Source organism: Leucopleurus acutus, assembly GCF_964270905.1.
Source record: "Leucopleurus acutus genome assembly, chromosome: 19".
Classification (NCBI taxonomy): domain Eukaryota; kingdom Metazoa; phylum Chordata; class Mammalia; order Artiodactyla; family Delphinidae; genus Leucopleurus; species Leucopleurus acutus.
Window position 1 is genome coordinate 21255945 of NC_139161.1, and position 261960 is coordinate 21517904.

At 48.9% G+C, this 261960-nt stretch overlaps 9 protein-coding genes across 10 annotated transcripts; 7 read left to right on the top strand and 2 right to left on the bottom strand.

The window, feature by feature from the left end:
* Positions 1 to 3937: 3937 nt before the first annotated feature.
* Positions 3938 to 15997, top strand: STAC2 (SH3 and cysteine rich domain 2; the record flags this gene model as incomplete). The annotated part of the gene is made up of 11 exons (XM_082861581.1): positions 3938 to 4027; positions 10850 to 11156; positions 11495 to 11592; positions 11775 to 11865; positions 13272 to 13384; positions 13480 to 13552; positions 13588 to 13706; positions 14174 to 14271; positions 14660 to 14711; positions 15056 to 15193; positions 15893 to 15997. The coding sequence occupies 11 exons, from the start codon at positions 3938 to 3940 to the stop codon at positions 15995 to 15997; spliced, it is 1284 nt and encodes a 427-aa protein (XP_082717707.1).
* Positions 15998 to 22058: 6061 nt separating this feature from the next.
* RPL19 (ribosomal protein L19) lies at positions 22059 to 26495 on the bottom strand. Its single transcript, XM_082860229.1, has 6 exons — positions 26441 to 26495; positions 25458 to 25564; positions 23767 to 23889; positions 23008 to 23128; positions 22519 to 22629; positions 22059 to 22259 (listed from the first exon to the last, which is right to left on the bottom strand). The coding sequence occupies exons 1-6, from the start codon at positions 26443 to 26445 to the stop codon at positions 22136 to 22138; spliced, it is 591 nt and encodes a 196-aa protein (XP_082716355.1). The 5' UTR covers positions 26446 to 26495; the 3' UTR covers positions 22059 to 22135.
* Positions 26496 to 29508: 3013 nt separating this feature from the next.
* On the top strand, positions 29509 to 45706 carry CACNB1 (calcium voltage-gated channel auxiliary subunit beta 1; the record flags this gene model as incomplete). Of its 2 annotated transcripts, none has more annotated exons than XM_082860677.1 (14): positions 29509 to 29592; positions 32030 to 32116; positions 35125 to 35244; positions 36374 to 36496; positions 37065 to 37201; positions 37428 to 37504; positions 37913 to 38067; positions 39074 to 39154; positions 39596 to 39654; positions 39841 to 39950; positions 40097 to 40248; positions 42690 to 42785; positions 43198 to 43383; positions 45245 to 45706. In XM_082860677.1, the coding sequence occupies 14 exons, from the start codon at positions 29509 to 29511 to the stop codon at positions 45704 to 45706; spliced, it is 1929 nt and encodes a 642-aa protein (XP_082716803.1). The 2 variants fall into 2 exon arrangements, with proteins under 2 accessions (XP_082716803.1, XP_082716804.1); XM_082860678.1 differs by lacking the exon at positions 37913 to 38067 and adding an exon at positions 38798 to 38817.
* Positions 45707 to 52143: 6437 nt separating this feature from the next.
* ARL5C (ARF like GTPase 5C) lies at positions 52144 to 57660 on the top strand (the record flags this gene model as incomplete). The annotated part of the gene is given in 10 exon segments (XM_082861253.1): positions 52144 to 52189; positions 52793 to 52853; positions 54004 to 54026; positions 54029 to 54150; positions 54866 to 54919; positions 54923 to 54949; positions 55468 to 55473; positions 55477 to 55590; positions 55592 to 55626; positions 57612 to 57660. Coding segments are annotated over 10 exon segments (537 nt in total).
* A 4274-nt stretch (positions 57661 to 61934) lies between these two features.
* PLXDC1 (plexin domain containing 1) lies at positions 61935 to 122764 on the top strand (the record flags this gene model as incomplete). The annotated part of the gene is made up of 14 exons (XM_082860986.1): positions 61935 to 62010; positions 70381 to 70562; positions 91549 to 91692; positions 91984 to 92053; positions 92656 to 92778; positions 93395 to 93513; positions 94452 to 94551; positions 103630 to 103725; positions 107852 to 107933; positions 111216 to 111276; positions 112448 to 112583; positions 118767 to 118802; positions 120942 to 121102; positions 122645 to 122764. The coding sequence occupies 14 exons, from the start codon at positions 61935 to 61937 to the stop codon at positions 122762 to 122764; spliced, it is 1506 nt and encodes a 501-aa protein (XP_082717112.1).
* Positions 122765 to 152823: 30059 nt separating this feature from the next.
* FBXO47 (F-box protein 47) lies at positions 152824 to 170209 on the top strand (the record flags this gene model as incomplete). The annotated part of the gene is made up of 10 exons (XM_082861532.1): positions 152824 to 153004; positions 153466 to 153636; positions 156504 to 156580; positions 157908 to 157985; positions 159581 to 159689; positions 164275 to 164451; positions 166004 to 166150; positions 166830 to 166972; positions 169275 to 169446; positions 170100 to 170209. The coding sequence occupies 10 exons, from the start codon at positions 152824 to 152826 to the stop codon at positions 170207 to 170209; spliced, it is 1365 nt and encodes a 454-aa protein (XP_082717658.1).
* A 12857-nt stretch (positions 170210 to 183066) lies between these two features.
* On the bottom strand, positions 183067 to 220668 carry LASP1 (LIM and SH3 protein 1). Its single transcript, XM_082860288.1, has 7 exons — positions 220344 to 220668; positions 213168 to 213262; positions 204058 to 204142; positions 197532 to 197639; positions 187618 to 187762; positions 187159 to 187262; positions 183067 to 184536 (listed from the first exon to the last, which is right to left on the bottom strand). The coding sequence occupies exons 1-7, from the start codon at positions 220410 to 220412 to the stop codon at positions 184363 to 184365; spliced, it is 780 nt and encodes a 259-aa protein (XP_082716414.1). The 5' UTR covers positions 220413 to 220668; the 3' UTR covers positions 183067 to 184362.
* A 12502-nt stretch (positions 220669 to 233170) lies between these two features.
* Positions 233171 to 238315, top strand: RPL23 (ribosomal protein L23). Its single transcript, XM_082861533.1, has 5 exons — positions 233171 to 233282; positions 233841 to 233924; positions 234226 to 234354; positions 237954 to 238067; positions 238175 to 238315. The coding sequence occupies exons 1-5, from the start codon at positions 233270 to 233272 to the stop codon at positions 238255 to 238257; spliced, it is 423 nt and encodes a 140-aa protein (XP_082717659.1). The 5' UTR covers positions 233171 to 233269; the 3' UTR covers positions 238258 to 238315.
* A 2596-nt stretch (positions 238316 to 240911) lies between these two features.
* On the top strand, positions 240912 to 243581 carry SPMAP1 (sperm microtubule associated protein 1; the record flags this gene model as incomplete). The annotated part of the gene is made up of 3 exons (XM_082859845.1): positions 240912 to 241118; positions 242472 to 242571; positions 243424 to 243581. The coding sequence occupies 3 exons, from the start codon at positions 240912 to 240914 to the stop codon at positions 243579 to 243581; spliced, it is 465 nt and encodes a 154-aa protein (XP_082715971.1).
* Positions 243582 to 261960: the final 18379 nt, after the last annotated feature.

The following is a 261960-nucleotide window of genomic DNA, read 5'->3' on the forward strand; positions in this document are numbered from 1 at the left end:
AACCATGATGAACCCCCCTACCCTAGGAGCCCCGATTCTAAAGCTGGAGGGAGAGGCCAGCCACTCATGTGCTCAGCTTGGGCTGTCCTTGGTAACCCATGGGGGCAGAGGCCACAGCAGGGAGGGGCTTGAACTGAAGGTGTTTGTGGGAGAAAATAGGTCAGTCTTTATGGCAGAGGCAATCCCTCACATTAGAGAATCTCAACACCTTAGTGGAGGGGCCCCGGGTCATTTAGGCCAGCGGTTCTTAATCTTTTGGGGATCTAAAATTCTCTGAGGAGCAGATGATAGCTCTGGACTCTCCCCCAGAAAATGCTTATCCTCCAAAATTTGATACAGCTTCAAGCGGTTCACGAACTCCCTGAAACTTACCTACAAGCCCAAGGTTAAGAATCCTTAAAAAAATTTTTTTTAATATTTATTTATTTATATATTTATTTTGGCTGCACCGGGTCTTAGTTGCAGAACGAGGGATCTCCGTTGCAGCACGCAGGCTCTTAGTTGCGGCATGCATGTGGGATCTAGTTCCCCAACCAGGGATCGAACCCGGGCCCCCTGCATTGGGAGTGCAGAGTCTTACCCACTGGACCACCAGGGAAGTCCTAAGAATCCTTAATATTTTTTTAAAATAAAATAATAATAATAACTATTTATCATGCACTTACTCTGTCCAGCTCTTTACATATGTTAACTCATTTAATCCTCAAAAGAACACTAAGAGATATACAATTATTGCCCCCATTTAATCCAACTCCATTTCAGACTAATCTAGTCCAGTTCTGCCAATCAGAAGACAAGGAAACCAAAGACCCTCCAGAGACGGATAGCTCTCTGCCCAAGGTCACAGAGCAGGAAAAAAGGGCAGACCAGGATGAGGACCAGGTGCTCTTAATGTGCTGGACATTGTGCCATATGCAGATTTGAAGCCATCTGTCCATCCCTCCATCCATCCCTCTGTCCCCAGGCTCCCGAGAGCCCAGCGCCCATGCTCATTCACTCAGCTCTCCTAGTAAGAGGCCCCCTGGTAGTTCTATCATGACGTCTGGTCTGAGAGCCCTTCTGAGACTACGGCTGCCACTCATCCTCCTGGACCACCTTGCCACTTGCTCTGACAACCCCTCCTTTCTGCCTTCCAAATCTAAGATGTTCCTCCCAGAGAAGCTAGCCCAGTTGCTCCTGCCCCATCTCTGAGCCACTGCAGTGGGAATTGTTGGCACTGAGACAGTGACTCAGACTGAGATCATTAAAGACCGCTCTGAAACAGGAAGGCCACAGGCCAGAAAGGACATCCAGAGGTCATGGGATCCAGCCCCCTGCCTCCTCCACAGCTGCCCCACCTCAGATTTCTCAAACCCAGACCAGATGGGCCCCAGGGCACACCGACTTCCCTGCCTTGCCCCACTGATTCCCCTGGGAATTCTTTCCCACGTCTAGTCAGAGTCTCCTGGGTCAGTTCTCTCATGGAGTAGCAGGCTGCAAGCAGCCGAGGAAAGCGAGGGAAGGAAGCTGTTCTTCTCTCTACCTCAGAAAAAGACCTCGGAAGAGACAAACCTCCCAGAAGAAAGGAGAGAAAGAAGAAAATGAACTTTCTGTGCCTGTCTTCTCTGGGCTAAGCGGTGTACTACACTGTCTCATTCATTCTCCCGGGAGTGAGGTAGGCACGACCTCCATTCTGCTGATGAAGAAATCAAGGCTTTGAAAGTTACCTACCCAGGGCTTCCCTGGTGGCACAGTGGTTGAGAGTCCGCCTGCCGAGGTAGGGAACACGGGTTCGTGCCCCGGTCCGGGAAGATCCCACATGCCGCGGAGCGGCTGGGCCCGTGAGCCATGGCCGCTGAGCCTGTGCATCCGGAGCCTGTGCTCTGCAACGGGAGAGGCCACAACAGTGAGAGGCCCGTGTACCGTAAAAAAAAAAAAAAAAGTTACCTACCCAGGGTCAAGTGAATTAGTGACTACACAGGTACTGGCCTCGAAGGAACCCAGAGCCTCTTCTCTTTGGAGGGAAACAGGGGTACCTCCCCCCAGGAGGCCTCACAAACACAGACGAAGCCCCTGTTTGCTCCAGCCCAGGACAGGTAGAGATAGAGGGCTGATGACCCCATCTCAGGTGCTCCAAGCATTTCTAAGCCTGAGTTGCCTAGGTGGGGGTCGTTGGGCTGACCTGTGCTGGGCAGGAGGGAGGAGGGTGGCCCTCAGAGGGGAGCAGTTGGTAATGAATGGGCCTTTGGGGAAACTGGTCTGAGGGCTGCGGCCAGGTTCTATTCAAACTCCTTTCAGGAAAGCTAGCACTCAGAGAGTCTGCAGTGTGTGGATCTGGAGGGGGAGGGGACTAAGCCCCCACTACCACAAACCCTCCCGTCCACCATTGTCCTAATTCTGCCAGTGGCAAATAAATCTCTATTCCTGGACGCAGTAACCTGAGCAGTGCTCCACCGGTGAGCTCATCCTCAGGAGGAGATAGATGGCATGAATGGCTAGGTGCATGGGGGGAGGGCGGGCGGAGGAGGGAACACTAGGTTCAGCCCCTCCTCCAGGGCTGGCATAAAGGCAGGACCCTCTTGAGTGCCACCCACCCCTCATCTCATCACCCACAGCAGATGAGGAGGAAGGGGACTCAGACCCAGAAGTCTCTCCACCCACACCCAGGGAAGGATTCTCTCAACCTCCAACCTACCTCCATTTTCTTGGATAGGCCCAGAGATGAAGCTAGACCTTTTGATCAGGACCAGAAGAGGCAGGAGGAGAGGTAGGGGAAGTTCGGGAAATAGCAGGTAGGTGACATGCATTAGCTTCAGGCCAAGTGGACAGAGGACACCTTGGAGGGTAAGAAACCTCTTCCCCCTCACCTCTCCCTACCCCCATCTAACTCCATTTGTGGTAGGATCTTTAGGAGGGGGCATGTCTTGGAGAGGTTTGGGGACCTCAAGTGTGGGGACCGAGGCCTCTTCTCTGCTGAAGTCCAGGCAACAAGACTGGAAAACAATATAGTTGTCCTGCTTTCCAGGACAGGGCTGGCCTTTGACACATGATGTTCATTTGTCCATTCTCTGCTGAGGAAACCCCTACATAGTCCGAGGAGAGACACATTTGGGGAGAGTGTCTCCAGGGCAGAGAGACAGCCAGTTAATTGGGCGGAAGTGTCCCCATTCTTCACGTCGCTATCAGGAGGTCCTACCTTTATCTCACTTTCAGCTATCCTTCTGCAGATCCAACCTATTTCTATTCCCCCCCCCCCCAACCCTTCCAGACTCGAATATGATCTCCTGAGGCTTCCTTCAACCTTGTCACGCCCCCAATTCCGGGTTTTTCAGGTAAAAGTGCTCCCTCCACTTCTTTACCCTCCAAGCCCCTCCCCATCATGTCAAGCCCCCCCCAGGCTCCGCCCAGCTCGCCCTCCTGGCCACCGTGGCTGCCAATAGCTGAGAACCTTATTTGCATAGAGGCGCTGGGGAGCTGCGGAGGGAAAGGGGAGGGACCAGGCGACCTCCTAAATCAAAGTTGGGAGGCGAGGACTGGGCGGAGGGGGTCCCCGGCTGGGGCCGGCGGGGGGAGGGGAAGGGGAGGGGGTGGCGGGGCGGACGTAGAGGACAGTGAAGCCTGCCGGACACTGACAGCTCCATCGCTCCCTCCCTCGGCTCATCCCCGAGTCCCCACTTCCCTCCTCCCCTCGCTCGGAGCAGCATCCTTGGTCCTCACTTCTGGGGTCGTCCTGCTCCCGCGGCTCCGTGTAATTACTTCCTCTCACCCACGAACCCGGGAACTTTCTCCGCCAGCACCCGGGAGTGGGGGGGGGGTGCTTTGCCTGGGCGGGTTTTTCCTGGGGTTCGTTGGGGGGCAGTCTCTAGAGAAGGGCTTCAGGGTCCCACAGAGACTCCTGCCACCCTCAGCCTGCCTCCAGCCGGGCTGCCGTCGGGTCTTGGCACCCTCTCACCTAACCATGACCGAAATGAGCGAGAAGGAGAACGAACCGGATGACGCGGCCACCCACACCCCCCCGGGGACCGTCTCTGCCCTCCAGGAAACCAAGGTAACTCGGGAGGCGCGAGGCCTGGACCCCTGCCCAGCGCGCCCCCAGCCCGGGCGCCCTCTTCCCGATGCGGTTGCCACTGTGGCCTCGGGTGCCCTGGGGTCACAGTAGCGGGGCCCGTGTGGTCCCTAACGCTCCGCGCGGCGACCCGGGGGCAGTGGGCTCGTGACGAGGGGCCACAAGGAGCCCCCATCACACAAGCACGACACGCCCTTGAGCGCGTGATGAGCGGACGCTCCACCGCGACCCTCCAGGGAGATTGTATGTAACTCGCGTTTGTTGGAGGGAGTCGGCGCAGCGAAGGCGGAGGCAGTGTGTAGCGGTGTGTAGCGGGTGTGGGCTGGTATACTCGCCCGCGTGTGCGTGCGAGGCGCACCCCTCCCGTGTCCGCCAGGTCTCTGTCTGTCTCTCTCTCTTTGCCTGTGTCTCTCTGAAAATGTCTCTACAACCTGTTTGTCTCTGTCTTGGTATCTCTCTGTGTGCGTCTCGGGTCCTCTCGGCGTCTCTGTGTGTTTATTTCTGAGTCTCTCTAGATGTCTCTCTCTGACCCGCCGCAGTCCTGCATTCGCCCCCCTCCCAACCGGGTTAGGCTCGGGGACGTGAGGCCGCGGCCAGGGGCTGCGCAGCTTCTGAGTTCGCAGCTGGGGGCTGCTGCGGCGCGGGCCATCACTGGCGGGGACCCGGGGACTGTTGTTGCGGCTCCGGATGAGAAAGACAGGCAGCCCATGCCAGCGGGCCGTGTGCCGGGGAGGGGGGCGGGGAGCAGCTAGAAACAAAAAGGGAAGTCATCATAATTAATGAATGTCATAATTAACCCTAATTATGTATGATTGCTACTCCTGCGGGAGTCACAATGAATAAATTATTCCCCAAGGAAGTCAGGCGGAGCCCAGACTCCTGGCGCTGAAGGCGGTGGGGTGGGGGAGAACACTGCTCACATCCAACCCCCCCCCCACGCCTCTATTCGGCCTGCTCCCTCCCCGAGTCCTAGGTGCTGACCCGCAAGAAGTTCTGCAGGAAGCGACCTGAGCGGGGGACCTGGGGATGGGGAGAGAAGAAGGGGCAGTGCTCTCTCTGCCCACCCCCCACCCCCCCAGATTTCAGGCCCAGACTACTCTCTCCCTTTCCACCCTGGTAAATTGTTCCCACCCGGCTTCTGTTACCCAGATGAGGAGGGGGGCAGTCAGGACCAGAAATGGGTAGGGTCTTTGGCTCCCCCTGGTATCACTGGCTCATCTATAGCTCTTTCCAATGCCCATCTTCCTCCTAATTCTGTCTTGACCGCCCCCAGGATATGAGGTTAATTCAAGGTCAAGGTCTTCAAGGGAGTGACCAAGGGAAGATGAGTAGGACCAGAGTGGCTGGTGCCTGGCTGAGGCACCCCAGGTAGGCTCCCCATGCCTAAACCAAAGCGACCCAGTGTGTCTCCACAGCCAAGTCTTCAGATTCACACTTGACCTTCTCCTGCTCCCTTCTGAGAACTAGACCTTGGGCTCTCAGACCACAGAGTTACCTCCCCCTCAGAGAGCCAAGTCTACTGGGAAAGGAATGAGGTGTTGGGGGGCAGAATATTGCTTGGAATATTTGTGACAGCTTCTTTCAAGCAGAAGATCCCCATCCTGAGGGAACTGAGCCGCATCCTGAGTTCCAGCGCCCCTGAGCTTCACAGCTGCCTTCTAGTCACCCTGGACGGACACATACAAACTCCTTGCTTGCTTCCCAAGGGATTGAGGGCCTCCCAGGTCCTGCCCTGATTCCCACACCACGGCCTGGCCACTCAGCCCCCTCCTTAAGAGTTCTCCAGAGCAGGCAGGAGGGCTGGGCAGTGCTGCCTCAGCAGTCAGCAGGCTGCAGGCTCAGCTGTGTGGGGAGGGGTGGTCAGGGCCTGGCAGGTCTGTACCTCCTTCCTCCCAGCCCAAGGACTGTCCCATGCCATCACCTCTGGGTCTGAGCCATGGAGATCTGAGGAGCAGGGAAGGAATGGGAGTGTACACCTGACCTGGTCCCTCTGTGCCAGGCCAGTTGGAGCCCTGCCCCTTTGCCGCCCTCCCCTGTACCTCATTTATGAAGGACTCAGTAATAACAACACCTGGATTGCAGGTCTGGGGGAAGGTACTCAGGAGGGCAGAGGTGGGCAGAGAGAGGATTCAGAACACTTGCCAGCCTCCTTCCATTCCCCCACCTCAACTTGTCCCAAAGTAGCTTCTGTCTTCAGACTGTAGAGGTGGAGAAGAGGAAGGGAGAGGGTCGGTGCTGCCCACCCAGCTCAGTTTGAGGCAGGTACAACAGAGGTGGCTGGTGTACTTGTCTTCATTAGGCAGTGAAGTCAACATTCCAGACCTATTCATCAGCGTTTGGGGCCCCCTGGGGATTTCTTGCCAGCCCAAGTCCAGCCTCCTGCTCACCCTAAAGTCGGGTATCACTCCGGCACCCAAGCTACTCAGCCACCCTCCTAGTGTCAGCATCGCCCTCTCTGGGTCCCCATCCCATCCTACTACATGGGGCCTGCCAGCACCCCCTTTGCTGCCATCTTTGGAAAGACCCTGCCATGCCAGCTCTGCCATCTGAGTCAGCTTGTGTCACATCTGCCACCACCCTCTGCCAGCTGCCTAGTGCCATTTCAGGAGCTGGCAGGAACTGAGGAAGGAAAGGACTGTCCAGGGTATGGAGAGGTGGGGAGGAGGCAGGCAGGCCAGGTCCTGCCTCCAGGAGGGGATTCAGAATAACAGGTCTGATGGTCCAGGCTCCAAGCCAGACAAGCTCCTGGTGCTTTGGGAGGGAATGGGGTCCAGGTGGGCCAGCTTGCCAGGGTATATGGTGACTTCTTCTCATGCCAGGGAATGGGTCCTGGGACAGTGGGGGCACCAAAAAGATAGAGGGTGGGGAGGTAGAGAAAGGTCTTCTCTGGGAACCAGGAGTCCCAGGAATGGAAATACCTGGCCAGGCTGAGCCCAAATGAGGTTTGGGTGGCCAAGCCAGATGTCTCTGGTGTGGGCAGGCATTAAGCCATTTGGCAGAGATGCCGTCATCTGCCCTCCAGCCACAGCCCTTGACATCTGCCAGCCACCGCAGGTGGCATTCCTTCCCACTTCTCCACCCTCCTGGGATCTGGGGCAGAGTTGGGGCTGCCCTGGTGGCAGGGAACATTCTGTTCCAGAGGCTTTTGGTACCCTGCAGAGGTGGCTCTTGGCACTGAGGCCAGGCGGGGACCAGGAAAGGGCACAGGCTGGAGAGTAGGGAGGCTTGAAATCTCATCCTGTGAGGATTACTTTGGAAATAATGGCCTCAGGAGGGGGGAACATTATTGATGTCTTCAAATATTTGAAGAACTGATGTGTGTAAGCGGGAGTATCCCTTCCCGGAGCCAAGGGAGGGACAAGGGCCGATAGGCAGGGAGGCAGGTTTCAGCTCTAAATAGGGAAGCACTTTCCAGCGATTGCAGCTGCCCAAAGATGGAATGAATGTCCCAAGAGAGGATGGGCTTGCCGTCACAAGAGGTGACCAACAGAGTCAGACAATAATTCAGAGGGGACATGGCCAGAGCAGTGCGGGGTGGGGACTGCTCTATGTGCCCAGTCTTTCAAGTCCCTTCTAACCCTACATTTCATGACAAGCCCATGGCACAACTGAGGGCCAGAGCTGAGGGCCAAGGCAGGGTGCTCCTGGTCACTTGGGCTCAATAGCCAAAGCCACTGGTTCAAGTCCCGGCTCTGCTGCTTAGCCGCTGCGGACTCATGATGAGTGAGTGATTTAATCCCCTCAGCTCCTCATCTGCAAAGTGGGCCAATAATGGTCACCACCTCAGTGGGTCGTGCCAGGGTTAATGAGATTCTGCATATCAATTCCAGGACTCTGACAACGACAGTCCCTCATTATGTTCATAAGTTTAGCTTTTGCTTTGGGGACTTGAGCCTGTATTGCTTAGAGAGCATCTAACCCTGACTTGGAGGTGGGGAAACTGAAGCTTAGAGAGAGAGGAAGTGAAGTAACTTGCCTTCAGGCAGCAGATTGCGTTCTGCCCCCACCCCCCCAGCACATCCTCCCAGAGACCTCCTGTGCTCTGTGCCCACGGCCCCTGTGCAGAGCAGTGGGTGGTTCACCTGCCCCTCTGGGCCTGTCAGAGCCCCGAGAGCCACATAGAACATATTCGTGTTCTAATTAATTGTCCCTCTGGGCCTCGACCTCTGCCCCAATGCCCAGGCAGCTGGGGCCCGGGGCCCTGCTTCTCAGAGACACACAAAGAAGCCCACAGTGCTGGCCAAGAAGCTGGATTTGGAAGGAGCTGAGCAACTCAGCATGCCAGTCCCCCTAGGGCTCTGGCCTTTCAGCTGGCCTACCGGGGCCCGCCTTTTGCCCAAACATTTCCCCCTCTGCTTTCCCCTCTGTCATGTGGCCTGCTGGCTTCCCTAGGGCTAGAGGGGCCACCACTTCCATTCCCTTGGCGCACAGGCTGCCTGGTGTCCCAGCTGGGAACCCTGGCCAAGTCTCCCTGCCTAGAGCCAGGCCTCTGCCCCCCACCTCCACCCTTTCTTTTTTTAACTGGTAGAAAGGAATGGGAGAGGTAAGGGCTTTCAACAGGAGGGGAGTAGGGCAGGGGTCTGGCTAGAGAGGTCCAGATCTCACTCCGGGTAGAATAAGGGTGTGTTTGGGTGAGCAATGGGAATAACTCTGGCCTCACCGCAGAATCCACCGTGCACTCCAGAACACGTGCTCTGCTTAGGATTCCAGCCACTTGCTCATCATCTATTCCACAAACATTGACTGAGCACCCACTGTGTGCTGAGGCCCGTTATGGGGATTTGAAGCAACTTTCCCCGCCCTCCAGGGGCTCACAGCCTCCCGGAGGAGGGAGAAGTAAATGACAACATAAACCTGATCGGAGCTATCACGGAAGCCCATCCAGATGCAGCCAGCCAGAGGAGGGAGTGGTCCCACCGAAGGGAATTCCTGCAGAAGAAGAGACAGCTTCCCAGAGGAGGAAGCATCACAGGAAACCCTGAAGAAGAAAGCGGGGAATAACTGGATAAGGCAAAGAGGACAAACACGTAAAAAGCGCAGAGGCATGAAACACGGATGAGTTCAAGTCCTCACATGTGGGCTCAGGTGGAGGGCCTGGGCTGGAAGGGCAGGTTTGGCCAAGTTGCAGTTTCATGGCTGGGACAGGGGCCCTGGCTGGGTCCTGAGGAGCCATGAAAGGTTTTTTGCGGGGTCAGGGATCACCTCCCTGGCAGGTGCATGGAGAACAGGTGGGGATGGGCAAGGCGGAGGCAAAGAGCTATGGCCCTGGACCCGACAGGGTGCTGGAACCTGAACCAGGGCAGGGCTCTGGGGTGCTGAGGTGTTACAGGGGATGAACTGGAGAGGTGTTTTGGAGGGAGAATCAGCCCTGAGGATGAGGGTCCAGGGTGACCACTCCCCCACTCCCCGTTCAAGGACCGAGGACCTGGTGTGTTTTGGCCCCCAAAGTATTATTTTGTTAAGTTGAGTAAATGGTACCTCCATTCCGTGAAATTCCTGTGCAGCCGTACAAAAAGAATGGTGAAACCCTTTGTGTATTTGATGGAAGGATTTCCAAGAAAAACGCAAGGCACGGGAGAAATAGTATACTACCATTTCTGCAGATTAAAAAGGAAATAAAGCCTCTTGAATTTGTTTCTAACCAATGTCACATAAAGTTCTCGGTTTCTTAACTGACTGTTTTTTTTTTTGGCTGCACGCAGCGTGCGGATCTTCCTGTGCCCCCTGCAATGGAAGCAGAGTCTTAACCACTGAACCACCAGGAAGTCCCTCTTAACTGACTTGAAATTTCATAAGTTCATGAAATGGATGAATATTTTTTATTAAAAAATTACTTTTATAAACAAAAAGTCTAGGGGTGGGGTAGGGAGGGTGGGAGGGAGATGCAAGAGGGAGGAGATATGGGGGTATATGTATATGTAAAGCTGATTCACTTTGTTATACAGCAGAAACTAACACACCATTGTAAAGCAATTATACTCCAATAAAGAGGTTAAAAAAAAAAAAAAAAAAAGCCTAGGGACTTCCCACGAGGCTCAGTGGTTGAGATTCCGCACTCCCAATGCAGGGGGCCCGGGTTCGATCCCTGGTCAGGGAACTAGATCCCACATGCATGCTGCAACTAAGAGTTCACATGCTGCAACTAAGGAGCCCATGTGCCGCAACTAAGGAGCTGGTGAGCTGCAACTAAGGAAACTGCCTGCCACAACTAAGACCCAATGCAACCAAATAAATAATTTTTTTTTTTTTTTTGCGGTACGCGGGCCTCTCACTGTTGTGGCCTCTCCCGTTGTGGAGCACAGGCTCCGGATGTGCAGGCTCAGCGGCCATGGCTCACGGGCCCAGCTGCTCCACGGCATGTGGGATCTTCCCGGACTGGGGCACGAACCCGTGTCCCCTGCATCGGCAGGCGGACTCTCAACCACTGTGCCACCAGGGAAGCCCCATAAATATTTTTAAAAAACAAAGTCTAGATTTCTTTTTGAAAATTGAGAAACCTGGCAACGCTGGGCTGCCCTACAGACTAGCTCAGCTGGCTGAAGGAGACCAGCAGCTACTCGCTGACTGTCCAGTCCCCACCACTCCTAATTAGGTGCCTGTCCAGCCAGAGCTCCTTTGCTCGAGGAGGTTCCCTGCCTGGCTCTTGTAGGCACCTGGGATGGAGACCTGCCTTCTGGGACTTGGCAGCCTCTTTCTCAGTACTTCATCTCACCTCTAGCTCTCAGCCTTCAGGCTGCCGCTGGCCAAGGAGAGATCCCGGGGAGCCAGTCCCCTCCAGGCTCACAGCCCCTTTTCCTCTCTCAGCTCCAGAGGTTCAAGCGCTCACTTTCCCTCAAGAACATCCTCCGAAGTAAGAGCATGGAGAACTTCTTCTTTCGCTCGGGGTCTGAGCCCAAATGCCCCACCGAGGTGCTGCTGACGCCCCCGACCCCGCTGCCACCTCCCTCCCCACCACCAGCGTCTGCAGACTGGGGCCTACACACCCCAGCCCTGTCCCCCTGCCCGATCTCACGCCCCCTGGCACCACTCAAACCAGTGAGGCTGCACAGCTTCCAGGAACACGTCTTCAAGCGAGCCAGCCCCTGTGAGCTGTGCCAACAGTTCATTGTGGGTAGGTGCCTGGCTGGCAACAGAAGGGGTCGGGGTGAGTGTGGGTGTGGGCCCATGGACCTGACTGCCTGATGTTGGGCTGCTGCTAAACCTAACTGTGCCCCTCCCTCTGGGAGGACACATGAGCACCCTTGGGGGTGGGTGGGGACCCCGTGTTGCTGTGTTTACTAACAGCTCAGGTTCCACCCTGACTGTGTGGAGGTCGGAGCTAGGCCCCAGGCTGGCATGAGGATGCCCAGTCCCTTGCTCCCTCATGCCCTAACCTGCCTCCTTTGCTCCTTGCCCTTGGATGTAGCCTCTCTTGACCACCCCCTCTTGCCAAACCCACATTCTTCCCAGGAAACTCTAAGCAGGGTTTGCGGTGTAAGACATGCAAAGTCAGCGTCCACCTCTGGTGCTCCGAGGAGATCTCCCACCAGCAATGCCCAGGCAAGACGGTGAGTGGGGACCACACAGAGATGGCTGGCTGATTCTCCCAGGCCTGGCATGTGGGGGAATGAGTGCCCTGCAGGGCTGGTTCCTCATGTGGGGTGGTGCTTGGGCTTGGGGAAGGCCAAACTCTCAAGGGGCTGTGACCTCCCTGTGCCCTCTCTCTGCCCCACCCCACCCCCCGCCACAGTCCTCCTCCTTCCGCCGCAACTTCAGCTCCCCGCTCCTGGTGCATGAGCCGCCACCAGCCTGTGCCATGAGCAAGGAGTGCCCACCCACTGGTGAGTGTCCACTGTTGCCCCTGATCCCACTGTGGCGTGATGGGAGACCCATGCACTCCTCAGATGAGCACCTGAGTCACACTGGCACTGCCCGCTCTTGGCACTACTACCACTCCCTTCTTTTTTTTTTAGACTTCTTCTTCTTTTTGTTTGTTTGTTTTGGTTTTCTTCCCCACTTCCCTTCTTTGAATGCTGCTGTCCTGAATGTAGAGTTCATTCATTCATTCATCCATCCTTCAACAAACACTTTATTGAACACCTACTAAGTGCCAGGCACTGTGCTAGACATGGGAACACAGCCCTGAAGAAGGTGGAGCTCATGGTCTAGTAAGGGAGCTAGACATGAAATAAATAATCACATAAATCATCAATTAACCATCATTTGGTGAATGCCTGAAACGGAAGGATAGGGAATAAAGAGAGGATAAAGTCGGCACCGACCTCATCCACAGAGGCAAAGAAGGCATCCGGGAGACTTGACAAATAGGGAATTAGTCTGAGGATCTGGGGAAGACCAGTGTGGACAGGAGGCAGGCCAGAGGTAGGGAGAGGCAGAGAGTTAAAGAAAGGATAATGAGGATGGGACTGAGGGAGTCAGAGTAAAAGGGTGAGATGGGACCCTGGGTGCAGGGCCTCGGGGTCCATTTTAAGAGTGTTCTTTGGACTTTATTCTCTTTTTTTTTTTAATTGAAGTATAGTTGATTTACAATGTTGTGTTAATTTCTGCTGTACAGCAAAGTGATTCAGTTATACATATATATATATTATTTTTCATATTCTTTTCCATTATGGTTTATCACAGGATATTGAATATAGTTCCCTGTGCTCTACAGTAGGACCTTGGTGTTTATCCATTCTGTGTATAAACAGTTTGCATCTGCTAATCCCAAACTCCCAATCCATCCCTCCCCCATCCCGCCTCCCCCTTGGTAACCACAGGTCTTTGGACTTTTATAAGGTCAATTTTTGTGTTTTTACAAGAGCATTCTGGCTACTGTGTGAGTTGGAGAGGCTGGACTGGAAGCAGGGAGACCAGTTGGGAGGCCATGATGGTTGCCAGGAAAGAGTTTGGTAGCTTGGACCAGGCTGGTAGCAGTGGAGATGGAGAGAAGTGAGCAGATTCTAGAAATGTTTGGGAGGTAGGATGAGGTGATGGAGTGAACACAGGCAGAGAGGCGGGCAAGGGGTCCAGGATGCTCCAGGTTTGTGCCTGGGCACTGTGGGAGGACATGGAGCTCTCCTACCGTGAGGGAGACCTGGGAGGGGCAGGTGAGAGGAGTGCAGATTTCAGTTTAGGGCTGGCTGAGCGGGACAGCCAGCAGGGCAGCCAGGGCTGAGATGCAGGACTTCAGGGCAGAGCGAGGCTGGCAGCAGGGTGCCCGGCCCTGATGGTGACTCCTCAGTAGGGGCCAGCGGGAAGGTGGACCCCGTCTATGAGACCCTGCGCTACGGAACCTCCTTGGCCCTGATGAACCGCTCCAGCTTCAGCAGCACCTCTGAGTCCCCCACGCGGAGCTTGGTAGGTATGGGGAGCACCAAAGGGGAGCCTCGGGGGCAGAGGTCTCAGAGGGTGGGGGGTCCAGGGGTTGAGCCCTCCCCTCGCTGTGTCCCTAGAGCGAGCGGGATGAGCTGACTGAGGACGGGGAAGGCAGCATCCGCAGCTCAGAGGAGGGCCCTGGCGACAGCGGTGAGTGGGACTGGGGACCAGGGGCAGGAATGGAGCACAGTACGGGCCGCTGCCTGCTGCCTCACACCCTCGCCCCACCCTGGCATCTCCAGTATTCACAGCCCCGGCCGAGAGCGAAGGGTCAGGACCAGAGGAGAAGAGCCCTGGACAGCAGGTGAGGCTGGGCTGGCAGTGAGCCCCCGGCAGGCCAGGTGGGAAGGGGCTGTTCTTCTCCTTGTCACTGATCCCTAGGTGGGTGACAGCGTGCTGAGTGGGAGTATCCCTGTTCCATCATTTATCCTCAGTCTACAGGGATGGGCAATGCCGGGGTGAGTAGGCCCGGGAGGCAGGGGTGTTACCACTCCACTGACCCAATGCCTACTGTGCCCACTCCTACTGCCCCAAGGGTGGGCAGTTCTAGGGCGCAGCAGGCAGAGGAGGATCCCTCTTCTCCATCGCTGGCCCAGTCCCTTCAGGGGTGTGTAAGCACGGCAGATAGGACAGTCTTCACCTCCCCTGTCATTGACCCGGGAGCGCTGTGCCCCATCTCCTAGCCCCCAGGGTAGGCAAGGTCAGGGCAAGGGGAGAGTAGGTGGAATAAGAAAGGTGTCCCCCCCACAATGACCCAGAGCTTTTCCACAGGCCCCCAGGCCCCTTCTACGGAAGGATGTGGGGCCCATGTACTCCTACGTCGCGCTCTACAAGTTTCTGCCCCAGGAAAACAACGACCTGGCTTTGCAGTAAGTCCTCCAGCGGCCCAGTCCCCGCCCCGGGCAGCTGCCTGGCTCCAACCTCAGGGCTCTGTGCTCCCAGACCTTGGAACACGAGTGTGAGGGAGACCTTCAGGAACCTCCTCCTGGCACACTTGAGGCTACTGAGCCCAAGGAGGAGACAGAGGTGCCAGAGTCCAAGAGGGATTGGTGCTAATGTCATGTTTCCTGCCCCTGCCCGGCCTCTGTCCTGGAGAGCGTCTGCCGTACCTGTAGTCACTCAGGGTCCTGCAAGGGCATCGAGAACTCTCCCCCAGCTGAGGGGGGCATGCAGGGGATCTGGGGGCCTAGGACTGTTGGGATGCAGAGTGGGAGGGTCCCTCCTGCCCCATGTGCTACCTCCGCTCTCTCATCCCAGGCCTGGAGACCGGATCATGCTGGTGGATGACTCTAACGAGGACTGGTGGAAGGTGACTTGGCAGGGTGGGGAGCGGAGGGTGGGGGGTGGTAGGTACATCACTAGCCCGCACCCTCAGAGAACACAGCCCCAAAGACCTCCTCTCCTTCCTCCACCGGCCCTAGCCAGGTCTAGGCCCACCCTCAGGTCTTACTCTCGCTGTGCCCCTCCCCGCCCCAGCCTTGTTCCTCCGTCCACCTTGTGCCCTTTCCAGCCCAGAAGCCACCTGACTAGGGGCTCAAATACAGAGAAGCCAAATCTGGAGGATGACAGCATTGGCTCTGAGTGGGCGTTAGGTCTAGAGAAAGCAGTGGGGTCGGGGGTGGCACGAGTGTTCATTGCCAGCCTCATCCCCAGGGCAAGATCGGCAACCGGGTTGGCTTCTTCCCAGCCAATTTTGTGCAGCGGGTGAGGCCAGGCGAGAACGTTTGGCGCTGCTGCCAACCCTTCTCCGGGAACAAGGAACAGGGCTACATGAGCCTCAAGGAGAGCCAGGTGAGGGCCTGGGCCCTGCATGGCTGGAGAGGTGGGCGTGGGAGAGAGGCGGCAAGGGTGTGGGCGAGGGCCCTGGAGGAGGATGCTTGCAGCCTGGCAGCAGGAGGGAAGGCAGGCTAGAAGCAGTGGGACTGGGAAGTTCCCTGGTGGCCTAGTGGTTAGGAGTCTGGGCTTTCACTACCGTGGCCGGGTTCAATCCCTAGTCCGGGAACTGAAATTCCCGTTAAAAAAAAAAAAAAAAGCAGCAGTGGGACTGCAGGGCTCTCCTGTCCTCCCCTCTGGGAACTGGGGCTGGCAGCTAACACAGGCAGAGGGCTGAGTTATGTTAGAGAGTCGGGGCAGGAACACTGGATTAGGAGTCTAGAGGCTCGGGCTTCAATGCTGGCTCTGCCTTTGGGTTCTTGTTAACCATGGGCAAGTCCTTTTCCCCCTGTTACCTCCTCTGTGAAATGGTAGTTTGTCAGGGGCATTAGACCAGCTGATCTCAAAGGTCAGACCCGAAGTGATGCTCTGTGTCTGCTGACTGCCTGGTCTTGCACCCTGTACTCTCCTGGGATCTGCTCCCATCACTCAGGCTCCAACCACATCTGACGCTGGTCCCGTCATCCCCTGGGATGGACCGCCTGGGAGCCACCAGCAGGACTTGGGGCCAGGGATGCAGGCAGTGCCAAGCCTCAGCTTCATGTCTCTTCCGCTCAGATCTGTGTGGGCGTGGGCAGGAGCAAGGATGCTGATGGCTTCATCCGCGTCAGCAGTGGCAAGAAGCGGGGTCTGGTGCCAGCCAACGTCCTGACCGAGATCTGAGAAGAGCCAAGAGAACCCGGAAGCCACCCCTGCCTGTGCCCGGCCCTTGCTTCTGGCCCCAGGAGGGGAGCAGGCCTCTGCCCACACTCTCTCTCCCTCTGCCCTTCTCCTAGGGGCCAGTCACCATGGCTTGGGAGGCTTCTGCACTGAGGAGGGTTTTATTTCATGGGTCCTGGGGTGCCCTGAGGAGGCTGCTGCTCTGAGACTTGGAGGTGGGGAGGAGGAGAAAGTGGGAGGGGATGGGAAAGCTCCAGGTGGGACCCCCTGGTGCCCATGCACTCCCAAAGCCCGTTGCCATGCTGAGTCCAGCCCTGAGGGGAAGTTCCTGGGGAGCTTCCCTGCTGCCTCTTCCAGAGACCTTCCCCAGCCCACAGCATCTTTGCCTGCCTGACAGCTCCCCTCTCCTCACAGAGCCTCTGCTTGGGTCTTTGTGTGTGTGACCCTGCAGCTGCCCCTTTGGAAGTGGGGCCTTGGGAAGGTGCCTTCCCGGGTCCCTTAGCCCCAGCTCTGGGTAGGGAGGGAATTCAGGGCTGCAGGAGGATCCTGGTCTCACCACCTCTGTCACTCCATCAATTCTCAGGAAAGTTCTGCGGTTATCTCTCCCATTACTTGAAACCTGGGTGGACAGAGGAGGGGAGGGCTGAGGTCTGGGGAAGCTGTGGCAAATCAGAGACTGTCCCTCAAGTAGCACAGTCACCACAGAGCAGCCTCATCTTCCCCTTGTGCACTGGGAAAGGACACCCAAGAGCGGCCTGAACACAGAAACCCGATTAAGAACAAAAGACTGGCCCACGCCTGCTCAAAATAACCCCCAGTTCACTGTCAGGACTCTAAAAGCTCAGTTCCTGTCCCAGTCCTCTCCAGGCCCACCCCAGGAACCCAACCTTCAGGGCTGACCCCGCAGTGACCCTCCCTCACCCCCTCTCTCCAGGCTCTGCAGGGGACAGGGCTGCCTTTGCAGGGGTCCCTTTTCTGGTTGCATCTGCTCCCTTGTCCAGGACACAGAGCCCTGGGAGGAAGAGGGAGTGGGAGACAGACAAAGAATTCTGTTGGAGCACCAGGAGCGGAAGGGGGTAGGCATCCTGGGGCGGGGGGGGGGGGGGGACACGCAAAGAGGGCCCCTCCCTTGCAGGTTGCTTCTCTCTGGTACCAACTTCCCTCTCCCCCCAAGCTCAGAGCCTCCTCTTGTGCCCTTGATCGTGCCAGCCAATGCCACCCCCCATCCTAGGCACAGTCACACCCTCCCATGCAGTGGGAGGGACACATCCTCCTACCCACTGGCCCCTGCCCCACCTCTCCCTCGCAGAGAGGGGTACTCAAGCCACACTGCCCTGTTTGCTGCCATGAGGGCCCCCCCCCCTCCAGCAATGTCCCAGGGGCGGGCCCAATGCCCACTGTACATGAGGCTGCATGAGGCGTCTGCTGGGGCATTGCTGAGCCCCCAGACTCCTAATTAAATGTTTCTTGTCCCAACCTGTCTGCTCTATCTGCTTGGGCTAGAGGAAGGGAAGGGGGAACGGGTCGGGGGGTGGTGGAGGTACGGAAAGGGGACAGCCTGAAGATCGGAGAATGCGCTTATCTCCGAGAGGAGGGGTATGGGGACAGCTGGCCCTGACAGTGAGGGTCCCCAAGCCTTCTCATTCCCTTCCACCCAAGCAGCCTGAGCCAGGCGGGATCTGAGGAAGTGGGGCAGGAGGTTTGGGGGACGCCGGAAAGAGAGAGGGTGGGGCTGCGGCCACTTTCGGGTTCGAGGCGCTCCTGCCTCGCGCAGGGGGCGGGCACACACCTCTGCGTCTGGACCGTTCCTGCCCAGGCAGAGATGCCCTCGGAGACCAGCAGTCTCCGTACCCAGGGTCGGGGGCGGGGGGGCTCAATACCCACCCGAGATCAGCCTCGCCCCCGCAGCCCCCTAAACCCGAGGCAGATACGTTGGCGGCGAGGACAGCCGCGGACGGTGGGGCCCTGAGATGACTCATCGGGAGCCTGGCGCCAGGGGGCCGCGGTGGCGCCCCGCCCCCAGCGGTGCCCGCCGCCCACCTGCTCCGGCTGAGCCGCCTCTTTCGCGTCCGCACGGCCGGCCGCGTCATCGCCCAGGCGAGCACGTCCTGTGCTATTTATGGGGAGCGCCGAGAGAAGAGAGAGAGAGAGAGAGAGAGAGAGAGAGAGAGAGAGAGAGAGAGAGAGAGAGAGAGAGGGAGAGAGGCGGGCTGCGGCGGTGCCAGGGCAACGCCGTGCTCCAAGAATGCATCCGGCTCTGCCTTCCAGCCCCCCCAAATCAAGGTAGGCCCCGTGGGGCCAGACCCTGGGTCCCCAACCGCTTTCCTTGGGCTGCTTCAGGGATGACTCTAGAGCTTGGAGGTGGTAGGGGGAGCAGAAGGAGGGTGACCCCCTTCCTAGGACCCCTGATGATGGGACTGGATAAAGGGGTCACAAACCCAGTCCAGAGTCTTAAAAAGAGGGGAACTCACACAAACAGGTACCTACTGTGCCGGGGAAACTATGCCAGGAACTTAATTTTATTTTATCCTCTGAGGTCCCAGTGAGGAAAGTGGTGGTGTCCCCTTTTCACAGATGATGAAACTGAGACCCAGAGATATTAGGTGGCTTGTCCATGGTCATACAAATTAGCCAGCCCAACCTTTCCCCTTTTATACTTGGAGCAACTGAGGCCCAGAGCAGACTAGAAACTTGCCCAAGGTCACCCAGCAAATTAACGGTCAAACTGGTCTCAGAAATTCTATCTCTTGCCTCTCAGTTCAGCTCTTCCCCCACCTGACCCTGGGTTCCTCAGTGGCTTAAACCAGCACGATGGAAACAGAGACACCTTGAAATGCTGGGCCGGGGTCTCCAGGGATCAAGACCCTACTCCACTGGAGAGGGTCAGAGCCTTTCAGCCAAACCTTCTGCACACCAACTTGTGTCTGCACCAGCCAGCAGCTGGCCTGGACCCCTGCCTCCTCCCCAGCTCATCTGACGCACTGCTGAGCACAGCAGCTTCTTCCGGTGGTGGCTGGACCACTAACAGCACGCTCACAGCCTGGGGCTGGGAACAGCTGGTGCCCCCACTGTAGCCTCTGCCCTCCTCCGTGCCCACTCTGGGGGTGGCAGGACCAGCAACACCACTGGCCTGGGGCAGAGGATGTCAAGCAACCTGTGGTGGTGCCAACCCACCGTTTGGCTCTATTGTCTGACCCACACGTGCCCTCCATCCCCCCACCTCAGCCTGAGCTTAAGCTGGCATGTATCCTGTGGGGATGAAGGTTTAGGGGAGACACAAAAAGAGGGGGAGTCTGGGGGCAAGAGACAAGAGGCCTCAAAGGGCAGAGAGATGGATACGAGGCAGTGGGTGGGGACACAGGTCCCCTCTGTGCAACCCCACCCATTTTGCTAGCACCACTCTCTTTGGCCCCTTCAGCCTTTGGCCCCTTCAGCCTTTGGCCCCTTCAGCCTTTCTTTAACCCCCCATTCTTAACACCCCCGCCCCAGTGCTTAGGACATTGGAGGCATCTGCTGGAGAGTGCGACCACACAGTGTACCTCCGACCTCGGCCCTCCCTGTGCTTTGGGGAGCCAGCCTAGGTGGTCCGTCTCAGCCTCAGAGAGAGCACCCACTGTACCCTGTACCCCTCCTCCAGCTCGTGGCCCTGCAGCAGCAGCTGTGCTCCGTACCTCTCGGCTGCAGCCCACTCCGAGTCACCCCCTCCCACGTCTGGTCTGGAGGACTCAAAGGTGGGTGCTAGTGTTCAAGCCACACCGGTATTCTGGGGAGTCATTGGCCCCTCCAGGACTCAGTTTCCTCCTCCAGAAATGGAGTTGGACTTGCTCATGGAGTCTTTACCTCAGGGCCATGAGCCCCTTTAAAGGGTAAAATTATATGATGGGACCAGTTGCAAACTCTTGAGAGAATGGACATGTCTTTTCATCAGAATTTCACAAGGCTCCAGGACCTGGAAGAGACCCAGCGGTTACTTTAAGGGGTCTGCCTGCTAAGGGGGCCCTCCTAGGCCCTGCCCCAGGAAGGGCTTAGAGGCCTGTGGTGGAAAGAGGTAAGCTTAGGCCTGGGGTGAGCTTTAGAAAGAAGTGTCTTCTACATGCAAGGCTTCCCAAGAGATAGGCCCCTACAACCTGATTCTTCCTCCCCCCCACCACTCCGCCAAAAGTGAGGCAGTTTCCTACACCTTCAGTGACCTGTGAGAGAACAGCACCATCTCCTGGTCCACGGTGGAAACCTTTTCTGTGCTGCAGGCTCACGAGCCTCAGTAAAGGTCCTTATCTCCTTCCTGTCATCCCTCTACTGCCTGGAGGAAGTGGAGGTGGGCGGCCTTCAATGCCCTTCCTCCTCTGAGAAGAAGGCATCTCACGCTCCAAGTAGCTTAGCCGAGGGCCTTCTTCCAGGCCACAGCTTCCCCATATGGAATAACAGGCTTAGAGCAAGCCTAAGGATACATTATGCACAGGCTGCTATGGCGGCAACAGGGAAACCAAAAAGCAGTGTCCTCTCAGCTGGGGCTCTGATGCACATGGGTGGTGATGGAGGTTGTCTGGACTATTCCGTCCGGGCCTCCCTGGCTTGGGCTACCCACATCCCCACCTGTCCAGACTGGACGAGGACACTGCAGGCAGAGCTGGGGATAGGTCTGCTGCCCCCAGGATCGCTTTAGCCCTGCCTTTCCCACACCAAGTGCAGATGGAAACATGTGCCCAGTACACATCCTGAAGACCCCTCATTGGCCCTCGCATTACTGCCCACAAGAGTTCCTCAGAGACCGGTAGACCGCAGAGGTAACCAGGACGGGCACACCAGCCATAGCTGTGCCCAACTTTCCTCCCCCGACTTCTCACCTGAGCTGACACTCCTGTATTTAACTGGCCGACTGACCCCTTCCACCTGGACACCTGTCACTCAAACTGCCACCCACTCCAAATGTTCAACTTGGCTCTTCCAGGCATCCTCCCCACCACTAGTTTCTTCTCCTGATCACCAAAGGCATCTTCTGCCCAGTCCTCCAAAGCTCGAGGCCTGGGGACCAAGCTAGCCTTCTTCCTGAGGCCTCCGTAGTCAGTCTACAAAGTCCTATCTTACTTCATCTTGAATCCATTTTTCCCATTCAGGTCGTCTTAACAGGTGAATCCAACACCTGGCTTCACCTCTTTTCTCATCTGCAAAATGGAGAAGCTAATACCCTACTTTACAATGTTGTGAAAATTATAGAATCAATACAAGTCAGTGTAAAGTGCCTCAGTACTTGGCTCACAGAGCAGATACTTTACTGAAAAATTCCTTGGTGGTTACTACTACCAGTTAATAGGCAAAATAAAACCTACTTCTCACTTGTAAAAAGGGATATGAATTAAGTAACTCAAAATTGCTGTGACAAGTTTGTATGTTATGTGCCTTTATTCCAATTTCTGCTGAGAAAGCCTTTTTTCTTTGGGACATTTTTGATGGTTATAAACCAAAAAACAAAACGGGAAACAATCCTTCTTTTAAGGACAGGAAAGAAAAAAAGTTTAGAAATAGAAATTGGGACGCTCAAGATGACAGCTTCAGTTCTATCTCAATAAGGCTGTCTAAAGACAGCTTAGGCAGTCGCCAGCAGTTCAAGTCCAGACCATACCTTCTGGACTGGTGGTGGTTCAAATTCCCACCGTCCTGGAGTTCCAAGGCAGTAGACCACAACCTTGAACCTCAGTGCAGTTGAGCAGTGCAAGCATATATTTTCTGTTGTTTTAAAATAATGTGACAACTCATGTCACAACTGAATACTGGTTCCCAACCAACATTTGAGACCATGTCTGAGGTGCCACTCACGCTCTGCTGAAAAGAGCAGTTTTGAGGCACAGTCTTCGAGGCTTGGGTAGAAGCCATTCCTCTCCTCCCTTCAAAGTAGGCCCCACACCCCATGGACGGAGGGGGCAAGAGCCTGACCAGAGGCCAGGAGCCAAGGAAGAAATGAAGCAGGGACCCAGGGAAGGGCCTGTATCTCATTCCTCAGTTCTGGCCCTGTACACAGTGAAGACCCACCAAGCAGCCAGAAACTGGAAGCAGAGAGGCAGGCAGATAAAGCCTTGTCTTTTATTGAATGAGTGATCTATGCAACTGCTCAGGCCACTATGGACAGAGAAGAAAAGGAGAACTTCATTTCTTGGTCTCTTCCTCCTTGGACAGAGTCTTGATGATTTCCTCCTTCTTGGCCTGGAGCCGCTCCTCACGGCGCTTGCGGGCTTCCTTGGTCTTAGACCTGCGGGCCTCAGCCTGGTCCCTGGGTAATGGAAGAGAGAAGATGGGTGAGCTGCTGGGGACACCAAGAGCTCCTGCTTCAACTAGCCAGTAAGTCCCCACACTACCCTGACATTGATGGTAGGTGGTATGTGGGTATGTACAGGACAGAGCAGCACATACCTCCAACATAACAACTGTATTCTGGACAGACTGCATGTAAGTCGAGATTAGACATCAGCACATTTTAAACGTCTCAGAACTTGCCCCTGTGACAGACACCAATTCCTAAAGAAACTTACGCCAGAAGCTTCTTGCGAGCCTTGTCTGCCTTCAGCTTGTGGATATGTTCCATGAGAATCCTCTTGTTTTTGAACACGTTACCCTTCACTTTCAGGTACAGGCTGTGATACCTGTAGCGTACAAGGATTAGAGGTTCTGGTCAGCAATGGGACCAACACCGAGGTTGGCCTGTGATCTGCTCCTCTACACAAGGCCTCTAAGCATGTAGGGTTCCTTTCCTCTCTTCTTGCTGCAGGGACTTCTTTCCCCCAAACTAGGACTTTTTGTGCAATTTCTAGACAGAAGAGCTCACCTGGCAGATAAACTTAATTCTTGGGCTGTCCTGATGGTGTATGTGAGCAGAACAGGCCAGAACGGAAGAACTTTCTTAGAAAATACCAAGACACATGGCTCTCTCCCCAAGACCAATGAGACAGAGCTTGTATCTGTGCAAAGAACAAGCCATCGAAACAGCAATGGTCTTGGTGGGCCCGAGAGAAGGTACTTACATATGGCGGTCAATCTTCTTAGATTCACGGTATCTTCTGAGCAGCCGACGCAGAATTCTCATCCTCCTCATCCAGGTTACCTTCTCGGGCATTCGAGCATTGGCAGTACCCTTTCGCTTACCTACGAGGAAGGTGACTCAGGCTCCCTGTAGTGCATCTGGGTTACTAGAGCCAGCTGACTGGTCACAACGATAGCTACCAATTTCTGAAACACTTTATAACTCTTTGGGTCATGTGCCAAGAGTTGTACCTCACTTTAAGTAGCTTTATTTCCACTTTACAGATGATGATCCCAAGTATTTAATTTCTTTCATTTACTCAATTTTTAAGGAAGCACAAACAAGGCAATTATTCCCCATTCACTCCACAGAATGTGGATATGACAGGGCATGCACCAAGGCAGCACGGTAAGCTGGAAGGGCTTTAAAAAGGTGATGTGACCGTCATCTCCCTAGGGCACCCTGAGCCTAGAAAGCGGTTTTAGGATTTATTGGACATTTCCCAAGCATCCAGTAGAATGGATGGGTAGGGTACGGGGGTACAGGTGCTCAATAAATGTGACCTCTTTCTACCAAGACCTTCAACTCCAACACCAGTGCCAACTTTCTGATTTGCAGAGAGAAAAACACACCAAGTATCATGGAGTAGGAAAAGGGCTCAAAATGAGTCAGAATGGGAAAGGTTTCTGAATATATCCTAGTCTAGACTTAATCATTTATCATTCCCTAAGTCTTGGAGAAAAGGGAAGAATGTACTTACCTATGCCCATATGCCTGCCCTTCCGGCGAGCCAAGGTGTTTTTTCGGCATCGAGCCCGGGAATGGACTGTCACAGGCTTCCGGATAATCAGCCCATCTTTGATCAGTTTCCGGATCTGCTGACCTGGGAAACCACAATGCACCTGGTCAGTCAGATGGGGCCTAGCCCCACGTACACAGGTCACAACGCAGAGTCCAAACAGGACATGCCAGAGATGCTGCCCACATCCCTGGTTTTCAAAAATGGTGGGAATTGGGGAACTTCTATTTCTTTCTTAAAAAACAAAACACAGCAGCAACAACAGAAAACCTCTACCCTTTTAGATGTTTTACAGCACACTCCAAATATACATATTTGGGGATATGTGATCAAAATAGCATACAAATACGGCCTAGTCCTTCAGATCCTGTTTCACCTATTAGCTACCAGTCTAAAATAAGGACTTTTTTTTTTTTTTTTTTTTTTGCGGTACGCGGGCCTCTCACTGTTGTGGCCTCTCCCGTTGCGGGGCATAGGCTCCGGACGCGCAGGCTCAGCGGCCATGGCTCATGGGCCCAGCTGCTCCGCGGCATGTGGGATCTTCCCGGACCACGGCACGAACCCGTGTCCCCTGCATCGGCAGGCGGACTCTCAACCACTGCGCTGCCAGGGAAGCCCTAAAATAAGGACTTTTTGAGCACACATTACAATACCACAAACCCAAACAGGTAAAGGATTTCCCTGATATTCACAGATTCCTACTTGACCAAACTTTCATCAGGTTCCTGAAGCTTCTTAGGCCCATCTGTACGCTTCCTTGTAAATTCTAGTTTTAGTAAAAAACTCTGCTTAAGTTAGTTAAGCAGAAGCCCCTACCCTTGATAACTGACCACCCAGGCCAGAATCCCCCTTACCCCTGTTTCCTTAGTAATTTTCTTTTTTTAAAAAGAAACAATTAAGACAATGTTGTGTTAATTTCTGCTGAGTGATTCAGTTATACACATATGTACATTCTTTATATATATATATTCTTTTCCATTATAGTTTATCGCCCTCTTATTAATTTTCCATCCACGGATCCCCTAAACCATGCTCCTTGGCTGTAAATTCCTACTTGCCCACGCTATATTCTGACTTGAGCTCAATCTCTCTCCCCCAAAGTAAAATCCCATTGGTCCCTGTAACTACTGCAATTGTTCTGAATAAAGTCTGCCTTACAATTTTAAACAATGTCATTGAATACTTTTTCCCTGTAACAATATTATGTTGAAGTAATGTGGGCATGTTGATGTTATCTGCAGGACTGACACTGTCTTACTACTTTGAATTATATGCAAACAGGCCTCTAATAAAGTCTGAGGCCCCAGGTCTTTCCAATCCATCATTTCATCGGCCATCTCTACCCCGCCCCAGTCCTTGTACTGTCTCTTCACAAATCCTTCTCACAGCCATAAAACAGAACATCCACTCTAGCGATATTTATTAATATAAGATCGGTGGTTCCATTAACTTCCATCCTGTCATTCTGGCAAGTGGCAGGAAGAGAACATCTGGCATTCCATATTTCTGTGACTCCTCCATTTTATAAACCACCCCCCAAACTATGAGCTCTCCTAGGTCTGTTAACAGTCAACACAATCGTGTCAACTTTCATTGCACAAAGGATGAGAAAGGGGTAGGATGAAGAAGGAACTTAGACCCCAAGAACTCACGGGAGTTGGCATTGGCGATTTCATTAGTCTCATTGGGGTCCAACCAGACCTTCTTTTTGCCACAGCGGAGGACACTGGAGGCAAGCCTCTTCTGAAGCCTGAGCATACTGCGACAAACAGAAAACACTATCAGGCCCTGGAAACCATTCCTGGGCAAGAATGAGCATCCCCAACAAGACCTGCCCTTCCAAGTCTTCTAATGTTGTGAAACATGGCGGGGGGAGGTGCATGTGTATATGCACTTAGTACTAAAGACAAACATGTCCCCCCAGACTTCGGCCACCCACGACGCAGCCCCAGGTTAATAATCTTCCCTATACAAGACCTTTGTAAAGCTTTGCCTGTGCGTTCCTGTAGGCGAACAGCCCACCCTGGGATGTCGACAACCTCTAGGTTATGTCTTATTCTGTGTCTCAGTTTTCTCCTCTGGAAAATGAGACTAACGGATACAATTGGAATGAAGACGGGGCTTATGCCCTTTCTGGTACCCAACACTAAAAACAAGTGTTTAACGTGAAGAATCCGAGGCCAGTGGGCCTGATGTGCTAGTTAATCTAGTTCTTTGCTTCGTGGGCTCTTTTTCCCTTTCTTATCCCAGTAATAAAGTCGGAGGCTTGGGGCCTACTCGCGACCTGTCTTACGTCACATGGAAGCAGAGATCGGCTCGGAGCCATAGATCGGCCCAGTGAGTAAGGGGGCCACAACCCAGTCCCCGCCGCCGCCTTTCCTCTGCCCGCGTGGGTCTCCTCAGACACACATGGGGCGCGAAGCCCACCTTTCCCCCGTCCTGGAGTTCCGGGAACGCTCCCCCACCCCCTCCTCTCGAGGCTGGGAGCTAGTGTGCTCCGGCCTATCCCAAGCTCCGGGACGCGCCGCTTCAGGGCCGCCTCCACCCCGTCTCTTCCAGCACGGGCTGCGGTACACAGCCCCGCAGTGCGGCCGCAGCCAGAATCAATCAATATCAGAGACCCGAGAGCCCTTACCTCATGGCTGCGACCGCAGGGGCCAAAGGAAAGAGCTTGCTCTCCCCAGGCTCCTCCCATTATCTGTGAAGGGGAGAGCCCACACCCCGCTCCGCTTTCGCCCGTATTCCCCTCCGGTCCTTTAATCTTCCGCCACCCTAAACTTACTTATATATTCTGTTAATACCCGGGATAACAGAAGTCTAATATCAGGAATCGGTTTTAAACTTTAAAACATAGAAAATATCTCCCTTCGGCATGGCAAAGTGGTATAGTCCGACTTCCTATTAAGCATGCGCAGCAATGGTACCTGATCACGTGGGCAGTGGAAGCCGGAAGTCAGCTGGATTGCGCAGGCGGGATGAAGTAGTTTTACTAGAGCGGCCCACTCCTCCCAGGCATACTGGATTCTATGGAAGGATGATTTATCAGCGGGAAAAAAATGAAGCAAGAGAGAGTAGTAAGGGCAGATATCAGACAAAAGCAACCTTTTATTCACTCTCCCGGTAATTGGCAGCCCCTGGAGTGCAGAATAGATCACCAAAGACATAAGTGTATGTTTTTGAGCCACTGCGCCTCTAAATCTCTCAGTGCCTCAGTTTTCTCTTATGTATATTGTACCTAGTTCTAATATATCCGTCGTCTAGTTGTGAAAATCACATGAGTTAACGTTTGCAACTTGCAAAAGAAGGCATTAAGACAAGCTCCTTGATGGCGGGAACCAGTCTTTGGTTTGGCTCACACTGTATTCCAGCGGCCATGGAGCTCTGCAGGTAGTAAGCACTTGAGAAATGGCGAGTGAGTGAATGAATAGTTGGAAAGTCTAAAAAAGAAAAATCGAATGACAGGCCCTCTCATAGTTATTTCCTCTTGCTCTGGAGCATCCAAGGCAAAAAACCAAGGAGAACATTCCAGGGTCCAAGAAACGTTGATCTGAGTTCTGGCTCCAACTCCTTGCTTCGCTCCAGCTGATAATCCTGTATCTATCATCTGAACTTTTCCTGGCTGCTAAATAGAGCTGAGAAGGTCAAAAAGAGGAAGGGAAGGGAATTCCCTGGCGGTCCAGTGATTAGGACTCCGTGCTTTCACTGTCAAGGGCCCGGGTTCGATCTCTGCTCGGGGGAACTAAGATCCCACAAGTCGTGCGGTGCGCCCCCACCCCCCAAAATAAAATTAAAAAGAGGAAGGGATGCAAAATTTATGCCACGTCCTCACAACACAAGTAGTGTCATCGCCATTTTACAGCTGAGGTAGCAAAAATTGAAAATCTAGGTCTTTCTGACTACAAAACCCATGCCTTCTCTGTCATGCCAGGCTCTCCTGTGCCCAAGGGGAAGATGGGAGCCCTGCTCAGTATTGGCTCTTGGGGCTGGCCATCACTTGTTGCAAAACCCAGGGTAAAAAGGAGTCAGTGTGTTCCACAGTCTCCCCTCCAGCAGAACATAACAGGTTGCCTTATTTTTTTTTTTACTTTTGGCCGCACTGGCTTAACGGGATTTTAGTTCCCCAGACCAGGGACTGAACCCAGGCCCTAGGCAGTGAAAGGGCGGAGTCCTAACCACTGGACTGCCAGGGAATTCCCAGGTTGGCTTACTTTAGGGTCTTTGAACCTGCACAAATCTTCTCCATTCTACTTCTCACCTCTCCTCTTTGCGGAGCCCTGGAAGGGGTCAAACAAGGAGGTAAGTTTTTCCTGTCATGATTGACCCCTGCACAGCACCTTACAGCAGCTCCAAACACCCCAGCAATCCATCATTTAATTTCATTTCCCTCTTCTTCCCAGTAATCCCAGGTGACAAAGACACCACAGTACCGGCAAACCCATTTTACAGGAGAGGTGGGCTGATCCGTCCAGGGCCACCACCACAAAGAGCCTGAACCAAGTTGGCACTAAGGTCTCTTGCCAGAATCCCCTACTCTTTTTCTCTCCATAGATCATGGTGGGTGGGGTTCAGGCCTTGGGTATCTGTCCCCAATTCAAGGATGAAGCGGGAGCAATTCTAGGTCAAAAGTCATTAGATCTGGGAGTTTCCTGGTGGCCTAGTGGTTAGGATTCAGAGCTTTCACTGCGGAGGCCCGGGTTTGATCCCTGGTCAGGGAACCGTCCTGCATGCCGAACAGCGCGGCCAAAATACAGGGAAAAGAAAAAAAAAAAGGAGGTCACAGATCTGATTTTTGCCAATCTCTCCTGTCTCAACTCCACATTTCTTCCTTTTTTCTTTCTTTCGAGGAACACAGACCTCACCCAGGCCCACCCTGGCCTTTTGGAAGGGCTTGGGGGATATTAGCACTAGGGCAATAGGACTCCTGAGTCCCTAGGATTTCTTGTTGCTGTCTCTGCTGAGACTCCTTTTGGACACCCTCCCCACCAAAGCTTCAGCCCCCAGCCGGCCAGCACCACCATACTGGCGAGGGAGGGGACTTTCCGTTTGGTTCAAGTCGGCCTGGGACCACAGTGGGGCGAAAAGAGTTAAAGCCGGGTCCCAGGATCACCAGGGCCGTGAAGTTCCGGTGGCCCAAGCTGGAGTGGAATGGGGAGACCAGCTAGGAAGAGCGGTTTGGGACGGAAGAGGGGGGCGGTGCCAGCCATGCTAATCCGCGCTTCAGTTCCATACGCGCCTGGCATCCACTGGTATACGGCAACCCCCAACCCACCCCGCTCTCAGCCCCTTGGCGGGTTTCTAATCTCCCCCATAATGGGCCACCCTCACCCTAGGCCAGTCGGAGGCTAGCGCCCGCCGGGGGAGACATGCGTCCCTTCCGCCGTCCTCCCATTGTCTGCGGAGCCAGCGGAGGGGCTGCGAGGGGCGGGGCCGGGGCCGGAGAAGGGAGGGAGGGAGAGAGGGAGGGAGGGGCGGGTGGGAGCGGAGGGGGCGGGGGGAGATGTTGAGCCTTCAGGGGCCGAGGAGGCGGCGGCAGCAGAGGAGAGAGCGGGAGGAGGGAGGGAAGGCAGGAAGAGGGCAACCGAAGGCTGGGCCAGGTGGCTCGACCGGGTGCTGGCTGCGCTGCTCTCGGTTCCGACGGCCTCTCTCATGCGTTGAGGGCGCCCGGCTGGGCCGGACCGGCGGCCGGAGGGGAGGCTCCTCTCCATGGTCCAGAAGACCAGCATGTCCCGGGGCCCTTACCCATCCTCCCAGGAGATCCCTATGGAGGTCTTCGACCCCAGCCCACAGGTGAGGCGTGGTGGCCGGGATCGAGGGAAGGGGGCCTGTCCCGTGGACCCTGTGGGGTCGGATCGAGGGGGGCCGGGGAAAAAGGGGTTACATGCCCGGCGTCCAGGGGAGAGGGCTGTGCGCCCCCCAGCTCTGCCGGTGAATGATTGATGGGCGCTTGGCCGGGAGTTGTGCTGCGGTTTGGCAGAGCGGGGAGGAGGCGGTCGGGCCGCCTGTCACCCTCGCCTCCTCCTCTCCCACGCGTCAGGGTCTCTGCTGCTCGGGTACCGGCTCCAGTGGGTTGAGAGTGTGGGTGCTGGCGGGGGGACCCGGGGGTTGAAGGAAGCTAGAGAGAGAGCTCAGGCAAAGGGGGGACGCAGAGCACGCTCAGGGGCGCCGGGCGGGGGTGGGTGGGGCGGGGGTGGCCGAGGCGGTGGTCAGCGGGCAGTGCCAGCAGGCCTTCAGAGCTGCGGACACTGGCCTTCGAGGGCGGGGAAGGGGCCAGCTCCGGGCCAGGCCCCCGTCCCAGCCACTTCAGCTCCACCCCTATATTGGACCACCTCCCCTCCCCCAACAAACACCCACGTTGTCCCTCCTCCACCCCATCCCCCCAGCCCCAGAAAATGCCTCCAAAGTTTGGAAAGTTGAATGGATGCCAACTCACTGTACTGGAGGGGAAGAAACTGTGTTACCTGGGGGGGCGCGGGGATGGGGGTGGTCTGCCGCCCCCCTCACTCACACTTCTCCTGTGCCCCCAGGTTACCCCCAGAAAGGGGTATTCTTGGGTAGGGAGGGTGCCCATGGAGTGACCAGCAAGGTCTGGGGTGGTCGTGCCAGGGGATTTCTCTGGGACGTGTCCTTATCCAACCTGGCAACACCCCAAGGCTAGGATAGCATTAACTCTTTTCTTGCTGTGGTCAGCCTGGAGCAACTGTAACCACCATGATAATGTGGGCACGTGGGGTGTGGGGGTCAGGTCAGACCTAAAAATACCTCCCTTCTCCACCCCAGGCCCCTTGGAGCCTGGGAGGCAGCTGACTGGGGCCTTCCTTTCAGCTGTCCCTTGTCCCTCTGGGTGCCACTCCCTTTTCCTTGCCTGGGATAGTGGTCGTGGTCTGAAAGAGTCTGGGGCTCACTGGGGGAATCCTCTTAAGTTCATAGGGATCCTCAGTCCTCGAGGTTGGAGATATGTCTTGCTGGAGAGAAGGTGATGGGAGGGAGGATTCTCAAAGGGTTCCCAGGTGCCCTTCTCTCCCATCTATCCACCCTCCTCCTTGTACTCAGGCCCAAGGAACCAGAGCCTCTAGCCTGGTCATGGCTTACCTAGCTTCTTTGGCAAAGAAACTCTAGGATGGAGGCTGGGGGCAGGGGCTTGGAGGGCCTGAACCATCAATGATTCCCCCCCACCCCACTCTAGACAGGCTGGGGGCCAATGTGTATATTTGAGTTGGGGAGAGCAAAGAAGTAGCCCCCTTTACAGGAGGCCTGGAAATACCTGGATGGGTGGCTGCGTGAGAGGCCGGGCAGTGTCCACGCCACCGAAGCCAGGAGCCCAGCCTGTGGGACTGAGCAACTCTTCTCCAAGGCCCTGCGGGGGGCTGTGACCTAGACTCATCTTGGGGCGGGGCCAAGGGACATTTAGATTGCTGCAGCCTGGTGGATATCATGGGGACAGGACGTGGGCATTGGCAGCTGAGGGTTAGGGGGCTTGATCCCTCTTGCCCCCTTGGGGAGAAGTATGATCACTGTGACTGTGAGGACGGGCTGAGAAGAAGTCCTACCAGGTTGGAGGCAGGGTGCTAAATCTGCCCCCATGGGTCAGGGTTGGGGTTAGATGTTTACTTTCCAAATACAGTTCCACGCCCCCTACCCTTCCCTGGGAATCTAGTTTTAGGTCTCCAAGAGCTGAGAGCTGCAACTCCCCTCCCCACTCTGCGAGAAACAAGGCAGGAGTTGGGCATGGGGAAAGCCAAGCTGGGCCTGGGTTGGCGAATCCTCTTCTCTCTGGGGGCCACAGGCACACTCAGCCCCCTTCTGCTCCAGCTGAGGTAGAGAGGGAGGGGAACTTTCCCAGGGGCTCTCTCCGTGCCCCCAGCACTGCAGGCAGCCTCTCCCTTCCCCCTGAGGCCTCTGCCGCCTGCCCAGCGTCTCAATTAGCTTTGCTGCCTAATGAGTCTCCAGCTTCTCAGTGCCTCCCCCTTCCCAACCTCTCTGTCTTGGTTTGGGGGTTTCTGTGTGTGCTTCCTAGGGCTCTCTTTCACTGTCCCCCACCCCATGGCTGTGGTCTGGGTTCTCCCTCCCGCTTGGGCTGTACCATCTCAGGAAAAAGCTAGAGGGGCGGGCTGTTGAGATCAGGGAATGATATTTCCAAGGCTTTGCTGTGGTTCTGGGCCTGATGGCATGAGGGTTGGGAAAGGGTCTTTTTGATTCTACTCTTGTCCCTTCCTGGCTTCTCCAGGGCAAATACAGCAAGAGGAAAGGGCGGTTCAAAAGGTCGGATGGGAGCACATCCTCGGATACAACATCCAACAGCTTTGTCCGCCAGGTAATGGGTAGGCTGGGCTGAAAGGAGGGAGGTGGCTGGTTGGTGGAGACCAGGATTGGTGAGCTGGGTCTGAGGCTTTCTCCAGGCACCCTCCCCCGTGTCATTTGTCACCTGCCCACAACCACCCCATACCCTTACACCCCATGACCTCCTCTGCATATACTGTCAGCTGTACCCACTCCCTCAGCCCCCACCCAATCCCTCTCCCAGCAGCAGACACCAGCCCCTGCTGCCTGCCTGCCTGCGTCATCTCATTCAGGGACAGCCTGGCCTGCCTCCTTCGAGCTGGCTTCAGGCTGTCACCCACTCCCCCTGCCGGCTGTCTCCTTCCATGTCCTCCCCCAGAATCTGTGACAGCATGGGGTAGAGGCAGGTCCTAAGAAATGAGGAGCCAGGACATTTGGGTCCCTGGAGCCCTGATTAGGTATGGGTTAGGGAAACACCCTCCTCACATCCAGATGTGACTGTTCTCTAATACGCAGAGAGAGAAAGTGTGTTGAGGGAGGTGGAGGAGAGGCAGGAGGAAGTTGATATTAGAGAGGACTTTAGCCCAGCATCCCTGAATGAAGGGGGGTAGTGTAGCTGAATGGCTTTCTGGGGTTTTCTGTTCTCCCATCAGGAAGATGCTGTTCTCATCTCTGTTCTAACTGTCAACCCCAGGCCATCTCAGGCTCAGGGAGAAGCAGTGAGAGAGCCATGCAGTTGCTATGACTACAGAGCATCTCAACAAAGCCTGGTACCCAAAAAAGGCAAGAGGGGCTTAGGATCAGACAAGGAAAGGAGTACGTTGAAGAAAAAATGGGCAGCATATGAGGGCAGAGGACAGTAGGGAAGTCAGCCGCGCCGCCCCCCCCGCCCCGGGCCAGGAGAGAGAGGGTGATGCCAGGCAGATCCACTACAGATTGGAGAGAGGCCCTTCTTTTCACTTCTTCTGTCTCCACGACACTTGGCACATATGAGCCCGGGCCTGACTTGAGAGGGTCAGGAAAGGGGCTCTTCATCCCAGCATCTCCATACAAACACGAAGTCCTTTCTTTGATCTTTCCCTCATCCCCTGTGTTGCAGGACTGGGCCAGGGCCGAGGCTAGGAAGAATGACACTGTGCTCAGTGGAGCCCCTCTTGACAGAAAAGGGCCTCATTCCTTCAGTGTTTGCTGACCCAGGGGATCAGACCCCAGTCTCCAATCCTTCCTCCTTTTAGCTCCCCAGCTCTGACCCCCTGTAGGTGGCAGGGAGTGGGGGGGGCAGTCCTTGCCACATCTCTGAGCTAAATATACCCTAGCAGTTTGCACATGTAGCAACTCTGCTTGTAACCTGAGCCCCTTGGGGGAACGGGCAGTTTGGGCCACCCCTTAGGCCAGCAGGGGCAGGCACTGAGGGCGCCGGGATGGAGGCGTCCAACCGGACCCTCGTAGTGGTGAGCTGGGGATGGAGTGAAGGTGGGGGGAGGTGGGAGCAGCCCCTCCGGAAAGCTGGTGGGAGGCCTTCACTCCAGCCTGTCTCCTTGCCTCACTGTTTCCTTGTCTCCCGCCATTCTTGGGGGTGTGTGTGTGTGTATGTGTGTTTGCGTATACGTTGGGGTCAGTAAGTGTCTCTCTGCCACTCCATCTCTGGGTCTGTTCCCCTGGCTCTCCTGGCATCTGTCTTTCTGACTCTGAGTGCTCCCGTCAGGAGGGGTGGAGAGTGGTAGATTAACTGGTTTTCACTCTCTTTCCTTTGCATCTCTTTTCCAGCTTCTTTTAGTACCCCACCCACCCCCCACCTTTCCCCTCTCCACTCTCCCATTTTCATGATTTGATGGGCAGCTGCGCTCACTGATGCACCAGGGCGCTCTGGGGAGGTGGGAATTGGTCTTCTGTCTTTCCCAGGTTCCCTCCATACGAAGCTAATGGGCATTCCTGGCCAGGTGACCCTTTTCTGTCTTCAGGAAAGAACCCCCTCACCTCTGCAGTCTTGTTCTTTCTTCAGGTCCCCTCCTGCCCTTTGTAGCAACACCGCCGCTGCACGGTCACACAAATCCACACCTCCTGGCTCTTGCCCTCACATGCCCTCAGGGACACAGACACTGAGGGCGTCCACCCGTTCCGCCCCGTATGCACACACGTGTACCTGTATGCATTCAGTCGTACACACCAGGACATACCATAGAACATACCCTTGAAGTTGCACATCCAAGCACATCCGTGAATTAGCACGTTCATTCACGCCCTGGGTCTGGACAGGCTATGCGTGTCTTACACTTGTGCCTGCATCACTGAGGGAGTTCCTTGTGCTCTGGGATGGTCGGTGTGATCAAGGCCTGCTTCCTGGCACACCCAGACTCCTGAGGCTGCCTTAACCCTGGCAGCCGGCAGCCCAGTGCCGAGGAAAGGCCTGCTCATGTCCTTCTCTTAACTTGCCTCTTCTTGCACCGCCCCAGGAATCCTGGGTTCTTTTTTGTATCTTATGAGAGCCTGAGGGCTGGGGCTCCCCAGCTTCTGGAAGAGGAGGTAGGATTCTATCTTTCCTCACCCTTGAACAGAAAATGGCAAATTTTTGTGTGGTCCTAGCCCATGGAGCAGGCTGCCCATTGCTGCCAGTGCCGAGAGCTCAGGCCTAAGCTGGTGGCTACAGCCCCTGGAAGGACTCACTGGGCCTGTGCTGAGTCTGTCTCAGCCGGTGCTGGGGGCAGGGGAGGGAAGGAGGAGCAGGGAGTGGAGACTGTCCCTTGGCACTCCACCCCTGCGCTGTGCCCCTATCAGGTTCCTACCCCTCCCTGGGCCCCAAGCAGCTGTCCTTGGACCTGCCGTAATCCCCTGTTTGCTGCTGTCACCCTTCCTAGGGCCACACTCTTTCCAGGGGCCTGCAGACCTCATTCTCCGGCTCTTCCCATCTAATACCACCTCCTCCTAGCCCTTGTGGTATCATGCTGGGCTGGCTGGGGCTTGAGGCAACCACGACGGGTGCCTTCCGAGGCCCAGGAGCTGGGGAGGCAGCGTTGGCCCTGAGCTGGCCCTGTCTGTTTTCAGGGATCAGCAGAGTCCTATACCAGCCGTCCGTCAGACTCCGATGTGTCTCTGGAGGAGGACCGAGAAGCCTTAAGGAAGGAGGCAGAGCGCCAGGCATTAGCCCAGCTCGAGAAAGCCAAGGTGAGAAAGATGGGAAGGGCTGTGCTGGCATTATTTCCCTTACCCCAGGCCTCAGAGACTGCCTGGACAGACCCAGGGTCAAGTCTTGGCCTAGCCACTTCCTAGCTCATGTACCCCTCTGATGTGCCTCTGCCTTTCACCTGTAAAGTGTAAGCTGTAATACCTGCCTCCTTATGAAGTACAATAAGTGCCTAATTTCTACACATAATAGGAGCTAAACATTTCCACTCATTTCTAGAGTCAAATTTTCTGGGCTCTTATTAGCTGTGTGATATTAGGCAAGTCAGTTAACCTTTCTGAACTTTAGTCTTCTCATTCATTAAAATGAATATGGTGGGAGTTCCCCGGCAGTCCAGTGGTCAGGACTCAGCACTTTCACTGCCGTGGCCCCGGGTTCAATCCCTGGTCGTCGGGGAACTATGATCCTACAAGCCACGTGGCGCAGCAAAAAAAAAGAAAAAGAAAAGAAAAAAACCCATAAAATGAATATGGTAATAGTACTTAACTTCATAGGGTTTTTGTAATAAATAAATGAGATAATGGGTGTGAAACATATAACACAGTACCCGTTACACTACACAGTAGCTGCTATCATTATTATTACTATTATTTGTTCTTATTGTTATTGTTACTATTATTATTATTCCTTCTTGGTGTTATTCTAGGCTCTCCCACCACCTATACTTAGCATTCCCTGATGCCCCCCTCCACCCTGAGAGGACTGAGTTCTATGGTTTGCTTTTTTTTTTTTATTGTGAAATTTAATATATGCAGTAAAAAACTGCATAAGCCATTCAGTATATGTTTTTATTAAAAAAAATTTTTTTTGAAGTCTAGTTTATTTACAATGTTGTGTAGTTTCAGGTGTACAGCAAAGTGATTCAGTTGTACATATATGTGTATATTCTTTTTCAGATTCTTTTTCATTATAGGTTATTACAAGATTTTGAATATAGTTCCCTGTGCTATACAGTAGGTCCTTGTTGTTTATCTATCTTATGTATAGTAGGGTGTACAGTATATGTTTTAATAAATAATTTACAAAACAGACCTCTCCATAATCACCACCACAGTCAGGAAGTTGTACATCCCATTGTGATTTAACCCTCTGGTTGTCATCTTCCTCTAGACCAAGCCAGTGGCATTTGCTGTGAGAACAAATGTCGGCTATAACCCATCTCTAGGGGATGAGGTGCCTGTTCAGGGAGTGGCCATCACCTTCGAGCCCAAGGACTTCCTGCACATCAAAGAGGTGGGGAGGATGTGTTGGCATCTGGAGGGAGGGCAGGGTAGTGGGTGCCAGGAGAGGGGCTGTCAGACCTCTAGTGGAAAAAGACTTCTGAGCCAAGCAGAGCTGGGCTAAATCTGCTGTGTGACCTGAGGCAAATCTTTCCACCTCTCTGAGCTTTGCATTTTTCATTGGTAAAATGGGATGGTAATGCCTAGGTCACAAGGCTGTTGGGAGGGTTTGTGATGAGGCCTGTCAGTGGGGTGGCAGGGTGCCAGGCACATGGAGGTGTCAGCATTTACTTCTCTCCCTGCCTTTCCAGGGTAGAGCTGGCACATGGGGGAGGAAGGACTCTCAGAACAGGGATGTGCTTGGGGGTGTGGGTGGTCCATGGCACAAGAGGATGCTGGTTCCGGAGAGTCCTGAGAATTGGGGGCTGTAATCAGAGGCTGGTGCCAGGGCTGTTTGAGGGTGCCGCCCCCTGGGCGGGGTAGGCAAGGCTGGGGGTGGTGTCCCCTGGAGCTGGCTGCTGGCTTGTGCCTCTAATCTCCCTCTTGGTCTCCCCCACCCCACCTGCCGTTGTCGTTTGCAGAAATACAATAATGACTGGTGGATTGGGCGACTGGTGAAGGAGGGCTGTGAGGTTGGCTTCATCCCCAGCCCTGTCAAACTGGACAGCCTGCGCCTGCTGCAGGAACAGAAGCTGCGCCAGAACCGCCTCAGCTCCAGGTGTTTGGCTGGGGCCAGGGCACCTCCGGGAGAGGCCAGCCAGCCAGCCAGGAGTAGGCCCTGAGGGTTGACGCGTTGCCCTGAGGACACAAAACTGTCTGTGGCATCACCAGTGGGGCTGGCAAATGAGGGCGGGGCGCGGGGGGCAGCCTGTGAGAGAACAGATCCCCCACCCTCACGCCCACCTCCTTTGCTCACGGCTCCATTTGCCTCTCTGCCCACACAGCAAATCAGGTGACAACTCCAGCTCCAGTCTGGGAGACGTGGTGACTGGCACCCGCCGCCCCACGCCCCCTGCCAGTGGTAAGAGCTGCCGCCACCCCACGGGGTCGGGTGGAGCTCCTGGGCGGGGTGGTCTCCCCACTGCCTGTCCCCTCCTTTCCCTGCAGTTGGGGGTACCCCAATCCTGAGTCCTCCAGACACCTCCGGTGGTACCCCCTCCATGAAGAGCAGGACACCCCACAAGCTGGGCCTGTCCCTCAGCGCCCATTCTGTCATGTCTCTACTCTCCCATTTCTTTGGTAGCTCCATCTCTCTGCCTGACTGCCCTGCCCCCTACCCCCCATTCATTTCTCCCAGCCCTGTTCCATTCACCTCTTCTTCTTTCTTTTTTCCCCATCCCATCCCTGCGTTTTGTACTTGTGTCTTCATGTCCATCTCACTTCTCCCCACCTCGCCTCCTTCCTCCCTCATCCTGACTCTGCGGTCCAGGTAATGAAATGACTAACTTAGCCTTTGAACTAGACCCCCTGGAGTTAGAGGATGAGGAGGCAGAGCTCGGTGAGCATAGTGGCTCTGCCAAGACTAGCGTTAGCAGTGTTACCACCCCGCCACCCCACGGCAAGCGCATCCCCTTCTTCAAGAAGGTAATTCTTGCTGGGTTCTTGTGATAGGGGAGGTCAGAGCCCAGTGCTTTCGCGGGGGAGGGGGGCTGGAATGGATTCCGATGTGGTCTCAGCCTGATTCTGTGGGAATCAGGCCTTCCTGCGAAGGAGGAGGGAAGGGTAGAATGACACCGAGAATGGGCACGTCTGTCTCCACACACAACTCCACCCTGGCCCACTTCCCCGGAAGGGATGGTTCTTGCAGTGGAAGCACCCTTTCTCTTGGAAGGCTGCCACCGCCCCTCAACTGAAAGCAGGGTCTGGGTCATGAGACCTGACTTTTCCCCCTCACTGCCAGTGGGTTAGGCCGTGTTTGCCCCCACTGCCACATGTGAAGGGGAAAGTGGAATGGTGACCTTCTTGGCCCTTTTCGGACTCCACGGGGCTAGGGTGGGCACACGGGGATCTCCTGGCTGCAGAGCAGGACCCAGAAAGGGGGTACAGGATGTCTGAATATTCCCAAGTTCACTGGACTGGCTGTCAGTCCTGCGCCCAGCCCTGATCCAGGGCCACCTCTGGCTCCCCCTTGGCACGGGGTCCCGTCCCCTCTCTCTGGCTCTGTCTGTCACTAACACGCATGCCTTGTTATCTCTCCTCGTCTGCCCGCTCTCCCTCCCTCTCTTGTCCTGGCTCCTCCCTTGCCCTCTGCCCCTGCCTGGGTACCTTCCCCTTTCTCCTCCCCCGCCCTCCTCTTGGCAATCTCTGGACCCAGCCAAACAGAAGCAGAAGTTGGTGAGTATCACAGCTTTCTGTGTCCCCCTCCCCACCCCCTGGGATGAGCTAGGGGGACCTTCTAACACCCATTCCCATATCTGCCCCCCTTTTCCCCAACCCTTCCTCGCCATACCTCCCCACCCCCGCCCCGATCCCCACATCTGGACTTTGGGACCAGGGGGAGGAAAGGATGCATGGGGGAGCCTGGAGGTGGGGGAAGAGGGGCTAATGCCATCTCCACTCTGGGGTTTCCCCTCCCTGCTTCCCCCCCCAGACAGAGCATGTGCCCCCCTATGACGTGGTACCTTCCATGAGGCCCATCATCCTGGTGGGACCGTCGCTCAAGGGCTATGAGGTAGGAGCCCCTAGAGGCGAGTGGACCCAGAGGGGCCCAGACCTCCGGAAAGACTCCATAGACAGGTCTTCAGACCCCAGAGAGATCCCCCAGCAGGGCCCTCCCTGGGTTTCTTCCCCAGAGGGCTACATACCTTCAGAGACACCCCCCTCCATGGGGGGCCCAACCCCCAGGGAGACCCCAGAAGGGTCTAGTCCTCTCAAAAGAGCCCCAGAGAAGTCCTCCCAGAGATCCCACCTAAAAGAATCTTTGCAATCAGAGACCCCAGTGGAGGCCCCTCAGACTCAAAAGGACTGCCCCCTCCCCACAACAGGGACTTCCTCATCTCAGGGATTTAAGAAGAAAATGGAATGTCAGGGGGCAAATACCTAGCGGTCCACCTTCCCTGAGGGGCTTTAAACACCTGACTTCTCCTCCCCCCACCCCACCCCCCAACCTCAGGTTACAGACATGATGCAGAAAGCTTTATTTGACTTCTTGAAGCATCGGTTTGATGGCAGGTAAGTCCCTGGGAGCTGGCTCTCCGCTCCCACCGTGGTTCTCTGCTGCTGGGGATGGGCAGGATGGCTTGAAGGACAATCCTGGAACTCTTGGACTGAGGGATAAGAGGCTGTCCTGGAGCCTGGGGAGTAGGCAGGGCATTCTAGGCCACCCTGACCCCTGGCTCCTCTTGTCCCATCCCCCAGGATCTCCATCACTCGTGTGACAGCGGACATCTCCCTGGCTAAGCGCTCAGTCCTCAACAACCCCAGCAAACACATCATCATCGAGCGTTCAAACACACGCTCCAGCCTGGGTGAGCCCACCCCTTAAGCCCACCCGCACCCCTGCTCTGGGGCCAGATGTGGGGGGGAGGGGGCATCTCCGGAAATGCTCTGTTTGCCCACGGCCTCCTGGGAGGCCCCCTTACATTTCCGCCTGCCCCATGACTGCATTCCCCAGCTGAGGTTCAGAGCGAGATCGAGCGAATCTTCGAGCTGGCCCGGACCCTTCAGTTGGTTGCCCTGGATGCCGACACCATCAACCACCCAGCCCAGCTCTCCAAGACCTCACTGGCCCCCATCATTGTTTACATCAAGATCACCTCTCCCAAGGTGGGTGCAGGAGTCTGACCCTATTGGAGACAGGAGTGCTCTGGTTGGGCTGCCTGTGTTTAAACCCCAGGTACTGCTTACTGATCGTGTGGCTTAATCTCCTCGAGCCCAGATTCCCTGCTCTGTCGAACTCCATTGTCTGGATATTGTGAAGATTCAACCTAATGCGAATACTTAGCACTTAGCAAAGGGTCTGGTATAATATACCTGGTCATGTTTTTTGTTTTGTTTTTTAAAGCATTTATTTATTTATTTATTTTTGGCTGCGTTGGGTCTTCGTTGCTGCGCGTGGGCTTTCTCTAGTTGTGGTGATGGGGGCTACTCTTCGTTGCGTTGCACGGGCTTCTCATCGCAGTGGCTTCTCTTGTTGCAGAGCACGGGCTCTAGGCGCACGGGCTTCAGTAGTTGTGGCATGTGGGCTCAGTAGTTGTGGCTCGCGGGCTCTAGAGCGCAGGCTCAGTAGTTGTGGCTCGCAGGCTCTACAGCGCAGGCTCAGTAGTTGTGGCTCGTGGGCTCTAGAGCACAGGCTCGGTAGTTGTGGTGTACGGGCTTAGTTGCTCCGCGGCATGTGGGAGCTTACCAGACCAGGGATAGAACCCATATCCCTTGCATTGGCAGGCAGACTCTTAATCACCGCGCCACCAGGGAAGTCCCCCTTTTCATGTATTAACTATTTTAAATATTATTAGGGTCATGCAGGCCAGTCCCCTGTCTCTACTTTGTTGACTTCTCCTGAGTCCAGAAAACAGAAAGAATTCTGTGCTTTCTGTCCCAGTGTCACGCAGCTACTTGGCAGTTGGGAAAAGACCTTTCCTGTCTTTCGATTTCAGCCCTTTTTGCTGCACCGCCTTCATGTAGGCCTCGATAGAGATGAAATTGGTAGGAAGGCTGATTTACTTCCTGGTCATATAGTGGCTCCGTTAGTCTTCCCTCCTAGACATTAGTAGGGGTTTGAGAAACATGGAAGGTGAGCTTAGGTGAAGGATTTGAAATGAGAAGACAGCATGGGGTTCAAGTCCTAGCTCTGATTGGCTTATTTTTATTTAATTAATTAAATCTTGGTTTTGGTTTTTTGGGTTGTATTTTATTGAGCTTGTGATCTTGGGGGGATTATTTAGCCTTTGCACCTCAATTTCTTTTTTTTTTTTTGCGGTACGCGGGCCTCTCACCGCTGTGGCCTCTCCCATTGCGGAGCGCAGGCTCCGGACGTGCAGGTTCAGCGGCCATGGCTCACGGGCCCAGCCGCTTCGCGGCATGTGGGATCTTCCCGGACTGGGGCACGAACCCATGTCCCCTGCATCGGCAGGCGGACTCTCAACCACTGCACCACCAGGGAAGCCCCTGCACCTCAATTTCTTTACCTACAAAATGGGAATTATAATCATTCTCATATGTTATTATTGAGAGGGTTGGAGGTAATGATGTAAAGAGCCCAGAGTTCTGTCTGACTGATGAAGGCAACCAGAGGTGGTAACTGTTAACATCTCATGCTAGCACCCAGTTTCTTTTTTTCTTTTTTTTTAATTTTTTTTTTTGCGGTACACGGGCCTCTCACTGTTGCGGCCTCTCCCGTTGCGGAGCACAGGCTCCGGACGCGCAGGCTCAGCGGCCATGGCTCACGGGCCCAGCCGCTCCACGGCATGTGGGATCCTCCCGGACCGGGGCACGAACCCGTGTCCCCTGCATCGGCAGGCGGACTCTCAGCCACTGCGCCACCAGGGAAGCCCCCTACACTGACATTTTTTAAGAGTACAGATCACTTATTTTGTAGATTGTTCCTCGGTGTGGGTTTGTCTGATGTTTCCCCATGACTAGATTTAGGTTTTACGTTTCAGGTAGGAACATCACCAAAGCGATGTGTCCTTCTGAGTGCGTTGCATCAGGAAGCACAGGATGTCAGTTTGTTGTATCATTGGTGCTGTTAACTTTGATCACTTAGTTAAGGTTGTAGCTTTATGTTTAGCTATTATCATCATTATTACTGTTATCATTGAGATGAGAATAATAATAGTGGCTGCATAATGGCATTATTGTCAGGACTAAATGAATTGATTGTGTAAAAAGCACAGAATGGTGCCAGTACATAGCACATGTCCCTATAAAGGATGGCTACTGCTGCTAACGTGGAGGGGACGTTGGCCCAGAGAATGAAGCCTATAAAGGTTACAGGGGTTGGGAAGGAGAATCACTGACCTTCATTACAGCCACTGCTGGAACTTCCCAGGACAGGCTGGCATGAGACCCAGGAGAAAGCCTGAGCACTGTGTAGGATGGACACAGGACTGGTGAGGTCATTTCTGAAGAGGCGGCCAGGGCTGAGAGTCATGGAACATCCCCTGGCCCCGATACTGTCTCTCCACACTGGCTCCAGCCAGGACCTGCCTCTCCGGCTTGGTGCATTGCAGGGTCCCTCTAGCTCCTCTTCTCCCCCCACAAACCAGGTTCTTCAGAGGCTCATCAAGTCTCGAGGGAAGTCTCAGTCCAAACACCTCAATGTGCAAATAGCAGCCTCGGAGAAGCTCGCGCAGTGTCCTCCCGTGAGTGCTCAGACCCAGGGGAAGGGAAGGGGCAACGTTTGGGTTCTCCACGTGTCCTCTGGCCTGCATGAGAGAGTGACAGGGAATGCCTGGGCGGGGTCCAGAGATGCAGGGAAAAGAGTGCTGGATGTTCAAGTCCCAGAAGCACCACTTCTCTGTGGGGAGTTAAGCCCCTCTCCATGCCTTGGTTGCCTTATATTTAGAATGAGGGAGTTGGAGTATCGGGGTACCAAGACCTCTTGTAGTTCTGTCGATTTATATGTCTAAGAGCCCTCCTCTTCCTGGACATCCAGAGGTTTCTTTTTAACTTTGTCCTTCAACCCCTTGACTCCACCCACTGCCCCAGGCCACACCCTCACCCCTTGGTCATGCCCAGCTCATCCCAGCCCTGCCCTTAACCCCGCCTCCACAGGAAATGTTTGACATCATCCTGGATGAGAATCAACTGGAGGATGCCTGCGAGCATTTGGCCGAGTACTTGGAAGCCTACTGGAAGGCCACACACCCGCCCAGCAGCACTCCGCCCAATCCGCTGCTGAACCGCACCATGGCTACTGCAGCCCTTGCTGCCAGCCCTGCCCCTGTCTCCAACCTCCAGGTACAGGTGCTCACCTCACTCAGGAGAAATCTCAGCTTCTGGGGAGGGCTGGAGGCCTCGCAGAGGGCCAGGGCGGTGCCCCAGCAGCAGGAGCACACCGTGTAGGTGCCCCGCCCATGTCCCCTCCCGCCCAGGGCTCGGAACTGAGGAACTGAGCACAGTGAACGTGGGCAAGGAAGGGAAGAGTTTTATTTTGTAAAAAATGTGGTGAGTGGCAGCTTCTGGTGTCTGTGGTTTTTGATGGGACTGGGGCTGGCTGGTGGGGCCTCCCTGGGCCTGGTCTCAAAGGACCATATCTGCGGCCCTGGGGGCTTTTGCCTTGGGGGCCTTGTAGGATAAGTGACTAGGAAGAAACAGGAAAATCAATATATGTTTGCTGGACTCTACACCCATTTTAGACCCAACAGAGGTCACAGCATTTTAGACGCAGCAGACCAAGGGCCCTGAGACGCAGGGAATCCCACAGAGCAGGGCCGTTCAAACCAGAGAAACTGCCCCCTCCTCCAGAGCCCTAATCTCGGGAGACTTCTCAGTAGGGACCCAAAGTGAAGCGTCTTCCATGAGTTGAACCTTCCGTCCTTCTCCCGGTTAAACAGATTCCAGGAAAGACCCTCCTGTGGGTTCTCCACCCTGCCTTGATCTCCCCCCATGGGAGCCAAGGCCTATCTCTGAGGTCAAACCATTAAGTATTGGGTTCCAGATTAGAACCAGAAGAAACCCATGAAGTCATTCTAGACCATTGCTAATCATTCTTGATCTCCTGCCATGGGAGCCAAGGCCTGTCTCTGAGGTCAAACCATTAAGCATTCGGTTCCAATTAGAACCAGAAGAAACCCATGAAGTCTAGACCATTGCTTTTCAAATTTGTTTTCAGGACCAGAGCCCACTTGTTCACTGAATCTTATGTGGAAGCTCAGTATGTAGACAAGGCATCCTTGCTCTGCTCAGAGGGAGCTAGTGGCTTGGCCTCCATTTCACTTCCACGGGGACCCCTGAAGCACTCTGTGCCCTGTCCACCCACCCCAGATCTCCAGGGAATAGTTTGGAAATTGCTGCTCTAGTCTAATCCCCATCACACCACCACAGAGACACTGGGCCATTGAGACGGGAGTCACTTGCTCAGGGTCACACAGCTTGAAGTAGCAGGGAATGGGGCTAGAACCCAGGTCTCTTTGCACGCTACCCAGCAGCCTCTACGGCCATCTTCATGTAGCATCTGGTGTTGAGGACATTGGGCCATCTCATTGTTGCCAGTGGGGGATAAAGACCCGTCAGCCTTCCCCAGCCTGCAGCTTTGAGTCTTTGTTGGGGGCAGGGGAGGAATCCTATCAACCTTGGAGACTCTGTCATCTGACTAGGCAATGGGGTGGGGGGAAGTGTGGGGTTCCGGAGGCCTGTGATTAGGGTCTGGTTGGGCTGAAGGAGCTGGCTGAAATCCCCCCCTTAGTATATTTGGGAAACGGGGGCAATGACTAACCCAATCAACCACTAACGAGTGGCAATACTAATGAGCTGTTAATGATGATTTAGCCCAAGACAGCATTAATGTGTGCCTTGAGGAATTGATGACTAATTGTTCGTGGGCTCTCTACCATGGTTACCAGGAGAGTCCACGCCTCCACCCACCTTAGGAAGGTCCGGTGCCCCCTCTCCTAGTGGAGGAGCAAATGCCTCGACTTCTGTCCTCTGGCTCTCCGGCTGGGCTCCAGAGCCGTTTGCCGGCTGCCCATCCCCTAGGGTCAGCACCCTCCTCTCCTTCAGCCAGGCTGGGTGTCTTGGTGCCCTCACTAACCTGCCTTGCTTTGTGTTCCTCTCACTCCTGCCTGATCTGCATGGTGTGTGCCGTCTGCCTGCTAACCAGGGACCATACCTTGCTTCCGGGGACCAGTCACTGGAACGGGCCACCGGGGAGCACGCCAGCGTGCACGAGTACCCGGGAGAGCTGGGCCAGCCCCCAGGCCTTTACCCCAGCAGCCAGCCGCCAGGCCGGGCGGGCACCCTGCGCGCACTGTCCCGCCAAGACACGTTTGATGCCGACACCCCTGGCAACCGAAACTCTGCCTACACGGAGCTGGGAGACTCGTGTGTGGACATGGAGACTGACCCCTCCGAGGGGCCAGGGCTTGGAGACCCTGCAGGGGGCAGCACCCCACCAGCCCGACAGGGATCCTGGGAGGATGAGGAAGACTATGAAGAGGAGCTGACCAACAACCGGAACCGCGGCCGGAATAAGGCGCGCTATTGCGCGGAGGGCGGGGGTCCAGTCCTAGGACGCAACAAGAATGAGCTGCAGGGTTGGGGGCGGGGCGTCTACATCCGCTGAGAGGCGGGGGCCACACAGTGGGAGGAAGGGCTCTGAGCCCAGGGGAGGGGCGGGACAGAGGGGCTCACCACTGCGGATGTATCTTGCCTCCAGGGGGCGCTGTCTCCCTCCTTTCAGATGCCTTTGCTCAATGTTTGGGGTTTCTTTGGTGGTAGCATTCCAACCAGCTCCTGAGACTCCCTTAAGCCTCAGCGGTAGGTTTTTACCTACATGTTGTGGGTGCATGGGGGGATGACAACCTTCCTGCAGTATCCCCTTCCCCACCTCAGGGGTCTCTCTCCCCTCGCCCAGAGAAAAGGTGCAGTTCCTTAACTCCTTCTACTCCAGGCTTTAAATGAGTGTCCTAAAATGGGGTGGCCCTTTCTTTTTCCGACCTGGAGTATTTGGGAAGGGTAGGGGGGCTTTTCCTGGAGAGGGAGACCACAGACTCTTTCCCATGAGGGCTGTCTTCCCCAAGCCCCAGATCCAGGGTCCTTCACCATGCCCACCCCTCCCCCTAGCTTCCTGGCAGCATTGTCTGGGAGGTGAAAGTTACAGCATTGGAAACCCCACCGGGATCTCGTCTTCGGGAGTGGTCTGGGTAGAAGCTGGCAGGCATCAGATGTAGTGCCCTGTGCCCGCCCAGGACCTAGAACCCTGAGGAGGGGGCAACCCGAGATGCTGCTACCCCCACCACCACCTCCATGCCTCAAGGCTTTGCCTACCCCAGGAATGAGCTTTGCCTACAACATCCCTTGCCTGCAGCCATCAGAAGAGGGGGCCCCTCTCCATCTGAGCCCCCCCATCCCCTTGTCACCTGGGTGTGGAGCCCATGGAACACTCTGGTCCAGCTCATTTTGAAACCAAAAAACTGCTTCACTTTCACCCTGAGGCCCCAGGGGAGAGGGTAATTGTCACCCCTGGGGCCTCAGGACCTCGGATCCCCCCGGGGGGCTTAGCTGCTGCTGCTGCTGCTCTGTATCTGCCTCTTGTGATCCCGTCCTTTACCCATGTCCACGACCCCCAGGAGAGGCCTTGGTACCCCCTCTGCCCTGGATCGTCCCTCCTGCCTAGCATCCCGTAGCCCAGCAGCCCCGTCCCCCACCCCCACCAGCACCCAGCTGGGCCAGAGAGAGCCGATTGTGCCAACGAGGACTGGGCCCTGCCCGGCTGCCCGCCTCAGGGATGGGTGCCTCATGCCTGTCTCGCCACCTCCTGTGCCAATGTTGTCCCACCCCCCACCCCCACCCTGGGGTGGGGTGCAGCTTCCACTTACTGGTTAGAAGAGACCACTGCCCAACCTTTCCCCTTCCTGTCTGGTGTCCTGTGCCCCCATCTGTCTGTCTGTTCGTCTGTACTCCCCTAGGAGAAGTATTTTGCCACATATAAAACCGCCATCCTGTCCTTTGCGGCCACCTCCTGCGCCTGCTTCTTTGTTCCCGCCGCATGGTTGCCAGCCTAGGTGTGTGGGAGCTGCCGATGTGCAGGGAGGGAGAGTGAAGGGGTGGGTGCAGGAATAAAGCCGTGGCCAGTCTTGGCTCTGCTCAGCCCCAAGCCCCATGCCTGTCCGGTCCGTCTCCCCATAAGTAGAGCCAGGGAAAACTGGAAGCTGAGACGGGAAGTGGGGTGCCCCGGGCTTTGTTCAGGGGGTCAGATCCAGAGCCACTGGCACTGTCTTAGAGGCCCGTGCTTGCTTCTCTGCTCCTGTGGCCTCAGCTGCTCCCCAGCTTCCCAGGGAGGGATGGGCTGAGCTTCCGGCTCCCTCCACTGATGCCTCCACAACTACCCACCCCAGGCCCTGCTAACCAGCCTGGTGGGAGGGGAAGAGGTCTGTTTGTGGGGAAGGGCAGAGAATCAGGAACCCCCATCCCAGTCCCAGACTGAGAGAAAGATCAAAAGCCAGGAGGAAAGTCAGCACGTGACAGTGCCCGTTCCTGCCACCATCAGCTGGCCGGATGTGGACTTGTGATGGTTGATCCTTCCTGCTGTCGCCTGTATCCTGCCTCACCCAGCACGCACAAACCATTTCTCCACTCTCATGGTTCTTGTTTTTGGGGTGGTGGACCTGAATGCTCCTGTGCAAAGTGTGTGTGTAGAGGGCAACAGACGTCAGGACCCTCCAGATGAGGGGTTAGCAAACCCAAGGAAAGAGGAATTGGGAAGGCCCACAGGCCGAGTGACTGGCCCATGGTCAACAGGGAGGTGATGGCAAAGCCAGCACTGCTGGGACTGGAGCCCAGTCTGCCTGCCATCATAGTGCTCCTCCCACTGCCTTTCAATGGAATCGATCTTTCTTTCCTGTGTTTATTCATTGAGCAAACATTTATCGAGCATCTACTATGTACCAGGCACAAGTCTAAGTGGGAGCTACAGACAATTCAGGACAGCACAACGAGCTCTCTGATGTGGGAAGCAGTGGGTCCTGAGGGAACCTGGAAGAGGGGTCCCTGCCTTAACCTGGGGAGATCAGGGGGTGCTTCGTGGAGGAGGTGAGGCTTGAGTGGAGTCTAGAAGGCTGGTTAGGAATTAACCTGGGCAGAGAAGGAGGGGAAGGGTTCAAGGCAGAGGAAATAGGTGACACGCATGACACGTTCTTGGCACTTTGCTAGCAAAGTGTGCTCTCAAGGTGGTGGTAAGAGAGGGGTCATCGGGAGTAAGTCACAGGGGCCTTGAGTCACATCAGGGAGTTTGGGCTTTGTCCTCAAGCTGGTGTGCAGAAACTGAAGGACTGTAAGCAGTGATGGTCCGATTGTCTCGGTTGCAGTTTGGAGCATAGATCGGAGGTGGGGGTGGGCCTAGCTTGGGAACAGCTGCAATGCTCCAGGTGAAAAATGAGGAGGGTTTTTAGTGGAATGGGGAAGGAGGCGGTGGCTGCCAGAGACATCTAGCAGTTACGATTGAGAGCTCTTGGAGAGTGATTGGAGGCAGCTAGTGAGAAAAAAGGAGGCATCTGGGGTGACTGTGGGTGAGGGTCTTCCCAGACATAGAGGAAGCAGGTGAAAAAACAGGTCAGAGGCAGAAATGATACTTAGCTTTGGACAAGGTGGGTTTAAGGTGCATGTGGGAGAACGTCCAAGAGGAGAAGAGCAGAAAACAGGCTTGGTCTGGGGCTGCACAGAGGAACTCCATCTGCAGTGGATCCTGGTACTTTAAAATCAAAGGCAGAGCTCATTAGCTTCAGTTTACAGATAAAGCTCAGCGAGGTTAAGCAGTCTGTCCATAGTAACACAGCCATCAAGCAAGGACAGGAACTGAGATCGGATTTCAAGTTCTGTGGTGTCCGTGACCCCCAAGTCTCGTGCTAATTCCCCTGACCCAGGATGCCCTAGCTTCTGCAAGGGAAGGGATGCAGGGGAAGAGGAGGCAGGTGTCTGAGTATGTTTCTGTCTTCTCTCCACGTGCCTTCTGCCTGAAATTACATTTGCCCAGAACTTGCCAGCAGAGGCATTTCTAGGTGGCTTAGAGATATTGAGAGATGAGGAGAGACTTTTTTTTAAATATTTATTTATTTACTTATTTATTTGGCTGCTCTGGGTCTTAGCTGTGGCATGTGGGATCTTCAGTGGTGGCATGTGGGATCTAGTTCCCTGCCCAGGGATCGAACCCGGGCCCCCTGCATTGGGAGCACAGAGTCTTGGCCGCTGGACCACCAGGGAAGACCCTGAAGAGAGAGACTCTTGTCTCCTGGTAACCATAAGCCCTCAACCGGCACACAATAAGCACGTTGGTGGTTGTCAACTGGTGAGGATTTCCACAACCGTGAAGTCGGCTGGGACTAGGCCCAGAGAGGCTGGTGCTATGACCGCAGCCACCTCAGGGACTCAGGAACGGAGATGCTGGGGACCCCTCCTATCTCCCTCCCTGACCAGCTGCTTCTGTCTTTTGAGTAGGTTCTACACTAGAGTGAGCTGAGGTCGGAGAGACTGAAGGTTTCCACCATTGTAAAAGTGAGCTGAGGTGAGGCCACCAGGGCCTGGGAGCAGGATGGAAAGGAGTGTGGTTTCCAGCCCAGTACCCTTGACAAAAATCCTGTCTTAGCCCCAGTAATCACATCCTCAGAGACGTGTGCCTCAGCTCCCTTCTAAATCAGGCCTTCTAGCCTACTGTCTCTCAGGGTTGTTTTTTGGGTTTTGGTGCGTGTATTTGTCTCCCGAACTAGATGGCAAGCTCCCGGACACGGTCTGTTTTGTCTGCTTGGCATGTTCCTAATTCCTGACTCACGTTTGTCAAATGAATGAGTAAATGAATGAGTATCCCCTAGGATCCAGGCTCTGGGCCTCACAGCAGAGGCAGCTCTTGTCTGTTTACTGAATGTGCTCCCAGCGAGCAGAACGTCACTTTCAATTCTGCTATTGATGGTGGGGTCAGGGTGCACTAAGAGGTTCCTTCCCGCCTCCCCTCCAGGAAACAGATGGTAAAAATGCTTTAAACATTGCTGCTTCCCCTAGCACCCTCTGTGCCCCTATCCTACTCCACCCAGATGCAGCCCCAGCTCCTTTTTAACGAGGGCTGAAACGGAATCAGCCCAGATGGGCTCTGGTAGTCAGTTCTCCTTCCTTGTAACTCTGGGCACCACCATGGGTGGGATGAAATTTCTGTATTTAGTGAGCTGTTCCCTCTTCTCTCCACAAACTTCCCAGCCTTCCTCAGTCCTCTTCAACTTGTGCTCATACTCCTTTTTTTAATACTCCAAAGACCATTTCTCAGGCTGTAACTTAACTTACCACCCTTCAATCCAATAACAACACATCCTCACTGTATGCCAGGCGCTGGCTCGGGCAGGGAGTGGGGGTGGGGTACACAGATGAGCATGACATGACCCCGCCCTCTAAGACTCACAGTTTTTGGTGTTTTTGGGTTTTTTGGCCACACCTCATGGGGTTTTAGTTCCCCGACCAGGGATCGAACCCAGGCCCTTGGCAGTGAGAGTGCGGATCCCTAACCGCCGGACTGCCAGGGAATTCCCTAGGACTCACAGCTGACTGGAGAAAGCAGACATGCCAGTTATCATCTCAGGGTAGAAAGAAGTCCCATTTAGTTGGAGAACCAGGCCAGGGCTTGGGAAGTAGGTGGCTTTTATGGCAGGCACCTAAAGGGCCAGAGGAACCCACCTTTCTGAGGTGGTGAAGGACATTCAGGTGGAGGAAATAGAAAAGCAAAATCATAGTTGGGCCTGTGTGGGCAAGGACCATGGATGCAGAGCATGTGCGGGGAATAACCTGCAGACGCAGGTGGGGGTTGTTCATGGTGGCTCTTCAATGTCAGGTGAGGAGACTGACCTGACTCCGGTGGGAGCCACTGAAGGTTTATGAGCTGTGGCGTAGCAGACTCTGAGCTGTGCTTTAGGAAGGTTAGTAGGGATGTGCGGAGGATGCTGAGTAAAGGGGAGGCAGGGAGACCAGTTAGTGTTGTTCCCTTGGGGAAGGGGCGCACTCATGGGATGTAAGAGGGCAGTGGCAGTGGGCTAGGAGTCGAGTCTCCTGTGTGGTGACTGGTCTCTCTTAACCACCCCCTCAGCCTGAGTTCGGTTTGCCTTTTCCCCATGTCTCCTTTTGTCTTCTGGTTTTTCCCAGTTTAAGCGAAGAAGGAAATTCACAAACAGCCACAAGCAGCTCCCCCTTCCTCTCCCTCTTCCAGCCTGGCTCTCTCTTGGCCCAGGCTCTGCCTGGCTGGGTCTTAGTATCCTGGCCCCCTTTGCAGGGTCTCCGGCTGAGAGATCTCTCTTTTTGCTCCGTCACTGTCTTCAGATGCCCACTCTTGGGAATCAGAAAGCTGTGCTGGAGCAGTAGTTTTGTCAGTGAACCATGGAAGCAGCACTGCTGTACTCCTAGAAGATGCTCATCACCAAGGGGCCTGCAAAAGGAGGGGACACCTTGCCCTTCCCCAAGGGAACTCACTCTGAGTAGGCCTACAGGACCCACACCGGTGAAACAACTAGAGGCCTGTAGAGGGTTGGAATGTTCTCCCAGCTCAGAGAGGATGGGTGGGCTCTGTCTGCTTCACACAGCTGGTAAGTACAGAAGGCGGGTGGCCTAGGGTTTTGTTTGTCTAGTGCCTCAGACATGGCACTCGGAGAAGGGAGAGCTGGCATCCGATGTGGGCCCCTGTGCTAGGTCTCTTTGATTTGCAGTGGGGAGTAGTCCACCCAGAGAACTCTGGGCTTTTCTCAGGGCGAGGGGGAGGATGTGAAGTCTGGACCCCATTTTCCTTACACCTCCAGGGCTCTGGACACGTAGTTCATTGTCACTGTGAGGTTCATAGCGCCCTCGAGGGGCCAGCGTCCCAGGGGATTCCCAAGCCCCTTAGGGGACGGACTCCCGGGGCGTCCGCAACCCCGTAGGTAAAGCTTGCCCGGCCCTCCGGAGGTGTGTGGGAGGGGGCGGGGCTCCAAGCGCCGGGACTCGACCCGGGCACCCGAAGGCCCCCGAGTCCTATCCCTGTCTGACCCGGGACGTGCCATGGGACAACTGATCGGCAAGTTGATGAGCATCTGCGGGAAACAGGGTAAGGGGAGCACAGGGCATCCGAGCGACCGCTTTGATCCGGCTCCCACCTGTCCTCCCATCCCCCCGATCTGGGGTCGTCTGGGCGGATGTGATGGGGGACCTCGGGCTCGGAGGGTCCTGAGTGGGGCCTCCCCGCCTGCTCCGCAGTCTCCCCTGCCCCCTCCCCGCCCACTCCTCGGTGCGCCCAGGGGCGCAGGGTTGGGCGAGCCTCCTTCCTCCGGCTCAACGCTGTCGCCGGTTTCCTGCGATTGTGACTTCACGCTCGCTCGGCTCTTTCCTCAGACCCCTTCTCTTGGCAAGCCCTGAGCGTCCCCGACCTTTGGCACAATCGCTTTTCTGGAAATGTGGAGCAGGGAATGTGGGGCTCAGCTCCCATTTCCACTGTTCAGGAGTGGCGCGGGTGTCTCGGCCCGGTGGGAAAGAAACCTGCCCTGTTGTTTTTTGTGGGAGAAGGGGGCGGGGGAGCAGAAGTAGTAAGGTGGGGACAGGCCCCCCAGCCTGCTGGGAACACTTGTCTCCTTCCTGGGAGGCCTGGTGGAGCACACAATCCCTTGGTCATCGGGTTTGGCCCTGACCCTGCCCTTCCCCCGGATGCGTCCAGAACACAGGGTTATCATCGTGGGACTGGACAATGCAGGAAAGACCTCCATTCCCTACCAGTTGTAAGCGACTCTCGGATGGGGGGCGGGGCTGGGCCTTCCCACCAGACTGACAAGCATTTGGACCAATCACCGGAGCCCTTCCCAGCGTCCTCGGGTTCCCCTGGAGCCAGGAGGATTGACTGGCGGAACCTGGTGTGACCTTCCTGGTAAAGTGGCCGCTCAGTTCGATGACTTCTCGGCCAGGCCTTTGAATCCTGCTCGGTATGAGCAACCCCACTGCTTCCCTCCGTCTACCCCCTACCCCTGCCAAACCCGGTTGCGGGCTTGAAGCTGTCCGAACCTGCCCGATGGTCTCCATGCTCTTCGCTCCCCCTAGCGTCAGGTCTCTCCTTCTAACTCCTGCACCCCACCCAGTCTTGTGTCTTCGTTTTCTCCCCCTTCTTCAAACCCAGAAGGTAGGGCCAGCTTTGGGTCTGCCTGGTCTCTGTAGCTCCTGGTCTAGCAGAGTCTGGCACACGTGCTGAGTAATTATCCATCGGAGCTTCTCCCGATATTTACTCTGGATGGCATCTCTCCTGTTTGGAACCTATTTACTTAGGAAAATTTTCCCCTGAAAAAGTAATATATATATATATATATTTTTTTAATTAGAAGAAAAGAGAAATTCAAACAATACAAGCATATATAGTGAAAAGTAAGTTTCCCTCTCATCCCTAACTCCCAGTTTCACTTCCCAGATTTTCCAGAGGCATTCTCTACGTATAAAAACGTGTGTGTTTTCTAAGTCACTTTAAACAAAGCCCCTTTCTGATGGCCCTCACTTATGTCTGTCTCCTTTTTCCGATCCCTGGCTGCTCAAAGTGTGGTCCACAGACCGGCAGTGTTGGCATCATCTGGGAGCTTGTTAGAAATGCAAAATGCTGGGCCGTAGCCCAGACCCACTGGATCACAATCTGCACTTTAGCAAGACTCCCAGGTGATTCAGCTGCATAATAAAGTTTGGGGAGACTGCTCTAATAAATCTCCCCTCTCTGGGGTCCAAGCCAGGCAGGACTTGGTCTCACTCCTGTCTGCATTCCCTCATGCCCAGCAGAGGCTCCGTCAACCTGGGCTGAATTGTTCTAAGTTAGATTCAGCCTGACTTCAGGTGGGGGACCAGAGCTGGGAGAGGACTGGGCTGAGCACTTGGTACCCTCTCCTGCCTCCCCAGCCTGAAGAATGAGGTGGTCCCTACAGTCCCACCATCCGTAGCAACGTGGAGAAGATTGTTTTGCAAAAGACCCACTTCTTCATGTGGGACATAGGAGGAGAGGAGGCTCTGCGCTCCGCCTGGAACACATACTCCTCCAGTGCTGAGGTGAGGAGGGTGCCTGGGCTTGGAGGAGCTGTGTGACATTAGCCAGTCACTCAACCTCTCTGAGCCTTGGTTGTCCCATTGTGAGATGGAGACCATAATAATGACCTCCCTGGGTTGTGAAAATTAAATAATAAAACAAGAGCTAATTCAGATGTGTCAAATACTTAAACGCAGCGCAAAGCCCGTTAAAATTCTTGAATACTTCCTGGCAGCTTTGTCTGCTTGCTGGCAGCTTTCTGTTTGATGCCTTGGATGGGGCAGGCCCTTTGTCCCCGGGGGCCTTACTTTCTCATTCCGGCAGCAGCAGAATCCAGTGGTTTCATTCCTGGAGTGAGAGCTGATTTCAAGCTCCAGTACTGCTACTCATAGGCTGTGTGGCCAAGGGCAAGATACATCACCTCCCTGACCCTCAGTCTCGTAGTTTGTAAATGGGCATAGTAACAGTTCCAGTTCCACGGGGTTGTGATGAGGCCTAAATGCAGTCATGAAGGCCCAGTGCTTGGCATAACCTCTGGCACACAATCGGAAGTTGTGCTCAGTCCACCCTGGGTCTGGATAGAAAAGGGAATTCAAATGGGACTAGGGCAGTGAGTGAGGTCTTGAGAATGCACAGTTTGTTTTCTGTGGGACTCACATCAGGGCAGAGTGCAGTGAGCAAGGCGACACGTTCATTGAAGGGAAAGCCCATCACTCACAACTCGCCTTTGCTGGTCAGTTCATCATCTTTGTGATTGACAGCACGGCCCGGGATCGACTGCTGACCACTCTGTAGGAGCTGTGTAAGATGCTGGCCCATGAGGTAAGACCCCTGCAGTTGGGAGAGGACCTGGTGTACTAGCTCTGTGACCTCAGTCTACTCACTTAGCCTCTCTGAGCGTTATTCCTAATGCCCAGTCTCTGAGAACCTCCATCCCAGCAGCTTGGGCGGGGTGAGATTATCCGAGATGAAGGGCAATAACACCCTCAGCACAACTGATCACAGAAGCCAGAGTTGCAAGTTCAGGTTCTGACCCCACTTCTCACGCATTGTGGGACCCCAGACAAGTTACTTCACCTCTCTAATCCTCAATTTCCCCAAGTATAAACGGAGAGGATCATCAAATTCCTACCTCCCGAGATCATTGTAAGGATACTCTGAGCTGGCTGAGAGGCATTCCAGGAGCTGTCGGTGTCACTGGATGTGGTTGTTAGTGTTGGGCAGGACCTCCATCCCCACCCCACCTGGGAAAGCAGGGGAGGTAGGGAGGACTCATGGGGCCATGGGAAGGGGGGCTGGATCCTGGCAGGCTGACTGGGGCTGGGTTCCTCTGTCCACAGGCTCTGTGAGATGCTTCCGTCCTGATCTTTGCCAATAAGCAGGACGTGAAGGACTCCATGACCACCGTGGAGATCTCCCAATTCCTCACCCTTAGTTCCATGAAAGACCACCCGTGGCACATGGCACACACAGGGCTGCTGTGCCCTCACCGGGGAAAGGTTAATGGCTGTCCCACCTGGACCTCCAGGGCTTGGCCTAACCAGTGGTGCTGACGACTGACCATCAGAACCTTCTCCTGTCTCTCTCTTGTCAGAATCTGGCTCACAGTTAGCTCCTGGGTCAAGACAGCTGAGCATCTACCCATGGTTAAGATGCTGTGGGTAAGCAGTGAGCAAGACAGGACAGGGTCCCTGCTCTCTAGGGGGTTGTTCTAGTGGGGAGAGAGGTGGCACTCCACCTGAACACAAACATGTTAGGTACTGAGAAGTGCTTGAAGAAAGTGAAATTGAATAACAGGGATGGGTTTGCTTTAGCTCTGGTCGTCAGGGACCATCTCTACTAGGAGGTGACTTCTGAGCTGAGACCTGAATGAAGAGACAGCCATGGGAAGACCTGGGGGACAAGCCTTCCAGGCAGGAATCTCTGAGTCCTTTTGGCCTTGAGTTTCCTTGTCTGTAAAGAGGAGGGTGATTATACCTGTTCCCTCCCAGAGTTCCTATAGAGAATAAATGATATCATTCATTTAACATTCATTGGGCACCTACAGTCCATCCTCCATATCCATGGGTTCCACATCCTCCGATTCAACCAACTGCAGGTTGAAAATATTCGAAAAAGAAAATGCCAGAAAATTCCAAAAAGCAAAATTTGAATTTGCCGTGTTCCAGCAATGATTTACGTAGCATTTATATTGTATTTACAACTATTTACATAGCATTTACATTATATTAGGTAGTATAAGTAATCTAGAGTTGATTTATAGTATATAGGAGGATATGCCTAGGTTATATGCAAATATATGCCACTTTATATAAGGGACTTGAGTATCCGAGAATTTGGGTGTCTGCGAGGATCCTGGAACCAATCCCCCATGGATATGGAGAAATGACTGTACTTTGTGCCAAGCACTGTTCTAGGCACCTGAGAAACAGCAGTGAACAAAACAGACAAAAATCCCTGCCCTTGTGGAGCTTATTTTCCAGTGGGGGTGGGGTGGGGGGGTTGGGAAACAGACAATAAACAATAAAAATAAGAAAAATATACAGTAAGTTAAAAAGTGATAAGTGTAAAGGGGAAAAACCCATAGGAAAGGGAAGTTGGATGTCTGTTGCAGTTTTAGATAAGGTGTCCAGGGAGGGGCTGCTGAGAAGGTAGCTGCTTAAACACCTGAAGGATGTGTGAGAGCTAGGTCATGGTCCTACAGAAAGGACCTCGAATCAGGCCTGGAGAATTCCCCTTCCTCTTCCCTCTCAAGTGGAGTCACAGCAGGCTGGGGGCATGAATGCCCAGTTGAAGAAGGGGAGACTTTAGGCAGGCCAGCCCAAGGAACCACACATTTCTGGCAGTGTCCTTGCCAACTCCTGGGTCAGGAGGACCCCCTCCCCCAAACCACAGTTGGTTCAATTCAATCGGCATTTCCTAAGTAACCCCCATGTGCCAGGCACTGTGCCAAGTGATACAGACATGACCAAGACTCTACTCCTTCTCTGGGGTTGCTCACAGTATAATGGAAGAACTTGCTTATGGAGCCTCTTCCCAGGCCTTTGAGGCCACCCTGGTACTGACCCAGTGATGGAGCGGGTGGGAAGGGGGCACTGGAGCCTTGCGCAAAGACATGCTAAGGTGGGTCTCCAGGCCTCTTCCTCAAAGAAGCCCTCCCTGACTCCCAGACATCCGGAGGCCTCTGGACATCTCCTTTCTAACCTTTATCACAGCACGTAGTTACAGAATTGTTTGATCATTTGTTTAATATCTATCTCCTCTGCTAGACTGTAAGCCCTAGAGGGCACGTCTGTTTTTTCACCAGTAACCCCTAGCCCGGTACCTGATACGTGGTAGGTATACAGTCCGTTTATATTTGTTAACTGCACACAAAATTGGATATAAATTTGGTCGTTCCATCAGTCAGCAGGGGCTGGGGGCTGGGAAGGCCATCATCCTCATGGAATATGTTGACCCTTGCCCTGTTCCTCTGTCCCTGCAGGCTGCCTGCCGGGCTTCAGTGGATGCAGTCTTGGGCCACTGTCAACTGACGTCAGCCTGAGGCCAACCAGAATCTTTGAGGGTTTTGCATGGACGATGTGGGTGGAAAACCCAAGTGACTATTTGTTATTTTTCTGCGATTCTCCGATGGGACCAGGGACAGCTATGGGCAGTGAGATTGCCACTATCCACCCAACCTGCACTGAGGAGCTAGACTGAGCACCCTGAATTGCTGCAGACAGGACAACAGTAAAATCTGCCCTTCACTCCATGGGAGCAGGTATCCTTCTTGGAGACACCAGGGAAGCTGTTGGATGTGCTGGGGGATTAGGAAGTGGAGCCCCCTCCCCTCAGCCCTCAACCTCTCTGTAGGAAAAACGGAGGACAGAGTAAGAAACCCTGGAATTTTTCTTTATTTCCTAGAACCCTAACCCTAAGCCCCTCACCCCCTACTCCAGCTTTCTGGTCCCTTAGCCATCTTTGTCCCCTACCCTTTGATCAGAGGAGATTCCAGAAAGGTGAAGGGGTCGGCTCAGGGGAAGGAGGGCAGAACCAAAGGCTGGGAGGGGAGAGGGCAGAGGACAGGACCTTCTGGCCAGGGACAGTCTCTCACACTGCAGGGACTTCTACTCCTCCCTCACCCTCCCCTTCCCTCCGACCACAGCTTTTGAGCTTTAAGCCACACCTTCACTCCCAGTGTCCTTCCAGTGCGAATCCTACTCCTCCCAAATATCTCAGATTCCTAGAGCACTTGCTTTTCTTGTCTTTTTTTTTTTTTCTTGTCTTGTCTTTTTGTAGTGATTTTTTTCACACTGTCGTAGGAATTTTATGAAGGTGTAATAAATGTCATTGAAAACTGCTCACCTCTTATTTCTTCTTCTGCTTGTGCCTCAGACTGGCTTTTGGTTTTCATGCAAAGCTCTCAGGCAGGGGAAATCCACCTTGGAAGTGGAGGGGGGCTGCCTCAAGGGTCTGTCTGGCTAGGGGACTGGCTCTTTGGTCCTGGGCTGTGCAGCCCTCTGCCAGGTGACTGATACCGCACTTGCCAGGACTTAGAGCTCTGGGCTCTGCCTGGGCCTAGGGGAAAGAGTGGTTTGATGCTAACTCATGGAGGAGGGGAGGAGGGGCCCTTCGGGGTTGGAAAAGCCTAGGGGTCCTATCAAAGCAGAGCTGGAAACAGGATGGAAACCCAGGCTACCCATCTGTGTACAGGGAGCAGTGCTATTACCCCAGAAGACCTGGGATGGTCCTGAGATCAGTGGGGTCTCTTCCCTTCCCAAGTCAGGTAGTGACATCTCTGTGAGAGAGGCTGGACACAGATATAGAGGGCTCAGGATTTTTTTAACCTTGTGGTTTACATAAGGCGTGATTGTGGAGAAAGAACTCAGGAATTCTAAACATCGCCGTTCAGATTCTATTTTCCTTTCACTAGATTATTTTCAAAGAGAAACAATAGTTCAAAGGTAATATCATCCCCGTATTCCACGGAAATTCATTCTCACTGGAGAGTAGTAGGAGGATGGGGGTATAGCTCAGTGGCAGAGCATTTGACTGCAGATCAAGAGGTCCCCGGTTCAAATCCGGGTGCCCCCTCTCTGTGCGAGACTTTTCGCGTTTTCTTGGTCTTGCAATGCACACGTTGAAGTTTACTTACAAACGCGAGGGGAAGGATCCTCCAGCACTGCTGACCCGTTTTGCAGTCGGGCGTGGGTGGAGTGGAGTCCCCGGCCCTGCCAGATCGTGTCCTCAGTCTGCTGGTGGATTGTACAAAGGCCCACTCTCGTAATGGTAGGGTGGAAGCGGGAGCACCCGCAGGTGGCCCTGCCCGGGGACCCCAATTGCTGTTGGGAACAAGAGAAGCTGAGTCTCTAAGGGCCGGGCTCGGGCTAGGGAAGGAAGGCCGAGAGGAGTCTACGAGAGCGTGTAGGATGGAGAAGTGGGCGCCAAGAGAAACGCTAAGGGAACTCTAGCAGGGCAGGAAAGGGGCACCCAGGCCCAAAGGAAGGCCCCTGAAGTGTGGAATCTCTAGGGACTTCCCCTCCCACATTCTCAAACTGCAAGTTTCTTACATCATTAGAATTCTTTAGTTCAGAGCTTCGGGAAACAAACCCTGCACCCAGATGAGTAATCTCTTGAGATTCATTTTCTCTCCATCTCTTGTAAACATTGGACCTCACCTCTGTTCTTGCGTCCAGCACAGCGCCTGCGCTAGAGAAGCACTAACAAGTCATCTGCCTAGCGTTGCCACAAGAGGGGGTATAGCTCAGTGGTAGAGCATTTGACTGCAGATCAAGAGGTCCCCGGTTCAAATCCGGGTGCCCCCTCAGTGCCTTTTTAAAGGCACCGGACTCCGATTCTCTAGCAACAATTTTCTTTACAGCTTTTTTTTTTCTTCCACAATTTTGTGTTGACATTTCCTTCGCCGCCTCTATTTTGGGCCGATGAGCGGCGAGAGTACGAAATACAGGAATTCTAGAGCAGTGGCTCTCGAAATGTGGTACCGAGAACAGCACCACCACCTGGGAACGTGTTAGAAATGCGGATTCTCGTCCCTATCTCTATTGAGCTTGGGGGTGGCCCCAGAAAGCTATGTTTTAATAAGCCCTCCAGGTGATTCTGATGTACACTCAAGTTCTAGAAGCTTACATTAAAAAAAATTACAGGTCGTTTGCTTCTAATTATTTCCAAGTTGCTGTTTCAGCCTGAGTTCTTATTAAGAGACCTTTTAAAACAGACCGCGGGGCATCCCGGACGGGGGAATGTACAAAGAAATCAGTGCCGGAGCTGGAATTTCGTCCTGGGACCTCTCACTTTGACCTCTCGGAAGGTAGGGGCAAAGACTTGTGAACCTGCCCGGCTGGAGTAGGAGGTCGCGGGCAGCTCCAGGCCAGGACCAGAAAAGTGAGGAAAACCGCAGAACAGGCGCGTTGCGGCTCGTCATGTGCCCACTAGAGGGCAGCAAGAAGCTACAGCTGGAAGCAGCAGTCTTTTTGATCCTGAGAGTCGGCAAAATAGCAATTTAAATGAGACAACAAGAAGAACTTACAGATAGGCCTTGTCTTGTCCCATTGTAATTGAATAGAGGCCTTAGGACTGGAGGAGGTCGCTTCTGGGACCCTGGGTCCCGAGGAAGGAGGAACTGGGATTCTGAAAGATTAGAGAGTCTTTAGGACCGCAGCCCCGTATATGTCAGGGCGCCCCCCGCTCCCCTCTATCTCCCTCCATCCAGCGCTCGAGTTTCTTGCTGTCGTACGAAGTAGGTCGGGGAGGGAAGAGGCACCTCCGTGTCCTGACCTGATTCCCTGCCGTCTATTAAATATCCTAAATTGCAGGTATTTTATTCTGTTGTGGTAGGAAAAAAAAGGGGGGAGGCGGAAATCTATCCCCAGAGCCTGCTATAACGTGGTGGCAGTTGGGGTGAGACATTTCCTTGCTCTGGGACTGGCTTTGAAGATTGACTGGGTCGGGCCCTGAGGAGGCCTGGGGTCTCCGGAGTGGAGGGTGGCCTCGGTTACCTCCTGGGGGTGGGAAGGGGTCCAGGTTATTTCAAAGTAGGGGTGAGCCAGGCCCCCTCCACCTCCATGTCTGCTGGGCTGGGGGGCAAGACAATGGGGACAAGGCAATTGTCTGCTGGCAATGGGGGATGGGGGTGGGATAAAGTGGAGAGGAGCCACGGGAGGGCGTGGAATTCAGGCCTCTGCTGCAAGGGGAGATTCTGGGGGTGGGGGTGGGCATCAGAAACCTACACAACTCCGTGGAACAGCCCAGAAAGTCGGGAAGCCTGGTGGAGCTGGGTCGGGGGGCGGGTGGTAGGAGCTCATGGTCCGAGGAAGAGGTCTGGCCTCTCGAGCCTTTTCTCCACCGCTTTCCCCCAGGGAGTCAGGAGGGGAAGGGAGGCAGGAGCTAAGGTGCGGTGTGGGGGTAGCTGGTGCTCTTCGGGGGTTCTTCCAGCCCGAGGGTCCCCCGCCCTGTCCCCCTCCTGCGTCCGCTGCCCCCCCTCCCCCCGCCTAGGGAGCGGCCGCGGGAGCTCTCGGGGAGCGCTCGGGCAGGGCTGGGAGGGCTGGGGAAGCCTCAGGGCGAGCTCTGGAGGCGCCGCGCCCCCCCGCCCCGCCCCCTCCCCGGTCCCGGCTCCGGGAGGCCGCGCTGCTCGCTCGCCGCCCGCTGGCGCTCCGCCGCTCTCGCCGCTCTCGCCGCTCTCGCCGCTCTCGCCGCTCTCGCCGGCCTCGCGCTCCGCCGCCCACCCCTCCGCCTGCCAGCCCGGGGGACCGCGCCGCCAGAGCCCGGCCGGGGCAACTGCGGGCCGGGGGCGGGCCTGGCCCCCACCATGCGGGCCGAGCTCTGGCTCCTCGTGCTGGTGCTCAGGGAGGCTGCCCGGGGGCTGAGCCCCCAGCCCGGAGCAGGTAGGACTGGCCGGAGTTGGCTGAGGTGGATCGGGGCGGGGGTCGGGGGGGCAGGTAGGCGGGCGTGGGCATGGGCAGGTACCGGCATGCTGGCGATGTTTGGGGCGCCGGGGGGTCGTGTCTGCGGGAGGCCGGGCGCCCTGTGGACTGTGGCAGGTGGACAGAGACCCCACTTTTCTAAACACACAGGGTGTATGAGTGAGGGAGGAAGCGTCAGACACTGATGCCCCGAGCTCTCCTTCCCTCCTGGAAGGACACTGGAGGGACCCTAGTAGAGGGGGATCTATAAGGCAGTGGGCTCTGGCCCCAAAGGGGGCAGTGGGCGAGACATAGGGACCCCTGGTCACACCGGATGAGGCTGAATTCTGATGAGATGCGGAGTCTGGGGTGCCTCCTGTCCCAGTGTTGCCTCCTTTTTCTTTTCCCTGCCCCCACTCCCAAGCTGACCCAGGCTGGGGGCTGGGTGGGAGCAGCCAGGAGGATGGAGGAGACCCAGCATCTTTCCTCCAACAAGGGCACTACGGGCCTGACGCCTTCCTCTCTCCGTTTGGTACTCGGAGAGCAGGGCCCAGAAGGAAGCAACTTGCCGCTCCCCCACCCCCAGCCTCCAGGGTCCTCCTGTCACTCCTGCTCTGCTCTGCCCTGGTGGTCCTTGGCCTTTAGCTTCTCTGGCTCTAGATTGGGGGGCGGGGGTGTCCTATCTTGCACACTCCTCTTCCGCACAGCAGTTCTCTACAATCATCGCTGTCACGTGGAAGTCCTTTCTGAGATCTACCTTGAGTCCCTCCTGTTATAAAAGGAGAACCATTTTTCAACAAGTAATTTTACATTCTCCTCTTTCCTCCTCATGTACATAGAACTTCTCTGGGGTTGGGGAGGTGGGTAATTGCAGTCAAGCCTCTTGACAGAGAGAATTGGGAAGATAGTACTCCATGCCTCATTGGCATGCATGTCCCCCAGATGGATGGAGCAGGTGGAGGGTTTGGCGAGGGTGATGCTGTAGTTGGGCTGCTGTGTCTCAGGGGTGTGCTGTCATCAGGCAAAGCGTCAGTGACAGTGTGCTTGACTTTAATGATCCCTGAATGTAGCTGAGACAGGCCTGGGTCCCTGTTGAGAAGGAGGGTGTGGGCAGAGGACAATGGAGGCTGATATGGCAAGAGGCTGCTGGTGAAGAGCCACCAGTTTTCAGAGAGACCACGCAGAGAGTGGCCAGAGACTTGGTTTCTAGTCCCAGCATCTCACTTGCTGTGTGACCTCGAGCAAGTTACTTTCCTTCTCTGGGCCTGTTTCCTCCCTTATAAAGTGAGGCTGTGGGCAAAATTTTTAACTCTTGGTGGTGGGATTATGAGAGATCGTTTTTCTTTTTTAATGTTTGTCTTTCCTTTTCAGATTTGTTAGGATGTGTATGGGGTAATTGAAAACAATTTTTTAGATCTCAATATAAAAAGGAATGGGTTGGACAGGTCAATTTTTGAGGTCCTTTGCAAACCCAACCTGGTGGGATCTTCTGAACTTAGGATGTGACTGGGTGGATGAGAGACGGCTCTGAACCTGACTGAGTTGGGAGAACCATGGAGAGGGTTGGGGAAGGGGACATTGGGAGGAAACAAGGATGTGCTGGGCCATGGGGGCCAGACCCAGGCCTGGCTGAGGGCTGCCTCTTCAGAGTTGGGTTGGAAGAGTAGATACCCTGGGAGGTCAAAAAGAGGGGGCAGACAGAGATTTGAATCACATCTCTCAGTAGAGGACACCCTGTCTCCTCGGCTTTGACAGACATTCAGCCAGGAGAAATGGACTTTCTCTGCAGCGGGAGAGATTGGTTAGACCTAAGGAAGCTCTAAGAAGCCAGCGGGGGCAGCTGTTACTCCCAGTGCTGTGCTTTTTTCACAAGGGAAGGCTGGATTTGAGGGGGGCCCTGTGTGGAGGCAGAGGGATGTCTTCTGGGGAGAAGAGATGTGGGGTGGGACATTCTGGGGGAGGGTTGCTCCGAATGGTGGTGGAGCCCTGGTGATGATGAAAGGGCAGCTGGGAGCTGGACCTGAGGGGTGCTGCCATCCAGCCCCAAGGCTCCAAGTCTTCCGCGCTGCGGTGGGTATGGGCTCAGGAGGAAGCTGAGATCTCCCCTCCCACTTAATGAATTGGCTTGTTTAGTGGCGCCTTGAAACTTCGTCTATCATTAAAACGGGAGCAGAGGAAAGATGAGTGACCCAAAGATATAGTCAGGTGGCGAGACCAGCAGAGGCTGATAGACAGACAGATGGACAGACAAGAAGATACTGGGGTGCACAGGGGGAGCGTTGGGGTGGTGGCACTCAGGGTCTGGTCCAGGGGAAACCGGAAGTGCCTATAGCAGACAGAGAAGGAAAAGGCAGCTGGACGTGACTTCCTGGCTGTCAGGAGACCAGGGCCAGCACCGACCCCTGGTGACCCTGGCAACTTCCTCCTTTCTCTGACCCTTGGTTTCCCCATCCATAAAATGAGGTTTGGACCAGATTGCCTCTAGGGCCCCTTGAAGCTCTGACTCTGCTTCCGGCCTCCTCCTTGCTCACCAGGGACCTCCAAGCAGAGCGAGACTGAAATCCAGATTTCTCACAGTGGCCGTTGAACAGCCCCTCCCCACCTCCACCCCTGCTCTCACTCTGCCTGCGGCCATCCCCCAAAACCCTCAGGCTGCTGTCCCCTGGGATCTGTCCCCTGGCTTCTCTTTGTCCAGGTCTCCATCAGCTCAAGGGCCACCTCTCAGAGAGGCTCACCCTGAGGGCTCTGTCCAGAGTAGCAACAATCCCCAGCCCTCTCGTCCTTCTGTTTCCCTCACAGCCCTTCTCACTGCCTCACGTTGTCTCATTTGCTGAATTACTCATCTTGTGTGTGTCTTTCCCGACTAGGATCTTCATGGGCACGGGGGTTGTGTCTGCCTGTCCCCTGTTATTGCCCCAGCACCCAGCACGGTGCCTGGCACACAGTAGGGTCTCAATAAACATGTACTGAGTGAGTGAATGAATCAGAGGGGGTCACAGACCCCAGTCTGTCCCTTTGAGAGAAACTCAGAGAGGCAAACTCTTCTCTTCTCCTCTCCTCCCCTCTTTCCTTCTGAGCTACTGGCCATCTCTCCCTGCCCCTTCCTCATGCCTCCCTCTCTCTCCCCAGATCAGGGTCCTCAGTGGGTTTCTGCCTGCCAGCAGGAGGGGAGAGGGTGCAGTTGGGGACTTTGTAACTGAGGGGCAGGACTTCAGCTCAGGGTCTGGGGCCTTCCCCGGGCCCCTCAGAAAGTTGCTCGTCACATGAATCCCAGGAGAGGCAGGAGGACTCTGCTGGGTGCTTAGTGCACGTTATTTTATTTAAGACTCAGAATGACTCGCCCGATGTAGGTTTTATCATTTCCATTTTCCGGAGGAGGAAACTGAGGCTTAGAGAGATTATGCAGTTCGTCCAGAGTCATAGTCAATAAGCGATAGATTCAAAGTGCAGTCTCAAGCTTGTCTGATTCCAAACCTGTGCTTTTTTTTTATAACTTCCCGCTGCGGAGCACAGGCTCCAGACGCGCGGGCCCAGCAGCCATGGCTCACAGGCCCAGCCGCTCCGCGGCATGTGGGATCCTCCCGGACCGGGGCACGAACCTGTGTCCCCTGCATCGGCAGGCGGACTCTCAACCACTGCGCCACCAGGGAAGCCCCCAAACCTGTGTTTTTATTGCTGTGATACTACAGGGAGGGTTTCTGGTGAGGCTGTGCCACGAGGGAAGAGTCTTTTCAACCCTGTGGGTTGCAGGTACTCAGGACATTTAAGGATGCCTCCCTTCCTCCCTCCCTCCCTCCTTTCCTTCCTTCCTTCCTCCCTCCCTCCTTTCCTTCCTTCCTTCCTTCCTTCCTTCCTTCCTTCTTTCCTTCCTTCCTTCCTTCCTCCCTCCCTCCCTCCCTTCCTCCCTCCCTCCCTTTCTTCCTCCCTCCCTCCCTCCCTCCCTTCCTCCCTCCCTTCCTCCCTCCCTCCCTCCCTTCCTCCCTCCCTCCCTCCCTCCCTCCCTCCTTTCCTTCCCTCCCTCCCTCCTTTCCTTCCTTCCTTCCTTCCTTCCTTCCTTCCTTCCTTCCTTCCTTCCTCCCTTCCTCCCTCCCTCCCTTCCTTCCTCCCTCCCTCCCTTCCTTCCTCCCTCCCTCCCTCCCTTCCTCCCTCCCTCCCTCCCTCCCTCCCTCCTTCCTTCCTTCCATCATCTATGTGTGTTTGATGAGCATCTGCTCTATGTCAGGCACCTAGAGCCTGTGGTGGCACAGGTAGCAGCAATATGTCAGGATCAGGGCTGGGACGGTGCATGTAGCGTTTGGGGTGAGGGGCAGAAATGTCAGAGGAGGCACTGGGAAGAAGTGACATCTCATGAGACTTGAAGGATGAGCAAGAGCTCATCAGGAGAAAGATTTATTTATGGAGCAGAGTGATCTAGGATGAGAAAATTGCATGTGTGAAGCCTCGTGGCCAGGGAGAGTAGGGCTGCGTCCTGCAAAGGGCTTTAGGAAGATGGGAGGCTGGAGAAGCCAGCAGGGATCCCGTCAAGAAGAGGCTCAAGTGCTGAGTGGAGGAGCTGGGCTTTCAGCCGAAGGGCCATGGCGAGCGGGGAGCGTGGCGGAGATGGGACGAAGTTTGTCCTCTGGACAGGATGCTCTGGCAGGCGTGTGGGAGACTGGCCCAAGGGCATTAAGGGTGGGGGCTGAAGTTGCCACCAGGAAAGAGGTGACGGTGGCCAGGACTGAGTGGTGGCCATGAGGCTGGAATGGCAAGCTTGTGTGATGCATGGGATGAAGGTGGCTTGGCCCAGGCGCTGGGATTGCGTGACCAGGCCTTGTGAAGTCAGCCTGTTGCTTTTTGCCCTGGAGCAGGGCAGGGGCACCAGAAGAGGGTTGGGGCACTACCACTGGGCCGTCCCCCTGCATTCCAGGGGCTACAGTCTGCCAGAGAAGCTGCCAGGTTCGGACCCAAAGGCACCCAGTGCATTCTGCCCTGGGGCTCCCTGCACCTTAGGACGCAGCCTGGCATTGCCGGTCGCCTCTTGTACCTTCTGTGGTCTGAGCAGAGCCTGCACTTTCTCTGTGCCTGAGTGCAATTCCTGTCCTGGACTAGTTGTGTGACCTGGGGAGATTCCTTAATGTCCTCGTGCCTCGGTTTCCCAATTTGTAAAATAGATCTAAAACTAGCACCTCTCTCATAGGGTGACTGTGAGGGTTCAATGAGTTAGTGGGTTTAAAGCCCTTGGAATAGTACCAGCACAGAGTAACCATTCTCTAAAAGTCAGCTGTCATTTTTATCATTACTGTCACTATTGTGACATCCCACTAGACTGTATGCCACTTAGGGCCATGGGTGGTGGAATGGATGAATCCATGACTAGCGTATGCTCTGGAAGCTTCTTGCTGGGAAGAGGGAGCTCTCCAGGGCAAGGCAGAAGGCAGAGCAGGGGGTGGCTGAGGGTTGGATAGGTGTGTAACATGTGTGTGAGCCTGCAGGAGGAGGGCCCAGGCCTTCAGGCAAGTGTGTGTGTGCATGTGGGCCCCAACACACACACGTGAGCAACCAGCCATGTGGGCTCCTTCTGCAGGCGGAAGGGGTGGTGTCCCATCCTAGCCAACTGGGAGGGGGCAGGGTGTCGGGGGTTGGGAGGGCAAGATTCAGGGTTAGGACAGAGTAGGGCAAGGTTCCTCGGCAACCTCCCTCTCTGCGTGCCCCTGTCTCCCTCCTGGACACTTTGCCTCTGGTCCTGACCCTGAGCATCCCTGTTTATATCATTAACTTTTTAAAATAATTAATTAATTAATTTTTGACTGCGTTGGGTCTTCTTTGCTGCATGCGGGCTTTCTCTAGTTGAGGTGAGCAGGGGCTATTCTTCCCTGTGGTCCACGTGCGGTGGCTTCTCTTATTGCGGAGCACGAGCTCTAGGCACGTGGGCTTCCGTAGTTGTGGCACGCGGGCTCTAGAGCGCAGGCTCAAGTAGTTGTGGTGCACGCTCTGCAGCATGTGGGATCTTCCCGGACCAGGGCTCGAACCTGTGTCCCCTGCATTGGCAGGCGGATTCTTAACCACTGCGCCACCAGGGAAGCCCCTTCTTGTTTAAAAAACCTTCTCATTTATTTTTCTTCCTTGATGCTCATGGTGGCCTGTGCCACAGGCATGATTGTCATCCCCATGTTCGTGATGAGGAAACTGAGGCTTAGAGAGGTAAACTGATGGGTCCAAGGTCACACAGGTTGTGGTGGCAGGTGTGCCCTCCCTGGCCCCAGCTCTGGCTAGGCCCCTCTCCCTGCCCTCTCCCCAGGCCTCAGGCCCCCACCATCCAGGCTCCCTCCTCTCTCGGTTGCAGGACTGTGATGCCTGAAGATCCCCAGCAACCCTTTCTGGGCCAGCTGAGCTCCTCTACTTGCTCTGCACATGCTCCTTTCCTGTTCTGGGTCCTGCCCAGGCCTGAGGGCTGCTTGCAGGAGGACCCAGGGAGCTGGGCAGACCAGCCCAGCACAAGTAGTTCTGCCACCAGGGGCAGCTGTGGGCCCCACCCGAGAGCGGCAAGACAGCCCTGGCTTGGGGTCTGGGCCACAGGCAGGCTGCCTTCCCAGCACTGGGCTCAGGTCCATCTCAGCCAGTGGACATCTTGGGGAAGGGGTCTGGAGACCACCCTCTCTCCATCTTTTCCAGAGCATCTGGTTGCAATTAGGGGCAGGGGAGTGAGAGGGGGCCAGCAAGGATCCAGCAGGCACCAGCAGCCAAGAATGACTTAATTGGATAAAATGTCTAATGACAAACCAGAGCCCCACAGCAGGGTCCTGGCCCCGGTCCCAGGCCTGGTCACTGGCAAGCCTTTTCTCAGCCTCTGTTCTGATGGCTCCCAAGTTACCTCCAGTAAAGTGTCCTCAATTATGCAGTGATTGAGCACCTACTGTTTGCGAGGCACCGAAGATACACATTTACAGAAGGTGGGAGGGTCCTGTGGGAACTCAAGTCTACCAGGGAGACAGGCACAGTTAGACCACCAGCAGATGCTCTAGGAGAGAGGGCTACATCCAGGAGCTCTGGGGAGGGGGTGGGGCAGGTCGAGGTGGAGAAGGGCATCTGACACAGTGCAGGCCTGAAACTGATGGAGATCACAGGGAATGTCACCTCCACCCGTCTGGTGGTCTGTGTCCCATATACACGTCCATAGTAGGTGTGGCAATTGGAGAGACCGTATAAGACACATCTTTGGGGGCATAAATCTTTCTGAAATGGAAAAGCATGGTTTCTGTGTCATTTGGAATAAATTTAATGACCTAGAGGGAAATGGAGAGAGCATCAAGTCGAGGAACGGCTGCTAGATGGCCTGTGTGCAGCCACTCTCCAATCCTGTGCCCGCAGCAGACATTGCTAATTGATCATGACAACCTTTCCTGCTAAACACAAATGGAACCTCAGAATTCTTCACAATTAGAGTGCTCCTGGCTGTCACTAATCGATTGGAGATGGCTTTTGAGATGAAATCTATTTGCCATCATTGATGGTGTCTAAGCTCCTTGTTTCATGGGGAAAGTGACTTGCCCAAGGTGTTTGAAGGTAGTGATGAGACTAAACAGTGGTCCCTGCTATGGAGACATCTTCAACTGTCACAACCTGGGAGGAGGTGCTACTGGCATCTAGAGGGTAGAGGCCAGGGATGCTGCTAAAAAATCCTGCAATGCCTAGGACAGTCCTCCACAACAAAGAATTATCCAGTCCAAAATGTCAGTAGTACCAAGGATGAGAAGCCCTGAACTAAAAGAACTCTGCTCTCTGGCTTCTAGTCCCTGGAAGGTGAGATTATGTGCCACTTGTGGTAGAGAAATAGGGAACTGGTTTGGAATGTTCCAGAGCAATTGTTCTCACCCTTGTCTGCCGTGTAAGGTCCAGGTCTTCTCAAAAGCTCTCCGGGGGGTCATTTAAGGATCCACACGCACAGGCCACACCGCAGACAAATTATATCAGAATCTCTGGGGTGGAACTCAGACAGCAGGAATTTTTAAAACTCCCCAGATGATTCCAGTGAAGTTGAGAATAATCACCCCTTTGGGGGCAGATAAGGGAAACTTATCTCCATCCCTACCTGCTGTATGACCTTCTTTAACCTCTGTGAGCTGCTGATTCCTGTCTGCAAAATGGAGAGCATCATACCTACGGTGGAGGGCTGGAGTGAGGGCTAAAGTGTTTCCTGTGCAAAGTGTGTGGGTGGAGCTCGGTGCATGCTGGGTATCTCCTGCCCTGAATGTCAGTGTCCCCAGAGTCAATGACGGCATGGGAATCAGGGCTTCTGCAGAGTAAGCAGGCTGGTCCCCCTCCAGGGCCTTCACGCTGACTGTCAGGACTCAACTTTCTGTCCCGTTCTCCCAGGTCAGGATGCAGGCCGAGGCTCTGGAGGGGCCGTCCAGGGGACCACCATGCAGGGCTGGAATCGGAGAGCCCGAGAGATCCCTGGCCAGGTGTCGGAGCCGGACAGGACTCAGCTGAGCCAGGACCTGGGTGGGGGCACCCTGGCCATTGACACACTGCCGGATAACGGGACCAGGGTGGTGGTAAGTGCTGGAGGGACACGGAGCGGGAGGGAATTGGCAGTGGGGGGGCCCCCAGGTGCCCCATGTACACTTGTCAGACACACAAGTGTATCCTTTGGGGTTGGCCCTGGACGTCGGTGTGGAGACAGGGCTCCCGGGAGAGGGGATGGAAGCGGGGTCAAGCCTGGGTCGTAAAATCTTGGCATCTCAGAGCTTCATAGGCTTGCCTACCTCCTTGTGGACCCAGAGAGGTGAAGTGACTTGCTCAAGGATGCACAGCATGTCCGCAGGGTTCCTGACACTGGACTCTTCCGCTTCTTAGGGCCTCCACTAGAAGCTGAATGAAGGTGGCATTATTAGTCACATCGGCTGCCAGCTCTGGCCCCACCCCGACCTCATTTCTGCACCATCTACAGACCATGTGGCTCCAGAGGGTTAATGGTACAGAGGCTCTGGTTGCTCAGCCTCCGGGGAGGGCACTCCGAGTGGAGGAAGCAATTAGGGTGATGCTGCAGGAGAAAACCTTCTCTGCCTGGGGCAGTTCTGGGGGTGGCAATGCAGGGAGGAATTGGCCCCTTGTAGAGCTGGCCCTGCTCCCCAGCTGGCTACCTGGGAGGCTCATGGGGGCCTCTGTGTCTGTGGGAGAATCTGTAATCATGTGTATGTCTGAGGGTTATTGTGTATTATGTACATTTGCCTGTGTGTCTGTCACCATGAGCTGCTGTGTCTGAGATGAGTGTGTGTGTGTGTGTGTGTGTGTGTGTGAGACCGTGTGAGTGTGAATGTGCCCATGGCTGTGTGTGGAGGCGTGCACGGCTGCCGGTGAAGAGGATGGATTCTCAGGATGCAGAAAAACTATGAAAAGAGAAACAACAAGAGGATGGGCTTCTTGGCATTTCTTTATTTTATGTTAGTAACGAAATTTTTAAATCCAAGAAGCGCATGCAGTCAAAAAGGCCAAATAGGGCTTCCCTGGTGGCGCAGTGGTTGAGAGTCCGCCTGCCGATGCAGGGGACACAGGTTCGTGCCCCGGTCTGGGAAGATCCCACGTGCCGCGGAGTGGCTGGGCCCGCGCGTCTGGAGCCTGTGCTCCGCAATGGGAGAGGCCACAACAGTGAGAGGCCCGCGTACAGCAAAAAAAAAAAAAAAAAAAAAAAAAAGGCCAAATAGTGCTAAAATCAGAAAACAAAACACATCAGTCCGCCCCTCTCCTCCGGACCTGCCCACCCCTCTCTCAGAAGGTGTCACTTTGGGCACCTTCTCCTGGAGGTCATCTCCATATTTCTAAGTAATTTGCTTACACTGCTACCTGTCGATAAATCCATTTAGACATTATCTGTTGGTTGCCTGTTGTGTAGATGAAGAGTGCCTTTTATATGCCTTTTATCTACTCCCCCAAGCGTGGTTTAACGCTCTCAGTACAACTGTTAAATCCATATGCTCTGCTTTTTATTGTAATCAGGTAAATATTGTTCACCACTAATCCAATCAGGGTAATATCACTGTTTACTTTCTTGCATCATTTTTGCCTTTCTTGCCCACAATCCCCACCTACTTTCTTAGTTTTTTGTACTTACCATGGCTATATATTCTTTTTTTTTCTTAATTAATTAATTCTTGGCTGCACTGGGTCTCCGTTGCTGCGTGCGGGCTTTATCTAGCTGCGGCGAGCGGGGGCTACCCTTCGTTGTGGTGTGCGGGCTTCTCATTGCAGTGGCTTCTCTTGTTGCGAAGCACAGGCTCGAGGCATGCGAGCTTCAGTAGTTGTGGCACGCAGGTTTAGTAGCTGTGGCTCGTGGGCTCTAGAGCGCAGGCTCAGTAGTTGTGGCGCACAGGCTTAGATGCTCTGCGGCATGTGGGATCTTCCTGGACCAGGGCTCGAACCTGTGTCCCCTGCGTTGGCAGGCGGATTCTTAAGCACTGAGCCACCAGGGAAGTCCACTGCTATATATTCTTAAACATCCATTGGCCTTAAGTATAATTTTTGGTGTGGCCAAACCTGTCAGTTTTTGTTTTTTGGGGTTTTTTTTTGGAAACCTCTCAGCCGTCGTCATCCTTCTCCAACCTGGCCGGGTGCTCGCCTGCCTGCCCACAGCCATCCCGGGACCTCCCTCTCCTTCATCCTGGAACTCCCTTATCTCTCTCCTTGCTGGGCACCCTGTTCTCTTGACCCTGTGTCTTTTCTTTCCCACTTCATTCCCTTGTTTGTTTAGCTTTCTGAGAAAGGTTACAGAAGAGGAGAACTTGCACATCTGAAAATGCCTTTATTGTATCCTCACACTTGATTGATGGTTGGGCTGAATATAGAATTCTATATTAAAAGTAATTTTCCTTCCCAAGTTTGCAGGCATCTCGCATGGTCTTCTGGCTTCTGACGTCACCGTCGAGAGGTCTGATGCGCTTGCGCCCGGTCTCTGTAGATGCCTGCTTTCTCCGCCCCTGGAAGCTTTCAGGGGTGTTCCCTTAACCCCCGCATTCTGAAAGTGCCTGTTTGGGCTCTTTCTCTCTCCCTGCGCTGGACACTTGATGGACTGTTTCAACCCAGAGACTTATATTCGCCAGTTCTGGAAGGTCTTCTTGTTTTATTGCTTTGATCATCTTTTCTCTACGTACTCTCCTCTTTCTACCAGACCCCTCAATTAGATGTCCATCTCGGGGATTGATCCCCAAACTTCCTTCTCTCTTCTGTTTCTATCCCTTTGCATTTTTTGTTGTCTATTTGTTAGTTTGCTTGTAATTGTTGTTGTTGATCCACTTTCTGGGAGATATTCTCAACCTTATTTTCTTAACGTTACCGATTTTTTTTCTACTTTCATAGTTTTCATTTCCAAGAGCTGTTTATTCTTTTCTGATCATTTCTTAAAAACATAGTCTCCCATTGTTCTTGTGTCACAGATGTAATAGCTTCTCTCTCTAAGGATATTTTTAGAATTTTAATATTTTTTCCTGCATCATTTCTTTTCTTCCTCCCTCCCTTCCTCCCTCCCTTCCTTCCTTCCTTCCTTCCTTCTTCCTTCTTTCCTTCCTTCCTTCCTTCCTTCCTCCCTCCCTCCCTCCCTTTCTCTCTCTCTCTCTCTCTCTCTCTTTCTTTCTTTCCATTTAATGCAGTGACAGTATACACAGGAGGGCCAGGTGTGGGCAGGGTGAAGGAAGAAAAGACGTTAGGAAAAGCTGCAGCAGGGAGCAGCTAAGACCTCTACACGTGAGCCTGAGCTGGCAGGGAGGGTGGGTCCCCAAAGCAGCAAGAGCTGTGATGCCTCTGCAGGAGGGGTGCTGGACAGGGGCTGTACCAGTGCGGGTGGGAGACGGACCAGGGCCAGCCTGCAGCCTGGTGCGGAGGGAGCAAGGTAATACGTTCTCTGAACTCTCTCTCTTTCTGCATCATTTCTGTGACTTATCTTTCCTTTTACCTCGTCCTCAGACATGGCTTGGCCCCATTACTGATCCTGTCTTTATTTAAAATGTTGATCTTTTGTTCATCATGGATTTTTCTGCATCAGTTTAACTAATTTGATTTAAAAATATATGGCATTAAAATATTCTCTTGATGACTGAGTCTGTAGGTGCCGCCTTTTAAATGTTTTTATTAAAAAACATTTTATTGGAGTATAGTTGATTTACAATGTTGTGTTAGTTTTAGGTGTACAACATAAGGATTCAGTTATACATATACCTATATTCATTCTTTTTCAGATTCGTTTCCTATATAGGTTATTACAGAATATTGAGTACTATACAGTAGGTCCTTGTTGGTTATCTATTTTATATGTAGTAGTGTGTGTATGTTAATCCCAACCTCCTAATTTATCCCTCCCCTCCACATTTCCCCTCTGGTCACCATAAACTTGTTTTCGAAATCTGTGAGTCCGTTTCTGTTTTATAAATAAGTTCTTTTTGTTGGTGCCACTTTAACTGTTATACCCGAGGTCAGTGCCGCCCTCGCCTCAACCTAATCCCACCATGCTGCCCTGTCTTCTCCATCCTGCAGAACCAAGGAGCCATGGTGAGATGATGGAATGGAGGGCCAGGGCAGGAGAGGTACCCCAAGTAAGGGAACACTTGGAAACTCACCCTGTCCCCAACCCCCAGCTTTGCTGGGCTACTGGTTAAAGAACTGGTATTTGCTCTGGGCCAGACACCATGGTCAGAGGGCCACGGTCCAGTCTGTGCAGAGAGGCCACTGCAGAAGAGAGCAACAGAGACGTGGCCTTCTGGAAGCAATTATCTGTGGGTGTTCAGAAAGGGCAGTGGGGATCGTTAAGAGCCAGTATGGATTCAATAACCCCAGAGCTTAAAAAACAGCTCAGGGCTTCCCTGGTGGCGCAGTGGTTGAGAGTCCGCCTGCCGATGCAGGGGACACGGGTTCGTGCCCCGGTCTGGGAAGATCCCACGTGCCGCGGAGCGGCTGGGCCCGTGAGCCATGGCCGCTGAGCCTGTGTGTCCGGAGCCTGTTGCTCCGCAACGGGAGAGGCCACAACAGTGAGAGGACCGCATACCACAAAAAAAAAAAACCAGCTCAAATTCTCGGGCTCCACCCTGGACTGATTGGCTGAGAAACACTGGAGCCTGGGAATCTGTTTCTTTAAAAGTCCCCCCATGTGATCCTGATGGCTCTCTAGGTGTGGGAACTTGGGAGCTGTAACATTTCAAACCAATTTTAAAATCGGTTGCCAAACTGAACACTGGAAGCTGAGGCTTTCTCAGGCACCATGTGGCTGGACTTGACCACAAGACTTCCACCATCCTGGGGGCTTTGTGGCCCCCTCAGTAGCCACACATTAAGAGTGCACGTGAAGAAGCAAGGCCACCCTGGCAGGAGGCCCCTCTGACTGCGCTAGGGGTGTCCCCAGCCCTGCCCAGAAGATTGGAGGATCAGACTTCTAGACCAGGCTTCTCCCTTAGCTGGAAGAGAGCTCAGAATGTCAGATGAGGAACCGGAAGGCTTCCTTGGCAGGCTGGTGGATAGCTGGCCTCAGGCCAGAGGAAACTATTGGGATAATTAGAAATCCTGGCACTTCTGTTTAGAATAAGGTGGGAGAGATGTGACTTAGCAGCAGTTCATGAGGAAAAGACTTGGGGCTCCTCACTGCCTGTGGGCTGGGATGAGTCAGGAGTGTGGAGTGGCTGCCACAGACGGAGGTGGGAAAGCCAGCTGTGTTCATGGAAACCCACGAAAACCCACAGAAACCCGGGGACCACGGTTGGGGCTCTGGGGATCCTGTGGGGTTTTTCTTGTCCTGACCACAGCTGAGGGGTTTGAACCCCCTTTCAAATGGCTTTCTAGAAACCAGAGTAGTCCAACGTGGTTGAAGGAGTTTGGGGTATTTAACCTGGTATAGAGAAGCTTCTAGATGTGGCTGTTTCCTAATAGCTGCAGGGCTGTGACTGGGGCAGAGGGAATAGACTATTTTCCTCCACAGCTCATATCCCTTCCTGCCCTGAATTATCTATTTATTTGTTTTTATTGCCTGTCTTTCCCTGAAACCGAGGCACCATGAGACCCAAGACTGTCTTAGCGCTCTGTAGCCAGTGCCTGGTGCATGATGGGTGTTCCTCTTTTGAAGGAACAAAGGAAGTAGGGATTTCTCCATCTCCAGAGGCCTTGAAAGACAGGGTTGTTGAAGAGAAGAGGTTGTGCCTGGGGTGAGTTGTTGGACTTAGTGGCCTCAAAGGACCAAACTCTACTGACTCCCGGGTTCTCACACACATAAGAGAATGTCAGTGCTTATACATGCCATAGATGCCGGAACATGTGTGCGCACACTGCGACCCGGGGGGGGGGTCTCGTGCCGGAATCCTCAGAGGGGCCTGGGCTCCATTCCTACCCTGCCTTGAACCCATTAGGCCTTGCACTGAGCAGCAGTCAATGGGGCATGGTGACGACCACCCCCTTCAGCACAGCCAGACCTCCACACCACCTGGGCTGTGCGCTCACCCTCCCCTGGATGGTGGGCCCCCTTGGTCCCTGCAGGTGCCCCGGGAAGGGGCCCAGAGACTGCTGCTTCTCCCGTGTCTCTGGTCAGCGTCTCTGAGAGCTGGGGTCTCTCTGGCCGAAGGAAACCCGATCTTGGCAGCAGAGGGCTGAGCAAGAGGGAAGTGGAAGGAAGGGGACATTTCAGCAAGTTTGATTTGGTCTGTTTCATAAAGTTTTCTTGACTTTCAACGGTTTATCCATATCATAGTCTAATCTCTGCCAGCAGGAACCAGGCTTTAGTTCCCTCTGCTCTGGGGCCGTTATCAGGGGGCTTCGGGCCTGGCAGGTAGGCTGCCATCCCCTTTGCCTCCCCCCCGCCCACCCCGGAGCCCCATCATCTCCCTTCTTTGTTCCTCAGTCCACCCTCCTGGCCCCAGCTTCCCTTCTGGCCCAGCTCCCTCACCTCAGCCCCTCTGCCCAGCCCCCATCCCAGGCCTTCTCTGGCCCAGGCCCCTCTGATCATCTTCCCTTCTCGCCCCTCTGGCCCAACCCCATCTTCCTAGTCCCTTCTGCCCAGCACTTCCTGCCTGGCGACCTCGCCACAATGCTCCTTCCAACTCAGACCCTCTTGCTTTGGAGGCCTTGAGGCATCCAGGCTGCGCTCCCAGGATGAGCTGGCAGGCCCCTGGTCAGAGCCATCTCCTTGGATTTTATTCCCACGCTCACTCTGCCACCACATCCCTGTGGAAATAGGATTCTTGTCCGGACTTAAGCTTTCCAGAGATTTTTCCACCAAGACCAATCCTGAGGCCCTGGGAACACTGGAAATTTTGTGGGCGAGGGAGGGATTGGGGAGAGCCATAGTGCTAAGTTAGAAATCCGGGAAGAACCACAGTTGATTCTCCAGGAGGCTGAAGGGGGATGTCTTCAAGCCTGGGGATTTCCAAATCCAAATTAAAGGTTTTCTTGGTTCTGTGGTTCATGTCTGGGTCACAGTTTGGGAGGAACCAAGTTTAAGAGCAGTCAGATTTGGAGGTTCACACCCTAATAGAACAGGTTCACACCCTAATAGAAAATTCTGACTCCCCTCCTCTTACCCCAGTCTTCCTCCTGGCCCAGCTTCCCTGAATTCCTCTCCTCTCTGGCCCAAGCAAAACTTCCCAGCTCATCCAACCACCATGGCAGGCCCAGGAATGCTGAGGGACCACACAGTGGGATAGGAACCACATCATCCAAGACAGGCAGCGAGAAGAACAAGTGAGTGCAATGCCCTCCTGGTTTCTACACCCTCCCAAAGGAGGCAGTTCCCAAACGGAGACCTTCAGAAGGGCCTAGGGGAGACGGGACAGACAGACTTGTAGCATCGACACATGAAGAGCCCCAAGCGCTGCTCATGGAAGAACCCGGCCATGGCAGTGCGGGCGCTGAGGGGAAAGGATGAGGTGACAAGGCTGTTAGGGGAAGACTTCTGGGGGTTGGGGGGGAGATGGGTGGAGGGAAAGTCGTGAGCTGCATTTTGAAGCGACAGACAATAAGAGATTTTGTGAGAAGAATGGGTGTCCAGGGAGGTGGGAGGTGGAGTCCAGACGTCCAGTCTTCAGCACTGTGGAAAGGGTCCCGCAGTCTTGGCCTTCCATCCGGCACGTACCAGCTGCTGACCTTGGGCTGGACACTTAAACCCTCAGTTAATGAACCTGGCGTTTCAAGCCCCTACTAGCTTCAGATTTCCCAAATAGGGGAGGGTAGGTACTGATCTTCCTGGGTTGAGACTCGAGAGCAAAATGCGAGGCATGTGATGGGTTCTCAGTCCCGGTGGTCTCCCTTGCCCGGCTCGGTGAGAGTGCCACAGCGCCCTCTGCTGGCTGCTCAGGCCCAGGCGGTCTGTCTCCCACGCAGGTCCCTTTGGTTGACCTTTTTCCTTTTCCTTCCGCAGGCTAGTTGTTTGGTTGGTTGGTTGGTTGGTTGATTTTCTTTCTTGTTGAGGTGAGAGTCACGTAACAAAAAATTAACCATTTTAAAGTGAAGTGTATTTAATATACCCACAATGTTGTGCAACCATCACCTCTGTCGAGTTCCAAAACATTTTCACCACCTCAAAAGGAAATCTTGGACCTTTCAGGCTGTTACAGCCCATCCCTCACCCCCTTCAGTCCCCGGTTATCACAATCTGTGTTCTATTTCTATTAATTTACCTGTTCTGGTTAGTTCATATATAAATGAAATATCATATATGATCTTTTGTGTCTGGTTTCTTTCACCTGGCATAATGTTTTCAAGGCTTATCCATTTTATGGCTGAATAATATTTTCCATGATACGGATATACCACAGCTATGTTCATCTATTCATTTTTTGATAGACATCTGAGTTTCTTCCTTTTGGTTCTTGTGAATGGTGCTACTGTGAACATGTGTATGTGTATGTGTTTGAGTACCTATTTTCAGCTCTTTGGGGGTATACCTAGGAGTGGAATTGCTGAGTCATAGGGTAAGTCTATGTTTAACTCAGAGGAACTTTCAAACTGTTTTCCACAGTGACTGAAACATATTACATTCCCACCAGCAATGTATGAGGGTTCCCATTTTGCCGCATCTTTGCCAACACTTGTTATTTTCCTTTTTTTTTTTTAATTATAGCATCCTGGTGGATGTGAGCTGGTATCTTATTGTGGTTTTGCTTTGTAGTTTCCCTAATCACTAATGATGTTGAGCATCTTTTCATGTGCTTGTCGGCCATTTGTATATCTTCTTTGGAGAAATGTCTACTTAAGTCCTTTGCCCATTTAAAAAATTGGGCTGTTTGTCTTGGGAAAATTTCTTTCTTTCTTTTTTTTTATAATTTTTTTCCCTTATTTTTTTGCCTGCGTCGGGTCTTAGTTGCAGCACACGGGATCTTCCTTCGTTGAGGCATGCGGGATCTTCGTTGCGGCGCTCGGGCTTCTCCCTAGTTGTGGTGCATGGGTTAGTTGCCCCGCAGCATGTGGGATCTTAGTTCCTGACCAGGGATTGAACCCTCATCCCCTGCGTTGGAAGGTGGATTCTTTACCACTGGACTACCAGGGAAGTCCCGGGAAATTTTCTTTTCTTTCTTTTTTTTTTTTTTAATTTTTTGCCCACACCACGCTGCTTGCAGGATCTTAGTTCCCCGACCGGGTGTCAAACACGTGCCTCCTTGCAGTGGAAGCATGGAGTCCTAACTACTAGACCGCCAGGGAATTCCCTTGTCTTGGGAAGATTTCTTAACCCCTCTGAGCTCATTTCTTCATTGTCAAATGGCGATGCTATATTGCCTAAGTGTACTTGCAAAGGTGTCATACAGTAATCTACATAAAGGCGCCCAGGGTTGGAAATGATAAACATTAGCTGACTCTAATTAGGCTGTGGTCAAGGTGACCAACCATCTCGGTTTTCCCAGGATGGTCCTGATTTTGGCATTGAACCCCTCAGTCTCAGGTACGTCGGGACAGTTGGTCATCTTACTCTGGTCCCAATATGGTAGATAGTGTGTATCTTTGCCATGTCATCACTCTAAACCTCAGTTTCCTCATCTGTAAGGTGGGACTGAGAATGCCTCATAGAGTTGTTATAAAAATCGGTTGAACTGATTGGTTGAAAAGTTAACCAGGAAGGTCTCGGAAAAAAAGGGTAGTGCTTTTTCCCCCAGATCTTAGCTGGACGTACAAAAATGGGATCCCAGCAACAAAAGAGGATTTCCTGGCCTTGAAGCTTCGGGGGCTACCCTTCATATCCTCACGACTCCTCAACGTATGGTGGGAGCTTGTTAGAAATGCAGGTCAGGCCCCTCAGACCTGCAGTATCAGAATCTAATTCCCAGGTGATTTGTATGCACATTAAAGATTGAGAAGTTCTGCTTTATAGCCAAGGCTTTGAAGCAGGGGCAATAATCCGGGACATGGAAAGTGTATCAACAAATTTATCACAGTAGTATTTAAAAATAGAAAAATAGAGCATAAAAGCTGGAAACTACCTAAGTGCCCAAGAGTAAGGAAAAAGTTAATAAAATTGTGGGTTTTCTTCTGAGTAAATGGCCATGACGCCTTTACAAATGATGGTTAAAGGACCATGTTCAACATCAGAAACGGCTTCAGATATCATGAAACATGACAGAAGCAGTCCACACAACTGGATAGTCGGCAGGATTATAACCGCGTGAAATTACATTCATAGGAAAAAGACTAGAAGGAAATAAGGCAGAACAGGACAAGGTGAGAGATGGGGTGGCCTGTTTTTGTCTTTCCTTATTTGCTAATTCTCTGTGGTTATATGGTATATATTGATGCTATCAAAATCTCTGGTTGACTGATAGCCTCCAAAAGCCCACACGTAGAATCAGTGTCAGGATAAGATACTTCTTTCCTTTCCATGAAGCGTGAGGGGTATTAAAAAATGCTTTGTCTAGAGAGCCAGCTCACACCCTCTTTCCAAGCCTGGTCCAAATCCCCACTTCCAGGACCTTCTCAGGTCAGCTTCACCCACCTGACACCTCTTTACCCCAGGCCCTCAGCACCATGCAGATACCCCTTTGTCTAGGCTGGGTCCCTCCCTTCCCGGGTTAGTCCAGGGGACCTGTTTTCCGCACTTCTGTGATGACAAGTGTTCCAGGTGGTTTATTTCAGCCTGAGGCGTAAATACCTCCAGAGGGTAGATGGAGGTCATCATGTGGATGAATGAGGTAAGGGAACTAAAGGAGCCCTCCCTGAGCGCTGGCCTCACTCTGTAGCCTTATATTTCATCCACCCAACTACCCCAGGAGGCAGGTGTTTCTAATACTATCTGGGAACAGAGAGGTGAAGTGCTTGCCCAAGGTTGCACAGCTAGTGAGTGGCAGAGCCAGGACAAGAACCCAGGTCTTTCTGTCCTTGGAGTCTTCAGAAACCAAAAGGAGTGATGCGTTGGTCCAGACAGAGGGTGCTTCTTAACCAGCGCTCTTCAAGCTTTACTGTGCAAGATAATCCCCTACGAAGCTTGTTCAGATGCGGATTTTCATCCAGCAGGTTTCGGGTTGGGCCCTGGATTCTGCATTTCTGCTGAGCTCCCAGGTGATGCTGATGCTGCTGGTCTCTGGGCCAGACTCTGAGTAGCAGGGATCTAGGAAACATTCCTACTGGCCTTGTAACGCCTCCTAGAACGGTGGAGGCGGGGAATAGGATGCCCGTTCCCCCAGCATTCCCCTCAGCATGTCCTGGGTAGGATTCAGCTTCCTGGCGTGCCATTCTAACCAGCGTGGCTGGCCAGACGTCTCCAATAGGCCCTGCAGGATGCCCTTGGTTGCTCGCCCCGGCATTTCCACTTGCCAGTTGGCTGGCAGGTGATGGGCTGATGGTGACAGCTTAGCCAGAGTTCCTGTCCAGAAACGTCTTGAGCCCAGCCAAGGTAAATGCTGCCCTGCTGTCAGAAATGGAGTGCCTGGCAGGCTCTGGGCATGAATAATTGAGGCAGAAGAGACGTCGTAACAGCAGGTGCTGAAGAGGGGGCTGGGGATGGTTTTGAGGAGGCAGCCTCCACAATCAAGACCTTTCCTGGAAAGGTCCAGCAGAATCATGCTAATAGCTCCCACTTTTCAAACACCTACTGCGGACCAGGCACTGGGCTAAGAGCTTTATGTTGCTATGTTTTGTTTAATCCTTTCAAGAGCTCTGCAAGAAAGGTTACTGATGAGGGAACTGATGCTCAGAGAGGAGAGGGATGTTTTGCACCAACTATCATGTAGTGGAGCTAGTTTTTGAACTTGGGTCTGCTAACTCCACAGTCCCTGCCCTTGATCCTAAAGCAGTGGTTTTCAAGTTGCACTCCACGGAACCCTAAGGGCTCCCAGAGGTGCTTCATGGGCTGCTGTAGGATGGAGGGTGGTGGGGAAGGAAGTAGCACAGCAGGCTGGGCTCCAGGCCCTTCTCTTTCCTTCCCCCCGAGTGGCCTTACTTTGATGTGATTTATGTATTGTGCCTCCATGGAAGTTTAATTGGAAGAAAGGATTTCACCGTCAAAAATGTTTGAAAGCCACACCATGCCGCCTACCAAAATGAATGTGGTTTATCGACTGGGGTTTCTTGCAGGCATTTCAAGGAAACATAGTTCCCTTTGGCGGACTTGCCAAATGGTCTGGCTTGTGCTAAGCTCCCTGACCCTCTGTAATGTCAGGTCACTCCATCTCAGCTTCTAGCCTCCAGTCCACAGTGCCTGGAGGGCTGCCCTCTGGGTTATCAGGACTGCCCCACAGACAGCAGGTCAGATGCGGTGACATCTGTGAATTGGGTGAATTCCTCAGGCAAGTTCACTGCTGGGCGCGGCCTCGAAATTCTTTTCAAGAGACATATCTATATGGAATATGTGAAGAAGGCTTCGGATTGACTGGGCTTAGGAGACAGTTTCAGCTGTTGTAAAAAATGGCCAACTGACAAGGTACTTAGACGTGAAGGAGGTTTATTCCTCTCTCACATGGAATAGTGTGAGCATAAGTAAGCAGGAGTTGATGTAGTGTCTCTATGGTGTTAGGGAGCCAGCTCCCCTCTACAACATGTGCCTCGCATGTTGTGATCCAAAATGGCTGTTTCTGCTCCCACCATCACATCTGCGTCCCAAACAATGAGAACTGGGCAAGGTGAGAGTCCCCCAGTTCCTACTGAGGACAGTCATTCTGCTCATCTTCCACTGGCCAGGCATAGTCATGTCTCCTAGCTGTAAGGAGGGCTGGGAAATGTAGTCTAGCTCGGTGCCCACGTGCCTAACTAAAGCTGGAAGATTCTGCTACTAAAGGAAGAAGGGGAGAGTGGTTATTGGGAGACAGTTATCAGTCTCTGCTGTGTGTGGACTTCGCCTTCAAAACTGCGGGTGCCGGTGGCAGCATGATCAGGGACCTGCAGTGGCAGACGGGAAGCACTCCCAAGGTTGTTGACTTCCAAGACACCGCCAAGTCAAGAAGCCAGTGGTGATTGACTTTGTAGAAGAAAAAACATGGTGGTTAGTGTGTTGCCAGGAAAAAATTCTCCCAGAAATTTGGTTTCTCATTTCTCTCTTCCCATGCAGATTCTCACTGTCTGTGCTGGTGAAGGACTATCTGTGGTATCCCTGGAGGTACTTCCCCTGATCACCCCGTGAGAAAGACTCATTAGGGCTCTTTTGGGTCCAAGGAGCCATTCCAGCTGTCTCAGGGGACAGGTTTATAGAGACGGTGCAGAGACCTGTCACAGGATCGAAGGGCTGGAGATGAAGGACAGCCTGACCTCAGGGACCTGGAAAGCTGTCAGGAACCAGGGCTGCTTTCTCTGTCTTTCGACACCCTCCTCAATTCTGTCTCTTTATTACTCACCCAGCATTTATTTATTTATTTATTATAAATTTATTTATTTATTTTTGGCTGCGTTGGGTCTTTTTAAAAATGATTTATTAATTTATTAATTTTTGGCTGCATTGGGTCTTCGTTGCTGCGTGTGGGCTTTCTCTAGTTGTGGCAAGCGGGGGTGGGGCTGCTCTTCGATGGGGTGCGTGGGCTTCTCATTGCGGTGGCTTCTCTTGTTCTGGAGCACAGGCTCTAGGCATGCAGGCTTCAGTAGTTGTGGCTTGTGGGCTCTAGAGTGCAGGCTCAGTAGATGTAACGCATGGGCTTAGTTGCTCCGTGGTATGTGGGATCTTCCCGGACCAGGGCTCGAACCCGTGTCCCCTGTATTTGCAGGCAGATTTTTTTTTTTTTTTTTTTTTTTGGCAGGCAGATTTTTAACCACTGTGCCACCAGGGAAGACCCCAGCATATATTTATTGAAGCCGGATGTGAGGGCTGGCTTCCTTCTCGTTTCTGTGGCCCAGCAGTCACACTCAGGACAAGGTCCTGATGACACCAGAGGCCCCGTGTTCCACACTTGCTGCCCTGCTGGACTCTCAGTCACATGATCGAGTACTCTTCCTCTGAGTTTGAGGAGGTGGAGCCAGGGTTTCCTTCCATGGCCTGAGAGCATCTCCTGCGTTAACTTCGCTTCCTCGGAGAAGTGAAGCTAACACTTCCTCCTCCTTCCCTCCCTCCCTCCTCCCTTCCTTCCTCCTTTGACAGAGAACTGTTTTTCTTTCCCCTTCCCTGCATCCCAAACTCCTCCTACTCTGCCCCACTTGGGACAGGAATACAGCCCAACTGACATGCTTCAAGCCTCAAGTGCAGCAACTCAGGTCTTCTGACTGGAAGGACCTCCTAAGGTGATGATACGGGCATTTCAGGAAAAGAAGACGGGGAGTTGGAGGTGCATTCCTTTGGGCAGGATGTCCCAGCTATGGGAATGATTTCCACGGACTTGGATTCCCAGAGGAGGCAGCTGCTTCCTTCACACGTGGCTTTTGTGTCACCTGCTATCAGTGCTGGGGGAGGATGCTGTCCTTATTGGCGTCACACAGCACATTCTCAGCACAGTCTCCGGCACCATCAGCTGTGGGGTCCTGGTGATTGCACTCATTCAACAAGCAGGTCCCTAATACCTACCATGTGCCAGGTGCCAGCCCTGTGCTGGGAAGGTGCTAGGGGTGAGGAGGGGATTGGGACACGGTCCCTGAACTCTGTGCTCCAGAAAGGATCCACTCTGGTTCTTCTGATGTGAGACGTTTTAACCAATCACTAATAAGCAGCCCAAGTCGCCTTCCAGAGGGGCGGTCACTTAAAGACCCGAGAAACAGTGGGCAGAGGAAAAGTCACTGCCTTTGAGTGAGACTGACCTGGTTTCAGAGAGTTACGTGGGCCTCGGTTTCCCCACTTATAAAATGGGACTGATTGTAGCACTCATCTCCCAGGGTTGTCACGCACAACTGTCGCAGATCTGCAAAGGCCAACTTCCCTTCTCTTTCCTCCCATTTTCCCAAGCACCTCACCGCCCCCCCGCCAACCCCTGAGGGCTTCGTTCTTCGCCCTGCCCAGGAGTGACCCCAGCTCCAAGTTGTCCCCTCCTCTCTAAGCTGCAGTTTGGCCTCACCCATCACCATGGAGCCTCCCTAGGCCGGGGCTTGGAATAGATACCGCTCCCGGCTTCACTGTCCTGGGATTAATCAGTCACCCGGTGCCAGGAGAGGTGGTCTGTTGGGGCCTGTTGGGGACCTGCATGGCGCTGCCCCCTGAGGCAGTCCTTCCCCTGGCAGGCCAGCTGCACCTGGCACTTTTGAGGCCAGAAGCAGAGCCTCAGCCTTACCCACCTGGCCTGAGCAGGGGACCCATAGGTACGGAGGCCCGTGCTCACCCGGGGATCTGCTGACACATTGGAGAGAGTGTGTGCCTGGGAGTTAGAGGCAGCAACTCGTTTAGTTTCTGACTCTCCTAGAGTCAGCACGGTTGAAGACTTTTTGTCAGTTAAGAGGTGCCGTTGGAGGGCTCCTTGGGAACTCAAAGAATGAGACAGGTCTGTCCCAGGATCCCCCAACAGCACACAGCCTGGCTCCGCAGCGGAGCGGCACTGGCTGGGGCTGTGGGCCGTTTGTCCTTCATGGACCAAGGACTCAGAGCAGTGGGCTAAACGTCCCCAGCCACCCCACCCTTTGCCTCTTAGATGAGGCAGCAAGAGACGTGTTAACGTCTGTTTGGGTTTCACAGCTGCAGAGCGTGGCTTCTGTGCAGGGACCCTCATTTCCGGTGCTTGGAGGTTTGGTGGACGCTCTGACCAGGCGAGTCCCAGGAATCAGGTGATGGAAACAGGACCCCTTCCCAAGCCTCCAAGCAGCAGTTTTACGCATTGGCCTCCTCTCAGGTTCCTAGGTGGGAGCTGTATTGACTCCCACTGTACCTGACAGTACCTGTTCCCCATGAGCTGCTGTCCTGCTTTGTTTGGTAATACCATCCCATCCTGGTCACTAGAATGCATGGTGGTAGCAATAAAACAAAGGATGAGAAGGCTTTCAAGAAACTGTGCTTTGAATGGTCCTGCTCTGAAACTATGAATGGTCATTCACTTATTATCATTTAAACACCATAGGAAAAAGCTGACCTTACCCATGGGGAAGTTATGGTCTTACAGGAAAGGCAAGTGTGGAGAAAACAAATCTAAAAGTCAAGTCAAGGGAATTCCCTGGCGGTCCAGTGGTTAGGACTCTGCGCTTTCACTGCCGAGGGCCTGGGTTCAATCCCTGGTTGGGGAATTAAGATCCTACAAGCTGCACAGCACAGCCAAAAAAAAAAAAAAAAAAAAGTCAAGTCAGTCATCACAAGTGTACAACACATTGAGAGGGAGAAGCCTGAGGTGCAATGAGAGTGTAACGGGGGCATCAGGAAGGACCACTGAGCTGAGGTCTGAAGGACAGAGAAGAGTCAGCTTCTGAACTGCATGAGAAAGAGGTTTGGAGATACAGGAAGTACCAAGGTCCTGAGACAGACAAGCACTTGGTGATTTCAGGAATTGAGAGAAGCCCAACAGGGCTGGAGCATGGAGAGCAAGGGGGAAGGTAGAGGTGGTGGGTTGGGGCCAGACTGCTATGCATCAGGAAGAATTCATGTTTGCGTATAACAGAGTGCTGAATCCGAGGACTTAACGAGCATCCCTCCAGGGACCTAGGTTCTGTCTAACTCTCCACTCCACTAGCCTTAGGATGTGGCTCTTGTCCTTATGCTCACAAGATGGCTGTTGAAGCTGCAGTCATCACATCTGCATTCCAGGCAGGAATAAGGAGAAGGGCAAGGGCAAGAGGGACAAGCAGTCAAATTTGCTTGCTACAAAATCAATGTGCTATTAATAAAAAAGAGTAATATTGGGTAAGCAGCATCTAGAGTTGGCCCCACAGAGCCTTGTAGGTCATGGTGAGGAGCGTGGCCTTCAATCTGAGTACAGCTGGGAAGCCACAGAATGTTCTAAACATGGCGGTGACGTGAAAGGGGAAACATTCAGTGTTGCCCTGCTTGAGGCAGAGCAACACACACCTGTGTATTAGCCTCCTAGGGCTGCCATGACAAAATATCACAAACTTTGTGGCTTAAGACAATAGAAATTCATTGTCTCACAGTTTTGGAGGCCAGAAGTCTGAATCGAGGTGTCAGCAAGGCCACGCTCACTCTGAAGGCTAGGGAAGAATCCTTCCTTGACTATTCCTAGTTTCTGGTGGTCCCTGGTCATCCTTGGTGTTTCATGGTTTGTAAACTGCATCACTCCAATTGCTGCCTCTGTTGTCACATGGCCTTCTTCCCTGTGTCCCCTCTGTGTCTCTGTATCTAAATCTCCCTCTCCTTTCTTTTACTAGGACACCTGTAGTCGGGCCCACCCTAATCCAATATGACTTCATCTTAATTACATTTGCAAAGACTCTCTTTCCATATAAGGTCACATTCAAGGTACGGGGGTTAGGACTTGAACAAAGCTTTTTGCAGGACACAGTTAAACCTTCTGTGCGTTCAAAAGGACTAGAGTGCCACCTAGACGCTACTTTGCTCTGTTGGTCACTCACGTCCCCCTCCCCGACAGGTCATAATAAGACAGCCTAGGAATTAGAGAGGCAGGTTTACTTCCAAAATTTTGACTGTGCCAGGCACTGGTCCCTCTTTCTTCTCCTATAAAAGGGCAAAAGGAAGGTTCTGGACTCCCAGAACAGGCCTCGCCTCGCCTTGGCAAACACTCCCCAGGCATTCAGGGACCTTGAGCCGTGGGTGCAGAGGTGATCTTGCCTGTCCCTATGTGTCAGGGGCTCGGAGTTGGGGGTTGGGGGTGGCGGTGGCGGTGGGAGTAGACATTTAAAGGATGCGCTGAATAGCATCTAAACTTGGTTTCCTTTCTTCAGGCAAAAGTTTAGGCTGACGGATGCCCTTTAATAAACCACTCCTTTGTTAGAGCTAGTGGAGAGAAGAGTTGAGCTGTAGCCATGCAGCTGAACCTAAACTGGCTTCGGCGCTGGAGTCCTGCAGACTGTCAGATGCACAGTGTTGGTCAGGGCCCCCTGTTGTTTTTTGCTTTGAGGTGGATTAAAAACTGCTCACCATGTGACTCCCAGGAAGCAGGCTGTGGGCCCTCAGACTCTTCTCTTGGGCACCTTTGTTCACATGTCTTTGCATGAGTTTGTGTGCAAGGGGCTTTGTTTCTTGGCCGGTGATTTTTTTTTTTTTTAATTGAAGTAAAGTTGATTTACAATGTTGTGTTAATTTCTGCTGTGCAGCAAAGTGATTCAGTTATACATACATGTACATTCTTTTTAATATTCTTTTCCATTACGGTTTATCTCAGGATATTGAATAGAGTTTCCTGTGCTATACAGTAGGACCTTGTTGTGTATCCATTCTATATATAATAGTTTGTATCTGCTAATCACAAACTCCCACATCCCTCCCACACCTCCCCTCACCCTTGGCAACCACAAGTCTGTTCTCTATGTCTGTGAGTCTGTTTCTGTTTTGTAGACAGGTTCATTTGTGTCATATTTTAGATTCCATATATTAGTGATATCATGTGGTATTTGTCTTTCTCTTTTTTAAAAATATATTTACTTATTTTTGGCTGTGTTGGGTCTTCACTGCTGTGCACTGGCTTTCTCTAGTTGTGACGAGCGGGGGCTACTCTTCGTCGCGGTGCGCGGGCTTCTCACTGCGGTGGCTTCCCTTGTTGCAGAGCACGGACTCTAGGCGTGCAGGCTTCAGTAGTTGTGGCTCGCGGGCTTTGTTGCTCCGCGTCATGTGGGATCTTCCCGGACCAGGGCTCGAACCCGTGTCCCCTGCATTGGCAGGCAGATTTTTAACCACTGCGCCACCCGGGAAGCCCTGTCTTTCTCTTTCTGACTTACTTCACTTGGCATGATAATCTCTAGTTGCATCCATGTTGCTACAAATGGCATTATTTCATGATTTTTAAGGCTGAGTAGTATTCCATTGTATATATGTACCACATCTTTATCCATTCATTGGTAGATGGACATTTAGGTTGTTTCCATGTCTTGGCTGTTGTAAATAGTGCTGCTATGAACATAGGGGTGCGTGTATCTTTTTGAAGTATAGTTTCATCTGGATATATGCCCAGGAATGGGATTGCTGGATCATATGGTAATTCTGTTTTTAGTTTTCTGAGGGACCTCCATACTGTTTTCAATAGTGGTGGCAGGTAATTTTTTTGGTTGTTTTTTTTTTTTGGTCAAGGTGGGGACCCCAGCAGAGATGGATGGAGATAGGAGAGATGGAGACCCAGGGAGAAAAGACGTGGCATCTGGTCTCTTGTGGGGCAGGGGAGAAGCAGAAGGTGAAGGGGCCGCTTTCCTGAGGGAAGCTGTGAGCTCAGGGCATAAGCACAGTTGCCCCGGTGCCCACGGGCAAACTGGGGGGCAGCGGTTCCTCCTCTGGGCATCTTCTGGGACCCCAGGGTAAGTGACTGTGACAGCAATGGGAGGCAGCATCCTTGGCATGGGCACCCCAGAGGTGGTGGCATCAGGGTGACCCCCTCAGGTGACTTCATGAGTAAAATCAGAAAGCCAGCAAGCATGGGCCCATGTGACTCTCACAAACTGTACCCATGAGTCAGCCCTGGAGGACTCCTGTGGACGGTGGAGGTCCTCACTGGGCAAGTTGGGGGAGGAGATCAATAAGAAGGTGATGTTTAAGCTGTGCATTGAAGAAGTAGGAATCTGCCACGGGGAGAAAGCAAGGTCATTCTAGGCAGGAGGACCAGCGTGTGCAAAGGCATGAGTGACCACTGGTGGCGTCAGACTGTCGGGGGTGCAGTCTGGTGCGCGGGTGCACAAGGAGGCACAGGCGAGGGACAGGGAGAGAGAAGTGAAGCTAGAGAGGAGGTGGGGCTGGCTCACGGTGAGACCTCGTATGTGAGGCTGGCTCGTGAGCAGAGGGCTGTGGGCTCGTATGTGTTTTAGGTTTGTTTAGATTTGTTTGATGTCCGTGCTAAGGATGGGTGGAGGGGCCGGCAGTCTAGAGGCTGGAGGGGAGGCACCAGGCAGTGGCAGTGGGAAATCTACCCCCAGCCCCATGTTTCTCCTGCTCGTCTTCCCCCAGCCCTGCCCCGACCCCAGGTCCCCAGAGTGTGTCACTCGTCTGAAGAGCAGAGTCTGTCTCCGGGCGGGTGGAGAGAGCAGGCATCCCTCGGCCCTGCTCGTGCTGGGCCCAGGGCAAGGGCTGGCTGGGCAGCTGGCAGCTTGGCAGGGAGAACATGGTCGGCTCTGCTGTGTCTGCGGCCACTGCAGCCTGACAGCCTGATTAATGACCCGCCAGGGCTCCGCACGAGTCAGCAGCTCCACTTCTGTGGCAGCGGCCGAGTGGACCTGCCCACTCTGCCTCTTCTCCTCCTACGGCTGGTGGCTGGTACTCCCGGATGGGCTGAAATGCTCTGACATTGCCTCCTCCCTGGGCTCTTCCATACCTTCTGCTGACCATGTCCAGCCTCCTTTAAATCCTGCCCCTAAATGCTCCTGTACAGGAGAGGCTTTACAGAGTTAACCCCCAGCCCTCTGGGTTCTGGCTTGTTCTTTAATTTTGTCCCCATCAGGCACATAGTAAAGCTTAAAAATACGTCTTGAAGGCATCATTGCCGCTTCTCTCCCGTCTCTCAAGCCTTTAGTGACTGACGTGGGCCCTCTCTTATCTCTCTGCTGGAGGGTCTGTGTCTGTGTATTCTGTTTGTATCGGTCCCACCTGCTCCATCAGACTAGCAATGCCCCAAGCAACGCCCCAAGGTCAACATCTTTAGACTGGTGGCTTCTGAATCCAGTTTTTTCTTCTCCCCTAAACTGGGTGCTCCCCTAAACTATGCCTCGCCCTCAGTCTGGGAGCTCCCTGAAGACAAGGGCTCTGTTTGGGGCTGCCTTGCCTGTTGTTCCCTCACCTCCCAAGTTGAGCTGTGCCTTGGGTGTGTTCTGCGGGGGACTCAGGGGCTGTAGGAAAAGCCTCCTGGCCTGTCTTGGGGATGGCAGGGTGGAGCATGGCTACAGCAGGTATGGATTTAGCTGGGGCCAGAGCTGTTGGGGGCATGGCTAGGGAGCAGGTACTGAGCTCTCCGGGGCCAAAGGGCTCCCAGGCCTAAACCAGCTCTGGGCCACGGTCTGCCCCCCTGGGAGGGCCATGAATTCTTGTATCCAGACTCTGTGGTTCTTGGCATCCTGATTCCTCATGCCTCCTGTGGGCTCTGTCTTGGATAACGACAGGAGGACAACCACAGCTACTATGTGTCCCGTCTCTATGGTCCCAGCGAGCCCCGCAGCCGGGAGTTGTGGGTGGACGTGGCCAAGGCCAACCAGAGCCAAGTGAAAGTTCACCGAATCCTCTCCAACACCCACCGGCAGGCTTCGGTGAGTGCCCCAGTCCCTGGCAATGCTGCCCTGGGCTGGGAGGCTGGGGGCCAGCCTGCCACACCTGGTCAGTGGGCATGGCTTGTGGCCTGAGGTCTGTGGTCTGGGAAGTGCTTTCCAGGGGACCCTGGGGGGCTTTGCCAGAGTTGGAGCGCCCTCCTGTGGTACTGCCCTGGACATGCCTGTGCCCACCCCCCCACCAGTCCCATTCAGATAAGCATGGGGCAGTGTGGATGCCCAGCCCTCTGGCCTGCAGGTTGGCCCATGCTGATTCTCTCCCATCCCCTGCAGAGAGTGGTCTTGTCCTTTGATTTCCCTTTCTACGGGCATCCTCTGCGGCAGATCACCATAGCAACCGGAGGTAAGGCCTTGTCTGTGGGACTGGGAGAGGGTGTGGAGATTTCAGCCAGAACTTGGGACCTATCTGGGAAGGTTCCCTGGAGACAGGGTTTTACAGATGGACTGGGGAGGGTCCCACATGTGGCTCTCTTGGGACCCCACTCAGGAGAGAGGTCATCAGTGTTTCAGCCCAGCTTCCTCACATCAACTGACTTGCTTGTGTGTGTGTGTATGTCTGTGTGTGTGTGTTTTTCTCTCCCTCTGGGTCTGTGCAGGCCACTGTGGGCAGTCCCTTGGCCCCTGTGCTTCTGAGTCTGTAAATGAGAGAGAGGAGACTGCACTGAGAGCCTGCTTCCTGGGACCAGGCTTCCAGTTGATATGAGGAGCCTGTCTTTGATTCCTGTGCACTTTCCAAGGGACAGAGAGAGGTGGGAGGGGCAGAGAGAACCTTCTGGTCTGGGGCCCTTTAGCTCCATACATGCTAGACCCATGCCCACTATGTGAGGCTGGTGGACAGAGGTCCAAGATGCACTTCCAGCCCCGTCTACACTGCTCTTTCCGGCACGAGGAAGCAACCCCTCTGGGCCATCTCTGATGATTTGTCTACACTTCTTCCCACCCCAGGCTTCATCTTCATGGGTGATGTGGTCCATCGGATGCTCACGGCTACTCAGTACGTGGCTCCTCTGATGGCCAACTTCAACCCTGGCCGCTCCGACAACTCCACAGTTGCTTACTTTGACAATGGTGAGATCAGAGCTCAGAGTTTAAGTCACCCAGCTCCAGGGCTCCCTTGGTCCAGCCCGTTTAGAGGAGCCCAAGTCCCAGAGAGGGCAAGGGACTTGCCCACAGTCACACAGCAAGACAGCCACCCTAACTTTCTGTGTTCATTTTCCTCACCTGTAAGATGGGGACAAAAATGCCTGCTACCTGATGAGATAATGAAATGAAAGCGCTTGGCTCTTAGTAGCGGTGAAATAAATATCAGAGACCCTTACTGTTTCTTATTCTCACCAGGTTGTCCCTTGAACACCTACCTTCCACCCTGGGAGAACAGTTGTTTCTCCTATTTCTCCTCCTTTTCATCTCAAGGGGTCAGGATAGGCAAGAAGGAAAGGGCGTGCTTGGGGTTGGAGATGGTCAATCACAGTAGCTGGTTGGGGGTGGGGAAGCTGAAGAAGGGTTTTCTGGTTCCTCTTCAGCTTGGAAGTCAGGCTGTCTGTGGGCTGCCCAGCTCCTGCCTCCTGCCCCATCATCCCTAAGGAAGCCAAGCTGTGGCCCATCCACTTTGGCCACCGTTTCCGCAGGGCCCTGCTCCCCTCACTGTCTCCCTGTCCAGCCAGGTCTCTGCTCTCCTCACCAGGGACAGTCTTTGTTGTTCAGTGGGACCACGTCTACCTCCAGGACCGGGAGGACAGGGGCAGCTTCACCTTCCAGGCAGCTCTGCACCAAGATGGCCGCATTGTATTCGGCTACAAAGAGGTGAGTGGACCCAGCTGCAGAGACGGCCTTTCTTTCATTCAGCAGTTATCTGTCGAGATCCTCCAATGTGCCAGACATAGGGCGTGGTGCCGGGGATACGGCAGTTAATAAGATGGCTGACGGCCCTACCTTTGTGGAGCTGAGAGTCTGGCTGGAGGGATAGATGTTAATTGTGGGGACAAGCATAGAATTGCCACTGTGACAAGTGCTCCTAAATGGAGATGCCAGGAAAGCCTTTCACGGGGCTCTTTACCTGAACAGGGGTCAGGGAAGGTTCTCCCGAGGAAAAGAATTGAAATCTGCAGAACGTGTAGGAGCTAAGGAAGCAAAGAAATGAAGTGTGCTCCAGGAGCGAGAAAACACATGCTCTGTGGCAGGACAGAGCATGGCCGGTAGAAACCTCTGCAAGAAGGCAGCCTGGCCGGAGGGGAGAGAGTGAGGGCAAGAAGGGGGGCGCAGGGGGACAACCGGATTTGCCTTTGAAAAGGATGCTCTGGTTTCAGAGTGGAGAGCAGAGGGCTGGGGCTCAGAGGGGTTGCTGGGAGATGATGTGGGAGACAGGTGATGCCAGCCTGGGGTAGGGAGGGGGCGATGGAGAGAACTGGATAGATTTGAGAGCCAGTTAGCAAGCTAATGTATTAGAGATGTATTAGACGGAGGAGGAGGGAAATGAAGGGGGGTGTGAACTGAGGGTGACTCCCAGGTCTCTGGCCTGCATGGAGGTACCATTCACAAAGAGGGAGAAAAGAAAAAGGAAATGTGTTTGGAGATAGTGTGGGGAAGACTTGGAATTTGGATGGGGCCCCATTGGGTTTGAGATGTCTGAGTCCTCCAAGAGGCAAGGCCCAGCAGGCAGATGGGTCTGGAGCTCGGAGGGGAAGTCTAGGCTGGCCCAAGAGTGTTTGGGGGGTAGACAGAGCCTCTTCTTCCCACTGCAGATCCCTATGCCCGTCCTGGAAATCAGCTCGTCCCAGCACCCCGTCAAAGCAGGCCTTTCAGATGCCTTCATGATTCTCAATCCATCCCCGGACGTACCAGGTGAGTCCCCAGGGATCCACAGAGATCCCTGGATGGGGCTGGACTCAGCTCAGACTGAACCAGGTTGGCAGGGGCAATGGCAGTGACAGGGAGTGGAGGGGTGTTGGAGAGTTGAGTGGGAACTGAGGGAAGAAAAGGGGCAGAATGAGTTCCAACTTTTCTTCGTTCAAGCAGAGGAACCGGTTTTTCCAATAAAATCTCCAGGGGGAGGGACTGCTCTGGTGGCGGAGGGGGAGGAGAGCCAGGGCCCTTCCACTCAGCACACCCTCTATTTAGAAAATCTCCAAAGACACCAAATTAGGGTTTATGAGTCCTCCCAGAACATAACCATAATTGCTTCCCCACCCCCAGTTGATAGAAGGGGCATCCCAGGGGGTTTCAGGAGACAGGAAAATTAGGTTTCTCTCCTGTCCCTGATCCCATCTTCCAATTCCCCTTCCTGGAGGCAACCAGGGCTCCCAGGGTATTTCTAGGGCTACAAGCCTTCAGGTAAGTATACGTACGTATATTTAACACCAAAGATGTCATATGATGTCCTCTGTTCTGCTCCTGAACAAAATATATCTTGCCCATCATTCTGCATCACCACATGTCTCATTCTTCCTAATGGCTGTGTGATAGCCCATTGTGTGGATGTACCTTAATTGAACCAGTCCCCTGTGCATAGACTTCAGTTGTTTCAATCTTTCACTACAACAACTGCAGTGAATATTCTTGCAAATAGCTACTTTTATGCCCTTGTGTATTTCCATAAGATTAATTCCCACCACTTCACTTGCCCCTCCACTGTCCCCACCCTGAACTCCCAGTGCTCTAGCGAGTGGCTCAGACCCTGCTCCGTTGCTGCAGTCAGCATCTGCTCTGATTGGTTAACGCCTGTACTGAGCTGGTTACTAAACAGTTTCAGTATCACCCTGATTGTATTAGTTAGCTACTGCTGCATAACAAATTATGCCAAAACTTAGAGGCTTAAAACAGCAAACACATTATCTCAGGGTTTCTGTGGATCAGGAAGCAAAGCATGACTTAACTGGGTCCTCTGGTTCAGAGTCTTTCACAGGCTGTTCTCAAGGTGTTTCCCAGGGTTACCTCAGCCACTGCTGGGGGGAGATCCATTTTTAAGAGCTTTCATGTGGTTGTGGCAAGATTCAGTGTCCCCCTTCAGTTCCTGCCACGCGGACCTCTGCATAGGACGGCTCACAACGTGGCAGCTGGCTTCCATCAGAGCAGGCAAGGAAGACAGCGGTAGAGTGTGAGCAAGATGGAAGCCAGAGTCTTTTTGTAACCTCATCTTAGAAGTGCGGTCCTATCGCTTTTGCCATATTCTGCTGGTTGGAAGCAAGTCACTAGGTCCAACCCACACCCAGGATAGGATTACACAGGGTGTGAACACCAGGAGGCAGGGATCATTGGGGGCCATTTTTTTTTAAATTATTTATTTATTTATTTTTGGCTGTGTTGGGTCTTTGTTGCTGCACACGGGCTTTCTCTAGTTGCGGCGAGCGGGGGCTACTCTTCGTTGCGGTGCGTGGGCTTCTCATTGCGGTGGCTTCTCTTCTTGTGGAGCACGGGCTCTAGGTGTCTGGGCTTCAGTAGTTGTGGCTCACGGGCTCTAGAGCGCAGGCTCAGTGGTTGTGGCGCATGGGCTTAGTTGCTCTGCGGCATGTGGGATCTTCCCGGACCGGGGCTCGAACCTGTGTCTCCTGCATTGGCAGGCGGTTTCTTAACCACTGCGCCACCAGGGAAGCCCTGGGGGCCATTTTAGAGGCTGCTTACGACGATTACAATCCCATCCCCAGACACTGAGCTTTACAGTATCTTATTGGATCATCCTCGCAGCATTGTAAATGAAGTCTGTACGTTTGTTTCTTTCTAAATGAGGACACGGAGGCTAAGAGAGGTGGCATGACTTGCTTTCACACAGCTATGAAAGGTAGAACTGAAACCCAAATCTTCTGTTTTTTAAACCCTGGGGTCCACTATTGAAACTTTGTAAATCTGACCCACTCCCATTCCACCCAGAGGGGTGACTCCTTTCCTCCTCAGTTCCCCAAACACCCACACACACCCAGGCTGTGCACACACAGGCTGCTTTGCAGGAAGGACCATTCTTGGTGTCCATGCCACCGTCCTCCCCATGCATTAATGCATCATCGGGGCGGGGTCTGTGCCTCCCTCACAGCTCACAGGGCTCTCTCTGTGCCCAGCGGGAGAGTCTCAGGAAATCTGTGTTGGATCCAGCTGTTAAATGAGGGTGGATTAGAGGAAGTCAGATCCCCCAGGAGTGTGTGCATCTGAGGCTCCTCTGTGATTCTGGAATGAAAGGCTGTTTTAGAGCAAGCCAGGGAGATGTGAGGAGGTGAGGTAAGGAGGGGCGGAGGAGGAAGCAGAGCCCACCTGAAATAACAGGAGGGCAGCTGCGCCTGTCCTGTGAGACCAGAAGGAGACGCAAGGGCTCTGTTGTGGGAGCTGCTGGATTCAGTGACTCTCGGAGGTGCTGGGTCCACCCGCCAAGCGAAACCCACGCCTGACTCCCAAACTCTGCCCAGCGGCTCCCGGGCTCCAGTCTCCCTGCCCTCTGTCCCCCATTCCTTCTTGTCACTGCCAGACAGATCTGGTCACGTCATTCTCTGGCTCCTTGTTGCCCAAAGCATCAGTTCAAAGTCCTTTGATTCTGGGCACAGCCCACTTTTTCTTTTTCTTTCAGTTTTATTGAGATGTAATTGACATACAGCACTGTGTAACTTTCAGGTGTCCAGCATAATGATTTGACTTACATACGTCACGAAATGATTACAATAAGCTTAGTGAACATCCACCACCTCATATAGATGCAAAATTAAAGACAGAAAAAAATAGATTTTTTCCTTCGTGATGAAAACTCTTAGGATTTACTCTCTTAACAACTTCCGTATGTAACAGACAAGTGTTCATTATATTTCTCATGTATGTTATGGTCACAGCCCACCTTTATAGGCTCATCTCCAGACCCTCCTGTCACCCACTACTCTGTCCAGGCAGCACTGGTCTGCATGCCCTGGGTTCCCCAAACATGCCAAGGGCTATCTGCATCTTTCTGATGCAGTTCCTCATATGAAATGTCCCCCGCCCGAAGTCCTTTTACCACTTGGCAAATCCTACTCATTCACTGGTCCAGCTCAGATGTTGCCTCCTCCATGCAGCAGAATTCACGGCTTCCTCCTCCATCCCCCCGGCACTTTGTTAAAAGCTTTAATATAGAACTCATGACGCTGTCTGGCTCATCCATATTCTCCCCAACTGGCTGTGAGCTCCTTGGGGGCTGGCCGTGGCCCCAGCACTTAGCCCAGTGCCTGCAGCAGGGCAGGTGCTCAAAAAACGAGTAGCAGCTCGAGAGTGAGTGCTGACGGGAATGGGTGGAGCAGAGACCCTGTCCCCTGCCCTGTGGTGACACTAAGTGAGAACAGGACCTGACATCTGAGTTTGGGGGGTGAGTGCTTTGATAATCGCGTCTCTTTTTGTCAGATACTTTTTAGCTTGGGGGTGCAGGCAGGGACTTTAGAAGCAACATAGAGGTACGGATGGAGCATATCACTGCATGCATTCTTCTGGGGCAGTATCCATGGCCTTCATTGGGTTTTAAAATGGGCTACAGGGCTTCCCTGTTGGCGCAGTGGTTGGGGGTCCGCCTGCTGATGCAGAGGGCGCGGGTTCGTGCCCCGGTCCGGGAGGGTCTCACGTGCTGCCGAGCAGCTGGGCCCGTGGGCCGTGGCCGCTGGGCCTGCGCGCCCGGAGCCTGTGCTCCGTGGCGGGAGAGGCCGCAGCGGTGAGAGGCCCGCGTACCGCAAAAAAAAAAAAAAAAAAAGGGCTACAACCTCTGCTTTTCGGAGTGATGGCTTTTATGTGGCTGAGAGATCAGATTCCTCTGGGTCTGATATTCAACCCAGCAAGCAGGGAATTCGTTTGAATTTGGTTGAGCTGCAAATAACAATAAATCCCCAAAAACCATGATAGAAGTTCAGGTAGAGGCCTCTGGTCCACAGACCCTATCACCGGGATATTCACCTCGAATATTCCCGTTGTCCCAACCCACCTGTCCTACAGAATGAGTGATGTCACTGCCCTTGTACCCAAGCTCGGTTCCTCCCTGCCTGGGGCCCTGTGAGGAGTGGAGTTTACTCCCCACTATTCAAGAATCCCCCAGTCCCTGAACCCTGTCTGGGGGACTCTCTCCTCCCCCCCAGTCTCCAAACACTTTCCTCCCACCCCTGTCTGAGGGTGGAGGGAATTCTGCACAGTCTCATTCCTGCGGTTGAGGGAAGAAATGCTGAAAACAGCCAGAATTTCTCTTACCATTACTTCCTCGCAGAAACTGCTCCACAGGCTTTGGAGCAGAGTCTGCAGAGCACGCTTTGATGCAGAGAAAAGATTCAGATTAGCAGCGTCTGTTTGAAGAAGCATGCAAAACATAGAGGGTAGCTGATACACTATTTGACTGGAGGGGCCCCCAGAAGTCAATATAATTTCCTCTATTCATTTGTTTAAGAAACCCTTTCTTTCATGGACAGTATAAAAGCAACTTTAGGGTAGCCAGCGTCAAAACTGACAGAGATTCTGAATTAATGGAATTGTATTAATTCATTAATTTATTGTAGCCCGCCCCTTGGCTGACCCCAGAATGGCCTTGGACGGCCTGAACACTTGGGCCTTCTCCTTTACCAGAACTTTCCTTTCCTTTCAAAAGCAGGCTTGAGAAATGTGGCAGAGGCCTGTGCTGTACCTTGGTGCTGGGCAGCTGGGTGGGGAATGGGGAGGCCCCAGAACTGGCTGCAGAGGAGTGAGAAGGAGAAGCCAAGTGGTGGTGGTGGGGGGTGTCATCACCAGATGTGGCCCAGTTTGTCTTCTCCCTGCTCCTGATAAAGGATCCTTTACAGTGCTCTTCACTGTATCTTTTTATCCATCCTGGGGCCCTCCCCCTCCCCCTCCCCCTCCCCATTCCCCCTCCCCATCCCCCATCCCCATCCCCCCCCCCGCCCCGTTTTTCACTTTTCTTTTTTTTTTTTCTTTTCTGTTTTTCCCTCCACTCTGCTCCCTGAGCCTTGCCGTTTCTCACCTCCTCTCCTCCCTCTGACCTTTTCTACATTGCATCTGTGCCGAGGAGGTCTCTCCTCCCTCCCCTCCTGGGCTGAAAGCTCCTTGGGATACAGGACCCTCATTGTGTTTATCTCTGGGGTCCCCTGATGGGGCTCAATTCATGATTATTAAAAGAATAACCAAATGAGCAAAGGAAGATGTGAATGAGCAAACGAAAACTTTTTCCTGAGCCACCATCTTAGATTTTTTTATATCGTAACCACTGTTTTGGAGGGAAGTTTGTGGCTGGACCTGTCAGTCTGATTTCTTCTGACCAAACCAACCCTCTCCCTGCTGGTGTCTGGTGTGGAAACAGAACAGGACATGCCAACCTCGCTTTTGAGCCATGAACATCTCTTGCTTGCATGACAGGGCTTTCCATGTCTGGACCTTAGTGTTTTTTGAATCTTTGATGAATGGAAGCAGAGATAAAACAGAAATGTCTGAAACTGCCAGAAATGTGGCGCTGGGGTGGCCACTGTCTTGGTTCCAGCAGGGATCTGTTGGTCAGGCAGATGGACGTCATCGTCCTTGGGCAAGCCCCAGATGTTGGCGAGATAATCCAAAAACAAATAACACAGGCAGGGATATTAAGGGATCTGTTTATCAAGAAATAAAAGTATTGCCAAACCAGACACTTAAAAAAGTACAAGTTGGCAGTTGAAGTGAGCAACTATTTTTTTAAAATAAATTTATTTATCTATTTATTTCTTTTTGGCTGCCTTGGGTCTTTGTTGCTGCATGCGGGCTTTCTTTTTAGTGGTAGCGAGCCGGGGCTACTCTTTGTTGCAGCGCGCAGGCTTCTCATTGTGGTGGCTTCTCTTGTTGCAGAGCACGGGCTCTAGGCGAGCAGGCTTCAGTAGTTGTGGCACATGGGCTCAGTAGTTGTGGCACTCAGGCTCTAGAGCACAGGCTCAGTAGTTGTGGCACACGGGCTTAGTTGCTCCACGGCATGTGGGAATCTTCCCGGCCCAGGGCTTGAACCCATGTCCCCTGCATTGGCAGGCAGATTCTTAACCACTGCACCACCAGGGGAGCCCGTGAGCAGCTATTTTTAATCAGAGATACGTTTCGGCCCGCCCACCCTCCTCCCACTTCCTACCACACACATCTCCTCCACCCTTGCTGGTAGGGCTGTGTTGCTTTTTGGAGGATATCTGATCATCTCTGGCCGTACCCTCACTTGAGGCACGTCCCCACCTCTGCTCCCCAGTAGGCTGGTGGGGAGACTCATTCCGAGATTCTGGTGTGGGGTTTGCTGGGAGCCCCGCCTTCCCCAGCTGCTGTTCGTGTGTCTCTATCCATGAATTCGACTCCCTTGACAAGTCCGTGTCTCTATCATGCCCCAACCCTGACCCCCTTTGTCCTCCTATTTCACCTGCCTTCTGACCAAGGGCAGGCTCTCTCCTGTATCCTTGCAGGTGGAGAAATCCTGAAAGCCAATTCTCCTCCTCCTTTGAACTCTAACTCCGGGAGGGTCTGACTTTTTGTGGCCCATTGGCGGCTGCCCTTTTGAGAAAGGCCATAATCTGAGGTGGGCTGAGGAAGAAGGGCATTCTTCCTTTGTGCTGCGGGCTGAAGTTATAATAAGTTGCTGGGGTTTTCCTGACTATTTGTAAGCCATTCATTCATTCACAGTCGTCTCTTGAGACCCTGTTCTGTGCAGGGCCTGGTGCGAGGGGCTGGGGGACAGAGACATATAACTTGTAGGCTCTGCTCTTGGGGAGCTCATAGCCTTGGGGGAGGTGGCCAGCAAAGTAAATGTTTGTGAAACAGGTGACACTGGACAGTGCACAGGAGGCTGTGGAGGGGCCACTAACTGCACCCAAGGGTGGGGGATGTCTTCAAGGGGGGCCTGTCATTTGAACTCAGCCTGGAAAGACGAGGCAGATTAAGAAAGAAATGTTTACGCAGAGTCCAGACCCCATGGCCTCAGGCACCTCGGAAGACCTGAAATTTCACCTTTATTTTGTATCCTATTCCATTCAGTGTTAAAAGGGGTAATTCTTTAGGAGAGATGGCTTCTGGGGGTAGTGGGTGGGATGGAGCTGGGAAAGGCTGCCTGGAACTTCCCCATCCTCCACCCAATGTCTCACATCCTGCAGGCTCACCCAAAGCCCAGTCCACCTTCGCAGAGCAGTTGGTGTCACACAGGGAGGGCCCTGCAGCACATGTGGGCCTTTGGTGAATTGAAAATTGGTGTCTCTTCTGGGCAGCTGAATTATGGAAAAGTGCCCTTCCTCGCCCCAATCTCCTTCAGACCCACCCCTGCTTGGCAAAGGACCTTTCTTGTATTAGAAAAAATTTGTGTGTGTGTGTGTGTGTGTGTGTGTGTGTGTGTGTGTGTGTGCGCGTGCACGCACACGCGCACACCTGTGAGTGGGTAGTGCTTGCATTTCAAGCACAGGCCTCTGAGGTGGACTGCAGATTCCTGTTTAGTTCCGGGGTAGTGCTGCGGCCACCAGCGCCGGAGCAGTTTCCTTTTCATCGCACAGAATGTTTCAAGGGTATTTTGTGGTCGCGGATGCTTCAGGGGCTGAGGTGTCTCCAGGCTCTGCGGCAGGACAGTGGGGTGTGGTGCGAAGAGAGCACGCTTTGGGTCAGACCACCTGGGGTTCAATCCTAGGTTAAGTAGGAGGGAACGTTTCCAAAATTGAGGATAAATAAATTACAGAAACGTAGCTGAGATGTTCTTTTGAGCAGTGGATGCTCCCCTCGATCCTTCATTCAGGATGGGCCACCCAGCAGTTGCACAGGACACCCTCCTTTTCATGGATGCCCCCACTGAGTGTTGCTGCCACCTCGGGAAACTTTTCTCCAAATCACCTTCAGCTGAGTGAGAAAAGGAGTGCACTGGGGATACTAAAGTAGCCCAAAGAACCAAAGGAAGAGCCAACAACTGGGAAGATAGGACCAGGGCAGGTGTGGGGACTCCAGAGCCTGGAATGCCACCAGTTTCTCTCCACGAGGTGGCTTCATCCTCTAGCTTTCCCCTTGAGACTGGAACCATGGCCATTCATGGACGCCGAGCTTGCATCTTCTTAGCAGTATTACTGGAGAGCAAAGGGCCTTCTGGTTATAGTTTAAAAGTCCCAGGGAAGGTCTCTGATGGGTCTGACTTCATCAGATGCCCAGCCCTGGACCAATCACTGTGTGGCCAGGGAGGCAGGGTCATGAAAGAAGATGCACTTCACAGACAAAAAACCGAGGCCCTAAGCTTATCCTGCTTGTCAGGAGCAGACCTTGACTCAGAACTCAGGGCTCTTGACTCTGAGGTCCTGTAGGAAGTTTCTGCAGGGGGCGGGGCAGGACATAAGCCTGGCTCCAGGCCCTGAAACTTGCTCTCCCTGCGTCAAGGGGGGGAGAGGTTCTCCAAGGCCAGCCTGTCCACCTGCAGACATTCGCAGAGTGCTCACTGTGGGTCAGGTTCGGGACCAGGTGACCATAGTCGAATGGTCCCCACCCTCCAAATCAACCCTAATGACCACACAATGTAAGTGCAGTGAGAGGAGGGCACAGGACAGAGGGGGTGATAAGAGGCAGCTGGTCTAGAGTGGGTGCTCAGAGGAAGTGGTCCTGAGCTGGATCTGGAAGGGTGAGCTGGAGAAGAAGAGAAAGGGTGGAAGAGCATTATGGATCAAGGGAACAGCAGCTGTAAAGTCACAGAGGCCTGGGAAAGTGTGGACCCCCTGTGTCCTGACCCCAGGAACAGCCGGGCCTCTGCGTTATTAATCTGCTTATAACACAAAGCTCTCCCCTCAAGGCCAACTCCTGTTCTGCTGTCTCCCCACAGTTTCAACACCATTATCCCAGGAGGACGGGTTTACTTCCTGCCCTCAGTGGCTGCATACTAACTCCCGGTTCCACTCACTACAATCTCTTACCCACCTGTCAGGCTCCAGGTCCAGGCCCTGAAGCCCTCTGGCCATGAGCTGCTCCTGATGACAGGCTCTGCCTATGTTTCAGAATCTCGGCGAAGGACCATCTTCGAATACCACCGTGTGGAGCTGGACCCCAGCAAGGTCACCAGCACATCTGCTGTGGAGTTCACCCCATTACCAAGTAATTAGGGGTTGTTCCCACTGATGAGGGGGGAGGCATTCCACCATCTTGGAAAGAGCTGTGGAGTCAGACTGAGTTCCATCCCAGGCCCACCACTGTCCCCTGTCTGGGTACCACCACCTAACTTCTCTGGGCCTCCATTTCTCATTTGTAACATGGGCCTGACACCACCTCCCTCCCAGGGCTACAGTAAGGGTTAGAACTACAGTAGGTAGAGCTGAGGGTGTAAGTGAAAGCTCAGACATTAACTGGCACATCCCAGGCCCAGGGCGTGGCTTGTGCTTGATACATGACAGCTATTGTTATTAACACATAATTGAAACCCAGGAAAGAGGTACCTCTGAGAACTTAGACTGAGCTCCCAGAAAAGATGATCCAGGACCTGAATGGGTCCATAAGTTTATCATTGTATTTTCCTTAGAGGAGGCACGATGCTGGCATCCACAGGCAGGAGGCAGTAGAGGGATTTAGCCAGTAGCCCTCCAAGATCCAGGGGGCCTGGTCCTGTCCCTCTTCTGTACCCCACTCACCTGCCGTTGAAGGCACACCATGGCTGGGGCCCCAGCTGCTGCTGCGGACCCCGCAGGATCGGGTGGGATGTTCTTCAGGATGTGGTCAGGGCGTCTGGGGAGAGTGAGGGAAGGACAGCGCTCTCGTTCTAGTTTTAAAGAAAGTTTTCATCTCTTCTCCTGTTTCATGGTACCTCCCAGCTTCCCTCTGAAGCCGCGGCCTTCTCCCTGCCTTCTGGGGCATTTCTTACCTCTCTTTCCCCCTCTTCCTCTTCCCTGGAGGTTCTGGGAGCAGGGGTTGAAGAAAGAAGAGGAGGAGGAAGGGTCTTCTAGAATGCCAGGCCACGTCCCAGCAGGTGTCCTCGCCTGGAAAAGAGGCCGGTCCCTGACACCTAGTCACAGGACAAGGACACCTGCGGTTCCAGCCCCGCCCCCACCCTAGTGGCCCTCCCCCTAGGCAGGGCTTCCTCGAGGACTGGTGAGAGCAAACCCAGGAATGAATACACTGCATTTGGGAACAAGGACATCCAAGGGCAGGGCTAACTGCTGGGGCGGAAGACGTGAAACGTCCTGGGAATGCGTTTCTGGGACACTGTCTGTACATTGAAGCCACTTCCCACCCCTCCAGTGAATTCTGTGGGCATTTAATAGCACACAGGGCATCTGAAATGCAGATGAGAAATAAAGGTCAGTGGGTTTTATGAATATCCCACGAGGCTCCCAGGGTTTTTTCTGTTTGACTGGAGCCATTTAAGGGGTCTCCAGAGTCCTTGGGAATGATCATGGGCTCCCATGTAGGGGAAGGGACAGTGCTACCAGGGCTGTGATTTGAACCCCTGGGAGGCAGGTTTGCTTTGTCCTCAGAAAACTCTGCACTCCACAGCCCCAGGCTTTCTCCCTTACCTTTGGGTAGGGGAGGACTTTTAGCCAAAATTCTTCCAGAGGTGTGGCTGGACTGTTTTCAAGCCATAGCACTCCATGGCTGGTCCCTCTTCTAGAAGAGACTCATGAAAAGGTGGCCTGGGGTGAAGGTGGGAGCTGGGGAGGGGGATTCCCACAGCGGGACCTCGAGACTAGGAGCTCAGTCTCTCGGCTCAGACAGACCTTCGTTCAAACCCAGACCTGCCACTCTTAGCTCTGTGACTCTCCAAGCCTCAGTTTCCTCCTCTGTAAAATGGGGATAACAAAAGCAACTATTCATCGATTCCATAAACTTTTGTTAACTGCCTACCACGTGCTGGGCGCTGTTCTAGACCCTCTGGACGCGCCAGAGCTCTCTTGTTCTTGGGCCAAGTCGGTCCCTGCTTATTCTCTGCCGGTGTCTTTTCCTCCACCCTTCCAAAGCCTGCAAAGCCCCGGTAGACAAAAGGACACAGTGCCACCTACAGCTCGTCCCTCCCACAAGGTGACTGAAGGTGACCACGCCGTGCCCACAGCAGCTTTTCTCCCACTCACCAAGGGCTGGTTATCACCTGCCACCTTGTTGGGGGTCCACAGAACACAAACTGATTCCCTCATTAAGGGACTGTGGCCCAGGCCCATGAAAACTCACAGAGAGAAGAAGTGTATGTGATGTCTCGTGAATGAGTGGTCATGTTCTGTAGTTAGTGGTCACTTCTGGCTGCTACCAACATGTTCTGTTCAGCTGCTCATCAGATGAGCCCTTACGTTGCACACGTTATTCCGGGTCAGTGCCTGTCTGTCCTTATAATAAAACGCATGGGCTTTGTGGCAGCTGCTCGCCACTCTGAGGTCATTCTGGTTCACTTAAGTGGGCAGCATTTAAGCAAGTGAACAACTCTTAAAATCCAGCCCCCATACCTCCTGCTCCCCGGGCCCTCTCTGCTGGGGGTCCACGCACCCTCCAGCAGCTGCTCCCACTAACTTGCCTGCTCTCCACCCTTGCCCTGCCCGGCTAGGCCCCAGCTGCCCCTCCTCCCCATTCCTACCACCTTCCAGCTCTCCACTCTGCTGAGCCGGCCAGCGTGCTGACTGCTGTTGGGAGCATCCCTGGGATGTGTTCCTCCCGGGCCTCTGCACACAGAGGCCCCTCTGCTTGGACTTCTCTCCCAGGAGAGCTGCCAGGCTGGCTTCTTCGCTCTCTCAGTCTCCTCAGAGGCCTTCCCCAACCTTCCCCCACCATCATTCCACCTCCCTGTTCTGATCCGCTTTTCTCCCAGCCCTTCTCACCACTGGCAACCCTAGGGTGGGTCTATTTGTCTGTGTATTTGTTGGCTGTCTCCTCCACTGGACTGCAGGTTCCATGTGGGCAGTGCTTCTGTCTTTTCCTGTTCACGCTGCATCTCCAGCATGGGGACGGTGCCGGGCCTGGGGTAGACGCTCAATAAATCTTTGTTGAAAGAATAAATGAGTGAATGAGCACGTGATAGGTATATTGAGGGGAATGAAGGACCAGAGTCGATAAAAAATAGCATTCACTGGCTCACCGTGTGGCCAGCTCTGTTATAAACCCTCTCACAGCTGGCCTCCCACACAGACAGCATCCTGATCCCTCTTTTACAAGTGAGGTACCAAGGCACCAACAGGTCAGGTAACTCTCCAGGGAAGATTTAAGCTTGGATGAGCAGAGGTCAGCATACCCCCTGGGAACAGCTCACGTCCAAGAGGAGAGGGAGAGGAAAGGAATGGAACTCCGTATGCCTGGCCTGGTTTACTCTCAATAACTCAGCCCCCAGACTTCCCTGGGAGGAGCCGGAGAGGCCAGGAGCGGGCCTCTGACGGCAGTCCAGCCACACAAACAGTCCCTAGGAGCAGGGAGTGCTAGCTGGTCAAACCAGGACATCTTAAATCCTTTCCAGGGATTGTAGGCAACACAACTGTAAACACTAAATTTGCCGAGAGACTCGATCTTAATTGTTCCCAGCACTGGAAGAAATGATACTGATGTGAAGTGATGGTGGCGTTAGCAAATGCTACAGTGGCGATCATACAGCGATATAAATGGATCAAATCCATATGTTGTACACCTTAAACTTACATGACGTTATATGTCCAATATATGTCGATTTAAAAAAATCCTTTGCAACCCTGTAATTGTAGGCAATAGGCCAGAAGTATAACTTTCCAGACTGGGTGCAATCCCTTTGTACGTGCTTATGGCGCCCTGTAATTTTCCTATGTAAACCTCATCACAATGATAATTATGTAGTTATTTTTGTTTGATGATCTGCTTAGGGTCTGTCTTTCCATATGACTGTAAGGCCCAAGAAAGTACCAGGTCTTACTGCTGAATCACCAGCACCAGCTCAGGGCCTGACCCCCTGGTGACAAAAGGAAGGAAGGATGGAGGGAAGAAAGGAAGGAAGGAAGGAGGGAAGGAAGGAAGGAAGGGAGGGAGGGAGGGAGGGAGGGAGGAAGGAAGGGAGGGAGGGAGGGAGGGAGGGAGGGAAGAAAGAAGTGTGGGAGGGAGGGAGGGTAGAGAGGGAGAATTAGAGAATCAAGGCTGGACTCAAGTGAGGGTGGCATTAAAAACTTCTAGGGTCCCTGCTAGTCAGAACCTCCAGAGTTGTGTAAGGACCCAGCATTCAGGAAAGTTGCACCTTTTGGAGGCCTGTGGAGGGCCTGGTACTGAGGGGCCGCTGCCTTCTCTCTTGCAGCCTGCCTGCAGCATCGGAGCTGCGACACCTGCATGTCCTCAGACCTGATCTTCAACTGCAGCTGGTGCCATGTCCTCCAGAGGTTTGTACCAGGCTCACCCTCTTATTCCCACAGGCAGACTGTGCAGGGGGGCAGCTGGTGGCACGGCCCCACTCCCTGCCTCGGGCCTCATTACCAACATGAGGGTATCTCTGGCCAGCGCTACTGTGACACTTAGGACAAGAATATCATGAAAGTGAGTGTCTCCCTGAGGCTTGTGACCCATCAAGGTGACTATATGTCACCCTGTGGTGACACTAGACTTCTGGAAGACCATTCAGAGATTCCAGCTACTGCAGCTCCCTCCTCGCACCTGGGAGGGTTGGTTCATCCTCTGGCAGGCCTTCTCAAAGAGTGGTCCACAGCTGTGAGCATCCCAGAATCACCTAGGGCTTGCGCTAAACAGATTCTCGGGGCCCACCCCTGGCCCCCTGCATCAGGTCTCTGGGAGAGAAGCCCAAGAACCTGCATTTTAACACGGTACCTCATCTGCAAACAAGCGTGAGATCCGCCAGCTCAGGGACGGGATGAGCTTAAGACCCATCGCCATTGGAGGAGAGCCCCATGACCCCAAATCGGCACCTCAAGATCTTTCTCAGGCTGCAGAAGGGTTGCCTGAAAACCATGGGTGTGGAAATCGCAGGCGTCTGTGGAAAGCTGGAGCAAGTGACAAAGCTGTGTTTGCTTGGTTTTGGAAGCAGGGAAAATTCTGGATGAGATCCAGGCTCAGGCATAAAGTTCTTAAATCCAAGTCATCTTCCTCTCCTTGTTCTGAAATCATTCCCTCACGGATTAGACTCAGAATCTGAGCCCTGTTCTCCCGTCCAAGAGAAATAAATGGCAGGGGGAAAAAAAAGAATTTCTCTGGGGACTAGGGCTCCCATGAGAGTGGGAAAAGCTATGAACTACAAGAGCCTTTAAGGCAATCTTGAAAAATTGCAAATTATAGAGGCTCTGAGTTCTTTGCAGCTGTCCTGAATCTGTCAGTGTTTCCTTTGCTCCTTTCCAGTATCCTGGTGCAGAAATAGAAGCCACTGCCTTTATAGGCCGCCGGCCTAGCACACGAGACACAGCTCTGGGCCGGGAGGAGAAAGGCGTGCTCATCTGGCCTCCCAGGTGTTCTTCCCAACAGCTGTGCTCTTATTCACTCTCTTGGGACCTCAGTTTGTTTTCCCTGTAAAATGGGCTGGGGTTATGTGATTCGGGGAGATGTGGGTGAGGAACATGCCTGTTATTTTAACTCCTCAAATACCAGATAGTATTTTTGCAAAGTGTTCAGGGCCCTTCACATGAAAGGCACAGAGCCTCAGAGAGAGTACACAGGGCACACCCCAGGTTGGTTCTTCCTGGCGTGGAGCTTTGCGATGTGGTCCATCTTGTGCACCTTCAAGTTTGAGAGTCACTGAGCACAGGGAGATCATCCAGATGACTGCAGAGGAGGCTGGAACGCCAGGGCTGGCTGCCACCGCATGACTCAGTGTCCACCAGCAGCTGAGCCATGAGAACTGCAAAATGGCTCACATGAAAGCAAAACCCTGGCTTGATACACCCCCACTGAATGCACACGGCCAAACCCAGAAAACTGTGGCAGTTTAATGAGGGTTGGTCAGGGGGAGGGCAGGGCCTTGGGTGTGGATACTGCCTTTGCTGGGTTATGTCAACTACGGGACAAAGGAGCTCCATCAGGGATCCTGTCCCCGGATGTCCGTGAGCCTGGGCTCACCGAGCACGGGCCCCTTCTTGACAGATCTCTGGAGCCTCAGCTTCAACTGAGAGCTGACTCCAGGTTCCTCAAAAGCCAGAGGTCAGAGCTGGTGCAGGGGGCCGGCCGCCATGGTCTCTCCCACCCACAGCTGCTTGAAACCACCACATGGGTTCTCGGCTTCCCCTCCACCTACTCTGCCCTCTGCAGCCTCCCAGAGCGTCCCCTCCCCGTGCTGGGGCCAGATCTGATTTAGATTATTTCACTTATCATGCAGGTATTTTCCTTTCATCCCTCTTGCCCCCCAGTGACCCACTCTGAAGTCTGTGGGTGACTTTGACTCCAGGATTTGGCTCTGAAAATGAGGGTCACACATAACCCTTGTCTTACAGCGTTATCACGAGGGTCCCATGAGGTAGTGCCAGAGCAGCATGGGACTGGGGCAGCACCTGGCATTCAGGAGGCACTCGAACGGTGGCCCTTTCTCATGCCCTTCTCCTCTGCGTCTGGGTTGGTTGGCCCCGAGCTTGGAAAGAGGTGCTCTTAGACATCTATCAAAGGCTCAGTCCTTGAAAGAACCAGTTCGTTTGGCCTAAAAGAAACTTTAGTCCCCAGCCCCCAGCAATGCCCTTAATCTTCCATCCCTCAAGGGAGGGGGCACGGAGGACCTGACAGAGGGGGTGTGGATGGCTCAGCTCAGCTGCCGCTGCTGCAGGAGGAGCAGCTCAGAGGCATCTTCAGAAGGAAAGGCTGACAGCGCCTGGAAGCCTCAGCCTCACCAGGTCTCGGATCGATGGGCAGGCAGTTGCCGGGGCAGAGTTAACCGGCCACGAATCCTTTCGCAGCGCTGGTGGCTCGGGATAGTATCTTCCCATGCGGCAGTTCCTGAGCTTAAGTAGGGCTTGGTGGAGTCTCCTGGCACCAAAGAGTGAAGAACGGAACTTTGAGCATGATGCCAATGGAGGACATTCTCTGGTTCATCCTCGCACCACACCCCTTCCCTAGGGAAGCACTTGACAACTTCCAGCCCAGCTGAGCGCTCATTGTCCTCCAGGAACCCTCGTCAACCGGTGTTTACTCTCTCCCAGACTCTGGCAGGACCCTGACTTCTGCCCTTCAGTGATCACACAGGGGGTGTTGGCCAGATTGGCTGACGGCCACCCTCAGCCCTGCCCCTCCTTGACAAGTTTAGGCTCCTCCACGAAGAAGTGGGGCTTGGGGAATGAGTAAGACTTTCCCCAGATGAGAACATGTGTGTGAATTCCCTGGATTCTCAGCAATTTCGTGGCCGCCCAGAGTCAGGAGGGCCTTAAAGGTCATTAGAGGTCATGCAATCTGTCAGCTCCCTACACACACCACATCTGGGCAAATGTGGCCTTGGTCCTGGGGAGCTTGGTCAGGAGGAGGGAGAAGATGCCACAAATAGCTTCCCCTCCTTTGGGGAAAGGAGTAGAGGGACAGGAGGGTCTGACTCTCGCTCCCACGGCACCTGCCCAGCGGTCTTGGGGAGGTTCGCCCCCTCCTTGCTATCATTGGAGAGCTGTTACCGCATAGGGGGAGGTGAAGGGGAGGGCTTCTCTGTCAATCCCATCGCACCTCTGGCCTTTTGGTTTCCCCTGCAGATGCTCCAGTGGCTTTGACCGCTACCGCCAGGAGTGGCTGTCCTATGGCTGTGCCCAGGAGGTGAGAGGCTTAAGTGAGCCAGGTGTGGGGAGGAGCAGGGCTACTAGCTCGGGTAGCTCTTCTCAAGGCATCTCTGGCTCTTGGTGAAATTCTCCCCTCCACCTGGGGCTTGTCTCCCTGTCTGCTCTGAGCCAATTAGACCCACATGGGAGGTTTCCGAGGGCTCGATGGGTCCCTGAGACAAGCACTTCTGGTGACTTGGCCTGGAGTGGCAGCTCTCCAGGGGCTCTTTTGGTCCTTACAGAGGGTACGTTGGGCGTGGCCTTGGCCACAGCGGGATCCTCCGGGAGGCTGTGCACCTGGTGATGTTCAAAAAGCGACTACCCGGCTCCAGCCCTCCGGCATTTGAGGAAGGCAGTGGTTCTGGGAACGAGGAGGGTTGTTCCTGGCACCTCCCGTTTAGAATCCCATGCAGGTTCCTTCTCACTGCTGGAATTTTCCATGAATGCTCAACACTTTGGGTGGGGAGCCTCCACTTCTCACACCTTATACTGACACAGACCCTTCCATCCACGCATCCTTTCCCCCTCCCTTCCTCCCTCCAGTGCAAGCACAGCGCACGCACCCAGCACTTCACCGCATGCTGCCCTGCACTTGCCCTGATTTAATCCTAACACGGTCCCCGGGAGCTGGGGGCCAGTGCCCCCACTTACCAGAACGGGAAACTGAGGCTCAGAGAGGTTTAGTGATTTGGCCTGTAGCTCGCAGCTGGCGAGATGGTGAAGGTGCCAGGCCCAGCATTTAAATGTGAACCCCCAGGATTACTGCTGTGTGCTCACTACCATCTGTTTTATCAGTAAGGCTGGGTGAGCCGTTTCTGACCTTAGAGAAAAAACAAACTTTGTCCATCCAGAAGCCTACTGCTGACGCTGGCTGTTGGTGAACGTACAGATTCGCTTTATTTAAGATTGGCATCTCAGCTCCTTCTTTCAGGAGGGCTTCGAGGCAGCTGACAGATAAATTGCCCTGTAAGATAAGACGCTTTCAGGATAAAGTGGAAAGCTTAAATGTACTCAGAGCCCAGCTTTGGTTAGATTACCGTGCTTGGGCCACGCACTGGAATCTTAAATCTTCTGGCCGCTGAGGGATGCGAGCGCCCCACCATCCTCCTGTGTGCAGCATGGCCGCCGGCGAGGCCTCTGTCCAGGGCAGCACAGGATCTCTCTTGCAGGCAGAGGGCAGGACGTGTGAGGACTTCCAGGACGAGGACTCCTTCTCGTCCTCACCCGACAGCTCCTTCAGCCCCTTTGACGGAGACCTCACCACCACCTCCTCTTCCGTCTTCGTCGACAGCCTCACCACGGAAGGTAAGAGTGGGGCGGAGCCACCGCCCTGGAGCATCACTGTCCCTGATGGGGATTATCTCAGGGGAGGGCTGCTCCATCCTTTCACACCTGAGGCTCCAAGAGTGGGAGCACTTGCTGGTGAGAGGCAGAAGCCAGGTTTAGAGCGAGTAGACTCCACGCCCATGTCAGGGCTGTGGGACGGAATTCACTGTGGCGAGGGGAAAAACTACTGTCCCAGCACACTGCCAGGTATTTTATATAATATCGCGGTTCATCTTAATAGCGATCCTTAGAGAACCTGTGAGGTCTTAGCATCCCGGTAGCAGGTATGAACCCAGTCCACACACTCAGACGTCAGGGAAAGGTTGCCTGATTTTTCTGACTTCCTTCTGGCTCCCAGCCCTCGCCGAGCTGGCCTGGTGGGGAGTTCCACCCCTGCCGTCCTGGGGCTTGGCTACGCGGTCCTGTGGCGTCCAGTGGGCGGAGGGTAGGTGGGCAGCTCTAACCACCTGGGGCTGCTGCTGATCCATCTCTGCTTCTTCAGGCCTGGTTGTCCCTGGGCCTCCTCTGCCACCCACGTGTTACCGGTGGAACGGTGACTCCTGGGTTCTGGTCCTCTGGAGGGAAAGAATTCAACTGAGAGACGTAGAGTGGTTTTAAGCAGCAGGAGTTTTATTAAGCAAAGCAAAAGTACACCCTCAAGAAGGGAGGACAGTGAGCTGTCTAGGCACCAGAATCAGCCCCGCAGTGAGGGTAGGGCTGGGTTTTTCAAAATCGTGGCAAGTCCCTCCCTGTGTCCTGCATCATTGGATTGACAAGTTGATTGACAGCTTTAGGTTATATAACTTTTCTCCTTGTATGCAGACACTTACCCATAAGCACCCAATCGGAAATGGGGGTGGGGGTGGGGAACCACAATGGTAACTTATAAATACCGCATAACGAACCCCAGGTTAGTCTGAGTCACCTCTTAGGTCTGGGTGCACCTGCGCCAACCGGTGCTGATGGTTCGGAAAACCCTGTTGGGTTTTCAATATCTTGCTTGGTCCTCATAAGGCTGGAAACTTAGCGGTCCTTAACCACAAAAAGGGAGGATCTCTGGGCATGTTCTGGTCACCAGTGTCCAGGTGGGGAGGGAAAGATGACCCCATCCAGGATGGGACGGGACCCACTCACGTCTGACTAGCTACCTAACATGGTCTTTAGTTCCACGGTCCGTTTCTTCCCATTTCTTTGAGGCCAGTTCTCAGAATTGTGGCAGCTTATGTCATGGCTACAGTCTGGTCATCATGTAGTTAACTTCTTCCACCTGATGGGGGTTTCAGTATCTATAAGACAGCTCAAATGATATGGCTCAGAATATTATCTATAGCCCTTGAAGAGGAACTAAGGTCCTTGACTATGCTTAATGCCTAGACTATTATTATTCAGTCTTATTGGACTATTTTCCCTTGTTTCTGCATCTTCTCACATCTCTGATTAAACTTACTCTTTGGATAAAGTTTTTCCACAGACAAAAGGTAGGCTGAGGACATGGGGGGCAAGGACCGTAGGATCCTGCTCCGTTTCACCCGGACCTGAGGTCTTATTGAAGCTGCTAGAGGTCCAGCCACCCTGTGGGGAACCCCGTGCAGGCTCCTCGGATTCTTTGGCTATCTCTGAGAAATTCCTCCCTTATCCTTTTTCTTTCTTTCTTTCTTTCTTTTTTTTTGTGGTATACGGGCCTCTCACTGTTGTGGTCTCTCCCCCACTGTGGAGCACAGGCTCCGGATGCACAGGCTCAGTGGCCATAGCTCACGGGCCCAGCCACTCTGCGGCATGTGGGATCTTCCCGGACCAGGGCACGAACCCATGTCCCCTGCATCGGCAGGCGGACTGTCAACCACTGCGCCACCAGGGAAGCCCCCCTCCTGACTTTTTAAATGCAGCCTAGAGGACTGGAGAGCAGGAACCCATGGATCTGGCTGGAGGGAAGTGAACAGTTGATAGAAAGAGCAAATATTTAAGGGGACTGACCATGTGCCACGTAGGGTGGTAACATTGTGCACCCATTAATATTCACTTAGTCTTCCTAACAATCCTGTACGTTGATGCTGTTTAATCCCCATTTTACAGAGGAGACAGTATGGCTCAGAGAGGTTGATAGCTTGCCCAAGGTCACACAGCCAGGAAGAGGTGGAGTCAGGTCTCATCTAGCTCCAAAAGCAGCAATCTTGCCCCTCGACCCCACTGCCTTTCTCAGTGCTGAAAAAAAAAATAGAAAAGGGTCTTCATGGATTCAATGGGTGGAAAAATAGGGAAGGGTGAACAAGTGGGCAGATTCAGACAGGTCCCAACACTCTGAACTTGCCCAGGAATAACAAGTAGCTGGTTAAAGCTCAGGTATTGAGAGCAGAGACTGTGCTAGTGCTGTGAGGGATTCAATAAACCAAATGAAAAATGACACAGGAGGAGATCTTGCCCTCAGGGAGTTAAAAACTGAGTCCAGGGGTGACCTTCCAGTTAAAGGACACTCTACTTAAAAAGAAGAACCCCTGGCCAGTAACTCCTGAGTTAACCCTATGTGCTACTGAGGGCACGGTCTGAGCCCAGAGCTGGGCTGGGGGCTACACACCCCATCCTCCAGACCAGAACGCAGCCTTTCCCTCAGAGGTTTACGTCTGCATGGGGCACAGTGCCTGAGGCCAGAAGGGTGGCTGTGTGGGCGTGGAGAGCCCAGCGCATGGCATCTGGGGGCTGGATTCAAATCCTGACTTGGAAGTATTCTCCATTTCTCCCGGGTTATTGCCCTGATGCGCTGTCCCTACATAGAGGCAGCGTGTTCTGTTTATCAGTTTTATCATGTGTGTGTCTTCTATCAGCCCAGGAATGTGTCATTTCTGTTTGCTGTGTAATAGTCCCCAAAAGAAAAACATATGTCCTTCCAGTCCTGGAGCGGGTGGTAGAGATTGTTAGGTTACCTCTATAAGAAAAAAATTGGAGGGACTTCCCTGGTGGTCCAGTGGTTAGGACTCCACGCTTCCACTGCAGGGGGCACAGGTTCGATCCCTACTAGGGAACTAAGATCCTGCAAGCCGCGTGGAGCAGCCAAAAAAAAAAAGAAAGAAAGAAAAGAAAAATTGATAAAGACTTCCCCCCACCCCAAACTCTCAAGGTGTCTGGAGGGACAGGTTTGGGTCACCCCCTGCCTGTGCAATTATAACCCACACAGGGAGACTTACTGGAGGCAGAGTATATCTCAGGGTCCAGGAAGACGTTGTGAATGAAGGGGATACAGCACTTCAGCCAGGGGGACCCACCTGGTCAGAGCAGAGTTGGAGAGCAGAGAAGTTAGTGAGAGCAGCTGCTGGAGGGCGTGTGGAGCCCTTCTGTCACCAGCCATCCAGAGGAATGGAGAGGACCAGGGGAGCAGGAGGTATGAGGGCTGGATTTTAAGAGTTGTTCACTTGCTTAAATGCTGCCCACTTAAGTGAACCAGAATGACCTCAGAGTGGCGAGCAGCTGCCACAAAGCCCATGCGTTTTATTATAAGGACAGACAGGCACTGACCCGGAATAACGTGTGCAACGTAAGGGCTCATCTGATGAGCAGTTGAACAGAACATGTTGGTAGCAGCCAGAAGTGACCACTAACTACAGAACATGACCACTCATTCACGAGACATCACATACACTTCTTCTCTCTGTGAGTTTTCATGGGCCTGGGCCACAGTCCCTTAATGAGGGAATCCGTTTGCATTCTGTGGACCCCAACCAGCCCTCAGTGAGTGGGAGAAAAGCTGTTGTGAGCACAGGATGGTCACCTTCAGTCACCTTGTGGGAGGGACTGGCTGTAGGTGTCCTTTTGTCTGCCAAGGGTAGATGTGGACTGGGCTACAATGGATTTCCAATGGTCTAGATTCAAAACAAGTTGATTCCAATCAAGTTAATTTGTCCAATGATGTTTAGGGTTACTTTGGTTAGTGTTGAGTAACCAATTCATCATTTCAACTTGTAGTAACAAAATAGACTCAGAGGCATACATAAATACCTCATGTATTGAAATTCCTGAAGAAAACGTATCTTTCTATTATATGCCTACAACTCTCTATTTGTTTTGTTTTACTTTGAATTTTTAGGGGTGCTTTTTATCACTTTATTATTTTTTTTAAATTTATTTATTTATTTTTGGCTGCGCTGGGTCTTCACTGCTGTGTGCAGGCTTTGTCTAGTTGCAGTGAGCAGGGGCTACTCTTCGTTGCGGTGCGTGGGCTTCTCATTGTGGTGGCCTCTCTTGTTGCAGAGCATGGGCCCTAGGCGCGCCGTCTTCAGTAGTTGTGGCACGCGGGCTCGTGGGCTCTAGAGCGCAGGCTCAGTAGTTGTGGCTCATGGGGTTAGTTGCTCCGCAGCATGTGGGATCTTCCCAGACCAGGGCTTGAACCCATGTCCCCTGAATTGGCAGGCGGATTCTTAACCACTGAGCCACCAGGGAAGTCCCGAGGGGTGCTTTTTAAATTTAACTTTTTTATAAATTATGTAACAGTTAAATGATAATTAACATGGTTCCAAAGTCAAATCTACAAAAGTAGCTGTATTCAAAGAAGTTTAGTTTCTAGTTTTCTCCCCTCCGCCCTATTCCCTCTTTTCTCTATAAGGGACCATTTAAAAATTTTCTTATGGTTTATTCTTTTATTATCTAATGTGATTTTTTGATATTTGAAGATTTATTGGAAATGTAGAGCAGGGCAGTATGCCACGTCCAGGCACTGGGAGTGTAAATAGCTGGGTATTGAGAGGCTTACAGTCTATGGAATCAATGGGACCCAAGATGCCACAGAAACAGATACCAAATGCAATGGGACACAGGGGAGGACACACCCATCTGTCCTCCAGGAAGTGATGGGCCTGGACCAGGACTAGGGTGAGGCAAGTGAGGCACTCAGTGCAGGTATCAAGTTTAAGGAGGCACCAAAAAAAAAAAAAAGCAATAAATAAGATAATAATCTTTTCTTGCAATATTTGTAAAAATCAAAATTAATACCAAAAATTCCATAATCAACAAAATTTCAAAAAATTCTAAAAAGACAGGATCAGACCCTGTGTCACATGTATCAACCTAGCCCCAGCCCTGCAGGGGGCATTTCAGGGTTGGGACTTTTGAAAGAGAAGGGGAGGAAGGGCATCCCCTGCAGGAGGAACAGTACATACAGCGGCTCAGAGATCTGAGAGGGCTCCAAGGTCTGGAGAGCCTTGGGTAGCTTGTCACAGACACTGACATGCTGTTGAGTTGTGGCCAGCGGTAGGAGAAAAGAAGATTGGGACTGAGAAGGGCCTTGAACATCTGTGAACAGAGGCGAGCCAGTGGAAGCCTTTAAAATGAGGAGGATGGTGGAGGGGCTGGAGGGGAAGGAGGAACGCAGCGCGTGTTGCAGGCCTGACATTGTGGAAGGTTCCGCTGGTTTAACGTTTTAATGCTTGAAGCAGTAAGCTCCAGTCATCTAGAACATTCTCCTGACGTGGAATTCCCACTGTCCTTTCCCCATAGGAATCTGTGGGGAAGAGCCACAGGAAGGGTCACCCACTGGAACTTATTTAGGAGGCTGCAAGATACACTCCTTGAGGTGTAGAGGGAGTGTGTTGTACCCTGGGAAGTCTCCAAGCAGATTCGATCTTGTGACACACACACCTCTCCTCAAATCCTTCCTCAGCTTCCCGCTGCCCCTTAGGCCCTCAACTTGGCTTTCCAGACAGCTGATCCCCCCACGCCCCCGCTTCACTCTCACCACCCTTCATTCACATCCTCGCTACCCTCCAGCTGCACTGAACTGCTTTTTTTGTCTCAAATGGCCAAGTTCTTGCTGACTCCAGCCTTTGCCCCCGCTCTCTCCTCTGTCTGGGACCCTTTCTCCCAGCCCCATAGCTCATCCCTCCTTCTTGACTCCCTTTGTCTGGGCGAGGCCCCCAGTCGGAGTCAACTCCTAGTAAACACTCAGTAAATATTTGTTGAATGTATGAACACTACGAAAAGTTGGCTTGTCTTTCTTGGCCTTCTACCTTTACACTGCTGTGTGACTTTGAGCAAGTCACCTCCCCTCTCTGTGCTTCAGTTTCCCAGCCTTCAAAATGAAGGGTTGGACTTGAACCTCCCTAAAGTCTCATCCAGACCTAGTGACAGAGGCCATCATGATTCCACTAATCTTGTGCCTTCTCTCCTTTCCCTTTGAAGATGACACCAAGTTGAATCCCTATGCAGAAGGAGAGGGTGAGTACAGAACTGCCTGCCCCTCTTCAACACACCACTGCCTCTTGGACCCACCCTGGAAGAGGGTGCAGCCGTCACCTGGCCTCTTTGCTTTTACTCTGAGTGGGGGAGGGGGAAACAACAGCAGCCTGCGCTTCCCAGACTTCCTGCTGGGTGGGAAGGCAGGGGGCTTCTGGGAACAGACCCCCTAGACTGAAGGAGCAAATCTACATCTAGACATTTCTCATCTCAGCCAGGAACCTCCTGTGGTTCTTCTCCCGGCCTCTGTGCCCTTGAGTATCCGCTTCCCTGATAGGAGTGAGAGGAGGAAGTGAGGGCTAAGCTAGGGCAGGCATGGCTGTGTGGCCTGTGGCCCTGGCTTCTGTCCCCAGGGGCCTCCCAGCCAATGAGGGGTGGAGAGCAGCTTCTCTCACTCAAGTGACTTGGCAGAGAGTACATAAACGTTGCCCACCACAATTTTTACAGGGCGCCAGAAGGTGGGGTCCCCTTTCCCCAGGACTGCCTGAGGGATAACCTCCTCTCTGGGGACATGGGGTGACCCCAACTCCCCTGCCCTTTGCCCAGAGCCAGCTCAAGCCCTTGCTGCAACTACCACAAAGGGGAGATGGAAGAGCCTTCCGGCCCCAGGGGCCAGGAGACTGTTACCTGGGCTCCAGCAGGAGAGGAGGGGCTATTAACGCAGCACATCTTAATGGGGTCTCCCACGGGAGACGGAGCCATTGCTGCTCTGTGGGCTGTGGGTGTGAGTGTACACGTGTGTCTGTTGGGCTGTGGGGAAGCAGGGGGCCCTGGGCCACATTCCCCTTACTCTGCACCATGTGCTCATCAGCCCAAGCTCTGCCCCTCAGATCATAGGGTCACTGAAGGCTGAGGTCTGACGGCCAGCTCAGGAGACGCCAGCTTGGGGCGTGTCATCACAGCTCCCCCAGCTCTTGGCATATAGAGGCATGAACCACGCACAGGAGTGCCCCAGGATAGTTTCTCTCCTGGTTTTTTTTTCTGCTGACAGAGAAAAGGGGATGGGGAACATAATGATTTTGGATGCACACAACATCTTATTAAAAATCTCTACCCACTGTTGACTCCCATTCCACCCACCAGCGATGTGAAGTGGATTCAACATTTGTGTTGCTTACATGCTCATCTGTCTTCTCTGTGTCGTTATCTCCACATCCTTTTAGGGCAGGGAGAAGGAGCAAAAGCCCACCCCAGGTAATATCAGGGAACTAGGTTTCTTGGAGGCTGGCACTAACTGTGTCCTTGGACAAATCCCTTCATCTCTCTGTATTTCCATTCCTTCAGCCGTACGAGAAAGGGGTTGGACTGGATGAGCTTCCAGTTCGATAGTCTATGGAAAATACCCAGTCTTCTCCTGGGGAATGTATTTCCAATGCTTGGAATGTTCACAAAGAGTGTCTGCTGGCTTATTAGCCCTCCGAGTGTCTAGTTCATTTCTTTTATTGAGTTCCTCTGATGGGTCTGCCGGTTTTTCTAAGAGTTGAAAACACAGAGATGACTAAGACACTGTCCTTGCCCTACAGGAGGTCACAGTCTGGTAGTGGACAGTGACAGGTAAAGATGTGGTCATTTTGCTATCATAATAGCTAACACTTTTAAAAGTTGTCCAAGATACCTGTCGTGATCCTCAGCAGTTGACATGAATTATCTCATTTTCACCCTCTCAATAACCCTACCGGGTACTTAACATTATTATCCTTGTGCTACAGAAACGATGACCGAGACACAGAGAAGTTAAATAATTTGCCCAAGGTCACACAGCTCGTAAGTAGCAGAGCCTGGATTTGAATCCAGGCAGCCAGGCTCCAGATCCCAAGTCTTAACCATCACATGCCCTTTGTGAATTCCTTAAAAGAACTTATATGGGATGGGTACTGGAGAGAAATGTTATGATCCTTAGTAGACATTTGGGCAACTTTTAAGCGATTTGGAAAACCACCTGAACCGTGCTAAGAACAAAGTTCATGTCATACTCATAATGGTTCCACCGACTCCACCTTTTCATGTATTTGATAAGTAGACCTGAAGGTTCTGTCGGCTTTCATCTCTGGGACTTTGTCAGAACCCAGGACCCCATGACCCCACCTTCCTTGTTCCCCTGACCTAATGATCTCTCCACAGGCCTTCAGAACAACCTGTCCCCCAAGACAAAGGGCCCTCCCTTGCACCTGGGCACCATCGTGGGCATCGTGCTGGCCGTCCTCCTCTTGGCGGCCATCATCCTGGCCGGGATCTATATCAATGGCCACCCCACCTCCAACACTGCGCTCTTCTTCATCGAGGTCAGTGCAGGATTGGGCCGCCTCTCTCTGGCGTCTGCATCTGCATCAGTGTTTCCCCAGCCTTTCAGTACCTGCCTCTCCCCATCTCATCCCTCACCTGCCACGTGCCGGCCTCCTGTTTCCACCTGAGGGACTTCATTGACTCCATCCAGGCACATCTTGCACTGGCGGGCACCCTCTGAGTCCCTAACCCCCCAGGGCTTGACCCCTCAGGACTCCTCCGGCCCTCTTGTCCTGTTGAACAGCCTCTGCTTTTGCGCTCCCATTTGTGAAATCAGAACAGTCCCCAGAAGAAAGAAAGAGGCCAGAAACGCCTCACATGCCCCTTGAGTGTTGTGCAACCATCCCTAACGATTTATGGTCTCTCACACCCAACTTCCAGGCCTAGTGCTTATTCAAAGCCGTAATGGAACTGAGGTCTCTGCCTCTTGGCCTGCTGTGTGCGATTTTCGATTCGATTTGACAGACCATAGTAATCATAAGAGTTGCTCTGTCTGGGAGCTTTTGTTGAGGATGCTGCGGTTTGCAACATCTCAGGATTCAGAAGAGTCAGCCTGAGGTGCAGCATGGGAAGTAAGGCCTGCGCCCCTTCACTCTGGGCCACAGGGCTCAGCAGCCCCTGCCCCAGCCCCCCACTCTCGGCATCTGGCCAGCTCTCTGACTCCTACAGTGATGGGGCCTCTGGGACTGCAGTCCTCCACATGGGTCACAAGCCCCCAACCTCATCACCCAGAGGCCTAGGTCGTTCCCGCCTCTCTCTTTTTTTTTTTTTTTTTTGCGGCACGCGGGCCTCTCATTGCTGTGGCCTCTCCCGCTGCGGAGCACAGGCTCTGGACACACAGGCCCAGCGGCCACGGCCCATGGGCCCAGCTGCTCCACGGCACGCGGGATCCTCCCGGACCGGGGCACGAACCCGCGTCCCCTGCATCGGCAGGCGGACTCCCAACCACTGCGCCACCAGGGAAGCCCCCTCCTCTCTGTTTAGATGCCCCGTTTCTTATGAATTCTAACCAGTCATTCTTAGCTTAAGATTAAGACCTACTGAGGCTAAGGCCAACCTTGTTTCTCCTGGGGAACCTGCAGATCCCCAGCCACAGGGAGGCTGACCAGAGGTCTGATGGAGGCCTGGGAATCTGCATTCCCTTCAGCTCCCCAGCTCTGATGCAGGACCTGTACTGTCTGGAGGGTTATCTTAGCGTTTCCAGAGCCTCCCAGATCATTCCATCTCTTACCCACTCCCTCACTTTCCACAGTCTCAGGACTCCACTCAGTGTGCCGCTGCGCTTTTCACGTTGCGTCCTGCAGTCCACACGGCGAGGAATAAAATGACCTCTTCCTTCCCAACTCCTGGGGCTCCCAGCAGGTTTCCCAGGGGCGCGAAGGATCACAGCCGGGAGCCTTCTGGGGGAGAGGGCCCTAAACTTCACCCTCCACCAGCACCTTTGAGAAGTGCTCAGAGCCGTCCCCCGGGGGAAGGGGGAGGGAGGGGAGGGTCCCAGGGGAGGGATCGCAACCACTGACTCTGCGCCTGTGTCCCCGCAGCGGAGACCTCGCCGCTGGCCGGCCATGAAGTTCCGCAGCCACCTTAACCACTCCACCTACACAGAAGTTGAGCCCTCAGGCCACGAGAAGGAGGGCTTCGTGGAGGCCGAGCAGTGCTGAGAGCGCCAGGTCTCCCTTGGAAGGGTAGGAAGGAAGACCCGGGGACCTCAGCAAACGTGAGTCAAAGCAAAGCAGAGAAGTGACCTGCCTTGGCCTCCTCTGAACACACCCTGGCTGGGAAGATGAGCCCATGGTCTGTGGCGCCAGAGCTATAGTTTGGCCATCACACCCCAACTATTGAAGCAGGAGGCAGAAAAGCAACCACATTGAACTTTTAAGGAACAGTAACCTAATTTCAGCCTGCTTTGATGCCAGGGGTCTCCCCTTCTGAGTCTCTCAATGGTCCACTCTGTAGCTGCCTCAGAGGTCCCCTCCCACCTGGAGACGGCCAGATGCCCTGCTCCGGTCACCTAACGCCCCTGCATATGACACGCGAGAACCCAGCTCTAGACTGGGGCCGCTGTATTCCAGGGTCCATAGACTCAAGAGCTGGTCCTCAAGGCTATGGATGCAGCATAATTTGCCCCAGCTTCTGTGCTCTGGAAGTCTGAAGAAGGAGTTCTCTCCATCTGTTAAAACACAGGTATGGCTGCTCCCAGCCCTTTTGGCAAGCCACTGACCGGCATGCTGGCATCAGAAGAAAGCCAAAGGAGAAAAGAAAGAACTCGTGGGAAGATTGTATTTTTAGGCTTCACTACCCCAGCTTGACGTTTCTGCTGAGAACCAGTACTTCTGCAACAAACATGTGTGTTGCCTGTGTTGCGGGCTTTATCCAACTGCAGCCCAGCCCGGGCCTGGCAAGCCGTGCTGTGCATGGCCGCGTCTACCCTGCGGGCTCTTCATTCCAATGGCACGTTTGGTGTCCACTGTAGTCACTGGCCTGGTCTTCTGTCAGTGCCAGTAAGTACCTCCAAAGGCAGGGCCTGCCTGATTAATATTTTTCCTCCTCTGAGCTGGAATTTTATAGCCATTAAAGAGAAACAAGGTGGAGAGAGGGCTTCTTGAAACATACCCAGCAGGGAGCTTCAGTTGGATTCTGTTGAAAAGCAAAGCCTCCAGAGGGATTGGGATAGAGGAAGCTGGTGTGGGAAAGAGGGACTTTATACGTAAGACCTTGACCTGGAAAGTTGCTTGCATCTCCCCAGCTCTGCCGGAAGTTCTTGGGGCAGAGAGTTTAGGCTCCTAAACTTAACCTGCTTTTAAGGGAGTTCTGTCCCAGGGATGAGTTGGGGTTGCTTCTGAAGAGCATTTCAAGTGAAAACCTATAGTTCACCCTCATTCAAAGTAAAAAAACATCATCAGCAAATAAATATTAAATCGCAGTCTCCACTTAGTCACATCCTTTTATGCATGTCACCGGGATGCTGCCAAAGAAAGAAGTTAGTTTAAATACAAGGCCTCCTGAGGCGGGGGTAGGGAGTCTGCCAATAACCAGGCACATCCAAACACTGGGCTGAAGGTTTTCCAGATGTTTCATGGTTTATCCTTGGTGAGGATGGTAACAATCAGAGTGGGAAACATGCTGGACCTCGGCTATCTATATGTATTCTTCATAAACCAGGCAAAGGAATAGCTATGGTTTTGAGAAATCGTAGCAGAATTTGCGAAAGTAAAAAGGTAATGCAGCAAAGAGAATAGGATTCTTTTCAAGCTTCTGAAGGACAGAAAGGTCTGAAACAGAGCTCTCTTAACGGGAAAATTGCAGCCAGGCGCTGAAATACTCTAGGCTCCCAGCACTGCTGGCTGGCAGGAGGGTGATTTTTGCCCTTGCCGGACCAGCAGAGCATCTATGACTTTTGTGTGTCTAAAATGGCCAGTGGGGCAGTCCCCACTGTGGCCAAATGCAGTGCACAGCTCCACGGATCCCACTCCCAAACTCCAGCACACTTCTTCCCAATGGGAGCCCTTCCGATTGTTCTGATTCCTGGAGGGGAAGAACACAAGAGTGAAGAAACGGGCGGCGATGTCCTGAGGTCTCTGCCGGTAACACTGCAGGTAGAGAGAGAAAGCATGAGATAGCTCGGACCAGTCACAGCAAGCCTAGCTGGCACCTGGGATGACAGTGGTGAGGGCAGTGGAGCTGTTTGGTAGCAGGTAGCCTGGTTTGTTAACAGCAACAAAGAACTAAAGATGTGTCCCTAAGAGAGGTCCCTGGACACTAAGAGTCCCTCAAGCCACAACAAAGTGCTCCTAGGAAACAGCCAGCAACTCGCAGAGTTAACACTGGTTCCCAGATATCCTTAGGATCTCTCACAAGATCAAGCATCTCTTAGACCCAGGAGTTTTACTCCAAGGTTTAGAGCGGGTTCTTTGGGTAACTATAGAGAGTGACTCACCTGCACAGTGAGTGACCAGAAGGAGACAGGGGTTTCATGGTCAACCAGCGAAGTGGTACTTCTGCGCTGTGCTGTGCACAGTCAACCACAGAGAGCTTGCACACTTCCGGTCCCCTCCACCCCACAGGCAGATACAATGACTGTGACAGGAAGCTTCAACCCCTTGAAACGGCTGTCTGTGTTGTACCCAGAACTCAGAAGCTCTCAGGGAGGCTGTGTTTTACACCAGAACTCTTAAGAGAGCCAACAAGAAAATGAGAAGAAGAAGAAGAATGCAGAGACCAAGTGTGAGAGGAGACCCCTGGATCAGGCTGTGAGCACAGCTTAGTTCCCCCTTAATCAGCTGCCCCTAGATTTGTGGATCTGTCCAGTCAGGCCCCTGGGGTTTCTGATTCTAGAACATGGGTGCCTATAAGCCCAGCCACCAACCCCAGTACCCAGAAATGCCCCAGGAAGAGCAGATGGGGTTTTTCAAGCTTGACTAACTGGCCGTCTCCCTTCCGCCATAATTAGGTATCACCAGCCACTCACCCCAGCTGGCCCCTGACTCTGGAAACTGCCTCTTCAGGTCTTCAGGTCTCAGCCTGGAGCCTGAGGTTGAAAATGTCCTTTTGTCCCTGTTAGAGGTTCTCGGTGGGCCTATGGAAACAATCTTTAAAATGTGTGTGTTTTGCCAGGGCTTGCCTGTGTCATGTGTCCTTGTATGTATATATTTAGGTGTCTATCTATATTTATAGATAGATTATTGCTAAGAACATTGGATGAAGCTTGTAGCTGCGCTCAGCCTGTAGCTTGTTGTATTATATTAAGACAGTGGCAGAAGCTGCCAGCCAACCACACTATGTGAAAAGAAGAGTGTTCACCACCAGAGCTGATCACTTATTTCGTTGTGGGCAGAGCTAAGACTCTGTTCTCTGGGTACAGGAACAGATAAGAGATTTGCATGAAGCCCTGATCAGGGGCCACACCCAGACTCCCTACACCAGGTGGAGTCACAAATAAAACCAGCCTCTCTCTCTCACCATCTCCACCCTACCCCACCCCCAACGAAAAGTCACCGGAACTTACAGCACAATTCGAAGGATCTGGGATCTGAGGGCACACTAGCTGTTCTAAATGCAACGTATTCACACATTTAGCGTGAAAGTTCCTTGCACGGATTTCAGTGTTAATAAAAGGCAACGTTCATTTACGACTTCTGCCGTGTGCAAAATTAAATGCAAAGGATTTTGTGTGACATTCTACAAATCCTCACACAGACTTTAGTCCTGATGACCGCCAGCTTCTCTAAGGACTGAGCTAAGGAGCAGAGGAACAGCCTCCAGCAATCTGCCCACCAGGGGTGCTCTTCCCAAACTCCTGTCCCACCTCAAGAGAAACAGCCTGGAAAGAGACTCCAGCTCTTTATTCGTGGTTTGTAAGTCCCCGGAAGTAAACCTCATGGGTTTCTAATCTACTATCTAGAAATACAGAATAAATGTGCTAAGTTGACACTGCCACATTTCTGGAGGCTTTGCATTTGAACCACTTTAGTAGCCTCGTCGTTTTTATTACTTTGCATATTTTGCTCACAAAACATGGTTAAGCAAACCAAAACAAAAAGAGGAAAAACTTGAACTTCTTACAGCCAAAATCAGCTATGCCAAATTTCAGGCTCCAAAAACAAGCCAATTTATAAATAAACATGCTGTGTTTGCCAAATAAAGAGGAATGTGTTGGAGAAGGCCATGTGGATTGGTGAGAAAGCCCCCCAGCTGCTCCACAGTGCGTCAGGAGGCGGAGCTGCAGCCCCAGCCCTGCCCCTGAGGAGCTGTGTGTTGTCGGCCAAGTCACCCCACTTCTCTGGGCCTCTGTGAAATCAGGGGGTGGAAGGACTTATTGATCTAAGGAGGGGATGTTTTCCTCTCCTTAGCAAATACGCTCATCTGTTTCTGTTTTGTTTGGTTTTTTCTAGTTCACAAGCAGCTCAGATGGAAGCATCCCTTTCGCTTCCATTATCTTGGTGAAGTGATCAACTTTGTTTGCCCGGGACTTCCCTGGCTCTAACACTGAGAGCCCTGTGTCCCAGGAAACCCCCTAGTCGAGAGCCCGCTGGGACAATTGGTTAGTCTATCCTTGGAGTCTGTCCCGACCCCGTTGGCTGAAGAGATGTTAACAAGCTCAAGTACTTGTAGAGCATCAGAGTCTTGGACTTACCTATTCAAAGTGTGGTCCACACAGGAATCCCCTGGGGGTCAGCTGGACATGCAGAACTCAGGCCCACCCAACCCAGACCTACTGAGTCAGAATCTGCATTTGAGCAACTCCCCAGGTGACTGAAGTGAAATGCATGAACATTTGAGAAGCATTTCTAGGCAACAATTTTACTGACATGATCACAGCCTGTCAGGTGTGGGGGGGGGGGGCAGAATTATTCCCCCATTTCTCAGATGAGGAAACTGAGGCTCAGGTGGTTTACTTATTTATTTATTCATTTGATCAATACTCATTAAGCACACACTGTGTGCCAGGCATCATTAAGTGACTTGCCCAAGGTCACACGGCTAGTGAGTAGCTGAGACAGTCCCCAAACCCAGGACTTTGGATTCCCATCCGGGGTTGTTCCCCGGGTACTGTGGGGTGACGCCAGAACCACGTGGCCACAGTGTAACAGGGAAGCTGATTGTAGATTAAACAGAGCCCTTCCAGGCCTGTAGAGAGTCTCAAGAAGATGTAGAACAACGACGTCAAATACATACTCTAGGGACTTTCTTGGCGGTCAAGTGGTTAAGACTTGGCGCTTCCAAAGCAGTGGACACGGGTTCGATCCCTGGTTGGGGAATTAAGATCCTGCGTGCCATGCGGCACAGTATGTACTTTTGGCTCCTGAAACCATGAGCTTATCATCTATTTATTTACACAGCCCAAGAGCTTAAAAATATCCTCATTTTTACTGCTTCCTTCTCACCCGGATCCCCCACTCCAGTGACCCTCCGACGTGAAGATTTGGAAACACTCTCCGTAAGGCTTTACAGAGCACCAAGGCACCCCTCGGTGCTTATTTTCTTGAATGGACGGCAACTGATTACTTCATTTTTCCCATGGGGCTGGAGAGAAGGGAGACGGGGAGGGGAGGGAGAATCCTTACTTGAACTGCTAACACCAAAGAGAAATTCTTCTGGGGACGATTTTTCTGATGTTCATAAAACATTTTTACATTTGGTCCCTAGAGATAGCTAAATCATACCCACAGTTTTCCACAAAGCTAAAAGCATGGAAAAAGAAACATCTAAATATAAGCCAATAAAATCTCATCATACACTCCCAGGCTTGGGTGAGAACCTTTCCTTCCAGCTTCAGTGTTTCCTCTTCAAATTTTTCTATTCAGAAACTGACTGTCACCACCGGGGGTTCAGATGGAGTAGCCAAAATGTATGTCTCATCGTGTCCAGCTGAGAAAGTCTGAAAAGCCTCAAAAAATAACAGATCCCCCCAAAATAAATAAATAAAAATAACTGATCCCATCTCTTCTCCACAGATCCGCCTTACATTCCCCTCAGTTTAGACCCCATTTTGAATACACAGTTTTGCTGCTCTCAACAAACTTGGACGCAGTGGGTCCAGTGCCTAATGGTGATTGTTTTGCCTTTACTCCCCTCTCCCAAGGAACAGTAAGTAATTCCAAGAGCCTCCCTTAAGGTCAGAAGGGCAGCCTGCTCCAGGGCCCACAGTCTCCAGTGGCCAGAGCTGCAGACACCCCTCTCTGTTCCTTGGGTTTGGTTGGGTTGCACCCCACAGGCCTACAAGGCCTGTGCTTGCCCAGATTCAAGACCAAAGAAAGAGCCCGGAGTCAGCAACAGAGACATCGATGGTTTAATGGATGGGGGAGCTTACACGTCTGAAGCAGGGTCCTGGAGCGACACCCCACCACGTGCAGCAGACGGGCAGGCCATGGTGGCAGTCTTTGCTCCCAGGGGGAAGGAGTTGCCAGTTACAGGGAAATTGACATCAGGTGGGCTCATTAGTCACCAGGGAAACCAGTAGAAGGGCACGCCCCTCACTGCCCCTTTAACTAGAACAATCACTAGCTGGGGCCTGGGCCAAGTACCTAGGAAGGTCAGTCATGCGTGTAAGATATAGGCGAAGCATAGGCACTGGTCGGGCTGGGGATGTACAGAGAGCAAGAGAACAGCCATCTTAAGTGGTCCAACCATACAGGGCCCTTCTCCCCCAAGGCCTCTGTGCTCACAACTTTGGGCGTTAGCAATGCTTACTTACAAAGGCCCCGATCTACTTATTTTTGTCCTCTGACATGATGATGATGGGGGCGTGGCAGCTCACATTTGCTAAGTGCTGACTGTGTTCCAGGCACTGTTTTATGAGAGTTCTTTGTATTATCACGTATGGGGCAGATGCTACTGTTATCTCTGCTTTACAGAGGAGGCCGCTGAGGCTCAGAGCGAGAGGGAATTTGCTCAAGGTCACCAGCAAGGTCACTCAGGAAATGTAACTAGAGCTCGGCAAAGGTAACTAGAAGTCAGATGGACTTTGGCCCTCAGCTTTGGTTCCTGAGGCCAAAGCGTGCCCACTCTCCTACCCTCAACACCTCGACCCGTCTTCTGTCAAAGGCACTATGGACCCTGTCCTCCGTGGAAGACTCACTTCCCAGCCAGGAAGTGAAATTGGGTGGGAAGAGTCATCACTGACCTAGTTTCAAGTAGAAGTTTTAAATCTCTGAGGCCCCACAGATGGGGTGACCTCCAGTTCACTAGGCTTTAGCCCTGTAGGAATGAACCTTCTTGGGGGTGCTCCTCCCATCCTTTGGGCCACACATCTTAAGAGACTCTTACCGGATGTTTTCTCATCTGTAAGAGCCCAGTTTATGAGAATGGCTCTCTTGGGACTTCCCTGGTGGTCAGTGGGTAAGACTCCACGCTCCCTCTTGCTTGCTTCCCCTCCTTCACGAGGGGAGACTGTTGAAGTTCCCGGCAACCCCAGAAGCAGGACAATGGGTCATTGGACATGGAAGCATTTCCCACTCACACAGGCCCCAGGGCTGGGTCTGCCAGTTTCTGGTTATTTGGGGGGAAAAGGCACACATTAACTCTCAGACCTCAGCACCCAAATATATGACCCATAGGCAGCCTGCTGCATAAAGAAAGGACACAAAATGAGGACATGCAAAGTGTCAGAGACGTTTCTGGAACAAACTCCTTCCTGCCCAGGTCTTCCTAATCCAGATTTTCAATTTCTGGGAAAATCGCTTTCTGCAGTGGAAACCCCCTAGCAGAGTGGGAGGCATGGAAGGGTTCATGGCCCTGGGCGGGTCAGAATCAAGTACCAAAGGGCTACAAAGGAATATCCCCTTTTCTGTGTTTATGAAGATTTACTGAAAAGTCCCTTTGAGGAAGTCATTCTGCCTCTCAGAGCTCAGAGAAGCAGAAAAGCTCCCATGGGCCTTCTATAAGTTTTCTCCTAGTTCTTCTACTTGGAAGTGATGGTTGAAGATATATCCACCACAGTGATTTCTGTTAGTTCCATGAGTTCCTTCTTTTCAGGCTGTAGATTTGACAACCAGTAATTACAAGAACCTAAATGAGTACAGCTCTCACAGCACTTGTATTTCCCTATGCTCTAATAAAACAAAGTTCCTCACCAGTTTGACATACAAGGGGCTCCCTCTCCCACCTCCACTCTCACTCGTAATGAAAGGATCGCTCCTTTAGGGCTTTACAGCTCTCAAAACACTTTCACTTGTTCAAGTCATGCAACGGGGGGCGTCGGGACCTCCTGATGCCATTCCTCCCCCCAGCCCAATGCCAAACAAGATGCCGAGTTCAGTACTAGAATAACCATACTTTTTATTGATAGATCTTCTTAGTGTTCAAAACATTTTCTCAATATGGTATATCATCTGAGCATAGTAGTTCTCCTTTGAGATTAACAGGGTGGAAACCTACATCTCATACTAAGGATAAAGGAAACTGAAACTCAGAGCCCTGAATGATTTTCCCAGGCCCCACTGCCTCGGACCAGGAGATCACATCAGAACTTCAACTCCACCCACCACTAATAATATACCAGTGACAGCTAAAGTTTATGGAGCATCTTTCGTAGTCCAAGCAGTACTAAGCATCTCATAGGCATTTCAGCCAGAGAGTGGAAAGGAAGGCAGTGACCTTCACTCACTGCTGGATTCCCAAGGACATCAATCAAAATGCACTTTTTAGGCATCAACCTGGGCCCAGCAAAGCAGGAGCTTTAGAAATACAGAATATAGGGAATTCCCTGGAGGTCCAGTTGTTAGGACTCGGTGCTGTCACTGCCAGGGGCCGGGGTTCAATACCTAGTCAGGGAGCTAAGATCCCACAAGCTGTGTGGTGCAGCCACAAAAAAAAACAGAACATAGGAGATAGTTGCCTTTATGGTACTCATGGTAGAGTCAGTGAGACAAGATAAGATCCTTCCAGACAGAAAACAATACAATCTAATCCATATTTATGGCCTAAATTGGTAAGCTGACTAAACTCTCAAAGTTACAGTAGCTCAAAGGAGAACTAAGATGGAAGATTTAGAGCTGCACTATTCAGTCTGGTAGCCACTAGCTACATGCTACTATTGAGCACTTAAAATGTAGCTGGTCCAAACTGAGATAATTGAGATACTATAAATTCAAACTGCTAGATACTATAAATTCAATCTGCACTCTGGATTTTAAAAATTTAGTACCAAAAAAGTTATTGTAAATATATCACATTAATAATTTTTAGGATTACACATTAACATTATAATGTTTTGTGTATGTTGGGTTAAATAAATTAGTAAAATTAATTTCACTTTTTAAATGTGACTACTAGAAAATTTTAAATTACATATGAGACATGCATTATATTCTCTTTTTTTAATTCAAGTATAGTTGATTTACAGCATTCTGTTAGTTTCTGGTGTACAGCAAAGTGATTCAGTTATACATTATATATACATATTCTTTTCCATTATAGGTTATTACAAGATATTGAATATAATGCTGTATAGTAAGGCCCTGTTTATCTATTTTATATATAGTAGTTTGTATCTGCTAATCCCAAACTCCAAATTTATCCCTCCCATAAGTTTGTTTTCTAGTCTGTGAGTCTGTTTCTGTTCTGTAACATTGTGTCATATTTTAGATTCCATATATAAGAGATATCATATGATATTTGTCTTTCTCTCTGACTTACTTCACTTAGTATGATCATCTCTAGATCATCCATGTTGCTGCAAACGGCATTATTTTATTCTTTTTATGGCTGAGTAGTATTCCATTGTGTGTGTATATCTATATACATACACACAAACACACACACATGATGGAATATATATATATATAAAACACATCTTCTTTATCCACTTATCTAAATGTCAATGACACTTAGGTTCCGTGTCTTGGCTATTGTAAACAGTGCTGCTATAAACATTGAGGTGCCTGTATCTTTTTTTAAAATTAATTTATTTATCTTTTATTTATTTATTTTTGGCTGCATTGGGTCTTCGTTGCTGTGCGTGGGCTTTCTCTAGTTGCAGCTAGCAGGGGCTACTCTTCATTGTGGTGCGTGTGCTTCTCATTGAGGTAGCTTCTCTTGTTGCAGAGCACGGGTTCTAGGCACTTGGGCTTCAGTAGTTGTGGCAGGTGGGCTCAGTAGTTGTGGCTCACAGGCTCTAGTGCAGGCTCAGTAGTTGTGGCGCACAGACTTAGTTGCTCCACGGCATGTGGGATCTTCCCGGACTAGGGATCAAACCCGTGTCCCTTACATTGGCAGGTGGATCCTTAACCACTGTGCCACCACGGAAGTCCTGCCTGTATCTTTTTTTTTTTTTAATTTAATTAATTAATTTATTTATTTTTGGCTGTGTTGGGTCTTCGTTTCTGTGCGAGGGCTTTCTCTAGTTGTGGCGAGCGGGAGCCACTCTTCATCGCGGTGCGCGGGCCTCTCACTGACGCGGCCTCTCTTGTTGCGGAGCACAAGCTCCTGACGTGCAGGCTCAGTAGTTGTGGCTCACGGGCCTAGTTGCTCCGTAGCATGTGGGACCTTCCCAGACCAGGGCTCGAACCTGTGTCCCCTGCATTGGCAGGCAGATTCTCAACCACTGCGCCACCAGGGAAGCCCCTGCCTGTATCTTTTTGAATTAGAGTTTTCTCTGGATATATGCCCAGGTCCCATTTGTTTATTTTTGCTTTTATTTCTATTGCCTTGGGAGACTGACCTAAGAAAACATTGCTACAATTTATGTCAGAGAGTGTTTTGCCTATGTTCTCTTCCAGGAGTTTTATGGTGTTCTGTCTATATTTAAGTCTTTAAGCCATTTTGAGTTTATTTTTGTGTATGGTGTGAGGGAGTGTTTTAACTTCATTGGTTTACATGAGGCTGTCCAGATTTCCCAACACCGCTTGCCAAGGAGACTGTTTTTTCTCCATTGTATTGAATATATTCTTGCCTCCTTTGTTGAAAGTTAATTGACTGTAGGTGTGTGGGTTTACTTCCAAGCTCTCTCTTCTGATCCATATGTCTGTTTTTGTGCCAATACCACACTGATTTGATTACTGTAGTTTTGTAGTATTGTCTGAAGTCTGGGAGTGTTATGCCTCCAGCTTTGGTTTTTTTTTCTCAGGATCGCTTTGGCAATTCTAGGTCTTTTTTGGTTCCATATACATTTTAGGATTATTTGTTCTAGTTCTGTTGAAAATGTCATGGGTAATTTGATAGGGATCACATTAAATCTGTAGATTGCTTTGGGTAGTATGGCCATTTTAATGATATTAATTCTTCCAATCCAAGAGCATGGTATATCTTTCCATTTCTTTAAATCATCTTCAATTTCCGTTATCAATGTTTTATAGTTCTCAGCATATAAGTCTTTCACCTCCTTGGTCAGGCTTATTCCTAAGTATTGTATTCTTTTTGATGCGATTTAAAAAAGGATTGTTTTTATACTTTCCGTTTCTGATATTTCATTGTTAGTGTAAAGAAATGCAACAGATTTCTGTATGCTAATCTTGTATTCTGCTACCTTACTGAATTCGTTTATCAGTTCTACTAGTTTTTGTGTGGAGCTTCACATTATATTCTATGGGACAGTGCTGGTTTCAAATAATGATTAGTCCTCATGTTTTAGATGCCTAACTAAATGCTAAGCACTTTATGTGCATTCCTTATTTAATCTTTTAATCATCTCCACAATTTCATTGTTATTCTATTGAATATTTTACAGATGAGGAAGCCATGGCTTAAAGGAGTTAAGTATATAACTATGAAAAAGGGTAAGTTAAAACTAAATGTGGGACTTCCCTGCTGGTCCAGTGGCTAAGACTCTGTGCTCGCAAAGCAGGGGGCCCAACTTCGATCCCTGGTCAAGAAATTAGATCCCGAAAAAAAAAAAAAAAGAAATTAGATCCCGCATGCCGCAACTGCTGCAACTAAAGATCCCACATGCCGCGACGAAGATCCTGCGTGCCGCAACGAAGACCCAGTGCAGCCAAATAAATAAATTAAATAAATAAATATCAACGACAACAAAACAAAAAAACTAAATGTATTTCAATGGAAAGTGTCCACAATAAATTGTGTTTGTTTTTTTTTAAACAGTGATCAACCATGATCAGAAAAATAAAATATGCTTATATCATTTATTTTAAATAAGACATTAAGTGACTTGCCCATGGCCATCTAATTGCAGGGCCAGGACTTGAATCCTGGGCCTGGGATGACTCCAAGTTCATGCTCTTATCCCCATGAGAACTCATAGAGGTAAAAAGGCTTTGGAGGGCAGAGTAGCTAAACTCCCACCCATGACAGGTCTTCTCTCTGTAATATTCCTGGAAAGCAGCTAAGTAGCGCCTGCTTGAATACCTATAGTAATGGGGAGTTCATTACCTTGCTAGGCAGCATGCCCCATTGTTGGCTACATGGTTATTAAGATTTTCCTCCATTAAATGAGGAGGAATCTGTTCATCCTAAGTTCTGTCCTTGAGTTTGGGATCCTCTTAGTGGAGGTGGCCTCCTTGAGCTAGGCTGAAAGGATGGGCTGGTTTGCACTGGTCTCTAAGGAGAGACCCCAGGAAAGGGTCCAGCAGGTTACCCACTGCTTCACAGGGAAGGGAGCCCAAACCTGGCTACACCCCTCCTCGCACCTCCGAGGCCCAGCACTTCCTGCAGACTGACCCAGGTAAAACTTGCCTGCTTGGTGTGCACCGCCTCCCTGATGTGGGACCACAGATGCAGCGAACACCTGAATGTCCATTCACGGTAGAACCTCCATCCGCTGAAAGGACAATCATCTGCCTGCTGCTCTGACAGGTTCTCATCGGGTGAGGGCTGAATGCTGGGTCTTTAGAAAAGACACAAGAAACAGCAAGCTCCTGTCCTGGCTTTGGCAGCTTCCCTCAGCTACTCTAAAGGGAAGAAAAGAAATTGCTGGGGTTGTTGGGGGTGGGAGTAGGCACAGAGAGGGAAGAAGAAGAATTTGGGATGCTAATGAATTCCTTGTGATCTCACTTTTCTTCTTCCAGCGCAGGTCCCCCTGCAAAAATTGATGGGGCTGCTTTGCCAGCCAGAGCCTGAAAATGTGCCCAGGTAGACAGAACCCCAAGTCCCAGGACAGCCTGTGAAATGCTGGCTGCCTACAAACATATAAAAGGGCAGGACAGGGCTTCCCTGGTGGCGCAGTGGTTGAGAGTCCGCCTGCCGATGCAGGGGACACGGGTTGGTTCCCCGGTCCGGGAAGATCCCACATGCCGCGGAGTGGCTGGGCCCGTGAGCCATGGCCGCTGAGCCTGCGCGTCCGGAGTCTGTGCTCCGCAACGAGAGAGGCCACAATAGTGAGAGGCCTGCATAGCGGGGAAAAAAAAAAAAAAAAAAAAAAATCCACCTGCCAATTCAGGATACACGTGTTCAAGCCCTTGGGAAGATCCCACATGCCGCGGAGCAACTAAGGCTGCGAGCCACAACTACTGAGCCCGCGTGCCACAACTACTGAAGCCCGCACACCTAGAGCCCATGCTCCGCAACAAGAGAAGCTACCACAATGCAAAGCCCGGGTACCGCAACAAAGAGTAGCCCTAGCTTGCCGCAACTAGAGAAAGCCTGTGTGCAGCAATGAAGACCCAACGCAGCCAAAAATCAATAAATTTATATTTAAAAAAGAGAGAATTTAGCAAGCAAGTGTATTAGAAACAAAATCAATAAATGAAAATCAAGTGCATTTCTATACACCAGCTACTAATAGATTAAAAATATGAAATACCCAGGAATAAATCTAGCAAAAGGTGCACCAGATCTCTACCGGGAAAAATTATAAAGCTTTATTAAGAGATATTAAAGAATACCAAAATAAACAGAGGGCTTTGCTATGTTCATAGACTGTAAGATTTGCATTAATAAAAATGTCAGATGTCCTCAAATAGATCTATAGATTCAATGCAATCCCATTCCACAGATGAATTTAAACCTTTTTTTAAGAGGAAGGAAATTGTAACATATGTTACAACATGGATGAAGCTCAAAGACTTTATGTTAAATTAAATAAGCCAGACACAAAAGGACAAATAATGTATGATTCCACTTACATAAGGCACTAGAGTAGTAAAATTCTCAGAGGAAGTGGAATCATGGCTTCCAGGATCTGCGGGGGAGGAGGGAATGAAGAGTTAGTATTAATGAGTACAGAGTTTCAGTTGGAAGATAAAAAAGTTCTGGAGATGGATGGTGGTGATGTTGCACAACAACATTAACGCACTTGATGCCACTGCACCGTACACACAAAGATAGTTAAAATGGTACATATCGTGTGTATTTTACCACAACAAAAAATGGTTAATCTAAAATTCAGATAATATTCATCTCTGGGAGGAAGAGAGGAGATGCAGTTGGAGAGAAGTAGGCATGGGTCTTGACAGTGTTCTGTCTTGGCCTGATAATAGATTCACAGGTATTCATTGTTGTTGTTTAAACTAAACACATATATTTTCACACCTGATTTTGTATGCATGCCATATTTCTCTTAAAATTTTAAGCACATATATACATATAAATATGAGGAAAATAAATGTATGTGGTAAACCTGTAATGAAAAGCAAGGGAATTTATAAACACCAATTCAAGATAATGGTTCCCTCTGAGGGAGAGGGAAGGACAGGGATCTGGGAGGGGAACCTAGGGGACTTCAGAGGTCATGATGATGTTTTGTTTTGTTTCCTAAAACTGAGTGGTGGGGTATACACAGGAGTCTGTTGCATCACAATTCTTCTATCCTCACACATATTTTTCAAATATTCTTTTAAATTTATTCAGTGTTTAATAAATGTAATTTTTACTGAGATCCCTAACAATATATATTTTAGAGTTTTGGCTTTATTTGTAAGTTTGGCACAGTGTCAAACACCGAGGCCAGCTACTTAACTAGATTTGTCTAGGCTACTTCTTTCCTAATACCTTTGTGGTTCCGTGGTCTAAAGAAGTACTTGTGATGTGATGAACAGACAACTCTAGTAGATAATAAACCATAACTCTCCTTTATGCAAGTGGTTAAAAGGAGAACATGCCCTCCTTTGGGGTATATTAAAGTTTTGCTGCAGCTCCTCCAGTTCCTTGCAGGGTAGAAATTGGGCCACTATGTCCCTTGGCTGCATTCATCCCATTAGCTTTTTCCCCAACATCAACAAAGGAATAATACATAAAATACAACCACATAAAAGATCCTGTCATTTTTGACAAAGGAAACGTTTTTCCAGGATAAAGTACCAAGCATCTCTACTATTTTATTAGAAAGTGAGTAAGGCTAATTATGGGGGCGCAGAGGGCTGTTTGGCAGAGCCCTCATAGCCACAAAGAACCCCAAATTTAGATCTTTGACCTCATCTCCAAATGAGATTACAATACAGTCACAAAGGCACACAAAAAAGATTTTTTAAAGACATTTATTATGTAGTTTGAAGTGCATGTCCCAATATCAGACCATGATTCCTGTAGTGCCCTGTGGGTTGATATTTATTATAAGTCCCACCATTATCTTCTGACTAGCAGTTGTATTGCAATATATTTCTTGGTTTGGCATTCTAACTTATTAAATGTAAATATGTTAACATTTACCACTAATTGTATAACACTGCTTGGGTGTTTCTTCATTTTGTAATAAATCAGGAGCCTTTAAAAATTAGGGCTGCCAGGTTTAGCAAAGAAAAATACAGGATACCCAGTTTAATTTTAATTTCAGATAAACAACAAGTAATTTTTAGTAGGAGTATGTCACATGCAAAAACGGACACTTTTTTAGTGTATGTACGTCCCAGATTTTGCATGGGACATACACATACTAAAAAATTACTTGTCATTTACCTGAAATTAAAATTTAACTGGGTGTCCTGTATTTTACCTGGCAGCCCCGTTAATGGAAGTACCCAGCTTCTCCACCTCTGAGTGCCCCGGAGTGGGTAGAAAAAGGAGGTAATATTTACTGAGTGTCATATGTTATGAGCCAAGCGCATTGCAAGTGTGATCTCATTTAAACCTTGCAACAACCCTATGGGATACTTATTATCACTCCATTTAAAAGTGAACAGTATAGCACAGGGAACTATACTCAATATTTTGTAATAACCTAGAAGGGAGAAGAATCTGAAGAAAAGTAGATATATATGTAGGTATAACTGAATCACTTTGCTGTACACCTGCAACTAATACAACATTGTAAATCAACTATACTTCAATTAAAAATTTGTTTAAATATATAAAATAATTTTTTAAAGGAAATTTTTAAAAAGTGAACACAAAGCTTGAATAATTTATTCAACGTGAGACAACAGAAATGAGATGAAGAATCAAATTCAGGTTTGCTTCCCAAATCTGTACTTTTTCCCTGTCAGTGCACCTCCCATCAGAAAGCTTTCAGATGGCCCCTCTTTTTTTTTTTTAAGGTTTAATCAAAAAGGGAAATACTCCAAAAGCTTTTCTATCACACCTTAATATTTCACGTGAAATATTATATTTTTCATATCTAATTAAATTTGTTTGCTTTGAGTATAATGTAATTATAAGTGAAATTTGCATAGCCTGATGTGTTTCGAGGAATTTATGTTAGCGAAGAGTTTTGCCTTAGGAAGGTCAGGTAATCTTTTGTAGCTCAGTTTCTTCATCTATAAACTGAAGGTGTTCTGTGACAACTAAAGCTCTTTCTAATTCCCCACCTTGAGGATTTCCACTCCTCATTTAAGAAAACATTAAATTTTACACAGCTCTCTGCTGTCACCTGCTGGAAAATTACAGAACCTATTTCTACTTGAAATGCACTCTATTCAGTAGCCAGTGAGCTCTCTAGATCCTGTGGCTTGTTCACTTAGTAATTTCAGTCATTAATGAGAATTATAGATTTCTGAGTTTCCCCAATTTCAGTGTTTCCCCAATTTCAGTGTTTTCAATTTCTAAAACATTCCAAATGAATCAAGCCATCTGAGTTGACCATCTGGAAATTAATTTTTTAGCAGTATTTTTTCCCCACAGGGGAGTATTTTCCATACTTGTCCCATGTTTGTAATGACGTTCCCCCCAAAACTACGCACACAAAATTTGCTTTAATAATCGCTGTTAGTGTCGCATTCATGAGATCTGATACGAAGTACTTAATAGAACAGAAAAAAAATTTTTTCTTAAAGTATCTTTTAAAGATTTCTGGAACATTTAATTTTTGTCTTCTAAAAGACAAGGGTACAAATGCTCATCTACTTTCACACCCTCACACACAACCTGGAATGCATGTATATATATTTTTTTACCTGACTGCTTTATATCTGGAAAGTCTAGTTTTCTAACTGGGAAAGTGTTCCTGAATTAAAGACTAAGTGCTGGCCTTAACTTTTTAATTTTTTTAGAGCAGTTTTAGGTTCACAGTAAAATTGAATGGAAGGTACAGAGATTTTCCATCTGCCCCCACACCAACTCCCAGCATCAACATCCTGCACCAGAATGTTGCATTTGTTAAACTTGATAGACACAGTATTGTCACCCAAAGTCCAAAGTACATTAGGTTTCACTTTTGGTGTTGTACATTCTAAGGGTTTTGACAACATATAATGACAACATATAATGACATGTATCCAGTATTACGGTATCATACAGAATACTTTCCCTGCCCTAAAAATCCTCTGTGCTCTGCCTGTCCATTCCTCCCTCCTCTCTAGCCCCTGGCAACCATTGCTCTTTTTACTGTCCCCATAGTTTTGCCTTTTCCACATGTCATATAGTTGGAATTATACAGTACGTAGCCTTTTCAGATTGGCTTCTTTCACTTAGCAATATGCGTTTAAGGTTCCTCCATGTCTTTTTGTAGCTTGATAGCTCATTTCTTTTTAACACTGAATATTCCATTGTCTGGATATACCACAGTTTATTTATCTATCACCTACTGAAGGACTTGGTTGCTTCCAAGTTTTGGCAGTTATGAATAAAGCTGCTATAAACATCCATGTGCAGGTTTTTGTGTGGACATAAGTTTTCAACTCCTTTGGGTAAATACCAAGAAGCATGATTGCTGGATCATATGGTAAGAATATGTTCAGTTTTGTAAGGAATTGCCAAACTGTCTCCCAAAGTGGCTGTACCATTTTGTGTTCCCACCAGCAATAAATGACAGTCCCTATTACTCCACATCCTCCCCAGCATGTGGTGTTGTCAGTGTTTTGGAACTTGGCCATTCTGATAGGTGTGTAACGGGATCTGAATGTTGTTTAACTTTGCAGTTCCCTGAAGACATATGATGCATGGCATCTTTCATATGTTTATTTTCCATTTGTGTATCTTCTTGGGTATCTGTTCAGCTTGTTGTTTAATTGGGTTGTTCATTTTCTTACAATTTTAAGAGTTTTTCGTATATTTGGGGTAACAATCCTTTATCAGACATGTCTTTTGCAAATATCTGCTCCCAGTTTGTGACTTATTGGCCTTAATTTTTATTTTTTGCGGTACGCGGGCCTCTCACTGCTGTGGCCTCTCCCGTTGCGGAGCACAGGCTCCGGGCGCGCAGGCTCAGCGGCCATGGCTCACGGGCCCAGCCGCTCCGCGGCATGTGGGATCCTCCCGGACCGGGGCACGAACCCGTGTCCCCTGCCTCGGCAGGCGGACTCTCAACCACTGCGCCACCAGGGAAGCCGGGCCTTAATTTTTAAAACAAAACCATTTTCCAGAATTCTCAACACAATGCTAAAAGTACAGCCCAAATAATTCAATTATAAAATATAAAATATGGGATTAAATTTATTGCCAGTTGGACATGAAAAGATGCTCAACATTGCTAATTATTAGAGAAACACAAGTCAAACTCACAGTGAGATATCACTTCACACAGAATGGCTTCACACAGATAGCCAGAATGGCCATCAGCAAGTCTACAAATAATAAATGCGGGAGAGGGTGTGGAGAAAAGGGAGCCCTCCTACACTGTTGGTGGGAATGTAAATTGGTGCAGCCACTATGGAGAACAGCATGGAGGTTCCTCAAAAAACTTAAAAATATAGCTACCATATGATCCAGCGATCCTTCTCCTGGGCATATATCTGGAAAAGATGAAAACTCTAATTCAGGGAATTCCCTGCCTGTCCAGTGGTTAGGACTCCATTCTTCCACTGCAGGGGACACGGGTTTGAGATCCCTGGTCCGGGAATTAAGATCCCACAAGTCATGCGGCCAAACAACGACCAAAAAACAACCTCTAATTCAAAAAGATACATGCACCCCAATGTTTACAGTAGCACTATTTACAATAGCCAAGACATGAAAGCAACCTAAGTGTCCATCAACAGATAAATGGATAAGAAGATGTGCTTCATATACACAATGGAATATTAGCCATAAAAAGAATGAAATAATGCCATTTGCAGCAACATGGATGGATCTAGAGATTATCATACTAAGTGAAGTCAGACAGAGAAAGACAAATATTATATGTCATTTATATGTGGAATCTAAAAAATAATACAAATGAATTTATTTACAAAACGGAAACAGATTCACAGACATAGAGAACAAACTTATGGTTACCAAAGGGGAAAGCCGGGGGAGGGATAAATTAGGAGTATGGGATTAACAGATACACACCACTATATATAAAATAGATAAGCAACAAGGATTTACTGTATAGCACAGCGAGCTATATTCAATATCTTTTAATAACATATAATGGAAAATAATCTGAAAAAAATATATAATTGAATCATTTAGCTGTACACCTGAAACTAACACAATATTGTAAATCAACTATACTTCAATTTTTTTAAAATGTATTGCCATTGGGGTTGAGTTGGTTTCTGAGAGTGGGAGCCAATAGCTAATCCCTTCCTATCTGAATTCTCACTATCTCAGGGTTTTTTTTGTATAGCTGCCTGGAGCTTGATGCAATCTAAGGGGTAATAAAATCAGAGTCCTGGGGAATTCCCTGGTGGTCCAGTGTTTAGGACTCCGTGCTCTCACTGCCCAGACTAATATCCCACCAGCCATTAGGCCAAAAAAAAAAAAAAATTCAGAATCCTACACCTTTCTAAAAACTAATCTTGAGGGAGGGCTCCTTTTGCAAGGAGATCAGAAAAAGATTTTGGGAAAAGGGCATAGTGCCTACTAACTGCTGTGCTATTTGTTCCTCGGCCTCATAATTTCCCAGACAGAGCTATCAACTGGCTTAAATATTTGAGTACATTTATTTATTGCTATAGTTCAGTTTATGACAATACTCGTTTAAAAATATCCAAAACACCTTTTCTACCCTTCTCCATCTCTTCCATTTGTGCTACAGTAATATACAACAGTGTACATTTTAAATATTTTTTCTAATAATGCAAATAATATGGACTCAATACAGAGAACTTGGAAAACCCCGAAATGCACAAAACAAAAAAGAACTTACTTAAATCTCCCTTAATATTGCCATGCAAAAATAACTACTGCTGGGCTTCCCTGGTGGCGCAGTGGTTGGGAGTCTGCCTGCCGATGCAGGGGACACGGGTTCGTGCTCCGGTCCCGGAAGATCCCACGTGCCGCGGAGCGGCTGGGCCTGTGAGCCATGGCCGTGGAGCCTGTGAGTCCGGAGCCTGTGTTCCGCAACGGGAGAGGCCACGGCAGTGAGAGGCCTGTGTACCGCAAAAAAAAACAAAAAACTACTGCAGACATATTACTAGTGTCATTCCTCCTGTTACCTGAAAACTGGGTTCGCCTCTTAGTGGGTGTTGAGCCAAAAGACACACCCAGGCCAAAGATAGGGAGAAAGAGGGATTTATTACTTGCAGCAAGTGGAGAGCACTAGGGATCTTTCCCAAAGCAGTATCTCCCCAAACAGCAAAATTGGGTAAGAGTTTAAGCTAAGGGTACATGCATATTCATGAAGGGGTCTGAGCAGAGAAGTCAGCATAGAATTGGGACAAAGGTCAACAGAGTTCAAGCTTTAGTTGATTAAAGCCAAGAGGGTCAGAAGATGTCAACATCATCATCCCTTAAGATTCCAGTTGATCTGATGAGCGCTTGATGGGGGAGGGTGGGGGTGGTGGGCGTGGTTTGAATTCTGCAAAACAGCTCAAGAAAGTGCTTCAGGCCAATCTTTACCTTTGAAACAGAACCTGGAGTATTTACAACTGATTTATTATCTTTAATATTGCTACTTATCTTGCCTGATAACAGTTTGTTCTTTTGTTCCCTTAAGATCATTATTACCGAGACCTGTTCAAGGGCAAGCACTGTGACCAGACTTAGATCGCAAAATGACTTAAGCCTCAAATGGCTTCTCGTGTCAAAAGGCTGTATCTGGTTCTCTTTCTCTGGGGACCCCCCTACCCTATCAGCTTACACTTTCAGTATTTTATATACTTATATATACGTTTTTTTCATTTTAAAATAGTATAATACCACACACATTACTTTAAAATAGACTTTTCCTCTCTCTCTTTTTTTTTCCTTCTTTTTATATAGTGGACTTTTTAACATAGCATTTTTCCAGGCAAAATTTGACATGACCCAAACGTAATCACTAAAACTGGCTTCATGCCGGGAAGGACACTGGAGTTGAAAATCTTGGGAAAGACACAACTTGTTGGGCCTTGGTGTCCTTGTCTGAAAAGTGAAGAATTTCTTGCTATTCTCCTGTCAAAGCCTTTTATTGGATGAAATGTTGTCACCATGTTACATCCTAAGGACTCTATGTAACAGTCCCTGGTTCCACATGCCCTTAGCTTATACATCTTTTTATTCTTGTTTGTATATTTTTCTCTGACTGCCCTATACAATCACTTGAATCTGCCTTATTATTTTTGCTTGCAATTTTTGTGATTCAGCTGACTAGTCTTTAAACATGAAGAGTCAAAAAAGAAAATACCCATCTTTTCCATAAAAAAAAAATGAGGACAAAAGAGAAGATAAAAAGTCCTCAGTCTGTGGGCTTTACTCTTAGTATTTAAAGAAATAAATGCACAAAAGTAGAGGACAAATAACTGTTTCAATTCAATTCAACCAATTATGATTTAGTCAGAAGAAAAGGTAACAGACTTAGGGACCAAAATAAAGCAACATCAAGAGAAGATGAGAAATATATCAGAAGGATGGAATAGGATTTGGAAATGCCAAGGAAATCAAATTAGAAAGGAAATTACTTTGTCTAAAGAAGGGAATTTAGAAGTAGCTTTAGTTATTTTCAATTATATAAAAGATATAAGCCAACTATGTGTTTTCTCTGTCAAGAACCAACAGGAAATTGATTTAGCCTCTTAGATTCATTTGGACATTAAAAAACTGTTCACTAAGGGTTGGGAAATCAGAAAGTAAAATGTGGAAAATGTGCTTACTTTTTGTACAGGGACTGCTGTTGTACTCTGATATCTGCTCTTCCCTTCTTATATAGTAATAGAATCCCCTATTTTTAAGCTGGGCACAGGGCCCTCCAAAATATTTCTCAGTTAGGACTGACTATGTTACTAAATTCTGGCCAAATCCATGTCAATGGAAGAGTCTTTGAAGTGTCAGGGAGAAGTCCCTTCTTCCCCCTTTCCTCCTTCCTGCTGACTGGAATGTGAATATGATAGCTTGAACTCAAGCAGCCATCTTGGGCCATGAGGTGGGAGCCACAGGTTGAGGATGTGGAGCAACAAGATAGAAGGAGCCTGGGTTCCAGATGATTGTGGAGCTGCCACACCAGTCCTGATTACTTATCTCAAAACGTTGTTTATATAAGAAAAATAAACTTCTATCTTGTTTAAGCTACTGTAGTTTGGAGTTTTCTATCACTTGAAGCTTATCCTAATTTTAAGTGCTATCTTCTTAAAACCAGAATTTGAGAAAGTTTATCCTCAGATGAATATACAAAGTGCTCCTTGCAGCACTGTTTAATATTAAAAAATTGGAAACAAACTACTGATGCTGAACCAATTAAACAAATGTACGATATATCTTTATAGTGAAATACCATGTAACTAGTAAAAGGGGTGATATAGATCTATATTTATTGGCCAGGAAAGATTCCAACAGGAAGGAGATGTACCAAAGTGATATCAGTGGTTATCTCCAGGTAGAAAGGTTAGGTTGATTTTTGGGGGGTGGGGGGGAAATATGTATATTTTTACATTTTTCTGCAATAAACATTGATTTCTTGTAGGAATTTAAAATTAATATTTTTAAGGAAAAGAAACCTGTATATTGTTTTAATCAAAGAAATTTGTGGAATTTCGTTACCTAAAATTTTTGTGTAATGTTACAAGTAACGAGCTGTTTTTGAATAATTTATATCAGCTCTCCTCCTACTCTGGAATTCAGGGATTAAGATATAATTTGATCACTCAGCAGCAGTCAAAGGTAAAGGGAATGATATTTTAGGCTTTCATAACATAAAATAATAGTTAAATGCTCATTTTATTAAGTAAAAATAATTGCAACAGATTTTCCCTCCCACACATGGCACATTTGAGAGTCAATTTACATATGGATCCTTGCAAAATTCTGAGAAACAACTAAAACAGCACTAGCACCACCTAGGCTTGGGTAGGTTTACACGTGTATATGGGGATGTAGAAGGGCAGCGAGAGAAAGACCAAGTCAACTAACTCATCCCTAAATTGAGTTCCACTGTTACGGCCTTCAGAGAGCTCACAATCTAACAGGAAAACTAAGAGTTGTACATAATTAACCATGATTCAAGGCCGAATGAAGTGACCATAGAGAAGTACCAGCAAAGAATGAAGAAGGATCAAAAGAGGAAAAACATTTCTCACTTTAGGGATTTTAAAGGGTTGAAAAGGAGGAGGTGGCCTTCGAAATGGCCTAAGTCGGTATATCTCAACCTTGACTGTGGATTTTGTTAAAATACAGTTTCTGATTCAGTAGGTCTGGGGCTGCATTTGAGTTTCTGCATTTCTAACAAGCTCTCGGGTCACTTGGTTCATCTAGGGACCTCTCTTCCAGGGGCAAGGGCCTAAAGGCTATCTTAGGAAGTCAAAAGGTAGAGTTGGAAGAGACCTTTCCGAGCAGAGAAATCAGTATGAAAAACAATACCAAGGTGACAGCGAGGGGTTCAGTTTGGGGGAAATAAGGCTGGAGACATAGAATTTGGCCACATGTAAGCAGTCCTTGAAGGCCAGGTTGGGAAACTTTGATTTAATTAAAGGCAGTAAGGAGCCACTGAAGGCTTTTGTGCAAGGGAATTCTATAAGCAGTAACTACAATTCTCATATAGAGTCCTATAAATAAAACAAGCTTAATAAATCAACAAATATTTGAAGTTAGTAAATTCAGAGACCATCAGCAAATATGTCTTCAATTTTCACCTACTGTTTATGAATACAAAATTAAGTATGGGGCCTTGGAAGGGACCTATGCAAGTAGGAGGCTCTGAAGCTTAATTTTCCAAAGGCCCGTGGTAGCTCCATCTCTGTGTCTGTTGTTCTTTCATCTGTGAAGGATACAAAAGAGATACACGGCATCTCAAGAAGTTTACAGCCTGGTTTAGGAGAGAAAGCATACTTATTGAAGAAACAAGCTTTATGCAGGGTGTCAATCTTAAAGTGGGTCCTGGAGGAAGATTTAGAAAGAAAGGAAGTCATTTTTGATGGAAGGTTCAGCACAAAGAGTGGGGGTGAATCTGCTGAAGAAGAGACACCTCCTCCCATCCCTCTCCCCCTTCCCCCCCATCCTCGCTGAAATAGCAGATATGATTCCTGCTACATGTTACTCCAGGATGGGTGCTTGTGACCATGAGCCACAAGAAGACAGAATCCATACTTACCCTGCAATTAACACGGGGCTTGGCAGAAAATGAGCATGGATCATAAATAATGAATGAACCAATAGAGGAGGAATAGATTATAGAGGACATTGAAGAAATGGCAGAGGGATTTGAGTTTGATGTGGCTGACAAGGCAAAGTCACCATAGGTTCCTGAGATGGGGAATGACAAGGTGGACACACAGTACTTCTACCTAAATTAGATTGCTAATCCAGCGGACACCTGGCTGAAATCAGCAGCACCGGGCCCAGCTGACCACTCTCGTTCTTGAAGCACTCCCTTTCAAGCCTTCTCTGCGACTACATTCTCTCCTGGTTTTCTCCAGTTTACTCCACTAGATACTCCTTTTCAATCTCCTTGGAGAACTTGTCTTCCTTTTCCCAATCTCTGAAGGTCACTATTCTTCTATTGCAGAAAACTCTTAAATTTATATATCCAGCCCAGATTTTTTTCCTCCAACCTCCAGATGTAGTTCAACTGCCTCCTTGACATCTCGCTTGGATGTCTCATAGACATATCAAATTTACCATCTGCAAAATTAAACTTTTAATTTTCGGCTAGAAAATCTCCTCCCCACTGGCATATCACAGTAAATGAGATTACCATCCACTCACTTATTAAAGTTAGAAGCCTGGGAATCATCCCTATCTCCTTCCTTCCCCTCCCTCTCATATCCAATACATCAGCAAATTCAGTTAGTTTTATCCCCAAAATATATCTCAAACCTGTCTCTCCAAGGCCACCACTCCAGCCCTGCACAACATCCTAACATATCTTACCTCTTCTGCTCTCACCCACCTCGTTCATTCTCCACATAAAAGCCAGAGCAATCTTTAAGTGATGTAAATCAGATTGTATCACTGCTTAAAACTCCTCCATGACTTTCCATGACACTTTGAATAAAATCCAAACTTCTCATCACTCTGTACCTTGGTATCCACTAGGCACTCATAGCCCACAGCATAGGGGCTGAGACCTTGTCGCAGACCTAATAAAAAATGCTTGAGACAGGGGAGAAAAAAAGGAACTGGCTCCAAAAAACTTTGTAAGTCAAAATTAATGAATATTTGTAACTGCATGATATATGTCAATCAATCCTAAATTTCATCTCAACCTTTATGAAGTTATTTATATATTTTATTTTACTGAGGGATGTGGGTACATATTAATTTCTTGGATATAATGTGGAGTGGGTCCCCAAAAGCAGGAGTATAGAGAGCCTTCTGGGGGTCGAAAATGGCCCTCATTTAAGGTCCTGCACATCCCCATCTATGCTGCCTTCTCCACGGTCCCCATGAGGCCACTCCTAATTGCTCACTAAACTCAACCAGCCAGTCTTGCAAATGCCTAGAACATACCAAGATCTTTCCTGCTGTTCCATTTTCTCCCAGCCCTTCTCCTGACTGGCTCCTTCTCCTCCATTAGTTCTCAAATTAAATGTAACCTCCTGAAAGGGACTTTTCTGACCAGTCCATCTAACATAGGTGCACACTCCCTACCCCCAACCTTCTCATTTTCTGTTGCCTTATTTCCTCCAAAACACTGCTCTCCATCTGCAGTTTATTTTGCCTGTTTATTCTATATTTCCCATTAGATTAATGAGCTCCATCAAGGCAGGAAACTTATATATCTTGTTCTCTGTTGTATCTTTAGGGCCTACTCCAGTGACTGACCCAGAGCAGGTTTCAACAAATAGCTACTGAATAAATAAATGATTGAGAACTTAATCTTTAAGGGAGGAGGACCATGCAAGGAAGATTTGTCTTGGACCCCATCTTGAGATGCCAGAGGCACTCACCCTCCTTTGATTCTAGGCACCCAGATAGGTTTAAAAAGGAACGTTTGGAGGTTTTTCCCAACAGAAGTTTTCATGAAAGCTCTTGTAACCTACCCTCTTCTGGGTCGGGGGGGTCGGGGTGGGGGGAGGAATTAAATACCGGCGAAAAACTAGGTTAAAGGGAAAGGAAGTGGTTTGGAGCAGATGTGTGTTGCGCCAGGTTGGGGCTCTTCGTTTTGCACCCTCCCCTCCGCGTCTCTAACGGCACCAACCCTTACTCTCATCAGCCTGAAGCAAAGGGTGGCTTTGGGCTAAGCTCAGGCTCCCAAGGCCTCGTCCTCGTTAATTATTCATAATGTAGGCGGGCACTGTGGGTGTCGTTCTTTTAAATATTCATGAGAGGCGGGGCCTCCCTGCCGCTGTGGCTCCTGGGAGGGTTCTAAAATATCCCTGAGGAAAGAGGGTACTATGGGAGCCAAGGTTCTTGCTATTCATGAGGGGGCGGGGCCTCCTTCCCGAAGGGGCTCCTGGGAGGATTCTAAAATATTCTCGAGGCCAAGGGGGTGCCTGAGAGGCTGGAGCTGACACGAGCCGGAACTTCCCTCTTCACGGCGGCAAAACCTTGAGGAAATATTTTTTTTAAACATTAAGAAATTTGAGGATGGTAGGGCAAAACGATTAAGTCTCATTTTCCTGTGACCCTTTAGCCGGAAAACTGTCAAAATCTGTGGTAAAAAGAGATTTTTTTCCCCCAATGCTTTCTGGAGATAGTTTCATCTTTACATGGGCTGAAGAGGGTCAAAAATGCACCACAGTGTGGTTTGACCAGTCTTATATTGACCAGTTTCTCTTTTATGGCCTCCCTAGTTTACCTCTTTGGAGATGTTTTGGGCTACTTCCCGAGCAGATGGGGGTGGGTCTCTTCAAAGGATTTTCTTAGGTTAAAACAAAGTAGAAATCCTAGTGAATTGCTGTTGGACGGTTTTCTCTGAAAAGGGGGGGAAAGTTCATCCAAGAGAGCCCTCAAAGCCTTTCATACGTGGACAAGAGTGAGTGGCGTGGAGTAGAAACATCATTTTTTTTTTTTTTTAAAGCAGAGGTCTTCTTAGAATCCCATATGATTTAAATTTACTTACTTATGGCTGTGTTGGGTCTTCGTTGCTGTGCGAGGGCTTTCTCTAGTTGCGGCGAGCGGGGGCCACTCTTCGTCGCAGTGTGCGGGCCTCTCACTATCGCGGCCTCTCTTGTTGCGGAGCACAGGCTCCAGACGCGCAGGCTCAGTAACTGTGGCTCACGGGCCCAGTTGCTCCGCGGCATGTGGGCTACCCCGAGACCAAGGCTCGAACCCGTGTCGCCTGCACTGGCAGGCAGATTCTCAACCACTGCGCCACCGGGGAAGCCCGAAACATCATCTTATTAGGATTATTTGGGCTCGTGATTCTCATTCTCTAGAGGGCTGAGAGGAAACCAGAAATAATTTGGAATTACACCTTCAGGGTTTTCAGAAAAGCCTGCTATCTCCCCCAAAACGTTCAGATCTGAGGAAAATAAAGAATTGTAAGAGGAGAGTTCAGTTTTAGAAGAATTTGGGTTATTGTGTTTTAATCCTCTCAGAGGTTTAAAAATGTATATAGTGTGTAGTTGACACACTAAAGTCCCCTGGGTATTGGATGTCAGTGAGTCTCTGAAGAGCCCACAGGCCCCCACCCAAGTCCCAGGTTACCTGGTCCTCAGAGAAACAGAACAAATCCTAGGCCAGATGTATATTTTCCTATAATGAAAATGATTTAAAATGCCTACTGTGAAAAGTTAAAAACAATCTTATGGATTAAATAAATTAAAATTCTTCCATTTGATGGAATCCCATGCAGTTCTTAAAATATCAGTACATGTACTTGCAGAAGTGTATCTATTGGCATGGAAGGAAATTACAATTCTAATTACAGTTAAAACTGAAAAAGCAGATTACAAAATAGTGTGAACAGAGATTCCCTCTTTTTTTGTAAAAATGAAATGTATATGTAAAATTCTGAATGATAAACCAAAGTGCTTAATTTTAAATGTTAAAAACCAAATGAATTTAATTTTCTTCTTTTTGTTTTGCTGTATTTTGTAAAATTTTGACAATGCACATGTTACTTGTGTAATTTTAATGATTATTTTAAAATATCTGCTAAATTCAATGCTCATTGAATGCTGAAGCAGAGCGCTATGTATAGTATGGTTTTAAAGGAGGTTCACAGTATGCGTTTCACTAAGCACTAAGTTTCTTGGCCACATTTTCAAATATATAGCTGATTTTAAATTGATATAAGTTGACAGGTAACCTTTTAGATGAATAAGTAACAATGTGATTTTTAGAAATTTTCTGACAAAAGGAGAAAATGCATTTTCGTCAGATATATTGTAACTCTTCGATGAGCTGTCTTAGTGGTTCCTTCAGAAACAAGGAGCCTTAGATTGGAGTTGTACTTATGCATATGTACCTATACATGTATATATACAAAGGACAGTGTTTTCTGAATTGTAGGAGGAGTGACACAAAGTCACTGTGTGTGATGAATAACATTTTTTAAAAGAATTATTGTTTCGTGTAAGTAAATTATCAGTAATTTTAACAAAGTTCCTTCTAGGAAATATTCATTTTGAAATAAGTCGTGTAGGCCCTTCCTAAGACTTATTTAGTATCTACTATTAACCAAAAGTGGAATTGAAGGAGCAATTATTAATTTATTCTAGTCTTATTAGTTTTACAAAACTTTGATTTCATTGCACATAATTGGTAATCATAATGCAATCATCTTAATCTGTTAGAGCTAGTAAATTTTAAAAGCTGTAAACTAAAATCTCTATTTTTTAATCTCTTTTGTCTTTATTGTTTTAACAAAACATGTCAGTACTCAGTTTTAAAGAAATAGAGAAACATTACTACAAATTTTTAATATTACAGTAATACTTAGATTTTTTTAAGAATGTAAAGATTGTAAAAGCAACATACTAATTGACAAATATTGAATATTAAATTTGTTATTTTTTTGTGTTAAATCTTTTACTTTTTAAAAATATCACATTTCTATTTTTTAATTTAATTTAATTTAATTTATTTATTTATTTTTGGCTGCATTGGATCCTTGTTGCTGCGCGCGGGCTTTCTCTAGTTGCGGCGAGCTGGGGCTACTCTTTGTTGCGGTGCTCGGGCTTCTCATTGCGGTGGCTTCTCTTGTTGCAGAGCAAGGGCTCTAGGCGCGTGGGCTTCAGTAGTTGTAGCACGCAGGCTCAGTAGTTGTGGCACACGGGCTTAGTTGCTCTGCGGCATAGGGGGTCCTCCCAGACCAGGGCTCAAACTCATGTCCCCTGCATTGGAAGGCGGATTCTTAACCACTGTGCCACCAGGGAAGCCCCTTTAAAAATGTCACATAAAAATGTCACATTTCTTTTCTTAGAATATATCTCATCCAAATACACATCTCATTTTCTGCTAAAGCTCTATCTAAAATATTTGGCTAAGAGGGAAAGGATTTAAGTATTTCATATCATGCTGAGATGAATAAATAGACTCTACTGGTTGGAACTCCATAAATTGGACATCACATTAAAAGTTTTGTAAATACAAAGAGACAGCTGTTGCCCTTCAATGTATGAACCTCTCCATTTTAAAAAACAACAGCTCTTCACCGTTTTGATTTCCTTTCTTCGTTGTCTCTTTTACTTTGTTTTTCTAATCAGGATAAATTCATGAGATAAGAAAAAAAATGGCATCTAGAGTAAATACCAGTTTCACTTTGATTCCCAACCAGAAATACAGACGTCGTAATCATCGATCCAACCGTTTTTCCAACATCCTTGACCCAGATTCTCAGCCCTTATCAACGCTTGGAAATTTTAAAGCCTTGCCATTGGAAATATTCCAAATAATCTTAAGATGTTTGTCAGGTGAGGTTTGGGGACTATGAGTAGGCTACATGGACAATTGAATGTTTTATTTTCCCCAAGAACTAGTTTGTCATCTTAGGCCCTGCTAGAATGTTAATGGTGTTCACATTGTTTATTTTTAAAATTTCATCAGTGTTAGGTAAGTGCTACTTAAAGAAAATATGATACTCAAATGCTTTAAAACATGCTTCTAATTATAATGACATGGTAATTTGACTGTTACATCCCAATGTTTCTAATTCATTGAGAACTAGATTTAAAACAATTTTAAGATTTTCCTTTTCCCCCACTTTTATTATTTATTTATTATTTAGTATTAATATTATTGTTATTAATCTATTATAAATTAATAGATTGTGCTAATAGTGATGTTCTTGTATTTAAGCCGTTCATATATGTGTGTGTGTGTGTGTATATATATACATATATATATATATGTATATATATGTTTCTTTTGATAGTGAAGGATATCAGCGTGCTAAGCATGGTGTCCAAAACAGTCAGCCAGCACATTATTAGTTATATCTCAACCTCATCAGGAAGCAAAAGACTTTTACTACAGGACTTTCATAACCTTGACCTGCCTGACAGGAGACAAAACTCCACTATATTGGAACACTACAGATCTCTAGGTAATTTATGTAATGTAATGAGAATTGTAACAAGTAAAGAACTATACTTAATTAAGGGGATTTTATTATACAATTCTGTAAGGCCTGTGCGAAATGGAATACTTCCTATTTCTATGATGCTTTTACTCTTCAGTGTAAGGACTTTCCCTTAATAACAGTCCCTTACACTTATATTTAAAGATGAGAGAATGCACTTTAAAGTGTCAGTCCTTGTGATTTCATGTGGATACAATGTCACCTGTGCTTATTGTCTAGGTGGCTTGCCAGTTTAGGAAATTGATGTATTTTCTATGCTTTACTTCCTGTGAATCTAATGAGTTTTATCTCTGTACTGCTTTTCCCTTTCAACCATAATCTAGTTCTTAAAATAGAAATTTAAGCATATTATTGTGAAAAATCACTTATTCTCTTATCAGAAACAGTGGTTTTCTTTTTTTTTAAAGCACTGTGCATATTTACTAATAAATCATAATGCTATTATTAAATTAACCTTATCAAAAGAAATTCTGGACAATTTCTTCCCTTGATTTGTAATCATTTATGTCTTTTACCCCATTCATTGATTTCATTCTCCCTAAGAGTGCTGAAAAAAAATTCTAATTTTGACTTGACTAATGACACCAGTTTAATTATGAAGCTACTTATAATTAACCAAAACATGGCAATAAAATTAAATATCAGAGTGATGTTGAGATGTAAATAAAGGCATAAGAGTAAGTTACCTTTTAGTAGCCCAAGGATGCCTAGCTTTAAGATAATAAAATAAGACTATATAGATATGTAAATACACCAAAGTGTATTTGACAGGTATACTTAGTAAGGCTAAATGAAAGGTCTGTAATCTGGTTACAATGTTATTGGTTTCAGTATTTATGATTAGGCTTTGTGAAGCCTGTAACAGAATACGGCAATTACTTTTTGCTTCTTGTTATTGTGAATATCTTTTTTTCCAATATCATCGGATGCTGAGGAAGGCTACTTGGGAAAAACTTATTCTTTAGTTTTAATTTGAAAGAATTTTTTCTCCCTGACCAGATTCAATTGCATAAACAAACAAAATAGCATTAAGACAATTATGTGGATAATTCAGTTAAAAATACAAATATGTATTGATCTCAAAAGCTAGCTTTTAAAAATGGTTTTACTCATGTAATGATTTCAACCTTCCATTTAAATTTTGTGCAGACACCTAGCTTATGACTAATTCTTTAGACAAATGTTTGATGTACTTACCATTTCCTCATGTTGCCATTCCTATCTGATCTGTTCTTGTTTTCCGACATTAAAATAACATTTTCAGAATTCTCCATTCTAAGGATTATAAATTTTAATTTGCTTCTTCATACAAAACAGAGCAGATGGCCAGTGTGGAAAGAACATTACATCTGACTCTATTTTAGTGGGAAGAAATTAAAGAAGTTAGTCTCTAAAGGGTATAGCAGAGCACCTGTGTTAAAAGAATAAATAAGTCAGCCAGTATTGTTTTTTGGGTTTTTTTTTTTTGCCGTACACGGGCCTCTCACTTTTGTGGCCTCTCCCGTTTCGGAGCACAGGCTCCGGACACGCAGGCTCATTGGCCATGGCTCACGGGCCTAACTGCTCCGCGGCATGTGAGATCTTTTTGGACCGGGGCACGAACCTGCATCCCCTGCATAGGCAGGCGGACTCTCTCAACCACTGTGCCACCAGGGAAGCCCAGCCAGAATTGGTTTTTATGGTAAATTGAAACCCTTAAAAATAGGCGTTCTGCATTAGAAAAAGCAACCAACATACAATTATAGCTTACAATTCCCCAGCTATGATATGCCATGGGACTGGATGCCAAAACATGAAAGGAAGAGAACTCAGCCTGAAAACTAAACACTGAAAATGTCTTTTTATGTACAATAATAAGGAGGGCTTATGTTTAAAACTCAATTCTGGTCATGTGTTGCCCAAACATAGCAACTTCTAAAAATAGATTCAATTCCCATAGAGTCTACAGAATTATATATAAAGTAGTTATTATATTATGTAAAAAAGTAAATGCAGAGAAGATGAAAACTGAAGAAAGTCATGATATTCAGATATATATTTTCCTACCATGTATCTTATTTTTAGTTTGAGGACATTTGGCCTTATAGGAATGTTAACAATGTATTGCCATTTTAGGAAAACAGAACACTTAGAGGAAATAAATCATAACCATACACTTCCTGTCACTGTAGTTCAAGTTACATATCTCACTGGGAAATTGAAGGTTTTTTTTTCTTTTTTAAATATCTAAACACAAAATTCTATACATTCTTAACATGCAAGCCCCATAAAAGGATATCTCTGAAGGAAGAGATAAATATTTCATCCAAACTGGATACTTTCTGTGAGAGAAAAACCGACTTCTAATCTCTGAAATTTTAAATACTTACGACTTCAAGTTTTTGTATTTGGAGAAAGGAGTACAAAATCTCTTTTCTCATTCTTTCCATTAGCAACTCTTAAAACATTTTTCATGGTGGACATGAGCTTAATTTTAAGAGGTACTGGAATATGTTTTCTATGGAATAAAGACAGCAGAGTTTCCCTGTTTTGTGTTTGGTTATTGTATCTTTTAAAATCTGAACACTTTCTCATATCTGTACTATACCATCAATTTCACAATTTTTTGTAAGATTTTATGCCATAGCCTCTTAGGTGGACACCAGAGTCACTTGGTAAACACCATATATGTGTTTTGCACCCTTCCTCCCAAACTTCCTCTTAAAAACTCTATCAGCTCACAATCCACTATCGTATACTTGACTTTCAGGAAACATTATGCTGTGAGTTATAGATATTCTTAAGTTAATTACATTGTTGTCATTTTTTCATATGTCTCTTTACTTTCTCAGGTCTACTGTTTAAAAGATGTACATTGCTGCTACCCACAAAGGAAAGACTGAAGTACATTCACAAGATACTCGCAGAAGTAAGATCATACTTCTGAATTAGCTCACAGTCTTGATTTCCAGTAAATATATTTTATTATTAATGTCTTATACTTATTTTAAATCTATCTTTAATTAGTGGAATTTCATGAATTGGTACTAAAAAGTTGGTTGATGATAATCTAATACTTTACCAAGTGCTCAGAGATTATAAAACACCAAAATGTAGTATAGGAGTATTTTACTTATTATAAAATAATTTTTACATATCACTAAGTACATCATTCAAGTTTATTAGGTTTATCGGAGTAATAAAAGTATTTTTACCTCATGTGGGAATTCTGAGGTTGTTTTAAAGTGGTGATTTAGATATTTTATTAAAATGAAAATTATTTCCAAATGTTAACATTTTACTATTTAAATATTTGTGTTAAAACTATTTTTAATACATAAAATGACAAACCTTTTATGATAATTTATGACTTGGAAATGTGTATCAATATGTTTGGGCATAATCTCTGTTAGACGTTGAGTTTTACTATATAAACCCAATATATATCTAATACTGCTGATTCAGTTTTACACTCAATAGTATGCAAACTGTTTCTGGTCCTTTGGCTTTTTTCATGTCAGTGTTTGCATTGAGTTCAGCTGTATGTTATTGCAGCAGCTTCCAAGATGATCTTTCTGCCATTCACTTCTTCACTTCCCAAGACATTCTAAATGCTGAATCACTTACATCAAATTAATTTTCTTGCTTTTAAAAATATTTCCGTGGCTACTCAATTTCATCAAGATAAGGTCCAAAGTCCACAGGTGGTATTTAGGGGGTTCCCCCTGACAGTGCAGCCTTACTTTCTACTACTTTGAGCCTAATTAAGCTGCTCATATCTTTCTGTCCAAATGAATATTTAAAATTTTTACCTCTATACCATTTTGCCCTATTGTTTCCCTCACCAATACTATCTATTGATTATATTTGAATCCTACTTAAAGACATTGCTTGTTTCACATCCTTCATAAGCTTTTTTAATCATTCTCAAAATTATCCTTTCCCTGCTTTCATTGTATCTGATATGTTTATTTGGTCATTTTAGCATTTATACATACTTTATCCTGAAATATAAAATTAATTTCATGTATGTATATCTTATTGTTCTAAATAAAGTGTGAGCTCCTTGAGGCAAAGACTTTGTTTTATATTTCATAATCCCCACCTATATAACATGTGACTAATCAGTTATTTAGTGTTTTAGTTATTTTCAGTTTAGACTGAAAACAATCCTTGCGTATTTCCATTAAATTTGAATGTCAAATCATTGCACAGTTGCAGTGAAAAGGAGGAATTAACAGTTGTTCTCTTCACAGGTTTCCTGTTTTAAATTTAACGGCTGTGTAACTCCATTGCAATGTTTAGGATTACCATGTTACGGCATGTTTTTACAGGTACATTTTTTTTTTAGTGAAAGAAGAAAAGGAATTCTTTTTGAACTGTTATCAAGTAGAGCATGTAATCTGTCTTTCTATAGGATAATAAAAGTAATAATGATCTAAAAAGAAAACAAAATAACATTGTAAATGTTTGAGAATGTGTTAATCCAATAATATGTTTGCCACCTCAGATTTTCTTCTTGGATTTCTCACTGGTAAGAAATGTTTAACACTTATTTGCTCTATACCCATGTCCTTGAAGTTTCCAGCCAACTGTAATGACTAGAAATATTGTGGGGTAGAGGGTGTGTGTGTGCAATGAGTTTTAAGTCTTGGGCTAGTTATTTAAGATGTGATCTTAGAAATGAACTGTATTAAAAAAATAGTAACTATAGGAAATGATAGGGATAACTAACCTTTTTGTGGTAATTATCTTGCTATATATATATAATTACTATGTTATATGTCTTTAACTTATACAATGTTATACATCAGTTATATGTCAGTAAACCTGGGGGGGGGGAAGAAATCAACTGCATGATTTTAAGAACATTTTTTACTATTTTATTATAAACATTATAATAATAACATTATTATTAATGCTGTTCAATATATTATTAATATATTGCACTGTTCTAAGCAGTTTACATGTATTAACTTACTTAAATATTACAGCAACCTTATGAGGTTTACAACAATCTTACAACAGTCTTGCTTATAACCCATCCTGCCAGCCAGCCACCATCTGCATGTACAGATTCCAGGGGCATAGGCCCTCCTTCTAGCCCTCTTCCAAGATAGATAGATTTCTGCTTTTTCTTTTTCCCTTTGGAACAGGTAATATGAGCCCATGTATTCATATAAAATTCAAAAGGTACAAAATGGTATAAAGTGAATATTAAGTCTCCTCCCAGGCCTGTTCCTTGTTCACAGAGTTCCCTTCAACAGAAGTAACCACTGTTAGCAGTTTCTATTATGTCCTTCCAAAGAGAATAAGATTCATTTTTAAACTACTGAAATATAGCTCAACTATTTTAAGAAAAATTGATATGATTAATCAACTTTTTCAAAATCTACATATAGTTGAATACCATTTGAATTTTTCATATATGTTTAACTGTACATTCTGGTCTCCTCAAAGATAATTACTATATTTGGTCCTAATAAAAATTGTTTTTTGTTCACACCCAAATGTCGTAAATAAATGCTCATAATTGTCACATTAAAATGAGGTCATTATCATTTGTAAGCAATATCATAACTGATAGCTAGAGGGGACCAAAAGGGTTCTACTGTAGTCTAAAACTAAGCCACAGTATGGTTGTGAGTCAGATGTCTAAAGTTGTATCTATACTGTCAGAGTTCAGGATTCAGTACCATTTAGTTCCCTGAAAAGATACTCCCTATGCAACCAAAAAGAAACTGGATTTTGGAGCATTTCTAGGTTTTGTTTATATAAAATTTCCTACGAATTTGAACAGTTCCATAGTGGATAAAAATTGCACATTGCCTCGATTTTATACTACAGCAGTTATGGTCATAAGGCAATAGTGACTTATGTTTTGATTTGATGGTTTGAACATCTGAAATGTTTCCTTTATCATCCTCAGACTTTAACAGCAGGATGGGATGAACTTGAGTGCCATCGTGTTTATAACTTCTTATGTGAGCTGACTAATCTCTCCCGCAACATGCAGACAGTTGTCTGCAGCAAACCAGGTAAAGAACTAAAATTCAGAGATAACCTTATACAGAGATTAAAATAGAAAAAAATAAGTAAAGTTCTAAAGTGTATTTCAAAATAAATTGTGGCATTCGCTTGTAGTAAAAAGACAAAGAGATGTAAGGGAATGATAAACACTGAATCAGATAGTGAGGCAGAAGTGGCCTGTGATTAGAGAAAGAGAAGCTCTCAGAGGGCTTCAACCACATTAATAATATTTTATTCCTTAAGCTGGTGGAAGATACAAAGGTGTTCATTATAGTATTTTTTAAACTACTATATATACCTGAAATAGTTCATATTTTAAAAATTATAAGAGGGACTTTCCTGGCAGTCCAGTGGTTAGGACTCCATGCTTCCACTGTGTGTGATCCCTGGTCGGGGAACTAAGATCCTGCATGCCGCACGGTGCAGCCAAAAAAAAAAAATTAAAAGAACCCTACAATTTAGCAATTTCACTCTGAGAAACTCCCACAGTATGCACAAGGAGACGTATAAGAATGAGCATTGCAGCATGTAACCAGGGAAAGCTGCAAACAAAGTAATGCCTGTTGTCAGGAGAATGGATAAATGAATTATGGCATATTTATACAATTAAAACCATTAGTAGTGGGCTTCCCTGGTGGTGCAGTGGTTGAGAATCTGCCTGCCAATGCAGGGGACATGGGTTCGAGCCCTGGTCCCGGAAGATCCCACACGCCACGGAGTAACTAAGCTCGTGCGCCACAACTATTGAGCCTGCGCTCTAGAGCCTGCGAGCCACAACTACTGAGCCCACGTGCCACAACTGCTGAAGCCCACACGCCTAGAGCCTGTGCTCCGCAACAAGAGAAGCCACCACAATGAGAAGCCTGCGCACCACAACAAAGGGTAGCCCCCGCTCGCTGCAACTAGAGAGAAGCCCATGCACAGCAACGAAGACCCAATGCAGCCAAAAATAAAAATAAAAATAAAATTTATTTAAAAAAAAAACATTAGTAGTTAAAATGAATTAACTAGAGCCATGTGTCTTACTATGGATAAATCTCAAAATATAATTTGAGAAAAAAAGGTTACCAAACAATGCTTTTAATATGATACCATTTATATACATATTAAAAACATGCAAAACAATCCTATATATTCTTTATGGTTATATACATATGTAAAAAAGTATAAAAACATAGTTGGGAGGTATGATAGTTAATTTTGGGTGTCAACTTGGGTAGGCCACAGTACCCAGATATTTGGTCAAACATTATTCTAGATGTTTCTTTGAAGTTATTTTTTAGATGAGATTAACATTTAACTCAGTAGATTTTGAGTAAAGTAGATTACCCTCCATGATGTGAGTGGGCCTCATCCAATCACTTGAAGGCCTTAACAGAAAAAGACTCCCCTCCCCAAACAAGAAAGAATTCTACCAGCAGACTGCCTTTGGACTTGAACTAGAACTCTTCTCTTGTCTGCAGCCTCCCACCCTACCCTGCAGATTATGGACTTGCCAAGCTTCCAGAATCCTCATGAGCAAATTCCTCAAAATAAATCCTTCTCTATGTATATACACACATCCTGTTAGTTTTATTTCTCTAGAGAAAGCTGACTAATACAGGAGGGATAAAACCCAATTCAAGATGGTGATTACCTCTGGGGAGGAAGGTGATTGGGACTGATACACAAGAAGTTTTAACTATATCAGAATGTTTTATTTATTTTTAAAAATCTGAAGCAAATATAGCAAAAAAATAAAGATTTGACAAAGCTAACTGATCAGTACACAGTGTTTGTTATAGTATCTCTGCTTTTCTGTCAGCTTGAAATATTTCATTATGAAACAAATCATGGCAGATTTTTATTTTAAAGGCAGACGTAGAAGCCCAATGAAACAATAACAAAATTAATTTATCATGTCTCTCTCTTGATCAAAAAGTTTTATTAGCTTCCTTATATCTTCAAAATAAAGCCCAAACTGTTTACATTGGCCTTCATATTCTAATCCTAACTTACTTTTTCAAAATTATTGCCCACTACCTCTGTATCAGTTTGACATAGGCATATTGCTCTACTCACTGTATCTCAGACATGTCTTACACATTTCTACCTCATACCTTTTATTCATTCTCTCTTTTTCCTGAAATACCATCTCTCCTTTTTACCCTTTAAGACCCAATTTACCTGACCTCCTCTGTAAAGCCTTTCCTGATGTTCTCAGACCTGCAATAATCTCTCTCCTCTAAACTTCTGTGTTACTTGACTTAACACATCAGGAGACACTTACATATGGCCTTAGTGCATTGGCAGACTTTCCATTTACACTTGTCTTATCTACAAGTAAGTAGAACATAAATGGTATAAAAATATAAAATGTAAAATGGTACCACCACCAGGGAAAACAATTTGGACATTCCTCAAAAAGCTAAAGGTGGAGTTATCATATGACTCAGCAATTGCACTCCTAGGTACATAACTAAGGAAATTGAGAGCAGGAACAAGGACAAATACTTGTACACCAGGGTTCACTGAAGCATTATTTTCAGTAGCCAAAAACTGGAAACAACCCAAGTGTTCATAATAGATGAATGAATAGACAAAATGTGGCATATACATACAATGGAATATTATTCACTCATAAAATGGGGTGAAGTTTTGATACAGGCCACAACATGGATGAACACTGAAAATATATGCTAAGGGGCTTACCTGGTGGCACAGTGGTTAAGAGTATGCCTGCCAGTGCAGGGGACACAGGTTTGAGCCCTGGTCCGGGAAGATCCCACATGCCATGGAACAGCTAAGCCTGTGCCCCACAGCTACTGAGCCTGCGCTCTAGAGCCTGCGAGCCACAACTGCTGAGCCCAAGTACCACAGCTACTGAAGTCCGTGTGCTTAGAGCCCGTGCTCCACAGCAAGAGAAGCCACCGCAATGAGAAGCCTGCGCACCGCAACGAAGAGTAGCCCCCACTCGCTGCAACTAGAGAAAGCCCATGCACGGCAATGAAGACCCAACGCAGCCAAAAGTAAAATAAAATACATTAATTAATTAAAAAAAGAAAATATATGCTAAGTGAAATAAGTCAGACACAAAAGACAAATATTGTATGATTCCACTTATGTGAGGTACCTAGAACAGGCAAATTCATAAAAACAGAAAGTAGATTAGAGGTTACCAGGATGTGGGAAGATGGGGAATGCAGAGTTATTGCTTAATGGTTACAGAGTTTCTGTTTGAGATGAAAAATTTTAGTGTAAGACAGTGGTGATGGTTGAACAACGCTGTGACTGTAATTGATGCCACTGCATTGTATAGTTTAAAAATGGTTAAAATAGCAAATTTTATATCATATATATTTACCACAATTTAGGAAAATAATGTAATATATCAAAAACTGTTGAATTATATACATTAAAGGGTAAGGTATACAGTATGTAAATTATATATATTTCAATAAAGCTGTTTAAAAAAAAACGTGAGATAGCACTTCATACCCACTAGGATGGCTAGAACCAAAAAGTCAGATAACAAGCATTGGTGAGAATGTGGGGAATTTGGAGCCCTCATACATTGCTGGTGGGAATGCAAAATGGTGCAGTCACTTTGGAAACAATCTGGTAGTTATTCAATAATTAAATATAGAGTTACCATATGACCCAACAATCCCATTCCTAGGTATATCCTCAAGAGAAACGAAAACATATGTCCATACAGAAACTTGTACATGAATGTTAATAGCAACATTGTTCATAATAGCCAAAAGGTGAGACAACCCAAATATCCATCGATGGGTGAATCGATAAAAAATGTGGTATATCTATACAATGGAATATGATTTGGCCATAAAAAGAATGAAGTATTGATACTTGCCATAACATGGATATACCTTGAAAACATACTAAGGGGACTTCCCTGGTGGTCCAGTGGTTAAGAATCCGCCTTCCAATGCAGGCAACGTGGGTTCCATCCCTGGTCGGGGAACTAAGATCCCACATGCCACAGGGCAACTAAGCCCACAACTACTGAACCCACGCACTCTGGAACACACGCGCCGCAACTAGAGAAGCTCATGCACTGCAATGAAAAGATCCCGCATGCCACAACTAAGACCCAACACAGCCAAATAAATAAATAGAAAATAAGTATTAAAAAAAAACATGCTAAGGAAAGAAGTCAGTCACAAAAAACCACCTACTATGTGACTTCATTCATATGAAGAATAGGAAAATCTATAGAGACGGCAAGTAGTGCTTAGTGCTGGGTGTGGTAAAGGGCAGAAGGATAGGAGAGTGATAGCTAAAAGAGCAGGGTTTCTTTTTGAGGTAATCAAGATGTTCTAAAATTTACTTGGTAATGGGCGCATATATCTGTGAATATACTAAAAAAAAAGTTGAATTGTACACTTTAAATTGGTAAATTTTATGGGGTGTAAATTGTATCCCAATAAAGTTGTTTTAAAAAAAGTAGTTCCTTGATAATCTCAAATTTTTACAGAGTAAAATGAAGTAACACTCTCAGTACAAAGCATTTAATGATGTATGTCTTGACCTATCCAATATGCATATCAATCTTTCTAGGAAGAATTGTTTACAGTGCTTTTGTCTTCATAGGAATTGCCACAAAACTGGAGTTATGGATCAGACTGTTCTGTAGGAACGTTTTTCTTGATCCTTGGACCCGTCGAAGTGATTCTGCATTTTGGTTGACGTGCATATTAAAACCATGGCCAATGGTGAATCAGGCAAGATTACTGTATATCATCTTCGGACCAGTAGCTCCTCAAGATGGTGAGCATCCATTTCTTTGGGATGTATGTTACAAAATTGGTTAATTACTTTCACTTTAGGAAACATATCTTTTTGTACCTGCTTAGTTTCATCATTCCTAATAAGTAAACCATGTTTCGTAAATGTATATACTACATTGACTTGTATATAACTTAAGCATCAAGACAGAAATTGTTCTGCTGCAGGCCATTTCCAAATATATTCTCATCATCTCTGATTTACCCAAAATAACTGCATTTCGGGCTTCCCTGGTGGCGCAGTGGTTGAGAGTCCGCCTGCCGATGCAGGGGACACGGGTTCGTGCCCCGGTCCGGGAAGATCTCACATGCCACGGAGCGGCTAGGCCCGTGAGCCATGGCCGCTGAGCCTGCGCGTCCGGAGCCTGTGCTCCACAATGGGAGAGGCCACAACAGTGAGAGGCCCGCGTACCGCAAACAAACAAACAAACATTATTATTATTTTTTAAAATATATTTATTTATTTATTTTGTCTGTGTTGGGTCTTCGTTGCTGCACACGGGCTTTCTTTAGTTGCAGTGAGCAGGGGCTACTCTTCCTTGCGGTGTGCAGGCTTCTCATTGCAGTGGCTTCTCTTGTTGCGGAGCACGGGCTCTAGGCGCACAGGCTTCAGTAGTTGTGGCACGTAGACTCAGTAGTTGTGGCTCGCGGGCTCTAGAGCTCAGGCTCAGTAGTTGTGGTGCATGGGTTTAGTTGCTTTGAGGCATGTGGGATCTTCCTGGGCCAGGGCTCAAACTCGTGTCTCCTGCATTGGCAGGTGGATTCCCAACCACTGTGCCACCAGTGAAACCCTTTAAACATTATCTTAACTCAAGATTATATTTGCTGCTGTAGGGGACTAATAATGCAAGGGAAGCAATGTGGTAGTCAGAATTGATGTTTTACTTAATTTGGGGTCCATCATATTATTTTTTGCAATTTTTTGGCCTTTCTAATTAAGTTTTGCTTGGATGAATGTTAAAATAAGCATGTATTTAGTTCACACTGCCTTATATCAGGAGTTAACTAGTTTAAAGTGTGTTGAGTAGCAGCAGGAAGCCAATCTGGGATCAAATTTTGTTTGTGTGTGTAATTCACAAAGAGAAATTGGTCAGAGGTAAATAATAAAAAATTGACTGGATTACTCTGTTTTGATATAAATGTCTGGAAAATTCTCAGATACAGCATGCTCTCTTTTTGGAAGTCTATCACTAGGTTTTATTTCATTTTAGTAAGATTACATCAATTGTTTATTTTAATTTCTGTTATGGGGTAGCATTATCTTTGAACCAGAAACAGTGTTTTGCTTGGTGAAACTACCTTTTCTTTTCCTCATTTAGCTATTGTTGCTGTGCTTCATCACATCAGTCAGAGACATTAAAATTTATACTGTTATCAGAATTGATCTTTCATTATGAAAGTTAAAATGAAAGTAGCATATACAAGTAATGGATTCCGTTATGCAATCCAATTTCCTTTTTAAACAATCTGTGTAGTCTTTATCACAAAGCCAACTATTCTGTCATAGCCTAGCTTTTGTTTCAATTATCATTCAGGACAGGTGGTTTGGCAGAAAATGATAGAAGGACCTGCAGATGAACCCAGTCTGAAAGGTTTGGCTGATGCCATTAAATTACTGTATGATACAGGCACCAAAGAATGGACAGCAGATGATGTTATCAGTCTTGTAGATGAACTATCAGGTAAAAGGAATTATTTACCACATACAGTAATAGAAATTTGTTATTAGAATACATTTCTAAAATTGTAAGGACAACTCTATAGGTAACAAAAGAACTGCCTATTAGAAATCACTAAATGCTTTAAAATATTTAAAGTTTGTCTTTATGTTTGAAGAGAATGCATATAATCAACTTACTTTCCTTCCATTTTCCTTGCCAATTTTGTAAATATGTATTTATTGCTATTATTTGAAAGCTTCATAATTTAATTAGCTTAATTATTCCCATTTTGAAGTTCTCAGAAACACGTCCGAATGTTGGGTAAGAAGAAGGCCCTTTCCTGTTGGTACGGGCGAGATGAAACAATGTTTCCCATTCCTGCATAATCCTTTAGATTCTAAAGTTTACAAGATTTCTTTCTTTAGCAGGATTACACCACCTTGTCTGTTGACCTATGTGTAGGAGAAATGCGTTGACTGTATTACTAGTATATTTGTGAGAGTCGCTGTGACTTGGCAATAAATAATCTCTGTCCCCGGTTGAATGCTGTAATCGGAAAACTAAAGCATTTTTTCTGAGATTCTCCCTCGGCACTGATTGTATTTCCAATAAAGTAATATAATATTGCATGTATTTAATGATGTTTACTATAGCTGTTGTGTAATTTCTCATTAAATAACTGTTCTTTCTTTAATAAAAGTGGTTCCCCGTGAGTGGCTTCTAGAGAATAATGCACATCTCCTAATCCTAAGTGGGAACAGCGTCTGTTTCACTTTCATGGCTAGTAAAGCTATGAATGGACGGGCCATTGAACTGGCAAGGCTGATAGTCTTTTTGGCTTTGGTAAGTATAAAATAAGTTTTTTCTAGCAAATTGTTTAACATGATAGTTGACCTACTAGGGAGCTGCCCTGAAGGAACTGAAATATGTACGAAACATTTTGAAAGAATAAGTATTTAAGTATATATTTTTATATATACTTTATATATTTAAAAAATTTTTTAATTTATATAATAAACTATCATATCTGGAATCATTCCTTGTGTTAACCTCTCCCCACTTCATATCTGGATTGTCATTATACAGCTCTGCCAAGTTATATTCTTTTTTTTCCCTTAAATTCCATTTAGAAATAAAGCATCCGTTATGATTTGCTCCAGGATAATCCCTGGGCAGCAGGGAGAGAAGGTGTAAGTGAGTGGTGGTAGAAGTGAAACAAGATTAGTAATTGTTAAAGCTAGGGAATGGATACTAGGGGTTCATAATACTACTCTCTTTACTTTTATATAGTTAAAATGTTTTTCAAAATAAAAACATTTAAAAATGTATTTAACACAAATTGAGTGTTTACTATGGGCCATACCTGTGAGAGATTTTAGGACTGTGGAAATTAATAGAACAAATCCCTGACCAAAAGCTGCTTACAGTCTTCTAAGCAATATCAAAGTATATATAAATAAATTCAGTGTGATAAGTGCAAAAATATGTAAAAAAAGATACAAAGGTATCAGAGAGGAGTCAATATTGGGTGGGCATAGAGTACAGAGAGGGCTTCCCCAATTCCAGTAGATATAAGTTTTTTAAATGAATAGGAAGTGTTCACCAGACAGAGGGGTTCAATTATTCAAGCATGTACCTGCATGTGTTGCATAGATATCTCATTTATTTGGCTTCCATCACAGATGCCAGCTCAACCAGTGCTTCAAAAGCAATGGAATAATCTTCAGTTGGCTGTTGTGAGGAATAATTGAATGTAATCCATTTTCTACAAAATGGAGACAGGATCTTCACCAACTCAACTGCTTAAAACATGAATGAAATCTCTGTGGCTCTTTTAAAATGTGAAGAAAGCTACTAAATTAATTGTATTCTAAATGTAAATGTTTATTTTAATAAGCAGAGGCCCTCAAAACAAAACAAAAAAAAGGAAAGAGAGAATTGGAGCTGCATGACTATATCAGGGAACTATAAGCAGTTCAGTATTATTTCTGAAGGGAAAAATGTGCAGAAGAGGAGGAGATGGTAAGTTTAGATAGGAAGGGAGAGGCTAGGTAAGGCAGGGTCTGGTAGACCATTCTGTGGAGCTTGAACCACAGGAGCCACACTGCTGACAAGTTTTAGGAAGCAGGGAGACATTGTCAGTTTTACGTTTTTGGAAGGTGAGTTTGGCCACACTGTAGTAAAAGGAATGGAGAGGAAACCGCTAGGGGTGGAGAAACCTTCTCCGGAAAGTCTTCTCTGTTTAACGTCTCAACTCTGGTCATTAATTTTCTCTAAATGGCCTCAGATTTGTCTTCTCTTTATCTTCATTTACCAGTGGTGTTCTAAGGCCACTGTATGTGTGGGGTAAGTCATCTCCCAAAATAGATTGCAAGCTCTTTGAAATCCAGGACTATGCCACTTATTTCTTTCATAGTGCCTTGTACAGTGCTTTACACATAATAAGTAGGCAATATATCTTTCTTGTCAGGTTAACATTATTTAGTTACAGTACTATATAGTTTATTTTCATGCTCTATGTTATTTGGCTATGTGAGTTAAATTGACCATTTAAGATATTAGTAAATAAACCTTTTTCCTTTCAGTCAGTTTTACCTATAAACATGTAATTTTCACTTTATCTATCTTTTAAATAATAGAGAAATATTCCCTACTACTCTCAAGATGGAAAGTTGGTGTCACCATAGGGCTCTCTTGCCTGTTGAAATTGTTTGTCTGTCACCCTCATTGGACTCCTTGAAAATAGAGGCCATGTCTTTATGGCTTACCATTGTATCCCCAGCTCTTAGCATGTGCTCAATAAACACTTATTGAATGAATGAGCAGGAGCCTTATTTTTCATATGTTTAACAATTGTTTTCAATATTATTTCTTACATTAATAAACAAATATTCTATGATAATCTTTTTTTCTATGATAATCTTGAACCAGGCTTTTTTTACTTCACACTTTTCCCCACTAAATTTATACCATTTGAAAGCAAAGAAGTATTAGATATAAGTGCATTTCCCATTTATAGACTCAACATGATGTTATATGTATTAAATTCTGTAAAGTTATAAACGGTCATTGTTAATACCATTTTCAAATTCTACCGCTTTCTTCAAATAAAGATTTACCATAATGCTTTGTATGTCTAAATCAGGTATGTGAGAAAGAACTATACTGCATGGATTGGGCAGTTAAAATGATGCAAAAAGTCTGTAAAGTCTTTAGCACTCCAGTGGAAAGAAATAACTTCCTCCAGAGTGTGGCAAATGCATTTGCGTATGTGATAATGGAAATGCTACAATCAGTTCTGTCTGGTGAGTATGCATGTAGATGGTGCTCAGTTGTGAGTAAAGTGCATTCTAGTCTCCCCTTAAGATATAGATAATTCTGTGTAGACTTTTATATCCAAGCTAAAAATAGAAAAATCAGACATTGTTTTTCCATGAGATATATTTAGTTCCTGGTTTCGTCACTTTTAAAATCTGGTATTAGTTTTAATGGAAAATGTAAAGTTGAAGAGTCTGCTCTGAAAGGAACTAATTTCAATTCTGCACAGCAAAAAATTTTAACTTGCATACTTAACCAACTATCATAATCATCATAATATTCTTTATTTGTACAGTTTACACATATAAATTTTTATAGTTTTATTAGGTGCCCAACAGGATAATTAACCCTATTTTACAGATGGGAAAACTAAGGCTTAGAGAAATTACCTGACTTGCCCAAGGTCATGAAGTTAGAAGCAATAAAGCATGGACCAGCATCTTTTTCTTCTGATTTCTAATTCAGAGCTCTAAATATAATTCCATGATTTCAATGGTTAACGTCTGACTTAGGGAAAATCACTAACTAGTCTTCTAGTTACATATTATTAGGGAAATTGGAACATCTTATGTTTCAAATAAATCATATATTTAGAAACTTAACTGTCATTTTCTTTTCCCTACTGTCTATTCCTGTGTATGGCATATGGAAGACCATGATGAAGACAACAGAAGCTTTCTGAATTTGTTCCATCTTGTGCATGCTCAGGCTAACTTCCATAAGGAGGTCCTGTGTTTGACCATGAATACTCTCTCTACCTAAATACTCAGAAAGCCTTGCATTCAGAGAATAACTCAGTGAACTAACTATTAGAAGAGTGCTAATTTTCCACACTCAGAGAATAGCATCCATGGGACTTTTTATCACCTAAGTAACCTAAGAATTCAAAAGCTGCATAAAAATTTAGAAGCAACTGCTTATACCATTATTAGTATAAAACTTTCAGGCAAACCCAAGAATGTATTAAGATTTCTCTAGAAAACAAGCTGCTCTAGATTTTGGTAAACCTAACACCAAGCTAAAATGGAACATTAGTGTTCAAGAATCTGGGGCCAGCCAACTTGTATGTGTGGGTCTTCAAAGCAGGAGAAAATTCTGATGCATAGTTAGAACAGACCCAAATTCACTAAATGGTGTGTATCTGTTCACTTTGCTTAGGTTGTGTAAACATAGCTTAGAATGTTTTGTGAAGATTTGCAGTATGATGTTTTGGAATGTGCAGATATAAATCACATTTTTTTTACCACCTTCTTGGCATATGATTACAAAGAACATTTTATTTGCTTCATGTTTTGCAGATCAAAAACCAAAGGAAGTATGTGTGTGTGTACGTATATATCCATACGTGTGTGTGTATATATATATATATATATATATATATATATACACACACACACACACATACATGCACACACACATATATTTCCTTCTCTAAGACAATCTAAAAAGTATATAAATAGAGGAAGGCATATATTGTCTTAATACAATCAAATCATCTTTTATTCTTTCCTGGGGATTAGAGTAAAATGTTGCAAGTAAGGAGAAATATAAAATGAAAGAAAGTAGCTATTCTGCTCCTAAAGCTTTTCTCCCTATCTTAAAAAATAGGACTTGAAGGAAACTGAAAGCACGGATGGTTCGAGCAGCCCATGAGAGAATGGGGTTTATCTTCACTCAAGTAAATGGATTCCAAGAAGCTCCAGGACTATTTCAGTTTGACTAGCTTCTGCCACTGCCACTCTTACTATTAAAATAGAAAAAATAGTGCCTAACAAGCTGAAATAATGCTGGAGCCCTCCTGGATCTCCTATTTTCTTCTCCTTGGGTTTAATCACTTTACTTCTGCTGAAGACACACCCCTTCCCACTGGACTTCTCAGAGGCTGACTTTTTGTTTTCCTAAGCCCTTGACTTAACTCACCGCTGTAATTGAGGAAGGGAAGAAGAACTAGAAGATATAGAAATTACCCACAGGAGTAGGGTACAAATTGTGGGAAATTCTCAAGTTTGGCAAAAAGATGATTTTTACTTCCACTAATAACAATCTAATGACACACCTTAATAGGATTGAGAAAGAGTGAAAATTATGGAGAAGATATGAATTGTAATAACAAGGTTTTACTATATTTTAGTAGCAGAAGGACTTACCTCTATTTTTGGAGGGTCAGAAATTAACTGTCTTTCTTTGATGGATTGTCCAACTGTAATTCCATCAGTGGCAGGAATTTTTTCTCCAGAGTTTAGTATTTACATATTTATGTACAAAATTCTTGCTTTTATCCTAGTTTCATTTTCTTCTTTTCAATTTAAGGATTCACCCACAACTAAATTATAAAGATTAAAAGTTGGCAGATACCAGAATACAAAAATAACACTTTAATTAGCTTTTTCTTTTCCCTCTTTCACCTTTTTTCCATATGTGCTTTGGAAAGCCTAATCCATTTCTTTGTCAAAACACTGGTGACTCCAAATTGAGAATATTATATGGGGGAAAATAGAAAAATAAAGGAAAGAAGTAAAAATTTTCATATAAATAGTGAATATTTTAAATATTTTGCTAAATAAATGTTAAGTTTCATTCCCTTAGAGAAAGAAATTTGGCATTGTGAAATCTCCTTGAACCTTGAACTACCCAAGTCTCCACACCAGTTATTTTCAGCAGGTTTACAAAAGAAGCATGGTTTAAATTTAAAACATTGATTTAAAACATTGATTATCTGGATTGATTATCTGGATTGTGAATCACATCACACACTTCAATTGACATGACTGCTGCTGTAAATTTTTTTAAAACTCGCCTTATTTCATTATTCTTAATAATTGTGAGATTATTATCTCACCCTCCCCAGAAATTTGGAACATAAGAAAATCTGATTCATTCTTTGGGTACAGTAGATAAATGATATCATCTTGCTACCACTAAAAAATAAACTGACAAATTCTTCATTCAATTATTAATAGATAAAATAACCTTGGAGACCAAATTGGAAGTTTCCTCAGTTTGGCAGTTTTTTGCTGAATACATTTGTCATCAGGAACAAAGTGTGAATCAATTTTTAAGGTGGGAAATTAACTTGCACAAGTATATATTATCATTAGTATTGATGTTTAAGTGATGGTAGCGGCAGTCATATTGCCACAAAAAAGGGAGCGTTTGCAAAATAAATAGGCTAAAAACACTGGGAGACTGTCCACTTCTAATTCATTCTAGAACAGTCATAAAATAACGATGTAAACTACCAACAGGTCAGATAATTTATCTCACCTGTACGTCTTTCTAAACTAGGAGATTAACCTGGGCTTCTAGCTTTTCTCCCCTTTTGATAATGATATCCTCAGTCTCTTTTGACCTTGATTTGTAGGATGATTTTTACTTCCACTAGAAGCAAGCTCAACAGCACATCATAATATTTATTTTTACTATTGTTTCGAAATACACACACCACACCACAATAACACTAATAACAATCTAATGACACGCCTTAGAAACTGAAGTTTATATATTGTGATAAATACTCTATACCTTATGAAACTACAGAATGTGTATCGTTAATACTTTTTTGGATAATTCCTTCTCATGCCCTGCTGACTCCTCAACTATATCATCTTCATGATGCAGGCAGTACACTACTGTACTTGGGAAGCCATTCAAGCATTCAGGAAGCTCAAGCAGTTGTTTATCAGGCCCGCTCCCCATAGCATTAACAATAGGCACCTTATTTCACCTTTATCCATCCCTTCATGGCTTAGTTGGTGCTTCCAGTTCTTCTGTTAATAACAAAGATTTTATTGCCAGGATAATTATTCACCTTTGCAGATTAGAGCAAGCATGAGGAATCCATCAAAAAAGTGCAACGGAAGAACCACCTTATATCAGTAAAAAGCAAACGTGAGCCTCTTTGTGTGATGATTCCTCAAGAGTTAACCCCTTTAAGTGAATAGTACTCAATTATATGATTACAGATTTTCATGTCAATAAATATTGTGAAGGGTAAGAACACAATGCTACCACAAAAACCTCTTTGGTTATTGGACACCTTACTAGCAATGTGACTTCTTTACCAATTCCACTAGCAGGTAGCTCTGAAACCTGTAAGAAATCAGGCGATGGAAATATGCTCCTTGGCTTATTGAGACATCACTAAGGTAGGAAAGATGACCTGAAAGACAGCTGTATTGGACAGTCTTCTCTAGGTTAAAAAAAAAAAAAATGCCAAAGGACTAAGAACATATATATTTTTTCATCAAGAAAGCAAATACAACTCCAGAAAATTCCTCAAGTAACTAGACTTAAAAACAAAAACTTAATTTAGCCCTTGAAAGGCTTTTAAATTTTTAAAAATTAATAATTGTACAATTCTAAGATCACTGCTTTCTTAAAGGTGCACAAAACTGAAAAGTATTCATTGTTATTTTTAAAGAATTGTATTTCTGGTGAACTGTCTTTGATACCTAAATATTTAAAATATTTGCTAATTTTATTTGTTATGTATTCATATTAATAAAATAAAATTAAAATTGGAAACATTGCTAACTTGTTCAGAGCTTGTCATGATGCAAATCATTGAGCATGTAATTCTTTTAAATTTTTTTGTATTTTTAAAAATTAAATGTTTAAAATTGAAGTATAGTTGATGTATAATATTATATAAATTACAGATTCACAATTTTTAAAGGTTATACTCCATTTATAGTTATTATAAAATATTTGCTATGTAATTCCTTTAAATTATTTCTTGTGGAAGAACTTATTTTTATTTAAGCTGTTAATTATAGCCCTACCATGATCAAAAAACTAAATGTCTTAATACAAAATAATGTTTCAATTAGCTATATATTTATGTATATTTTTATGCTTAATATTTTAGTGTATAAATAAATAATTTCATTTACTAGCAACAACTGTTAAATTGAACAATAAATCTATAAGCAGAACAGTATTCTATACTATTCTGTTATTTAATTCAGAGACCAAACTCCCAAGCAATTAATATTCCGATTGCTGCTAATATACAATTGTCATAGTTTAACACCAGTTTCAAAAAACAAACTATGTGATTAAGTATTGTGGATTACCTGCAATTTCCCATGACTACAAGATCTTACAGTGTAGTTCTATGAACAGAGTTCTTAAATATTTCTAAAAAATGTCTGCCTTAGCAGATTTTTTTTTTAGTTTATAATGGAAGTTGTGTCAGTGATTTTTTCTGTTTCCCCCTTTATATATGACTTTGCTTTTATTTTTACTTAAAATAGATGGAAGCAAAACTAACTTAGAAGAAGCCGTTCTGGGCTTAGTAAGCATTTGGTCTGTGATAAAGCCAAAGCATGTAATTTACAAAGACAATTTTCCCACTTCAACTATGTTTAAGTCCTTTATTAAGGGACATTCGCATTATTTTTTAATAATTTAAAATTAAAATGATACTGTTAAGGGATTTTGAGGTTTGAACAATGCTAATTTTAAGCCTTTTAAAAGAAAAGAAATTTTCGGAAATTTAATAAATCACGTCATGCCAAGTTTCAAACTCAAAGTTTGGATTTGATTCCATATAAAGTACCCAAACAATGAGTTTTAGGTGGCTCCAACTTAGTAACATTTATCTTCCCATTATTTAACTGTTTCCCAAAATATATTCTTTTTCTCCTAACATAAAATACATCCTTGGGGCTTCCCTGGTGGCGCAGTGGTTGAGAGTCCGCCTGCCGATGCAGGGGACACGGGTTCGTGCCCCAGTCCGGGAGGATCCCACATGTGGAGCTGCTGGGCCGCTAAGCCTGCACGTCCGGAGCCTGTGCTCCGCAATGGGAGAGGCCACAACTGTGAGAGGCCCGCATAACGCAAAAAAAAAAAAAAAAAAAAACCTTTTTCCACCCAAACCCCTTATTTTTTTTAACCAAGAAAGCAGGTATTAATATAATGATTCTTAGCATTATGCCACATTAATTTTTTTCTAAGTAATCTGCAATTATTTAGAGATGTTTTTACTACATTGATGTGGGCCAAGTACAATCCTCATTTTTATAGGACATGATTGCCCTATGACATAGATTTATAAAATTTACACAAAACTATAATATTGATACAAAAGTAATTTTTTCAGTGTTTTATTATATTTTAGGATGGCAATACACAAATAGTTTAAATGTGAAACTTAGAAAATTTTATTGAAATGAACCCAGTAAAACTCTGTTATAAACTGGCATATTGGGACTTCCCTGGTGGTCCAGTGGCTAAGACCCCCCATGCTCCCAACGCAGGGGGTCTGGGTTCCCTGGTCGGGGAGCTAGATCCCACGTACCACAACTAAAGATCCTACATTCCGCAACCAAAAGATCCCATATGCAGCAACTAAAAGATTCCGCACGCCACAACTAAAAAAACAAAAGAGATCCTGCATGCCGCAACTAAGACCCAATGCAGCCAAATAAATAAATATTAAAAAAAATAAAAAATAAACTGGCATATTATAGCATGGATAGAGGTACAAAGTCATAAAGTTTCTTCCAAAATGTAACTTTATTTTTTAAAACCATAATATTTCACAAGTAATTGAAAATAAGGGTATCTGTCTTTATATTGTGCCCAATACCAGTGGTACATATCACTGGTGGATAACTGAAATTGGCGGATTGTTTTCACTGAATTGATTAGTTGTTTCAACTTTGTATGGATACAGACTGAAGAGCCTTGACCTCATAAAAGACTTCAGAGGGAGCTCGGTTAGAGACTATACCACAAAGATCTACACCACCATAATTAACTGTGTAACTTGGATCCCTCCAAAATACTGACACTTGCCCTAATTACCTAGGTAAGGACATAGAGCTGCTCTCTTGACCTGAAGTACAAAATTTTAGTTTGAAACACAAGTTATACCAAAGAGTTAAGAGGAATGTTTCAGTGGGAAATGTTACGTCACGGACTCCACAGAAAACAGAAGATCATCCCTGAATGTATTAATGTTCAGAGCCATGCTTCTTGCATTAGTGTATCTGTCAGATTACCCCTTTTTGTTATGTACCACCATGTAGTATTGTACTTGTTAATATTCCCTAAGCAGCTTAGACAAATGATCACTGATATATGTTTGGGGTAAATAAATATTTTCATTTTCTCCTCACAATGTGGTGGTTGGTACCCAAAAAGACTTTGAAGTTGAGTTTTCATTATACAGTGTCATTGGGGGAGAGCAGAAAAGTGGACTACTGGTAAACTGTTAAAGAGTTTGTTCCTGGGAACTCTGTTTTCAAAGATGTAGTTTTCATCCTAGAATTACAGAATTTTGAAATGGAAAGAGACATTAACAATTTTCTAGTCCAACCATTACATTTGTCAGAATAAACTGAAGCCCTGAATGTTAAATCACTTATTGAAGGCCACATAATTTGTTGCCTAGACAAGCTCCTAGAACAGTATTTTTTCTTGGCCAGTATTTTAAAATGAAAGTTTTCCATCTTAAGTTTGACATATACTGCCTCAATTTTCTTTCTTTTTAAAACATGGAAATTGAACACAATGTTATAAATAAAAACTATTAAGTTAATCTTTCTCCTTGTTTATTTTTAAGCTAGAAATAAAAATCAATGTAGAACAATCAAGACAGACTTTTCAAAGGAATAGATACCACAGATTTGGGGCCCAAGTCTACTCTGGACCCTCAAATATATGGTTTCTTCAACCTACTTGGAGAGAGAAATATGTTGAAAGTTTTTTGTTTTGTTTTGCTTTTAAGAAAAGGAACATATGACCATATAAAAAACATTTATTTGAGGGTAAGAGAGAGATTTTTCCCAAATAACAAGTAAGATAAGTGTAGCCATCTTATTTCAATAATTTATAATTCAGCTATTCAGAAAGAATGAGGACTATATAACTGTTTCTTTCTTTAAATGAGAAGCTGGAGCACAAGGGGTATGGAGTGGGGAACATATGATAAATCTTAAAAACTCAAATGACAACTTCCTTCTAGAGAGTGAGACATGGGAAATCACACAACCCCAGATTGTGCAATCTCTAAAGACAGTGATAAAGTGACTACTTCATAGATGAAGATAGACAACATGCTCTTGGACCTACAAGGGAACCCCCTCGTGTGAGAAAGGAAAGAACATACTTTAGCATAATATGCAGTTGCACTTAGAGCTAAGGAAAGGCTATCAAATAAATTTTTGAGCAGTTCTCCATAGTAACTTTAATGAGTCTACATTTCAGCTCTCTGTGTTCTCAACACCTCTGTCTACAGCTCAAACGCACGCAGCAGCTGCCAGCCATGCCCATGAATTCCTGATGTCCCAGCTGAGTGCCTCTGCCTCTGAGCTCAAAAAGCCCCTTGCTTGACAGGGGTTAACCATATCCGGAAGGCTCTGGAAGAGGTCTGCTGGGCAGCAGGACTGCTGTTGATGAGAGGCTTCTTGTTGGACTTGAGTCCAGGAGCTGTGGGAAACCCAGAAACAGCAAGGTTCAGATGGGAATAGCAGCAAAGGTATCAGCTTCCGATACTGGTCACGGACTAAGACAAGAATTAGGAGTTCTCGCCACTCCGCCAAGCCCCACAGTTGGGAAAGAATTGACATCTCCCGCAAAACCCCACTCCCAAGTAAATTTGATTTGCTACATCATCCTCAAGTTAGAATGAGTCACTAGTTAATTAATTAATGCAATTATGCAAGCATGATTGTAAGCCACCCTGCTGACATATAAAGATGTTTTTTACCTTTAATTACCAGGAGAAAATGGACAAATTGGAGTTTGAGCACCTAACTTGAAGAAAAAACTAGGAAATATAGTCTCTCCCACCACGCACACCACTCCCAACACATTCTACTTAAAAATCCTTCGCATTGTGGGCTTTACTTTTCATTTTTAAAATTGTTACTTTAAATTAGGTCTCAAAGAAAGAAGTTGGCATTTCTTATTCTTTTCAGAGTGGTCTGGGAAATGCTACATCAGTGCACCTGAGAAAAAAATAGGAAAACAAGATCTCTTGTAATTTTGTTTTTGAATCAAATACCCGGAATAATGGCCAGAAGCAAAAATCCACCGGTGCGTCAGCAAGCAGGATGCTCGGCCAGTCAGCTTCATCCTTCCCCCCTGAGCTGTAGGCTCCACGCCGCCGCTGCGGGCCCCTAGAGCAGATAGATAATGTAGGACAGAATGACCAGACCTATGATGGCAAAGAACATCAGGATGAAAATATCCAGCATTGTGGAGTCCTTGGCCGAGGAGGCCTCTGGGTCCCGGGGAAATGTGAGCTGTGAGCACGGAGGTTGCAGTCAGTGGAGAGAAATGGCTCCCTCTTCCCTCCACTGCTCAGCCCTCCTTTCCCCTCCCCCTCCCAGGGCCTGAGACTAAGGGATGCTGCATCTCCATCAGCAGCTTACTCTCCCCCCTCACCCCACAGCCAACCAATCACAAAGCCCGGGAGCGGGTAACCAAGGAACTGCTCGATTTCGACCAGGCAGAAGTGAAGAGGCTCAATTTCTCCCCAGGAACCCAATCCTACCCCTTTGTATCTAAATGGAGTCTGAATGTTATGGAAGTAGGAAGAGATCTGATCTGTATCCAGGTGCCCAAGGAATGAATACTCCTGAGTGCCTTTCTTCTCCTTTTTCCCTCCCATCATCCTTCGCAAATAAGCTCAGAAAATAATGGTTGGGAGCTGGGTGGGCCACTGGCACATTGTAAAGTCACGTTATGGAGGGACATGGATGAAGTTCTCATGTGAGTCTCAGATGACATGTCTGGGGATGGAGCTAACACTTATGGGATTTCTATACTGTGTCAGATACTGCACACGTGGTGTAATTTCAACCTCCCTACAAGTCTTTTATAGATGAGGCTCAGAGATGGTCAGGAACTTGCCTAATGTTTCACTGGAAAGGGTAGAGACCAAGATTCAAAACTAGGCTTGTCCACTCCGGAGTCCACGTTCTTCTCTCGCTCCAGACTGGCCCACCCTGTTAGTCTGAAATGCCCCCTCAGCCCCACCTGCACTTCTCAGTTTGCGATGCGTGTTGCTCAGATCCCTCCGATTACAGTGTGAGCCCCAGAGGTCTCTCCTCCATTGATTCCTTATCTCTTCGCGGTCATTTCCCACATCCTTGTCCCTCTTATATCCTCTTCAGAACTCATTGCAGTGTTATACCCAGAGAGGGCACTAAAGAACTCTCGGTTAGGCCCATCCCTCTGCAGTAGGTGTCTAGAAATGCAACTCAAGTGACTTTTTTTAAATTGAAGTATAGTTGATTCACTATGTTGTGTTAATTTCTGCTGTACAGCAATGTGACTCAGTTATACATATATATATTCTTTTTCCTATTCTTCAAGTGGCTTCTTCTGAGGGGAAAGGAGAATTGGTGTTTTATAGTTTAAGCTGGGTGGCGGGTAGTCAGTTATGTCTTATGTAATTTTTATGCCTTTTGTCTTATTTCCTACTAAAAAAAAAAACAAAAAAAAACCTCCCTGTGTCACCTCTGAGGCCTAGTGTCCTTGGCTCCACCCCAGCTAGTTCTTTTGAAGGACCCAGGACGAGGGCATTAGCAACCCCTTCATCGTGCTAAGCCTCAGGAACTTAGGCCGTTTCTAGAAGGGGGTTCAGAAACTCCCCGCATGGGTTCCAGCGGGCAGGGAACAGAGCTGTTAGGGAGTGGAGACTTGGCGCTGGTTCCCTCCCAAGCAGACCATCCCTGAAATCACTCTGGAGGTGATTGAAGCTCCTGGGAAGAAGAGGCTCCACAGACAACAGGGTGCAGGCCAACGGAGGCAAGAGTTGCCAACTCATTCCCCGCTATTGGGGCAATATCAGGCAGCCTGCGCCTTCGGAAGGGGAGCAGGTGTCAGTACTGACTTTAATTATCCTACCCAGTACTGCCTCACCACTCACTACACCGCTGCAGCCTGGCAGCCGCCTCATCCCCTGATTACAAAGGCTTACTCTGGGGAAAGGCCTTTCCTCTCCAGCCTGCTGCTATCCGGAAGCCAGGGAAAGCCTTAATTCTGAGCCCGAGTGGGCAATGCTCCTCTCCACAAAGCCTGACTGGTGGGCCCGTGCTGGGGCTGAAGGATCTGGATTCCTTCTCTACCACTGTCCCTTTCCCAACCCTGCAGAAGAGGGGAAGCTGGCTGCCGTGCCCGGTCAGAGGTCAGACCCAGGTCACCTGGAGCAAAGAATGGAGCAAGGGAGATACTGCCGGGAGAGGGGCAAAGGGCATGTGGCAAGGTCATAGCGGGAGGCTGGGAGCATCACGCTGGGGTCCTAACACCTCCAGCCCTGCCACCAGCTGTGTGACTCCCACCAAACATTTCTGCATTTCTGGGCTTCAGTGATCCCCATCTGTAAGATGGACATCACAGTAGCTACTTCTCTCACAGAGCTGGTAATAATGTCAAAGGGAAAAAATGTGTGTTTAAGATCCATTCATCAGACATCGTGAGTGCCGCTTCAGGTTGCCAGAGCACCTTGTGGACGGCTTCACCCCTGTCATCCCACTGCAGACTGTCCCAGGCCATCTGTCATTTCATTCCTCAAACACGTGCTGAGTTCCTCCTTTGTGTCAGGCAGAGGCAAAATTGCCCCCACCCCCAAGCTGAGCTCATTCAATAATTCAGCAAACATTTGCTGAGCAGCTATGTGCCCAGCCCTGGGCAGGCAGCGGGGTTGGAAAGATGAGTTAGCCCCATTACCTGCCCTGACAGCGCACTGGCTAGTGGGGAGACAGGTGCAGAACAAAGGAAGTAAGACAGTTAAGACGAGAATATGGGAGCTCAAAGAAACTTCTGGGAGTGTCACCAAGCTGAGCAGAGGGATGTAGCCAGGAGCTAGCCGGTGAGGAGTTCTCCACAAGGAGGAAGTAGGTGCCCAGGCCCCCATCAGAGCAGACACACCACTGCTCCCTTCCTCCCAGGGTGACAGCTTCCAGGCTGGTCATTCTCCCCCTGAAGGGCAGCAGAGCTCCCAGGAGGGTGATGGGCCAATGCCCCCCAAGCAGACGGGACACACAGACACAGCAGCACCTCAGAGCCAGAGAGATAACCAAGTCTGCAGGTAAAAATTATACTTTTATTTGAGTCACCAGGAGAAAGAGTCACTTGTGGTCCAAGTCAAATGTTCAAAATCATAACAGCCCAGAAAGATTTGATCCCAAGCACAAGCCCACGAGGGAGGGGACCAAAACAGACCAAGGAAAGACAACCACCCCATATAAAAAGATGAACGACGGCTTCACACACACACACACACACACACACACACACACGCACACACACACACACGATGAAATGTTTGGACAGAGGCAAATTTCACATGGTCATTTCTGTTTCTTTTTAAATACAGGTCTGTGGGGTGGTATTTTTTTTTTTTCCAGCTATTAAAAAAAAAAAAAGGCCCAGAAGTGCATATGTGAGGGGGAAAAGGCGGAAATTAAGCAACAATTTTCCCTGGAGGGACATGAGAAAGAAAACAGGAAGCAATATTGAGAGAATTCACTTTTCTCACCATTGGGCTTCTTGCATTTCATTATTGGTCCACTAAAGTTATATTCACATTCTAGCTTTGCTTTCCTGGGATTAGATCAGCTAAAAAACCTGTGAAATGTAAAAAAAGACCAGGACTTGGCCCAGCCCTCAGGTTCTGTGCTCTTCTAGGGATGGATGGTTCTGGAAAGGAATAAGGACTCCCAGCAGCCCCTGGGTCCCTCAGCACCAGTGTGACAGTCCCTCCTCTCTCTGGGGGTGTGTAAGAAAAGGTCCCCTATTTTTAGGATGGGAGGAGCAGAGGGCTGGCAGCAAGATTCCAGCGGCTGGTTTGCCTTGATTTGGAAGGAAATTTAAGCCGAGTGAAAAGAGGCTACTTCTTGCTCCCCCAGGTCCTCCTCCCACCCTCTCACCACCCTGCCAACCGCAGGCTCTCCAACAGGATGTGTCTCTGACCTTTGGTCCCAGAATCCACATTGTGCTTTGAGATCAAGAGGAAACAAAATGGACCAGCGCCTGCCTCAAGGCTCCCAAAATTGTTCCCTCTCTGCCTCCCTCATCCCCCAAATGGCCCAACATAAGACACTCCACCTGCCTTCACCTTGGTTCTGGCCAAGGGGGAAAGGGATTGGTCAGGCAGGGGTTCAAGCCTCTGATTTGGGGTAAATATTCCCAAGTCAACTCACAAGCAGTGAGGACTTGATGCTAAACATGCCTGCAGGGCACAAGGATGCAAGGATGTCCACCTGTGGGGCCTGAGTCAGCGGATTCGGGGTGAAGATGGGAGGGGTGACCCAGAAGGGTGACAAGAAAGCCCAGAGATGAATAAAGCCAGGTGAGGGTCGTCACAGCCACCAACGAGCAAGAGAAGGGACTTGGAGATAGCACCATCTTTCCCTTCCTCATCCTGGGTCTGTGCTTCCAGTTTTGTAGCCCTGGGACCCTCCCCTCTGCTTCGAGGAGGATTTAAGTAAATGGGGAGCTAGCCTGGGCAGGGTGGCGGGGGAGACAGTGCGGGTGACACAGGGTCCCCTGGCCCCCTATTCTGCGGCCCAGGACACAGAGATGGGGGAGAGAATATGCCTGGAGCCACAAAGCCTTCCCCCAGCCCTCCCCCACCAAGCACCCCCCCCCTTACTTCCGCCTGGCACATTGGAAAGGGGGTGGGTGGGCTTCCTCCATTCGGGGATAGAAGGAGGGATTTTTCACTCCAAAGAAAACATAAGGAATTTCTCTCCCCCAGCGTCCTCCCCTCTCACTGTGGGTTTTGAGGAAAATATCGGGGAGGACAGCTCTGCACACACAGCCCGCACCCCGCCCGCTTCTCTCACGCTCACACTCACCCTCGCCTGTCACGGACACCTGCAGACACTCGCTCCTTCCCCCGTAACAAAGTCCTGGAGATACAGAGGGTCCTGTGGTTTCGCACAGTCCACCTGGGGTCGGGTGGGAAGTGGGGAAGGGGGAGGCCATGGAACGCCTGGAGACACCTTGCCAGGAGGCGCGGCGAGGAGCGGCCTAACTAGATCTCGCGAGAGGCTGGGCTGCATGGGCGAGAGGCCCGAGGCTTCCCTGGTGCACCCTTCACAAGGGAGCAAGCCAGGGACCCTGGAGACCGGGCTGGGAGTGAGGGAAAAGGGCTGCAGAGAGAACACCCCGTTCCCCTCCTTCCTGCAGCTGTCCCTAAAGTAAAGGCGAGAACCGGACCCAAGCCGAGCTTCCTGGGGAGCTGCTCACCCACACCAGGCTCGGGTGGGCAGCTGAGCAAAATCACAGTGTGAAAAGGAACCGTGTCCGGAGGGAAGAATGAATCCCAAAGCAGGAACTTCACCCTCCTCTGTTGCCCTTGAGCTGGGGAGAGAAGGGCGAGGGAGCCCCTTGGAGGGCTGGCAGCCCCATCTTTGAGAAGCAGAGGCAAAGCCCATCTCACTGGTCCCTGCACGACGGCAGCACCCCTGTCCCCATCCCAGGGGCAAGGGCGGTGGGTCCCACTCCCGGGAGTGTGTGAAGCAACTCCCAGCCGCCCTGGGAGTCCTGGGGCTCTGGGGCTCACCCCAGCCTGGAATGTTTGGGTGTGTGAGGAGGTGGGCAGGAGGGGCTGAGGGGGAAGAAAAGAGAGAAGGCAGAGGCCTGGGAGCTGACGGGTCGCCCCCCCAGACCAGCCCCACGGGCCTCGGCTTCCCTCAGAGAGGTCCACACCTGTTCCATCCAGAGAGAAAAGCAACAAGTTGGTCAAGGGGAAAACCTGCCAGAGGAAGGAGCCGCGAAAGTGGCAGAACAAGGCTTCGGTTGGCAAAAGAAGCTGGAAGAGGGGGAGAATAAACAAGCTGTTGCAGATTTTAAAAAACAGAGACACCAAAGAGTGGACAGGTCACGCCCAGGACGGATGCGATGCTGTGGAATGCACTGAAGACGGATGGGGCGGGCGGTGCCCGGCGGGCTCAGATGGCCTCCACGTAGTTGGCCGGCAGCATCCCCGTGTCGCCGGTGCGCTCCACGGTCCCGTACATCCAGCCGTCGTCGATCTGCTGCACGTTGACGATAGTGTCCCCGTCCTGGAAGGAGACCTCGTCCTCGTCGGCGGCACTGTAGTCATACACGGCGCGGTACCGCTTCTGCAGGGGTCGGGGCGCGGTTAGTCAGGGGTGCCTAACTCTCTGGGACCCCAGAGCAGAGTGGACCAGGAGCTGGGAGACACGGAAGGGCTGGGCTCTGCCATGAATTTTCTCACCTCTGTGTCTCATTTTCTGAGAGCAACCACCTTTTTAATAATGCATCTGGCGTCTAACAAGGGCCAGGCACAAACAGGGACCGAGGTTACAATAGTTCTGCCCTGTCTCTCGGAACAGGAACGCAGTAATGTCCGGTGGACACCATGCCGGGTAGAGGTTAAAAATATGACGTGTTCTATTATCTGCATTTTTTTCTTTCTTTTGGCCGCCCCGCGTGGCATGCGGCATCTTAGTTCCCCGACTAGAGATCGAACCCGTGCCCCCTGCAGTGGAAGCTCGGAATCTTAACCACTGGACTGCCGGGGAAGTCCCTATCTGTGTTATTATAAGCACCAGTCTTTCTTCTTTTTTTGAAGCTGTTGATGAATCTGGTTCCCAAATTCAGGACAAAGACCAATTCCTGTGAGAAAAACCTCCAGGTGACACAAGACATATCTGTCAGGTCCCACCTTCCAACCTCAGCCAAAGTCTTGTGCTTAAGCTCTAGGAAATGTCCAGTAAAAACACATGAACTCTAGCTGTGATCTTGGAAGTAGGCAAGATTCTAACGTCCTCTGACCCTCACTGCCCTTGACATCGACTTGTCTCCGGGGGTCAGCTCAGGCTTTACGGTGCCCCAGGCCAGGCTCTGGGATCAGTGTGGGTCCGGGGCTGGACGAGCCCATTAGAAACCTCCGGGATCTGCCCCCGCTGCCCCGCCCCACCACCAGGACCCCTGCTCAGACCTTCTGTTTGCAGCCTCTGGTCTGCCTCCTCCAACTGTTCATCCATTGTGATCTCGGGGGAACTTTCCAAAATGCAAACCTGAGGATGTTCCTCCCTGGCTTTAAATCCTTCAGAGGCCCCCTATCCTCTTCAGCATGAAATTTCAAACCCGCCCCCAGCCCCGCAGCAGAAACCAGCTTCATCAGCCCCGAAGGCTATGGAATAAGAGGTCACAACCCTCAAGAAATGACGGAAGTGACCTCGGTCTCTTATCACCAACTCTGCCTTTAATCTCTTGGGCCAAGTCACCACATCTAAGCCCGCATCCTGCAATAGCCACCTAACTCATCTCCCTGCTTCCGCCCTCAATCTTCTGTTGCTGCTTCTCAACGCAGCTGCTAGAGCCACGTTTTAAAAACACAAGTCAAACCCCTTACTCTGCACAGCTCACCAGTCACAAAGGCCTTCCTATGGCCTACAAGTCCCTGCATGATCAGACCTCATTCCCTGCCCTCTTCCCCTCTCTGGTCACCTTGGCCTTCCTGCTGATCCTTGAACTTCCCTAGAACATTCCTGCCTCAGGACCTTTGCAATTGCTGTTCTCCTCCACCACTCATTCCTTTACTTTACTGAGAACTTTGCTGTTCTCTCCCCTTCTCGTTCGGCTGTCTTTTTCTTCACAGCTTCTCTCTGACCTTTCGTTACTTACCTACTTATCTCTTGGCTTTCGTGTTTGTCTCCCGACTGGAATGTAAGCTTCAAGAGGGCAGGAAGGTGGACTTTTATTCAGAGCCAAATCCCTTCAGTCCAGAACAGGCTTAGTGAGTATTGGAAGGACTGGCTGGTCTATCTGGAACCTTATCCTTCACACGACCTCTCCGGCCCACCTGACACCCCAGATAGCACTGACAATCACTCCCTCGTTTGTGTGGCCAGAGCCTGAGGCCCGAGTAGGCCACTTATCTCAAGCTACTTTATTTCTCGGAGTATGGTCCCTCCTGCTTCTACGTGAGCTACTTTGAATTCCAAGGCACCCGGCATAGAGGAGCTGAGCTTGGCTGCTCCATCACTGGGATAAGTAGCAGGACTTACAGACCAAACCTCTAGTCTGAGGGCTGGTAAGCCTGATCCCACCCCACCTCCCACTTTGCTCGTTAATTTATTCACTAAATTGATGACTTTCCGCTTTGAGCCTGGCTCAGAGTAGGTGAACCAAAGAGATACTGCCCTGCCCACATGGAGCGTCAAGTCCAGTGGGGGTCACAGTCAGAAGATGACAAACCCAGAGAACTGTTTCAAGGTGGAAAAACTGCTCTGAAGGAAAGCAGTGGGGCGGAAGGACAGACACGTCAGGGGAGACCCACTCGCCACAGGGTGGTTTGGGAGGGTGTCTCAGAGGCAGGGGCAAGCTGAGATCTGAGGGACCTGGCAGGTCGTCGTCATGGAGACTGGGGAGCAGGGCGCAGCCTGGAGGGCCCCAAGCAGAAAGGTGCTTTGTGTGCTCCCAGGTAGCTGGAGTAAGGAAACGTGGGCCGGGAGCTGGGTGGACGAGACTCGCCCAATGTACAGCTATGGCTGGAACACAGGGTCCCAATCTGCCCCCTACACCACACTTGCTTTCTTCTCGAGAGGCTGAGACCCCTATTATCTGCAGGTGGCAAGGGAGCTGGGGTCAAAGGTCAGGGGAGGCCAGGCCTCCTGGGTGGGTTTTCTAAGGAAAGTGCAAGAATTACGTCCAGGACGTCTCCCCGAGGCCCACTCACCTCCCACACCTCCTCTCCCGCAGCCAGGGCTACTCACCCCGCCCCCGCCTGGGGCACTGCGCTGTATGGAGACCGGGGCTGCAGGCTCCTTGTAGCCACCGTAGGACTGGGCTGCCTGCTGCTGCTGGGGCTGCTGGTAAACTGGAAGCCGGCAGGAGACGGGCTCAGAAACTGTCTTGCCAAAGCCAGACTGCTCCCTTCTTCCACGAAGCCCATGCCATGTATTTCCACCGCCCATCACCTCACTCAACCGCCATGCTGCTCAAAGGCTTCTGTCTCTGTGTGCACATTTGCTGGTGCCGCGAATTCTGCAGCAGGGGCTGCATCTCGCCCCATGGCGCTGGGAGCCCAGAACGGGCCCTGACCCTGGTGCTTGTGCCCTCGGTAGGGATGAGACCTGGGTGTGTGTGTGTACACGAGGCTTCCCTCTCACCTCCTCCCAACCCTGTAGCCGGCCTGGCCTCAGGTCCTCTGCCCGCACAGGCCTCATGCTCACCTGGGGCGCTGGTTGGGATGTGGTGAGGCTGCTGCTCCTGGGGCCGCCGATAGCCAGTGTCCTGGGGATCTCGGCGCTCTGGCTCCAGGCCCTCACCCCCGCTGGGGCCCATGCGGCTCTTCTCAAACTCTTCGTGGTATTTTATCTGCGGGGGCAGAAAGTGCTGGGTGAAGGACCCACAGCAAACCAGCCAAAGCTCCCCTTCCGCTGCCACTCAAGATCCTGGGACGGGAGAGACTCCTGGAGGTCTCCAGGCAAAGAGAGCTGGGTTCTTGTTGGGGATGTACCAGCTATGTGCCCCTGAACAAGCACTTAACCTTGCTACACCTCCATTTCCACTTTACAGGGGTTGCTGAAGGATGCAATGAGATAATGGATGTAAAAGGGCCACGTAAACTAAAGCACGAGACAAATGTAAGTGGTCATTTTTCTGTGCCTGTGGCAGGGGCTAGGGCTATCCTGCTTTCACACTGGTCCACAGCAGCAAAAGCAGCAACTCCTGTTTATTGAGCACCTACTAGGTGCCAGGCACTGTGCTAGGTGTTCTGCATCACATGCTCGTTTTACCTTGACAGCACCTACAAGGGGGTACAGTATAGTCGCCATTTAACAGACAAGAAGGAAACTACGGCACCGACAAGCAGCATGAGTTACCCATGCTCACGGAGACTCCAGAGACTGTGCTCTTAACCAGCAGGCGACTCTGCCTCTTGCGGGCATGACCTCGCAGAGTTCTGCTGAGGACCCTAGCCTGCAGGGCAAAGAAATGCCAGGCCCTCCCTTGAGGGTGGGTTGGTATCCAGAAGATGAGTTCCTTCTCTCCTCACGTTCCAAAAATGGGCAAAAAGAGGCCTAGAGAAGCCACACACCCCAGGGTCCTCAGCAAGGGCTGGCTGAACTGAACATACCGGGACCCAGAGCTGCGTTCTTAAGATCTGGTCTTCAGACTGTCTGCTCCCAACCCACCTGAGCTGCTTGTTAGAATGCAGGTTCCAGGACCTTCCATAGAATCTACAAAATCAGGGCTAGGGTTTTGGAATATGCACTTTTTTTTCTTTCTTTCTCTCTCTCTCCTTCTTTTTTTTTTTTTTTTTTTTGTTGGGGGGACTATGCACTTTTAAAAGATTCCCCCAGGTGAGTCTGAAGCAGGCTCAAGTTTGAGAACCAGTGATCTAGAGCAGAGGTTGGCAAACTCTGGTCCACGGGCCTGCAGCCTGTTTGCTCACAGCCTGCGAGCTAAGAACGGTTTCTACATTTTGTAATGTTTGGAGGATGGGGATGGGGGAGTGGGGGGAAAATTAAGAGGAATAAGATTGGTAACATGTGAAATTTCCATGACATTCAAATTTCAGTGTCCAGAAATAAAGTTTTACTGGAACACAGTCTCACCATTCATTTCCCATTACCTACGGTTGCTTTCATTGCAGAGCTGAGTAGCTTCGACAGAGGCCCTTCGGCCCATAAAGCCTAAAATATTTACTCTCTGGCCCTTTACAGGAAAAATTTGCTGACCCCTGCTTGCCCAAATATGTCGAATGCATATTCCTGTTGGTAAAATCTGTTTTAGCACAATCCTCCCAAATTGCATCTATTTTATCAATTACACACAAGCATCACTTTACAAATATGGAATGTCTCCTGTAAAACTCACACCAAAAATATGAATAAAACAAAGGATGAGATGAAAAAGAACCACCTCCAGGAGTTCTAGGGTTTTCTCCCTGTACTCTCACTGGCATGTAGCCCACACCCCACCTTGAGGACCCCTAGTGGGGTCTATTCACTTTTCAGAGAGGACGCTGGTGGGGAGGAAGCAACCGAGAGGAGGTGGAAAGCCCGTGGTTTGTGTGTTCCGGGATCGCTGGGCTGGGCTGGGGCTCGGGGAGGAAGTGGGACAGAGTGACAGAATAGCTCCCCCTCACCCCCCAGAGGAAACCTGGAAAGCAGGACACAGAAAACTGGTCCTGTCCTGAGCAGACCCGGGCCTGAATTCTCTCCAGGCCTTGGACCAGAAGCCGGTTCTCACTTCCTGTTCACCAGGATCCTGCCCCATGCTTCTCCGAGTGAAAAAGGGGGTGGGGTGAGGGGACAGGGAACGGATGGGGGCAAAGCCTGCCCTGTTTCCCGGAGCAGAAGCAACGAGCGATCCTGTGCCCCGGAAGCCCCTACCAAGGCCTGATCCAGCTGTCCCAGCCCGGGGCCTCCCGTGGGCCACCCCCTCCCACTTTCTTTGCTGCCTTCTTGTATCCGCTTTGCAAGGAGGGCAAGAGTTAACACTCGGCCAGGCAGGCCTTACACAGGAGTAGCTGGGCTAAAGGTCTGCAGGGGTGGTGGGCTGGGACCACCCACATCGTTCCACCCACATCGTTCAGCTGCTCTTCCAGCTGTTAACTGACGGTGACCCACTGCAGCCCAGGCTGGGAGAACAGGTGGGGCAGCAGCAAAGCCCAGGATGGGCTCTGTCTGGAGGCAGGGAGGACCAGCCCCCTCCTCCCCCTGCCCCTTCCCTTCACGCCCAAGTAGGGACCCACAACCAAATGGTGAAATAAACTGAGCCCATTCCTGAAGGGGAAGCAGCTGATCCTGGTCAGACTGAAAACTCATCGAATCCCTGAACTCCCAAAAGGAAGAGCACCCAGGGGCGAAGTTCAAAGACACAGGGCCAGTGCCCTGCTCTCAGATTCCTAAAACAAGGGCAAAAGGTGAGTGTCCCTTAGCCCCACTCCTTTGGTGACCCCGTCCTCCGGTGAGCAGTCGGGGGTGGGGACAAGGAGAGGCCTCTAGGCTCCCAAGGCAACTGGCCTTCTGACTTTTGTCCTGGGGGGTGGGAAAGGTCAGCTTCCCTTGTTTACTGTCTGTTAATGAAAAGAGGCCTGACTCTGGGAGCCGATGACTAAGGGAGGGAAAGTGTACATGTGGAGGCCGACAGAGGCCTGCACCGGGCCCTGAGGGAGCCAGGAGGTGGGCTGAGGGGCAGGTGTGTCCCGGCTGACGGCCCACTTCTCTGGGTATGGCTCTGTCTGTATTAGTGAAGGGGTGACTCTCTGAGGAAGGAGGCATGTCTGGGTCCCAGGCCTGGCACCATCTCCCCTTTTGCGTCCTACAGACTTAGTCCTTCATCGAGAGCTGCAGTGTCCCTCCCACGTCTCATCCCTGGGGTCATGAGCCCTTCACTTGCTCAGTGAGCTTGGAAGAGTCCCGTCCCCTCTGACCCTGAGTTTCCTCATCTTAAAAAGAGGTTACGGCACCACCTGCTCCCACGTGGTCTGGAGGCTCCCGACTACCTCTAGGAACCTAGCCAAACTCTAGAGCTGAAAGCAAGTAGGGACGTGTGTGCGTTTCCACAAGTGGCTGATGGGATCCATCTTGCTCCTTAAAAAGCCACCCCACATGCGTAAATATCTATAAAATTAGGCCCAGCTGATTCAGGCGGACAGAGTCGTGGCAGCCTCCCCACCATCGATGCAGGAACCACCTGTTAATCTAATAGTCATAACCTGGACCTTTGCTCAGCTTTTCACATTGAGTTCTCTGCACATAATCTCCCTTGGCCCTGACAATAATCACCCTTAAAAAACAAGTCGGATAGGTACACTTTAATTCCTATTTTACAGAAGTAAATGAGGCTCAGAAGTTAAATGACTTTCATTACTCAGTCAGGGCTGAGGCTGGGGACACAAGGACAAAGCCACAGCTGGACGGGCCCTTTCCTGGGTCAGGGTGACCACATGCCCAAGTCTGCCCCTAGTACCAGTTCATGTCTTCTGGAATACATATGAATAGCACTGCCTTTCACTCTCAAAAGGGATGATAATCACAAGGTCACCCTAACTGAGAGAAGGGGTGCCTGGCACTTAAGTCAGGAGTTGCAGCACAGAGGGGAAATGGACTGCAAAAAGTGAGGCTGCAGTTCCCTTCTGCCCAGCCCCACCTGATAAAATTTCAATCCTCTCAACTTCCTCTCCCTCCCCTGCCCAACAAGCGGGGAAACTGTTATTACTTTGCTGATCAACCTAATGGTTTGAGAAGCAAAGAGGCACCTTAAAGGGTGTTAGCACATTCAAAAGGAAAATGAAGATTTTTCAGAGGCCAAGGCCCTGTCTGATCCCTCCCTGTTCCAAGCTCAGCAAAGTTCTAATCGTCTAAATGCCCTGAAAAGGTGTCACCATAAGCTCAGAAATGTCAGCAGAGCCCTGGTCTAAAAACTGTCCTGGGATCCCATGGAAGGATGCCAGGCTGTAACTGTGCCCATGAGATCCAAGTGCACATGGGTAGAGGGACCCAGGCCTAAGGACCCTCCTCACTCATCCAAGGGCCCTGCCAGCCAGGACTCCAGGATGACTAGTTGAGGGTCCATTCCAAACCTAAGAAAAATGCATTTTTTCTGCTAGCTGATGTTCCGTTTTCTGAACCCCTGCTCTCCTGATTGTGGTGGAAAACAAAGGTCTGACTCCACACTTGCTTCCACATGATTCTACATCATGACCAAGAAGGGAACATCAGGCTTTGAATGGAATAGTCAACTCACCAGCCAGGGTCTGTTTTTTTCTAACAGTGTTTCCGTTTGTTGCAGTCCTCCGTGGTGCCCTTATATGTATAACTCATTTCCTTTTCTCAGCCAGCCCAAGAACAATGTATCACTGTCATCCCCATTTTACAGATGGGGAAACCAATGCTCAGGAGGTAGGTAAGGGGTGGGTGAGTCCTAACGTCAGCTCCTAGTTCTCAACCACCAGGTTACGCTGTGCTCCCTGTGAGAGACTAACACGATTTTGTTTTTAAAACAAATGTAAATCTGTGCTCGATTTCATTAGTAATCAGAGAAATGCAAGTTAAAACCATGAGATACCACGACACACAATCAAAATGGCTAAAATGAACAAGTCTAAGGATGTACAGCCACGGAAACTCTCATCACTGCCGGCGAGAGGGTAAATCAATACCACCGCTCGAAAAGTAGTTCGGTGTTATCCGGTAAGGCTGAAGGAACACACGCTCTGAGATCTGGCAATTCCACTCCACATTATCGACACTAGGAAATATGTATGAAGCTGTCCACAGCCATAGAAGCACTCCAAATGACCATCAACACCAGCATCAATATAAGCATCTTAAATGGAATGCTATACAACAACAAAAAAGAACAAACTGCAGCTGCATGCAAACATGTACATGATTCTTTAAACCCAACGTTGCCCAAAGGAGGCAAGACGCAAAAGAACAGATATGTTCAAAATTGGGAAAAACAAAACTATAGTATTCAGAAATGCCTAGTTGCGGGGGAGGGATAAATTAAGAGTCTGAGATACATAGACACACTACTAAATATAAAAGAGATAATCAACAAGGACGTACTGTATAGCACAGGGAACTATACTCAATATCTTGTAATAAACTATAAGGGAAAAGAATCTGGGGGAAAAATATGTATATATAAAACTGAATCACTTCTCTGTACACCTGAAACTAACACAACATTGTAAACCAAGTATACTTCAATTTAAAAACAAGAAAAAAAATTACATAGTGAAAAAAAGAAAGCATAGCTACATTTTAAAATTGTAAAGGAAAGAACAGCACACGCTTTCAAAAATTAAACTACAGGATTGTCCAACAAGCCCACCTCTGGGGCATTTGACTCTGGGGCTAGAATTTTCTTTGACTTTACTACTGATTAGGCCTGGACTATAAGGAATGAAGCTTATTTAAGGAATATAAGCTACTAATTATTTCTGACTGAAAGAAATGCAAAGGTTTTCTGCCTGTAGCAAGGCTATCCCCAAAGCTTATGGTTTTGGGTTTTTATATAAATAAATTAATTAATTAGTTTGTTTTGGCTGTGTTGGGTCTTCGTTGCTGTGCGCGGGCTTTCTCTAGTTGAGGAGCGGGGGGCTACTCTTCGTTGCGGTGCGCAGGCTTCTCATTGTGGCTTCTCTTGCTGCAGGAGCACGGGCTCTAGGCGCCCGGGCTTCAGTAGTCGTGGCACATGGGCTCAGTAGTTGTGGCTTGCGGGCTTAGTTGCCCCGCAGTATGTGGGATCTTCCCGGACCAGGGCTCAAAACCGTGTCCCTTGCATTGGCAGGCAGATTCTTAACCACTGCGCCACCAGGGAAGCCCAAAGCTTATGGTTTTATAGTCCTGGAGGACATTAACTAGTTCTGCAGCTAATGGCAGAACACCAACTAGTTCTGTATCTAATTATATCCAGTGCTTTCTTTCACAGACTAGGCATCACCTCTGCCTGTCAGATGCTCCAGCTGGTTCCTCATAATTAAGGTAATTATATGATAGGTATTCACTGCATGAGAGTTACGTTTTTTGTTGTTGTTTTTTTTAACACTTTGAAAACTCTATTTTGACAGGGGTGCTGTCACGCTCTGCTTCTTGACTTGCATGGTGAGTACACACACAGGTGTTTATGTGTTACACTTCACAGAAAAAGGAAAAGTTAAAAGACCCAAAATTGTACACAGAAAGTCAGTATATAAGTAGATATGTAGATAAATAAAAGCTTTTCTGCTTGAAGGCTGTGGCTCCCATATAGGGACCTCAGCAATTAAAGACTCCCGTCCATTACAGCCATCACAGCTGGTGACCAAAGGCCAGGATAAATTTCAGCTCACAGCCTGCGGTCCTGGCCTCTCACCCCTTCAGGTGCCTTTAATGAAGACACAATTACTAAACGGTCCTACTGTATAGCATAAAGAACTATATTCAATACCCTATGATAAATCACAGTGGAAAAGAATATAAAAAAAAGAACGTAGATATATATATATATATGTATAACTGAATCACTTTGCTGTTCAGCAGTAATTAACACAACATTGTAAATCAACTAGACTTCAATTAAAAAAAAAAAGACACAAATACTCACCACAGATGTCTAACTAGCACCTTGCCCCCTCAGTTTTCCAGACATTCTCAGTACTAGACAATGGCCTAACTTTTCAGCCAAACTTTAGTCCATGTCCCTTCTTTAGCCACAGTACAGAAAGCAGAGGAGTCTGCCTTTAAATTAATAGCAACTGACAGTATTTATCACATGCTAAGTGCTTGACATTTTCCTCGCAAATGAGGAGTCATCTGACGTTAACCTGGGAAGTGAGTGACAGGCTACATACAGGAACACTATTTTGGATACAAAACAAAAGGTGTGGCTCTAAACCATCTTTCCCAAAACTCTTCTGGAGGAGGGACAAGTTAACAACATGGTTTAAAGTTCCCTGGGGGGTTCTGGGATGTGGCCAGGCCTGGCACCTCTGGTGAAACTTTTTCAGGCTCTTAGTGACGATTCTCAAACTTCAGGTAACCCAGGGGATGTGTTAAAAATGCTGGTTCCTGAAAAAGAAATTTCATTTTCTATCTCTTTAATTTTGTATCTGTATGAGATGATGGCCATCCCCTAAACTTACTACGACAATCATTTCATGATGTAAGTAAGGCACATCATCATGTTGGAAAGCTTAAAGGTATACAGTGCAGTATGCCAGTTATAGCTCAATAAAAATAAAAAGGAACAACAAAAATAATTTTAAAAATAAAATGCTGGTTCCTAAAAAAAGAGAGAGAAAATGTTGGTTCCTGGGTTCTGCTCCCAGGTGGCCTGGGGAGGAGGCCTGTGAGCCTGCATTTTCAATCAACCTTTGCAAGTGATTCTCGTCCAGCTGTTTGGAGGCCCACAGTTGACAGACTAACTGTATACTTGCTAAAACCAAGAGTCTTCCAGCATTGTGGTCACAAGTCACAGGTTCCAGCTAAGGCTGCAAAAGCAGAACCAGGTCAGGCTCGAGTCACCTCCCCCACCTCAGAGCAGAGGACAATCAGCTAATTGCAGCCCTGTGGTTAATGATAAGATGTTATCTCCTCAGGTGTGAGTGTCTTGGCGAGGGTGAGCTCTGTTACTAGGGCTCCTCAGACATTAACACCTCCAATAACTAGTTTGGGGGGAGGGGAGGGGGAGGGGTGCGTGCAGGTGCAATAGGCTGCGTGTGAAGTATTCTGGAAGCCTCTCCGAAAGGGAGGCAGGGATGACTGGGCTTGTCTCCCTTCTTCTAAAAGCCCCAGGCTGGAATCAATGAGTGAATGTGCTGGGGGTTGGGTTGTAGGTTGCGGGGGTGGGGGGTGGGGTGGGGGGGGTGGGGGGGGTGGGGGAACAGGTATCCAAGATAAGACAGTCTTCACAGTGAAAAGCCACAGAGGCTGAAGACTCAAGATTCCAGCTTTGGGAGCCCACTGGGTCTTCCGTCCCTTACCATGGCTTCCCCTCCTTCCCGTTTTCCATGTGGAGAGCTGAGACCCACACCTTCTTTCCTCCCGTTTTCCATGTGGAGAGCTGAGACCCACACCTTCTTTCCTCCGGCCCTCCGGCTTTACCCTTTGGAGGTCCGGCCACCGACTGGCAGGGAAGCTCTAGGGTGTGAGGTCTGGCCCTGGTTTATAAAGAAGCAACTGAGGCAGGCTTTTCTTTTCTGGCGGGGGTGGGAGGCAGAGGAGCGGGGGAGCAGGTAGGGATTACAGCCCTCAGAGGCATCCTAGCCCAAGGGAAGCACTCCATTTCCTCAAGCCATGAATTTCAAGCTGCTGGTCAACAACCTAGTTGCGAAACCCATTTACTTAAGTCGGCAACCAGCGTCTTTCACAAACTAAAATAGAACAGAAGATATCTGAATGCCCTTTAAGCGGTAAAGCCCTCTTTCCTGGAAGCTTTGATTCTGTTTCCCTTAAATAAATCAGCAGGCCTGTTGGGTGGGTCACGATGTGACACGTATTTCATACTGCAGGTTGCTGTCAAAGCTTAAAAGCCATGGTCTGGGGCACGGCAGGTTCTGACGGCTTGGGCCCTGGCTTCTGACATACACCTGAACCACTGCCGGAGTCCACCCTAAGCACGGTCCAGCCAACTTCTAGAAGGAGTGCCCAACCAAGGAGCCGGGTGGAGGGCTGAGGGCTGGATGCCGGCTGGACCAGCTAACACCCAGGCCGCCTGCAGCCTCTATCTCCAGTCTCTCAGCCCAGTGACATGGGCAACTTGTCAACCTCTTCCTGTTCCAGACATGAAGACAACCGCTCGCCCGGTCCTTTGTAGGGCCCTGTTCGACACGGGTCTGCGGCCCACGTCCTGTGCTTGGGGCTCACAGTGGTGCTCCCATGACCTCACATTGCCCAAAGCCCCTTAGGCAGCCTTCCCGCAGCCCAGAGCCACTCAGGCTGCTGGCCCATGGCTCCACCAAGCAGGGAGCCGAGGCCTGTTCCCTGGCCACAGGCGCCATGGGGCGCATCGATCCACTGCCCACGCTCCACACCCAGCCCTGCCATGGCCAGACACTGGTCACCGCCCTGGGCCCAGGAGTGCCAGGCCGGGGCCAGCAGGCAAAACCAGCTGGGGTTTTTACACAGGAAGGAAGAGCAAGCCGAGGTGGGGGAGGAGGCAGAGGAGGGGCGGAAATGACTGCAGTATCAGCACCCAGAGGCAGATGAGGGGGAGGCCGGCTCCTCCCCCACCTCTGCCACCCAGTTTTGACCTTTGTGCTCAGATGAAACAGCCAGTCTGGACCCTGGCACTCACCACAGCCAGGGGGTGGGGGGGATTTTCAGAGAGAGTAAGGGGTACGGGGGTGATTTAGCATAAAGGCCCTCCCTGTACACCCCCCCAAAAGTCCAGTCCTTTTAAGGCGGAAATACTATGTGGGCAGAGGGTATCAAAGGGGGAATCTGGGGGTGCACAGAGGAAAGGCATCTGGGAACTCCAAACCCTTCCCTTCCCTCTGCTCAAGCATCCACCAGCCAGGCCCGCCTAAGAGAGCAGGGGCAGCGGAGAATTGGCCTCATGCATGTCTGCCAGACGGGCGGGGAGGGGACGAGAAGAGAGGGCAGGGCATCAGTACGGTACCCCAGGGAGCAGGGGAGCTTACGTTACTGATCTGGTCCTGGGTCTTCTTGATCCTCTGGAGTTCGGGTGTGTCTGCCACCACACTGAAGCCTTTGCCCTTGTTCTTCTCAAACTCCTCCTTGTAACGCACCTGGAGGACCAAAGGGTGGAGAGGGATTGGAGTGGAGGCACGGGGAGCAGAGAGGGCCCCAGCCTGCAGCCACCTCTAAGGCAGCAACCAGCCAGGAGAGAGACCCTGACCAGAAACCCCCCTGCAGTGACATCCACCTCCACGCCCCAACTCAAAGCACAAGCCTTGGCCAAAAAGTATTAGACTCGTGATAATAAACCATTAATATGTATTCAGTCTATCCTGAGTGCCAAGTGCTCTTCATGAACTATCTCACCTAAGTCTTGCTGTATACTATCATTAGCTCCATTTTACAGACAAGGAAACTGAGCCGCAGAGAGGCAAAGTCCCACGCCCAAGGTCATGCAGCTTAGGAGCTCATGTCCAGAGCCACCAGGATGAAACCCTCATCTGCCTGACTCCTGATCCTTCACCACTGGCCCATCTTGCCTGAAAGCTAGAGGAAGAAGGTTCTTTCCAGAGCTCCAATGATGGGCCCAGCCCTCACCCTAGCCAGGATGTGGCTCTACCCGCCGAAAGCCCGAGGGAGTTTCTTTTTTTTTTTTTGCGGCACGCGGGCCTCTCACTGTTGTGGCCTCTCCCGTTGCGGAGCACAGGCTCCGGATGCGCAGGCTCAGCGGCCATGGCTCACGGGCCCAGCCGCTCCGCGGCATGTGGGATCTTCCCGGACCAGGGCACGAACCCGTGTCCCCTGCGTCGGCAGGCGGACTCTCAACCACTGCGCCACCAGGGAAGCCCCCGAGGGAGTTTCTAAGTGACCAGCTGAGTGAGGGCTGTACCAAGGGACAAAGTTGGTGCCCAGAAAGGGGGGAGGTAAGACAGCAGCTCGGAAAACTCAATCAATGAGCCTTTGACAGGCCCCGGCGGCTGCCAGGCTGGCTTCTGAGGTCAACTCCACAGGAGGGGATGAAACTGGCGGGGGACAGAGAGCACTTCAGAACAGGTTTCCAAGCTCCGGGGAAGTCCCCTACCACACCTCCACTGCCCCCCTCTTTTCTGAGAATTCCATGGAAACCTGAGTACCAGAGGGACTTGAGTCAGACGTCAGAAAGGACTTCCCAAGCACTAAAAGAATTGAAATATGAAAACTATCCTGTCCTCCCCTGGGGTTTTGAGGAACAGAACGGAGGCTGGAAATGTCCCTGGGGCAGAGAACTGCTCCTTGGCTTTCTGAGTCTTCACCGTCCACCTCAGCACCAGCTGTTCCAAACCCCACCAGCTGCCTGGATTCCCTCCATGGGAGCTGTACTGCCCTAGAGGCAGGTCAGCCCAGGACATGAGGCCCAGGACCTTGGGAATCTCCAGGCAGCTCCCAGGCGTGGAGTCATCTGGCCACAGGGCCAAGCTGCACCCGTGTGACCCGACTGACGATACATACCTGTCAGGTCCTTTGCACATCCCCCAGGGGCTGGGGTCCCTGTTTGTCTCCCGAGCCCCAGCTTACCCATCCATGGGGTTCTTGTGCCTAAAAGGTTTCAGAACCTCTTTTGTTCTGATCCAGACTAAAAACAAAGGCCTGGATGTGCTAGTTCCCATCAGACTGGAAGTTAACACAGTGGGTACAGGTACCAACCCCCGCCAAGGGCCCAGAATTGCCCAGCATCAGCTCCTCCAGGAAGGCCTGGGCCAGCACAGCAACTCTTAGGGTTGGGGGTAGCGGGGTGGAGAGAACCCTCTGGGAAGGGGGCATCAGGAAAGGTAAGAAACTTAGAGTCAGAAATGTGTAGCTCCGTACACTAATATGTATAAAATGGATAACAATAAGAACTTGCTGTACAGAAAAATAAATAAAATAACATTCAAAAATTCCAAAAAAAAAAAATGTGTAGCTCCAGATGCAGAAGCCCAGATCCAAGGCCTCTGGCCTCGGTTTCCTCCCCTGTAAGAGGACTGTCATAGGAATCAGTTAAAATAGGGAGGGGGCTTCCTATCACCAAGCATAGGCAAAGAGCCAGGGGGAGCTGGTATGAACATAGGCTGTCTCCCACCTGCTGAGTGATCTTGGGCAACTGACTGAACCTCTCGGGCCTCAGTTTCCACATCTGTAAAATGCAGATCATGATGGACCCATTCCAATGAACGGTGCGGATTACAGACAGTGGCTCTAAAGCAGCAAACACACTGTGGAGCACACAGCAGTGCTCAATGCGTACTGATAAGGGTAGGTGTGAAAGTGCTTTGTCAACCTTAAAGTGCTGAACAAATGCCAGTTCCCCCACTCCTCCTCTACTTCCTGGCCTCGGGAGCTGTCAGGCCCCTAATCCAGGGGAATAATTGTCATGGCAACACTACAATGACATCAGCTGGTTCCCAGGCTCAGGAACTGCCTCTCCCTCCCTGCTGGGGAGGGTAATTCATTTCACTCCTGGCACAGGCGGCCCAGAGAGGGCAGGGCTGGGCGGAGTGGGGGCAAGAAAGGATGGAGGACTGGGCTCACCACTACTTTGCTGTATGTTTCTGGGCTAGTCAGTCCCCCTGTCTGGGTCCCAGCTGATCTCTAAAAGCCCTCCCAGCTCTGGAGTGTGTGACCATATCTATTAAGCACCTGCAGGCCCTGACTATGGAGAATCAAGGGGGGGAAGATTCTCCAGGAGGCTGTTTGGAGGTGGAGTGTGTGGCAGAGGTAAAAGGGGGGGAACCAAGAGCGTGGGGAGGCCCCTGCCTAGAGCCTCGCTCAGCACCGAAGCAGGAGTGTTTGCCCTCATCTGGGATGGCTCACCAGGACAGGACAGGAGGCTCTAGGAGGGAAGTTACCTGCCCAAGGTCACTCAACCTGCTTTGTTGGTAGATTCAGGATACAACTCAGCACTGCAGCTAGATAACTGAAGCCTGGATGCTGCCTGGGCCTCCCATCCTGGAAATTCCCAAGGCAGGGCTGGGAATGATGCCTGAGGCCCCTCAGGCCTGAACAACCACAGCCCCAAGAAACTCTACTTTTTAATATGTAAATTTATTAATTATTCTCTCAGGATCTATCTTGTTCATCACTATTGTAGCAAACAGTAGGTATAAACATGTGTTTGTTGGGTAAATGATGAATGAATTGAATGCAGACGTGAAATCTCCAAACAGGCAGCATAATTTGAAAAATAAAGCAGAAACTAACACACCATGGTAAAGCAATTATACTCCAATAAAGATGTTTAAAAAAAAAAAAAACTGCCCTGCTGACCCAACATAAGAGAAAAGATCACAACTTTAAAAGCTTTTATTGAAAAAAACATACCAACAATTTCCAATTATGTGCCTACTGTGAGCTGGACCCACATACTGTGTAACCCATCCCCTTCTAACAAAAAAGAAATCGTTTTAAAATTAGACACACACAGGAACTTCCCTGGTGGTGCAGTGGTTGAGAATCCACCTGCCAGCTCAGGGGACACAGGTTCAGTCCCTGGTCTGGGAAGATCCCACAGGCCGCGGAGCAACTAAGCCCGTGCGCCACAACTACTGAGCCCACAAGCCACAACTACTGAGCCCACAAGCCACAACTACTGAAGCCCGCGCGCACTAGGGCCCATGCTCCTCAACAAGAGAAGCCACCGCAGTGAGAAGCCCGCGCCCTGCAACGAAGAGTAGCCCCTGCCTGCCACACTAGAGAAAGCCCGCGCGCAGCAACAAAGACCCAACGCAGCCAGAAAAGATAATAAATAAAGAAATAAAATACACAACATTAAAAAAAGAGGGATTGTGATGAGTTCATAACATAAATGGAAAAAAAACCTAAAATGTTCCCAGTTCTGGAATGTCAGTTCTGGAAGCAATCATCAGAGGGTCTAGAATTCCTCAGCTTTATCATACCCAAGTTCCATCTCCTCTCCTTTCCAGGAGAATAGTAACAGCGAACATTTATTGAGTGCTGACTGTACACCAGGAGCTCTTTTAAATGCCTAATATATACTAACATCCTCACAATAACCTTTGGAGAGAGGTAATCCACACTTTACAGATGAAGGCACTAGGGCTCAGAGAGGTTAAATAACTTGCCCAAGGGCACACAGCTCGTGATGGCAGATCCAGCATTTGACCCTCAGCCAGCTCCAGTAAGAGTGACACAGGTATGCTGCCTGCCTTGCTGGTCACAAGATTCAAGATAAGAGAGTGGGAACCCTGCCAAGAGCAGGGCAGAGCAGGAGGCTCTGCTACACTCTCCTGTGCCCTGCGGCATGTGCCCTGTGGCGTATCCCACGCGCAGCACCACGGATGATGAGGGAAAAATGAAAGAGACCTTTTTCTTGCACTTCTGCCTGGGGTGGCCCACACCGCCCCAGCTCAGCCCCACCCCAAGGCTGCTGCCTCTCAGCACAGGGCTGGCAGTGGGAGAGCTACCAGGCCCAGCCACCAGTGCCCTGCCTCAGCCAGGCCTGGGCAGGACCACCCAGAAGGTCATTTCTGGTCAGCTCTGTGGCCGCTGCCCCCACAGGGGAGGCTCCAGGTGTCCCAGACACCCAAAGCACCACTTTGGGAACCAATCTAGAGACAGGAAAACAAAGTTTAAATAGCATGGGCAACTTCCCAGAGACTGAGAAGAGACACACCAACGCAGGCCCAGCAAGGGGCCTGGAAAGAGACCAGCTGACACCCGGGTGAGGTGGGGCAGACGAGGTAGAAGAGGCTCCCACTTCCCTTCCCGTCAGCCACAGGCCACGCCAGCCGCCCCTGCCTCCACAGTGGCCAAGGGAACCAGAACCCATCACCACCCCCAGCCAGGCCTGCTCAGCCCTTCAAGCCTCAGAGCATCGGGCCCAGCCCCCAGCCTCTAGGTAACTGGGTTTGCTGTCCCTATTTTACCGGGAAGGAAAAAAAAAAAACAACTGAGAGGCAAGGGGCCAGACTCAGACCACACAGCTGGGGGGAGGTAGGAGACAGAACCAGGCTTGCAAAGAGGGCAGGACCGGGGTCTCCACCCTCCGCCTATCCCAGCCCCAGCCCCCAGGAGCCCAACTGCAGATTGCAGCAGCGGCCTCAATGCAAAGCCCTAACTCACACCCCTCCCAGCAGCTCCTTAGCTCCCTCCCTACCCCACAGCCTGGCTCAGCCTCTCAGAGCATGTCTATGGGACCAAAAGCCCTCATCAGAATCACCAGGGCCGCCAAAATGCAGATTCCTGGACCCGCCCAGAACTGCCAAACAGAAACCCCTTGGGCGGGGCCTAGGAATCTGCATTATAAAAGGCCCCCTGTCCCCACGGGTGACTGGAGCATCCTGGGCGTTAGCGCACAGGTGCCACAGCAGGCTGCAGAGGGGCTTGACTTCTGCCTCCATCACGGGGCTCTGGCAAGGGGCATGGCCTCTCTCACCTGTGTCCCCATCTGCACCACAGGGACGAGAGTTCCCCTACTTGCTCCCCATCACTGTGGGACACACGGGAGGCCTGAACCTCTTCCGTAAAGTGAGACCGATCCTGCCAACTGCACAGGGCTCTTGTGAGGATTGAACATTAATACGCCCAGAGCACTGAACACTCCATACATTAACTATTAATACATTTATTACCTCTATTGCTACATATATGATCTTAGCTAGTCCCTTACTGTCTCTGAGCCTCAGTTTCCTCATCTGTACAATGGGAAAACAGCACCTTCCTCGCAGGATTGCTCGGAAGATTCAATGAGAGAATGCGTGTAGATGGCCCAGGGCTGATCCTCCTTCATGTGACCACAGAAGCCACATCGAGATCTGGCAGCAGGAGCCCCACTCTGGAGGGATCAGGAGAGATCCCCCTCGGGGGCCCTGGTGGATCCTGCAAGACATCTTCCTGGCCCTGGGCACCCTGCCCACTTGGTTACGTTCCCCAAGGGGTCTCTGATGAAGCCCCACTCTGCCCCGCTCCACCCCACAGTCCAGGCCAGGTTTGTCCCAGAAGCCCTCCCAGACCCCCAGGCAGGGTTAGTCGTTCTGGCCTAAAGGTTCTGGACCTTTTGCTTATTCCTCAGTGTCCCCTGAAGACCGGGTTCTCCCTGGCGCAGGAAGCCCGTCTCCTCCCCTGCTGCGGTGACACGCAGGGCGGCTCCCCACCCAGCAGGCGCTCAGGAAAATCAGGCCCCAGGAGACACAGGCAGGACAGGCCCCCTTCGCAGCCTGCCCTCTGAGGGTGGGTGTGAGTGGAGAGGAGGGGGAGGGGACCAGCTTCCTGGAGGAGGTGAGCTCTAGGGGTCCCCCACAAAATTCCTGAAGCAGAAAAAATCCGACGCCCACACCCCTCCCACCCACTTTAGGTAGGAAGCAGGGTATGCTGTCGCCCACTTCTCTGATCAAGTCAGGAAATGTGAAGTAACTGGGGGCGGGGTGGGGGCAGGGAGATTGGTAACTGCTAGGATTTCAGCGCCTTGGCCTTGCTGAGTAACACAGAAGGAAGGAGCCCTTGCCAAATCCAGGGGTGGCCCCGCCCCCAAGGGGGCAGGCCCCGCCCCCTCACCTGACTCTGGAGCTCACTCTGTTGCTTGAGGCGGAGGTTTTCCGGGGTGTCGGCCACCATGGTGAAGGACTGCTTGGGGTAGTGTCTGCAGGACAGAAAAGAAAAAAGGGGGTCATTCTGGGGGAAGGGGCGGGAACCTCTGGGCTTCCATTCTCTTATCCTTGGGCAGCCCCTGCCCCTGTCCCAGCATGAGAACCACAATGCCCATTGCCCATGGCCAAGGGGAGGCAAGCGTTTCTCAGACTCAGCCTGGGCTGAACTGGGAAGACACATCAGGCCCGAGTGGCTGGCTGGCCACCAAGGGCTCCAAAGGGAGGACATGGGGACACTCTCTAAGGGTTTCAGATCACCCAAGTAATCCATGTCTATTGCACAGGAAGGTCAAGGGGGCCAGGCACCCAGGAGGGCCTAGCCAGGCTGGGAAGAAGGTGCTCATGGGGTTAGGACAAAGTCTTCAGCTGAGACCAGAAGTGGAGACCAATGTAGCAGAGGAAGGGCAGGAGGGATACAGAGACAGAAGTAAAGGGGAAAGGGATACACATATCCAGGGGGGCTTCCAGGAAAAGGCAGTGAGACAGAAAAAACACACACATCCAGAGTGGTGTTTCAAACAGCTAACAAGGTCCAACATAATCGGAGGGTAGGTGAGAGATAAGCTTGAGGCCGAGAAGAGGTCACCACGGGTGACAGATAAGAACACTGTAACAACAGCTGATGTTTCCCTGTGCTAAGGGTGTACATGCCTTAATTCATCAACTTCTTAAAACCGCCCTATTATCCCTCTTTGACAGACTGGAGAACAGCGGCTTGGTAAGGTTAAACAACGTGGCTAAGGCACACGGCCAGTAACTGGAGGCATCCAGATTTGTACCCAAACGGTCTCCCAGGACCCAACACCCTGAACCAAACCCTCTAATCTCCAGACACAGGACAGACCACGGTCCTGTCCCCCAGAAAGAGGGCTGGCTTGGAGGTAGCAGGAACCAGTTCAGCCCTCAGAGCCAAGCCTGCGGGGACCTCCAGGACCATCCGGTCCACTCCTCTCCTTTCTCCCAGAGGAGGAAGTCGTGTGCTGGTACCAGGTACTTAGCTGACTTCATAATTATTTATCACATCGGTTTACTGTCTTCTCTCTCCACTGGGTCTCTATGAGGTGAGGGGATTCTTGGTCTTTCCTTCATTGGTTTATTCCAAGCTCCCCAAATAATACCCGGTGTTCAATAAATATTTGTTGAATAAACGAATGTCCTACCAGGTGTTGAAGCTGAGCCAGGACTAGAACTCGGGTCTCCTCCGTTCCCCTGGGTCATCACAAAGGCCCCCAGCAAACCAGCTAGAGGAGAGGCAGCCCTGAGTCACTGTGGTCTGTGTGTAGATGCTGGTGTGTGAAAGGGCTGGGGGGCTACATAGGCCCCAGTGACTTCAGGGACTGGTAGGGGGCTTCTCTGGGCAGAAGCCAGCCATTCTGAGCTCTGGCTGGCCACACCCCACCACAACCATGACCACTAGCCGATGCCAGACGCACAGCCTGTCCCCAGGTAAGAGCTGGATCGCCATCTTCCAGCCAGCCAGGTTGGCTGATGTGCCCCGGAACTGGACACCAGCAGCCCTCCACCTCTGTGTTTCACCAAGCCTGGCATGTTCTCCAGCTGCCCGGCCCATCCTGAGCGAGAGCTATTGGTAATCACACACAGACTTCTCCATGTCAAGGGCAGGACTCAGGGGCTGGAGAACTCAACTAAATGGTGGGGGGGAGAGGGTGGGGGGTGGCTAGAAGGAGCACAGTGCTGGGTGCTGGTCCTGCCACTGTCTCACAGGGTGATTGGCAAATCGTTTTTCCCTCTGAGCTAACTTCATCATCTTGGACCTAGAAGCACAAAAGGTGATTCTAGCTGTGTCCCAACTCGTAGCCTGCACTGCCCCACCTAAGTCCTGCCTCCCAGATCAGTCCAGGCCCAGGGCTCCCCGAGCAGAGGGAAGAGCAAGGCAAGAGACTAAAAAGCAAATACAGGGCTTCCCTGGTGGCGCAGTGGTTGGGAGTCCGCCTGCCGATGCAGGGGACGCGGATTTGTGCCCCAGTCCGGGAAGATCCCACGTGCCGTGGAGCGGCTGGGCCTGTGAGCCGTGGCCGCTGGGCCTGCGCGTCTGGAGCCTGTGCTCCGCGGCGGGAGAGGCCATGGCGGTGAGAGACCCGCATACCGCAAAAAAAAAAAAAAGCAAATACAGGTGCCTGCGGCCGTCAACAGAAATGTCCCATAGATGAACGTGGGGCTAAGGCTGTGGGTCCAGTCCCAGGCTTGGCCCAGCTCTGCAAAGCCAGGGCCACCTATAGCTGAGGTGCGCCATTCAAAATCCCTCAGCAGTTAAAGGAAAAGGGAGGATCAACTGGGAGTCTGTTGCTGGAGACTAGAAAGAGAACAGCAGGAGGGATCTAAGTGAGATCTCGAGCAGAACTGGCAGGCCCTGAGGTCCTAGGAGGGAGGGCTTTGGAGATGACCCTCCCACCGAATCAGAGCCATTATGAAGATGTCAAGGGGTGGGCAGTGTGGTGAGGAGAGCGTCTGTATGTAGGGGCTCATGAGCACAGGAGGGAGGTTAGGTCCTGAAGCAGGGGGATGGAGAAGACCTTCAGGGCAGCTCTGACCCAGAGCCTGAAGGGTCAGTTCTGAGATGGTGGCTCTGGTTAGCACTTGGTGGGGAAGGGTGTCTGGCAGGCTCGGAAAACACATATGCACAGGAGCCAGTCTGCAAACCCATGGTTTCCCATTTGCCTGAATGTACAGGGTTAAAATGGAATGCCAGGTCCCGTGGCCCAAGGTCAGCCAGACGCAACCCCACTCTGCAATTCCGAGGCTCCTGTGCACTCTGTGTTATTCCTCACACACGATGAATATCTAGACGAGCCCTCTGCAGCAATGCGCTTCTCCGAGACACTGACGCCAGCAGGTCCACGTTCACATACCTCCTACACGCCACCAGAAGGGTCTCAGGAGACCCCCCCAACATGCAGTGGGTGCCTCTGGATGGGGCTGGCGGGTCTTTCATCCTCTCTTTGGAGCCATCATGACCCCAGATCTCAGCCCCCCACAGCCAGAACACTAATTCCATCAGAAGGGAAGGGGGGGACCAGCCTAGATGTCGTCGACTCAGCTTAATCTGGTGGGAGGAGGAGGGGGATTTTAAGCCTGCATCAGATTAAGACAGATTAAAGAGGGGCTCTGAAGCCTCCAGTCTCCTACCCTTGCCTCCTAACCCCCAACCCCAGGCCAAAAAAGGCAGGCAGCCATGAGCACGGGCTATATTCCTCCTGCTGGGTCAACCTTGTCCCCTACCCACAGCCCCCAGCCCTGGCGAGACAACTCTGCCTTTCCCATCCCCTGCTCACTGCGCTTCGGGTTCCCATGGCAACCTCATCCTCGGCTCAAGGCAGGAGAGCTGTGAGAGCAGGCAGAGAGAGTCTATGGGGGTGGGGGAAGAGACACAGACAGCCAGGGTCCTCAACTGCAGAGGAACCCACGAAGGCAAAACTAGGAGGCTGTGTCTGCAGGATCCTTGTAGACAATTTAGTTGAGGAAGACAGGTGCCACGGGTTTGTTTTTAGAAGGGAGGATATGCCAGAACGCCAGTGCTGTGCCCCTCCCCCATCCACATGACTGCCTTCCAAGAGGGCTACAATCGATTTGACCTCCTTCCAGAAACAACTGCTGGGAATTCTACCTTTTCCCTCCCTCTCTATCCTCAGGTTGAAGTGCCCCCGCAACCCATTACCCTCAGATCCCAGTTGAGATGAATGGATATATGCGTATCCCAGTGCAGGCGCAAAGGCAGAAGAGGGGTCCCCCCGCCCCCAGCTAGTGACCCCACTGGAACCCCAGCCCCACCAACAGACTGGGCCATGGTGAGGGAACGAGGGACCAGGGTGGGGAGAACTGGGTGTCCCAATCCTGGGCTGGAGCCGCGTCCAGAGCACAGCTCTTCTTTGTCCCTTCTGTGGGCCAGCCTGCACCCGGCCCCTTGTTAATCATTCCAAGCGGTGGGCCCTCTGCCGATGCCCCTCCCCACCCTCGATGGCAGTATCAGCTGCTCTGGGAAAGAGAGAGGCATGGAGAGAGCCCACTAGGACAGGAAGTCTGGGGGACAGGACAATCAGGCAGCTGCTGGCAGCAGCCCAGGCCTCTAGGAAAACTGAGAGTCACATAAAGTGACTTCTGGATACACTAGATCCTGTGCACATTCTCTCCTGAAACCTGCCACAAGGCTTTGGGCTAAAAAAGGCAGGCATTTTACAGATAAAGAAACTGAGGCTCAGTGTCAAGGACAGAGATCTGGCCCAATGCACTCTCCCCTATACCACACCTATACCACACCTGCCCAGCCAGCTAAGCGCAGGCTGACATCCCTCCCCCACCAGGTGAACGCCTGCCCACTCCCAGCTCTGCGGAAAGATATGCTTGGTTGGGTCGGTAGAGAACTTCCTCTTCTAAACCCAACCAGTTTCCAAGCTTGGCTATTATGAGAGAACCCTCTGGGGTCTCTCAGCCACCCCCAGTCAGAAGCCACCTACTCCTTAAGACATTTCTAGCGCAGGTGTCTCAAGAGTCCAGACATGACCTGCGGGAATGCAGGAGAAGCGGGGCTTGCCCCAGAGGACCTCTGAGTCACCTTCCTGCTTGGAGGGGCAATGAGGACAGGGAGGATGCTGAGAAGCTGCAGGGCTCCTGCTATGGGCTTACTGGGGACAGAGATCACTTGTAGGAAGCCCCACTCCCAGTCCCGCCATCAGCTGTGTTCCAGAGGCAGAACAAGAACAGACCAGATATCCTGGAAGCCCAGCTCCCCCTTTCTACAGGCAACCTCGCCTCTTCCAGCCTTGGATCCCTTCAAAAACCACAGCTTTTTGTTCAAGGAGGAACAAAAATACATCAACAAAAGCAACAAGGAGCCTTTGGTTTCACCAAAAGAGGGAGGAAAAAAACCCACAGCCCCTACATCCTGCCTCTGGAAGGAGCTGCTGATTCCCCTGCTGGGAACACTGCCCACGGGCAGGCGGGCAGGGAGGGCTCCCTTCTCACCCAGTTTCTCACCAGTTCCCCAGGCCAAAGGGGCTGAAACGGTGGGGATAGGAAGCAACAAGGAGGCATTGTTTGACCAGAGGGAAAAAAATGAGCAGCCAAAAAGATCAAGGCTAGACATGAAGAAGAACTTACCAGCCCTCAGTGGTCGTAGACAAAATGAAAAAGGGCAATACACAAACAGAAATGATTCTGCCAAGTCAGGACACGCATGGAAACACTGCGCCTCAGTTTCCTCATCTATAAAATGGGCTGTTAGGAAGCAAAGTGATCCCTGAGGTTCCTTGAGGCCCTGACATCCGAGTATAAAGATTTGGGGGTGAGAGAGAGGTAGGGGCTGCCTAGAGGTCACACTGCTCGCTGTGGATACCCCTTTGGACTCCCCGCTCCCAAACACAGCACACACACCCATCCCATGCCCTCTCCTGGTGCTACCCCCAGCTCCCCAAGACACCTGATCCCATTTTTCCCAGTCAGAGGCAGAGAACTCTGTGGAGGTGGGAAAGCCCCGGTCCCTATTCCTGGATTTGCCCACTGCTGCCCCATCTCCTAAGAGCAGCTGGGATTCAAGACAGTTTGCTAGAACCCAGAGATACTTCAAGCCCCACCAGCACAGGCCCCACTCCACTCTCTGAGGCCTGGGGAAGGAGTAGGACCCCAGTCCCTTGTTCCCCAGAACCAGGGACACCTCCACCCTCCTCAGCCCCTCAGCCCACAGCTCAAGGCAACTGAAGGACAGACCCCTACCACTGCAGTCAGGGAGGAGGGGAAAGGTACAATTGAGCATCCCCCGCTTTCTTCCCCAGCCCATGTCCACCCACTACTTGACACCCCAAAAGCTGGTTCCCCTGGCCTGCAACTCTGCCTCAGGTCTGCAGCCGCTACAGACTCATGGCCCCCAAGGAGAAAGGAACAGGCACGTGTCCCCCTGACCCCCACCCCCACCCCACCCCCGTCCTCCAGGCTCCTCAACTGTTTGCGTGGAGACAAAGGACCAGGTTTGTTCGTGGACCCATCTGCCCCACTTTCAGAAAGAATAGTTTACAAAACAAATCATCGAGGGCATAAATATTCCTATAACAACTGGAATAGGCTCACCCCACCTACCCAGAAGCTTCAAGGGAGAATTCGATTAACAGTGGGCTCTTCCCCCACTGGCTATTATGCAAAAGCAGGCATGCTCCCCTCTACCTTGTCATAGCAAGGCTGAGTGCCTATGGCCTGGGAAGTGTGAACACAAACACAGCCTATACAAGTCCGACACCCTGGCGTTTCTCCCTGGCCCCACAGCTGGCGGCAGCGTGTGTGTCTGGATATGCACAGGCACGTGTGTAAATGTACGTCCTTGGGGGTCCACTACCACCCAGAAGGCCGGCTGTGGGCTCTGGCCTATGTTCTCTCCCTAGCCTCACCCCAGGTAAGTCTGGTGCAAAGAGAGAAATAGAAGAGGCCTTTTTTGCTGCTTTCAGTCACTTTCCAGAACTTAAATCTCAATCTTGGGAAGCCACTGGAGAGAGACAGACAGCTTTCTTCTTTCTCTTGCCCACCCTTCCTGCAAGACTCTGGCTCAGGGACTAACCAGAGATCGGCAGAACGTAGAGGCCCCCATGCACACCAAACCTGTACACTCCCTCCCTGGGTGGGCTCAACTCCCTGGCAAAGGGCCGGGGGCCGGGGGCCGGGAGCGATCACCTGTCCCTCTGGGTCCTGAACGGGACGTGCTGAAAAGCCAGGCCTGAGCTTCACAAAGGAAGGCCAGGCTGGCCTTATCCTGGAAACTCCAGGATTCAGGAACTGGAATGTCACTGGGGGATGGAGCCAAAGGCAGGAAGAAAACAGGAAGGGATGAGAGTGAACACTCAACTCCCGTGCCTGGCACATCGCAGGTGCACAAAACTTTTTGGTCTAGGCTCCAGCATCCCTGGGTAGGAATTTTTAACCACGGGAAAACTGAGGCCTGGACAGGTCCGGAGGGCGCCCCGAGCAAGCCAGGCCTGCCTCTGGGTTATCCCGGAATCCCCACGTCTGGCTCGCTGGCAAGGTCCTGCAGCTCAGCAGACTCCAGCTGAGGGAGTGTGGCTGCCTCGGGCCAGGTGCTACCACAGCGTGAGTGAAACACAGCTGGGCCACAAATCCCCCAAGTGTTTGGCCCCTCAACCAGGGTCCTTCCCAGGTAACATCCCAGCTGGGCCAAAGGTCAGCTAGGCGCGGAAGAATAAGGACTGTAAAGGCTCAGGGAACGGAGAGGGGTCAACCTGCTTCTCTGGCTGGAGGCCAGGAGAGAGACGGGGGCATCTCACCCTTGGCAGGTTGGAAGCAGCATCCCGGGAGGGGTGTTTCACCTTCTGCCTTCCCTGGAGCCCCCCCAACCCCTGCAGGAGCTACCCACCCCTACTTGCTGCAGCCTCCCTAGAAGAGGGTGAGAAAAGTAAGCTGGGACTTTGGCACTAGACTGAGAACAGGCAGAGAAAACAAGGACAAGCCTCTGATTTCTTTCTTCCAACTCCCAGTGCTTGCTGCATTCTAGGCTACCGGAGTCTTAGGAAGAGACATGAAGAAGCCTTAGTCCCTGCCATCCATCGGGCTCCGGGCTCAGCCAGACTTCTGCCTGGAGGGCCCGAGGCGCAGAAGCTGCCCCCAAAGGAGCCTAGGTGCCCAGAATCTAGCCTGAAGTGGGCCGGCAATCAAGGGGTTAACTGCCCCAGCCTCTGGCTTTGCTGAACCCCACCCTACTCCCCAACAGAGGGAGGAAGTTGCAGAGAATCAGGGCTTGTGTGAGCCTTTAAGAATTTGAAGAATGTCCCATTTCCCTTGGGGGGGGGTGGGAGGGGTCGGTAGGGGGAAGGAGACCAGTGGAAGCTAATAGAGGAGAAGGGGCAGCTGAAGGAGAAGCCAGGACAGAGCTGTGACCCTCCCTCTACCCCAGGCAGTCTTCCCAGTGTCCCAATCCCTCCCAGAAGGGAGGTGATGATTCATGGTGCTTCTTGGGCTTGAGATTTTATCAGAAAATCTGTTTTCCCAGCACCTGGCACAGGTTGGCATCTAGCAGGCGGCAGGGCAGGCAGTAAGCGCCAGCCCCAAGGAGATGAGGCTGTGGTACGTGCAGGGGAGGGGAGGGCAGTAAGGGGGAAGACAGCCTTTCACAGGGGTTTAAAGCCCCAACTCCTTTTAGACAGGTCCCAACGTTCCCCTCCCAGGTGAACTTCAGCTGCAGAAAACCTCCTGACTGAGAATTTAAAAAGAAAAAGAAAAAGGACTCAAGTCAGATCTTGAATCTTTCTGAACACTGATCTTGCCGCCTACTTGCAGTGACTTGACCTTCTGAAGCCCCGCCTAGTAGCGTGGCTGTGAGGTCCTACGTGAGCCCTGAGCTTAACGCAATCAACCTGAAACTGCACGGGATGGGATGGGGGTATCCCCCTGGAACGGGGGAACCCACCTCTCCCCACCTCCGCACAGTAGACCAGAGCAAACTCCACTGGAAAAGACATGAAGGTCTCCACCTCCCACCAGGCAGGGAATAGATCTGCCTGGGGCCAGGCCGCTCCCTTCATGCTGCCCCCACTTCTCAAGAAATGACTACTGGGAAGGGCCGTGGCCAGGAACCCCCAGGCCTAGTGCCCAGACCGGCTGGTAGGGGGCAGGGGAGAGGAAACAGTCAGGTGCTGTCATGGGGAAAGAAATGTGGAAGGCGAAGTGGAGAACACAACTGGGCAGAAACAGGACTTTTTCTTGAAAGACCATGCTGGATCCCTCTCTCACAGCAGAGTGCGGTGGAAGGAACAAGCTTGCTCTACGGGGTTTGGACTGGCCTGTCACTAGTCATTCATCTTGGGAAAGCCCCTTCCCTTCCTGAAGCTTCAGTTTCCTTCGCTGTAAAATGGGCATATTAACAGCCCTAACTTCATCCAGCTGTGGTGAGGAGGACTCAACATGGTTAAAACATATGGAGCAGAGTGTGGAAATGCTGGGCCATGTCAAGGAAGCACTAGGAGGGAGCCCAATGCCCGCCCAGCCCCCGCCCAAGGCAGGACTCACGCGTTGCAGTAGGGCTTCTTCTCATAGCCCTTGTAGTTCTTCATGTTGAGTGTCATCTTGCAGGTCTCGCAGTGGAAGCATGCTTTATGCCAGAACTGGGGACAGAGGCAGAGGGAGGACACCCGTCAGACACCAGGATTCAGGAAAGGGGCTCAGGCCCCAGGAAGGAGCACTCCATCCGCGGACTGGAACATACCCACACCCACACCCCAGGTGAGCTGGGGCCATCTCAGGTCACAGGCTCTGGCCGCTGATGACACCACCCTCCCCTGTCCCATTGGAGCTATCCGGAGGGGCACAAGGGCACACGCGAGGTTGAGTGGGGAAGAAGCCAGTTATAACAGTGGCGAGCAGCCCCCAGAAGGTCTGTGCCACTTCCCCTAGACCACTCCCTCTGACCAAGCAGGAGAAGCCTCATTGCTTATGCAAAGCTGCGCCAGGGTTGCTAAGAAGCCGGTGCTGAACGTGAGGGGCAGCTCCTCAGCCTTGACAGAGGAGGAGGGCCCAGCCCCCATGCACCCAGTCCCTCCTAGCTCCCACACCAGGGCCTCCAGACACACCTGGGCCTCCAGACACACCTGGACCTGGGCAATGCGCCAGCCCCAATGCCTCCCCGCTTCCTGAGCGACCCCTGCCCAGACTGAGTGTGGGTGCCCCAGGCTCTAGCCACCACACCCACACCCTTCCCCCATCCCTCAGCTGGTCTTCCTCTGAGGCACCGCCCTCCTCTGCTTGGAGGTGGACGCCCCCCCCCACCCCGCAATAGTGGACATCAAAGCCCCACCCTGACTAGCCGTGTGACCTTGGTCAGGACCTACTCTGAGCCATTTCTGCGTCTGTAGAATGGAAATCATAATACCCATCTCTCTTGGGATTGTTGAGGTTTAAATGACAAATCACCTACAGAGCCCTCAGCGTAGCACGTGGCATCCCTACTTACTCGGGTGTCAGGTGCTGGGCGGGGCGTGGCAGCTTGGCGGGAGGTGGGTGTGTCTTGGGGTACAGGTGGGGCTCTGCCGTGCCCAACCACAGCTACAATGCGTGTGAGAATGCGTGACAGGGAAGACTCCAGTGAAGCCCAGGGACCCAGAACAGAACAGGGATCCATCCAGGGTGGCTGAGGGAGGGGAAGAGAGTCAAAGACCATAAGGGCAGGGGAACTGATGCAACAGAGGTGAGCCCACCCTGAGAAACACTGATGCTCACGCGAACCCAAGCAAATGAGAGAAATCTGCCCCTGGCAGCCCGGGACGAGGCCCCCGGATCAGCACCCACCAGGAGTCCAGCTTCCAGGACCCCAGAATCCGGGCTGCTGGGGTGACCCAGCTGGCCCGTCCCTGCCCCACTTCCCAGCAGCCAAGGGAGACACTCCTGACCCCTCAAAAAAGAGGCCAGAAGCCAGGGAAGGGCACAGGGAGACTTTCAAGGTGCCCAGCACACGCCCAGTTCTTGGCCACCTGTCAGGAAATTCCCCCAAGGAGGTGCTTTTCAAAATGTGTTTCCCAACCAAGGGGTGCTTCTAGGACACTTTGGAGGAGGGGACAGAAAAAAGGAAGCTGAGTCGTTGGCATACTACCTCCCTCACCCTGGCCCACTTCAACCAGAGACAACGGGGTAATTTGGGGGATAATCACCTTCTAACAGGGTACTCTCCCCATCAAGGAGGCCCAAAGGACTCTCCAGTGGTGGAGCAGTAAACGAAGTGACAGGAGAACTGCTCTTTGGGAAGAAGGTCAGCAGGAACTCTGGAAGCAAGGGATGCCTGGCGTAAGCGGGGCCTCCACCCCAACCGGGGCCTATCCCTGAGTCCAGCCCACACTCCTCCCGGTGCAAAACCCCAGCACAGACGACCCACCGTAAAGCTAGAACGGGGTAGCCCCTGCCCCCACCAGCCCGCGAAGTGAAAGCCCCTCTCCCTCCCCAATGCCTGGGAGGCACTGGCAGAGTGCCCCAGCCCTGTCACCACCCAGTCTGCTGGCCTCTGCCTGCTTAGCTGCACATGTCCCTGCCTGGGCCCCTACCCCCGCAGGGGCCTGCCAGGAAAAACATTCTCTGGAATCCAGACCATGACCCACTTTCACACACACGTAGGCAGGAATCCGCACTGTCCTAGGCCTGGGGACCTCCGAAGCTGCCCCCTGAATGACTTGGGGGAGAGAAGGAGAGAGACACAGACACTTCCACCCTAGCCGACAGCCAGGTCCCCCCCTCCGGAGCCAAGCCCCTTGGGAAGGGGGCAGAGTATACTGGCCAGGCTGGGGTACAGGGCCAACAGCCAATCCGGGGGTTCCACAAGACACACACACACACACACACACACACACACACACACACACACACACACACACACACACACACACACACACACACACACACACACACACACACACACACCAGCTGCCACTGGGAGGAAGGGGAGCCCCCATACAAGGGAACGGTGCCCATTTCCATCGGTAGCTCCTCCCCACCTCACCCCCACCCCCCTTGCTCTCAGCTACACATGTTAGAGGCTGAGGCAGTGGTCATCTGTTCTCTTACAGGGGGTCCAGGAACAGAAAAATGAAAACAAGAGTGGACTGAGTACCTCCAGGGTAACTACGGAACTCGGTCTCTGCATCTGTAAAGAGGAACTAAAACTCCTGGCCCCAAAGAGGTGCTGGGAGATGACACAGGCTCCAAGCCTGGCACACTAGCTGCTTCTCATCGCTTCCCTCCCCTCTCTGGAGGAGGGCTCCAAGGTTCAAGAAAATCCAGCAGCTCCTGCCACTGTGTCCTTTTGGGGTAGGAAAGCGAGGGGAGCAGGGGCAGAAAATGACAAGTCATTCAACAGCCCCTTTGGGCCAAGCCTGGGCTGGGAACTCTGAGGGGACCCCAAATGAAAAAACCCCATCCCTGTCTCAGTTGGGTCTAGGGAAATAAGTCAATACAACCTCACAATGAGCCTCTGTCTGCCTCTTTCCCCTGCCCCACGAGCCCTGTCTCAGAGCAAGAGTCCCCTCTTTCTTTTCAATTTTTTTTAAAAAATCTTTTTTGTATTTTTTGGCCGCACCATGCGGCATGTGGGAATCTTAGTTCCCTGACCAGGGATCGAACCCCCGCCCCCTGCCTTGGAAGCACAGAGGCTTAATCACTGGACCACCAGGGAAGTTCAAGAGTCCCCTCTTTCTTAGAGGCCACAGGTAAGAAGATTTCAGAGAAGCATCCCGGGACTCAGGGAGCAAAGTTACCTCTAGGCATGCAACTTGAATCCTCCCTGCTGCCCCAGAAGTCCACTGTTTCCCTATTCACCAAAAACCAGACCTCTGGTGCCTGTGAGAAGCCTCTCAGCCCATCTCCTAGGCTCCAGCATCGCCCTCAACTCTCCCTTGCCTGCAGCTCCAAAGCTGCCACCAACTCCACAGAAAGGCAAACAAAGGCTGATGGGACAGAAGCAAGATCCCCTGCACTCGGGTGAGGCTTGGGCCAGCCCTGTCTCTCTGGAATTGCCATGGAGGTGCAGAAGCAGCTGCTTACAGCTCTGGGTGAGGGGGATGCGTGAACTTCGGGTCGCTGTGCCTGCAGCCTGGTACCTTGCCCTCTGCACCCGGGCTGCCTATGACTCAGGGTTGGAGTATGAGACCTCTCCCTCCCTTCCTGTCACCCAGGGTTACAGTTTCTCACTCCTCCAGGGGCAACCCCAGCCCCACCCTGGCCAGGTCACCAGCCTAGCTCAGTTGGCCACCTGGGAGGCTGGCTTAAAGGCATAGACCGTGGCTGCACCACCCCAGATTCCTGGTTCAAGAGCCCAGGCCCAGAGCATTCCTCAGGCCAGGGTCAGGAAGGGGAGGGACCACTATTAATGAGATAGTGTAAATAAAAGTACTTTTTGCAAACACAACAGGCAGAAGAGCTGAGCACGAAGAACTTTAGATTTGAATTCCAGCTCTGGCAGAAAGGGGAGTGGAGCTGCATGACCTGTCTGAGCCTCTGATTATGGGGTTCTTAATTTACAGGAGCGATCACATCTGCTTGGTAAGGCTCCTGCGAAGACTGAGCCTGGCACATTCCAATGAGTCGTAGCTATTATGAATGGATAGTCACGGGATGATCGTGGGGTGCTCTCAGCTAGGAAATGAGGCACCAGGGCTGCAAGGCCTTTTCTCCTTTTTTGTGTCCAGCCCAGCTTCCCTCCACCTTGCTGCCACCTGTGGGGGCTGAGGGGAGGGTGGTTCAGACAGCCAGAGGCAGAGAACTCTCCCAATGGGGGAGTCCGGGGAACTAGCAGCTCACCAATCCTCCACCCTTCCCAAATGCCTCCACCTGTGTTCAGGAGCCCGGCGAAAGCAAGCCAGGGCAGACGGACATGGCAAGTCTCTTGACAATGCAGGTCCCCAGATACGACTGCTTCCTCACAGGGTCTAGGACAAAACTCCACCTCCCTCAAAATGTAGAGGACGTTGTGAGACACAGCCCCTCTCCCTCCCCAAAGGCCCTGCAGCAGCCCCTGAGAGTGCCTGGCACAAAGTAGATGCTCAATAAATATTTGTTGAATGAATGAGTGATGTCACCCTGTTTCTCCCCCAACTCTGATCCCGTAAGTCCTCTGGGGAAGCAAATCTCGATCTCAAACACCAGCAATACATATTTATTCAGCACACAGAGCACACTAGGTATGGCAGGTTGAGGGCAGGGTGGCCATCAGAGGTGACATAGCTTTTAACTCAGCTAAGTCTTTCAGGGAGGAGAAAAGGCTAACACCAAGGACGTAGCTTGTGCTCTGGGTCATGTCGTATTGTAGGGAAATTGCAGTGAAACAGGCAAGCCTAATTTGACTCTCTCCTGTTGTAAAGGGGAAGCCTTGCTAAGTTGGTTAGCAACTGTATCTATGGGACCGAAGGTTCCCCCTCAGGTCTCAGTCCTCCAGGCACCAGGTCCCCATTCCAAGTGCCTGCCCTTACTACCTGAAGGGGGTTGGGAGGAATAGGTCTGATACCTGGATATTCCAGGCCTCCTGCTCAGTGCAGGGGTGAAGTCTCCCCAGGGCCACCTCCTGTAAGGAGAGTTCTAAAAAGAGAGAGGAATCACGAACTCTCACTTCCCAGGGCAACCTCCACCTGAATGTCCTCTTTCTGCGAGGGCAAGAGAACAGCTGGGGAGGGCACCTTGAAGGATCCCTGCACCACTCCCCTCTGACTCCAAAGGTGTGGGGCTGGAGAGAGTACCCTAGCAAGGTAGGCAGGGTACAGCCTATACCACATCCCCTTCCGGGCACTTTAGTGCACTTCCCCACCTTCAAGGAAAAGACATTACCATACCCATTTGATAGATGGTGAATACTGAGGCCTAGAGCCATTCGTAGAGCTGGCAGGAGCAGACCTGGAACCAGGACCAAGTCTCCCAACTCCCAGGCTAGCAATCCCTCCATCATATATTGCTTCTGCCTTACGTGGGTGGAAAGTGGTCACAGCCTCTTCCCAGTTCATAACCGTGCAGAAGAAGGAGCGCACAGGGAACTCAAGATGCAGAGATCAAAATCCCTATCACCGGGGAAGGGCAAAAACCCCAGTGTGCAAGGACAGAGAGCTCTCAGGTCCTGCCTGCAAGCTCAAATCCTGCCTTCCGGCATGGTCATTGGGAGGGAGGTCAGTACCCACATCCCTTGTACCCATAACATGGCCTTCCTCTCCACCTGCCCAGCCAGGCCCAGGACTGTGAAACAGCAGCAGCCCCATATGCCCCTTTCCTCCAAGAGCAATTTCAAATGTATCTCAGAACCTTAGAACCCCACCCCCTCACCCTGACTCAGAGACCAAAGGTCACTGAGGAAGCACCAACCCCAAGGTGGAGGAGAAAGACAAAAGTATCCAACGAACTGCCCTTTCCCAAACAAAACGTGGCTCCAGGTGGGCTCTGCACCCCTCTTCCATCCCATGCCCCCCAGCCCCTGCCAGTCCAGACAGGAAGGAGGGAATCTTTGGACTTGGGGCCAGCTTTAGGAGGTGGATGACACGCACGATGAGGAGGGGGACAAAATCACACAGGCTTCTCCTCCAGACTGGGGAGGGGATGCAGAGAGGAGGTGGATTTGGCCTTAGGATCTTCGGGAGACTAAAAGAGGCCAGGATCCTACCCCAAACTGCCGGAAATACCCAGTTCTACTCTCCGCCCCCCTCCAAAAGTATAATGGCAACCAGATGAACGAGTCCAGCATGATTGGGGCGGGGGGGAGGAGGAAGACGCGTAAGGGCCCCCAGGGGACAGTGAATTTCCAGAAGGCCACCTTCGCATCCCCCTAACACCTCCCCCTTTTCTTGGCTTCCCCTGAACTCAGCCAACCCCACCCTCCACTGGGGAAACCTGCTTTGAAAAGTTAGCTCTTTGTTCTACAAGCTGGACTCAGCCTCTGAGCACAATTTCAGGAGATTTCTGTGAAGCGACCCCCACCCACCCTACTCCAGCACGCGACCCCTCCCCGGTCCGGCTGGGCGGACCAGCACTGGGAGTTGGCTTCCAATTTGAGGTGGGGGCTGGGAAGGTACGGAGGACGTCTGCTAGTCCATTAACCGCTCACCCACCAAGAGAACTGCAGGTCGTGCAAAAAAGGGGTCTCGCAGTGGGGCTTGGGGCCTTATCCGAAGGCCAGTTCACCAGATGCAACACTCGCCGGCTGATAGCCCCCGCCCTCCAGTCTCCAGGCCAGGAAGCCCGGCCATTCGCCGTCGGAGCGGAAGGTTTCGCTGGGGCCCCCAACCTCTGCCCCGCCCCCCCCGCCGCCCCCTCCCCCAGCGCCCAGCGCTTCCGCCTACTTGGCGCTAGGCGAGGCGGGGAGAGGGAGCGGCCGTCTCCTCTCACTCTCCCGGCCCTAGGGGGCGGGACTGCACCCCTAACCTTCCCTCACTCCCCACCCCCACTCCGGGGCCTGGCTTCCCTACTCCACTCGCGTCCTCCCAACCCCTGGGCACAGAGCCCACTCTTCTCCAGTAGTGGCGGCCCGCCACGCGTGGACTCCTTGCCTTGCCCCGATCTCCCGGTTTCCAGACTGGGGTCTGTCCCCACACCCCACGACACTGCCCTCCCTCCCTCCCTCCTCCCAGGATCGCGGGGATGAGGCGGCATAGACCCAGCCCCGCTCTCCTCCCCCGATCTGGAGCACTGTTCGGGGACTGCAAAGACGCGCCTCCGGGTCCCGCGTCTCACCTTATCCAGACAGTTCACCTTCTCCGTAGGGTACACGATCTTGCCGCACCGGGCGCAGTTGGGATTCATGGCTCCGGGAAAGGCTAGGGCGGGGACGCCGGAGCTCGCGCACGTTCTTCCCTGGAGCGAGCTGGCGGGAGACGGCCGCGGCTGCAACTGCACAGGAGACGGCGACGGCGGCTGGAGCTAGGGAACTGGCCTCCGCCTCCGCCCTCCTTCCCCTAATAAACACAGCGGGGAGGAGGGGCTGTACCGGGGCGGGGACGCGCCGCGGGCGCGGGCAGGGGCGCGCGCGGCGAGGCGCGCTCCCCGGGCGACCCGGGGCTGCGCGGGGGCGGGTTCCGGGGACGACTGCGGGCCCGGGGGTACGCGCCTAGGTGAGCTCCCAAGCAGAAGGAGCCCTGGAGAGATAGGCCCGGAGGCTAGGCGCGGACAGACGACCTTGCCCAGGGTACTTCCGGCGGGGCGGAGCCGATCTGGCTGCACATCTGGGCGTCTGGGCTGCAGGAGGCGGGCAAACCCCTCGCACCCCTCCAGGGTGGGGTTTGAGCCCACCCGAACACCAAATCAGCTTCTCCAGATTTGGAGACTTCCTTTGTACCCGTTGGTACCCGGCGAGAACATGCGGACCGAACGGGAAGCCCCTGCTCCGCCCTCATTAGCCTTCCCCTGCAACATCCTTTCCCACATTTGTAGGGCGGAACCAGTCCCTCCCGCCAGGACTCAGCGCCTCGCAGCTCGAGTTAGGTTTTCCTTCCCCGCGCCTCTGCCGTGCAGCTTTCCTGTGGTTCCCCGGATCCGGGGGCCTTCTGCTTTCTGCTTGGCCCCTTTTCCTCTTTCGTTCCTTTCTCTATATCCTTACTCTCCACCTTTGGTGTAGCGTTGACTTAACGCCCAAAAGAGCAGTATCCAAGCCCAGGGACGGCGTGGGGGTATAGCTCAGTGGTAGAGCATTTGACTGCAGATCAAGAGGTCCCTGGTTCAAATCCGGGTGCCCCCTCGTAGTTTTTTCCTAAACTTATGTAACTAATATAATTCATTCTTGACTCATATTTTAACCTTGGGTTCTAGGTTAAAGAAAGCACTGAAAAGCTATTTAAAAATTCCTTCCTCATTTTCCAACCGTAACGGAAAGCTTTCGGCTTTATTTCGTACTCCGCAGGAGGAGGGGGTGGGTACAGGCACAAATCAGGTACAAAAGCTGCAGGTCCCCACTACCCACGCCAGCGGTATCAGGATTTCTGCGGTCACCGCTGGCAGCCTCAGGGGTGTCAGGCAGTTCCAGGAGCTGGTTCAAGAGACAAGACTCCCCCAAATTCGTGTTCAGTTTTGGGTGGGGCTGGGTCAAGGGAAGGAAACCCACAGACACAGACTTTCTCCAACTTAAACTTTCTTTATTACAGGTGACAGGCGCATGCCGTGTTCACCTTTCCCTATTGCTCATGCCACCGGCAGAGTGAAAGCACTTCGAGAACGTGGAAATGGCCAATGCCGACCCAAAAGTTCATTTACAAAAATAAAGTTACATCCGGATGTAAACTGATATAAACTAATGTAGTGGTTCTCAAACTTGAGCTTGCGTCAGAATTACCTGGAGAGTTTGTTAAAGCACCTCCCGGTTTCTGATTCTCTTGGCCTGGAGTGGGACCCCGAGAATGTGCATTTTTAACAAGTTCCCAGGGAATGCTGATGCTGCTGGACCACACTTTGAGAACTACTGAACAAATAATAAAAGGCCATCAAGTTTCATAACCTAAAGACAGGGACAGATATCTATTGGCTGCGTGACTGACAGTATCACTGTTGGATCCGAGGAAAACGAGAAGGGAGCAAGGCCTCTCGACTAGGTTTTGCCCAAAAAAAGGAAAAAGAAAGGATAGTGGGAGAGGCATGCTTCTTCAGACAGGGGGCAGTTGTGATATTTTAAACTCGGAATTTGGTTGTGTCAGCCCTCGGGGCCCCGGGGGAATACTACTCGAATGCATTTTTTCCCCACGGCTCCCATTACTGTGCGATGCGTCGCGAAGCTGGACATGGCGATTAAACAGATCTGCTGTGCGGTGCAAAGCCCAGACCCGAGAAATAACTAATTTTTCACCCCTTTCCTGGACACCAGGCCTCAATCTCACCACCTGTAGGTGTAACGGGCCAAAGCCCTGCCTTTGAACTCATATAAAGAAGGAGAAAGCTGTCCACTTTTCACCCTCCTTCTTACATCTATGCTGTGTCCCGTTAAACTTCGCCACTATTTAAACCTTCTGAACTTGGATTCTCTTCTAATCTGCCTGGTCAGAGTATGAACTAGGCAAAATATTATTGCCCGCCCCAACATTCCATCACCCACCCACCCCGCAAAGAAACTGTTATTAACATTAAACCAGTAAGTCTTGAAGGGTCTCAGGGACTGGAATGGTCTCAGCCTTCTTTCTGCCTGCTCAGGCTTCTTGCCACTGAGTGGGGGTATTCAGTTGAAACATGGTAGAGTCACCCCGTGTGACTTCTGGGGAGAGAAAATATTCACCAGGTGCAAGAGGATCTCCAGGATCCTCTTTGGATCCTGGATTCAGAAACCTCAGACTCCTGCGTTATTCGGGGTTAACCTGAGTGGCTGTGAAAAACAGACAAGTAAGACAAGGGGGCACCCGGATTTGAACCGGGGACCTCTTGATCTGCAGTCAAATGCTCTACCACTGAGCTATACCCCCTCTACAGACAAAATGTTGGTAAATTCTTTTTAAATCCATTCCAAATTTTTCCTTCTGAAAACATCCAAAATTAGTTTCTTCTTGTTACATGATACTGAATTTAGTAATAACGAGTTTAAGAAGACTAACTAAAAACATGGAATTTTGAAAACATGTGAACTTAGGTACCAATCAGCCTTTTCTAGGTTCAATTCTTTATCCACAATCCCACTCATCTCTTCACCCTAAGAAGTCAGAGAAGAGCTTCTTGCAAAACTGAATAGAGAATCCTTTCCCCTGGTCTCTCTAAAAAGAATGCAAACACCAGCTGAACAGACATCTCCACTGAGAGACTTTCCTGGGCTGTATTCTCTAGTGGTCCCTCTCTCTTTTTATGAAGCAACTACTATGTGCCCCACTCTAAGTGCAGAACATACTTTCAAATAGAAAGACACACAGGTTCTCAGTCTCACTGAGTTTAAAATCTAGTGGAGTCAGAATAGAAACAAATGAACAAATGAATAAACAAGGAAATGCTCAGTAGTAATAAGGGAAGTGACTAAAATGAAAAACAAGACGGTGTCTTAGGGAGGTCCAGGGGGGTATTTCAAGGCGAATAGTCATGGAAAACTTTTCTTTGCAGGTGAGTTTGGAGTTAAGATGTGAATGATATGAAAGAGACAGCCATTTGCCCAGCCCATCTGTCAGGGGCAGGTATTCCAGCTAAAGGAAATGGCCACTGCAAAGGCCCTAGGGCCAGAGTAGCTGGAGGAACATGAAACAGGGGAGAGTGATTCAAGAGAGCTGGAGAAGTAGCCAGAGAGCCTTATAGGCCCAAGTAAGGAGTTTGGATTTTATTCCAAATGGATGAAAAGCCAGCCGTTGGACAGTTTTGAGCAGAGGGACTGGAAATCATCATTCACGCTATTGTGGGGGAGATTTACAGGGAGTGAAGAATAGAAACAGAGAATACATACAATGGAATACTATTCAGCCTTAAAAAGAAGGAAATTTTGCAATATGCAACAACAGGGGACATTATGCTAAGTGAAATAAGCCAATCATAGAAGGGCAAATACTGCATGATTCTACTTACATGAGGTACCTAAAACAATCAAACTTATAGAAGCAGAGAGTAGAATGGTGGTTGCCAGGGATGAGGGAGAGAAATTGGGAGTTGCTAATCAATGCGTACACAGTTTCAGTTATACAACATGAATACGTCTTAGAGAGCTGCTGTTGAACGTTGTGCCTATAGTTAACAGCATTGTATTGTACACTTAAAAATCTGTTAAGAGGGTAGATCTCATGTTAAGTGTTCTTACCACAATAAAGGAAAAGAAGAAAAGTGGACACAATAAAATTTTTAAAAAGAGAGAGAGAGAGGTTAGGTAGGATTCTATTGCAACAGTGCAAGTGAGAGATGGTAGCGATGTCTGAGACGACAGTGACGTATTAGTTTCCTGTTGCTGCTGTAACAAATTACCACATACTTATTTGCTTAAAACAACACAAATGTATTATTACCTTACGGTTCTGGAGGTCAGAATTCCAAAATCAATTTTACTGGACTAAAATCGAGGTGCTAGTATGCCCGCATTTCTTCTGGAGGCTTTAGAGTAGAAACAGTTTCCTTGACTTTTGTAGGTTGTAGAGTCCGCCAGCATTTCTTGGCTCATGGCCCCTTCCTCCATCTTCATAGCCAGGGTTGCATCTCCTCACCTTCTGTTCTCTGCTCCTATCCTCACGTCTCTCCCTCTCTGACTCTGATCCTCCTGCCTCCCTCTTATAAGGACTCTTCTGATTACTCAGATAATCCAGGATAATGTCCCCACCCCAAGACCCTTAATCACATCTAGAAAGTCCCTTTTATTATGTAAGGTAACATATTCACAAGGGCCTTGGGATGTGGACATATTTGGAGGCCCATTTTTTAGCTTATCACAGGGGCAACAGCAGAACTAGAGAGGACAGCAGGCATCCAGATTGACCATGGCAGGGGAGCCATGTCCTTCCTGTACACTGGATGGCTTGAGAAAGATGAGGGAAAGAGAAGAATCAAGAATGACTCTTCTTTAGAGTCACTGTTGGTGGGAAAGTAAATTGCTGCAGCCACTATGAAAAACAGTATGGAGGCGCCTCAAAAAACTAAAAATAGAGTTGCCGTATGATCCAGCAATCCCATTCCTGGGCATATATGTGGACAAAGCTATAATTCAAAAAGATACATGCACCCCCGCATTCATAGCAGCACTATTCACAATAGCCAAGACATGCAAACCACCTAAATGTCCATCGACAGATGACTGGATAAAGAAGATGTGGTACATATATACAATGGAATACTACTCAGCCATAAAAAAGAATGAAATAATGCCATTTACAGCAACATGGATGGACCTAGAGATTACCATACTAAGTAAAATCAGAAACAGAAAGACAAATACCATATGATATCACTTATTTGTGGAATCTAAAATATGACACAAATGAACTTACCTAGGAAACAGAAGCAGACTCACAGACATAGAGAACAGACTTGTGGTTGCCCAAGGGGCGGGGGAGGGATGGCTTGGGAGTTTAGGATTAGCAGATGCAAACTATTATATATAGAATGGATAAACAATAAGGTCCTACTGTATAGCACAGGGAACTATATTCAGTATCCTGTAATAAACCATAATGGAAAAGAATATGAAAAAATATATTAAAATATATGTATAACTGGATCACTTTGCTGTACACCTGAAACTAACACAAAATTGTATATCAACTATATTTATTTATTGATCAATATATAGTTTTACAAGTGAATCTCTATGTTGAAGGTATCTAGTCAAATCTTGCCAGTAGTAGACATTATTTTAAAGAAATACACTAATACGCCGGCCCCCCAAAAAAACATGTTGTTATTTTACTTATTAGACATTACAATGTCTTCCTTTGTTATATTACAAAGCTCTTAGGCTCTAAATTAATTAAAGTATGAGATGGGCAGAAAAATAATTGGAATGGGTAAAAAAAATTAATGTAGCATATTACAGACATGGCATTTCAAGTCATTTATGAGGAGAATTTTTCCAATGGTCTTCAAAGTACTCCCTGGAGCCTCTCCTGTAGGGAGGGGGGGAATGGGGGTAGGGAGTGTTGCCAGGTTGGAATAACTCTCATCCTTCCCCATTTGAACCAAATTTAACTGTTTTACATAGTGAACTTATTGGTAAGCTGATCTGAAGGGTTCTGGACCTAGGATCCTGTGCTGCCAGCAGACTCTGGTCACTAAGCCCTTCCTCTCCCTAGACATTCCAGAGCTGTCACTGCTGCTCTCTGGAAAGAGTCACGCTGTCATCAGGATAGAAAGACTCTGAGGAGTCCTTCTTCACCGAGAGCCTTTCATTCCCCTTCCCTTCTAGGAGTCGTGAACTTCAGAACCTCTGTCTCCGACACCCACTCCCTTTAATTCTCCAACTATATTTTAATAAAATAAATCTTTTAAAAAAGAATAACTCTTCTTTTTTGTCTTCACTATCTGGGTGGATGTGGTTTCCTGAGATAAAGAACTGAGAAAGGAGTAAGTTTAGGAAAAACAAAAACAAAAAAAACCCCTCAAGAGTTTCTTTTTAAAGCTCTGAAACAGAATGTAATAAAGTACAACCTCCTGTCCTCATAGACTTCACATTCTAGTATGAGGTCAATATGCTAAGTTTGAGGTGCCCTGTAGACATTTAAGTGGAGATGTTAAGTGTGCAGGTGGAGATCCAGTTAATTCTGAAGTTCAGGGAAATGTCTAGGTTGGAAGCATAATTTGGGGAGTTGTCAGTGTATAATTGGTAGCTGCTGAAAGAGGGAGTCAATCCCAAAAGTGTGCTAGCTTCGACTCATACTGCCTTGTGAGAACCAATTGTTAAATTTTCAGGAATTTTTAAAGCCAGTTGACTTCACTGGAAATTGACAGGTGGGCGAATTTGCACTATGGGAATTGGCAAATGCTAAAAATCAGGTCCCCTGGAGCCAGTCATCAGCCATTTATCAGCACAACCCTGCTCCTGACTGCTTCTGACTTTCTCCAGAAAGGAAGAAGCCAGCTCTTCAGCACTCTCTGAGGAGGAAAGATAAGGTGTAGAAGGTTTGAGACTGGAGAACGTATGTGAAATAGTCATTTTAGAGAGTGAGAAAGTGAAACTAGTCAGTCAGTGGTGGAAGAGTAATAAACGGGGAGACTGTCTGAGATTGGCGGAGCGACCCAGACTTCTGAGCTCTCCCCTAACAACATTTTGCTGCTTGGGTGCAAGATTGGTAGAATGCCACAGTTGAGTTTAATTAGGTTTGGCTGATAGGTACCACCCAGGGCTTATAGTGAACCAGGCACTGTGCCACTGTGGGGAATACAAAAAGAAATGCAACATGATCCCTGCCCTCAAGGAACTTACAGTCTAGTTGGAGAAACAAGATACATACTCCAAGGGAAAAAAATACCTGACAGTCGAGAGAGTAACAGAACTATGGAGACAGGTTATTGATAAGGAGAGAAATGAAGTCACAGACTTTCTTAAAAATTGGTAGTGAGAAAGAAGAAATGGACAGGCGATAACAGCTAAAGGGAAGATTTTCCAGTCTAGGGAAAGCCTGTTGATGTTTGAAGGAGCCAAGCGAGTGGAAGAGACTGAAGATACTGGAGAGAGTGGAGATGCTGCGGGCACGTCTGGTACAAGAGCAGGGGTGTCTTGGGAAGGACAAGGGAAGCACTCCCTCTCCTGTGCAAAGCACAGGCTGGGGATCCAGTGCAGCTCGGGGTGCAGGCAGGGAGTATGGAAATTAGACTTAAAGAATTCCAAGATGCCAGAGGTACAAGAGGTTGTTGTTGTTGAAGGAGAGAAATCCCATCGCACACCCCACAGGACCTTCAAGCCCAGCTCAGACTGGACTTCGCCCTCCCCTTCTACCACCTGGGTGCGAATTGCCTTTTCTCTTGGTTCTCTAGCATCACCCCAGGAAACCTGAAGCAATTGGTCACACATATCAAACTACTGTTAATCACCAATGCACTGTCTGGTCAGTAAACACTACAAATAAGCTGTAATCTCCTTTTTGCCAGTAGAGGGGGTATAGCTCAGGGGTAGAGCATTTGACTGCAGATCAAGAGGTCCCCGGTTCAAATCCGGGTGCCCCCTTGTGCTTCCCTTTTAAACCTTAAATCATCCCAAAGATGGTACAAAAGAAAGGTGGTACTAACCAAGCGAATATTTGGTCATTCTTGAGTGTTTTCTGGGAATACAAAAAGTAATAAACTACAGCATCGTAGATTTTATATTCCAATGAGGTCAACGCGCAAAGGAATTTCCTGTGTTCTCTATCTCTATGTCAATGGTTCCCAGTCTGTGGTTTGGGAGTTGAATTCTTGGAGGTCTGCCTGTGAGACACTTTCTACGTAGGAAAAAAGAATTTATTTCATACTTGGTTACTTACCTGTTTCATTCTTATCCATTCATGAGTACAGTGGAGCTTTCCAGAGGCTACATGATGTCACAACAGACTAAATGTGGAAACATGAAAATCCATCTGTCTTTCATTAAGCCAGATGTTAAAGGGATTTCTAAAAGAACGTAAAGCAAAGCTACTCTTCTCATTATTTTTAAAATTTAAATACAGTTCTTTTTCATTTTAAAATGTTATGTCTTTTAACAGGCAGTGGATTCATTACCTTAAACATTTCACAATTTAAATTTCTAATCTGGTAAATGTCAATAGATATAACTGTATAAACAAAACCTCTTTGGAGTTCTCAATAACTTAAGAATGTAAAGAATATTCAGACAAAGATATTTGAGAATGACTGCTCTAAGTAAAGAGGTGGTTTGGGGAAGAGCATGCTGGGGTTGTGAAATGGCACAGGGAAGAGATGGCTTGTTCAAAAATACATGACATCGAAAAGAGTTTTGAAGAACATGTAGTGGATAAAGCAAGAAAGAGTCCTGAAATCCTAAGCAGTTTGGTGTTTCTGGAGTGTGAAGTGTAAGAGGCGAGGTGATGGGAGATGAGTCCAGGGAGAAGGTAAGCCATTTCGGGAAGAGATTCCAATGCCATGCTAAGGAGCTTGGACTTTATTCCATAGGCACTAGAGGGCCAGTACAGGCTTTTAAGCAACCAGAGGTTATGGTCAGACCATTTGGAGGCTGTTGCAATAGCTTTGAACCAAGGGCAGACTTTTAGATGCATGGACAGAAAAATTAGTAGCACCAACCAAGACAACTAATATAGGCAGAAAAGCAAAATTTCTGGGAAAATCATGATTTCGGCTTTGGACGTCAGGTTGGAAGTGCCTGTGGGGTGGAGGTGTCCCAGTCATTGGTTCCATACATTGGCTAGAGCTAAGCAGAAATGTCTGGGCTGGAGATACAGACTTGGGAGTTCTCAGCATATTGATGGTAATGGAAGCTACTGGGTGGTGTGATCACTCAGGGAAATACACTGAGAAGGGACAATGAGTAAGGAGGAGAGAGCAATACAACAGAGTGGCTTAGAGTCTGTGCTTTGGAATCAGCCAGACTCAGGGTGCCATTCCATCTCTACCTTTCATGATCTGTGTGATCTTGGACACATGGCTTAACTTTTCTATTTCTCATTTTTCTCATCTGAAAAATGAGAAGAATAATACCTAAATCACAGGGTTGTGGGGAGGATTCAAGAAGCCACATTCCTGTAAAATGTTTAACTCAATGACTGGTACTTAGTAGCACTCCAAAAATAGTAATTTCTATTATTATTAGCATCATGGAAACCATGGGTGAAGAGTGTCAAGAAGATGGGAAGGGCCCCAGTGTGAAACGTTGTGAGGTCAAGTAAGATGAAGACTGAGGAGGGTCCTTGGATTTTGGAAAGAGTAGGTCATGGTGACCTTTCTAGTATAATTTTTCAGTATATATAATTTCTAGTATAATTTCAGTCATGTAGTGAGGACACAAACTACACTACAGGGGTTCAAGGAACATGTGCATGCAGGAAGTAAGGAGATAGAGACAGATCATTCCCAGACCTTTGGTTTTCACGGACCACTGAAATTACGAAGAGAAAATAAAGGGCAGTGTTGGGATGGTAGAAAGTTGACAGTTGACATAGGAACATTTTTAAATTTTTTTTTTTTGCGGTACGCAGGCCTCTCACTGTTGTGGCCTCTCCCGTTGCGGAGCACAGGCTCCGGACGCGCAGGCTCAGCGGCCATGGCTCATGGGCCCAGCCGCTCCGCGGCACGTGGGATCTTCCCGGACCGGGGCACAAATCCGTGTCCCCTACATCGGAAGGTGGACCCTCAACCACTGCGCCACCAGGGAAGCCCGAAAGGAACATTTTTAACAAGAAAGATGAAAGAAGATAATCCCAGAATAATAGGCAGTCCTTTAAATTGAGCAAACGGAGCTTTATAAGAAACACTGTGTTTTCCAAATATTTCTAATTTTGCCATAGATGAATAAAAATTCCTTCACACAAGGATGCTGACGTATGGAGACCATAGAGGTAGACTTCTTCATTTGTTCAGCAATCATTCAGCATGTATTTACTGAGCCAGGCCCTATGCTGAATGCTGGGGATATACCACTGAACACAAAGGAGAACATGGACTCAGCCTTTCATGGAGCATATAGACTAGTTGGGGGAGATCGTTATTCAACAAAGTCATCAAATATATATTGAAGAATTGAAATAAATAGTAAGAAGGAAAAATACTATGTAAGAGAGGTCAGGGTAGAATTTCCCTAAGGAAAAGATATTTAAGCTGAGATCTGAAAAATCAGTACACGTGAAATACGTGATACGGGTAGGCAGGGTAGAGTATTCCAAGCATGTGTGAGGCCTACGGGTATTCAGGAGCATGGATGGTATCTGGCAGCAAAACGTCAACCCTGCAGAGCAAGACAGAGCACAGTGCAAGATGAGGTTAAGAGGTAGGACAATGATCAGGGCCTCGTAGGCTGTGATATGGATTTTAACTTTGATTCTAAGAGTACAGAAACCATTGGAGGATTTTCAGGAGAGTGACATAGTAATGTTTACGTTTCTGAAAAATTATTTCTGGCCATTGTATGAAGAGTGAGTGGATGGAGGGGGGAGAAATAGAGGTCAAGAGACATGTTAGGAAGCTTCAGAAATAGTTTAGGCAAGAGATGGAGGTGACTAGGTCCAGAGCATTAGCAGAGGAGATGGAGAGAAGTGGATATATCTGAGAGACATTGAGAAGGCAGACTGAAGAGAAATGGACAGGAATCCCAGAGGGACACCTGGATGGATGCTAGTTTCATTTATCAACAGAGACAAATATGATAATGAAATCATATATTCAGAAGCACATGGAATTTGGCTGAGAAGTGAAGGAGAGAGAAAAACTGGTAACTAGAGAAACTGGCAGGAGCAAGTGAAGGATTTAAGAGTGATAAGAGAAATTTATAAATGTATAGATTTATAGACCTCTTAACGTTGAAGTACCCCAGAGCTTAGCCCATGGTCTTTTTAATTTACCCTTGCTTCTTTGTGAACTCATCCACTATCATGTCTTTAAATATACTTATATGCTGACGACTGCCAAATTTATATCTCCCTCTTTCTGGAACTCCAGGCTAATATGTCCAACTTGCTATTTAAATCTCTTTTGGTTGTCTAACAGACATCTAACTCAACATATCCAAAACTGAACTCATACTCTTACCCCCAAACCTGTTCCTCCCATTGCTTTCCCCATCTCAGTTGATGGCAATGCCATCTTCCACTTGCTCAGAACTAAAGCCTTGGAAACATTTTCTTCTCTTTCTTTTGCACCCCACATTTTGTTGGCTCTACCTCCAAAACATATCCAGAATCTGATCACATCACATTACTTCTATTGCTACCTCTTTAGTCTAAACCACCATCATTTCTCTCCTGAGTTACTGCAAGAGCTTCCCAATAGATCGCCTTATTGTATCTTTGTGTTCCCTCCCACAGCCTAGTCTCAAATAGAGTGATCCTTCTGACACGTCAGATCATGTCCCTCCTCTGCTCATGGCTCATTGTTTTCCTATTTCAGTCTGTAAATGTCAAAGTCCATAGCAGTGTACAAAGCTCTAATGATCCAATTCCATTACTTCTGACCTTCTGTCCTACTACTCTTCCCTTCACTTACTCTGTCCAGTCATTCCTGGCTTCCTTGCTGGTCCTCACATTGTTCAGGCACAATCCCACCTTAGGGTCTTTCAATGGTTGATGACTCTATCTGGACTGCTCTTCCCTAGACAGTCATATTGCTAGCTCCCTCACCTTAAAAATCTTTGCACTAAAAAAAAAAAAAAAAAAAAAATCTTTGCACTAACGTCAACTTCTTCCATGAGGCCCACACTGATCATTCTATTTTGAAATGCAATCTGCCTCTCCTCCCACTTCCAGATCCCTCTTACTTTTTTCTACTTTTGTTTTCATAGTACTTATCACCATCTAACATACTATATACTGCAATTACTACGTCTATGGCTTAGTATCTAATACCCACCTTCACCACCACCCTGGCTGAATGTAAGCTCCACAGGGCATGAATGTTGATCTGTTTTGTTCTCTCATGTAGTCTAGCGTATGCCCAGAACAGGATCTGGCATAAAGTGGTCGTTTAATAAATATCTGAATGAATACATCGACAGAAAGAAGTCCGAAGAATGGGAGAAGTTGAAGCAGTGAAAGGAGTAATGAATAAAGATATCTAAAATACAGATGGGTATGGGACCAAGCACACACATATGGAATTATCTGTAGCGCTATAATGGTACTTCTCAGTTATATCACAACCTAATGAAACCGTTTCGAACTCTTTCCCTCTAGCCCCCGACGCCGTGTGTTCTTTGGAGGCCCCTATACAGCACAGACCGTTTAATCATTTCTGAACCTCTAGCGTCCATCCAAGTCCCTGGCACATACTTATTGCTCAGAGAGGTTTTCCGATAAATTAAACCAATGTTTCTGTGTCCCAAACAACTACTTTCGAGTTCGTATTCGGCGTACTGGGTACCACGGACACTCCTGCAGCCCTCAACCACTCCTCCGCCCACTTCACAGCAAGAGTTCTACGCTATGTCCAGGATTTGTGACGTAATAAGACCGCGCCCTGGGGAAGAGAGGCGGATTGAACGAACACCGGGTCACGTGACCATGTTGGGCGGGGCGTTGGGGTAGAGATCTCTGTGGCCTTTTTCCCTGCTTCCTTTTTGTCACTTTCCGGCGTTCAAGATGTCGAAGCGAGGTAATTTTTGGCCTTGGGAGATCCTTCGCCATCTGTCGCGAGGTGGCTGCTGGCCTCGCCGGGAACGGCGGCCATGGACAGCTGGGACGCTTTGCTCTGCTCCGGGCCGGAGAGGGAGGGGAGGGACACCGCGAGAGCACCGGGAGAGCCCCCGAAAGTGACGGGAGGGCCTGGAGGGTTGAGTTCGCAGCATCCAGTCGTGATTCTTGGCTGAATCCCGCGGGTTCACTCCGCGCCTAGCGCTTCAGTAATGGGGTTGGAGTTAGACTGGCTTAATCCCCAGAGTGGGCGACTTGTGCCGTCTCCCGCCTTGTAGGAAGAACTACGTGGTGCAAAAGTTGGATCGAGAATTGAGTCGTCCAGGTCCCTTAATCTCAATGTAACGTGCTAAGAGTGAGGAATTGGCTGTTTGCCTTGAGAACTGGGTGGCACATGGGGAGGGGATAAGGAGTCCTAGAGAGAGCGAAACTACGGTGTACCGCTCCCCGAAGCACATGCGAATGATTATATAGCTTAAGAATGTGAAGGGACCTCTCCTGATTCCCTTCTTACTTACAGGACGTGGTGGGTCCTCTGGTGCGAAATTCCGGATTTCCTTGGGTCTTCCGGTTGGAGCCGTGATCAACTGTGCTGACAACACAGGTGAGACCTTCGGCTGCACTCTGCCAAACTGCCCCTTTTAAAAGCACTCAGTGGGCCTTTTGCTAATGACCCACTGAGCCGTCAAGAAAGGGCAGAGTGAAAACACCGCTTTTGGGTGAAGCGGCAGCATGTTGTGTTGTTTTGCTTCAATCGGTGGTGTGACAAGGTGTTCCACCTGGGGGAGGACTAACTTCTTGGGAGTGTGTGTGGAGGGGGAGGCCTTGGAGGTGTTGGAGAAATGCAGAACTGCCTAACAGGCTCTCTAAAAAAACTTTTTGTTGTTGTTTACTTCCTTGTATAGGAGCCAAAAATCTGTATATCATCTCTGTGAAGGGGATCAAGGGACGACTGAATAGACTTCCTGCTGCTGGTGTGGGTGACATGGTGATGGCCACAGTCAAGAAAGGCAAACCAGAGCTCAGAAAGAAGGGTCAGTAGAGAGACCAAATCCTCCTTTTGGTCTGTGGACAGTTGAAGGACTTCTCCCTCTATTGGAAAATAGAACAGTAGTTTTACCATTCTCAGGGCCTCTTAAAGCTTGATTTTCTTTGAGAGGCAGTGTGAGTTAATCTGCAGTTGAAGTTCTATTCTTGCTGTCTTAAAGACCATTCTTTTATTTTTATTGGCATATAGTTGCTTTATTTACAATGTTGTGTTAGTTTTTACTGCACAGCAAAGTGAATCAGCTATACATATACATATATCCCCTCTTTTTTGGATTTCCTTCCAATTTAGGTCACCGCAGAGCATTGAGTGGAGTTCCCTGTGCTGTACAGTTCATTAGTTATTCTCATTAGTTATCTATTTTTCACATAGTATTGATAGTGTATGTATGTCAATCCCCATCTCCCAATTCATCCACCACCACCACCCCACCCCCAGTTAAGTTCTTAGTTGGCTTCCATTGTAAGCTAGGGGCTTTTCATATTTACCCTGCCATTTCTCCCAGCAAGTTCAGCCAATAGTTAACAGACCACCTCATATATTTATACCTATAGAAACAAAAGCTCTGTCCTTCTGGGATTTACAGTCCATCCACATAGTTCTTTCCCCAGCTCTCCTTTTAGTTCTTGGTTGTTTTGTTCCAACTTAAATCCCTTCCTTTGTGCCTCAGATTTTTGCTGTGCCCCCTACTAGGGTTGTCTCTTCTATGAGAGCAGGTCTTTAATTAATTGCTGACTCCTTAGCTACAAATGAACATGGTGGTTCCAGGTGAGATCACAGCCTTAAGACTTAAGTCACCTCAGGCAAGTTTCCTTTTCAGGAACTACTAATTTGAAAAGGAATAATTATACATAGATGAGATTAACTCAGGGTTGTGACTTGTCAAAAGTTTGGCATGGTTGCTTCTAAATGTCTTCTGGTAGAAACTAAAACAGGGAGCTGCTCATTGCTTAATCGTGGACAACCCCCAAAAGTTTTCCTACTAGATGTATGGGTTAGAAGGGGGGGCCTCAGACACTTCTGACTTGACTGACTTTAGAGCTTCTGATACTCAGTATACTTGAGTTTCCAGCTCCTGAACTTTTCTCCTGTGCCTGCTTAGTTTGTCTCTGGCCTGGGATGTTTTGCTTTTCCTGAGAAGTCCTCTTAATGCGCAGTACACGTGTGACAGGTCTCAGCCGTGTATCACAGTTACTCTTTGAAGGTCTGTATCCTACTCTATCCCCAGGTGTTTAGCCTTTTGGTCAGAAATCGTACTTTGTTGACCTCTAATATTCACTTGGCTTGGTAGGCAAGGAATAAGCATTGTGCCTAAGCATTGATAAATCAATGTGTTGATTGGGATCAGCATGCAACTAGACAGGCTTTCCTCTTAGAACACTTGCTGGGTCTGGTGTGTGGCCTGGGGAGCTGTCAGGGAAGGGCAGAACAATTGTCCATCACTATGGGTGAGGTGGCAGCAGGGTGTGCTGTCTCTCTCAGTCAGTTGTGGGACAGACCAGAGGACACTCATGGTTTTAAAAATAGTTCTGACTTTCCAACTCTTAATTTTTTCTTTGGTCCTTGTTTCTTCTAAATGAATACAGTTGACCCTTGAACAACGAGCAACGTGGGTTTGGACTGCATGCGTCCATTTACAGATGTTTTTTTTCCCCCACAATATATTACTGTACTACGCTATCTGAGATTGGTTGAATCAGTGGATGCAGAGGGTCAACTATAAGTTACACATGGATCTTAGACTGCACAGGGCTGGCGCCCCTAACCCTTCATTTTTCAAGGATCAGCTACATCTCCTGGCCTTAGACTTAATTATAACATACAGAAATGTGGAAAGGAGCGGGACTGCAGGACTGGAAATCCAGAGTCCTGTATTCGTGTGGCCTTATTTGCTGGATGCATTTGTGAGAATTTAAGTAGATGAGAGTCCAACGGAGGAGGGTCTCAGCCAATATTATCTGTCCCTCAGTGTGTTTCCCATTGTTAAAAAACTCAGAGACCATCTATGTACATAGATAGTACTTGCTTCAAGGATAGCCAGGATCTCTGTCCTTAGAAGATCCTGCATTTCTAGTGTCTGATATTAAATATGGAAATGTAACTATTATCCGTACTTTAGAAGAGGAAAACTTGAACTCCAGAAGATTAAGTAACTTGTTCAAGGTCTCCAGGTTACTGTCAGTCAGGATTTGAATCCATGTTTTCTTTTAAGTGCAGTAGATGCTTTGAATGTCTGGAAAAATGTTCACTTTAGGAGCAGGTAGCGTTTTCTGTTTGTTTGATTTTTTAAATTTATTTTATTTTTACTTATTTATTTTTGGCTGCGTTGGGTCTTTGTTTGCACAGGCTTTCTCTAGTTGCGGCGAGCGGTGGGGGGGGGGCTGCTCTTCGTTGCGGCGTGCGGGCTTCTCATTGTGGTGGCTTACCTTGTCGCGGAGCACGGGCTCTGGAGCGCATGGGCTCAGTAGTTGTGGCGCACGGGCTTAGTTGCTTCATGGCATGTGGGATCTTCCCGGACCAGAACCCATGTCGCCTGCATTGGCAGGCGGATTCTTAACCACTGTACCACCAGGGAAGCCCTGGAGCAGGTAGGTTTTTAAAAGTTACTTATGACCCTGGAAAACATTTCCTCAAAAAGTTAAACCTAGAGTTAATTAAATAAGAAATAGAAGTTGAATTTCAGTTACCCAGCTCTTAGACCTCCAAGGGATGATCGTTTTTAATATTTTATGTCCTACTTTCCAATGTAAATGGGACCATTACCTTCCCATAACCCATTTTTGCTTCACAAATGATTGTCTTGCATATTAAAAAATTACAGAAGTACATAATCATTTAAAATGGTTCTGTTCTGTGCATGTGTCCTGAGATATTTAGGTTAATTCCAGTTTTTGCTCTTAAAACAACATGTGCCCTGCAGTTAGAAAGGCATAAAGTGCTAATTTTTAGGTTAAGGTTTGTTCTTGGAAGTTTTGATATAAATTGGGATGGAATATTGCAAAATGAGTTAATAGCTTGGCCTCTCCACTCATTCAGTGTGAGGAGGGTCCCATTCCCAATTCTATGGCATTAGGATCTTTTAAAAATTTATTTGGCTGTGCCCGGTCTTAATTGTGGCACATGGGATCTCTATTTGCGGCATGCAGGATCTAGGTCCCTGACCAGGGATCGAACCCAGTCCCCCTGCATTGGGATCAAAGAGTCTTAACCACTGGACCGCCAGGGAAGTCCTGACATTAGGATCTTAAATAGTACCCACCTCTTGGGTGAAGTGAGGAAAAGTATAGAAAGTGCTTAGCAAGTTTCCTGCTGGTGTGTTGCTAATCATCCTCCCAAAGTACAGATTCACACCTGCAAGGAAATGCAGGCAGTTTGGACTTGAAATGAGTAAGGTCTTTCCTTAAGGGGTGATTGGTGTTTGCACTGTCTTTCACACTTGATTTTAGGAAATGAAAAGCTAATGAGTATACATTCTGTCCAAATGGGAAATGTTGGAGAGCTAGCCAAGGTGTAAGTTGCTTTCTCATGGTGGCACTGGAACTTGGCAGGTTAAATGACAGCTGCTTTTTTTTTCCCCCCCCTCAGTACATCCAGCAGTGGTAATTCGACAACGAAAGTCATACCGGAGAAAAGATGGTGTGTTTCTTTATTTTGAAGATAACGCAGGGGTCATAGTAAACAATAAAGGCGAGATGAAAGGTAATAAAGAACGCACATCATTGTTAGGCTTTTGAGATTGGATGGTTTAACTTGAGTACAAGGAAAGGGCCCTTTGAGCTTATGTGTCACATCATTCTTTTATGCAGGTTCTGCCATCACAGGACCAGTTGCAAAGGAATGTGCAGACTTGTGGCCCAGGATTGCATCCAATGCTGGCAGCATTGCATGATTCTTCGGTGTATTTGTAAAAGAAAACAATGATAATAAAAATTATTTGCTCCATGTCACTCTTCTTGACACCACCTAACCCTTACCCCCTCTGTAAAATAAAACTACCCAGTGCAGACTTTCTGTGGGCATGTGTAAAAAAAGATAAACAGTCTTTGCACTTCTGTCAGCGTGCAGACTTTGGGGACTTTGCAATTTCTGCTGTAAAAACTTGAGTTTTTTAGTTCTTAAAATAAATTTCAGGTGGTACATACCACTTGGTGACAGGTTATCCCAGGTGACTGCCTTACAGTTAGAAAGGTATTTGAGATAAGGTAGCGTATGCTCAGATCCTGAACACTCATGGAGTTCAAGGAGTGATGTGAGTAGGAACCAGGTATACGCGTATATATGTGCACTTCTGCAGTTAACAGGTTTCCTTTGGGTAAGTTGGCACATAAATGAGTTTATATTTATAAAACCTGCCACATAATAATTGCTCTCATGGAAGATGACTTAAGTTGTTAATATCTGCAAGTTTTTTGCTATCAAAAGTATTTTGACATGATGGTCTTATATCTGCCAAACCCTAGCTTGAGAATAAAAGATAATAGAATGCCAGCACGACAGGCATGAGCCCTGGCAAATTCTGCCTGAAGGTATTGAGCATTGTAGCTTTTTTTTTTCCAATCCGTGACAGTTGATTTAGGTGACATTCAGGGTCTGGGGAAAATGAGCACTCCAGTCTGGCCTAAAGATGTTGGAAGAGGATTTTTACGCTAAGTTTGTGTCCACTTATCTAGTATCTGGAAATTGTTTTATCTGTAAGATTGGGTACGATGAAAGGCTGAGGATTAGAGTGTATGTGAAGACCCTAGCACAGAGTCACTTGGTGAGATGACTTCTCTTTTGTACTTCAGATTGATGTCCTTCAGATGTACCAGAACTAGAAAGCAGTGATATAAATTTATTCATTTATTTTATTAATTTTTGGCTGCATTGGGTCTTTGTTGCTGCGCGCAGGCTCTCTCTATTGCGGGGAGCGGGGGCCACTCGTTGCAGTGCGCGGGCCTCTCACTGTGGCTTCTCTGGTTGCGGAGCTTGGGCTCTAGGCGTGTGGGCTCCAGAGCACAGGTCCAGCAGCTATGGCGCACGCAGCATGTGGGATCCCCCCAGACCAGGGCTCGAACCCATGTCCCCTGCATCGGCAGGTGGACTCCTAACCACTGCGCCACCAGGGAAGCTTGGTATCAAGACTTTTTAAAGGTCCCTAAGAGATTCTGAAGTGCAGCCAAGATTGAGGACCAGTCCTCTGTCTAGACTGAGTCAGTCTTGGTTTTAGGAATATTAAATTCCAAAGTCTAAAATAGACCGGTCTTCCTCCCCTACCCCATCCTCCAGGCAGGTGAATTTCAAGTCTTTAATGTGACATGAAGTCCCCAGGTACTCCATTTAAAATGAATCTTTTTTTATCCCATTGCATAATATGAAATTTCTCACCTGCCTTCCTCAAATGTGAGGTGAGAGTTGGGCCTGTCATTTTTTTTCCCCTCGTCCTCTCATGTTCTTTCCAGGTTCTCTTCACGTTTTAATAGAATGGGCTCAAATTATAGACTTCCTATAATTTCAAATTTGATTGCTAGGAGCTCGCCTGTCATAGTGTAGAAAAATTACATATGCTGAGTATTGAGATGCTGGGATTGGTGATTATTACGTGTAGGTATAATGCAACCTTTTTCTAATTAATACATGTGCCTTTGTATTATATATAATGTTTATGTTACTAGTATTATAATAACATAAAAGAATTCCTGGATTTATTGCTTCATCTGTAAAATGATAATAGCACCTCAGAGTTGGTGTGAGGAGCAGAATAATTTGTATAAGCCACTTTGATATGTAAAGCATCCATGAGTTTATTCAAGGGGGAAATTTGGGAAGTAAAAAATATAAAGGAAGGAAAAATCACTTGTAACAACAATAGGGAAGATCACTGTTCATGTTTTGCTGTATCCTATCATACATACATAATATTAGAGGGAAGTATGGTACTTACTGTTTTATTGATAAGTATACAACTTTTACTGTTGGTTTTAAATTTTAACGGGAGGAGGAATAGCTGATGAAAAGAATTGGGTGGGGAGGGGAGAAGTGCTTTAAGTGGGTTTACTGGAAATCAGGAGATCTGAATTCTGGTTCTGGATCTGCCACTAAATGGATTTAGGAAATATTCCAACATTCTGAGCTTCAACTTCCAGTTCTGTACAACGAGAGTTGGACGTAGATGCTCTCTGATCTCTTTCTGATCCTTTGTGGGTACAAGCTTTTCAAGGGAACTGGGTTTGGGAAATGTATATAATAAAGTGGGAGCAGAGAACCTTGCTCTTAAAAGGAAAACAGGGAGCTGGGCCCGACTGCGTTAACACTGCGCACATTCAGTAATCCACCTTCTCTTCAATCTCTTGATTCCTCTTGCATGGTTCCCTCCTAGACATCCCTCACCTCTGGACCATTTAAGCAACTTCCCCCGTAGCCCCGAGAGCCTACCTCGTAGGATGGGGACAGTACGGTTTGTGTCACAGGGGTCTTTGACATAACGTAACAATGCGCAGGGGAGCCCCCACCTAGGACCCTCCGCTCCCTCTAGAAAAGTCCTCGGAGGCTGCGGTGGTTAGGATGGGGCATTTTTGCGCGTGTCCCCTGTGGCTGGAGAAGCGCTTCATCTTGGATGGAGTGGCCGTGAGCACCATGGCCCGCACCTATGAGCACTTGAGGCCTAAGCTCTGGTCGGCGATTCCACCCTACAACGCGCAGCAGGACTACCACGCCCACCGGTACTTCCGGAGCCGCGTGGTTCCGCCCATCTTGCGGAAAACCGATCAGGTACAGGAGCGCCGTGGAGGACCCCACCGTTTGTGCCCGCAGAGCTTGGCGCTCGTGGCGGGGCCGACTTCCCAGATCCGGGCGTCTCATGGCAGCGCCCTCACCACCAGGGAGGCTCCCCGACTCGCACCCTCTCAGTTTTCTTAATGAAACCCGGGAACTGGCGGAGGCGGGAGACAGGTGTTGAGCGCGAGCTCACTGAGCTCACAGAACCACCTTCCACGCCTGAACTTGAGAATGATTTCATTTTGGGTTTCTGCAAGCCTCTGCCAAACAAATGGGTTTCGTTGTCGTTTTTGGCATCACGGATCCACCCTTTGGGGTGACCTCCCGCCGCAAATTCTCAAAAAGCCCGACAATCGGTAAAAAGACAAAGAACTGCCTAGGTGAGGCGCCCTCGGTCCGGTGACGTCATAGTTCAAGAGGGCTCGCTCGCTGCGACCTTCTGTGAGCTGACTGGAAGGAAACCTCCCGAAGTTCTGCAGCCCTCGCTTCTCCCCAGGCCTTTTCCCTCGTGGATGTTGCCCCTCCCCCGCAGAGTACTTCCCCTGGATCAAAGATTCTGAGGCTATTATAGGCTCAGCTCCAATGTTTTTCAACACTTTTGCTTCCAATATTTGTGTCTATAATACATGTCAGTGACTTAGGGAGAGGAGGACTTAATGCGGGTTATTCTATGAACAAATCTTGGGAGTTTTTGTGGTCCCGGGTGTTCGTGTGTGCACATGTGTGTTCAGTACATGCATATGGACACACACATCTGTGTGTGCCATGTTTGTGTTTGCTGTCTACTCGTGATTTTTATAGCAGAAGGAGCCAGAATCTGGGGGAAAACTCGAGAGTTTAAAAGCTTGAAAAATAATATGGTGTACACACTTTTGAATTTTTCTATGTTCCATTTTGTAAGTATTCTTTAATCGTCACAGACACCATTTGTGGTAGGTATTATTTTCATTTAAATGAAGATCATGTTTATTGAAACTTTAATATGCCAGGCCCTTTATTTGAAGGCCCTTTATATCTCACTTAAATTTCAAAGCAACCCACCATTTTACTGATGAGGAAATTGAGGTCCAAAAAAGCTGTGTCATTGTCCTAAGGTCACACAGCTTGTTAGGGGTAGAGCTGGAATTAGAACCAGTCTCTCTGGTGTTAGACATTGAGCCCTTAACTGCCAAGCTACACTGCCTCTCCCTGAAAGGCAATAAGTCACTAAGTATATTTAATCTGTCTGGCCCTGTTACCCCTGGCTGTGACCTCTCCCTCCCTCCAGCAAGCCCAGAGGCAGGGGTTGGACTGTGCATCTCTCTGCATCATGACTGATATAGTCTGCATTTTCTCCCTCATTCTCAGGATCATGGCGGTACAGGAAGGGATGGCTGGATAGTGGATTATTTCCATATCTTCGGGCAAGGACAGAGATACCTCAACAGGAGAAACTGGTCAGGGGCAGGCAAGTGCGACACCTCCCTTTCCAGTCTCACCATGGTCCCACCTAGGAAGAGTGGTGTGCATTCCACAGAGCCATAAAGAGACCTGGTTGGGGGAAGAGACCCAGGGTCTGACTGCATCCTCTAGCTCTTCTTCTCATACATGAGCAGATGGTGTCACAGTGCTTCCTATTAGTTATGGAACATCCGCTGTATGTCAGGTGCTTTTTACCCTCAGAGTATCCCCAGGTTACAGCCAGGGAAATTGAGGTTTAGGGAGTTAAAATGATTTGCTAAGAAGGGCTGAGCTGGGGTTGGAATTCTCCTCTTTCCAACGAAAGCCTGTGTTCTTCTCACTGCTCCCAGAGCAGGCTGTGTCCTGCTCACTCTCTAGGCCCCATTTAGCAGCAACAGGAAAAGGGAGAGTTGAGACCTGTTTTTCTGGCAGGGTGAACCCTCCTCCCACCCCAACTCCACCACCCTTTGGCCACATTCTAGTCACATGTCCCCTGGCACCATTGGCCAAATTGAGCTCATCCATTTTCTCCAGCTGGGTCAGATGCAAGGGGGAAATTTTCTCTGTTCTCCTGGCAGCAAAGCAAGTTCAGCCAAGCCCAGAAGTTTCTGGCCCTTCCTGTCCCAGCATGTACCATTCACGCTCCCCTGCATGCTAGTCCTAGGATGAGGCTTGGTTTCTAGGATGCCATCTGCCTCCTCCACCTCACCAACCCTTGGCTTTTCAGGATTGAGGGTTCAGCTGGGACATGGGAGCACAGTGACTACACCTGGATTGGCCTCCTATCCCAGCCCAATGGGAGTGGGGAAAGCAAGAGGGGGCTGAATACAGGCTCAGGCCTTTCTCTCTGTCCCGCAAGGACATTCCCTCCAGCAGGTGACAGGACATGACAACTATAATGCCAATGTGAATGCGACCCAGGGGTTCAATGGTCGGTTTGGCTATCGCCGGAACACCCCAGCCCTCCGCCAGCGCCCATCTGTCTTTGGAGAGGTCACCCAATTCCCTCTCTTCTAACAGCAGCTCTTCTCTTCACACTCCTCGACCTGAATTTCTGAGATGTGTATATGAACTCTCAGTGTTATTTGATATTAAAACTTTTGTGTGTGTGTCTCCAAGTGTGCCGTTTCTTCTTTGAGGCTGGCGGAGGGGGCAAGCTAGTTTCTCCGTCCTCGGCTTCCCTACCCTATGGAGGAGGTGAGAGGAGAAAGGGCATCTCAGGCTGTGCCTTAAACTCCATGCAAACGGAGTGCCAGGCTTGAAAGGAGAGGCCTCAGGTCTCCCCTGCCGCTGCGATAAGGAGGAACGACACTACTTAAGCCCACATCCAAGCTCTTCCCCAGGCATCGGGACGGCCCAGGTCAGAAGCTGGCTACCGTTTCCATCAAGAACGGAGCAGGCAGTGCGGCCACAGGGATTGGCGTTGGTTGCCCTGAGAAGGAGTTCCTGATTTTCCTGAGTCATCCCATCCGAAAGAACTAACATCTTCCTTCTCCTTCCCACCCTCAACTCATCAAGAGGCAGGGGACGACCAGAGTGTATCTGGGGCCGAGGATTCTGACACAGTAATACCGTGTATACGGACGCTTTCTCTACTAATGCTATGTCAGCTTCCTTTTCAGCTAGTTTCCAGCATGTCATTTTTCAAGTGCCCCACCCAGTTTATTGGTGGCCAAGAGGAAAACCAGAGCAGATGATGGATAGAAAAGGAGGTGGAGCTTTAGAATACAAAGCTTGCCGGAATTCCAGAGTGGGTGGAACCTGTTCGTATTGAATCACCATAAGTGGACAAGAAAGAGAGTCCCAGGAGGCCATGGGGTTATAGCTCAGAGATAGAGCATTTGACTGCAAATCAAGAGGTCTCTGGTTCAATCCTGGTTGCCCCCTTCCTCCTTTATCCTTTTACTTCCATTAAGTGGAAGTGAGTAAATATTTCTTCACTCCCAGCCCCAGGGTCACTAGAGGAGGAAGACAAGAATTCTCAATGGATTCTTGTTCAGAATTACTAGTTACTCTCACATTCTAAATGACCACTGAGAACAGATCCCTGGAGGACTCCGTTGGGCTTCAATTAAGACAAAGTCCATGAGGAAATTCTTAGTCTGAGATTAGATTTGAGCGCGGTGCACACAATTTAGCAATATGATGTATGACAGAGTAAAGATAAAGACATTTGTACAACATGTATTGTTGAGAGCTTAGTACCCACAAGGCTGCAGTGAATTAAAAGATGAAAGAGGGCAGCTGTCCTCAGGGAGCTTTCAGTCTAGTGGAAGTTGACACATTCACACACAGCCATCAGAGGAAGAGCACTCTGTAGCTCAAGAAAGAGATACCTTTTAAAAAGGCCTATTCAGGGACTCTCCTGGTGGTTCAGTGGTTAAGGCTCAGTGCTTCCAATGCAGGGAGTGTGTGTTCAATCTCTAGTCGGGGAACTAAGATCCCACAGGTGCTGTGTGGCTAAGAAACTTTAAAAAAGACCTACCCACTTTTTCTAGATATAATTTAGAGATCCAGCTCAGTCTTGTCCCTGGAAGTGTCCACTGCTTGTGCCAAGAACCCTAGGCACATATTCAGGACGATACCTCAAGTTTGAAAATGCCAAGTGGAAGCATTTGATTGGCCGAGCCGTGGTCAGACATGCATGTCGTTTTCCTCCAGGAAGGGGACAAGGTTGGCCTTGCCTCACCAGGTTTGACAACACGAGATATTACCCCAGAATTGGAGGGGTGGGTGTTTGGATGTAAAAATGAATGCATCACCACTACACCTTTTTTCCTCCTTGAAGAAACTACTGTAAGGAGAGAGCATGATAAGTTATAAATTTCAGTCCTGGCAGTCAAAGGTTTGCTTTCTCATACCCCTTTATTTGCCATTTGCTAAAATTAATTAAATCAAAAGTTTGTATTAAATCGTGTTCACATTTTATCATGATCATGTAAATACTATTTATTATTGAGTCTATCCATATATACTGTGATAGTATTTCCTTTCTTGAAAACTTTTCTGAAGAAAATTACCTCATTTTCTCATTTGTGTATTTTTCTTTGTGCCTATTGGTAATTTGAACTTCAACAACCTCACGGTACAATTATTCACCTGCTCCAAACCTACCAAATTAATTTTTCAAGGCAGTCCTCCTGACATCCTCCATCCTTCTGTTTCAGGCTGTTTAGACCCGCCACCCAGTTTGGGGTGCCTTGGGAATTCCCATTCTGTCTCCTCTGTGTTGGATTCTCTCTGTTTCCTGGGCAATGTCTTCCTTTTTCTTAGTTTCCTTCTTTATATGGTGGAGAATAATCCGCAGGAGCTTCTTGAGAAAGAATATAGGGGAGGCAAAATTCTTGAGTCCTGGCATGTCTGAGAATATTTTTATTTTACCCAAACACTTGAGAGATAGTTTGTCTGGGAATAAAATTATTGTTGAGAATTTTTTTTTCAGAAGTTTGAAAATCATTGTCTTCTAGCTTCTCTTGGTAGGTTTGATGTCATTCTTATTTCCATATGTGACCTGCTTCTCTCTGTAAAATCTTAGAATCTTTGTTCCTGATGTTCTGAAGTTTTTCAATGATGTACATGGTGATCCCTTTCAATCTAGAGATTCAAATCCTATCTTAAGTTTTATTTTTCTTTTATACTTTGTTCTCCATTGTTTGCTCATCTGGGGACTTACCTTTTCTCCCCTACTGTTCCTTTGTCTTTTTGTTCCCCCCTACTCTTCATTTGTCTTTTTGTTGTACTTTCTAGGAGATTTGCTCATTTGATCTTCCGACTTCTTTGTTAGCTTTTTGATTTCAGTTTTCTCGTAGTTCCAACTGCTCCTTTGCTATTACATTCTGTTCTAGTTTTATGGATACAGGTTATTCTCTGGTTTCTTTAAAATTATGGTTGTTTCTGAAGTATTCTTCTCCAAGTACTGTCTGTTTTTCCTCAGTGTCCTTTTTGCTGCTGTTTCCTTTGGTTTTAGATTCTTGTGTTGAGAGCATTCACCAAATAACTGGCACTCCATAGGGTAAAGGCCATTGGAAGCTCTATAGTCCTCAGTAGGCTTGCTGACTGATGGATTTCCTTGTGGGGAGTCCAACGGTGAGCCAGCCTTTTCATTTGGGAACTTCCAGATGTCTATATCTGTGGATCACCATGCCCCTATTCCTTGGGTCATTTAGTTTCTCCATAGAAAAATTCTGAGATCTCCTGCCTGGGGAGTAGAACAAGGAGGAGGAAGGGAATTAGTGACGCAATTTTTAAATAAGCAGACTTTCGCTTAATCCCTACAGCCATTCTGAAAGCCCTTGGCCACGCAGTTGGAAGTGGAGGGGTCTCACAGGTTCAGTCTCCCCAACAGATCTTTCACCCTTGGGACTGGGGAGGGAGATTAAGGATCTTAACTGCTCCTTATATAGACTTTCACCAAAATTCCCTATTTGCAGCCCACCTGGCGGTGCCAAGTTCCCAGCTTTTCTGGGATTCCTCACGTATCAGTCAGTTCTCGTCTCTGTTCCTCTCCACAGTTCTCACTCTTGGAAAGCACCATTCCATTTTCTGTCTGTATGAATTTGACTACTGTAGTACCTCATATAATTGCAATCACACCGTGTTTGTCTTTTGTGTCTGGTTTATTTTACTTAGCATAAAGTCTTCAAGATTTCTCCATGTTGTAGCAGGTGTCAGAATTTCATTCCTTTCTAAGGCTGCATTTTATATATATACAAACATATATATATATAAACACTTTGTTTATCCATTCGTCAGTGGACACTTGCATTGCTTCCATCTTTTGCTTACTGTGTATAATGCTACTATGAACAGTATGAACAGAATATACAAATATCTGTTTGAGTGCCTACTTCAGATTCTTTGGAGTGTGTACTCAGAAGTGGAATTGTTGGCTCATACAGTAATTCTATGTTTGATTTTTTGAGGAACTGCCATATACCCAGAGATATTTTAAAATTTGATGCCTAGTGGGACCCAGGTCTCCAGATTTGTTTCTTTAACTCCCAGGTCATTTTAATGTGCACTCAAGATGAAGAACCACTGCCAGCGCCAATACTTAGGTTTCAGCTTCCTCTTCTCAGCTAAATCACACCCCCCCACACTGCTTTCCACCTTCAAAAACTGTTTGACACAGCTCTTCTGTTCCCTCTCCAGTTCTCTTTGTCCTTGTCAAGTTATATATGCTATTGCTTTAGAAGAGTTTTGGGAGGGGATGGAGCTATTGATAAATACACGTTCCATGTTTGTTTCTCTATGATAATTATTTTTATATGGATTTTAAAGTGTGCATACATGTGGCCTATCTCTTGAGTTGGAATTCCTTAAGAGCGACTGCTTTGCTGTGCTTTGCTCTTTCTTTACAGGGGCCAGGAAACAGTTTTCTTGCATTCTCCCATTCATTCATTCACTCATTTGTTCATGTAGCCACAGTACAGAACACCTACCACGTGCTGGGCGGACACCGTATGCCCCACATAGGGGCAGTTTTTGGCCAAACAACAGATGTAACTCTACCAACATACACATTTGGTCAAATGAAAGCTGTCTTCAGTTCCTTGCCCTTTTTGTTGTGTCTTTGTTTTGATAGACACATGCCAGGATGATATTTGAAGTTGCTTTCAACACACTGAGCCACGTCCACCTTTTAACCCTAGTAATTAAAAGGTCACCTTTCTCTTTATTTTTTTTTAATTAATTAATTTATTTTTTGGCTGCACTGGGTCTTCGTTGCTGTGCGCGGGCTTTCTCTAGTTGTGGCGAGCAGGGGCTGTATCAGTTGCAGGGTGCGGGCTTCTCATTTCGGTGGCTTGTTCCCAAGCACAAGCTCTAGGTGTGTGGGCTTAGTTGCTCCGTGGCATGTGGGATCTTCCCGGACCAGGGCTCGAACCTGTGTCCCCTGCATTGGCAGGCGGATTCTTAACCACTGCGCCACCAGGGGAGTCCCCCACCCTTTTAATTAAGTGTTGCAACACTTAACAGAATTTGGACTTATTACAGCAGGACTAGAATCTTTCATTATCCAGCAGGAGTCCCAACCTCAAGTCCTACTGTTCCCTTTGCAATCACTACACCTTTTCTGTCTCTTAGTAGTTTCCAGGAAACCTGGGGGTTTTGGGTCCAATTCTACCCAGTGTTGCTGAGAAAGTGTTTGAGAAAGGTCAGGTGAAACTGCCTTCATTAATTAATTAATCATCAAAGTGTGGAAGAAGGGACTTGCTGTCCCTTCCTTTTGCTCTCACAGGGCCCCAGCTGGGGAGAGAGTACTTCCTTACAGTATTCAGAAGGAATGTCTATTACTGGATGATGGCAATGCGCTGGTGGAGGTCAGAACTCTGTGGTGGAATAGTTCATCACAAGGCAGCTGGTCCCTATTTCAATTCAGTTTTCTTCCCCAGAAATTCCCCCCTCTATTTCTAAGAGACAGCTTAAACCCAATTGGCATCACTTTTAGAAGGCTGTTTGTACATTGATAGCTGAAATTCTTTTATGTCCCTTCCTTTGCCACTTAGTAAGAATTGCTTAAGTGGATGCAGTACATGCCACACACTCGGTGCTGTACTTTGGCTTCACATCTTGTACCTCAGTCTGTCCCAAGGGTGGAATGGGTATGCAGGTACATGCAATTTGACAGCAGCTAGCCAACAGGTCACAAAAAACACTGAACCACAGAGTGAAAAAATGATTCCTTTTTCAATTCTTTTTTGTTCCTGAGTGACTTAAGGGAAAAGTTTTCTTTGGTGTCAACTGTCTAACACTTCTGAATCCTCTCTTTTTTTTAATCAGAGACTAAATGTAACTATCTTGCTAGTGGTTTTTTTTTTTTTTTGCGGTACGCAGGCCTCTCACCGCTGTGGCCTCTCCCGCTGCGGAGCACAGGCTCCGGACGCGCAGGCCCAGCCGCTCTGCGGTATGTGGGATCCTCCCGGACTGGGGCACGAACCCGCGTTCCCTGCATCGGCAGATGGACTCCCAACCACTGCGCCACCAGGGTAGCCCGCTAGTGGTTTTTATTTGTTTGTTTTTGCTGTGTCACGCAGCGGGCCCTGGGCAGTGAAAGCATGACGTCCTAACCACTGGACCGCCATGGAATTCCCTAGCTAGTGTTTAATAATTTGTATTTGATTTTCCATTCTATTTATGGCAAGTGATACTGGTTTTCCTTTTTCAATGACAACTTTATTGATATAATTCGTATTTGATAAATTTACCTATCAAACATGTACAATTCAATTGTTTTTAGTATATTTACAGAGTTGTGAAATGGTCACCACAATGAATTGTAGAACACTTTCGTCAACCCCAAAAGAAACCCCATACCCATTGGCAATCACTCCCCATTCCCTCCAACCTATCCATCTCTAGGCAACCACTGATCTACTTTTTGTCTCTATAGATTTGCCTGTTCTAGACATTTCATATACATTGAATCATATAACATGTGGTCTTTTGTGACTGGCTTCTTTCACTCAGCATACTGGTTTTCAAAGTTCATCCATGTTGTAGCATGTATCAGGACTTCACTCCTTTTTATGGCCATATAATATTCCATTGTGTGGATATACCACTTTTATCTGGCCATTCATCAGTCGATGGGTATTTGAGCTGTTTCCATGTGTTGGCTCTTATGCTGCTATCGTCAAAGAAAAACAATAGTTGATCTAAGAAAGAAATGGAAAATTTTATTCAAGCCAAATCGAGAATTATAACCCAGGAACAGTCTCTCAGAAAGCTCTGAGAACTGTTCTGCCCATTAGAGGTCAAAGCACAGTTATATATGGTTTTGAGGACTGTACATTAAATGACAGTTTACACAATCCAGGTCTACAGGTACAAAGCAAGTAGTGGGTGGGTCACGGGTCACAAGATTAAGAAGGAAGGTTATCTCCTAAGGAGTTGTGACCCTTGATGAGATTAAGAAGGAATGTTATCTCTAAAGAGATCTGGTTAATGCAGATGCACACTAAAGGGGAGGGGGAGGAGGCTCAAATGGGCAAAGACAAATTTTCTGTTTAAATTTTTCTTGCTATAAAATATGAGTTTTATTTCATCACTATGGATATTCATGTACAAGTTTTTGTATGGATATATGTTATCATTTAGCCTACATATATACTGAGGAGTGGACTTGCTGGGTCATTTGGTAATGTTACTGAAAGTGGGGTCCGGCTGCTCACCGCTCAAAAGACAATAAAGAGGCAAGGTTGGTGGAAAGGAAAATTTGCTTTATTTTGAATGCTGGCAACCGGGGGGAGGGCAGACTCCTGTCCAAAGGCTGACTCCCCACCACTGACAATCAGTGGGCAAGAGCCTTTATAGATGGAGGGAGGGGGCTATATGCAGAAAGCTCTGACAGTTATCTTAAAATTGGTTATGCGGTGGTCTGACCAGCATCATCTTGATTGTTGTAAGTACAGTTAATCTTCAGTTCCAGGGTCAATTTGTTCCCATTTCCTTGAAGCCGGTTCTCGGAATTGTAGCAGCTTATGTCATGGCTACAGTCTGGTCATCACGTAGTTAACTTCTTGGGGGGGGGGGTTCTGTATCTACAAGACAGCTCACAGGACATGGCTCAGAATATTATCTATAGCCCTTGAGAAGGAACTAAAGGTCCTTGACTATGCTTAATGACTAAACTATCTTATTTCTCTGATTAAACTTATTCTTTGGCTAAAGATTTTTCACAGAAAAAAGGCAGGCGGAGGTTATGGCGGGAAAGGACCACAGGGTCCTGCTCTGCTTCAGTAATTATGTTTAACCTTTTGAGGAACTGCTAGACTTTTTTCCAAAGGGTTGATTTTCTGTTAAAGTTTCTTTTTCAAATAAATTTAAGTAAATATTGACTCTGTATACAACAGCTGCAAGAACTAATTAGTGGGGAATTCCCTGGTAGTCCAGTGGTTAGGACTCAGCACTTTCACTACCAGGGCCCAGGTTTGATCCCAGGTGGGGGAATTAAATTCCATGAGCGTGTGGTGCGGACAAAAGAAATAATAATAAAATAGCTTCATAGTGGTGATCATTTTGAAATGTATAGAAATATTGAATCACTATATTGTGCACCAGCAACTTACATAGTGTTGTAGGTCAATTATTCTTCAAAAACAAACAGGGACTTCCCTGGTGGTGCAGTGGTTAAGAATCCACCTGCCAATGCAGGAGACATGGGTTTGAGCCCTGGTCCAGGAAGATCCCACATGCCGCGGAGCAACTAAGTCCATGCACCACAACTACTGAGCCTGCGCTCTAGAGCCCACAAGCCACAACTACTGAGCCCGTGTACCACAACTACTGAAGCCCGTGCACCTAGAGCCCGTGCTCTGCAGCAAGAGAAGCCACTGCAATGAGAAACCTGCACACTGCAACGAAGAGTAGCCCCCGCTCGCCGCAACTAGAGAAAGCCCGTGCGCAGCAACAAAGACCCAATGCAGCCAAAAATAAATATTTTTAAAAAGCTGCTGGATTCTGAAAAATAATGTAGTTATTAAAAACAAACAAACTCATAAAGAAGGAGATCAAATTTGGGGTTACCACAGGCGGGGTGTGGGGAGAATTGGACAAAGGTAGTCAAAGGTACAATCTTCCCGTTATAAGATAAATAAGTCCTAGGGATGTAATGTACAACATGAGTAATATAATTAACACTGTTGTGTATTGTATATGAAATTCGTTAAAAGTGTAAATCCTAAGAGTTCTCATCATAGGGAAAAATTCTTCTATTTCTTTTATTTTGTATCTATATAAGACGATGGATGTTTGCAAGAAGAGAATACAGGTGAAAGAATACATCCATGAGAAGGCAAATTCTGCTCAGGGAAGGAAGGATATAGAGACAAATACATCCAATAAATATTTGTTGTGTGTTTACTACATGCCTGCAGTGAGATCACACCCTAGTTGGGGAGACAGAAAACAAACAAATGCATAAATAATCCAATGTTAGGTACTGATATGGGCATAACCCAGGCAGAGGCATCCCCAAGCAAACAGCTGCATTTAGTGCTCAGCCACAGCAACAGAGAGGTGCTCATTCAAGTTCTGTGCCAGGTTTGGGAAGCATGCTTGGACCTACAGCCCCAACCCTGCTTCTTGAGCACTTAGGGGTGACATTTTGCCTTACCGAGTAGCTCTGTGTTGATTTCTTTCTGTGTGACTTTCGTTGATGCATACACAGAAAAGAGCACATATCAAGTGTGCAACTCAATGAACATCCCACCCCAAGCACACCTGGGTAACCAGCATGCAGCATCCCTCACCAGGTGCCCTTGCAGTCCCTCTGCCACTAACGGTTACCAGTGTCTTGACATGAACGCCATAGATCTGTTTTGCATGGTTCTGAACTTTATATAAGTGGAATTAACAGCACATGCTCAGTGCATACTCTCTGGTTCTTTAACTCAAGATTAGGTCTGTGAGATATATTCATGTTGTTGTCTCTATCAGTGGTTTGTTTTTTTCATTGTCATCTTTCATTGTCTGACTCTCACAGTTTACTTACACATTCTATTAATGGACATATGAGTCATTTCCACTATTCTCTCTCTCTTAAAATTTTATTGGAGTATAGTTGATTTAAAATGTTGTATTCATTTCAGATGTACAGCAAAGTGACTCAGTTTTATATATGTATATATATATATTCATTCTTTTTTTGATTCTTTTCTCATATAGGTTATCACAGAATATTGAGTAGAGTTCCCTGTGCTATACAGTAGGTTCTTATTAGTTATCTATTTTATATATAGTAGTGTGTATATGTTAATCTCAATCTCCCAGTTTAACCCTTCCCCCCACGTTTCCCCTTTAGTGTCCATAAGTTTGTTTTCAATATCTGTAAGTTTTCCACTATTCTTTTTTTTGGCCAAGCCACGCCAAGTCCTAACCACTGGACCGCCAGGGAATTCCTTCACTATTCTTTTAATAATTTTTTTTCTTGCTAAAAAAAGAATAAAAGTGAAAGAAAAAAAATCTATCAAAAATAAAATAGCGTCACACACACACACACACACAAATACTGGGACTTCCCTGGTGGTCCAGTGGCCAAGACTGCGCTCCCAATGCAGGGGGCCCAGGTTCAATCCCTGGTCAGGGAACTAGATCCCACATGCACGCTGCAACCAAGAGCCTGCATGCCGCAACTAAAAGATCCCTCATGGACTTCCCTGGTGGCCAATGCAGGGCACACAGGTTCGAGCCCTGGTCCGGGAAGATCCCACATGCCGCAGAGCAAATAAGCCCATGCACCACAGCTACGGAGCCTGCACACTACAGCCCGTGAGCCACAACTACTGAGCCCAAGTGCCACAATTACGGAAGTCCGCGTGCCTAGAGTCGGTGCACCACAACAAAGAGTAGCCCCTGCTCGCCGGTACTAGAGAAAGCCTGTGCGCAGCAACGAAGACCCAGTGCAGCCAAAAATAAATAAATTAAATAAACTAAAAAAAGAAGATTCCCTCATGCCGCAGCGAAGATCCCACGTGCCGCAACCAAGACCCGGCGCAACCAAATAAATAAATAAATATTTAAAAAATACTTAGGGGGGCTTCCCTGGTGGCGCAGTGGTTGAGAGTCCGCCTGCCGATGCAGGGGAGACGGGTTCGTGCCCCGGTCTAGGAAGATCCCACATGCCGTGGAGCGGCTGGGCCCGTGAGCCATGGCCACTGAGCCTGCGCGTCCGGAGCCTGTGCTCCGCAGCGGGAGAGGCCACAACAGTGAGAGGCCCGCGTACCACACAAAAACAAAACAACAACAACAAAAACTTAGGAATGAACTTAACAAAAGATGGGCAAGACCTCTATTCTGAAAATTACAAAACTGCTGAAATTAAAGAACACTCAAATAAATAAAAGAATATACCATGTTCACATATAGAAGACTCAGCAATGATAGGGGATGTCAGTTCTCCAGACCCATAGAAACAGCACAATCCCAATCAAATTCCAGCATTTTTAAGTTGTCAAGCTGATTCTCAAATTTATACGGAAATACAAAACTCCTAGGATATCCAAAGTCATCCTCAAAGAAAGGAACAAAATTGAGCGACTTAACACTGCCTGTTCTCCATACTTTATATAAAGCTATGGTAATCAAGACAGATGGTACTGGCATAAGGATCGACAAATAGATCAGTGGTGGAGAATTGAAAGCCCAGAAATAGATCCCACTTATGTGGTCATTTGATTTTTAACAAGGCACCAAAATAATTCAATGGGGATAAAAAGTCTTTTCAAAAATTGGTGCTAGAATAACTGGATATCCATATGGAAGAAGATGAATCTCATACCATACACAAAAATAAATTCCAGAGATGGCTCATCACTACCTAGGGTAGACCCAAAATGTAGTGATGTGAGCTAGTTAAGCCTAGAGTTGACTATGATTTCAGTGACATCCAGAAGTGTGTACTCTTCAAGGCTCTCTAGAATACAGGAAGTCTCCTTAATAACCACAACACCAGGCAAATGCTATGGGCTAATGACCCAGCCACAGAAAACGCAGATTGGTGAACTGGAGACTATTATTACGCTCTGTGACTCCTATTAAAAAGCAAAATTCAACTGAATAAATTTGAAGATCTAGTTGGTTTTATATAACAAGTCATAAGGAGCTCTGAGGAGCTGTACAAAAATGGAAAACTTTTATCGGCGGAAGGGGGCAGAGCAAGGAAGTTATTCTAGCAAAGAATGGATTGTTTCAGGCAAGGTCACCTCTCTTTGGGGATAGTTGGGGGGGGTCTATCAAGTAGATTACCTCACTAGTGTTGACTAGGTAATTCCAGATTGGTCACATTCCTGGGAGAAGCTGAAACTGCAGTTATGTTAGGTATTAAGTCTTGGTTTGCTGATGTGAGACTTAGCACAAGTGACTCCATTTGGGGGCCTGTTGTTTACTTTTTTAACACTCTCTAATAGTTTCCTAAGCATTGTGGCTTGGTTTTGAGGGCATGTCAATACCTTCCTGGTTGTATGTGGTCTCTTTCCATTGGAGTTGTGAGCATTGATGCTTGCAACCCCAGGCTGAATGCATTTTTATGATGTCCCCCTGTTTAAATGACCTTGTCCTGTGTAATAAATAAATGATTGTCTCCAAAACAATTAATTCTAGAAGGATCATAGACCTAAAGATGTTAAAGGAAAACATAGGAAAATATCTCTCTGACTTTAGGCTAGGCAAAGGTTTCTTAGTGCATGACTAGGAGTCTCTCCATGAGCAAACTAGGCATGCACACTCTTCTGAGTTCTCTCCAAACTAAGCCTTGACTTTTGGACTTCCGTGTTCCTCTCTGCATTGTCCAATTTTAGCAAGAATCTTGCGAAGTCAGTTTAGTTAGAATCAGAATCCTCCCTCCGCCATATCTGACCTGGTCCTTCATCCCCCATCATCCTGCAGGTGATGTGTGATCATTCTGGCCTGCCTTTAGTTTGGTTTAGCCAGAATTGTATCCCTACCCCTGATGTTTTTTCTTAGTGATTTTCCATCCACTAACCCCTGCACTGCTGCTTGGCTGTAAATTCCCACTTGTCCATGTTTCATTCAGAGTCGAGCCCAATCTCTTTCCCACTACAAGACCCCATTGCAGTGGTCCCTATTGGCCCTAATCTTAAATAACATTATTCTTTAACAAGTGTCATGAATAATTTTTCCTTTACCAAGAGGACACAAGAAGCATAAAAGAAAATATTGATAAATTAGACTTCATCAAAATTTAAAGTGTCTGCCTATCAAAAGAAAATGAATGGGCAAGTCTAGACTAGGAGAAATTATGTGCGAAATATATATCTGACAAAGAACTAGCGTCCAGCATGTGTAAAGAACTCTTACTACCTGAAAGTAAAAAGATTGTAAGCAATCCAATTAAGAAATAGAGAAAAGATTTGAAGAGACATTTCACAAAGGAGGAGATACAAATAAATGGCCAATAAACCCACGAAAAAATATTTAATATCATTAGCTACCAGAAAAAATGCAAATTAAAATCACATTGTGACACTCCACATGTATCAGAATGTCTAAAATTAAAAAGACTGACAATATCAGATACCAACTCTCAAGCAAATTGGTGGGAATGTAAAATGGTATATACCATTCGGGGAAAAGGTCTGGCAGTTCATATAAAATAAAATATATTGACCTACCTCTCAACAATCCCATTCTTAGGATTTTACTCAAGATAAATGAAAACATATGCTCACAAAAGACCTATACAGAAACATTCATAGCAGGAATTCTCTGGTTGTCCAGTGGTTAGGACTCTGCACTCTCACTGCCAAGGGCCTCGGTTTGATCCCTGTTCGGGGAACTAGATCCCTCATGCATGCCACAACTAAGGAGTCCACATGCCGCAACTAAAGATCCCGCATGCCACAACTAAGACCCGGCACAGCCAAAATAAATAAATAAATATTAAAAAAAAAAAGTGGTTGCCTGTTGGGGGGAGGGACAAAGATTAACTGGGAAGGGGAATGAGGGATGATGTCAATGTTCCATTTCTTGCTGGAAGTTTGGGTTACACAGAGTTAGTGAACATACACCTAAGATTTATGCATTTCATTTAATGTAACTTTAACATAAACACTGTAAAAACTGAATATCCAATTTTAGTTAATGATATGCATGCTGAAGTATTTAGGAGGAAGTGTACTGTTTGTCTGCAACTTACTTCAAAATGTACTTAAAGGGACTTCCCTGGTGGCGTAGTGGTTAAGAATCCGCCTGCCAATGCAGGGGACATGGGTTCGAGCCCTGGTCCGGGAAGATCCCACATGCCATGGAACAACTAAGCCCGTGTGCCACAACTACTAGGCCTGCGCTCTAAAGCCCACGAGCCACAACTACTGAAGCCCGCCCGCCTAGAGCCCGTGCTCCGCAACAAGAGAAGCCACCGCAATGAGAAGCCCGTGCACCGCAAAGAAGAGTAGCCCCCGCTTGCCGCAACTAGAGAAAGCCCACGCGCAGCAACGAAGACCCAACGCAGCCAAATATAAATAAATAAAATAAATAATTTTTAAAAAAATGTACTTGGGCTTCCCTGGTGGCGCAGTGGTTGAGAGCCCGCCTGCCGATGCAGGGGACACGGGTTCGTGCCCCGGTCCGGGAAGATCCCACATGCCGCGGGGCGGCTGGGCCCGTGAGCCATGGCCGCTGAGCCTGCGCATCTGGAGCCTGTGCTCCACAACAGGAGAGGCCACAACAGTGAGAGGCCCGCGTACCGCAAAAAAAAAAAGTACTAAAAATAGGAGGACTTACTGGATGGAGAGAGGGATAGATATATGTATAGAAATGTAATAAAGCAAGTAGAATAAAATGTTAACTGTAGAATCTAGTTGGTAGTTACATGGGTGTGTCATGTAAAATTCTTTCACCTGTGTTGAATGAAAAATTTTGTAATAAAATGTTGGGGACTTTTTTAAAAAGGTGAATCAATGTAAGTAAAAGTATTAGATATCATTGCTTTATGAATGTGACAAAAATTTTGAGAGCAGTACTTGAATGACTGAAGTGGAGAAGTAGAACATTACTTCATTGAATCTGCACAGCAACTTTATGAGGTCGGTTAGGTACTAATAAAATCATTGTTTTAGTAATGCGGGAACTAAGGCACAGAAAGGTTAACTGACCTGCAATGTGGCATGCCAGGATATTAACCCAGGTATGTTTTGACTCCAGCACACACTATGCTTCACTGTTTGTGCAAAAAATCTTTATTTCCCTGGGTTAATATATTACTTTGTATGTTTCTCAATTATGGCCTTTGCTACACTATAGTGATGTCAGGTATTTAGGCATCCGCCTCCTCCTTTATACCATAAAGGGGTATAAAGGCCAGGGGAAAGTTTCCAACTTTGTAACCTCCATACTTAGCGTTGTTCTTAGTATAGTGCTAACTAGCACATAATAATCTTTCCCTTAGGTTGCTGAATGGATGCAGGAAGGAAGAAAGGAATGCTCTCTAACTTGGATGATGCTTTCTGGCTTAACCTCTCTCAATAGTGTACTCTTCCACCACTTTCTGCAGGATTCATGCCTAACCAGACCGTTTGATCAGGGCCTATAGTTGTTAACCTGACTTAACAGCTGCGGGGCTATTTATGGTTACTTGACTGTAGGGCTGGCTTGTACAAGCTCCAAAGCAGCAGAATTTGGGAAAACCATCTCTGGAGTAGCTGAGGAGTAGCAAAGACCTGACTCTACCTTGGGAAGAGCATTTATCAGTTTACAGACTATGGCTATAGTACAATTTGTCCAGAGCCTGACATTGACTGAATGGACAAATGAATGAATAAATGATGATGAAAGGCAACACAGATCAGTCATGGCAATTAATTCCTTGATTTGTCTCTCATAACGCCTCTCTCCTCATTGGGAAAACAGCACTGTATTACAGTGTTTGTAAATAACCTTTAGGTTTCCTGGCTTAAGACAAGACTATTTCATTTATTTATTTATCTTTGAAAACTAACTTTATTCTAAAGCAGTAGTTTTCAAACTCTAGTGTGCACATGAATCACATGAAGAACTTTCTAGAATCTGAGAATCTCACCCCTGGAAAGTCTATTCAGTGGTTCAAGGGTAGGGTCCAGGAACATGTCATGTTTAAGAAGACCTTCAAGGTATTCTGTTATAGGTAGTCCCCAGGTCACACTTTGAGAAACATTAGTGAAAAGAAATTGGCTCACGTAGTTTCTGCAATTTCAGTTATCTCTGCCTCAAAAATAGCCCTGTCTTGTTTTCAAGTACTTTCCACCACAAAACTATGGCACCACTGATTTTTAGAACCATCTCCTTCCTCCTAACCTTTAGTGTCAATCAGCCCTAGAAGAGAAGTTACTATGGATATTGGTAACTTTGTGGATAGAATTGTTATCATTTATTGAGCATCTACTATCTACCAGAGACTATGTGAAATGCTTTACAAATGTAATTGCACCTAATTCTTACAACTTTGCAGGGTAGGTGGTATTGCTCTTATTTTAAGGATGAGGAAAAACTCTCAGAGAGGTTATGTAACTTGTCCAAGGTCACGTAACATAGCTGACAGACTTGTGATTCAAATGCAAGTCAAAGCCATTGCTTTTTCAAACATATAACCCCCATTATTATTGTATGAAATTATTCATATTAATGGTTATTATTATTTCTATGAAGTCATGCCCTAAGCAAAACACTTTGGTCAATGGTGACTTCAGAACACAGGGCCTTTAAGGCTCATCCATCCATTCATGTATTCACTTAACAATAATTAAGCAACTACTATGTGCCAGAAACTGTGCCAAGCACAAGGGACACAAAGGTGGAGGTCTCTAGCATTATGGAACTTACATAGGCAATTATAATACAGAGTAAGTGCTATAATATAATTCACCTAATTAATCTACAAATTTAATATATCTCTCAATAATTACATAAAAAACACTGTCTCTGGAACTGGACAAGCTGACCTGAAAGTTCATTTGGAAAAATAAAACTGTAAACAGAACCAGGAAACTCCAGAAAAAGAAGAGTAGTGAGGGAGAAGTAGGCCTATGTCATTAAAATAAAGCTATTAGGGCAGTTTGATAAGACCACATGAATAGATGGATTAATGGAATGGAATAGAGAATCCAGAAACAGACTCAGATACAAATGGGAATATAGTATATGTATATATGTATGTATTTCACACCAGTAGGGAAAATATAAGATTATTCTGTAGAGGTGTTGAGGTGAATGTGTATCAACTAGAAAGACCAAAAAAAAAAAAAAATCCAAATGGATCTAAGACTTAAATATGTAATATAAAATTATAAAGGTACATAAAGGAAACATGGGATAAATGAATGCTGATTGAGGAGGGTATAAGGATGGTGGGAGGCTTCTACTGCATTGACTTTTTTTTGGCCTTACCACACAGCAGCAGGATCTTAGTTTCCTGATTGGGTATCAAACCAAGGACCCCTGCAGTGGAAGCATGGATTCCTAACCACTGGACTGCCAGGGAACTCCCTACTGTGTTGACTTTTGTATCTTTTAAAACATATTTACAATGTATTACCCACTAAAAAATGTTTTTTTGTTGTTGTTAAGAGTGTTTGGCTAGGGAAATAAAAGTTTAGCTCTAGCATAGTGAGTGAGAGGTAGGGAGTCTTAATGAAGCTGGAGAGGTAAGAAGAGTCCGATCATGGAAGAACTCGACATGGCCGCACAGCCCGGCTTATGGGATATTAGTTCCCCAACCAGGGATTGAACCCGAGTCCTCAGCAGTGAAAGTGCAGAGTCCTAACCACTGCACCGCCAGGGAATTCCCAGGACTTCACATTTTTTAAACGCGGGCTCTATAGTATGAATAATGGGGAGCTATGAAACGTTTTAAAGCGGTGGGTTGATACAATCATATCTGCATTTTAGAGAGATCACTCTTAGCTATAAAAAGAGTGCATAGATCTATAAGGGATAAAACTGAAAACGGGGAAGTGGACTTCTACCGGGTGAGGGATGATGATGGCCTGAACCAGGCAGGTGGTGAATGTCATGGTGAGGTGGACAGATTTGAGAGATGTTGAGCAGTTAGAATCTTGTTGATTGGATGTTGGAGATGAGGGAGAGATCTAAGAATGACGTCTGGATGGAGAAGTGGTGGTAGTAGGGGATTGGGGGAGTAAGTATAGGTGAGATAACACATTTAGTTTAAGTGACTTCCAGATGTCCAGTTGGAAATGACTAATAGCCAGGCTTAAAACCCTGGAGCTTGAAAGAGGGCTATGAGTGGAGACAATGAATTTGGGATTCATTAGCATATAGATGGTAACTGAAACCCTGTGAGTAGATGAGATCACCCAAGGAGAGCACCTACTGTGAAAGGACCTAAGACAGAACGGATGAGGAAGAAAAAAAGAAAATGTTCCCTGAGAAGGATCTAGAGAAGGAAAATTTGGAGAGTGATGGGAAGAAGTCAAGTGAAAAGTGTTTCGATAAGGAGAGAGTGGTCCTCAATACCAAAGGCTAGGGGTAGTCCAGATGAGGATGAAATGTGTTATTTGATTTAAATACAGGGGTATTACTGAAGATCACGGGAAGAATAGTTGAGCGGAGGGTTTAGGTTAAGCAGAAGATGAAGCGGAAACATCTTGTCTCCGAAGTGCAAGCATCTTGTCTCCGAAGTGGAGACAATTTGTTTCAAGTTCGCTAAAGACGGAGAGGAGAGTGCAGCAGCTGGGGGAAAGACATGAGCTTTTTTCTTTTTTAAGGATCAACTGAGCGTATCTAAAATGATGATGACAAAGAACCAATACTTAGGGAGATAGAGGAGAGAGGGAGGAATTGAGTAATACCAGATGCGAGGGGTGGGATCCGAGCAGATGAACCGCCGTGCCTTAGATTAGGAGGGATGCTTCTTGCATCGTAAACGAAGGGGAAGGAAAGGGGA

Bases quoted from the DNA above. Each gene is read 5' to 3' on its own strand.
- LASP1 (XM_082860288.1), bottom strand. From the start codon at position 220,412: ATGAATCCCAACTGCGCCCGGTGCGGCAAGATCGTGTACCCTACGGAG. The intron at 187,263-187,617 runs GTGAGCATGAGG...GCCGGCTTCCAG, and splicing joins CATCCCAACCAGCGCCCCAG to TTTACCAGCAGCCCCAGCAG. The intron at 184,537-187,158 runs GTGAGTAGCCCT...CGACCCCTGCAG, and splicing joins GTGCCCCAGGCGGGGGCGGG to AAGCGGTACCGCGCCGTGTA.
- RPL23 (XM_082861533.1), top strand. The intron at 233,925-234,225 runs GTGAGACCTTCG...TTCCTTGTATAG, and splicing joins CAACTGTGCTGACAACACAG to GAGCCAAAAATCTGTATATC. The intron at 234,355-237,953 runs GTCAGTAGAGAG...CCCCCCCCTCAG, and splicing joins ACCAGAGCTCAGAAAGAAGG to TACATCCAGCAGTGGTAATT.
- RPL19 (XM_082860229.1), bottom strand. The intron at 23,890-25,457 runs GTGAGTTCTTGG...GTGGTTTCCCAG, and splicing joins AATCGCCAATGCCAACTCCC to GTCAGCAGATCCGGAAACTG. The intron at 22,260-22,518 runs GTAAGTTTCTTT...TCCATTACCCAG, and splicing joins GCTCGCAAGAAGCTTCTGGC to GGACCAGGCTGAGGCCCGCA.